This window comes from Tachypleus tridentatus, chromosome 1 (assembly GCF_004210375.1).
Source record: "Tachypleus tridentatus isolate NWPU-2018 chromosome 1, ASM421037v1, whole genome shotgun sequence".
Lineage (NCBI taxonomy): Eukaryota > Metazoa > Arthropoda > Merostomata > Xiphosura > Limulidae > Tachypleus > Tachypleus tridentatus.
In genome coordinates, this window is record NC_134825.1 from 83078474 (window position 1) to 83297211 (window position 218738).

At 33.9% G+C, this 218738-nt stretch overlaps 2 protein-coding genes, 1 long non-coding RNA gene and 1 other non-coding gene across 6 annotated transcripts; 1 reads left to right on the forward strand and 3 right to left on the reverse strand.

Moving 5' to 3' along the window:
• Positions 1–22405: 22405 nt before the first annotated feature.
• On the reverse strand, positions 22406–22567 carry LOC143233925 (U1 spliceosomal RNA). Its single transcript, XR_013018408.1, has one exon. It is a non-coding gene; the product is annotated as a U1 spliceosomal RNA (small nuclear RNA).
• A 3958-nt stretch (positions 22568–26525) lies between these two features.
• On the reverse strand, positions 26526–41963 carry LOC143253849 (uncharacterized). Its single transcript, XR_013029868.1, has 6 exons — positions 41605–41963; positions 41416–41503; positions 35315–35366; positions 29948–30075; positions 28949–29081; positions 26526–27368 (listed from the first exon to the last, which is right to left on the reverse strand). It is a non-coding gene; the product is annotated as an uncharacterized LOC143253849 (long non-coding RNA).
• Positions 41964–50175: 8212 nt separating this feature from the next.
• Positions 50176–190785, reverse strand: LOC143253854 (fibroblast growth factor receptor 4-like). Of its 3 annotated transcripts, XM_076508310.1 has the most exons (19): positions 134721–135040; positions 120931–123423; positions 115600–115737; positions 81624–81896; positions 80277–80345; positions 77697–77857; positions 76704–76827; positions 75460–75650; positions 64876–65014; positions 61813–62024; positions 60895–61031; positions 60249–60364; positions 59322–59432; positions 58624–58814; positions 56856–56978; positions 56467–56537; positions 54377–54514; positions 53966–54071; positions 50176–53327 (listed from the first exon to the last, which is right to left on the reverse strand). In XM_076508310.1, exons 3-19 carry the CDS (start codon positions 115682–115684, stop codon positions 53208–53210), a joined length of 2367 nt encoding a protein of 788 aa, XP_076364425.1. In that variant the 5' UTR covers positions 115685–115737; positions 120931–123423; positions 134721–135040; the 3' UTR covers positions 50176–53207. The 3 variants fall into 3 exon arrangements, with proteins under 3 accessions (XP_076364425.1, XP_076364436.1, XP_076364415.1); XM_076508321.1 differs by lacking the exons at positions 120931–123423; positions 134721–135040 and adding an exon at positions 190766–190785; XM_076508300.1 differs by lacking the exon at positions 120931–123423 and having other exon boundaries at positions 134721–135112.
• Positions 190786–199396: 8611 nt separating this feature from the next.
• On the forward strand, positions 199397–199753 carry LOC143232648 (protein FAM200C-like). Its single transcript, XM_076468309.1, has one exon. The coding sequence runs from the start codon at positions 199397–199399 to the stop codon at positions 199751–199753; it is 357 nt and encodes a 118-aa protein (XP_076324424.1).
• Positions 199754–218738: the final 18985 nt, after the last annotated feature.

Genomic DNA, 218738 nt, shown 5'->3' on the forward strand with positions numbered 1-218738 from the left:
CTATTACTGTTCTAATATATGTTTTATAGATTTTTAGTATGTTATCTGTAGATGCTCCACTGTTTTTACCAGTTAGACTCCTAGCATAAGTAGTTCTTCGCCAGACTTTATTTTTAATTTCGTTCACATGATTGATCCATGTTAGTTTTGAATCATAGGTCAGACCTAAAAATTTTGCCGATAGGGCAATCTGGAGTAGAGTGCCATTTATGTATAATTCTGGCTGTTTTTTTTTTTTGTGTGTGTGTTTTGTCAATTTCGTAAAGACTACGAGTTGTGTTTTTGCTGTGTTTATTTTTTATTTTGTATTTTTGACAGTATTCACTTATTCTATTTAGTTGCGGTTGCAAGTTAGTGGCTGCTATCGTGGGTGTTGCGGCACTTTTTCAGACTGCCACATCATCTGCGAACTGTGAAGAGAATCCATGATTTGGATCCCTCAGTGGCATATTGTTTACATACATGATGAAGAGTATAGGACTAACCACCCCTCCCTGAGGGACACCAGCTTGTGGAATAAAGTATTCAGAAAATGTTCCTTCAGCATTTACTCTACACTTTCTATTTTCCAAAAGGTTAGATAACCAGCGAATAATTCCTCGCGGTAGTTCCATTTCATTCATTCGGAACCTTAGACCATCGTGCCGTGCCAAACAGTGTCGAATGCTTTCTCGATATCAAGGAAGCAAGCGACAGTACATTCTTTTTTATTGAAGCTATCTATTATGGTTTCTGTTAATCTGATTAGGTGGTCTGTCGTTTGTCTAAATTTCCTGAATCCATTTTGTTCTTTTGGTAATTTTGATGTTATTTCCAAGAATGTGGAGAGTATATTACTGATTATTCTTTCAAGAATTTTGCCTACACAGCTGGTCAGGCTGATTGGTCGGTAGCTATTAGGTTTATTCGCTGGCTTTCCTTCCTTATGGAACATTAATATATTTGCAAGCTTCCAAGAAACTGGGATGTATCCTGAGGATAGAGATAAGATAAAAAGTGAATTTAGGTGGTCAAACAATTTCAGAGTGCCCTTTTTTAGAAGGATAGCTTGTATTTCGTCTTCACCTGGTGCTTTGTTTTTTGTGTTTTTTATTGCTTCGAGTAGTTCTTGAAGGGATATTTCATTTGTTAGTAACGTGCTTGCATAATCTGTGTTGGAACTTGTATTTGTATCAGTTATTCTTATTAGAAAAATTGGTTCAAATTGATGTTTATTGTTTAATATGTGATTAGTGACTTTATTGTAGAAATTTGTATCCATATCTGGATCAGTGTGAGTTTTAAAAGTATTTTGAAGTTGATCTTTGAAAGCTTCGACTATTTCTTTATTTGTGTGTGCTATAGTGTTATTATGTTCGAGTGCAGGATATTTATTTGTGACTGTATTTTCATTGGTGAGTCTTTTAAAATGTGACCAGATTTTTTTTCGGGTCAGTTTTATCATTTAGTTTTGAGCAGTAGTTGTCCCATTTATCCTGTTTTTGTTGTTTTATTTGTGTTCTGATGTGATTTCTAATGTTGTTTATTTGCGTTTTGGTTTCTCTGTCTCTTGTTATCATGTACTGTCTTCTTAATTGTCTTCGTTTTTTGATTAGATTGATTATTTCTGTGGTGGGTTTCCATGTGTTGTTTGTTGTTTTATGGTGTTGTTTTGGTATTGTTAACTTGGCTGCTTTCTGAAGGCACTCCGTAATTGTTTGACAGTAGTTATCCATTTCAATATGGGTTTTAACTTCTTTTATAACTTTATTAAGTAATAGGTTGTCTAATTCCTGTTTGTAATTTTGCCAATTTGCTTTTCTGTAATTACATTTTTCTTTCCTAAGTGTTATATTTTTATGGGGGGCGAGATCGAAGACATAATATATTGGGAAGGTGATCACTGTCAGCATCTTTTCCCACTTGAAATTTTATTATTTTTTGGCTCAGATTATATGTACACATGCACAGGTCTAGTATGTCACTGGAGTTAGTGGCATACGCTGTATGTGTAGGGGTGGTATCATTTAATAAGACTATATTGTTATCATCTATGAATTGTAATAGACTTTTACCATTGTTGTTTGAGCTCCGGCATCCAAAGGTAACATTTTTACAATTTAAGTCACTCATAACTATGGAGTTTTGGTTGTGGGAAAAGATGTTGCTGAGTAATGCTATTTCTATTTGTTTATTAGGTGAGCAGTAAATTCCTGCTGCAGTTACTTTTGTTTTATTTCTTTGCAGGATATCGACAGTAACATGTTCGTTGTTACTCCTCAGTTTAATTTCTATTACTGATAGCTACATTTTGTAGAGCAGCATAATGCCTCTGTTTTCATTATTTTTATTTATTCTGTCTTTCCTTATTGTTGAATAATTTGGTATTTTAAATCTATTGTTATTGTATATCAGAGTTTCGCCTACTCTTATAATGGGGGGTTACTTTCTTGTATTAGGTCTTCGATCTCATGTTTCTTGGAAGCTATTGCACCTTGGATGTTGATATATACTACTGTGAACATTATGCTGTGAGCATGTAACCAGTAAGTGTTGATATTATGTAGGGTATGTGGGTGTGATGTGTTTTTGGAGATATTAATCAGTAATTCAAAGCAGTTGGTTGTTTGGTTCGGTTTTGTGTATTCTGTTACAAATTCTGTATGTTTTTGATTATGGTTGTGAAAAGGCTTGTTTTATCTGGTGTGTTAGTATTCGTTTTTTGGAAGGTGGTGCTGTTTTCTTGTGGCTTTTGTGTTTGTGTTAAGGTATTCTTTTCCTAAGTACTAATGTTCTGTTCTTGCTGTTTGTGGGGTTCTTTTCCTTTAACATTTCTGCATATGTGGTTTCAGTTGTTTTATTAAATTCTGTTGATATGTCTCTTTTTGGTTGTCTGTTTGTATTTGGTTGATTCTGTTCTGATGATGGTGTTCTTATCTGATATATACGTTGTTTTATTTGTTTGTATTTATCACATCCTTTATAGTTGGCTGTGTGGGTTTGACCACAGTTACAACATTTGGGTGTTTCTTTATCTTTTTTGCACTGGGAGATATGGTGTTCCCTGCCACAGCCGCAGCACCTCGGTGTTGCTTAGCAGGCTACAGAAACATGTCCATATCTTTGGCAATTGTAACATTGTGTTACTACAATTGCCAGAGTTTTTAGTTGTTCTACTTGGTATTTTTTGATACCAAAGCGTTATTCCATTATTTAGTAGTTTTAGAATGTTGTAACTGTCGTCTGTGTCTATATGTATAAGATTAGTGGGTGCCTGTGTTTTCTTTGAGATTATTCGCTGTATATTATTATATGGAATGCCTTGTTCTTTCTTTAGTGATTTTTTCAGGTGGCCGCTGCTGTTGTAGTAGTCTTTGTGGTCAATCGCACTGGTAATGTGTTATATATTTTTTCAGCTGTATTAGTTGGGGAAGCCTATCTATTCAATCTTTCCTTTTTAGCGTCGAAAGAACACGTCTGTAACTTTCTCACTCTCGCCAAAGAATCCCGTAAACGTTTGTTTGTTTGTTTTTGAATTTCGCGTTAAGCAACTCGAGGGCTATATGCGCTAGTCGTCCCTAATTTAGCAGAGTAAGACTAGAGGGAAGGCAGCTAGTCATCACCACCCACCGCCAACTCTTGGGCTACTCTTTTATCAACGAATAGTGGGATTGAACGCCCCCACGGCTGAAAGGGCGAGCATGTTTGGCGCGACGGGGATGCGAACCCGTGACCCTCGGATTACGAGTCGATTGCCTTAACCACCTGGCTATATCATATGTGTGGGTTTTCTTTTACCAAAGCCACATCGAGCTATCTGCCGAATCCACCGAGGGCAATCAAATCCCTGATTTTAGCGTTGAAAATCGGTCATGCACGGTTGTCATAGAAACTTATTAGGTGACTTAAATAGTGTAGCTTACTGCCACTTAGAGTAGTCTACTGTTAAATAAGAGTAAAGATATATTTGACTAAAATATACAAAACATTGCGACATTATGAAAACAGAAAGTTACTGTATTTTGTAACTATAACTTACGAGTTTGGTTTATATTTAACACTCCTACGAAAAGTGGGGCCTAATAGGCCCCAGAGCAACTTGAAAGGTTATTAATATTAGGCTAATAATTTTGTATTTAAATGAAATTGCCATTTAAATCCATTAATGAATGGATTAACGAGATTCCCACTGTCCCTATCTACTATCTAGCGAAACCACAGCCAGGGCAACTGGCTTGGAGAAATCTGGACTAGAAACGTCTTTTCGTAGGAGTGTTAATAAAGATTTAAGTATTATCGTACTAGCAAATCGACAGACAGACACGAACGAACGTGATTGTGTATTATTTTAATAGGACAATCTACGAGAAGAGAAAACAACGTGATTCCCTATATAACAATGTATGTATGGGACAGTCACGCGTTTTAGTAATTATGCGTTCCAACAATAGTCTGTACGTCATGTTGCCTAGCAATTATAATTAACTTAATATTGTTGTTAAGAAAGACGCTGAGAGTATCGAATTAAAACTTGAGCTACGAAGTTCGACAAATGTTTGCTATTTCCAACTGCAGAGATTACGTTAATTAAAGAGGTTTGTTTTTCATTCGTTGTTTTCATTTTTTAAGTTTAAAATTGATGGACAAGTCAGAGTGAAGGTTACCTTTATACGTATCACATCCCATGAATGAGTAACAAAAGTGTATAGTTTTTCCTTTTATGTTAAAATCTGTTTACTAAATGCCGACATAGTTATCAACCTAATAATCCGCGCGAAACCTAATACTTTAGTTAGCAAACATACGAGGACAGCTTTGAGTAATATATTATTAATTGTTCCCTTATTTATACACAAGTTTTAACACTTCCAACACCTTGTCAGTGTTTTCTTAAATAATCGATACGTTTCATTTTCTCTCGTTATATATATCATTTTCATGTTTTACATTAGGTTTACTCTTAGTTTAAACAAGTCTTTTGGCAAACATTTAGTTTTCTCTTACACGTATGGGGTGGCACGAAGTAACGTGTTTTTGGCTTCTTTATCTCATGGTCCCAATGGATATGAATCTTTGGGGTGGCTATCCTTAAATATATAGCACTATTCGCTGATACTTTTATAACACACCACAACATAAAACGCAGATCGTGTTTGTCAGCATCATATCTCGAACTCGAGATCCTCGATTCCCTAAGGTGATACGGTAACGACAATGCCACACTTAGGCCACTTTACGTTAGTGTAATGTATTTAGTGATCTATTAAACACTGTGCTAGCGACCACCAGCTTCTGCAACGTGCTACATTATACACTCAAGTCTTAAAGGTTCGTGTTATATTATAAGAAACAAAAACTCGAATATTATTGTCGTATTACACTCATCATTGTCCTTTTATTAAATCTTTTATTACTATTATGAAAAGAAAGGTGATTATCATCACTAATATTTATCTATTTGTTCACTTTATTTTCAGAATTACAAACGCATGTTTTGGCTTCGTATTCTTAGATTTGCTTGTCTGGTTCTGATTGCCACAGTGGTGGAAGGACGGAAGATATCTCACAATCTTTATCCTGACAAGTCTTCTTCCACTGATAAAATGAACTACTGAAAATACCAAATCAAGGGTACAATAAACAGAATGACATCCCTGCAGTAACGCATAAAAATAAACTAATGTATCAATATTTAGGCAATTGGATAATGAATACTTCAAAAAACTATCTTGATTTCGTTGGATCTAATCGTAATAATCCTGAAAAGTATAACCACGATTACAGACTAGATCAGCGGCCATCCTACGGAAGTAGTTCTGAATTAAAGAAAATTGATATACCCGTGAAAGATCAAAGTATATACAAATTTCTAAACAAAACTCTTAATAAACATTACAAAAAGTTTAATTACAGAGACGCCAACAAAGAAGAGCACACTAAAAACAATTCGAGTTATAATGGAACAATCCAGAAACTTTTTCTGATAAAAACGAACTACTGAAAATGCCAAATCAAGGGTAGAATAAACAGAATGACATCCCTGCAGTAAATTAGACAACCTTAGAAAATACTTTTGTCGTCTTGAATAGACTGAGACCTTCACTGTTTTCCTTTCGCTCAAGAAAGAAATCTATGAATGAAATAATACTGAAAGAAACTCTTAATTATTTTATGAAAGGTTAAATTAATGAAATGGCTAAAGAACGAAGCGTTACTAGTATCAAACATACAAGCAGCACATCAACCGAGATTCCTACTACTGTTACACCTTTGAAGTAAGTATGATTTTCTGCCCAATGTACGTGTATGTTAAATATTTAGCTGCATGACAAGTTCAAAACTTTAGACAGGTACTTTATAGACGTATCATATATACTATGTTTAGATAGTTAGTTGTGAGCACAAAGGAAATTCTCTGGTTTAGGTTTACGATTGCACGCGTGCTTTGAAAAAGTGACGAGTGTTTGTAAAAGGATGGGGCTCAGAAGCGTGTTGAATCTCAGTATATTCTGTCTAGGAAAACGCCTTTGAAGATATTCGTGGATTCGATGTTTCCTTGCGACCACGAGATCAGTCGTAACGGAACAAAACTTGTTGGTTCAGAAGACAAATTGGAAACTTCTTGACATTTTCTTTACAAATAAATGAAAATGGTGTTCCATTTGAAAATTACGATGCTTTCGAAATCAGATGGGAAAAATTGTTCAAAGTTCGCCAAAAACCGAAAGCATTGAAAATGAACATCACATCAGGTATGTGGTTGTTTATTCTGCTATACTTTTATATATATAATGTTTCAGTAAATCTTCAGTAACATCTGAATAAGGTTATATCACTATTGAGTTTGAGACTATTCTTCTATATTCTAAATAGGGGAATGAAATTAATCAATGGTGGTATTTATTTTAAAATGATTTTATTTCACAAATTAGATTACTAAACAGATTAATGTCGTAAGGACTAACTAGCTGGGCCGATATACAGATCACATAGCTACCTACCGGAACTTAGTAAAAGACAGTTGAGCGAATAGTTCAACTTTCTTTTCCTGGGAGTAGTTTAAAAATATAAATAAAAAGGAGTTTATCTATTAAGCCTAGCGCGTAAGGCGTGCGACTCGTAATCCGAGGGTCGCGGGTTCGCGCCCGCGTCGCGCCAAACATGCTCGCCCTCCCAGCCGTGGGGGACGTTATAATGTGACGGTCAATCCCACTATTCGTTGGTAAAAGAGTAGCCCAAGAGTTGGCGGTGGGTGGTGATGACTAGCTGCCTTCCCTCTAGTCTTACACTGCAAAATTAGGGACGGTTAGCACAGATAGCCCTCGAGTAGCTTTGTGCGAAATTCCAAAACAAAATTATCTATTAAGTTTTTTTTTTTTCATTCACTTCTCTTTAATGTGTATTATATACAGATAGCTATTTCATAAACCTGCTCACGGTAAAAGCGTACATAATCTTAGCTCCAAATGTGTAAATTATATTTTATATAATTAACAATGCATGTTTGAACGTTTTTCATATCAGTGGAACAAAAATACTGAATGAAGTAAGACAACTAAACATTAAGAGAAACAAACAAGTAATATTTTGAATATTTTAAGATATAATGTTCTTTTGTTTAGTTTTTTTGCTAGCTATCTAATTAAACTTTTTAAGGCTTATTTTTCTAATTTGTTCAAAAATTGAGTAACTATGTTTATTACCCTTCATTAAAACAAGTGTATTTTATTCGTTCTGACGATAGATAAATCACCACGGAATATAGAAATCGAAAGTGGAGGCAGGAAATTACGGATAAGTCCTATAACTGACATGGATGTAGAATTAAATAGTTTCAAAGTGTCTGTACTTAAACGTGTTACCGAGAACAACAACAACACGATTCTTGTGAACGTTGGAAGTATAATATTTCGGATCCAAGTTCCTCCCATAGGTTAGTTTACATCCTACTATGACAAAATTCAAATCTCTAAACGTTTAAATACATAGACGTGAAACGTAAGTTTTTTAGCTGCTTCACGAAAACATGGAGATATGAGTGAAGCTACTTTACTAATATTTTCAGTGCAAAACGTGTTCATCAAATGCAGCCAAAACAGTCATAGAGAAATTCTTTATAATACTTGTTTACTGTCTATATCAATAAACAACTCATATTTTACAAAATCAAGTTGATCAAGGAACGCAGAAAAATTTCTCTTTATAATATGTAATTAAAAAATTACAAAAATAAATTGTTTGGAAAAGTGACTTTCTACAGTTTCCTTGGTTAGATCTATAGTTTCACGTTGTCATGTATGTCGATTTTTTCATACTTTAATCACAAAAATTTAACCCCGTCTGTTATATCACAGATATGGGCTCTGTTTATGTTGGAGAAGAACTCATTTTAAATATTGAAGATCACATCACTCTTCCACCAGAAGTTACCTTTATTGACTGGCATTTCGAAACGAAGAGACCAAAAGTGAAAAAGTTAACTAGCAATATGATAATAATGAAATCAAGAAAGTCCCTAAAGATTCGAGAACTAAGAAAACATCAGAATGGAGTCATTGTGTGTAGTATGTACTCTTCTAAATCCTTATTAATAGCCAGACGCCGGTTTCGTCACCGAAAACCTAGTAAGTACATAGCGCATACGGTAAGATACATGAATTGGAGTGTAAATGTGTTGATTTCTTATTTTCTTCGTCGAATTTTTAGAAACCAGTGTAATAAATGAAGAAAGTGAGGTTTTTCTTTATACAGGTAGACTAATTGTGTGTTTTTTTTAAACCTAACGTTTAAAAGAATAGAAAAATCAATAACCCAGACGCTTTTGGAAAGTGGATTTTCTTTCATCGGGAGTATTTATTTTATTACTGTTTATTTTACTGCCCGTAGATTTTCATCTGTTATACAACACCTCATTTTGCTTACAACGGCTTGTATGCGATTTGTTGAAGGTTTCTACAGTAGGCTAACTTTTCAACATCTAAATCATAGCTTAACATTATGATCATTAAATATACGAGGGGTCCATATGGCCCCAGGTGTACTGAAAGGTGGATATTTTAACGTGTACTAACAAATGTTAAAACTAATAAATTTAATTTATTTGATTTAACATTGATATTTGACATTTTTCATCTTTAACAAAGAAATGATTTAATTAGAGATACCTGTTCCACAAAGCTTCATTAAATGCCTATGGTAAACTCAGTCCTTTTTTTTTTCTTAAAATAGTTTGCCTTTTTAACACAATCTTAGTTCTATTCTTTGTTTTCATGTATAAGAAGTTTCCCACTAATCTAAAGTACTGTAGAGTCACATACAATCTTCCTCTTTTTATTTATCCTTGTAGGTAATGTAGTATTAACAATTTGTTTACTGTCAAGGTTTTTTATTGATCATGTCTTCATGGACTGTTCCTCCGTTAGATAATTAAAATATCAATTCTTTGTAATAATTTTCACCGATGTAGGTATTCTGTAAAAAAAAAATACATTTTTGGCATTTGTGTTTGTTTATTACTTAGGAGGAAAAGGGCGAATTTCAATGAAGACTTACTAAACCAGCCGAGGAAGCAAGGATAGCCAGCCTATCATGGTTGGTCATCACATGCAGAAAAAAAAAAAAAAAAAGTGTACAGTACCTGATCTTATCCTTGCTGTGCCCTGTGACACGATGTTGCCTTTTTTCTTTGTATTTTTATACTGACTTTCTCAAATTAATGTTTATATTTGTTGATCTTGGTTAATATCATCACAATTGACACAATATGATAATATTTTTTCTTCATCTTATTATTATTATCATTATACTTCTTTCTGCAATTTGTTTATTTGAAGTAGAAAATTTCAAAAGATGTCTTGGTTTGAGAAACATTTAGTGAAAGTAAGTTATTTCAGTCTTTTGGTTATGGGAAAAAAGAACAGGTTCTATTTGTGTTTAGTAGTATTTATGTGAAGCCTAAGCTGTGAAGTTAATTGTTTAGATGTCTAAATCTGCAGATTTAGTCCATTCTGTTTTGTAAATAATATGAACATTTAGTGGAGGATATTTTTTGTGTGCATATAAGTTAAAAATTTTCTGTCGGTGTGTTATGGTTGTGGTTATCTTTCAAACTTTATTTTATCAGTAAAAATGATTAAGTGTGTAGTTTGAAGATACTTTTGTCTTTACAAATTTAAACGCCCTTTTGGAAAAAAATGAATGGCATTATAAATTATTTCAAGGATACCATGCACTGAAATTATGTCAGACCAACCATTTTTCTTGTCATAATTACTTTGATATCAGCTGTGGTAACTTTACAAAGAAACACATTCTGATTTGTTTACATTGTTCAGGTAACCAAGAGTAATGTGCAGTGGTGTAATTAAAGAAGAATGCTAACATTCAAGGATATTTTATTTTTAAATTGTACTTTTAAATTAAATCCTTCTTGAGGTTTTATTTTACATCATTTACAGGTCAAGACTACATTAATTTTTTTGGAAAGTATATCTGGATAAGCAAAAAACAAAAAAAAAAACATAAATGAAATCGTTTAATTTTGAAGCGTCATTTAACAAGGGAATGAAATTTGAAAGCCTTCTGTACACATTTTGAATTTTTAAAAGTACAAGTATTATTGCAAAAGAATAAATATATGAAAACTGACTCATTTTTACCAAACCAAACAACGTACTGGCATATGGAACTTGCTCTACAAGGTGTCTTAATAACAACTAGATCAAAGCATAGTTCCATAATCATCATTATTGTTATTTGTATATTCTGTGGCACCTTAAATTGTAATTTTTTCATGCTACATTTTACTTGTCGATGTGTAAAACGTCAGAGACAATATTCTTCTAAAAATGTATATACATTTTACCTGTAACCTTCTGATGTACATTAATATTCTAATACGTATAAATTAAGAAAAAACGTAAACAGATGGTCAGTAGAAGACTTAGAAATAGGAGGTACTAACGTCGACACTATGGACGAAAATTGCGATAGTTTCAAAAGTAAAGAATATAAAGAAACTTAAATATAATGAATGTTAAAAAAAGAAATAATTTGAATATATGAGGCCCTGAATCTCTAAACTCAATACTTCAAAAACCTTTATTTACATATACGCCTTCAACGTATGTAAATTTTTCTTTATTCAGACCGAGCCTTTCAGTGGCTCAGCAGTAAACTGAGGGATTTTAACACTACAAGTTTGTTGCTCTTTCCCCTGTGGATGGCAGACTCAGTGCAGATTTCTGGATATGTGAGTTTCCACCTAAAATATTCGTGTTATACGAAATTTTAAAGGCTGTTAATGTTTGAGAAACAGTGTAAGGTTTAATTTCTGTGTCACATTTTCGTTAAAAACGCCCAAGTATCTGCGGTCATGTGGCTGCAAGTATACAGTGTCCTTATATGTAAAACTATAGGGCACAGTGACCTTAGTTAAAGTTGTCGCGCGAACGAGACAGCAATTTGATAATTAATCAAGACAAATTATCTTCATTCATTCTACCCCTATGTATGGCCATTACTTAAGTAATTAAATAAACACAAGAGTAACTTTACCAAACCTCACTCATTTTAACTGTAATACTGAATTGTGCATTTGTGTCTTTTAAGAGGAAAATAAGTTGGATAACTCCATCCATATGGGTAATAATAGGAGCTTATTAGGTATCAATTATAGTTAACAATGAACTCCATACTATATACATATTGCTGTGTATATAAACAAACCTATTCCATATAATTTGAAGTTGCCTCTTTTCATTACATTCTGATTTCAAAACATATGTATGCTATTTAAGACGTTAAATAGGATAAAATACAAACATAGAAAAATGTTACTGCTTATGTAGGTGAGGGTAATAGTAATGTAGTTTTGGTATATTTGAGTTTTTCGAAAGCATTTAACAATGTGATACATAGAAGGCTTGTGAAAAAAAAGTCGAAAGATGTGAGAAATAAGTTAGCAAATTGGGTAGAAGAGTGGCTGGATAAAAAAAGCAGAGGGTTGTTACAAATGGAGTTCAGTCAAACTAGACTAATGTCACAAGTGGGGTACTTCAGGGCTCACTCTTCGGACCTTTGATCTTTTGATCTACATCAATGATATAGGTAAAGGAATAGTCAATAAATATTTAAATTTGCAGATGATATTAATGTCTTGGTTGTTGCTAATTGTAAAAAGGATACTACTGCTTTACAAAAGGATTTATATCATTTATTGAGTTGGGCTAATAAATGGTAGGTGTTTTTCATTATAATAAATACATGATTATAATTCACAATTTTAATTATAAGTAATCCATACTTCTTTGTTTTCCAATGTAAATTTTAAATCATTATTCTGAGCGTGTTTATAAATGGAGTGTCCGAATAATTTGCCTCTAAAACGTTTATTACATGTCCCTTTTAAAAAGTAACAACATTTCGTAAGCACCATGCTTCGCACCTTAAACCAAAATGTACTTATGATACATCCCTTTCTACTGCTACCTATAAGGTAGCAAGAAGAGAATCGTTTTCCATTCTTTACTATTGTATTTAAAGCCTTGTCTACTTGGTCATTTGGAGACAATGTGACAAAAGGAGATTTTCGACTTAAACCATCTGTAGCATTGAAAATAATTTTGGCGAACTTATGATGTAGAAAAAAAATTTCCAGTTTTCAGAGTAGTGACACCACTTTTCTCCCGTGTATTCTTAAATACATGATCACCATCAGTATAGGGGTGTCGGGTAAATGCTGCTATATTATCTGTAGATGTTTTTTATCGACTGGATGTGACGTAATCTGTTTCGTTTCTCCTGGAGGAATGGAAGTTTCACAAGGAATATTCGTATGAAGTCTTATTACAATTTTCCAAACACACCACGGGTACTGAAACTGCTTTTCTACTTTAAGCTCTTTACTACTGAGCTACGTGGGGGAAGGTGGGGTGAAAAAACTTTAAAATATATCAAATTTTGGGAGGCAACAATGCCATACTTCTGAAGTTTGAGAGATATATAGTTATCTGCAAACTAAAAATTAAATATAAAAATGAAAAATGAAAGATATTAAATAATTAAATAGTGGTAAAAAGGTTATATGTGTGTAAACACAATGAAAATATACGTGAGCGCATGCGTCTCAATATCTACCAGCTCAGGTATATTTATATTCACACACATGCGTTATAGAAAAGCAAATCTTTCAATCCTTCCAGCCCGGTATGGCCAGGTGGTTAAGACACTCGACTCGTAATCTGAGAGTCGCGATTCGAATCTCCATCTCACCGAACATGCTCGCCCTTTCAGCCTTGGGGGCGTTTTAATGTGACTATTCTGAAATAGTTAAATTTGTGGTATATCTTGATCAGAAATTCAAATCATATGAATGTATTCACGCAAAATTATTGTGATACCATTAAACCTATTTCTCTATTTGATTGTCCATAATATATTTATCTAACAAACTGATGCAATAAATAATGTGTTTTAATGCAGAGGTAAACCAGTGCTTGTATCTAAGTGGTGCTGTTGTGTAAAAATATACAAGTAATTTCTTCTGGTGTCTTCAATCATGCATGATAAAACATATCTCACAGTTTTTCTTGTTGATATCAAGTGAATGTTTTATTCTTAAATTTCTTCAATGTTTTTGAGGTATCTCATTTTTAAATATTTTTTTTTATTTTGATGCACTTTGTTTTTACTGCCATAGAATGGTTGATTTATTTCTCTTTTTATCTATCTGTATCTCTTAGCATTTATTTGTATCTATCAGTAACCAACACATATTGTTTGTAACTTTTCAAGACATAAGCTTCGTGAAAAAATCAGTAAAATGAGAAGAAAACAATATCATAAATGGATAAATACATCATGTAGATATTAACAAAATACTAGTTTAGCGTTGTAGATAGTTAAAAAATACTACATTTTAGCGTTGGTATTCATACATGTACACTATACTTTATCATATTTTAGCAAGCTTTTGCTTTAAAAATACATTTTTAAAGTGTTTTATAATATTCTGTTTTTTGTTGTTATTCTTTTTTGAATAACATAGTATTTATGTTTGGGAGTTTGAAAACTACATGCAAAAATATAAGAGGTAAACATTTTTGAAACTGTTGCTATTGTATTGCAGACACGTTTGTGGAATACTGAAGGTTAAGTACCATACATTAAAATTATTTTGAATATGAATATCAATAAATCACGAGACAAAAACAGCAAGACAAAATTAAGTCGATTTCTTTTCTATCCATTCTAGTTACCAGCGAAAGTCAACGTTCCCATTATTTCATGAAGATCGAATAATCAATAGGTGCACTTTTGAGCTGAAGTGTAATAACCATTCAATGTGCATCACCCAATCAAAAATAGGTATCGATTTATACCCTCAAGAAATTATGCATAAGTATACTTAGATTATCAAAATTAAAGAATAACCTTACACTTGATATTTATGTGACAAAATTGTAATTTCCATTAGAAATAATTTACCTATGTGTTTGTTGTTCGTTATAAAAAACCAAAAAATTGCCTATACTTTGAAAAATGGTCTTAAATTTTACAACTTAGAAACATTTGTAAGGTTGAAATTTTACAGTAATAAAAGAAATTATAAAATATCTGATTTTAGTTTATGCGTGTTTTGATTTAACCCTCATACACACGGTGGGGGTCAAAAATGGGCCCACTTGTGTTTAAGTTGTTATAGAAATATCAAAGGTGTGACTTTCGGGCCTAAAAATGTACCAAATTTAATCTATACTAATAACATACTATACTAATACGTTTAACATGTATTTTATGCAAATGGGGTATTACACTCCTTGTCTAACGTCGAAATTCACGTTTTCCACATTGGGGGTCATTTTTGACCCCCGTTTAAAAAACTCAATTACATTTCTGGTAAACAATCAATTAATATTAGATATGAAATTTTGTGTTCTAGAACATTCTAGAACACTCTATAAATGTTCTCGAGCATTCTAGAATATTCTTATCTACGTTGCATAGAGAGCCCTCAATCGATGATGAATCAGGAAAACCTGAAATAATATCACACTATAACTCCACCAAAGGAGGAGTCGATACACTAGACCAAATAGTTAGATTCTTTTCCACAAAAAGAAAGACCAGAAGGTGGCCAATGGCACTATTTTATAACATTCTTGATGCTGCCGCATACAATGCTTTCCTTCTCTATAGCCAGCGCCATCTAGAATTCGCATCAAAGTACCAAAAAAAGAGCAAGACGTGAATTTCTGAAGTTGCTTACTGATAAATTACTGCCTGAAGAAGATACAAATGAAGTGATCCTTCCAAAAAGACAAAAAGTTGCTGAAGAGAACGTTAGGAAATGGTATCAAATATGCGCACGTGATTCAAGAAAAAAAACTTCTTCAAAGTGTATCAAATGTAGTAAAATGGCTTGCAATGACCATAAAGTTACCCAGAGTGTATGCATAAATTGTATAGAATAAATATTTTGTCCAAATATATATTTTGCTTATGTGAAAATAATTTTTTTTAAATATTTTTGGTGGGGGTCAAAAATGACCCCCAGTGTGGGCAACGTAATTTTTTTGAGTGTGTGTACTAGGGTTAAAATAACAATGGCCATTTTAATTTATTGGCACTAGATGACAAACTTTAGCACATGGTCGAAATGATATTTTAATCTGAGAAGTTGTTTATGAATCTTCAACTATCAAAAACAAGGATAACTTTTATTTAAAAATATTTAATTTGCACCACCAATCAGTTTTTCTTTCTACGCACCGCTATTTCTATAGTCAGTTAACTTTTTTATATAAAATAAACATTTCTATGACTGAAGCAGTTTAAGGCTAAAGAATTGCTTTTCGTAACTTGAAGTTTATAAAACAACACATCTAGAACTCTCACGCTTGAATTTTCTTCCGCTCATTTAGAGATTAGATAGAATATTTATCGCGAATGATATCTTAAGTAACATAAGTAATAGCTAATTACGTTGAACATGAGTTGCTTCTGCACAAAAAAAATTAATGTTTTAATATTCTGTTAGTTTTAAAATAATATGTGAATATTTGTATGGGAATAATGATTGAAATATCAATAATTTTTAGAAGGTCGAAGGTGAGAGATGAAGTTACACTTAAAAAAATAAAATAAAATTATAAATGACATTTACCGGTGCCTTCATTTAAAGCAGTTGCATTTATTTTATTATTTTATCACGAGGCAAAATAATAAATTATAAAATGAAAAAAAACAAACCTAGAGCCCTAACATCAACATCGTATCGATCATGCTAGCAGGCTAAGAATGATAAACAGATAATGTAAATTTTGAAACTGTACAACAAGCATTGTATTCAGAAATCTTAGCTGTGAAGATGATAAAACAATACGGTTACGTGGTGTTTTATATTAAGTACCTAATTCGTAGAGCATAGCAGTCCAAGAAGAGACAAAATATATCTCTTACGTCGAATTAGATATTAAACTGTTCTAGAAGCATTTTAGTCTAGTGTTGTTAATGATTTTGCAAAATCACACTCGAATTTAACATTTTATAAATGACTTGGACAACAGTGGATTTTACTAGTGATGTTGCGAGTATTGTACGGTGAAGCCGTAATACGAATTTGTCGACACATCGTCCGATACGACTCATGAATCTTCACGTACTTGGCAAGCTTTCAATAAACATTATTAGTCTTATCTACATAAAGATCACAATTTCTGATAAAGTATTTGTACTAAAATTAATGTTTTAATATATGGAGTCCAAGTAGTCACTACTCCTAGTGTAAAGTGATTTCAATCTGATATTTAAAATACTTTTCTCCATTTGAAAATTAACAAATTTATTTTTTACGTAATGCGAAATAAATTTCCAACTTTTTTTCGAGAAAGCTTCAAATATTATCTGCTACATTAACTTTCCTAATTTTATGTGAAATCGTAACCACCATACAGAATAAATCAAAATTATCCGTCTCCTTTCTTTCTATAATAACTTTAAAATGTAGCAAGAAAACCATAGTTGCTTAAATGAAATAATATAAAGTTCTTAACGTTATACACCTGTTTTTAATTACATTCAATTGTCACGTGTAAGATACCAACTTCTACAGCTTCATTTCCTTTGTCCAGTGTACAGATACTAGATTGTACAGTTTTCTTTCCTTTGTCACGTGTCACATACCAACTTGTACAGCTTAATTTCCTTTGTAACGTATCAGATACTGAAATATACAACTTTTTTGATTTGTCACATGTCAGCTACTAGCGTATATAGTTTCCTTTAATTTATCACATGCAAAAGTTTTGAAAGCCAGCACAGTCCTCGGGGTAAACATTCTTCTCTTGCTCCCTTTCTCTCTCTTTTTTAACATTTTAAGAGCTTAAAGAGAAGATCCTAAATTAGAACAGTAACGAGTTCATAAACAAGTCAAAATCATAGACGCAGCCGTTTTTAGTTCACAGTATAAGCTTGAAACATCAATAAAGTAACAACAGATATTTATTAAATATATAAAGCAAAAAGTATTTTTTAATTATTACTCAAGTTATAATATCAGTTATTTTTTAATCAAGAGTGTATATGGAAAGAAAAGCCAAAAACTATGCTTTTTAAGATTAAATGAAGATATAGCTAAAAGATGCTTTGTGAGTTTTACTGTATAACCAAATTTCTTTCCTCCAGGTCCACGGGCAGCTGCCTCTATTGCTTCCATGTCAGCGCGTCTACTGACATGCTATTATAATCGCGGAATAAAACTTCGCATCAGAAAGTCCTCGACAACTTTAAATAACCAATCTATTAACTAAAGTCATTTCAAAACAATGTGTTTCGAGTTCTACTGTTTTATAGTTCTGATAGAAGAAATTATTAGCACCACAATGGCTCAGGGGTATATCAGCGGACTTACAACGCTAAACTCCGGGTTTCGATACCGTGAGGGACAGAGTACATGTAGTCCATTGTGTAGCTTTGTATGGTCTGTTGCTTCCAGTGAATGATTAACTAACAAACTTAAAAGTTTGTAAACAGGAAAGAAACTTTGACCATTTGAAGACGTATTCTAACGAGCTTAGAAATTCACAAACAGGAAGCGAGCTGGCACTTTGAATTATGAATAGGGCGACAAATCACTTCTCCACTAGTGTAAAAGGTTCTATAACAGACGCCAGAATAGAGAAAAATATTGCAAGCACTCCGATCGTTCAAGGAGAAGGAAAAAGATGTCTCTTACCGTTAGTAGAGTGCAGATAACTATCGTGTAGTTTTGTGCCAAATTGATAAGCAAAACCGTTAGTAGAAACGCCAATTCTGGCGTGAGCTCTTTGTAAGTATTAAAATGCTATTATTTCTTAAATATCAGTCATCATGTTCAAAAGATAAATTGTGTAAATATTAAATGATTGTTGCCTTAAATAAACGTGTTATTGGAACTCTTAGTCTCGAGTCTCTTTGTTTCAACTGTAAAGCCTCGAGTTAGTACCTGCGTACTCCATTAGCCCACTGCATCCTTACTTTAAATAGATATTTCATGTAACAGCAGGCAATATTAGTCGAAACTCCAACGGCTAGGCCGAAACATCACACTCGGCCTGCCTGGAAGTCAGCTCACGACCACGTTACATTTCTTTCTGAAGCCGAACTGAATTTGTGGTATCTTTATGTGGATGTATATTTAATCACTTTTGCTTTTTTTACAGTCCCAAAATCCTGGCTTCAGTAAAAATTCCACTTAACACTAAACGTCGGGACTCTGAATCAACAGTAGAAATGTTCGGAAAGTCACTGTGCAGTTTTGTAATCATATTTTATTTAGTCTATTTCAAACCAGCAACTGATAGCGGTGTTTAGAAACAAAATAAGAAGGATCCAGGCCTGTATTGATGTCAACGGGGGTCACTTTCAACATTGTTTATGATTGTCACTCATCTTTACCTCCTGTATTCGAAATTGAAACATGTCTGTTAATAAATATATAAGTGCACAGTGACTTTCTGAACACCCTGTATAACTTTTTTTAAAAAAAAATTAAGTGACTGATATCAATCATAAAGGAATAACTTTAAAAAATTGTTGCCTGCAAAATTTATGTACATGTCGGTTCATGTATGTTTTTTTTATCTCTGTGATTCACTAGAATAAGGCGTTGAAATTTATATAATTACTAAACAACCACTGTAAATTATTATTACTGTGTGAGAAAATAAACATTAGTGTACAAATACGTCATTCATTCCTAAACGTGTTTTATGTTTCGGCCATAGGCCTACCAGATCTGACACAGCCGTTAATTTTTCACAAGGTAATAATGCCCTAAGCGTCCACTAACAATTATATGCAATGACGAATTTTATTAACACTATTATACTTTGGTTTGTGTTGGAATTACGAGAATGTATCAAACTTTATATCTGAAGCTGGGATTTTCAAAAATACGGAAAAAACTTATTGAGACTGATCGTTATTGCTGTATATATGTATAACTGAACGTCGGCTATATTTCATTACAAATATAACGTTTTTGACTACCAAAATATTGCGGGTTGTGCTCACAACTACAAGTTACTGCAATGCATTTCTATTATTTAACCTGTGTGCTATCAAAGACCACGGAGTTGGTCAGGAATAAGGTGATTGGATGTATAGATTGTTACTACTACCGTAAGTTTTCAAAATCAATCTCACCCTCACCATTGAACCTATAAACATGCGTGTAAATTATCCGTTCAATTTCCGAATGCCACGTCATTTTACACATAATTAGTGTCTTCCTGTGAATAGGAAATTTGACAAATTGCAACCTTGTAAAATGAACGACAAAGTATTCTGGTTACATGAACGTTGTATGCAAATTACTCTATAATTACACCTGCAATTAAATGTCAATCAGAAGACATTATATAAAACTTCTAAATTATAAAGCATGTTAAAGTAATTTGAAATCCCACTATGCGACGAATATAAGTTTTCGAAATGTTAAACGTGATACATAATAATTTAATTTCATCCATAAATACAATCTTTACAGAAAGAAGCATTAGTCTGCTTGCTACATACAAAACTTAAGAATACATCTTTAAAACTAGAATATTACAGAAGTGAATGCTCATGACCTAAGCCCTCAAATCTAAGTATATTTTATAAAACATGCCCAAGACCTATCAAATTCTGTGTACGCTACTGTATTACAGAATGCAATATATAGAGCAAACGCAGTAAATAACTAAGTATGTTGTAATTCAAATTATGACAACCATAAACCAAATTGCCAAAGATGTAGGCGATAAAAAATTAGCAAAACAAACGAGTACGCCAAAATAACCAAACAATTAAAAAAATAATATACTTATAAAAATCTCAGTCACAAATAATATTATCATAATCATTAAAAGTAGAATTGCTGAAAAAACAAAACAAATTGAACTATTGCAAAAGTAATACCATTTATAAAAAGGGTAACATAATATAAAATTGTTTGTTTTGTAATTAATCACAGAGCTGTACAAAAGGCTATCTGTACTCTACCCACCACTGGCATCAAAATCTGATTTTTAGGGTTGAAGAGTGAAGGTCTAACACAATTAATAACTAAATGCGTATATAGTGAAGAGGAATACTATTATTCTTTATTATCCAACACAATATTTCTTATTCAAAGTACAGTCAAATTAATTTCCTCCATCGAAAATAGAATACAACTACCTCCAAGAAAAATCAACAACAACAGTTTCAAACAAAGCTGTGAATGTAAAACAACAACAAAAATGCATCATATCTCTCAAAAACGATTAGCATAAATATATAATGTAGGAGCTAAAAGTTACGACAATAATAAAAACTCGTATTTCGGAAACCAAAATAAAACATAAACAAAAAAAGATAACAATAATGAATTAACAAATTAAATAATAAACTTAAAAGTTTAATATTATGTATTTTTGATAAAATTGCTTGCAAAATTATTGAAAAAGAATACCAATTTTTAAGATTCATGTCACCTTATGAGATTAGCTGTATCAGAATGGTTCAAATTAAACCAATTGCAGTGAGGTTACCTTTTTCTGTCACTAAAACACAATGCATAAATTAATGCTTCTGACATCCTAGTAACAGGTAAGAAACATTCTGAAGACTGTAGACATTTTTGTTTCACAATTTATTTCTCACCAGAAAATTATTGTTTTGCATGTTGCAATTATGCAATTTCGTAGGAGAGGTAGCTAGAAGAAAACACGCCAAAAATCATTTGTGATGACGAAAAACACACTTGAAGTAAAATGTATCTCAAGAAAGCTGGTATGGGTATAAAACTTTTATTAAAATAAAGTAGAGAACAACGTTTCGATGTTCTTAGGTCGTCTTCAGGTTAACAAAGAAAGAGTTTGTAAATGACCATTGCTGGGCACATGTATTAGTGGAGAGTGTAAACGTGTTCGGGATCGTACATAGCGTTGGAGTTTGATGTTAGGCTATTCATTAGTGTAGTTATGTATAAAGGTGTTCCTTCACATTGGTTTTAGTTGTTGCATAAGTAGAGCTTCTTTGATTTTGCGTTAGTTTCCCAACTTAGTATCTGGGCGTTTTCTATGGGCATATTGTGCTTATTTGATTTGCAGTGTTCAAAAACATGTGAAGGTGTTTGTGTTCCTTGAATCTGGTTTCCAAACCATTGACAAAATTATATGCACACACCTAGATCAACAACAAACAAACAATAATCAATTCGAGGATACAACAAACTACAAAACCTTACACTGCTGCACACCACAGTAAAAAAGATATCCAACATTTGTAAAACATCTTAATAAAACAACATTCCAGTAAACACCAAATTTATTGAAAACCAAGTGTAAAACTAAAGCCCATACTATTTAAGAACTACACTAACAAACACAACACGCGCAGATAGCCCTCGTGAAGCTTTGCGCGGAACTCAGAAACAAACACTACATAAGCATATTAAGTTGGGAAAGAAATGCGAAATCTAAGAAATCCTACTGATACAACAACTACAGCCAATATAAAGGAACATCTTTATACCTGTACCAATTAATAACCTAACTGCAATGCCACCTACGATCCCTTACATGTTTACACTCTCGTTCCTGAGACATGTGCCTAGTTACAAACTTTCTCTTTGTTAGCCTGAAGATGACCTAAGGTCGAAACATTGTTCGCTACTGTATTTTAATAAAGGTTTTAACACTCATACCAGTAGTAAGCTTCACTGTATAAAAGAAAATGTTAAGCAAGGCAGAATTTTATTTTACCTTAGTTGTGTATTATTTATAATCTCTCTTCAGATAATAAGGAGGTATTGAGTGTTAGGAACGATTCAACATTGTGAAGTTACACACTTTTCATTATTTACATACAACTTCATTTCTCTAATAACAAATTGAATTTTTCTTTTCGATTTTTACTACAGGGGATAGCGCGAACGCAGTCCCCACTACCAAAATTACACGCTCCATCTGTCCCAGTTTGGAATAGTGGCATAGTTCCACCCACCCAGAGTGCAATGGGTGAGCCTCGCTCTGGAGAAGCCACCTTGTTGATCATGGCATTCTCAGCGCCAGGTAAGTATGCTCTATAACAACAACAAAACTGACAGGTATTTCGTTTTGAAGTTCTCTATCCCCTCCGGGGGTGCTCAGAAAGATGGCCTTTCTCTTCGCCCCACTCGTGATTTTAGGATATTGAAGCAGCTACCCAAAGAAAAGCGAGAAAAAAGTGACGGACGAGATCATCTTTAAATATGGTACAAACTCTGAGCAAGCAAGGAAGACGAAAGACCGACAAACTGACACCAGACACCCATAGATTATATGCTAATACCATAAAATCAAGGGCCGATTTAGGGTTCATCAGGGCGGCCGGGATCTGTAAATCCAATGCCGAAAGTTAGATGTGGGGGAAACGGGAGAACCCCGGGAAAACCCACTTTCACTAGCTGGTACCAATGATCCAGCTAGTACCAGTTTAGTTCACTTCATGAGGATGGAGGGTCGCACAGGGAGAAAAGTGGGGCTATGTCACTATAATGTTTTACCCTTATCATTAACGTGTGAAAGTCATTGAGAGTCCACTGCACTGTACAACGAAACTCCAGGTTGGGGTTCTAGAACTTGTTCTGGTAGATTCTCTGGGTATTCCTCAGTCGTTTGGGAAAAGTTATGTCTTCTGTGTATTCTAATTTTAATAGCTTGACAGACGGTAGGATGCTTATCTGTTATAGTTGACTTATCCGAATAGGTAGCTTGTGTAGTTTGCATCTGGGAAGACGTTTTAGAGTGAAGTGTAATAGATGACATTTCAGTGAATTTGTTGAGAAACTGAGGCTTGTTCTGTACATGACCAGCGGCCGTATCGTCGCTTGTCTGAGAATGGTTGTCGTTCTTCATGATAAAAGTTTGTGAAGAATCGGATGGCGGTTTGACAGGAGACGATTTGACTACAGACTGTGGGGGTGGGGGGTGGAAGAACGGATTAGATGATACGTTAGGTGGCGAAACAGATTCTGGTTGCTTGGGTATCCACAGATTGAGTGAGCGACGGCGAGGACGTTCGGCACTAAAATGAAAGATGTGACAATAACAACCATTACGTAAAATCGTATCGGCAATATGTTTAGTGGTTGTTACCATTTTCATGAAGTTGGTAGCTTGTCTGGAGGCTTTCGAGTAGATTCGGTGCACGGCGTATATCTCGGAATTGGTTTGACTTTCAACAGCGCATTTGATTTCACTCGGTTGAATGGAATGGTGTATTCCTCTCAGGAAAACAGAGAAAAGGTTTGTTGGGCCCTTAGTTGGTGAACATTTGATATTAATTTGAGTATTCCACGGCTCACAAAAGTATGATAAGTCCGTAGGCGTTGACGGCTGGAGGAGAATACCTTCCCGGTGAAGGATCCGGGTTCTAGATGGGTCTAAGGAAGCGCCAGGTTTAGCCTGCGCGATAAATGTGACTATTTGAAGAGGCGAGAGGTGGGGTGGCAGACCGTCGACGATTACCGGCGGGACAGGTGGCGAGATTGGCACAGTGGTTCCAGTTAATGAGAACGTCATGCTGGTAAAGGGAGGGAAAATACACGTCTTACTTGCTGAGTGTCAAAGCTAGGAATGAATGAAAATGTTCTATACTCTTCATGTAAGGCTTATGTAAACACAAACGCAAACTAACGTGGCAGGGTTTAGTTTAGAGAGAGAGAAATCTGAAGAATTCTCTCTCCAACTGGGGTGATCAGGAACGTTGTGGTTCCTCTTCCTCCCTTCTCGTGAAAAATTATTGAAATTTGCATGGGGTTTTTGCCTTTCTTTTATTTTGACTCTTTTAGGTGAAGGAGTGAGGTTGGTCATAATACTGATGAGCGAGACAAAGGCAGCACCGGAGAGACCAGCCAGGCCAGGATCCAAAAAGCAGATGTCAAAGTAAATATGAACGCGAGACGACCCGTTTCAGGGCAGGGCAATAATGTTGCTTTGGCTGGGATCTAAAGATCCAATGCCTGAGATTTGGATGTGGGGAAACGGGAGTGCCCCGAGAAAACTCACTTTCACAGGACAGGCACCGAAAGATTTACCTGTCCTGTGCCCGAGACCTGAAAAAGAAATACATATTATATACGTAAGATTTATCCTTTATGTACTTTGTTGTGTGATTTGTAATTGCTGAAATATGTTGTATGGTGAAATATATTTGGTTGGTGTACTGGCTAATTTACATAGTGATGCAGTTAGTTTGTTTCTCTGTTCTGCTTTTAAATGATATTTGTATGACATTTCTGTTAGTCTGTTTCTAAGAGATGGTAAGTTACTGATTCGGTGTATATAGTTTACGGGAGTGTATGATGGTAATCTGTATGCTGCTCTTAGTATTTTGTTTTGTTGTACTTCGATTTTCTGAAGTGTTATTTGACATATTATATGTGACTTGACATCCATACTCTATTAACGGACGGATTTATGACTGTATGTTGTTAGCATGTTTTTTTCATGTTAATCTTGTGTCGAAAGTGATGTATCTCCTCAAGTTAATAGGCGTATTTACGAATGAGAATTTTGCTTTTCGAGAGTAATTTTTGTCTTTTTAGATTTCTGTTAAACGTGATTGCTTGCGATTTAGTTGGATTAAAAAACGCTCTCCACTTGTTACTCAGATTGTTTCATGTTTCTTGAACGCACTGGGTTTTTGGAGGTAATCCAGATGGCAAGGTCTTCCGCGTCTTGCGTAAGGCTTATGTAAAAACACTTTGTAGTTTTAAATAAGGTGTAAAAATAAAATGTTTAATTAGTCTGAAAAACGTTTTGTAAATACTCGAAACAACTTTCAAACTTTATAATGGAACGTCTTATTATCTAGAACTTTATTTATATAAAATAAAACGTTTTGTATAATTTAACATTTATGAAACGTAAAAGACATATTTCAGATTTTTAACCTCTCGATTGGAAGCGTTTGTCTTGACGGCTGCGCCACCTAGCGCTGTATTTTGTTTCTTTTTCAACAACATTGTAGGTACAAATAAGTTGTATGGTTTTTTCTTTTATTTAAAATTCTTTGTTTGTTTTTTGAATTTCGCGCACAGCTACTCGAGGGCTATCTGCGCTAGCCGTCACTAATCTAGCAGTGTAAGACTAGAGGGAAGGCAGATAGTCATCACCACCCACCGCCAACTCTTTTACCAACGAATAGTGGGATTGACCATAATTATAACACACCCACGGCTAAAACACACAATATTTGCAAAAAAAATTCATGTTGGTGATGATAAGCGACCTGAGATACATTTCGACTAAACAGAGTTCATGGATTATGTTTGTTTGTAGTTAAGAAAAAAATACTTTATGGATTTGTAATGTGTTTTGCTCACCATAATTACAGAAATTTGGTTTCTGTCGTTATAAGTCCGCAGAATTACCCCTGTGTTACTGGTGAGAAGTGTTCATAGAAGTCCAACATTTCAATGAAAGAAAAGAAAATTCACTATTAAATTGAAGGACAAGTGTTGACTTATTCATTTTCAAGAAACTGGTTTATTTTGACGAGTACAGAAATTAGCACGTCACTTTTGACAAAGAATGGCGAAGGTTCTTCAAATGTTAAATACTCGTTTTTATGCCTTCAAATCGCTTTATGTTACGTTATTAGACAAATTGTATAAATTTAAGTTAACTTTATGAAATCATTATAACAGAGCAATTTACTACTTCATTTATGCTGTTTTTTTCTTTTTTGCTTATCCAGTTATTTTTTCAAACAATGAATGTAGGTCAATTTTATCATTTACCTGCCAATGATATAAAATAATACCTCAAGAAGGATTTAATTTAAAAATAAAATATCCTTGAATATTTGAATTATTTTTAATTACATCACTGCACATTACTCTTGGTTACCTGAACAATGTAACTGAATTAGAATAAATGTTTTTCTTTGTAAAGTTACCACAGCTGATATCAAGATAATTGTGACAAGAAAAATGATTGGTCTGACATAATTTCAGTGCATGGTATCCTTGAAATAATTTATAATGCCATTCATTTTTTCCAAAAGGACGTTTTATTTAGTAACTAGTAACTGAGACCCACAGTCTCAGCCAATTACATCATGTATAAAAACACTTCATCAGGGTTCCCAAAAGATCAATAATAGCTTTAAATAATTATTTTACAGTGAACTGTAAAAATGTTTTAAAATGATAAAAAACAATGAAAAGCTTACAATTATTCTTGAACATTTATATAATGTTGACTGAAAAGTATCTTTCAAACTACACACTTAGTCATTTTTACCGATAAAATATATTTTGTAAGATAACCACTACCATAACATACTGACAGAAAATGTTTTAAATTACATGCACAAAAAAAATATCCTCCACTGAATGTTCATGTTATTTACAAAACAGAATGGACATCTGCAGATTAAGACTTCTGAACAATTACCTTCATAGCTTAGGCTTCAATTAAATACTACTAAACACAAATAGAACCTGTTCTTTTTTCCCATAACCAAAAGACTGAAATAACTTACTTTCACTAAATGTTTCTCAAACCAAGACATATTTTGAAATTTCCTACTTTAAATAAAAAATTGCAGAAAGAGGTATAATAATAAACACTATAAGATGAAGTAAAAAAAATTCTCATTGTGTCAAATGTGATGATATTAACCAAGATCAACATTCTAAACATTAATTTGATAAAGTCAGTATAAAAATACAAAGAACAAAGGCAACATCATGTCACAGGGCACAGCAAGGATAAGATCAGGTACTGTACACTTTTTTTTTTTCTGCATGTGATGACCAACCATGATAGGCTGGCTATCCTTGCTTCCTCAGCTGGTTTAGTAAGTTTTCATTGAAATTCGCCCTTTTCCTCCTAAGTAATAAACAAACAAAAATGCCAAAAATGTATTTTTTTTTTTTACAGAATACCTACATTGGTAAAAATTATTACAAAGAATTGATATTTTAAATATCTAACAGAGGAACAGTCCATGAAGACATGATCAATAAAAAACCTTGACAGTAAACAAATTGTTAATACTACATTACCTACAAGGATAAATAAAAAGAGGAAGACTGTATGTGATTCTACAGTACTTTAGATTAGTGGGAAACTTCTTACACATGAAAACAAAGAAAAGGACTAATATTGTGTTAAAAAGGCAAATTATTTTAAGAAAAAAAAAAGGACTGAGTTTACCATAGGCATTTAATGAAGCTTTGTGGAACAGGTATCTCTAATTAAATCATTTCTTTGTTAAAGATGAAAAATGTCGAATATCAATGTTAAATCAAATAAATTAAATGTATTAGTTTTAACATTTGTTAGTACACGTTAAAATATCCACCTTTCAGTACACCTGGGGCCATATGGACCCCTCGTATATTTAATGATCATAATGTTGAAGCTATGATTTAGATGTTGAAAAGTTAGCCTACTTGCTTCTCATAGCATTGTGTAGATAAACTGTAAGAAAGACTGAGTACCATAATTATATAATATGTGATTTATTATAACAAAATATGAAATTTACTTATATCCATTTTCTCACATTTATTCACAAAAATTGTCGTCATTGACCTATATTTCGATAATATAGAGCTACTTCTTCTCTAACTGACATGTCACAATTAAAATTAATAAAATATGCTAGGAAGAAACAGATTTCTTGAATACATAATGAAAAAACAACAACAAATTGTACAAAAATGTTCTTGGGGTCCCAACGAACTGAAGAGGGTCGACCAATTTCAAACTTTGCTTCACAGCTAAACTAATGCCAAATTTTGGACAACATATAAGCAAAACGTATTCTGAGTAAACATAAAGTGTTTCTTATATCTCTTACCAGTCATTTTACAAACACTCATCACACTATACACTGGGTGTAGAGTGATTAGTGCAGACATGGTTTCCACATGCTGTACAGGTTTGAGGGACATTGCTGTCCGCGAATCTTTGACAAAGACGACATCGTGTTTTTTTGGTGGAAAATCATGACCAGTTTGCGGTCTTGTGTCAAGCAATCCTAGATCTACAAAGGCAGATTTGACGCCTTTCTGCATTGCATGGGGATACTGCAGATGACTCTGAAGTAAGTTGTGCATATTACTTCACTTTGGGAGAGATCTAAATACATAATCACTCTTTATCACAATGGATAACCTCTGCAAGTCCATACACACAATGCCTGATGAAGACACAGAGCTCCAAATCTGTATATTACTTGGTGTCTTCATGGACCCCACGCAACCTTTTATTCACAAAAATCATTTGACTGCAAAACATTGAAAGTTTTGTAATTTTTGAGTCAGAGGATGATAATGTGACAATTACATAAAAATATAACTGATCAATGAAAAAATATTTATTGTCAGGGTCCATACTGACCACAGGAGTACTGATGAAGGTTGACTAACCTTCATTACATTCAAGTTATTTTGAAGTTTTACCTTTAAATGCTCTTAGTCTTCACCTTTTGTATTAATGTTAGGGTTTTCTTTTTCTAAGCCTTCCACTGATTATGCTACTGCCTTTTCTGCTTTCTTTTTCTTCTTTTTTCCTGACTTAGGTGCCACAGACTTGCTAAGTAATGCCAACAAATAGAAATTTATGTCAGATAAGAAATTTGTCATTGTTTTTACAATGGTTATTTTAATGTCACACATATACTTTAAAATGTTGGAGACTTTATACAGTATAAAGTTACTTATGTTTTAATAGCCTGAATACCAACTTTAATCTTTAAAGTAAAAGAACTGTAAATATTTATGACTGTAAAAACTCATATTACACACAAATGATCAAGTAGCTCAACAATGACATTCAATATAAAACTATTACATATCAACAGCAATGTTGCATAAACCACTAAAAGAATCCAGACTATATTATCAAGTTTAGCTATAAATTGAAATAAATTTATTAACAATAAAATCACTGCAGCAGATTAAATCTATATCACTTTCTAACAGTTTATTAGTGTTTAAATGTGGTAGATCTATACTGAAATATATTTTCAGTTTACTGGAGCAAAGCACATGAATGTGGTAGTTTGTGTAAACTACTATGGAAAAACATGTTACTAGTATAAATATTTACATACTTTCAAATAAGAAAATTAACCTGTATTTCAGTCTTAAAAAGCTACTTATATCAAAAGTTTCTTTTCCATTTAACCTAACTATTGATAGCTTACCAGTAGGATTTTGCAACATTATGTGTGACTCATTTCCAAATATCATTGCTAACAATATACAAAAAGTCTCCTCAGTGTTTTGAGATTGGCTTGTTTTTTAACAGTATACACAGTTTAACTGGCTGGTTCTTTTCATTAACACAAAACAAATCTTGCAGCAACACAAAAATTTAAAACTGTTGTCAGAGAAGGACTTGTTTTTTTATTAAATGATACTCTCCCATAATTGTATATAAGTGGCTGAAAAATTTACCTTGATGGTATCATCTTTAATGTCATGTTCTGTTTCATACATGTCACAATCCACTGCTTCACCTGTTATTTTGTGCGAGCCAGAAGGCATAAGTAATACAGTAAATTTAAACTGGGCCACCAGTTCTCCTGTGAGAAGAAAAGTAGAGCATGTTTTATACGTCATAATAACTTTAACACATACAATAACAAAAGGCAATGTTTATGTAGAAACACGCATACAGTGAATGGATCAGTAAACTGTTTGAAGCATATCTACCAAAGATACTTGTTAACTTACATCTCACATTAGCTGCATGCTGTTCATAAACGTGGACTTGTGTAACTGTTTGGATCCTTCATAAAAGTGCCAGTATTGCACATGGAATTTGACAACGAATATCAACAAAAACTTCATCGCTAATTTACACTGCTGGTGGTTAACTGTGCACCTTGTCTGGTTAAAATTCTTCTTCACTTTGCCTTTATGGACCATTTATCAAAACTGTTAGGGAGGAAGCACAAAGGTTTCATGTTTTGTCTCTCTCTGAGAGACAAAGAAGTAATGTGAACGATTTATCAAATGTTCAGAAATTTAATGTTGTATAAATATATTACCAAAAATATTAAATAAATAAAGTAGTGCAAAATACGATAAGCAAGATAGATGATACAATAAAATCCGAAACTCTTAAATAAAAATACTTTTATGAATTGATGTTACATAATGTAAGCTTTGGTGCAACATAAGTTTGTATAAATATCAACCTTGTTTGACACTAACTTGTAAGTACTTTAAAAGGTTTTTATTTGCCTGATAATTACTTTTGTTTTCCAGTAAAAAGCATAATTATCATTAATATTGTTTATTGTATCAGCATTTTTTAGTAAACACTTAGTTTTATATCCCTGCAGAAGTGTAGTTTCTTTGAACATTCCTGTACTACATTCCAGCAGATTTCAATGATTGTACTCCTGCATGTTGTGTTGACTGACGACTACATATTTTTTAACAAATAAAATACTTTCACAGAAATTTGGTGAAACATCCTTTAATATTCGTTGTTCTACTTATTCATATGCATATTAATAGCACAATAAATTATTAACCCTATCTCAACAGCTAATGGGTCATAGGCCATGTCATTGCATTTGTTGACTTGCTCATGAAGTTTTATTGAACTATTATTCTATGAACTTATCTTCCTAAGTTTGGGTTCAAACTGTACACAATAATTCACATCTTCATATTGAACATTATTAAATTTTTTGTAATGTAAAAGTAAATATCAAACACATGCATCTAAACGTTGATTTGTATGTGTCACATGGTATGTTAAACTCAGTACTGGTTCAAATTAGATGTTTGTGACGCCAAAATACAAAGTCTATAGTTCCGTTTGAATTAGGAACTCAAATTATAAATATTGACAAACTAGAACGTAAAATAGAATCTTTTGCTCTTTATTTGCTGAGCTATCACTGTATTCATGCAGTGCAACAAACACAGTGGTCCTAACTCACCTCTTTCCAGTTCTGGAAATGGTCCCTTATATACATTTACTTCTAATATGGCATGTGAGTAAGCCAATGGAAGCTCAAAATTTCCCCTTAGTGATTTTTCTCAGCCATTTTCATAAAAATAGTTTTCTTTCATTTTTTCGAAACAAACCTTTGTGCTGGTAAGTACAGTCTTCAGCCAGTTCAAGATTTTGTTATTGTTTGGAAACAAAAGCAGCTAAGTAATTAACTAGATAAATAATGGAATTCTATGGTACAAATGAAGAAATGTATGATTTTTTGGTTATTTAACTGTAAATATATCTGAAAACAAAAAACAAATAATTTTCCTTCACATTCTCTACATGTTAAATTTCTTAAGGTGTAGCAAGCTATAAGCAGCAGAAACAAAATTGAATGGTTATAACTAGAAGAGATAACTGTTTGCTTTACTTCTTTATTTACTGTTCTATGTTTTAAGAAAAATATGTTTAAGAACTTGTTAGTAAATAGTAATAATACATATATTTATAATTATTCAAACATGACTGTAATTTACCAAATACTAGTCCACTAAAACAAAGCCCAGATAGGTCACTTTGTAAAAACGAATAACAGTTTTATGTTATTGGATATGGCAGCACGAGTGCATGTGCTGTGTCATTGTAACTTCTGCATTGTCATTTAGGCATGGCTTAAAGTTTAATATGGTTTGGTTTATTTTGAAGTTTGTGCAAAGCTACACGAGGGCTATCTGCACTAGCCATCCATAATTTAGCAGTGTGAAACTAGAGAGAAGGCAGCTAGTCATCACAACACACTGCCAATTTTTATCAACAGTGGGGTTGACCATAACATTATAACACCCCCCATGGTTGAAAGGGTGAGCATGTTTTGTGTGATGGAGATTTGAACCCACGACCCTCAGATAATGGGTTGAGTGCCTTAACCACCTGGCCATGCCAGACCATAAAGGTGAATATAATAAAAATAATAAATCTAAGCTATTTGGTCTAAACACTTACATGTTTGTTTTATATTCCATAGTCATTGTAGAATGAAAAAGGCATAATTAATATTCATTTCCTAAATTTATTGATATGGTGATCAAAAGTTGGTCAAATCGAATGAACCCCTACAGAGCTTCATTTACGAAAATAACAAAAATATAAACTTTTTCTCAAGAAATACTTGATAAAAACTATCTGAACTTTATAGGGACATTGCATGTGAAATCTGGAAAATACGTTTAATCTTAAAATAAAAACTACTTTGCATGTTAGATTGGCAACATGTAAAAATAAAAAGGGATGAGAAAAACATTATTTAACAAACATCAAGAGTTGATAAAAAAAAATCTGACAATTTGCATATGGAAGCCTTAAAATGTTTACTGATAATCTGCTATATTTTGTGAACACGTGTTTACTAATTTAAAAGTAATCGAATGAAAACTGTAACAACCACAAAAGGGTTACAGAGTTGACTACAGGAACCATGCCTGTGTTGAAATGGTTATATACTGGCAAAAACTTCAAAAGTTGAAACAAACAAGATGATTAGAGAGAGAGAGGGGGGGGCAACTTCCATAATTCCAAAAATTCTTTTTCTCAAAATTTTGACACAACTACAGCATTTTTGTTCATGTAGTTATCTTGTAATAATGATATTTTATTCTTAAATCTTTTATAGAAATAACAAATATGATTATACTAAATTTCCACAATCAATAAATTAAAAAAAAGTATATAGTGATCAACAAACCTACCTTTTCATATAAAACTGTAAAAGGTTCTATTAGTATAATATTACCTGGATTTGATATACATATTCAAAGAATCAGTGAAAAATAAATTCCTTTACTTTTACCAAAACATGTTCATATACTTATAACACATTATCTATTCAAATTAACCACATAAAACAATGTAGCTTTAAAAACCTAACAATAACATTAGCTTTATATGTTAAAGATTAACATTATCACAATGAGTAATACAAGTTTTCATCTTTTACATAAAACTATTAATGTCTGCATCGAAAATGGACCAAATATTTATATTTACCTGATTACAAGAAAACAACTGAAAATGTATTCTCAAGAAAACTGGTGTGGCTAACAAAACTTTTAAACTAACGTAAAGAACAATGTTTTGACCTTCTGAGATCATCTTCAGGTTAAAATAAAAAAGTTTGAAAACTGACCTACAAATAAATGGCTTAAATCTGGGCAATCACATGCCACTAGTTCTAGCCAACATTTTCATGATACAGATCGAATCTCAAGTGATCAATTCAGCCTTACACCCACCACTATACTGGTACACATATTGTGTCAATATAACAGCTGGATGCACACTTATTTTTTTTTTTCAACCCCATTAATTCCATACAGTAACCAAATAACATTTCTCAACCTCAATATTGCAAGAACTGACACACAATTCAAAACAGAAATCCACAGAAAAATACCAATACTGGACTATAACAAAACACAACATTTCAGTATACATCAAATTTATTCATAAACCAGGTACAAAACTAAAGTCCATACTATGTAAAAACTACACTGACAAACACAACACCAACATTATTTATGAAATATAGTGTAAATGCTACAACTTTTATAATGGAGAAACAAGTAGAAAAATGGAAACTAGTTTCAATGAACACCAAAAAAAAACACCTTCACACATTTTCGAACATTGCAAATCAAATAAACACAACATAACCATGAAAAATACCAAGATACTAAGTAGAGATACAAATATATAAAAATAAAGAATCCCTACTTATAAAACAAAAAACCATAGTTAAACCAATATAAAGGAACACCTTTATGCCTATTCTAATTAGTAACCTAACATCTAATTGCAACATCCCCCACAATTCTGTGCCCCTTTTCACTCTTGTTGCCAAGATATGTACCCAGCAATGGTCAATTACAAACTTTGTTATCCTGAAGACGACCTAAGAAGGTCAAAACACAGTTATGTACATTATTTTAATTAAAGTTTCAATATTCATACCAATTGTTTTAAGAATACATTTGTATTTCTCTCTTGACGTGGGTCAAAAGCTACATTTTTGTATTTCTTGACTCCATTCAAAATGTTATTCAACTACTATTTTGTGAATTAAAGTTAATAAGATTGATATGAAACATTAAAATGTAATCCAAATTTTAGTATTGTATGTTAGTTAATTTCTCAATTTAAAAGAACTATTTAAAAAAACCACCTAGATATTGGTATGTTAAATGCAACACCACCTACAATCCCTTAGATGTTTACACTCTCGTTCCTAAGACATGTATTTGGCAACAGTCAGTTGCAAACTCTCTCTTTGGTAACCTGAAGATGACCTAAGAAGGTGGAAACGTTGTTCTCATTTTTATTTTAATAAAAGTTCTAACAACCATACCAGCCGTTTTAATATAAATGTTTACACTAAAAATCATTTCCATCTTAAACACCTGGTGTAAAACAGACCACAGAATCAAACTTTCAAAGGTAAATTATTAACATAACAGTGGTTACAAAATAAAAAACGTTTCGACATTTACCTTGCAAACTCCTGAGCATAACAAATATTCAAGCACATACACACAAAAATATCTCACATTTATAATTAATATATGAAAATAAAATATTTAATAAATCATTCTTTGCATGTGATAGTTGCATATTTTTCGTGTGTATAAAAGAAACATTTCATTAACAATGATCATCAACCATTTGAGCAATGTAACCTACAATAAAAACTTTTAAGTTTTTTCAGTACAACAGAGCAACTAAATAACTTGTATGAACTTTCAAATCTATTACCTTATGTTTTAAGAATCATATTTGACATTAGACATGCATAAATAAAAAATCTTGACAAATACCTCAAAGTGAAAGGCATGTTTCCAAACTTCTTTTCCACTTCACTGAAAAATGCTGCAAAAGAAAACCAACATAATACATTCCCATTTACCCAAAGAAACTTCTAAATCACTAAAGGTTTACATTTCTGTAGAATTTTATTTTTTCATACATGTATGTGTAAGTGATACCAAGTAGAATTATGCACAACGAAACTTGCTCAAGACAATTATCAGTACAAATATTCTTGGGTTATTATTAACGTTTAATTTATTTGTCTACATAGTCTGTTGCATTTCCAAAATACTTATTGTTTCTACAATATTTTTAAACAGAGTTCTCTTCCTAGATAATATACCAACAAAGTAAAATGCCTCTTCCAAAAATACAAGGGTAAACTAGTTGATCTCAAAAAAAAAAAAAAAAATCCATACACACCTATATATGAAGTCACTAGATACATTTCTTGAAGAAAATACAGTTACAGAAGTCATGTTTCAGATGCCTTGTTAGAAAAACCTGAAGTTTTATGATTTTTTTAAAAATCAGTATGAATTATTCTAATTGCAGCCAACTACTGTAAGCTTACAGTGATTTCTTCTTAATTTTTATTTTAATACTGTGTTCAGATTACTAATAACAAATTAATGAAAAATTAAAGCTATACTTTTGAGAGACTCTTCTCTTGTTTCTCTTCTACACTTAAGTCTCAGTAAATCTAACAAGACATAAAGGTGTCTTAATGAATAAACTATTGCTTGTACCTAATGGTAAATTAAAAACAATTTTACAATATTACCTAACACCCACACCTACATACACCCAGTGGCCACTTTATTAGGTACACCTATCTACTACTGGATAGGACCTTCTTCTGCCTCTAGAACAACCTGAATTCTTCACAATGTGGATTCAACAAGGTGCTAGAAACATTCCTTAGGGATTTTCGTCCATACTGACTCAATATCATAATTCAATTCCGGCTTCATGCTGGTTATGCCACATTCTGACCATACCATCTGCATGTTGCAGCAGAAATCAAATTTTTTCAGAACAGTTAATGTTTTTCAATCTTTAATCTTCCAGTTTTGGTGATCCCGTGCCTACTGTAGCCTCATCTTCCTGTTCTTAGATGACAGGAGTGGAAGCTGGCAAGATCTTCTGCTGATATAGCCAAACTGCTTCAACTTTCAATGTGTTGTGCATTCAGTGATGCCCCTCTGAACATCAATGTTGTAAAGAGTGGTTATTTTAATATTTGTGGCATTTCTGTTAGCTTGAACGAGACTGACCATTCTATTCTGACCTCTCTCATTAACAAGGTGTTTTCACCCACAGAACTGCTGCTCACTTGATGTTTTTTTTTATTTTTGCACCATTCTCTATAAACTCTAGAGATTGTAGTACATAAAAATCTCAGTTTCTGAGATGCTGGAACCATCACACCTGACACCAAGAATCATTCCATGGTCAAAGTTGCATCTTCCCCATTCTAATGTTTGGTCGAACAACAATTGAACTTTTTGACCGTGTCTACATGCTCTATATAGCAAGTCACAGCCACATTATTCACTGTTTGGTTATTTGCAGATGTACCTAATGAAGTAGCCACTGAATGTATATATTACAAAAGAAAACTAGAAGCTAAAAATGTAAGGTTATGTAAAACTTGTTAAAATTTTAATTTATTGTATTACATCCCATTTTTATATAAAGAAAGTCTGAGAGGTTTATTATACAGATCCTGCTTTGAATGTTTCCTGACATCAAAATGAAAACCTTATATATTACTCTGGAAAGATATTCAATTTTTTTTTCCTAAAACACTTAATAAAGTAATGTGAGTAAGCAAATATGAAATACATTAAAGTATAGGTTGCACTAGTCTCAAGGAGGTCAGAACATACAACAAAAATATTCCCAACCTAAAACAAGCTAAATTCCACCTTCTTCAATATTACTGAATCATGTTTGGACTGATTTATGTATAAATTTTTATACCTCTTGTATTAAATGTATACAGTGTGGAAACATTGACTCATATATTTATCTAATTAATATCTCTATACTGTCATGTGTAAAACTTTTCTTCATAATGGTATAACTGTGTATCTAAGCTAAAAAGTCAGCATTGTTGTTCACAGTGTGAATATGGCTAACTGAAATAGCGTCTGTCCCACATGAAGAATAAAAGTGTCGATTCATAAAGCAAAAAAGTTAAAATAGTTTGCTTTCTCAGTGTAGTGCATTTATCACATTGTGAAATACTATTCAATACCTTAGAAGGTAACGAATGCTACCTCTTTTCTACCACTGATCTTTCAGTTAAATGACCATTCTAGCTATCATAATAGACTGCTAGTGACAAAATGTAGTCCATACATTCTCCTAGACATCACTTTCAACTGTTGTTTTCTTGAGCAAACAATTACCTAAATTGTTGATAATCAAGTAAAATCATACAATGCAGAGCCTACATTGCAAAGTAAAGCTTGGAAAGTAAGGACTGCCACTTCATTTCAGACAGAGAAAATCAGTAACGGTGTAACTGCAAACCTGAGAGTTAACCATCATCTTAAAGAAAGATGTGTATATTAAAGAGAAGGTAAGAATACAAATAGTTTCACATGAAAATGTTTATGGAAATTTACTGTGCATAGAGAATGTATCATCCCCCTACTGATGGAGAGCTACTGTCACAAGTTGATTACAACATGCTCTAGCATAATTCACGTTATAACATATCTTAAACTGGAGATAGCTCAGAGCTAATTACACACACAAAATCTCAAAGGTAGACACATGAGGAATAACACATTAAGGTAAGCATATCACTTCAGAATTTAATTGTAAATGTGTCATATACTTAATTGTTTTTTTTTATTATTAAATCACTAGAAACTTCTAAGCACACGATTCTGGTTTTCAAAAGTCAAATATGGCTTTGTTTTGTTTGTTCAGAAAAAAATATCAGTAAAAACACATTTTGCTATTTAAGAGGCTCATTAATATGACTAAACTTTACATTTTCACTAAGAGCAACAATGACTTAACTTCAATTTTCAGTAAAACACATTCTTTTTTCTATAAAACTGCATGCATGCACAAAATAATTTCTCTTCTGAAAAAATATCAAGCAAATATGTAATTGCAGTACAGTTCTAGAATAATATAGAATGTTTCAACCAGTAAACACACAGTTCCAAAAAATTTGACCATTCCACTAATATTCTAACATATTAATCAACTTGAATAAATCCTACCCTATATATAATTAAGCAATGGAACTTTCTACACCTGTGTGGAAATACAATGTCTACAAGTCAAAAGACCAGTCCTTTTCCTGGAGTATTGCTCATACTATACAAAAAGCTATATTATTTCTACTCAGCTAGAATTACCTCTGTTACAAAGACTATAATAAGATAGTAATTTAAAGTAATGTAATGTCATACTTCTGAACCACTTTATTAATAATGACAGATTAATTCACATTTACTACTTAAATATTTCATAATTCGTCACTTTTATAAAGCAAAATATTCTGATTAATTGAACCTTAATAATTATTTTATTTTTTATATATAGTTTGTTTCAGAATTTTCACAAAGTCACATAAAAGGGCAATCTCTGCATACCCATTCCTAATTTTGAACTGAAAGGCTAGAAAAAAAACAAAAAAAAAAACAGCTAATAACACTCACCACTGACTATTGAACTGCTCTTACATATCATTCTTATAGCACAACCACAGCCTCAGAGATTAGAGCATGTCACTGTGAAAATGAAAATCAATGAACCCCCTCGAAGTTGCTTTATAGCAATACTAAATATAAGTTTACACCTAGCCCTATACACATCATGAAACAGTTTAACACTATGCTTACATGTAGTTAGGTGTCAACTATTAAAATTATCAATAGCCTTTTAGAGAAGCACTTTATGCAAATTTACAAATAAAAAACAATAACACCACAACAGTATGATAATGTACAAATAATCAAAGAACTAATATTCACTTCCAATTAAACCAAACTATATACTCAGAGTGAAATTTAAAAAAACCTCCATAGTAATCAGAATAGTTAATTAAGTATACTTTTCTTACATTTCTACTTACAAACATTAAAATGCTTTGTTTCATCACCTGGGTTCCTTTGCTGTTAATAAAATTTTAGCCACAAGCAGTACAGTTTTATTCTGTTTCTTGTGGAAGATAAACTTGGCCTGTTGAAAGTCGTTGGAGTTACTTTATATTAATATTTTTTGCATATTATTACTCTGATGTGCTACGACTGTTTCTACTGTCTTTTGTAATGCAATTTAGATATTGCTTAGTGCAATTTTTCTTACAGTTAATATGACAGTCACAAGTTTTGAAAAATACTTACAACACACAGAAAGTTAATTTTTTTTGAAACACCTTTATACTCAAGTCACATATTAATTATGTACAATTAAGAAAAGTCAATGTAGATAAGGTGTGCTACACAAATTTCTAATTAATCACACACTACTTGGGTAAGAAATTAGTGCACTTCTTTCCCATAATTACAGACCAACCATCATATATATGGTAAGCTAGCAATAACTTTGTTTTCAGATAATTGGATATTAACTTTTTTGTGTTTACTTTTAATATATTTTAAATATGAAAAAGAATTTAATAAACTAATCAGTTGTTTATGCACTATAAAACAGGTCCTTAAACTTTCAAGCAATATTTTATCAAACGTTACTGACTGTCTAATATCGGTTTTATCTATATTTTTACTATTTTCATATGTAGATAGCCTGTCAACAAGCAAATATAACCCTTCTCCAAAAAATAATGCCACTTTATTAAATAAACAAACATGAAACAAAGGGTACAAGTTTACCATTAGTATTTCATTAATCTGTCTCTTGCAATATTTAAGACAGTAACATAATTACATATCACATTAAAAACATCTGAAATATGGTCCTGTGGACTTGCACTCCACTCTTAGTAAAGAACTTGGATAAGGGTGTTCCTAGAAATTCACTGTTTGGAAAAACTTTCACAAGAAATGACCAATGATGGATCACACATCATTTATAGCAGGTTTCTACAAATATTTTCAGGTCTAGAAGTTAGCCCCAAAACTCCAGATCCATGTGTACCAAATCAAACTTCACTAATGTTTTTACTGAGAAATAGGGGTTAAACTATTACTTGGATTATGTGCCTCTTTTGTTCCACAAAATGTTCTAAAAAAATTATTCCATTACATTTCTAGTTAATAATTTACATACTTTGGAGAAATTGTTGCTCATAAGTTATTTTTGGTTGCAAAAGTTCAGGTGTTGAACAATATTCAGAGTTGTTGCATACAGGATCTGGCATGTGTTCAAATTGTAAGCAAGCTGGTTTAGGCCTTGCCTCATCTATTTTATATTTAGCTGTTAAGGCAGGAACACAAAATATGTGTAGCTTGGTTAATTTTATTTGATTGGTGATTGAAAACACAATGTACAAAAACCCACAAAATACATATAAAGTTACAGAGCAATTAAATAAACTATCAGACCCCTCTTGCCACACCAACTCATCACGTTCTCTCTTTCAGAACTTTGCAATACTTTTTTTCTGATATTCAAGACAATTGTTTATAACCAATAGAAAGCCAAAGTTCTTCTCTATCAAATGACATTTTATATCACATTGTTTTCTGCACAGATAATTGTCTATTTTACTTCCAGTTCAAACTTTATTCCCAAGGGAAACTCATTAATGAGTTTAGTTGAATTTTTGAAGAATTTTATCACACAGTTAGGAAGCGAGAAAAACTGTGATAGTCACAGAACATTGTTTCCTTTCCACGTTATTATTCTGTGCTTGTTGGTACATTACTTGACTAAATGAAAATTATTTAAAAATCTGTTTAAAAAATGAGATAACAACAACCTACCAATGAAAACCTGCTGCAATCACGAAACTTAATAGTTTTCATTTATTTCCAGGAGTACATCCAAGAGACATAAAAGATGACATTTTGAAGTATTAACTGAAACCTCTGGTAGTGCTTACCATTTTTCAAGGTCATCCAAGTTTTACAATCATAAAATAGATCACCTTCAAGAAAACATGCCCAGTACTTACCAAGAAGAAGAAAAAGACATCAGGTGTCGAGTATTCATATTGTTCAATTGTTCCAGTAGAAGATCAGCTTGAAGCTGCTAAGGACAATCTAAAAGAAGTATAAAACGATTTGAGAGAATACAAACAATAAATGAAAACTGATTCTATCGCAAAACTGCTATAAATCCCAAAAGAAAAGAATCTTCTCACCAAAGCGCAAGTTGATTTGATGTCACTAAACTTCAATGATAAAACGTTGGATCTTATTGAGAATGTTTATCTTGCAACCTCAAATTACTTAGAATACTACCTAGTGAGAAATAAAAGTATCATGAAGTCGTTCGTAATTATGGATACGAGCTATTTCTGAAATCTCAAATCTTAAAATGAAGTTTCTTGAATGGGAGCTTTATAGCCGCGTTTCTGACAAGATAATGTAGGAAATTTCACGCTCAAGATGAGATTCAACCATAATCCTATAAGCAATCGCAATTTTAATCTGCTTCGATTCAGCCGTATAATAAAAATACATCTTTAATAATGAAAATTTTGCCTAAGAAGTCTTCGCCCAAATGAAATATTTTGGATAACGCAATTTCACGCGAATGTGAATTTTGTAATAGAAATTAGAAAATTTTTATGATAAAAATAACTGTAGGATGAAAGAAAAATTTGAGAATTTGAGCTAGTTAGATGAAGTAATTTAAAAATTAGAAATCTTTATTTTGTTTGTAAGATGACGTTTGGAGAAACTTTCGTTTCACTAATTGGATAAATAGAATAAAAGTTAGATATTTTGATTTCTAAACATCAAAATAGAGTTGAAATTGTTGAACAATAGACTGCAACAAGTGGTTGACACATTCTCTTGGTTTATATGTATAATATAACATTTTGTTCTTTATAGGTAAATACCAATTTTAAATAAAGTGGGTTGGTAAGAAATTAATTTACGAAAGTTAATTTTAGAGTAAATAGCTTCTAAATTCTAAAAAAACTTTAGGGAAGCATTTATAAGAATGGACAGGATTTAATAATTGGTAGATGTATAAGGTAGTAAAGAACAATATCGCTTGCTGTCTTGGGTGCAACATTCTAACGAGTTTAATTTTTATGTTTTCTGATCATCTTCATGACTTCCATCTCTGATACCAAACCAGCTAACTTTTTGAAAAGTCAGTCAATTTTTTTCTCCGGAAACCACTGAAAGTTCTGTAGATAATTTTAAATCAGCCTTAGAAATGTACAGTACTGTAACTATGTATTAAAAGTTTTAAAAGTGTAATATTTGTTTGATATTCATTTGGTACCGATATTTTTGTATTTTCTAATTAGCCCACGTAAATCAACATAGGAACTTTTTATTTTAAAAAATGGTCTCCTCGTAATACGTCGATTTCTTGGGGTAATATTTTGTCTACCTTAAGTATTTTCTAACAATTATTGTTCAGACAGTAAGTATTACTTTGTAATAATTGGTTTTTACAATACATAATTTACGGCATTTTCACTGCTGTTACGGCATGCTATTCCTCATCTGACGGTCTATAGGCATCTCGTTTATTTTGTCCGAAGCACCTGCACCAAGCGCTGTATCAAGTACCATCCTGTAAAATCACGAGACGTATACGCTTAAAAAGTAAAAAATATGCTTATTGTCATATTCTTTAAATTATGAATAATTGACGTTACTAGTGTTATACAAATTAAACTTCAGTAAAAATCGTACAGTATCATTTGACAACTTTTATCTTAGTCTGAAGAAAATTTTCTGAATGTCTGAGATATATTAATGGTTCAGTACATCGCAGAATTTAATGTTCATCTTGCCTAAAGTGGGCATTTGATGAAAACCCCGCAATAAAAAAGTGAAAGAATTCATTCCATATTTATTTCCATTTGCAATAACTACAACTGTTAGAAGTGTCATTTTTCAACGAAAATATTTTACTTTTACCTTCAAAATAGTTCACACCCATGGAAAAAAGTTTTAATAACGGTACCATTCACCTTTAGTACATTTTATTAACCTGTACCGTATGATAAATATTTCTATTAACCTTTGTTTAGGAACTTCCCATTGTGTCAGGCTTAATTTCATATTCTGATATTGAGTTTGCCTTAGAAGAGGGATACGTGTAATGTGATCTTTGCCAGTGATACAAAAACTACCTTAATATGTCTGATCCTTTAGTATACATACCTGTTAAGATCAGGTGATTGAAAATAAACTTGTTTCATATTTTAATTCCAGTACATTAAAATGCAATATTTAAAATCTAAATGTTAGTCAACTTCAAATTAGGTGTAATTATTTATCTTTATTTCAATTTTGCAAACTTTACAACATATCCATGTTGTAAAAATAAGCCAAGAAAAGCCATTAGCCTCATCTTGGTAACGTTACACTCACTAAAATGGATTTGCCAGAAAGGAAATTTTTAGATGTTAAACATGTCACTTGTGGAGCTATAAATCGTATTTTAGTTGTTAGGTGCAAAGTTACATGTGAAAGACATGTTACGTATTATAATTTATCACAGAAGTCTACAAGTTATGTTGCATGTTCCGATTTCAAATTATCGGGAACTTTTTTAGAAGTCAGTTAAATGTTAATACGTATTTGATATTTGCTAATAAGATTGATACACGCAAATTTCTTTTAATCCATGTACTTTAACATACGAACAAAAACAACAATACAATTTATAATAACGGTTATTACTGATATCAACCATCATTTGTTATAAGTATACGAGAGTTTTATAAACAATACTAATTCGTATCTGTTCTGAAACTAAATCTTTTATCGACGTTCACAGAGAGCAAATTAATTATTTGTTACATCTGTACAAAAGTTAATGACTGGTAAAGTTTGAAGCACTAAGTTTTTTGCCGATGACAATATCTTAATATCTACCAAGAAAAATTAACCTTTTAAATAATTTACTGAAGTCAAACAATTTGTAATGTTCGAAAGCTACAAACGTTCTTCGTCATATTCTGTAATTTTACTAGTAATAGGCGTTAATCCCAATTATAGCATCCTAGGCTTATAGCACACTGACTGAAGCTGATCAATGATATTCTTTTACTGTCTCGCCTCCACTCCGTGTGGATTTCTGCACGTGGGGAGAGCACCTCCCAAGGGAGGTTTATGTTCTTTCAGTTTACCTCCTCTGGGACCTAAACATCCACCCACGTGTTTGCTGCGTGTGGTGGCCCATAAGGGGAAGGAGAGGATCCTGGTGACTGAAGGTTCAAACCCTAACACACCACTCTGGCCTTAAATTCTTGACGGCCTTGGGTCATTTGGCTGGTCCACTTTGGCTAGGGTCAACCATGTACCAGTGTTGGATGTTCTCAGCAGGTGTTGTGGACATTGTATCTGATGCTGGTGTTTGAGTATAGTGCTCACGAAACCTTGGCATTGCTGCAGTGTTCTTGTTTTGTATTGGCGTGCATTCCCTCATAAGGCTTTACGGTGGATCGGGTCAGTGAGCACTGAAAAATTTTATTATGGATCCACGAAATTAAAACTTTAAAATAGTGAAAAACAGTCCATATGTATATTACCACGTCTTGAAGATTCTGAGCAGCAGTCTTCAACATCTGTATCACCTGTAACTCATTTCCTTGTATCACATGCTCTTTCAGACAAACCTTTAGGGCAAATGTTTTTTAATTCAGAAGGGACTTGCTGGCTCTCCAAAGTCAGTGAAGTAGCTTCGTTCTGGTGACATAATCTCAATGGCAGTACAGCCATACATTCCAAACCCTCATATGTTTCCAGTGTCCGTGGTTCAATCACTCAGACATATCATGGTTCCTTGACGTGTGCTCGTTGTGTTGGCAAGGACTACAATGCTTATGAGTGTGAAATGGACCCAAATTCCGTCAATTTCAACGGTTTTCACCCATCCTACTTTCGTTTTTGCCCTAAAGGATTGAAAGAAAGAGATGCAGCATTTGAAGACAACTCAAAACATTATTTACCCTGAGGCACGAAAGTTGCTGTCCACCACTTCATCTCGGATGTATGCTGCTACACTTCATTCCACTACTACAGTGGGAGTGCAGACGAATTTCTCCGTTCCTCCAAAAGAATCGTTCTCAAACCATATGAAAAGTATTTTGACCTCCATAGTTAAAGTTGAATCAACTTCAACACCAATCTCTGTCCCTAACATTCACTCCAGTAAACCTCAAGATACACTTCCTTTGGTTCTGGGTACGGACATTTCCTCGGGTACGTCTTCTGTGCCAAGATGCAAAACGATCATTCATTCATGGCCTCATTTGCTGGAATAGTCTTCCAATAACAAAGATCTGCCCAATTGACCCAGGACAATCCTGTCCTGGAGGTCGATAGACTTCCCTCGAATAAAGAAAAAAGACGAGGTCGAAAACAGAAGGGCTCTCCACCCAGTTTGCCTACACACAAATAAAAATGGTCACTTTGATACAATGGAACTGTCGAGGTTTACATTCCAATCTGGATGACATTAAAATATATATTGCTTCCTACCATCCTGTATGTCTTTCCTTACAGAAACATTTCTGAAACAGTTACCTTTCGGCTCTCCAAATCAGTAAAGAAGCTTTGATTTGGTGACATATTGGTGGAAATATCCACTTCTCAACATAGTAAACTCCTCTTGCATTCAATGGCCATTGGGGATATACCTATTGAGGTTACACCTCACGCTACTTTGAATTCATCACGAAGAGTTATTGTTGAGAGGAATTTGAAGAACATACCAGAGTTGGAGATTCTCGTTGGTTTCTCCACACAAAGAGTTTCTGCAGTGAGTCGTATATCCATGCGCAAAGATAGAATTATGGTGCCGACCAATGTCCTCATTCTCACATCAAGGCAGGTTATCTTAACTGCATTGCAAACCCTCCGATATTTCAAGTGTCAGCAGTTCAGTCACTCAAAGACGTCTTGTCGTGGTTCCTTTACGTGTGCTCGTTGCAGTGGCAAGGACCATGATGCCTATGAGTGTGAAAAAGACCCTCATTGTATCAATTGAAATGGCTCTCACCCATCTGACTTATGTTCTTGCCCTAAATGGTTGAAAAAAAGAGGTGCAGCATTTAAAGAGTATTCGTAACATTACTTATCCTGAGGCTCAAAAATTGCTGTCCACCACCTTATCTCAGACGTATGCTGCTGCACTTCGTTCCACAACTACAGTGGGAGTGCAGACATCTCTCTGTGCCTCCAAAAAATTTGTTCTCCAAACAAATTAAAAGTATTTTGACCTCCATGGTTAAAAAAGTTGATAAATCAACTTCAACACCTATCTCTGTCCCTTACATACATTCCAACAAACCCCAAGATCCACATTCTTTGGTTCCAGGTACAGGCATTTCCTCGGATACATCTTCTCCCAACCCAAGATCAAAACAATCATTCGTTCACATCCTCAGTCACTGAAATCCCTTCCAACAGCAAAGACCTGCCAAATCGACCCAGGGCAGGATCCATGGAGGCCGATAGACCTCCCTTGAATAAGGACAGTAAGGAAAAAAGACGTGGTCGTAAACAGAAAGGTTATACACCAAATTCGCCTACACATAAATAAAAATGACCACCCTGATACAATGGAACTGTCGAGGTTAATGTTTTTTAATTCAGAAGAGACTTGCTGGCTCTACAAAGTCAGTGAAGTAACTTTGATCTGGTGACATAATCTCAATGGCAGTACAGCCATACATTCCAAACCCTCATATGTTTCCAGTAAAATGTGGCTTATTGTGATCTGAGTGTTACACAAACTACACACTTGTGCATCAGTTCCAGATAAAAGAAAACGATGAGTTAAAAACCAATGCATAGTCTACTTTGAACAACTTCCTCTTTCCGATCCGTACGGAAGCAAGATGGTCAAAGTCCAATATATGGTTTTAGTTGGAAAAGCTTGTTTTCGCGTTGCTCACTTCAAGTCGACTGCCATCAGGCACAAAGCCGAACCTTGAATACAGGACCGTAGTCCATGTATGGGAAGGCATAGTGGTAATAGTATCAGAGCAGATAGACTTAGCTGGAACTGAATCAGAAGATTCCTTCTGGCTTTCACGTCTTACCCACCAAGCATGTGCACGGACCTGCTGGAAAGCGATGCGGTTTGATACTGTGGGATATCTACGAAAAGTATCCCAGACCCGTTTTTGAACCTTCCGTGCCATGTGGCAGGTAGGATACCATCACGGACGAGGATATAGTGGCAAACGTGTCGAGGTTTTAGGAATACATTGAGCAGCTGCTTGTATAATACAGTCACTTACTGCTGCCACACAGTCGTCTATTAATGACTTACAGACAATGGCAGAATAAAGTTCTGCGAGAGTAGTGAAAGAGGGCTAGTTTGCCTGATCCAGCTTCCACTGGGGCAAGCGAGTTGGGTGGCATGGACCATAGCCAGTCTCTCTCAAGATTGTATAAAAATGACCACTGCCTGTGGATTATTGTTAACCATCCATGAAAAATGGGAGAATAATGAAGGGGAGCAAATTGAGGGATCAATAGCAGTAAAGGACTGACTAGGTGCATGGAAATAAGTAGAAGAACCAGTATTGAAAAGAGAAAGATTGTGATCAGAGAGCATAAGCTCTATAGAGCGACCCCTCCTATCAATATCAGCACTTCCCCAGAAGGGATGGTGTCCATTATAGTACCCCAGGATAAAAAGGCAGACAGCAACTGTTCAATGAGAGCATCAATGTCTGGTTGATCATATGTCTCTCCAGGTGACAGGCAGAGAGAACAAACAGTGATGGTATGACCCAAAGAAACACGGATTGCTGTGACCTCCAAGGGTGTGTTGAGTGGCAAAGACATTGTGGGCACATGCTGATCAACCAACAGTGCCACCCCTCCGTGCACTCGTCCATCACACAGCCTGTCATTTCTGTATAAAGAAAATCGAAAATCGACAGATTTCAGAAATATTTCCTGTAAGTAAAGACATACAGGATGGTAGGAAGCAATCTATATTTTAATGTCATCGTTATGATTCACAACGACGGCACCATTTTAAGTATATTCTGTCCCAAGTTTTGTCCATAACGTTAAACAGTATTAATGGTGATGGTGACACTGTCCACCTTGGTAATGTTTTTAGGTTTGTAAAGGCTATTAATCTTTGTAATGCCATTTAAGTTTTTTAATTTATACTTTACACCTTTTTAATGTGGCTTCCTTTTAAAAATCACAGTTCATCTAGTTCAATTGGAAATTAGAAACTGAACGTAACATTAAGTAACTTGAAACCAGGACTGGAAAGGCCAACTTCAGGTGATTGATGGTGGTTTTTGTACTTACCTGTTAGTCTTCCTGGTGTGTTATGATTATTACAGTCACACCACAGAAAGTCCTTTATAAATTGAATTACTGTAGGTTTTCTCTTGACGTTGTAGACTAGATGTAAACATTTTATGCTATTTATTTATTTTTTAACTTTGTTTTGTTTTACCTTAATTTCCTTTTAAGAATTTTCCTGAATTGACTTCTACCTTTTTACTGGACGTTTGGCGCAGATAGCCTAGCTTCTTTGTACTATAAAACACTAAATCAACCAACCAATCAACCAATGATCAGCCAATCTCATCACGATTTATCTCTGCTTGTGACATTTTTTTGAGTCATCTGAAGAGGTCGCATAATTCTGATTTGAGAGTACTGATTTTTCTGTACATATTTTAAACCAATCTTTTCTTCACATTATTCTTATAAATGATCCAAAATCTGACTCCGTGACCTCAATCAAGGTTTATGATTTCTCGTCCGATAAACCTCTACAGATTCTGTTGAGTGCCTAATTGTGTGTAATTTAATTTTCCTTGAATCACGTAGAAGCCAATAGTACACTAATTGTATTGTCTATACTGATTTGCTTACCTTTTTGACAGCCCTGAAAGTGGTTAATGTGAATTCTCATCCAGTTCTTTTAGATATTCAGAAACGGTTGGCCCAATTTTCTTTTTTATCCAGTTATAACCAGTTTTTCTGACTTCCTGGCTCGTTTCACTATCCATAGGAATAATGTTGCTGACACCATAGCTAAATCCATCTGCTTTGGTGTTGTCACATTCCTGCCTATCCCTTATGTGGACTAGTTGACAGTCAATTTGGAGTGAGCAATTTCATAAGCATTTCTAGTTAAAGCCTACCATTGTTCTTTGGCTGTCTAGTTTCCATGAAGATCTGATAAATATTTGTCTATTCTAAGTTACATATTGACCACGGTTTCATTACTCCTCGTTACCCGTTATGAGCAATCGATCTGCAAATACATGGTCTTGATGGCACTCAAGTCACGATGCAAACATTTCACTTTTATGTCATCATTATACGTGAAGCATCATTTTAGGCATTTTTTTTTTCTCGTGGTTTAATCCTAACATTTTACTATGATATTGGTGATGGTAACCATTGTACAGATTTATTGAGACTTAATTTTTTTTTTTGCCCATTGACCTAACAATTACTATTTGATTTTCAACCTTATTTCCGGGACGTATTCTGTTTTTAGTTGGTTTTACTACATTTTTCTTATACGTTTACTGTAATTTATTGGTGCTCCAAATATGCATACATGATTTTTTTAAAAAAGGTAATACCGTTTGTATGGCACAGATAGCCTCTTTGCTTCATGTTAAACTCCAAATAACGAACCAGCTTTATAAAAGCATTAACTGTATTATACCAAAGTAACCTTTACAATCATCCCGATTACTAGATCATTACATGCATACAAGAAGAATAGTACTCAATTGTCATTCTCAAACATTTTATTCACATCGAAATAAATACAAACATTTTGAACCCAACATTTAAAACTACATAACACTTTTCTTCAGTCTTTGTACTCTGTAAATGGACAAAAATTGATAATTACTTAGTACTTATGCACTAAGATCTATATACAGTCTTTAAAAATTTCTTGCACGTAGTTAAGACAGCTACTAAGAACTACGAACGTTTATCTGCCCTTAAAGTAACTTATAATAAACACTAAAGTATTTTCCAATGAATTTTAAAAATGGTTAATGTACATAATACTTCATGAAATGTGATGTCAAGTCATGAAGAGATCCTTGAAAACCACATTTTAAACCATTTTGCATTGTACACACATCTGATGTTGATGTTCTAACCTATAACAAGGAAACGCACGAACAAACTATAGATGAGCATTTATCTTTTCAGAACTGAAATAATCACTCTTGGGCTATGGGTACAAGTCATAATTAATATATATTTGAGGTTATAAACGTTTTATAAATACTAACCACGATAAATACACCTTATCCTAATAAATCATTTTGCTTTGTTATTCTTATACTATCGTAAACATTTTAAAAGGATCACAACAATTTTTTTAATGAAGTCGAATCAAATTCCAGAGTTAAACCTGGATCTTGTATAATGGTTTCATTGGCTTATTTGCTACATAACGAAATGTTATCATATTGCTTCGGTAAACACAAATTTAATATTTTTTAAACTTTCACATTTCAATGAAATGGACTTTAATTATCAAACTTTCACTTTCGGCTTTCTTTATCCCAAAAACATGATAAAATAAAATTGTTTTTGACACAAGTTAACGTTCAGAATTATAGCTTGTGAAAAGTGAGTACATGTATACTTTAAACGCTCATCTCCATGGCAAGTCTAAAACACAGTACTTGTAAAGTACTGCGAAAGCAACTTACATAAATAGATAAATGTATACAGTTTCTATGCTTTATCATGTTACATAACTTAAGAATTTGTGGAAGCAACTTATAACGAGTTTTATAACACTTGGTTGTATTTTCATCATTAATCTTTCATTGGTCCTGACTCAACTTCCATAGCTATGTTATTTAAATTGGTAGTTTCACCATTCTTTAGTGTTTCTAACTGAATATTAATGTCGATATGGCACAAAGTTTATGTATAAGTTTAGTATATTGTAGTCTATTAACTAGTTTTTAACTACAACTTCATATTAATATATTCCATGAGACAAACCTGAATCTTTGGTTCAATGTAAACATGGCTGTGCGTGTATTGAATAAGATTCAGAATTATAATTAACCCTCATTGAAGAGTAAAACAAAAAAACTAACATGTCTACTTCACTGTATTGTAGATAAAAATGATCGACATAATGTTCCGACACCGTTAACTATTTCATACAACAACGACTTTACGAACACAAATAAAGCACAACGGTAACACAACGAAATATCTCAAAACTAGCACGAGTTTGTGTGAAACTTGATGCGATCTGAAAACTAGCATGAGTGTGTATAATCTAATGTGATATCAAAACACGAGTTTTTGTATCCCTCAAGATATACAGTTATTTTACACATTTCGGAGAGATTATAAGTTTGTTTGGTGAAATAGTTTTAAACCAATAAAGATGTTGATGTCGAACGTGTATGTGTGCATCAGATGGCATTGAAATTACAACAATTAACTGCACAGTAGTTACTGATCTTATTAGCCTGGTTCGTCCAATATACAAACACGTTGGTTTGAGACGTTTGTCATGTAGGATATGTTCTTTTCACGTTGATTCATATATTTTCCAGACACAAGAGCGTTTAACGCTGCTGTTTTACTTGTGTATATAAGGTACTTAACGTATCAAAATTCATAATCTAATAACAGCTGTGACTTTTGTCTATCTGATTTTATACTAAAACAGGTAGGTTTTATTTCTTTTCCTACTTCTTTGCACATATTAAACCGGGTATTTTATTTCTATTTAACACGTACTGTGATAATAACACCAAGGCACTTTTTATTGTATTAAAACGAAGAAAACCTGTGAGTGTGTGTTTATCGGTGAACAGTTCCGTATTCAGAATACTTAACATCAACGTTAGCCAAACCAATAAATTTTTTATAATAAAACACTTAACTATCTAAAAGTAAATTCCATTCTTTGCTTTCAGTATACACGGGTTTGTGTGTATGTGTTCAAATATTTTCCTATATCGGAATCCTTAGTCTTTCAAAGTACAGATGATATCCGTAAAATAAGCTGCAGTGTAATGTTCTCTTTTACTCTATTTCTGTATTTAGATAAAATGCTCCCTCTAATAAGTTATAGATACAAACTGTTAAGGAGCGAATGAGTTGAACTTGTCCTGTTATGTGAGAATGAAAATAAAACAGATATACAGTGTATAAATACAAGAGAACTCTCAGCCAATAAATTACTTGCTACATAAAAATATTACAAAATTTAAAAATACTTAAACAGTAAAATAAAAAGACGTGTTAGTAAAAATATATTCAATCAAAAGAGAACATTTCAACGAGTACCACTTCCTTTCTGAAAATCCAACGAAAAATAGTGACATCGGTAAGTTGACGTGTTCGTTCTTTACATGCAACATTACAGCCTCCCAGGAGTTCCAGGCTTTGTCATAACAAAATATCATTTTTATAATGTTCTAATTTTGTATATTTCTTTAAGGTTTACTATAAAACATTTCTTTATTTTTTCGTTTCGATGCACCAAATACTCTAACACTTTGTTTCGCATTGTCTAGAACATTTCTACTCTTCTTTGAAGGCAGTTAAATTTGACTTGATTTTATTCAGTTTTCTCTTGCGTTCTAAATACAAATTTTTAGTTCTGCTGCTGTGATCTGCATAAAGCTTCTTTTTTTTCTCGGTTCCCAAGTCAAAGAAAGCGACACAATTAACAGCTTTCTGAAAAACCTAATTTACGTTAAAATAAGTTTCTACAGTGTTAGGCCTGCTGACTAGCATAAACAGATTGACGGAAAACCTTATTTTAAAGATTAAAACCATCACTAGTTTCTTCCTCGGAATCAAACACATCCATGTCAGAAGAAGAGCAACTTGAAGGAGGTGTTTCCAGTACAGGAAAGGGCATATTCAGATCCATGTATTCCTATAAAATCACCATAATAATTCATAATACTCTTTATGTAGATGTAATAATAACAAAAATATCTTGCCTTTTTACGTCATATTATCAGCGCATTCATAACTTTTCAATTTAAGGGTGTGAAAAATCAAAGCATATAGTCGAGTGTTTTTATTTATTTTCTGATTAGTTTGATTTCGATCTTCAGTTAAAATAAGACGTACTAAATTATAAATCGCAAATTAAATTTATCTTGTTTTGCATGACGTTAAAAAGTATTTAATAAAAATAAGATTTATAAGTAAAAGTTAATTATAATCCTTGAGAGAGAAAAAAACTTATCGCATACACATTTTCTATACACGTTATACGTTGAATTCCCGCGGAGTATCAATAGTAATCTTTCTAATTGTGACGCTAGTGGTAATTTTTTTTAAGTAACTGGAATGAAAAAAATATATTCCAAATACCTTTATATAGAAATATTCTGAAGAGAAAATGGCACCAATTTAGTAAATGCATTGTTCTTTTTAAGTGAAATCTTTCGGGTTAAATTGTAAGTCGAACATTTTTAGTGTTCAAATTTCTGAACTGGACTGCTTTTATTATAATGTATAGTCACTTGTATTTAATAAACACTTAACTCTTAGTCATAACCTCACCTGTTCAGATGAAATAGTCAAGATACGGTCCAAATCTTCCACTAGCTCAGAAAATGTCGGTCTTTGCTGAGCAGAATTTTGCCAACACTCGCGCATAATCATGTATCTGAAGAATATATACGTATGTAGTTATTACGTAAATGTTGATATGATACTAAACACCATAAACTTATAAAATATTGTACACTATACTATATACAATAAGTAACTAAAAGTTCTCTATCAAAATCCCAGGTGTGGCTTATGTTGAGTCAAACATCCTTAAATCATAACTCACGGTGACCCTCTTTTTAGTTGTCAATAAATGAGTTTCTGTTAAAAAAATAATAATTTCCTTACTCCATAATATCATATTAATTTAGTTCTAACAGGATATGTGGTTTCATATTTAGTAGAATTACTGTAACTTACATTTCAAGAGTACAATTCTGTGGCTTCTCCATTCTGTGTCCGTCTCTCAATAAGTGAAAAAGCTTTTCGATGGGAATTGATGGATAAGGTGTTCCTCCAAGGGTCATTATTTCCCACACCAATACACCATAAGACCAACTGTAGGTGATTTGTTATAAATTAGTTTTATAAAATTACACCTATGTAAAATCTAAACGCACGATTTCATAAAATGAAAATATTTAAAGTAACATGTGTTTAATCTTTAACTGTTGCATCTATAAAGTGTCATCTTTGACTAAAATCTCGAGATTTCGGTTATTTGGGGAATCGTTGACACAGTGACGTTATAAAATAGTGAATTTTAAAATTATAGCATCGCAAAGCCAAAAAATCAACTGTTTTCATTTGTCACTTTCACTTGTTTCCCACCCCTTTCCATGATGATATACATGTATATTTTTAATCTAAAATGACGACAAATAATGGGATTAGTGTATTGGATTTATTTTAGCGAGTGAAGTCGTTCTTCGCATACGAGGTGCATTTAAACTATAACCTAATTATCGGTTCTGAGATGTTTGTATTGTTTGGAAACATACAATAGTTGTAAAGTAACAATGGTTTAAAACTAATGTATTGAAAGTGTAAAAGAAACACCTGTTGCCGTGCTTTTCTTTTCATATAAGTTTCTTGTGTTTGTACCTAAACCGTATTTGTGTAACCTGTAATTTTCTTTCCTACAATGCGTTTGTTGTAGAGCATCAAAAATTAAGTTGTGACAGTGACTATTAGGGTAAGTTCCTGTAGAATACATAGTAATCAAACAGGTTTAAACTTTAGGGTTACCGCATTTACTGCTGTATAAGACGACCCTGGTTTTTTCAGTAAATTAAATATATTTTTGTTAAATTTCGTTGTATAGGACGAGCTCTATTGTCCAGCAAGACTAAGATGTTGCTTTTGTAAAAAAAAAACAAACAAACAATTTATTTATAAGCTGTGCTAACATGCGTTCTGTACACTTCTTTGCCTTTGAAACGCTACAACCAGTTCAATGAGGTACAAGTTGAGTCGCAAACATCTAATAAACAATTTTACGTAGTGTTCATGACTATTGAACTCCTTTTCTATTTAAAAAACAACACTTAAGATATTGTGACCTATTATAAAAACCTTATGTATCTTAGAGAAGCTAACCTTTTGGCATATTAGCAATATTTTACTACGATGGATGGGAACAATACATGTCAACTTAAAAATGTCTTTCTTATCTCACGTGCTAGTTACAATTAATCAAGTTTGACTTCTGAAAAACCAAGACAAACGATACGATTACAAACGTTTTTGTAACGCAACACGTTGCACGATGTCAACATACTTGCTCAAAAGAGGCACAATACAGTTGTTAAATACGCTATTAACCAGAGAGTTCATGCTGGAACTATCTTCGAACCTATGTGTAAGACGAAGGGTAGAATCGGGCATTGTTTTAAAAAGTTAAATTGTTTCATACACAGACAATCACAGTAACTGTCTATTTTTATACATCTATTGGTATTTGCATTGAGATAAAATGGTGTTACGTTATAAGCCAATGAAAAGTAAAAATTAACTTAATGTGTTTCCTTGCGTGTTTTGTTAATGTTAATGAAGTAATTGACTTTAACGTTTATATTAAACTGCAGTTTTGCACTAGCACAGAACAGTGCAGGTTGAACTTCGTCCAATTATTGATTCCTTACGAGGTAGCACGCACATACACACATGATCTGATTGGCACATGAATAGATGTGCGCATTGTAAGAATTTTTAAAACATTGTGGTGCAGTTATACATTAGATAGAATTTATAATTACTTCCTGAGTAAATTGTCCCTTGACAGGACAGGGGTACGATTACAAGCTTATGACGCTAAAATTGGGGTTTTAATTCTCTGTAGCATGCACAGCAGATAGCCCAATGTGGTTTTGATCAGAAAACTCAACATTATAGATGTATTAACATAATTCTTTCACTGACTAAAGAATAGAACAGAAACGAAAATATTCCAACATATTTCTGATAGATTTTAAGTCTTAAAAATGCCAGAAAGAAAAACACCAACTTACACATCACTCTGACTCGTGTATACTCTATCAAATAAAGCTTCTGGTGCCATCCATTTAACAGGTAGTCGGCCCTGATAGAGAAAGTGTTATGAGAATGGATGTATTCAAAGTTTAACTCAATCCGACTGAAAGAGAATAACAAACATGCCCTCTTAAGTGAACTCAACGAAGAAAAATATCCCGATTCCCTGTATTTCTTAACTGTTTTATTAAATATTTAATAAATTTTCCTCAAAAGGTATTTAATGTTACGATATTACCTTTATATTTTGCTTTGGAATTTTTGAATTTAAGAAAACGATCGCTGTATTTTATTTCAAATAGTTATTACTTCATAATTACTTGATATATCTCCTGTATATAAAACCTAAAATACAACGAACACTTACGTCAGTTGTCTTTTTGTAATAGTCGATGTTGTTAACATCTCGAGCAAGTCCAAAGTCTGCTATCTTCATCACTTTGTCTTCTGTCACGAGTACATTACGTGCTGCCAAGTCTCGATGAATACACTGAATATTTACATCAAATGGTGAAATGTATTCGCGTTCAAATAATTTTAAAAGTAAAAGAAAAAAGGAAACGTATATTTCGTTATTCCAAACAATCTAATTGAAATTAGTACAGTATATTTAACAGTAATTTTATTTTTATCAGAACACACCATTTAGTTTAACATTGTGTTTTTATGTAATGAGGCATTCACAAATAAGAATAAACTATTTGAACAACTATAAGAAACGGGTAAATTAAAAGTTCCGAGAAGCTTGAGGCTCTTAAAAAAAAAGGTTACGAAATGTTAGTAAGTTTAAATAAGCCTAAAGAAACTAATATTCAACAGAGTATTTCACTTCTAACCTATGATTTCAAAAATCACAATTAATAAAACGGGTGATATTCAGTAATAATGTTACCTCCCAAGTACACCCACCCCTGTATGTCTATGAGGAGTCTTCCCCATAAAACTGATCCCTTCTTCTGAACGTTTGGTGAAGAGCATGTTGCCCAGTACTACTTTGGATGATCTGAATCAGGCAGACTATACATTAAAACTAACTTTTTAAGCTCAAATCTGCATATATCATATTATCTGTTTTAATAAAAGATGTTGGAACTTCTGTAGACTAAAAGTTAAATATACGTAATACTTATCCTTCTCAATTTTAAAACCCAACCTTCTAGTTAGACATGAGAATAACGGTATTGAATATTTAGGGATTCATAGTAACAGTAAAACTAATTTTTAAAATCATTTTCCATGTGTAAACGACTGATGATTGAACCACTGAAACCATACAGCTCTTTGTATACCTCTGGATTAACTGAGGAAAGTAAAATAAATTTTGTCACATTTTACCACCCCCTCTTTTTTCCACCAGTTACGTTTTTCCTCTTTCTCCCCAACTTTCCCAATAAATAAATGTGTACGATGACTCTTCTCTGTGGTTACCATTATTATTGTTAGATTTACACGATTGTTTCGAGGTTTGTGTGTGTGTGTGTGTGTTAAATTTAGCTTTTACAAGCGATAGTTTAATTCATGTTTGTTTACAATAGCGTTTTCCAATTATATGCTATTCAATTCCAACGTTGCGAATTGACGATTGTTTTATTATTGCATCATGTTATTAGACCCTTCAAAGTTTTCTCATTGTTTAATTGAGTATGTTTACCATAATATTTCGTAGTCTCAGGCTATAATTAAGCATCTAAATTGTAGTTCGAGTTAATTAATTAGATAGGTAGATCCAGACTGTATGATTGTAAGTTTCGCGATAGAGTTTATAACAATGATTATTAAAGTGAAATTATCAAAGACTGTATTGTAACAACAGAGTAGAAAGAATAATTCGTCTTGCCAAATAGTATTCTAAAGCAACAGAACTAGCTTGTGTGGAAGTGACGATAAAAACAACTATTTACAGTTCTAGATACAAGTGTTTAGTAAAATGTATTCTAAAGCATATTAAATCCGCATTTCTTTATATTTGTTAAAATGAAGTGCTTACATGCACGTATAGATAGTACTGTACGTGTGCATTTAGGACAAACCCAAACTGAGTATTATTATTATTATAACAGATGTGCTAACAACTATGCATAGGTCTACATGAGTGCAATGGTAGGTTCATGACGAAGACAAATAAGTGTGATTACCTTTCTTGAAACTAGGTATTCCATGCCCCGAGCCACCTGATAAGAAAAGGAAATCAAATCTTTCTGAGTCAGTGTCTTTGGTTTCAAGTCAATCCCAATGGCTCGTTCATACCCTGAACTAGGTCGATGAGCTCTTAAAAAGTCTCGTAAGTTTCCATTTGGTGCGTATTCCACAATAACAAACAGTGGTCCTAAATAAAGCAGAGCGGTCTGTTATGAGGTTTTGTAAACAATACAACTTCAAGTTTTAAATATTCCCACGTGCAATACCTCTCTTTTGTCTTACAGATGATTTCAAAACATTAGAACATCTCTAACAGACCAGTGCAGAAAAAAAAAACCGTCCTTGAGGTAAAATAATCAACATAAGCTGGGTTATAGAATCAGACATTGTTTGATTTTCAAAATCCTAAATTGGTTTAAATTTACGTTTAGAATGAACTGAAACACGCGGTTCAACTACCTTATTGGTTTATATCTCCCACATAACAGTGTTCTTTATTTCGAAGTAATTAGCGAATTTGTGAGTTCGTTAGTAAAGATCTATTGATTTATAAAAGTCAGTTTTACAACAAATAGCTTAAATATTATATTATACAACGTTTTTCTAAGATAATTTCATCTAGTATTGAAGCATTTACATGATGAATCGGAAGTAATAAATAATAATTGATGTATAAGGTAACAATGTCACTTACCGTTTTGAGTGCAGCATCCTAACAAGTTGATAATGTTTACATGTTTCCCGATCATTTTCATGACTTCCATCTCTGATACCAAATCAGCTAGCTCCTGATCAGTGTGACCATCTATGAAAAGTCATATTTATGTAAGTTTTTTTCCTATCTGGAATCTACTAAAATTTATGTTGATAATCATATTTTAAAATATTTAAAAGTTACTTTATATTATCACATTTTAAAATACATTAAAGTATCCTTAAAGCAATGTTACGTGCCGAAAACTGAAAAAAATGTAACCTTTTATTTCGTGTGTCATTTGGTACTGGCTTATTTATGTATTTTTAATAAACGCAATTAAGTCAATACATGAGCTTCGCTTATACCCAAAATGTAGGTTTATAGAGGGAAACTGAGCGACGTTACCATTTTAGACACATGTTTTCTAACGGTTTAGCTTGGACGACATCATTATTAATAGTGACGCCGTCCATCATTATTCTATTTTCAATTTTTGTACAAGCCTTTTATCAGAATTCTTTGCACTTTGTTTATTTTTAACTCAATTCACTTTTTATTAAATTTTACTATAAGGTTTTTACCGGTTGTTTGGCGCAGATAATTGTTACTTTTGCAAAGGTTTGTTTATTTTTGAATTTAGCGCAACGCTACATGATAACTATCTGAGCTAGCCATCCATAATTTAGCAACATAAGATTAAAGGGAAGGCAGCAAGCAATCAAACTCTTGGTTTCTTCTTTTTACCAACCACTTGCCCGTAACATTACAAAGCTCCACGGCTGAACGATCGAGCATGATTGGTGTGACAGTGATTCGAACCCGTGACCCTCTGATTTTACGAGTCCAGCGTTCTAACCACCTGGTCGTACCTATACCATAATCTTTTGTGCGGCTTAAGTAAAAATTAATTATTGCAATTCATACCTTTCAGCATCTTCACTGCTACTATTGTAGGACCTTCCTTATCTGTTAGACCATAAGCATCTCCTTTCCTGACTTGTCCAAAAGCCCCTGCACCAAGAGTTGTGCCAAGCACCAGCCTATAAAATCACAAGATCAAAAGATATGCATCTCAATAAACAACATTTAAAACAAAATTACTGTCACAGTCTATTTGATAATGATCAATCAACACATTAATATTGTGTCAATCAAATTTGGGCAAATATCTCGCTATGCCATCTGACAAAATTACTACTTCTATCCAAGTCTCAACAAAAGTGTTTTGACCCTCTGAGAAATATTAATGGTTCAGTACATTACATATGTTCATGGCATCGTGCCTAAAGTGGATTTTTGACAAAAATATCAGGCAGTAATAAAATATATTTTAAAGCTGTTGAAAGAGTACGCCAATTTTTTTAAAAATTATTTGAATGAATATTATTAGTACATTATCCTTTTGAAATGAAAATATCTTAACTTAAAGTAACAATTTAAAAAACAACATTTTTCTCAGTTTTGAAAATAAGCTGTTTTAATAATACAAAATTTCGTTTTAAACTTGTTTACTGAATGCATTTTGATAGTGGCAGTTCTCACTTAAGGTATAATGGATAGGTTTACCAACCTTTCTCTTGGAAATTCCCACAATGGATCAGGTGTTATTTCATATTCGGATACCGAGTTTTTTTCTGAAGAGGGATAACTGTGTGTGATGTCAATCTTTACCAGAGGTGCTAAAGATTGCCCTGATGTGTCTGATTCCTACGGAAGACAAATATAAGATAACCAACAGAAAAATAAGAAACCGGTTTGTTTCATTTCTCTAATCACTTTCTGTAGGACCTTAATATACAATATTTAAACCTTAAATAAAAGTAAGTTTCAAATTTAAATAAATTAGGCTAATTTCATAGCTACAAGTTGCAATTTTAATTTCTTTATCTTTAAGCATTTTTCTCACAGCATATGTTTGACGATATGACTTTTTTATGTTTATATTTAAACTTTTCAAATGTTACACTGTTACCATGTTACAAAAATAAATCGTGGGTCGCCATTAATCTAATCTTGGGAACATCACACTGTCAGTAATAGGAATTTCTCATTTCCTATGAACAAACGTTTTAGGTAGTAGATATGTCACCCGTTGCACCACTACTCATATATTAGCTGCTAAGTGCAAAGCTACACAATGAACTATCTTTGATCTGCTCACAGTGTGTAACGAAACCTGAATTTTAGTGTTGCAAGTACTTGGGCTTACGTATCAGTCATTGGGGACGCCACGATGCATAAGTGGCGTGAGGCGTCGTTGAATTGGTACCTTCAAATCGTCCAATTAAAGTGGAATTAACCTTTTGTTTGAGGCACTAAGTTTATATTTAAAATTTTCAGGCTATTTTCATGTAGCTAATTTATTATATGCATTATTACGAGTTACATACTTACTAGTTATATTTAACAAATTATTACATCTCACAATTTAACGTGTTTTAGCAAGTTCAGTTTAGCAGTTTAATACCAAAAGTATAAAAACACTTACTGGTTTTTCTAATACAACTTTCTTCTTGATGATGACATGGTTCTGAGTGGCTATTAGATTGACTTTGTTTTTCTGTTGTTTTGCCAGTTGATATCGGCATAGGACAACTCCAAGTAATATCACTACTAGTATACTTGTAAACACGACCACTAAAATCATCCATGGAATTGGAGAAACCTCCTTTTGTATGCTTTCTTTCACTTTTTCAGGCCCTGAATTTACAAATGCACAGCATGATTTCCTAATACTTTATAACTTTAATCACATATTATGCTCCATTTTGTGGCAGTCTTTAACAACAAATTAACTGTGTTTTCACTTCTTTCAATAATTATACCATATTAATTACTTATTTCATCATATAACCAGAACATACAGATTTTACTGGTAATGAACTCTAATACAGTGGAGCCCCTCACTAACGACTTCAAAAATGCTTCGACAAAGGTCGTTAATGAGGGGTCGTTAGTGAGGGGTGGATACCCAATTCGTTACCAAGATTTAAATTATGTACGTTTTTATAATAGGCAAAGTGTTCAAATACTGACTGGATATACGATCGTAAACTAAAGAAATCACTAATGTTCATGCAGACTTAAAATACGATCATAAAAGACATTTTCTTAAATCACTAATGCTCATGCAAACTTAAAATGCGATGATAAAATACATTTTTATAAAGAAATCACTGTAGAAGAAATGCTACACACGCACAAAAATGATCAAATACAGACTTAAAATACGATAAGAAACTACATTTTCTTAAAGAAATCACTAATGTTTGTTTGTTTTTTCTTCGAAAATTGTACAGTTTCAATGTCTTTGCTCACTGCTACCATGCAATTTACAATGTCCATTTTGCCGTGTTTGAGACCAAATTGTAAAAGTTTTTCTGCATATGACATTGCAGTGGCACAGTCAATTGGCTCGAAAGACTCTACAATTGTGTCGTCACATTCTTCACCATCATCACTCTCGATTTCTTCAGGACACGCGATAATATTGTCAGAAACTGAATCATCACAAACTGGAGTTTCGTTGTCGAAGTTGACATATTCGCCAAGAGTTACACCATTCAAGACAGGCCTGAAGTCGGGGTCAGATTGGTTTTCTGAAACATTGTCTTCACTTTCGTTTGACACGTCGCCGAAACAGAAGTTAAAGCCGCATTTCAAGATAAAAAGCAGAACATTGCGTTTCTGAAGTTTCATTTTGTTGTTAAATTTTTTTGCCCATTCGGTAAATATGGGAATTGTCATCCAGGCTTTTCGGTTGTGATAATAATCTACACCCAATGAATTCATATCAGAATTACGAAAGCAACGCGGCTTAGCACTATGACCAATAACAAGTGGCCGAACTTTCTCTCCCGACATGCTACAGCAAAGCATTACTGTAACTCTTTCTTTCAAAACTTTTACACCGGATGTCGTTTCTCCCTTCTTGACCATTGATTTCGCTGGAAGTGATCTGTATTGTATCCCAGTCTCATCAGCGTTAAATATGTCATTAGGGGAATAGCCTTCACAGATGGATGGGAGACAATTAGTCCAATCTTCAACTGCTTCTTGAGAAACTTCAGCACTTTCGCCACAGAGAATAGCTGCTTTGATATTATGCCTTTTTACGAATCTATCTAACCATCCATTGCTGGCAGAGAAGCCTTCATTGCCAAGCTGAGACGCCAATATTAATGCTTTTTCTTGAATTAGTTTCCCGGTAATTGGTAGATTCCTGGATCTTGTATTCACAAACCACTGACACACCTTCTCATCCAACTCGTAGTATAGACATCTTCTCTTGTTCTGCTTTTTTTCTGGATTTTTGCCTGTTTCCCACTTTTTCAAAATTTTTTCTTTCTCTTTAATGATTGTCTGAATTTGGGTTTTACCAACTCCAAGATCCGTGGCGATTTTTATTGCAGTTTCCCCTTTGTCGTGTCGTTTAATGACGGAAACCCTCTCTTCTAAGTTAAGCAACTTTCTCTTCGACATTCTGGTGAAAAATGAGTCTGTGTTATGAGGAATCTTCATATTATGCACACTAATCCTGTCTGTTAAATAATCCGATTTAGTGTTCCTAATTCATTATGTACTATAGAATAAGCGCACTGAGCGCATTGAGAATAAGATTAATTTACCAATGAAAATTAATCTTCTTTTCGATTCGACGCACTGGAAATAGATTTATTGTTGAAGTAGATTACGTAATACTGTTTAACTACGGAATAATTAAACTCATTTGTAATATGCCATAAATGAGAAGGCAGACCGCTATGTAACTTCACAGAATATGCCACATAATAATGTCACTTAGTCGTTAGTAAGAGGTAAAATAATCAAAATTGTTCAATTTGGTAGGTCGTTAGTCGAGTTTGAGGGGAAGTCGTCCACGAGGGGTCAATTTAATGCAAACAGGGTACCGTCAAAAATTTTCCGGTTGTATGACAGGGGAAGTCGTTAGTAAGGGGGTCGTTAGTGAAGGGCTCCACTGTACTATAATTCAATATATGTATAACACTTAAGTTTCTGGTCCAGTAGAGGTCACTACTGTATCTTATCTAGTAATAATCGATTAACTTAAGACTGCTTCCATCAACTAAACACAAGAGTAAAAAAAACTTTAGCTCTATTATAGTCTGCAGGGGTTACGTCTGTAGTTCAGTTGAGGGTCAAAGTCTTTGAGTAAGGAGCGATCATCAAACTATGGTCTAAAAATAGCCATTATGTTTGTAGTCCGGTAGGGGTTACTGAGCCTATATTACAATAAAGTAAAGCCTGTAGATAAACCATGTTGTGAAGTTTAAAGTATTCCTGCACCACTCGCCTAAAATCATTCTATACTCTTTTGGTGTATAACGTTAAGAAGAACATGTTCACTTATGACATCAGGATGTCGACCTTTTGACAATAAAACATCTTCACTTGGGAGATCAGTATCCCTAAGAATTTTTTTTCTCTGCTGTATATTTTAAATAACTTTAGAAATGATGATTTTTATATGTATTTTGAAATGCTATTGAAAAATATTAATTATTAAAGGATAAAAAAGGTGTGAACGTACACGGAAGCACAGAGAGATAAACAGTTCTGTTGGAAAAACCAATATAATTCCAAGCAAGACAGGCGTACCACCCTTCATCTTCTTCTGTTACGTTATCTATGACCAGTAGTTGAGGATCGGTGACATTTGGATTAGTACTCTGCAAGAGACACTTTAATTAAATCAACCACATATAAAACTCTTCGTAATTGTGTTTTAATGCAGATATTTGAAATTTATATTCATAGAAATCTAGTATAGCTAGAAAACAACAACTGAACTATGAATTATTATAAACTGTTATCAACCTAAATTACCTTCGAAACAAAACCAAGTCTGTTCGTTTTTAATGTGGCTTCTAATCTACAAACAACAACACAGAACTACAGATGTTAGTAAAAAAACATTATCTATATGTTATAGTAAGACCATTTTGAGCTTCCCTTATCTGAAGCGCCCAAGGAACAGATATGTGGGACAATAAGCAGTTATTAGCAAAACACTTTAAGTTTTAAAAACATAAAAACTGAGGAAGCTACAAATACACAAACCCTTTTAACCGGGTTTCGTATCACTAGGTTGTGTTTAGGAATATAGATAATACATGGTGGTCCAAAATTATCTTTCCTGTCTTAGAATTTTAATTGAATAACTAAGACAACACAACCATACACTTTTCAACATATTGTATAGCAACTCAGTTTTTATTGACATGTCGGTAGGTTTCTTGATGTGCACCATTAAAAACACTCAGTTCGTCTAACAGATGTTAGATTTCAGTGCACATTCGCTGCAATATGTCTACAGTTACAATGGCGATAGCATCCGTTATTCTGGGCTTCGACTCCATAACTATAGGTATGTGATATACGATTATCTTTAACATATCCTCCATACTTTTTTCTGTTTTGGTTTTTTTTTTATTTCGCGCAAAGCTACTCAAGGGCTATCTGCACCTTCTTTTCTGTACTGGCGTCTGTAATTACGCTGCACTACAGTAACTCACTAACTTGGTTTCTGTAATTACGCTGCACTACAGTCACTCACTGACTTGGTTTCTGAAAGCCAAAGATACATTAAACCTTTTCTTGCACGACTAACTATTTTATGGGGTAACTCTACTCACTGGAGTGATAAGAGGCAGTGAAACTACTTCAGTTAGGGAACGAAATGTTAAACTGTGTGGTTGTATTTCCATAGTTATTTAATTACTAAAATTTTAAAAATAAAATAACATTGGACCAACCTCAATGTAAGTGTGCTTCGACATAATATTCTGAAGTGTAAGAGAGGAAGGATGTAGTTTCGCTTTTGGAAAACATGGTATTTTATGTTTTGGTATCGAGAGCAAAAGACATTTCGGGGAGTAGAGTCTGCTTTGAAATTGTATTTCTAGGTAATATTTTCTTTTATTATTAACGAGAAAAAGTACCCTGCTGATAGTGTGTGTATTCTGTCTGAGCCCGTTTTAACATAAGTATATGCTATATACTTTTGCTGCTAATCAACACGACATAAAAGCCATTGTTGAAACGCATTGTTACGAAAACGTACTGACTTTTCTATATATGGAAGTTGTTATGTAAGGAACCACTTCTTCCTAGGTGGTTTTCCACTAGCTTATCACATTAAAAAAACGCATGCGCGCACGCAAGTGGATAAGATCATAATTAATACTTGGGTATATGTCCTCAGGGTCGACAAAGTATTGGTGCAAAATTCCAGGTTTCTAGGTTCTTATTTTTTGGAGCTCTGCCGATCAAAATTATTTTCTGTTATTTCTCACTATCTTGCTTCATAGAAACATGTGTATGCACGCACACACATTGATAAGCAATAATACATAGTTGCACACCCTCAAGGTCCAATTACTAAAGGCGCAAAATGTCAGGTTCCTAGGTTCTTTCTTCTGGGAGCTATGGTGCTCGTACAAAGACATGCTCTTATTATTATACATTAAGTATAAATATTTTGATTTATTTGATAAAGGTATCATAGGAAAACAAATTTCTGCTACACTTTACAAAAAAATCGGTAAGACGTTTGCAGATATATATGATCATTCAGCATAACTGTCTTACTTTTTATTTAACTCTGTATTCGCAACGTAAACTGGAAGAATCCGTGAAACGTGATGATAAATTTTCGCAGCTTGCGAGTCAAATGCTTTAATAATCACCAAGCCATGTCAGGCCACGCAAGATAAGAGGCACAGAATCGTCTTCTGGCCTTTACATAACTTATTTCTACATTCGTTTTCTGCTCCTTAGAAAAGGAATAAGTAATCGACTTATGAGCAGAGAGTAAAGGTGAATAACACCCTAATGAAAAAACTTTACTCAAAATGTTCCGGATGTTACATAGTCTATCATCAATGTAGGCCTGGTTAAGTTGCGAATTTATGGTTTTAAATATATATTTATATATCATGACATAAGAAAATTGCATATTTACATACTGTGAAATAATTTTAGCGTCATGTAATATCTGATAAATTTTAAGATATGTCCAAAATTTACTTGAAGTATATAACAAATGTCCGAAATTTTATGAAAAAGATTTTACTGCATTACGGTACAGGATGTTTCAGAAGTCTGGAAATATATAGTTAAAGTTCAACAAACACATCTTTAGTGTCATATGTATATATTTCAGGAAAGAAAACGCCCATACAGAACATTATACCAATAACTGACATGTGTATGGGTGTTAATGATATGCAATTTGAATAATAAATAGATTAAGAATAAATTGTGTGTTTTACCCTGTGGGTTGAGACGTCTGGGACATTCTATAGAGTTTTGTCCAACATATTACTTTGTTTACTTTAACTTTGCGAAAAGCTACACAACGCTTATGTGTAGCACAGCCGTCCCACATTTTGAATTGATAGATTAGGGAGAAGTCAAGTTATTCAGCAGCACACGCTGCAAACACTTGGGATATTCTTATTTCAGTGAATAGTAGAATTTGACCATCACTTTTACAGCACACCAACCACCTAAAAGTGAGAAAGACGTTTCTGTGTAAACGGATCTCGAACCACAAATACTAGGATCACGGACTGGACACATTAAGACTCAGGGCACGCCAAATCCAAGTTACTTATAATGTGCGGATGCTTTTCTAAATTCTCCACCTATGTAAATCGTGAATCATATCGTTAATAATGGTTGATGAATGAAAATTTAAAGCAATCATTACAAGCTTTTTCTCTTTATGTGCTCCACTCCACAGTGGAGCAGTGGTGTGTCTGTGGACTCGTAGTGCTAGAAACCGGGTTTTGATACACGTAGTGGGCAGAGCACAGATAGTCCATAGTGTAACTTTGTTCTTCACTTTAACAAGTCAACCAACCTTCTCCCCCATGGTATAAATGCCTGTACGTAGTAAGGGGACCTCACAGAGAAGGTTATGTATTTTTTAACGTCCGCCATGTGTTTCCCATGCGTGGCACCCGTAAAGGGGAGAAGAGGGTCCTGGCGGTTGAGGAGTCCAACCTAACATAACACTTTTTAGTCTTGAATTTCTGTAGACGAGTGGCCTTGGGGAGCCATCCCAATACACTATTGGGCTAGTGTCAACCGAGTACCAGTGTTTGGCATTCTGAATGGGTGTTATGGACACTGTCTGCTGGTATTTGGATATAGTGCCCACGAAAACCTGACATTGCTGCAGTATCCTTGTTTGGCATTGTACTGCATCATCTCATAGAACTTCATAATGTGTGGGATCAGTGGGTACTGAATCTTTATTTCATTATGGATCCCTCAAGTTCAAATAAAATAATAAAAACATCTCATTTGTAAACAAACATGTGTTGAAAACTGAACAGCAGTCTCTACCTCCTCCTACATCTATATCTCATTTACTCGTATTATATTCTTTGGAAACAAACCTTTAGGACAAAAGTCTTTTTTTTTTTATTAAGAAAGAATTACAGAGGCTTGCTTTGATCTCCTACGTCAGTTAAGGAGCAACGTATTGAGGATATCTTGGTGGAACTATTTACCCCAAAACACAGCAAACTCCTCTTGAATTCAAAAGCCATTGGGGATATACCCATTGAGGTTACTCCCAATGCTACTCTAAACTGTTCACGAAGAGTCGTTCTTGAGAAGGACTTGAAAATCATGCCCGAGTCAAAGATATTCACTGGTTTCTCCATTCAGAGTTTCTGCCGTGAGATGTATCTCCATTTGCAAAGACAGAATCATGCTGTCAACCAGTGTTCTAATTTTGATGTTTACAACCCACGTTCACTTGTCACCGTTAAGGCAGGGTACCTGAGCTGTAAAGTATGGTCATATATTCCAAACACTCTCAGATGTTTCCAGTGTCAGTGGTGCAGTCATTCAAAGACATCATGTCGTGATCATTTGAAGTGTGCTCTTTGCAGTGATAAGGATCATGATGCCTGTGAGTGTGAACTGGATACTCATTTTGTTAATTATAATGGCTCTCACCTCTCTTACTTTCGTTCTTACCCTAGGTAGGTGGAGGAGAAAAAAGTACTACAGCATTTAAAATGGTTCACAACATTTTTTACTCAGAGGCTCAGAAGGTATTGTCCCCAATTCCATCTCGGACATATGTTGCATTATGTTCTGCTACTTTAGTGGGAGAGCAGATGAATCTTTCCATGCCTTCAACAGAGTTATTCTCAAATCATATGCAGTATTTTGTCCTCTATGAATAACTGAATTGAGAAGTCAAAATCTACCCATTCCAGTGACTGCCTGGGTGCACTTCCTTCAGCTTCTGTCATCTGCTAGGGTCCACCTTCTTCACCCCCAAGATGTAAAACAATTATTCGTTCATGCCATCAGTCACTAGAATATCCATCTACTGAAAGAGACCAAGAAAAAACGTATGGAGGTCAACAGACCTCTTTCTACTAAAGAAAAACGACGTGGTCCAAAACATAAGGGTTCTCTCCCAATTCGTTTCCAACTAAAAAAAATGGTCAAATTGATACAGTAGAACTGTCGATGTTTCCCTTCTAATATGGATGATAGACATTCAGGCCTTCATGGATTTCTATCGTCCTGTATGTCTTTCCTTACAAGAAGCAATTCTAACACCTGCTGGTACAGTCAATTTTCAGCAGTTTTTTTATACTGGAATGACAGGTTTTGTGATGGGCTAATGCATGAAGGGATTGTACTGCTGCTCGAACAACACTTGCCCACCCTATCTTTGAAGATCGATACATTCTTTTAGGAGGGTGTCGCCATCTGTATTTCCTTGGGTCATACCATCACTCTTTGCTTCCTTTACTTGTGTTCTGGAGAGATTTAAGATCAATCAGACCTTGATGCTCTCGTTTAATCATGGGTGATTTTAATGGACACAATCCTATCAGGAGTGTTGTGATATTAATGGGAGTGATCATTGTGTAAAGCATATGCTCTCAGATCACAACCTTTCTCTCTTAAATAGTGGTTCTTATACCTATTTTCATGCACCTAGTCAGTTTTTTACTGCCATTGATCTCTATCTGCTCCCCTTCACTTTTCTTTAACTTATTACATTAACCATTCTATCATCAATGCATTAGACGTTAAAGCCAAAACAAACCTTGGATTAAGTTCACAACTAGCATCTCGTCTACCATCAGTTACAAAATCATATTGGACAACATTCGAAAGGTCACTGGGAAATATACTTCTCATTCCCTTTTCATCTTGTTCTCCAGTAGCCAAAAAGTTGTTGAAATACAAAGCATAACTAGTGCACTCAGCGAGAGCTTTTCACTTGCATGTTTCATTCCCTGCCTTCCTGGCCATTAAGCCTGATGATGTTACTATGAAATTCTGTGCATTTCTCTCCTGCCTCTCTTGTTATTCTTCTGCTTGTTTTTGACTGGATCTGGAAGGAGAGTATTTTTCCTGATGCTTATCACCAGGTTATTGTCCTTTTTTTTCTCTAAGCCTCTAAAGGATCCCCAAATTCCTTCTAACTATTGTCCAATTCCTTTTAGTAACTCTGTAAGATTTTAGAGGATGGTTAATGATTATCTTGTTTGTTTCTTTAAATCAAGCGACCTCCTCTCGCCCACCTATTGAGTTCTATCAACAGCACTCAACCATGGACCACTTGATTCGACTTGAAACGTCGATCACGGAAGCTTTCCTCAAGAAGGAACATCTTGTCTTCGTGTTCTTTAAACTTGAAAAGACTCAAACACTACATGGGGTATGGAATTTTGCAAAACCTCTACTCAGTGATGTCGAGAAACCCACTTGTTGAGAAATTTATATGCAAAAACGGCTCGTTTGGGTTGAGAAAATATTTTACATAGAAGAGCGAACCTCTACTCATATGACACGCATGGCCGTTTGCCCATTTTAATTCGTAACTGTTTTTTATTTTGTATGCAGTTCTAAGCCCAAGTAGGCTCAATGCTTTTCCATTATTTTACACAGGAATTTGGAGTCCCTCAAGACTGTCTTGAGTGTTACACTTTTCAGTGTGAAAAAATAATGCTATCGCTGCACATCTTCCTCCTTCTGTGGCAAACGGGCTCATCAACAATTTCCACATCTGATATCAGTTATCGAGCATGAAGTTTAATGAGTGGCAGCTTCAGACTGCTCTTAACTGTTTATTGAAGTGAAACAGAGCAAACAGTTTTACCTTTTCTTTCTCCAAAACTGTCTGCATACACTTTTGTCGCCAATAGGATATACACCTTGATCCAGAGCTCAGTCTCAATTATGTTATTCTTCCAGTTTTCTCTGAGGCAAAGTTCTTTGGCTTATCTTTGACCATAAGCTGACCTTTATTCCACACATCAAGCAGCTACAAATCAAGTGTACAAGGGCACTAAACATCCTCCACGTCCTCTCTTTCAACTCTTAGAGAGTGAATCGATGTTTCATGCTCAGGATCTATCATTTTCTTATTTGTTCTAAACTAGACTGAGTTTCTGGTATATGGCTCTGTTAGAACCTTGAAGATGCAAGACCCCATTCACTATATAATGCTTTGGCTTTGCATAAGAACTTTCTGCACTTCTCCAGTCCAGAGTTTATACATGAACTCCCTCTTACCATCCACTATTTGTAACTTTCTTTGCAGTATGCCATTAAACCTCAGTCCTTACTACAGCAGCCCACCTGTGGTTGTGTATTCATTTCTCAGTGGGCTTTACCCTTTCGGAATATACAGTCTTTCATTCTTCCCTTTGGCCTTCATATCCAGGCGCAGCTGGCTGAGTTGGATTTCTCATTTGATGAAGCTGCTGTCTTCACTTATCAACCTATCCAACCGTGGCTTATCCTTGCCTGTGACCTTTCTTTTAGTCATCTCAGGAAAGTGGATACTCCTTATTGAAAGTACTGTCTGCTCTTTGCCGAACAACTTTCAAATCATTTTCCATTGCCATATATAGAGATGGTTCAAAATCAACTGAATCTGTGGGATCTGCCTTGGTTTGTTGTGACTCAGTGGTTTCTCACAGGATCCCCTCTACAGTTTGTGTTCTTTGCAGAGTTGTATGTAATTTATTTTGCTTTGGATCATATAGAAATTACACTGTGTACATATTGTACTATCTGCACCGAATCTTAGCTCTCTATAAAACCTGAAATTGTTTAGAATTAGTTCTCGCCCCTTTTATGACGATATTTAAAAACGACTGGCCCATTTCTCTTTTTCACCTATCTGTATCCAGTGTTTCTGAATTTCTAGCTATATTGATGGCCCGGCATGGCCAAGCGTGTTAAGGCGTGCGAATCGTAATCTGAGGGTCGTGGGTCGCATCCCCGTCGCGCCAAACATGCTCGCCCTTTCAGCCGTGGGAACATTATAATGTGCGGTCAATCCCAAGTAGTAGCCCAAGAGTTGGCGGTAGGTGGTGATGACTAGCTGCCTTCCCTCTAGTCTTACACTGCTAAATTAGGGACGGCTAGCACAGATAGCCCTCAAGTAGCTTTGTACGAAATTCAAAACAAACAAACAAAGCTATGTTGATATTTGAGGGAACGAGCTCGCTGACACTGCGGCTAAGTCCGTATGCTCTGGTGTAGTGCCTATCCCGTATATAGGCTATAGTCCTTTATTTAAGACCCAGCTTCGTACCAGTTAGCAATCGACTAGAGTGAGCAACATCTAACAAGCTTTTCTACCACTTTTTGTTGTTATTTAGCCATCTTCTTGCAAACTCTTTAACTTTAACGTTTCGACCTTGTTATTTTATTTAGTTTTAATACCCATACCAGCCGTCTTGAGAATACAGTTGGCTATCTTGTTTCTGTAAGGATCAGAAGGACAAAGTTGTCCTAACTAGGCTACACATTGGTCACATAATATTAACTCATCGTTTTTTATTATCTGAAACTGATTCACCAACGTGTGACATTTGTGACACTCTGTCGTACCGTCGCGTAAGACCGTGAACATCGGCTTCGTTCTAAATGGTTTTTTAACAAGTCTACTCAAGACTTTGGACACTGACACTGTCCAGCTTTCTTGTTTTTTATATATGTAAAAACAGCTGGTATGGGTTGAGAAAATTTTATGTAGAGGAGCGACCGAAGAAGGTCGAAACGGTGTTCGCTCTTCTACATAAGATTTTTTCAACCCATATCAGTCGTTTTTACATATATATTTTTCTCTACAAGTGGGTTTTCTCGTCATCACGGATTATTTCTTGTTTTTTTTTACTTCTTTACTAGCCATTGACGTTTTTAATTCAATATAAATCTTTCATACGAATTTTGGACATTGTTTAGTTTTAACTTGATCTATTTTTATAATAATTTTACTTTTACTTTATTTACGAGTTGTTTGGCACAGATATCCTATTTGCTTAGCGCCAAAACAAGCCAACCAAACAACAAGACTGAAAGAAGCAATATAAGAGGCTTACACAGTTATATATATCACTTGTATTTGAAGTATACTTTTCAATGTTGTTATAGCAACAGATGATAAATGCCCTAAAGCTCTAAAAAAATAAAGTATGAATGAAAGTCAAAAACAATTTCAGCTGAAGACCTACACCAGGGGAAAATTTCTCCTTGATCATCGAACTCAATAAAAACATTAGTTTTAGAAACAAATAACACAAAACTAAGAACATAACTGAAGGCTGGAAATTGATAACCTGCTGATTGGAAATATAGTATGTTTGTAAGAAGTTATTCAAAGAGTTCTTCTTTATGTACAAGTTAAATACCAGCCAATTATCAATCAACAGTTTAATAAGTTCCCGTCTGAGCTTCTATAACGAGGAAGATTTTTTTAGAACAGGTACAACGTTTCGATCCCTGGTGGTATCATTCTTAAATACTCAAGTTTTAATTGTTAGACTGCTAAACATTGACTTAATTACTAAAACCTTTTGTGTTAAAACTTCTGTGGATAAGATGATGATACAAGTGATCGAAACGTCTTACCTGTTCTGAAAAACAAATATTCCTTACTGTAAAACCTGTAACTTTTAACAGAAAAAAAAAGTTTAAACTGATTTTATTAGAAAATCCCCACTTACCGCAATGAGTCGTCTTCTGCGAAAGCATGCGGGGTTTAAAATTCGGCTTGAATATTTTTTTCGGTATTATAAAAGCAATTTCTTAAATAATTATCTTTGAAAACAGGTTATAACATATATGTATATAATGTTTTGAGATATATATTTGTCCAAGTTTAAGTACTTTATTGAAATATAATATGTACTGATACAACTAATATAACATTTGGTGTTTTAAAGCTGAATGACTTTTTATGCAACACATGCATTAAATGGATAGGTCAGAGATTCCAAGGCTCAAACAGTCATTCATAACTTTGAACCGCAAACTAATAAGATGACAATTAGAAACAATTCCTACAGCTTACACTACTATTTCTAATAGATTGTCATGGATATATATATCCTCACATATTTAAACTCTTAATCTAACACCTTAATCACTAAGCCACACCCAATCCAACATATCGCTATTGATGTGAATGTATTAGAACCTGTATTTTGGTTTACATTATTTTATTTTGCTATCAATTTTGAGTAATTTATTGATTGGAAGCTACATGTTATTAAACATTAATTAAGGAAAATGCTTACAACGTTTTCTCGTTTTTTTATATAATCAACAATTTTAGATACTGAAAATATAAATAAATCTACTATCTGAAAAGAAGATATCTGTATGATCTTTGAGCTATGAACTTAATATCATCAACATATATAGCCAACAATCTGTTGAGCACATTACAGTAAACATCCAATACGTTAAGAACTCACTTACAAATGTGTGTACGTGTGTATGTTGTTATGCTGATATACAAATCGTTTCGTGTTATAATATATGCATACCAATTAATTAGGAATTAATATATATAAAGATTACTAAACTTTAAGACAAATCCAGTATGTTATAATCATTTTGTCAATATATACAAAATTTCTACAATATATAAAACATGCACATTGGTAGAATAAAGTTTCAAGGGTTAGAATATACATATTAGTATATCACAAGGTATAACTATATAAAGAAAATTTAAATATTCTGATACATAATTTGTCATCATACTGAAAAATTAGCTAATAATTAAGTTGTTAATTTCTTAGCTAAATATTAACACTCTACCAACCTCGACTATGTGAACATTAAGTTTTCCATTAGAGTCTTGGTAGGAGCCGTTCACTGTGTAATACTTTAACCATCGTACGTGAGGGTGTAGGTCGCTGTAAAAACGACATTCAAATCTTGCCTGTTGTCCGACGTATACTGTCTGGTTAGTAGGGTAACCATCTCGGATGAGAGGACTGCCTACCAAACGTTCTGAAGAGAGAGAGAAAAAGGAATGAAATACTAAACAAAAACTTGATTTAAGCGGGAAAATGTTAAATAACCCATATTATAAACATAATTAAGAGAAATAAATAATTTAAACATGATTGTCTATTTCAGACTGTACACCTACACAGGGATCCCTCACTATACAAGGATGTATTAACGTGAAATACAAACTATAATTTACTTCATAATATGAACTGAGTCGACACAAGAGCTATCTTTCTCATAACAACTTCACATTCATGTCTTATGGTACCATATCTATTTCTTAGTCTACTATATGACCATAGCCTTAATCTTCAGCATTTCTCTTTCCTTGTGTCGTGATGTCATATTTATGCTCGTATCAAAATAGTTTTAGTTTTTACAACAAATCGCAATTTATATAACATTTAGAAACTTGTAGAATGCTTAACTGTAATGTTGAGCAATAAATGGCTGGAACATTTCATAACATGTTTCCATACCAATGTCTAGTATATTTGTGTTATTAAAGATATTAAGTAATAAATATCTAGAACATACCTAGATCTACACAAAATTAAAGTTATTTAAGTAAACCACTCTTTTAAATAGGTACCCCCCGCTGGTACAGCGGTAAGTCTACGGATTTACAACGCTAAAGTCAGGGGTTCGATTCCCCTCGGTGAACTCAGCAGTTAGCTCGATGTGGTTTTGCTATAAGGAAGCACACAAACACACACCCCTAGTTGGTGAAACGAGATGTTTATTTGTAGGGCCGCTGAAAGGTATTCCTAGGCCAGGAGTAATGCATGTTTGGGACCCCAATTATAGTTAATTATAAAATGCAACTTTCTGAGACATTTTCATGGCAAAGTTCTTGTGCAATCTGAAAAGTCAATTTGGCAATCTTGTATTCGGTCCCTCTGATGATTCTAGATCCGGGGGGATAATTCCTCCGTTAGAGGCTGTTCTGTTCATTTGAGCACACAAGATAATGGAATTTAGAGAATAAAAATACTGTCATAAAGGAGTGATAAAACAGTAAGACTGTTTACATAAACATACGAAACTTACCTTGAACTTCGACTTTAAAAGTCCACTTGATTTTTCCCTCGCTGTTTTCAACTATACACGAATAGTTTCCACTGTCATCAGGTCCAACAGTAGTCAGTGTGATGTTCCATTTCTTGTATATCGTCTAAATGACACACGCATCACATTAAAAAGTTAATTTACTTGAGCTAGTAATGCTAAAAATACGATACCATAAATTGGTTATAAAAATTCAAAACCAGCATTCATTTCTTACCAAAACTATCCTATTATAACCGTTTTTTTTAATCTTAGTAAAATGTTATATGTTTTCTAAATTGTTATATTAAACACTTCAACAATATCAGACGTGAAAGCTGAATGTAGTGTAACTATTAGAGCATCTAATTGTTTGTTTCAATGAACATTTTGAATGAGTTTATCGATATATCTGAAATGCTTGTTATTTTAAGATGAAATATTTGAACGTTCGTCTTTCACGAATAAAAGTAAGAGCTTTTCCAAGAACTTCACTTTTAATTCGATATTCCAAAATACTAAAATTTTCATTCACAACACATACTATCGCTGAGTGAAATTTCATTGAAATCTGTCTATTAACCTTGAGTTACTGTCTTCATTTTCTCACACTAATAACGGACCGTCATGGCCAGCTGGTTAAAGTACATGACTCGTAATCTGAGGGTCGCGGGTTCGAATTCCCATCGTACCAAACATGCTCGCCTTTACAGCCGTGGGGGCGTTATAATGTGGCGGTCAATCCCCCTACATCGTTGGTAAAAGAGTAGCCCAAGAGTTGGCGGTGACTTTCCCTCTAGTTTCACACTGCTAAATTACGGACGGCTAGCGCAGATAGCCCTTGTGTAGTTTTGCGCGAAATTCAAAACAAATCAAACCACACTAATAACCGTGGGCCTTTCACTTTATAAAAATGTATAGGATTAACCTAAAAATAGCATACTGACTTACACATCATTTCACATCTTTACCTTAAATTTAGTTGCAAAAACTTACCTTTTTGTTCATAAAACGAACTATTGGTCGAGAATTCTTTACCCACGTTATGTTTGGGTTTGGGGAGCCTTCTGCAGGGCATGAGAGGGTCACGTCAGTTCCAGCAGGAACAACGATCAGATCTCTGGACATCATTTCTGGCTCGGTGAAGAATGGCGATCCTGATGTTGAAAAGAGAAAATTTGATTAAGTAACTTTATAACAAATTTCTAAAAAGGCAAATAAAAGCATCACTGAAAATACTGTAAAAACAGCTAATAGAAGTAAATATTAATGTCGCATGTTACTCGTAATAATTTTAATGTTGTTTAATATATTCTATAAAATGTTTAATAAACTTATTAGTAAAAGCTCCCTTTCACGGAAAACGTGTTCTCTTAACACGTGACCCGGCATGGCAAGGTGATTAGGGCACTTGACTCGCAATCTGCGGTCGCATGTTCGAAACCCCGTCCCACCAAACACGCTCGCTCTTCCAGCTTAAGGGCGTTATAATTTTGCAGTCAATTCAACTATCTGTTAGTAAAAGAGTAGCTCAAGAGTTCGTGGTGATGATTAGCCGCCTTCTGTCTAGTCTTTCCCTGCTAAATTAAGGATGGCTAGCGCAGATAGCCCTCGTATAGCTTTACACGAAATTTAAACCAAACCAAAGTCTTAACCAATTAGGTGCTTTACTTCCCGTGTAAATGGGCCCGGTATGGCCAGGTGGATAAGAAACTCGACTCGTAATCTGAGGGTCGTGGGTTCGAATCCCCGTCACACAAAACATGTTCGCTCTTTCAACCGTGGGGGGCGTTATAATGGTACGGTCAATCCCACTTTTTATGGTAAAAGAGTAACCCAACAGTTGGCGGTTGGTGGTGATGACTAGCTGCCTTCCCTCTAATCTTACACTGTTAAATTAGGCACGGCTAGCGCAGATAGCCCTCGTGTAGCTTTGCGCGAAATTCAAAACAAACCAAACACGCGCAAATGTTAAAAATATATGAGATACTCTGCAACAAAAACATTAACTGTACAAAATCCTACAGACTAGAACTTCTAAACACAAAAAACATTGTTGAATTGCATTATAAATAAAAACTTCAAACGCATAAAATAACATAGAACAGAAGCATTATCGCTGTCTTTACTTCTCACACATACATTATTAGATATTTTGGAAGATTGTGGACGAGAACTTCTAAATACCCAAAACTTTCTAGCTTAAAAATATTAAATTCAAAGTTGGATTAAGGACCTGAAATGGCCCATAGCAAATTCTATAAAAGGAAGGGACCTCAGAACTGAACTCCTGGTTTTCGGAAACCGCTATTAGTAAGAATTAAAGAGCTAATTAAACGTTCATGGATTAATATTTCTAGCTTTCACGCCATGCCTATACGAAAATAATTTACAAAGTGTTACTGACCTTATTAAAAACCTTTAGTACATATTTGTGATGTCCAACACAATTACTCACGTCGTTTATCTCTCGTAAAAAAAACAACACTAACAGTTATATTGCACTTTTATGAAGCAACCTCCATTTAAAGCTATGAGTAGATTATGTACAGAATATTTAAACTAATGGCATTGATTTTTTATAAACAGAGCAGATATTTATGAAAGATCAATCTGTAAGAATACGTTCATAAAAATACAAAATGTTATGTTGTTATGAAACTATTAAAGTTGCTGTTGTCGTAAAAGGGCAGTTGCACACATTTGTAACTCAATGAGACATCCGGTTTTAATAATTTTTTATCCTGTCCTCCAATTACATAGTTGTAAATCTACAGACTTATAACAATAGAAACTGGGTTTCGATACCTATGATGGGCACAGCACTAAGAGCCCACTCTTTATTGTTTTTGCTTAACTACAAACTAATCGCACTTGCATTTCTAAGAGATAAGTCCTAAATCCATAAAACCTTTCAGAGTAAAAATACACATAAAAACTCCGAGTAAATTAAACTAGATTGTTAAAACTCTGAAAACTATTCTAATGCACAACTAGCTTAATATAAGAACGCTACACTTTTCAGCACAGAAACTCTAAATATGTAAACTTTAGAATTAAAACACAAAATATCTTATGACAGAAAATTAGTATCCGTAAAATATTGTGACATGAAATGTTGAAAACTAAAATCCTTCTGGAACATTAACTCTCTTAACAAACGAAACTTTCTGAGACAAACACTACGTACATAAGATCTCACAAAAACACTTATTTTAAATACATAAAACCCTGTCCTTTCCAAGTATTCTAAACTGTCATTCTCAAGTGAGACAGGAGAATTACTACTTCAATGTCTTACATATGTAGGATCAGCTTTGATATCACTCGCAGACGTGGTGTAACAAACTGATAGATGTGAAGTGAATGTGCCAGTTGGCGTGACACTTTCAGATTGTGTCACTCCATGTGAATACACATTATGACAAACTCAAACAAAAGTGAATATTAAAACTTGGTACAGATTGTTTGGATAAATTTGCAAGTTCTGAGTAACATGTGTTTATGTAGCTTGTAGCTTGTACTTGCTTATTTGAAATATTTACCAACAGATCTGATATAACAAAAAAAACTTACTTAGTTTGCCTGCAGATACTTCTGGTACAGAAACAACATCTGTCACAGCTTTTGTTGGTGAAGAAAACTCTGTAAGGAAAAATAAAAACATAGCTAATTAAATTCATAATGAAGTAAAACTATTTCGTAAGCATATACTGGACGTCTGTTGAAGCTTCGTTCATTAGCAGTTTATTACTTGATGTTTAAAACATTTTCAGTACTCAAAAGCAAATAATTAAATATTGGAGACGCTTGTTGTTCAACTTTATCATATCATACAATCTTTACAGACATATGTTGTTCATATTAATTGATTAGATATTAAAGGCATTTCTTGTTATACAGTACATTATTGGATAATTTAAATTCTATCGAGTTACAACAAGATATTTTTAAATATTTTAAGCGTCTAACCTTAAGCTTCACTCACGACATTATTCTATACTTTTGTACTTAATTAGCACAATATTAAATGTTCTAGACATTTATTACTTATTAGACATGCTATGTGTTTATACATTTAATAATACGTACGTTTTATAGACAGTTTCTACTCAGTCATACTTTACAAAGTGTTCTGCATGTTTGTCACTTTATTGCATGATTAATAACATGAAAGTTTGCGCTTATTGTTCCGAGCTTTTTTCTCAACAATATGCTATTTTTGAGGTAAAACAATTGCCACAAATAAAACATTAGCGACAATACCTTCTTACATAAGGTTTTAGAGTGTTACAGTCAGGTGACACTATATGCATGTTCAGAATTTAATATATTGTTCAATCTAGCATGTTTGAGACCCATGTTTTAGTTTAATTTTAACAGGATTCATTTTTACATTTTAATAAATTTTACTTTTTAATATTTTTTGGTTGTTTTATGGAAATAACCATGCTGTTTTGCGGCAAATATCGTCAACCAACCAACCACTCCTTTAGCTAATAAATGAATAAATGAAAATTACCACAACAAAGAATTTATGTGTTACTTTGAATAATTCTCTCGTGTAATTTTTTATATGAAATGAGCTATTCGCAGGTAATTTACTACTATTTATGCGTTATCTTGCTTTGCCAAATTCATTTTTTTCGTTTAAAGAAGTATGTGTGTTTTTTCTTATAACAAAGCCACATAGGGCTAGCTGCTCAGCCCACCGAGGGGAATTGAACCCCTGATTTTAGCGTTGTAAATCCGGAGACATACCGCTGTACTAGCGAGGGCGTAAAGAAGTAATGGTTGATGTTGAAACATTTGTTCATAAATGAGATGTTCTTTGTAAATATTTAAGTTCTCCATGTTATTACAGTTTTGCTCATAAAATTGTGCTATCATACAGATGTTATTTAGAAATAACATATGTCTTGCCTGCCAAAGAAAGAGTAAAATTTTTCCAGATTTCTCCAAATCGATTGTAAGCCTTACAAGCGTAGACTCCAGCGTCTTCGGGTTGGAAATCTAAGATAATGAGACTATGTCGCTTTAGCAGTACGTGGGGCAGCACACTGGACACTGGCTGGTTGTTGTGATACCACACTAAATAGGGCTGTGGGTTTCCACGAACTGGGCATTGTAGTCTCACTTTCTGATCCTGAAACACCTCGAACTTTGTGGGCAACCTCTTTCTCCATCTTGGAACATCTGTAAAAACAATCAAAAACACAAATGATTAGATAACAGTACAGACGCAGCAATTTTTCTAGTTTACAATATTTTATACAGTAAGTGTGCCCAGTTTGTATATCTGACGATTTCTGGTTCGCCTTTCATTGCCGCAAAAATTCTCTCCACATTATTAAGATATGGATACATTACACCATGAAATCCCACTATTTTAACTGACATAAATATTCCAAGAGTTGTCGGAGGATACTGTTGACTAGCTGCGTTTCTTTTCGTCTGTCAGTTTAAAATTAGGGGTTACTATTCATAGATAACCCTTGTGTAGCGTTGCGCAAATTTCTGGAACAAACAAGAGATTTATTGTCGGCGTCCGATGTTAAATGTTGCTTAACGGGCAATATAGAATTTTAGTAAACTAATGAAATGTTAAACTTCAGTAAGAAATATGTGTATCAAGTTTTTTTCAGATACTAATAACTAAAGTTAGTGTAAGCCAATGAACATGTGACAAGTATGAGGCAATCCGTTTTGAAAGTTTTCTTCGTATTTTCTTTAACACAGACGCATAAGTATTTTCAACAGACACACATTTAATACTGACGTTGTTCGAAATTGAAGATTGTATTCTTCCGGTTATTAATAACAAGTTGTCACAAGACTTTACTACTATTATTTAACACTTTTATTTCTTATAAAAAGCTTAAATTTTAATGAATGTTTTTAGTCATAAACATGCATTCAAATTCATTAATGTTTCTCAGCAATAAAGTTGACTTGTTGCAAGAAACTTGAAAATTGAATAATAATCATACATAAAATTGCATATTTAGTAGCAGTGAGCGAAGATATTTTTTATGCACGGCTTGAGATGCTACATTAACGTAAACAACGTGAGAGAAGTTTATTTACCTTCTCGTGTCTGGTTTGTACTGATGTAGACACCAGACGTCAGCACCAGCATCCAGTGTTTACCGATTGCCTACAGGATACAACTACCATGCCATGCAGTACACGTGCTTATAAACATATACAAACATATAGATGGCAACGCGCAGGTCGGGAGCCTACCAGACATCACACATACATACACACACACAATGTAGTTTATTAAAATTAGCAAGCTTCATGTATTACAGACCCGCGAGGCATGCTGCTAAAAATTAAAACTTGTATTCAGGCGCACGTAAAAGTTTGATTTTGTTGGTGTTACTTTATACCAATTTCTGTTATATACCCTCCCAAAAATACCACATAGTAAGTATATTGAATAATTCAATACATAATATTAAGTATACGTGCCTTAAAATTTGTATGTTTCTAGTCTACAGGTGTGATAGGCAGATTAACTTGTGTTTATCTATAACAGATGTATAAACTGAAATTATTTCAAAACTAAATAAAAATAATGAATAGTATTCCAATGTTTCGACTTCAAAATGAAGTCGTTCCTGAGGATCTGACTCGTACAATAAGGGGTTAGATGGGGTTTAAAAAACAAATGATTGCTTTGTACTTTAAAAACCAACAAAGAAACAAACCAAACTTTAATGTCTTCATTCCGCCACCTGTTGGTTTGATTTTAATAGTTAACCCATACGCCTGTGCAAGAAAGAATCAGTTGATCTGTATTCCTTGTTACCAACTACGGACTTTATCTAGCGAAGTACTACCCTTTTGAAAAACATCTTCAGAACATGTTGTGGTCAGTATCAAAATTTTATCTCTCTCCCCGTCGAAGGACTGATCTGTATATGATACTTTTCCGTGGGAGTATCCTTCTAGGTGGATTCCTCTACGTGATGAGGGGACCTTCCATAGAAGGTTCTGTATTTTTAGTTTACCTCCTTTGGAATATAAACTTCCACCCACGTGTTTGTCGTGCTTAGCGATTTGTAAAGAGGAGGAGAGAATCCTTGTGGTTGAGGAGTTCAATCCTACCACAACACTATGGCCTTGAATCCCTGTAGTAGGATGGCCTTAGTTTGCACCACCCCTAGGGTCAATCGACTGGTCTTGTTGGGCTAGGGTCAACTGAGTACCAGTGATGGACGTTCTCAATGGGTGTTGTGGACATTGTATCTGACTCTGGTGTGTGGCGGTATTGTACCTGCCCTTGTAGGGCTCCATGGTGGGTAGAGTCAGTGAACACTGAATATTCCTTCTTTTATTATGGATTCTCCAAGTTCAAATAAAATAATAAAAACAGCTCACTGGTAAATGACCACGTCTTAAATACTCTTAAACGGCCGTCTTCACCTTCCATAGCTGTACCTCATTTTGTCATACCACATTCTTTGTCAGACAGATCATTGGGCAAATGTCTTCCTTTACATTCAGAAAGGACTAGAGGGGCTTACTGGCGCTTCTAATTCAGTCAAAAACCTACGTTTAGAGGACATCTTTGTGGAAACATCCACCCCAAAACATTCGGGATATACCCACTGAGATTATTCCACAAGAGGAGTTATTGTTGAGAAGGATTTGAAGAATATCCCCGTGTTAGAAATCTTCACTGGATTCTTCACTTAAGGAGTTTCTGCAGCGAGACGTATCACCCCTCACAAGAACAGGGTTATGCTGCCTACCAGTGTTCTAATTTTGACATTTACGCCACTACAGCCACCTGCCGCTGTCAAGACGGGTTATCTAACTCTCTCAGATGTTTCCAAAGTCAGCAATTCGATCACTTGAAGACATTATCTCGAGGTTCTTTTATATATGCTTGTTGTTGTGGTAAAGACCACGATTCCTACATTTGGAAGTCGACTTTGAGTCGACAACATTATGACAAGTTTTTCCAGATCAAACTTTCTGTTGTTTTCTGGCCGTTTTGTTTCGATAAGGATCAGAATTTCTCCTGGCTAGGATACACATTTGTCACAGTTTGTTAACTCATCTTTTTCTTTTCAGATGTACAATTGTAACCTTCCTTTCAAAGATGAGACCGTGGTTAGAACTTAGATCATGAGTGTTCTAAAATGGTTACTAAGGTTATAAAGTAAGAAAAAGAAAAACGTTTTTTCCCAAGATAGCGAAATTGAATCATATGCATTTAGATTTGCATAAACTGAAGGTTTTCAAACAATGTTAATCAATCAGATAGTCAGATTGACATAGTTGTTTTTGTAAAATTTTGGTCGTACACTACTGACTTTTTCAAGTGATTTGGTACGTTGTTACTCTGCGATTAGTTTGTTTACTACTTAATAATGTGCTTATAAGGTTTTGTTTACATGTTGTTTGCATTATGTTTGAGATTTTAATTTGTACTACACATCTGATCCACTCCTACTATAAGTACTACCATACTTATGATATATGGTTATACAATAACAGGTATCTTTGGAAGAAATGGAACAGCCAAGCTAAAATACTGTCGTATTTTACAGTTATTCTTGTAGATGGTGGATGCCTTTGCTGAAAATGCCTAAAACACTGTTCATTTGAAAGTTTAATTACACCATGTAACACAAATTTTGTTCCTGGATAGTACGTGTTATTTCTTAATTGCTTATGTTGTAAAAGTACAGAAAAATGGCCATTATTCCCTTCAAACTTTGCTTTTGTGACCTGGATAATAAAATTTAGAAATTAACCTATTTTCTATGTAAAAACGGGCAAATTTGCACATTTTCATTTACATAAAGTCTAAATAAAACAACATACGAATCAAGATTTACATGTATTTATACTAAAGTTATACACAAATGTTTAGATGTGAGTAGTTTTTCGAGATTTGCGACTGTAATGTAATTAAATACCTTTCACGTATCAGCCTCCAAATATAGTCTCCCATCATGTTTTCGTTATACGCTCTCAGGTCACAAAATCAAAGTTTGATGAGAAAAATAGGTCTTTTTTACTTCTTTAGGCATAAGCAATTGGGAAATAACAATTTCTGTCCAGGAACAAGAAAAAGTAAATATTTTGTTACATAATGTTATGTCTTTGCTTTTTTGCATGAAATTATGGTGAAACTGTAAATAAGTTGTCAGATTTTTATTTGTGCTGGAATAAAATAAGAAATAATGGAATAACTCATACGTTCCTTATTCCTATTTGTCGTATTTATTTTATATTCATGTGTATGTAGAAGCAACTGTAAGTTAGGCTAAAGACAACTTTGGTTATACTCTTGACTGTTAAAGGTTAAAAAAAAGTGCAAATAGCATGTCAGATTTTCCCTTTAACACTTTTTTCATTAGTGTATTAAGAGGATTACGCAAGTATTTTTGTAATGCTTTATAGCTTTCTCAAGCCTTGAAAGTTTCTAGCTATAAAACTTTTATTGTTATACTGTGCGGAGTAAACCCTATGCTAAAACCTAAACTTCAGACCTATCACAGACAAAAATAATCAACACTGACCCTCCCCATACTTCAGAGCATTAAGTGGAGTACCAATAGGAAAGAGTTTAAGATGGAAGAGGCACTAAGTACTGAGGCTTATGTAGACATCCAAACCTTCTATGGAAACCAAACCGGCTTTCCCAGAGCTGGAAATTATGGCTAATGTATATACTGCTGCCCAAGGAGATGAAATCCACCACCCATAATATTGTGTTAAGGAAGAACTACTTGAGACTATTAATATTTTGAAAGTCAAGGAAAAGTCACCAAATGCTGCAGAATCTACTCCTGTTCAGTCCTTATAGCAGCCACAGAAGGAACAGAAAAGCCAAATATATTACAATTATTCAGTCACCTAAAACTGCTTCATTCGCGAGAGATAAGAATGAATTCTATGCACAACTCAGTTGGCGCACCACTTGAAATAGTGCAAGCAAGTTTTCGATCAGTTACCAAGTGAATACACCACTAATAAGTTCCCCTCATATGTTGACTATTGTTCAGTTGTCACTTTGGATGGGAGACAGTGTAATGACTACTTTGCCTGAGATAATTGGCTAAGTTGTGAATTTGTATTTTTGGTTATCTATGTTTTTAAAGCCTTGTTCAAACTTTTATTGAGCAAACTATAGGTTCTAGCAATAAGAATTTAACTTTGTGGAAGTTGACCAGTTTTGTTTGTTTGGTGCTAATGGTATCGTGGTTTATCTTAAAATCTGCAAAGTTTAAAAACTGTTCATGAAACTGACAGAGATTAGAGGAACAATTAAACACACATTTTTTTTTGTTGAGATTTCATTATTTATTTGCACATCAAAAGTCAAATAGATTTTCAAATAAGTCCTCTATTTAAAAATAAAATACGTGAAATAATTCACAAGAGCTGTCCTGTAATCATGTTTAGACTTGTTTTGTTTTTGCTTGTGTGTGTGTGTGTTTGTTTTAGAGCACAATCAATGTGGATTATCTGCTGTGTTTATCGCGAATAAAACAACCCCATATTTTATTGTTTTCTGTCCGTTAACTTACTGATGTTTCATCGAGAGGCTTATGCTTAGAGTCAGACATGAATTATCTCTTTGCGCATACTCTGTATATGTATTTCCTTGGCTGCTGTAAAGCATTTAAGGTTTAGACTTTCTTAACTATTATTTAACACAGGTGATGTGGTCAAACACACAAACTTCGACACGCGACATGTGTGGCAGTATAAATAAAACCAAATTTAAAATAAGACATGAAACAAAATTTCGAGTAGCAGTTAGAAAATTTAAGAGCCAGCTTGGACCTTCAACTGGATCATAAGTGGCTATTCGAGTCATTGTGACGCTCCTAGGTTTTGAATATTTCTACATCATTTAATACTACTGTCAGTTTTTGGCTTCGTAATGTATTGTAGATTTATTGAAACGATAAATGAACAATAGAGTTTGTGGATATTTATTGTTTACCTTGTAAGTACTCTTTTCCATTTTGCCACAAATACTTTTAATTTACATTTGCCAGGTAAACATTTGGATCCCTTTGTTAACTGCTAGGTCTAACTACAGTCTTGGTCAAAATTTTTGCATATTTTGAACAAATAAAATCATTATTATTGTTTGTTTCTCATTATGCACAAAGCTACACAAAGGGCCATCTGTGCTGTGTCGAAACCCGGTTTCAAGCAGTATAACCCCACAGACATACCACTGGGTCACTGGGGGGGGTGCAGATTATTGTTATTAAGATGGAGTACAAATACACTTAGTGGTGTCTAACTGAGAAATTTATGTTATAATAAATATGTAATATATATAATATATTCAGGCTTATATTTTCAATATAATAAAAGAGGTTCTATATACATCATGAATATTTTGTTAGAATAGTAAACAATTTTATTAGAAGGGTGTAGAAATGTGTAAAACAGCGTTTCACCTGTCATAACAAAAACCTAACTGAAACATATATAATGACAAAATACATCAAACTATTATAAATAGTGAGTTTAACCTTATATCAATTTATATTAAACATTCAATACTTGGTCAGTCTTCATCACATGCTATCGATGAGGTTACTGATGTAATCCACCGTGATTTCATCCCAACTTGTCACTAGAATGTTCTGGAACTCAGCTAAAGTCGCTAGTTTTGATTCGTGGTTAGTAATTTTCCAGTTGAGATCTGCTCAACAGTTTTCAATGGGATTACAGTTTGGAGACTTTGCTGGTCATGGCATTCTTATAACATCATCGTGGTCGAGGTAATTGTGTGCAATACACGAACTGTGGAGAGTGGCATTGTCATCTTGAAACAAGTTAATGCAAGTCTCGCCCTATCTTATCACAGAAATGTCGTCTCTATGTGATGTGTGTAGAAGGTGTCATAGACGTTTTCCTAAAGGATATGAAGCGCAGTTTTTCCACTATCATTAATAGCTGCCCAGACATGTACTACACCACATCCTGTGTGTCCGCCTTGGGAAAGACAGTGTCTCTCATCTGTTTTTCAGGCAAATTACGAAGGCGAATTCAACCGTTAGTTTTAACGAGCCAGAAAAGTGACTCATGTGAAAAGATGGCATGTCGCCAGTGTCCTAACAGTAAACTGACATGCTGTCTTGCCCGAGTTACCCGGTGATATCAGGTTTGCAGATAACCCTTCTTGCAAAATAACCTAGTTTGATCAGTCTCCTATTCACTATTCTTCTAGATGCCTGGAATTAATATGTTCATTTCATCCCTACTGTAAGATGTTGCAAGGTTTCTTTCGACTTTAATCTATTAATCTGATTAAAACCTGATTCACCAGTAGACTTTTCGGGAACAATGATTCTTGTAGTTTGATGACATTTCGGGATTTTGGATGCAGTACACTGGGGAGTACCCTATTTTCTAACAATGTCTCTTTATTTTATACCATCTCAAATAATTGGACGCTTTATAACTTTTGGTGCATAACTTTACACCAAGTGCAGAGAAACTGTCTGAACAAAAAGTTGATCTTTTTTAAACAATATTGTATCAAAAGTACACCCTTTTATGCAAAACAAGTGTTTATGTCTGTTTTGACTAATAAAACCTCAAAACACCTTATATAAACCAGACTAACAACTAGTACATGTGAGTTCGATCATACAGTACCTTCTCTGTTACTACTCGGTCATTAATCAATAACTACTCCATTCATATAGAACAATAAAAAATAGCATGCAAACATTTCGGCCAAGACTGTACTTCTAGATTAAGGGCTTGGCTACTAGAGTTTGAGCGGATAGGAAGCACATGTAAATTTCTAAGGTTTTTCAATATACAAAGCATAGTTTTGATTATCATTCCACCAATTTTAATGAACCCAAAATATATAATTATTTCGATTTTTATTTTTGTCTAAGCGGTGTTCAGATGCATAGCCAGGCACACGCACCTATGCCTATGTGAGTGGCTATAATAGATTTACCGTTGTACGTTTATTTTAATACCAACGATTGCTTAAGAAAAGTTTTCTTTTTTTCTTTTTGTTTCCGTATGACACATATTCTTGACTCTGTATTGTGCATGTCCTGCCTGTTCTCGAAACATGTAGAATATTCTTGAGAGTAAGAATCGACAATATTTTTTTTACGAAGATGCTGAGGCGTTTTCGAACATGTTTAAACTTCAAGAAACACGCGTGATTTGTAAAAAGCGTCTACCCGATAGACATAAAAATATTATTGGTCAACTATAGGCCTCGGAAACTATAATTGTGATTGACGCCTATTAATCGAAAAACTGCAGAATTGGAACACGAACCTTTGTAGGTTTCGAACATTACCACCGTTTAACTTCATTGAACTAACTTCGGACGTTAGTATTTCTATGAGTAGGTTAGATATTGTCGTCGGCTAAAACTTCCGGATTCTTCAAGCCAGCCAGCCGTCAAAACGGGTATTTCAACAAAGAATTAATTTGCTCTCGGTGAATTTCGATAAAAGATTTAGTTCCAGACCTGATATAAGATTCATTATTGTTTGTAAAACTCTTGTTTATAACTAATCATTTGTAATAACTGTTAGTAATAACCGTTATTATAAATTGTATTTTTGTTTGTTTGTATATTAAAATATATTTGTGTTAAAAAAGAAAGTTTTATGTATCAATCTTGTTGCCTAATATAAATGTGACACATATTAACATTTAATAAACTTATAAATATAAATTAAAATTTCCCGCAGTTTGAAACATTAATACATAACATACTTAACATAATAAATCAGAGATTCGTCCGAAATAAATAATGATACGTAACAGTGACATAAAAAAATAAGATATGAATTTTTTTATATAAAATCTTAAACTGACTGGTTTCATTCAACAAGCTCCCTTGTGCACAGTGGTATGTCTGCAGACTTACAACGCTGTAAACTGGGTTTTTACCTCCATAATGAACACAGCAGAGATAGCCCATTGTGCAGCTTTGTGCTTCATTACAAACAAACAATACGTTATCTTGCCATGGCTCATTTTTATATATTTGTAAACTAGATCATCAAAGTGCGCTACTTCAGGCTTAAATTATTTACATTTTTGCTTGAATTTTGGACATTTTCTCGCTTTCAATTTCTTTTATATTATTTTACTACTTTTTGCATTTTTACTAATTGTTTAACACAAATATCTCAGCTACTTTGCGCCATAAAGCCTTAAATAACCAACCAACAATTAACGTTAAATTTCAAAACTTTCTGGCAAAGACTCTACGGACGCTCTCCCCTCCAACAGGGGGAAAAAATTGCGACCCTCCCACACTTTCTCATCGTTCGTAATTCAGATCTATGATGAGTTATTCCTCTGATGTTCCGTATTAAAGTATTTATACATTAAAAGAGTGTGTGAGTTTTTCTCTCGTAGCAAAGCCACATCGTGCTATCTACTGTATCCGCCTAAAGAAATCGAACCCTTGATTTTAGCGAAGTAAACCCGAATATTTACAGCTGTTCCAGTGGCAGACTGAACTTAAGGTACAAGAATTGCTTTAATTTGTTTAGATATAAAGTTTTTACGTAATAATAATAATAATAACACATTTTTTATTTATTTAACGAAAAGGACAAAGAATGGTTAATTTATCTTCATCTGTAGCTAAGCAAAGGTTTGTAAGACATTTCTTTAACTCAAAGGCCAAACACTGATGCACTGATTAACTTGTTTTGGTGCGTGGCGTGCTCAAGTAATATTATATGTAAATTAATTGTTCATATAAAAGGTTCAAATACAAAAACAGTTTTTTGTTTGTTTGTTTTTAAATTCGTAACTAAGCAAGTTATAATGTAGTTGGATCTTTAATTGGATCGACCCGTAATCTTATGGTCGCGTGTTTGAATTCCCTTCACACCAAACATGCTCGTCCTTTCAGTCTTTGGGGCGTTATAATGTCATAGTCAATCCAACTGTTCGTCGGTAAAAGAGTATCCCAAGAGTTGGCGGTGGGTGATGATGACTAGCTGCCTTCCCTCTAGTCTTTCACTGCTAAATTAGGGACAGCTGGTGCAGATAGCCCTCGTGTAGCTTTGCGCAAAATTCAAAAACAAACAAACAAACTTTAATTGGACGCTACTGCAAACCATCGTTTCCGGTTCTTAAGATAGCACATTAGGATATAACAGATGATTATATATCAAAATTAAGCATTTTTATAATAGCTAGCTTTGTTTGAATGTACTATAATTCTCTAGTGAACTTTAATACAGACATGTCGGTCGACTGAGATTAAAAGTTGCAGAATTGTAGCTCACGGACTCCTGAATTTTTACTTATTGGCGTCTTAGTGTCTTACTTTGGAAGCAAACCGAGGTTCATTCAATAACTGTTAATGTAAATCATTCTTCGCCCACATGCTCACAAAATATAATGAGTGTCTCACTCTGGAGAGTGCCTACTTAAATAATCATAACTATATAATGCATATCAACAGTGCGAGATCGCATATAATCCAGCTGGTTTGATTTATTGAGAAAAAAACTTCTGGGAATTCATTACTGTTAATGAATCATTCGGGGGTGGTGTTCCAAACGGTTCCCGAGATTTGTTAACACAGCTAATCGAGACACGATTCACGGTTTCTCATTTGCAGTAATTTCTTGATGTCGGTTGATTGAAGAATGAAAGAAGTACAACTGTTTCCTGGGATTCCCACAAACATAAGTAATAACACAAAAAATAATTTACAGTCGGCCATTATTCCGAGCCACCTACATGAACTGATAGTTAAAATACACACTTATTTGTTATTCGTTGTTGTTGGTTGTTATGATTAATTTACTATTTCACTACACAAAAGAAGCAAGCCTGTCCTCAGGGTTTATTCCAAGCGGGAACAAGCCCACAACCAGCGAACACGGGTAAGCGCTAATTTGTGGCGCTGTGAATCTTATCAATATAAGAAAATGAACTGGACAATATTGGAAACGTTGGCGATGGTCATCGGCAAATTTAAAAGTGAAAAAAGGATTGAGGTTTTTATGTGGTGAGCGAAATAGTAGTCATCGCAGACCACAGGCCCTTACATTGATTATGGATTATTTATATGTACCTGATTTTGTAACTTATATTTAAACAGTGTTATTGATTAATGCATGTCTTAATGCATTATTCAAATAAAAGTTCTTACGAAATTTAGGGGGGGGGTCAATATGTTCCCTTCGCCTCGTCCTACAGACGCCCAGGAACATAGTAAACCTTTATTCGGTAATCACTTAGTAACTTTTCTTGTTTGAAAGAAAAAAACACGGGAATTACGGACATCACACTTCAATAAGTGTCACATAACAGATCTCTCATTTTTCTTTAATGCTATTGTTACATTTAGTACGTACCCCTAAGCTACTCAAAGGCTACATACCGTACCTTATTTTGAAGTGATAGACTAGAGTAAAGGTAACCAACCAACAGCATCCCATGGTGAGTCAGGGGTGAGTTTACACAGTTACAGTTAAAAAATCTTGGATTCAATTCCACGTGGTAGACACAATAGATAGCCTAACATGTCGTTGTTCTAAAATGATACACTCAACAACAGCATCTACCGCCATCTCTTGGGCTACTCCTGTCTAATCGAATAGTGGGATTTTGCTGTCACGGCGTTGAAGTGCGGAACGCAGTGAGACACGAACACTAAAAAAACACTCCGATTTACAGTCTGAGCACGCTTACCACTCCAAACCGTGACGGCCATTTTTCTAAGAAAAACGACAGTATATAAAATATTTCAAATAAGAAAGCAGTGCATATGGATAAATAAGATAATAGATGTCACATCGTGATCTTAATTTGAATCAATAAGTTCTTATATAGTAAGTTACAAATTAATAATAATACGTGTTTTACGAATAAAAAGTAAAACAACATGACTAAAAATAAAAATAGCCGCATACTATTGTACAACGTTTTATTTTAGAAAGTTATTTAAGTATATTCTAGCTTTCTACACTAAAATTGTGAAGCTTATATCTTAATTACATCCGTACAGGTTGGCTCATGCGAAAAACAGACTAGAACACTAATTACTTTGGCAATAGCTACTTTATCAGAGCGCCTCAGTGGCAAATATGAAGGCTTATAACACTAAAAATCGGGTTTCGATACCCTCGGCGGCCCAACATGGCCAGATGGTTAAGTCGCTCGACTCACAATACGAGGGTCGCAGGTTCGAATCCCCATCCCACCAAATATGCTAGCCATTTCAGTCGTAAGGTTGTTATAACGTAGCGATCAATTCCCACTAGAGTAGACCAACAGTTAACGGTCGATGATGATCACTAGCTGCCTTCCCTCTAGTCTTTTGCTGCTAAATTAGGGACGGCTAGCGCAGGTGGTCCTTGTGTATCTTTACGCAAAATTCAAAACAAACAATATAAAAGACAGCGTTTGTATAGCTTTATGTTTAACAACTAATAAGCATTTTAACTTTCTGAAAAAGCTATTCGAGAGTTACTGCACTAGTCGTCCCTAATTTTGAAGTGATAGACTAGAAGGGAAGCAGCTAGTCAACACCACCCAATGCTAGCTCTTGGGACTAACAAGTAATGAAATCAACTGTCACGTTATAACAGAAAAGTTAGCAACTTCGGTGACGGGACTCAAACCCGAAAACCGTGTGTTGGGAGTCGAATACACTAACTATCCAGGCCATGAAAAGTCTCTGATGATGGGATAAATTTCAAAACTTATGTTACTTTATACCATAAGAAATGAAAGATCAGTGTTATCTATCAACCTGTGTTCATCGTATTGTATTCTTTTTTTCTTATAGTAAAGCCACATCTGGCTATCTGCTGAGCCCACCGAGGGGAATCGAATTCCTGATTTCAGCGTTGTAAATTCGTAGACACACCGCTGTACTAGCGGGGAGCACCTGTGCTCACCATCTATCAACCTGCGTTCATCATCTATCAATATGTGTTCATCATCTATGGATCTGCGTTTATCATCTATCAACCTGTGTTCATCATCTATCAACCTGTGTTCATCATCTATCAACCTGTGTTCATCATCTATCAACCTGTGTTCGTCCTCTATCAACCTGTGTTCATCATCTATCAACCTGTGTTCATCATCTATCAATATGTGTTCATCATCTATAGACCTGCGTTCATCATCTATCAATCTGACTAGCAATCTTTTAATCCACTTCTTTCATTGCCTCTATAACTTACGTTTCCCCCATCCAGCAGTATAGCAGTAAATCTATTGAATTACAACGCTTAACTCCGGGGTTCGATTCCCCTCGGTAGACAGAGCAAATAGCCTGATGTGGCTTTGCTGTGAATAAAACACACACTCGTCTAAGTAAATAACGTGACGCCACTCTTAAGAAGATAGAAGTAGCATTAACTTGACACCATTCTTATAAAATCAAAAAGACATACTTATTAACGTTAATTTAACTTTACTATTATAAGAATAGAGTTTCTTTCATTTATATATTACAGACCTTCCACTGTTGTAAACGAAAGTACTATAGCAGTAAAAGATCACCCAATCACGTCAGAATTATCCATCTATGTATTATTTTCTCTTTCACTCCAGCTACATAGCACTAAAAATTTCATACGACTCACATTTTTACAAAACATGAGGGTTTTTCAAACCTGAACAATAATTTACAAACAACAGTAAACTTTCCTGAGATTGACTCAATATGTTCTACTGAATCACCTGACATAGTTTTATGCAGTACAGTAACATATTATGCATTTAAAAACATCAAAGGACAATAGATTTAATAGAATTTCACATGATAACAAATGTGCATGAGTTTGAGTGGCTTGACCTTTAAGATTTGGTTTAATCATGTGACAAAAACTTTTAATATTATTTAATCACGTGATACTATAGTATCATGGATCAAATAAGATGATATTAAAATAACATCCTATTGTATAACTTGACAGGAGTTTTATCTTATTGAGTCACATGACAATAAATATTTACGCCATAGTTAAAACTTGTGTTGATTATCCTACCAGACGATATCACGTGATCTCGACATACAGTTATTCATGGAAAACGCAGAATCACGCTAATAAACTGAGGAAGTGAACTGTTGTAAACTGATATCCCTCGAGCATAGCGGTTGCTGTCTTCTATTAAACACAAACGTTGTTTTTAAGACAGAATCATGGACTTCAACCTCAAACAAAAAGAGCTATAACACGAGCCATCTGGATTCGAAAAAGCATACTGCAGTCCAGACAAGTCGCTAGGTGACACTGCGTGAATGTTTCCAACCAACTGTGAATTGATCTAAGGATTTTTTTAAAATCTTTTGCTGTACTGTATAGAAACTACCCGTGTCTCTTTTTATTCATTTTTAGAAACTTGATGAGCTTCTTACAAAGAAAGCGTGGTTGTATTAGTTTCAGTTTTGTTCTTTTATAGATCAATAATCTATTCAATTCAAAATTATCACAGTTTCAGATCATTTCAAAATTTTAATAGCAAAACGATTTCTGAAGAAATGTTCTTTAGTCATGGTTTTTAATTCACTCTAACATCTCAAACAAAAGAAACTAAAATATTTAAACAAAATTGTGATTCATACTAACACTGTAAATTATTTCGCACACAATTTACTTTTAGTTGAACAGTCAGTATTTACTTACGTAAAGAACAAAACAGCACTTTCAGTTTTAACCAGAGAAAACTGCCTATCTATGTGAGGATTACTTTTATATTTAGACATAAAAGTGCACTTAGCCATTTTATATTTTCTGCATTCTTCTCTCTTCAGTAGTAAATGAATATTTCGATTGCTTTTTTTAATACATCTTCAGAACGTTGTTTATTCTTAGAAATGATATTTGATATACAAAAAAAAATCATCAGAAAGGGAAAAAAACGTTAAAGAAAATGGCTAGATGATGAGAACATGTTAATTACAAGATATCCCTAACCCGAACGTGAGAGAAGGTGAGAGCCTTCTGAAAGTGATATATCATAGTAAGACCTTGAAACTGACACTAATAAACTGATGACATTTAGAGTATTAAACGTGCTGAAAGATATTCATAGCTATATGTATCAAGTTTTATTTTAAAATATATAATTTAATTTTTTATTGTTGCACACAAGGCACTAATGACCTTAAGCGTAGGAAGAGAAGATTGGAAGACCATGGTCAGACAAACGCAAAACATATTTTAGTATGAAAGGCGCTTTGGTAACAAATACTCACAAGTATTACCATCAGTAATAACAGAAGTAGAACGTATACATTTTGTGCAACATTTTTAACTGGATGAAAAAACTAAATGTCTGGCTCTAGAGGTGTATATGACAGATTGAATTTGCTACGAACTTCAAGGTGAAGGGGCCCGGCATGGCCAGGTGGGTTAAGGCGTTCGACTCGTAATCTGAAGGTCGCGGGTTCGAATCCCCGTCGCACCAAACATGCTCGCCCTTTCAACAGTGGGGGCGTTATAATGTTACAATCAATCCCACTATTCGTTGGTAAAAGAGTAGATAGCCCAAGAGTTGGCGGTGGGTGGTGATGACTACCTGCCTTCCCCCTAGTCTTACACTACTAAATTAGTAGTATTCGTGTAGCTTTGCGCGAAATTAAAAAACAAAACAAACAAGATGTAGGTTTAGAGCAAATGAATAAAAACGAAATTTGGTATCAAAATAAACATTATCCACAATTGTCAGCAATCTCAAGGGAATTGTAATTATACTATCGTCAACCTTAAAGATATAGTCTTACTATAACATACCTTAAAGTTTTTTATAGTAATGGTCTCAGTAACACTAGAGCAGTATCGTAGTCGAAACACCACAAGTGATGAATATCTATTATAGCAAGTATTACCAACGCTAACGATATTATAGCAAATGTATCAACAACCCTAAAGTTCGTATTTTCATTGATCTCTATCTTACAAGTTCGCTGGTACTTTGTGTTAAATCACTAAGATTATTAGTTAAGATAAAACTAGTATCATCGGATATGTCTTTAAGTGAAATGTTCGCTTAGAATTCACAACTAATTATTTAATATACTGTAACATGTCCTAACAATACAGAAAACTGTCGTTAATTAAACATTCTATTAACTTTATTTATTTTTCTATCTTCTAACATTTTTGTATTATTTCTTCCTTGCTTGTCAGTTTCCTTTTTTCATTTCCTAACATGTCTGGTCGCTATTTTATTTCTATAGCATTTTACCTCTCTCTAGCTTTTACTCAAAAACTCAAAACGTTTTACAAAATATCTAAAGAACTAAAAAAATCCAACAAAACAGTTTTAAAAAATCGTTTTTACATTACTGTATGTTTTGTTTTTTTCTGAACTAAGAAGACATTTAAAGTGACCAAATATAAAATTAGCACATAAAAGGCTAATATAACAAATAGTAAAAGCCTTAATATTTTGTTGTTTTCCAGCTGCCCAAAACCGTTACTCCAAGGCAGCGGACAGCTGCAACATTCATACACTTCTTAAACAGATAGCTGTCTTTCAAAAGCACGTCGCCTGTTAGCAACGGTGGGTTATTGTATGGTTCGAATATGTGTTGTATATTCCAAGAAAACCTAAAGAATAGTACCACCCCGCTTACTCTCTCTCCTGTATGCTCCCTTCTTTCGCCACACTCTGCACGTGTTTGTTTCACGCGATGGTGAGCACGTGGCTAAACAGCATACAGAGCCAGAACGAACTCATAACAGACGATATATATATAATCACGTGCTTCTGGCGTTTGTTTGTTTCATTTATGAAATACACGAGTATTAGCACGTAAGAGCGTAGAAATAAATCTGCACTAAAAACAATCTTTTTCTTAAAACAATCATTCAAAATCTAAAAATTTTCAGCGCTTTAGTTCACAGTAAAACAGCATGGAGTGCTCTGGGATATAATAACTTAAGTGGTATTTTAAAATCACTGTAAAGATTTAACAAGTACGTGTAAAGACATTCAAACGCTCAACGATAATGAAACAGATGAGCCCCTTGAAATATGGAAATGTTTTAAGCATTGTCGACGTCTAAGTGTTATAAATACTAAAACATTACTTTGCTAAGACGCACACTAAATGATATTCTGAGATATGAAACTTTCTAAAATTGTGTTATTGAGAATGAAAGATTGTGCAATCCCCCGAGACATGGACGTTTTTTCACATAGTCGACATATAACATTGTTAATAAGGCTTCGGTAAAAGTTAACAACTAAAGAAACGCACTCGATGTTATAAGATACTTAAACCATTAGATGAAAAAAGATTGAAATTAAGAAAACCATTCGGGATATACGGGCACTACAATGCTATATTCATGAAAGACTTTTGTTATGAAAAAAAAAAAATGGTTAGAAGAAATCATTCAGAGGTGAGCATGCGGTGAGGAATCCTTTAAATGGGAATTAAAGATAAAAGATCCTCGTGACTGAAAGATACTAAGTTGTAAGACAGTGAGAAACAATGAGTGAAGAAACCTTCACTAAAATATTAAGCATCCTTTCTCTAAGAATTAACGATTGATTGATTTAGTGTTTTATGGCACAAAGCAGCGAGGCTATCTGCGCCAAGAATTAACCGTTGGAGATTTATTTGATTTATAAAGCACCGAAACGTTGCTTCAGTGAGAAATTGCAAGTACAAATACAATCGCGTTTATACAGTTAAAAATTCACAGAGATACCTGTGCTATGTTAGAAACATTAAAACGTTGTTTCAATAATAAAACTTTCATTGTCCACTTTTACCTGTCATTGGACGGAAAACAGATCTACTGTACTGAACTATTGAATAGTAGTTTCCAGTTCATCAAAGTATTTCACTTTCCACGGATTTCTCGAGGAGGGTTCTTGCACATCGTAAGGGAACCTTCCTAGGAAGGTTCTTTCTCTATAGTTTACCTCCTATGGGATCCAAACTACCATCCAAGTGTTTCCAATGCGTGGCGTTACGTAAAGGGAAGGAGAGGATCCTGATGATTAAGGTATATCACTTGATAGGTCAGTTTACATCACTTTGGCCTTTTAAACGAGTGGGTTCGGGGTAGTTCCCCCAGCATATATTGGCTGGTCCTGTTGGGTTAGGGTCAATTAGTATTGAAAGTTCTCACTGGGTGTTGTTGACATTGTGTTTGATACTGGGGTTTAGGTAGAATGCCCAGGAAAATCTGGCGTATCAGCACTGTCCTTGTTTGGCATTGTAGTGTATCCTCTTGTGGGACTCCATGGTTGGTGGAGTCAGTGGACACTGTATTACTTATATTTTGTTATGAATACCCCAAATCCATAGAAAATAAAATAATAATAAAAAATTAATAGGTAAACGACCACCTATGGAAGACTTCCACAGTCACCACCCCAGTCAGTTCCTGTATCTTGTTTTCTCATTCTTCATTTTTTGACTGGAGATTATTATGGCAAATGTCACCCTTTTTTCACCCAAAATGAATTAGAGTGACGTGCTGGCTCTCCAAAGTCAGTCAAGAAGTTAGGTTCTGATGACATATTGGTAGAAACATCTACAGCATAGCAAATTCCTCTCGAAATCAAAGGTCATTGGAAATATAACTACTAGGTTACTTTTAATTCTTCACAAGAAGTTATCATTGAAAGGGACTTAAAAGACATCCGCGAGTCGTTTGATCTCGCTGGTTTCTCTAGCTAATGATTTTCAGCTGTGCAATTCATCTCCATTTGAAAAGGTGGAGTATTGCAGACTTGCAATGTTCTGAATTTGCAACTTACAATACCATTTTTTCCTACCACTGTTAAGGCAGATTACCTAAACTGTAAGGTGCGATCTTATGTTCCTAATTTTCTCTGATGTTTCCAGTGTCAACTATTCAGACATTGTAAGGCATCTTGTTGTGATTCTTTTACATGTGCTTATTGTGGCGATACTTGTGTTAATGTGACCCTCAGTGCGTCAGTTGCTGTTATTCTCACTCCTCATAATTGTGTGCTCGCCCTAAGCGGGTGGACGAAAAAGATGTACAACATTCAAGCGCTGTTAGTAACATTTCATACATTGCGGCTCGGAATATGTTGCCCCTTGTTCCATCTTGAACATATAATGTTGCAGTAGAAGACAGCTACAGCGGAAGTCCTCGCATTCAAGAGTTAACAAGTCTGCGTCTACAAGTGTCCATTTCCTTCGGTCCTGAGATGCAAAACCATAATGTGGTCACACCATCAATCATTGGAGTCTTCTTCCTCTGACAGAGATCTGCCAAGCTGTCCCAATGAGGTTTTCATGGAGGTCAATAAGACATATTTCCACCAAAGAAAAACGTTGTTGTCGCTAACAAAAGTATTCTCTACCCAGTTTGCCTCCTTCTAAGTGGAAATGACCACTCTAATACAGTGGGATTGTCAAGGTTTCCATTCTAATTTAGGTAATATTTAGGCCTTTGCCAATTCTTGTCATTCTGTATGTCTCTTCTTACAAGAAACGTTCCTCTAACATACTGATTCTGCCACTTTTCATTAGTTTTATTTGTACATAAATGCCATGTTGTGTGAGTTTATGGAGGTGTGGAACTGCAATTTGACAAGAATATAACCACCATACTTGTGTCACTCACTACGTCCTTGGAGTGTGTGACTGTCCATATCTCTGTGGATTGTACCATATGTTCTCTTTACCTGTCACCAGACGAGATTTATGATTAATCACACTTTAATGTTCTTATTGTTCAACTACCATCTTCCTTTTTCATCTCGAGACATTTTAATTGACACATTTCCCTCTAGAATGATGCTTCTATTGATAAAGGGATTGTTCTGTGAAGTGTATTGCTCTCAGAATAAAACTTTTATCTCCTTCATAGTGATTAATTTACATATTTTCATACATCAAGGTAGTTCTTTGCTGTTATTGATCTATCTACATATTTACATTCACGTTTTCTCATTTTTCCTTGAGGTTAGATAGTGGCCCATGGGAGGTGATAATTTTCCAGTCTTTCTGTGGGAAGTTGGCCACGATCGTTGCCATCTGATATGTGTGCCATGGGGAAAATTGGAGCAGATTAACTGACTCTTCTACACTGCTCTCTCAAAACGTTATTCTGCTGTTGTTAGTGCTCCATCTATTAATGACTATGTGTAGACAGTGACTGACTGTACTGTTCTAGCATTTACTTCATCTTATCCCCAAAACCTAGACATGTTTCCCATGATATTTTTGTCCACAATGCTTTCTTGCTTGTCAGCAGGCATGGAAGGCTTAGAAATGGGTATGGAATGTCTTTTGCAGGTATTCTACATCTTCATTGTTTTCCAGCAGGCTCGTGCCTATGCTCGGCTAGTCGTGTCAAAGTCAGAAAAAATCCTGGATTAAGTTTACAATTAGCATCTTTTCCATTACCAGGTACAAAGTCATGTGGAACAAGATTCGGAAGGACAATCGGAAGTATGCTTTCCATCCCCTTTCTATCTTGCTTTCCAATGACCAGGAAGTTGCTGATGTACAAAGCATCGCCAATACTCTCGGAAAGAGCTTTATTTATCTTTTCAGTACTTCTTTCTTTCCTCCTACATTCTTGGCTATCGAGTCTCGAGCTTAGCAAAACCATTTTGCTTTTGGGCTGATAGTCTAGAGTTTTATACACTCTAGTTTATTCTGGTCGAACTTAAGCTTGCTTTTCATTGTTCTGGCAGCACATAATTTGGGCCTAATGACCTTCACTATGGGATACTGTGCCATATCTTTTCTGCTTCTCTTGCCCTTTCTGTGGTTGGTTTTAAACAGATCTGGTAGGAAAAGGTCTATCCGTGAATGATAGTGAAAGTTCTTCTAATTATCATCAAATTACTCTGACTAACTGTCTCTGTAAAGTTTTAGAGAGGATAGTTAAAGCGCATCTTGTTTTATTTCTTGGATCAAACAACCTTCTCTTACCTACCCAAAGTGGATTTCGTATACATCATTCCTCTGGGACCACCTGAGTCTTCTTGAAACCTTAATCAGAAAAGCCTTCTTCAAGAATGAACGTCTTGAGAAGACTTATTACATAACTTAGGAATTTGGCATTTTTGTTGGATCTCTATTCATGTACGTTGTATGACCACTTACCCATTTTGATTCGCAACTTTTTAAAACTGAAGATTCTGGCCTCATGTGGGTTCGACCATTTCTCGTTCTCACACATAGGAACTTGGAGTCCATCAGTACTTTCTTAAGCATCAGTAGACAACTTCCTCCAACTGTTGCAAATGGCTTCTGTGTCGACGACTTCCACATTTCTCATCAGTCATAAAACAAAAGGTTTATTGAGTGGCAGTTTCAAACTACCCTCAACTGTTTGTTTTTTCTTTTCTTTCTTCAAATGTTTTTTCATATAATTTTACCGTCATTGAGTTATAAACCTTGATCTAGAGTTCTGTCTTAGTAATATTATTTTTCCCGTGGTCTCTGAGGCAAAGTTCTAGGGGCTTATTTTTTACCATAAGCCGACATTTACTTCACACATTAAGCAGCTATGAATTAAGTGTACAAGAGCACTAAACATTCCCCGTGTCCTCTCTTTCACCTCTTGGAGAGTGGATCGATATTTTATGCTAAAGATCTGTCGTGTCGTCGTTTCCTCCAAACTTGACTGAGTTTCTGATCTATGGCTCTGTCAGGACCTGGGCCTTGAAGATGCTGGATCCCATTCACCACCTGGGGCTTTGGGTCTACACGGGGGGCTTTCTATATTTTTCCAGTCCAGAGCTTCTATACTGGGTCCCACAAACCTCCTCTTGGCATCCTTTTGCATTATGCTTTCCTTCATCATTGGGCTATGCTTTTTTGGAATAGAGAGTCTGTCATTCTTTCCTTTGGCCTTCATATCCAAGACCAACTGACTGAGTTGGGTCTATCATTGAATGATTTTGCTACCTCCGCTGACCATCCCATCCCACCATGGCCTATTACAATTCCCAACTTTCTTTAACCTTTCTTTGAGTCATCTGAAGAGATTAAATACTCCAGATTGGATGTATCATCTTATATTTGCAGAATACCTTTTGAACTTTTTTTTATCTTCCCATTTTTCATATGGCTTGAAATCAGATGTCTCTGTGGTATGCGCCGTGGTTTGTTGTGGCTTGGTGTTTGAACACAGGACACATTTTTGTGTTCATTGCCACGTTGTATACCATTTTGCTTGTCTTGGATCACAAAGAAGATATGCAGTACACATATTTTACTACGTATGCCGACTCCGATAGTTCTCTACTGGTTCTTGAATCGCTTAGCTTTAGTTCTCCCTCTGTTCTCATGGATATTTGGATACCTTACACGTCTGTATACATAATCATTGAAGCTCAATTTTATCTTGAGGATCATAGCTGATCATGCTTAATGAAGGGTAAGGAAGCTGCGCGAAACTTAACTACTGGGGACTCTCAAGTCACTGGACAAACAAACTTCTGTACATCTAAAGGATGTTTGTTTTGAATTTCGCGCAAAGCTACGCAAGTGCTATCTGCGCTACCCATCCCTAATTTAGTAGTGTAAGACTAGAGGGAAGGCAGCTAGTCATCACCACCCACTGCCAACACTTGGGCTACTCTTTTACTAACGAATAGTGGAATTGACCGTAACATTATAACGCCCCCACGGCTGAAAGGGTGAGCATGTTTGGTGCAACGGGGATTCGAACCCACGACCCTGAGATTACGAGTCGAACGCCTTAACCCATCTGACCATACCGGGCCACCTAAAGGAATAGAGGGTTTTGGTATTAATTCATGTGTAACCCAATCCTGATTATTTAAAGGATACAAGTGGAGTATTTGGCATTAATAGATTAATGTACATGCAGATTATACCCGGAATGAGAAGAGGATTTAGTCAAAGGTGAAAAAACAACAAAAAACGCTGTGATGTCGAACCTAATGGATCACGATGGAAGATTATAGTTAATGAATAAACGAGTACACAGCAGGCCAAATTCCAACGTTAAAAGGTTTACTTGCTTTGTTCTGAAAGACTTGTTTGTCAGATCGTTCAAGGTTGTTGTGCTAAAGATAAAAGTTATACTTCTGCAAGTAGTAACTGAAGAAGGCTAGTGCACTCTGTAGCAGGTCTGGCAAACTCGACCAATTTATTTTGCATAATTAACTTTAACGACACAAAACAGAGGGCGTTAATAAAATCATTATTTTTAGCTGTACCAACCAATAACCAGATGAAGATCAATGACTTCCCTTTTTTCTTATATGAGTGTTAGGTCACTAACCTCGAAAAGTTTACCTTGATGGTCACTAAAGCTGAACAAATCAGTCAAAAAAGAGAGAGTCTAACCTGACGACAGTTAGAGAGGTGTGACATTTCGTAATTACAAGTTAGAGGAAAAACCAAACATTAGAAATATTTATAAATTTCAATGCATTTTGTGTAAAAGGTATAGAAAGACACACTGATTGCAAAGACATCATTCGAGTTCGATTTCAAGCTCTGTACAAACTAACTGCTTCCAAGAAAAACTGATAATTTAATAAGAAATGTTTTTCAGAGGTACAATTACACACTTTCTCGAAAGTATTACTCTTGTGAAAATGAACCGAGTGCCAAAAACTCGTTTCTGTGTATCCTTATAAATATGTTTTTTCGGAACGTTTCTAGCTTCAGGTTTTTTGAACACGAGCACTTCTAAAAATAACTCCTCGTGCGTTATGATCATGTGATTAAGGCAGGTCACGTGCCTAAATTTAGAGCCAAAGTGGTATCTCGAATTCAGTATGTATCAACCTTAGTGGGTTTTCTCGAATAATAAAGCGCAGATTTTCAACTTAGGATTATATTAAAACATTTAAACATGCAACTTAAATTCTACTGTTAATTACGAAATACAAAGAATAACACACCTACCTTACTACATGAAATTTGATGTAATTATTATGTCTTTTTACATAACATCAGTACTAATTATATCTAAACGGTAAAAACAAAATATCCTATTAGTTCAAATCTTCCTTCACACACGACAGCATAAAAAATATATTAAGAATATTAATATGTTTGAAACAGTAATGCACTCAGTGAATGAGAAGAATATATACACGGTTTTCTCGCATATTTGGTATTATTGTAATAGAAGAACAATTATCGATTAGGAATCTTTTCAAACAAAACATACAAATACAAAAAGTGCAACATTTTGCTGTAAAAGATTATCCGTGAAGAAATTTAAGTTTTATACTGTGTCCGCCTGATAGACAATTGACCAAAGATGATTTAAACCCTACAATATGACACGTTGGAGGATAAGTTGACTTAAAATAATATTCAAATTGAATAGCGTAATGTTTCCAAAATTGTGCCTTAGCTAAGATTTAAATCTTATAGTGTGTTAATTAAAGAGACAAAATGAAATATGATTTTAAAGCGTATTGTGTAACATTAACGTTTTTGCGAATGGCTAAAGCGTTCAAAAGCTATAATGTTGTAACCCAATGATGAGTAAGCTAAGATGGAGCTCAAACCTAAAATGTATTAGTTTACAAGTGAAATTTCTTTTGATAAAGTTTAAACTAGTAATAATTTCATGGCTATCTTACCCATAATTGGACTGAACGCTAATAGTTTAGTTTTAATCAAAAGCTAAGAGAGCTCTCGTATTTTGTGGATTTCAGATAACTAAGTCCAAAAAAGGGGAAAGTGTCAAGCATTGTAACGGAATTGTGTGATGATAAATAAAATAACGTGAGAGAATATTCAAATAAGAAGTATAAATAGATGATGATGATGATGAAGTCTGTGCAGCTTGGACTTTAATATTCACGTCACTGACAGTTAGTAGGCAAAATATTCGATCGTATTGTGCGCATGTGTGAGGAAAAGGAAGTATTAATAATCACAAGAAGTTTTGGATACGTAAGTCCAATAACTATTTTTTTTTCATCAACAGGCCTTTTTCTTAGCTGTTCTTAAACGAGCTGTCCTACTTTTCACAAGTAAACAGTGAAAGATGCCAAAAATACACTTGTCTTCCAAGTAACTGACACTTGCCAAAGTGACACAGTTTATTATTGGTTTTTGCCAATAATTCTTAAAAATATGAATGTTTCATAGTTATTTTCAAAATATAAACTGTATCTAATGAATTAACAGCCACCATATAGTTTTGAACTGTATCCAGTATTTCAGGGTTTCGTGAAAATTGTGAAACATGGCTAGTGGTTTCAATTATCTGAACAAAATCTAACAGTTTCAGAGTTCCATAAACGTTGTAAAATGTTATCGGTTGTTCCACAACTTTCTGGAAATTATGAGTGATTTGCGGTCGGTAGTTTCAATTTTCTAATGCTTATCGGAGCGTCAAGTCTGAGGTCTGCAGTAAAACGTTTGAGAGCTTTCTGAATAAATTAAACTGTATCCGGTAGATTCAATGTTTTTTCAATAACGTACGCTGTGAATCTATGGAGTCAAAATTTCTTGAAAATATGTTTGCAAAGCCAGCAGATTCAGAGATTTCTAGTGAATGCACTCTTTGTCTAGTTTTCTAAATAATGTATGTTATATTTAATGAATTCAAAACTTAAAAAATAATGTAAGCAGTGCTCATTGGATTAAATTTCTTGTATAATAAACGTTGTATTAAGTGGATGCAGAATTTCATAAATAATGTAAGCCATAAAATAAAATTTCAAAGTTTCTTTAAGAATGTCAGAAGTAAGCTATTAATTAAAATTCCGTGAATATTTTATTTTAAGCTCAAACCTAGGTTTTATAATTAGTTTCATGTTGGTTACAGCACTTGTTCATTGTTTAATATCTAATTAAATCATTTTATTAGCTCTGTATCAAAAGTGGCATGCATATATTAATACAAACACATTTCCCTCTCTTATTAATTATGGGTCCGGCATGGCCAGGTGGGTTCAGGCGTTCGACTTCTAATCTGAAGGCCGCAGATTCGAATTCCCGTCGCACCAAACATGTTCGCCCTTTCAGCCGTGGGAGTGTTATAATGTTACGGTCAATCCAATTATTCGTTGGTAAAAGAGTAGCCCAAGAGTTGGCGGTGGGTGGTGATGACTAGCTGCCTTCCCTCTAGTCTTACACTGCTAAATTAGGAATGGCTCACGCAGATAGCCCTTGTGTAGCTTTGCACGAAATTCAAAACAAACAAACATATTAATTATGGGGACAAGCCTGTGTAGACGACCAAAATGTAACGTTAAATGAAGACCATTGTTGTTAGTGGCATTACACACTGATAAAGATATGAGAAGGTGATGTTTATATCCCTAAAGAAAGGGATTCAAAAGTAAATTCCATAAATGAATGTCCTTTTCCCATAGTTACATATATTTCTTACCATGAGCGTGTATGTGAAATATAAGCGAAACTACGGAGACTGTACAAGAAAATACATTCTGAAACTGATTTTCACACAGGCGTACACACACACATATATACGTATTTCAAAGAGAATAAAATAACATTTCAGTATCTCCTGAATTCCTTTGTGTCAACATTATCTATAAAAATATTTCTTTGTTTTGTCTTATGTTCAGGGCAAAACTGCATAATGAGCTATCTGTGCTGTGCTCACCATGGGTTTTAAAACCCAGTTTTTAACGTTGCATGTCTTCAGACCTACCAATATAGGAAAGCCTACCTATATAAGTTTCTATGTCTAATGTTCAAAGCTTAGTCAGCTAGTTTCTTTATCGTATTTTTAGTGATAAACACAGTGAGATAAAAAAGCTATTTAAACTGATTCTTGGTTTATTTTTATACAAATTGTGATGAAAATTAATCTGAATGTTTTATCAAACATGTGTCTTGCTTAGAATTACAGACCTGATGAAAGGTGACTATTCACTGTCCGCGGAAAGAAAATGTAAATAAACATTGTTGTTTAGAAAAACATAAATGAGTAGCATGTGTTTTTTGCATTGTCTTGTTTTTTGTAAAAAGAGAAGGAGATATTTCACCGAAGATGTTTATTTTTGTAAGTCTTTATTTTACAGAATCCATCAAAAGGTCTGAGGCAGTGAGACATTGGATTCAGAATGTCTCCTATACATTTTCTTTATTTTACAAGTGAAAAATCTGTGCCGTGTCAAATGGAAAAATTTGATACGTTTAAGCTATTTTCGTTTCCTATTTAACAATCGTATATTCGATTCCTTTAATTTCGTTCCATAAATCATGAACAACTGATCAGACTCACTCTGAACAAGTCTAGTGTAGTGGTTAAATAGGGCAGGGTAATTAAATATGACGCGAAGTCGTACTGAATTTCTGGGTCTAAATGTTTAGTCAATTTAAGAAATGTTTCTCAGTATTACAACCCTAAAGATGACACAAATCCTTAAAATATTCTTTTTTTTAATTTTACATAAAAAAGTATATGCTAGTTGTTTAACCCTAAGAACCCTATCATGTTATGACTAAGACTTATATCCTAATTAGCCTTCTGACATTTTGGCAGTTAGGTTGAAGTGTGAGAGATTTAACCGTTTTTAATGTTAGCAAGTGATGTTTAATCGAGGCTTAGCTTAATGAGGTTTTTATCGTTCTCGGTGTTACATGGTTTTTCTTTCAGAGGTTATCTACACTCCATATCAGGTCATCCTGGTTCTTTAGCAGTGTCATGACCCTCAAATACCGTGAGTAACTATCTTACTTTATCCTGAAGACTAGGTTACTGTGTGAAGCAAGTACAGAATTATTATTATAAAGTTAGTTGACCTGTTCTGATGACCAGAACTCGAAAAGTTAACAATCAGATGCCTGTATCATTTTATAGGTGAAATAACGAGCTAAAGAGATGATGGGAAAGGTAATTATATTAAAAAATAATTTTATATATCTGAATGTTAAAACGGCTCGGCATGTTCAGGTGTTTAGAGCGCTCGACTTGTAATCTGAGGATCGCGGGGTCGAACCCCCGTCACACCAAATATGCTCGCCCTTTCAGCGTGGTGGCGTTTTAATATCACGGCCAATCCCGCTATTCGTTGGCAAAAGAGTTGGTGGCGGCTGGTGATGACTAGCCATTCCTCTAGTTTTATACTGCTAAATTAGGAACGGCTAGTGCAGATAGTTCTCGTGTAGCTTTGCGTGAAATTCAAAAACAAACAAACAAGCCATTAACGTCGATGTTACGAACTAAAGAAAACATCCAGTGACGGGATTATTGGAAGTTGGTTAAAAAAAATTGAACAAATTTGAACGGTTCTGATACAACTAGAAGCGTGTTCTAATCCTTACATTTCAGGGAAGTGAAATTATAAATCAAATAAGCTTCTTGGAAGACCGGGGCTCAACCGTACATTTCAGGAACCATAAAGACATTGTTGGAGCATAATTTGATGGACCGAGTAATTTTTTTTCTTTTTACACACATGGCCACCACCTTTGCTGATTTTAACAGTGGTGAATTTCAAGTCACTTTTTAGTGTTTTTTTTTCCTCCTACAAAAATAAGTACTGGTATATCGTAACGCACTTGCTACCTTGGCATGACAGTAAACGAATTTGAAAATCAGGCAGGCATGGTTCAGGATTTTCTTTCATAAATATAAGTAACAGTAGACATGAATGAAGATCACGTCGATTATTGTTCGCATGTACCTTGTGAAAATAATATTTAGATATGATTGAAAGTTCATGTTGAACATTATTATCTTGTTCGTTGTGAAAAATAGATAAAGTTAAGCGAGAGTTTACCATATGTGACAGCTTTCAGGTTTTGCTTGCACTTGAGACAGACCACTTGTAGCTCAGATGAGCTTACACTATTAAGCAGATTGTAGTCTGTTAACTTGAAACTGACGAAACTACTTGATTGTGTGCAACCCCGATTTAGGGCTCAGAACATATTTTATACTCAGATTCAGATTGGTTTGCATGATATTTTATTGTTTTAGAAGTTTTCTTACTAACCGTTAAGTCATTCAAATGCACCTATGTGACACATATATTTAAAATGGTTTCTTAGTACTAGGAAAAGTCGGTAAACGAAACAGCTATTTAACTACAATTATTTCCGCAAAATATCTCCACATTAAAATAAAGAACATAACGGTTACGCTATGTATTTCGTATATACGATGTGAGAGTGCGCACACGTTACATAGTTGGTATTGCGGTTCACGCCACACACACGTGCTGTAAAGACAATATTCCAACCACTACATTGGATATTACCATTATTAAAGCAATGTTCCAGAACTGTCGTATTATCGATACTAGCTACATTACATACTCCGTGTTCAGGAACTAATTATCTATTAACCTTGCAACATATATTGACACCGCATGCATTTTCTGTAATAGATTTGCATATATACGTTATAGAAACAGTTTTAGCAGTTATTGTAAATATTGTTATTAACATATTATGGAGGCATTGTTTTCAAAGTGTTCTAACAGGCATATTGTAAAATTAATTATTTCAGGCGTTTATCAGGTTTACTAATTATTGTTGGTGTTGCCAAAAGTGAGTTTTAAAAGTAATTTGTATTACTTTAACCAATGGTTGAAAAGTATATCTTGTTTCACACCCGTCACGTCCGGGTCGCTAGGGCGCTCGACTTCTAATCTAAGGGTTGTAGGTTCGAATCCTCCAAACATGCTCGCCCTTTTAGGCATGGGGACATTTTAACTGTGACGGTCACTCCCACTATTATTTGGTAAATTAGTAGCCTAAGAGATAGTAGTAGGTGGTGATGACTAGCTCTCTTACATTGCTAAATTAGGAGCAGATAGCCCTCTTGTATCTTCTCGCGAAATTAAAAAAACAAACATGCCTCTTTTTATTTTTTATCACGTTCTATGAAATGCATTTATGCTTCAAAATGTAGTAAACTATAAAAACATTCATCAAGAAATAAGAATTTGTATGATTGGTAAACACTGGATGACTGAAGGTACCTTATGTGGAACTAAAGTCCAATATAAATTATTGTACGCTATGCCGTAATAAGGAGCGTCCTCAATATGGTTTGCAAACGTGTGTCCAAAAAACAAGTAAATTAATGTATGTATATATATATATATATGCCCCTAAATATCTAGCCTGAATTACCGCTGAAGCTAGAACACGAACCAGTTTCTTGATGAAATCATTACTAAATTCAAAAAGAGGTCACCCTTTAAACCCATGAAATAAATCAAGATACCTAAATCAAATGGTTACGGTTAGATAATATATAGAAGTTGTACATAGGAATTATAATTACTGAGATCTTATAATGCGATGCACGTGGGCGGCTCACGTGCTGTTTGCAAAATGTTGCATGAAGATGTTACAGTGGTCAAATTAATACAGCTAAAGCTGGTTCTGAAAAATACTAGGTTTATCTGATTGTTTTTTCATTTCCAATAATAGTCCTATATATGTGACAGTAGTTAAGCCATTGCTGGTAAGGTTCGATATAACAATGTCACGTTATTTTAGCTGTTTATATGATGGATTCTCCTGAACAAGAAAGGTATATATTTCGAAAGCTTTCGGTTTATAGGTATTCCGTTGTTGTAGTTGTTTTTCATTTCTATCAAAACTTCTTAAACCTACATGTTTTTCTAACATCATGAATGGATGCAAGAACGTTATCACTGTGGTAGCCAGCGAAACCATATCATTTTACTTGAGACTCTACAACATGAGTATCGTGGAAGGGCGGAAACTACTACTAGCGCTTAGAACAACGCCAGTTTAGTTGTTAAAATGGTGTACGTCTGTAATGAAGTCAACAATGCTTTGGTTCGGGCCAAGAAGTCCATGTTATTTCAGTTGTTGATGACAAAAGTGAGAAGGCACGGTCAATGAGAAATCCCCACACGTAGTCAACACTACTGTGAGTGACAGGTTTCCAAACAACACGTGGTTGTAGTGCGATTAAAAGCGGGTATGGTACTTCCATCTATCCTAAGCAAAGCATGTCGGGAAACGGCTGAAGCACAGATGCTAGGAGGGCCACTGCTGTTATTTATCAGCGCTCCTTCCCCTTCATCCCACTGAATTTTAAGGGTCACTTCAGTGCTGTCGTCGTCCATGGGGGCTACCAGTAGAGATCCCTTATCAATTGATAAACGTGTCTTCTAGTTACGCGTTACTCCCAGAAACTTGGAAACTTAATTATGGAGATGCGAGAAGAGTAAAAGATGAGTTGCTACGATTCTTGACATAGCACAGTTTCACAGTAGTAAATATATGTATATATATATATATTATGAAGCAGCTCAAGAGGCACGTTACCCGACTTCGCTTCATAGGCCTAATACAAACAATCACTGCTTCCGAAATTCGCTAATCGCGTGAGATTGGGAACGTAACAAAAAAAAACCAAAAAACACGCTTCCTAATTCGACTTGTGGCTTCGTGATTTTGTGCATTTGAGTTCATGTAAATAAAAATATTGTTTTCACAATCCAAATCTGTTACTTTTTAAAGAATATTTCATGCTTTCTGAGGAGTAAGGTACTTACTTCTTTTCAAATAATAGACGTATAAAAAATTAATATACTCACTTGCAAATCGTAATTTTAAACGCTAAAGACATTATCTCAGTGTTAGAGGCACCCTGACGAACAGGAAATTAGCCGTAGAATCTTTGAAATTGTTCTTATCCTCTCTTCATACTGAAGTTATAACTATGAAACAATATCGTAGGAAAATTATCGCCATCTTTAAAACCACGTGACCGTGTAAATATTAATCCGGTATGTTTGTTTTCTTCGTATATCATCAGGTATTCATAATTTTTAAAACACTGACTGCTACCTAGCTATTTACACCAAAAAATGAAATATCCGTTTATTTATGTGGATTTTCTTGTAAAAGCCGTGTACGGAAGCTATCGTAAGTTGACTCTACATAGCTTACATTTTTTTTTTTTTTTTTTGTCTGGCAAGAGCAATGTACGTAGTATGAACTAGTTATGGGATGACTTATTTCTATTTATATAAACCATAGGCAAAAAATAGTAAATATTTTTTAAGCTTAACGAAACAAAACTAAAACCACAAGTCAAACACTGACATCGATATCACAAGTTTTTTGTGATTTTTTTTTGTATAATTGTGAGCTATAATGTTTCATGCTCATTATATAGTCATTTCATATAAGGCAAAAAGATACATATCTGTTAACTCGTTAATGAAGCTGATGCTATATAAGAATGACGGGTGAAAAATTATAAAATAGCACCGAAATTACTGTATTATGCGATAACATAAATTAAATTATGGTGTTTCAAAAAGGAGAAAAAAGTAAAAATCCGATACACTAGATGTTGTTTTCCCAACGTTCTTGCATACGACATATCTTGTACGTTTCGTATTTTGGTCACCAAATATTATCGAAAACGCCATTAGAATTGGTGCAAAAACATTCAGTAAAAAAAAAAATCGTTTTCAAATAGATAAATGTTCACCAGATGAGTGTATTGCTGGGTTTCTATGAAGTAAATGTCGATACGTTGCAACATCACCAAGTGTCAAGATATATACATTAAAAATAATACAGTATAAAAAATAGTAGGAAGTAAACAGGACAGTACATTGACAGTCGCAGGTCAAGAAACTGAAACAAAAGACTTTTCTTGTCTATTCAAGGAAATTCTTGAGCCAGCCTAGCAGTAGAGTCTTAAAAGTTTGGTAATCACAAATGGTATGTGCATAGTTACAGTGTAATGGACAACCAATGCCCTAGATCAAAAAATAATACAGAAAACAAACATGCAACGTGTGGAGTAGACATAGAGGATATATCATCACAGAAACCCATAAACAGGTTGCATTTAGACTATACTTAAGGGACATACCATCACAGAAAACCATGGACTGCATCTGAACTAGACTTAAGAGACATACCATCACAGAAAGCCATAATCAAACTGCATCTGAACTAGACTCAGGAAACATACCATCACAGAAAATCATGAACACATTGCACCTGGACTAGACTTAAGAGACATACTATCACAAAAAATCATGAACACATTGCATCTGAACTAGACTTAAGAGACATACCATCACAGAAAATCATAAACACATTGCATCTGGACTAGACTTAAGAGATATACCATCACAAAAAGCCATAAACAGACTGCATCTGAACTAGACTTAGCTTGCCTTAACATATATTGTCGTAGAGTACCACTATGTTTTAGGACTAGAATTAAAAGATATAACCCACAGAGCTGTATAATATTTATTAAGACTAGAACTAATGGTCGTAACATTAGTACAGAGTATCACATTCCTTATGAAGACTAGAGATAAGGGACATAATGTTACAAAGCACCAGTCTTTATCAAGAAATAAAATCACATAACCCAGTTGTGTCTTAAAAGATAACCTAAAGTACATACTATCACAGAACACAGTAATCTGTACCAAAAGAACAACTCGTATATATATTGTCTCAAGGCACTATAGTCTGTACAAGAACTGTACTTCAGATACGTATTGTCACAGAACACGATATTTTATACCGGAAATACACCTGATGATCATGTTCTCACTTAACATGACAACAAAATGCATGAAGGACATGTCATCTGAAAAGACCATAAACAGATTTGGTCATAATTGCACAAGAGGAAAAGTCCGTCGAAAAAAAATCAATACAATGTCACATGTAATTTTTGTTACTGATTAATTTATTGCAATTTTAAATTCAAAAGCTATTTTTGTAGTTGTATGAATGTTGAAATATAAATGTAAGCTTAAATTGAATAAAAACATGATAGCGTTACTCATTAATAACAGTTATGTGTATTTAAATGACTGCTTTATTGCAACTTATCCTTATTACATAACTTACTGGACTCATATCCTTATTGCATAATTCATTAGACTTGCTCTTATTAAGCAAATTTATTAGGACTCATCATTGCTAAACAGCTTATCAGAGTTAATTCGAACATACACTTACCTTCCTTTTTCCTAGCCTGCACAGTGGAGATTGCAATTGTCACCAACATAAAAAAGGCGTACGTCTTTTGCAACATCTTGACCATTGCCCACTGTAATGTCAGCTCAAGGCTAAGAAGAGATCATTCTTGTCCGCCACCTAAGAAATAATATTTATGTATCAAAACAGAGCTAAAAACTGTCTTCTTGTTCTAATAGAACGCGAAAAGGCCAGTTCTTCGGCTCTTTTCTTTCTGTTTATATAACAACTGTGTAATAAAAGGTTAAATAAAGAAACCGAAACATGGCTCTTTCTTTAGAAGTCTCATATCAGTTTAAAGTTCATAGGTCAAACGTTGTATAGAGCATGCGCATTTTGAGAAAATAATTTATTTCTGTTACGAAATAATGAATCGCGCTTATGGTAAGATGAAAGCAACAATTGTCTTATACATGAGATATTTGTTACAACATTTTTATCAATTACTTGCGTAGTAGCTGTTGCTAACATTTTGTGCTAGTGAACGCTATTTAATGCCACAAAGAAAACAACATATTCTGCAGGTTCATGTAATAAGATTTTCTTTCGATTTTTTTAGTTTATTTTTTTAAACAAATGCACGCAACCTTGGTTTTGAAAGATCAGGAACGGCTGTCGGAAGGCAATTAGTGTGAAAATACTATTTTGAATGTTGAAAGAGTGCCAGCTTGAGAATTTGCACCTTTGTTAAACTCTTTTGTTCTTTCTTTCTCGTCTTGACAAATGAAATGATAACATTTCTAGATGCTAAACGGTTAAGGTTTGTGGAGTGCACAATGGACATAAAAATTAATTCAGAAGAACGCTACATTTTTTGCTTGTAAGTTGTTTTTTAACGGAATTTGTGTTTGTAGTTAAAACTTTTCATATAAAGATTCAATACACAACAAAGTAACAGTATGTGATAAAAAAAGAACGAGCAAACAGCCCACAACTTTGTAAAGCTCGTCATAACCACTAGCTGCGAAATCTTCATATTAGCAAAACAATGTGTCATGTGTTACCACATTCACTATAGTGTCAGCTGTTGCCACACTCACTATAGTGTCAGGTGTTACCACATTCGCTATAGTGTCAGCTGTTACTACATTCACTATAGTGTCAGGTGTTACCACATTCACAAAAGGGTCAGCTGTTACTACATTCACTATAGTGTCAGGTATTACCACATTCACTATAGTGTCAGCTGTTACTACATTCACTATAGTGTCAGGTGTTACCACATTCACAATAGGGTCAGCTGTTACTACATTCACTATAGTGTCAGGTATTACCACATTCACTATAGTGTCAGGTGTTACCACATTCACTATAGTGTCATGTGTTACCATAGTGTCACGTGTTACCACATTCACTATAGTGTCAGGTGTTACCACATTCACTATAGTGTCAGGTGTTACCACATTCACTTTCTTCTTCGTTTTTTTGTCTTTAAAAACTTTTTGTCTGATTTTTTTTGTCTACGACAAATAAAAAAATAGTACTTCACACACAACGAACTTAAACGAGTTAGAAGGAAACTCCATGTGAAAATTAGCGTTCTAAGAACCGGATAACCACTTCTGAGATGCACATAAATATGCAAGTTAAACTTAATCTACTTCTAATGTTGCGGGAAACATAAAGAGCGGGGCTCTGGCCACAATATTCTCCCACGGTATCACTGTGTCTTAACATAACAGCATCAATCTTAGTGCGTCAACCTCGCATTGCTTGGCTCAAAAAGAGGTCACAAGGTCACCTAGAGACGTTTCTCTCTATTGTGTAGCGGCTATCGAGCCTTTCACCAAACGTTCAAGTTGGTTCAAAGACAAAAACTGAAGAAAAAATAATAATCATAGAGAGACACATGTTATTGTGTCTGAATATGACTAGGATGCTGAAGACATAATAACCACCTTAACTAAGAATACCCGGAAGAAAACCCTCGAGCGATTTTCTTTTTTTATTTTATTTTTATATTGACAAACAAAACCTTTGGTGCTAAATAGTGTGCCAGCATCATTGCGTTTTAGCATACTTAACTTATAATTCCGAACATTTAAGATTTTCGAAGATAAAAAGTGGAATTAAGTTTTAAATTAAGCTTTACTTGAAGTATTAGTATAATAATTGAATTGAATGAGTGTGTATGCGTTAGAACAATAGTTTTAAGTAAGCACAATGCTGAATTTGTTATTTTGTGCTGCACATGAATGGTGCATGTTATTAGTGTGCATAAAACTAGTGTATACTACCCTTCTAAAGCCTATTTCTGTACAGCAGTCCCAAACTATGACAGTGGTAAGTTTTAGGATTTACAACGCTAAAATACGTGGTTCGATTCCCCTTGGTGGACACAGCAGATAGCCCAATCTGGTTTTGCTATAAGACAACACATACACTGTACAACAGTAGTGTATAATACTTGATAGGTTTCCTCCTGCCTGGCATGGCCAAGCGCGTAAGGCGTGCGACTCGTAATCCGAGGGTCGCGGGTTCGCGCCCGCGTCGCGCTAAACATGCTCGCCCTCCCAGCCGTGGGGGTGTATAATGTGACGGTCAATCCCACTATTCGTTGGTAAAAGAGTAGCCCAAAAGTTGGCGGTGGATGGTGATGACTAGCTGCCTTCCCTCTAGTATTACACTGCTAAATTAGGGACGGCTACTACAGATAGCCCTCGAGTAGCTTTGCGCGAAATTCCAAAACAAACAAACAAAGGTTTCCTCCTTTTATGTTATGATGTAATCCCTTGATACCTCGATTATCGAGATGTTATATATAGAGTAAAATATATTACACAGATGTTCATTTACAATATAGTTTAATTTCTAACTATTATCCTAAAACAAACGATAATTAAATATGTTTCAGCTGAATTTGTAATACTATTCACCATCAACTCAGTGTAAATAAATGATGAGAAAAACTGGGTGAAATCATTCATTTTATATGTAAAATGTATTGCAACTTCCTACGACGTATACAGGGATTAATTGTAATTTTGATATTATTTTTCTTTACGTGTTGTTATAGATCGTGTAAACAACAACAAAGTCATGAATCCATTAGCAATTTGGTGTACAAATAGTTTTAAAAATATGTTTAAAACTTATGTAAAAAGATAACATGAAAATAGATAACCAACCCGTAAAAGAAAAATATTGCGCTTTAACCACAATGATTTTGGAATTGTACCTTTAGTATCAAACCAAATACTTTAAATCTGTTCTTAGGGTTGTCATAGTTGATGAAAAATATTACAAACAGATAGATTTAGTACTTCCCCGAGGAAACCAAATATCGCTATCAGCAAATTGGTGCAATAATCAGTGAAACCCCGGATAGACTAGAATACTGTTAACAACAAAGAAGTGTCAGTACGCTCCGAGGAATCACCGTATTAACTGTAAACCAGTACTCACGAATACAATAGAAAACGTGCCAAAATAATACAATTTAAAACTCTACTCAGTCACAGTACGTATGGTCTTTTAAAGAGATTTAAAGTAGTGTCTTGAAGAATCTGCCTGTGGTTGTAAAATTTTACTTCCTAATACAGATATCATCATCTGAGATGTTCGTAACAATCACACGTTTTACACACTTCACATGATGTACAAGAGCACAATAATATTACAGTTCACAACGAAATGTTTTTACTAAATAGTCAGATTTTCAGAAATGTTTGTACGTGACTAGTTATTCCTTATTGAGCACAAAGTGACGTGTTCCTATAGACATAATAACGTGCGAAGAAATCTACTTTTAAAGAAAAAATTGTCTAAAGACCAAACTTTGTGAGGAATTTTAAGCATTTGAAAAGATCTTGCTCGTAAATGGGTATTTTATACAGCAATAGCAGGAGGAACGTAGAGTGGCTCTCCAAATCACGTGGATGACAGCACGAAATGCACAGAACCAGCTTGAACACTCTTAACAAATTGAAAGTTCAACAAAATAATAAACAACGACGATAGAACTTAATCCTTTCAATGTGAATAAAAACGTGCGTTATCATTCGGCGCACTTCCGCGTTAGACCTCCAGTGGTTAGTCCCTGAAATCACGACGAATTCTATATTACTTTCTCAAGCTATCAAGTATGCTTCCTTTTTAAGGTTCTAAGGCGCTCTCCAACTCCCAGCAAGAGGCCCACTTCCTACTAACGGTCCAATTGCAACTAATTCAGTGGACTAGTGATCATTTGATGTGAATAGAGCTGTAAAAATGAAGGTGGGTGATCCAGGTTTGAAGTGCTCTTAATAATTGTTATCAAATCTACTCTGATCTGTTGTCAAGTAGATGGATACAAAAAGCAGCCAAGAACTGGTTTATGTATCTGCTAATTCACATTTTCAAGTTGTCTTTGTTGATTTTGTTTTCCTGTTTAACTCCAGTATTATAATCTACTTGTTACAGCAAGACAGAATGTAATCACAATGCTAGTTATTGCTGGCTGTTTGTTTGTTTTTTCTTTACTCCGACAAAGCTACTCTTATAACTTCATCGAAGTACTTGTGAAACCATTATTCACGTATCCAGAAATATAAATCTATACGAAATATCGGTCTCAAAACTGTCATGGTGAATCACATTGTTTGGCGCCGGCCTCCACGACCCAGCCTCTTTGAGTAGCTCATAAAAGATTCTAAAGTTACATGGTCGTATTTCAAACATATCTTTATATAGAACCAACACGGCACTAAAATTACATGTGTGTGCGCTACAAACATATCTTTACGCATTATCAAAACGGTATTAAAGTTAGACATTTCTATTATAAACATGTGTTTACAATCACCAAAACAGCCCTAAAATTATATGTGTGTACTACAAACATACCTGTACAGATTACAAAATCGGCACTAAAGTTGCATGTGTGTATCATAAACTTATCTTTAAGTAATATCAAAACTACATTAATGTTGTTTACGCTAGAAACATTTCCTAACAAATTACCCATATGACACTGAAATTAAATATGTTTTATTATAAACATGTATTTACAAATTACCAAAACTCCATTAAAGTGTGTACTGCAAATATATCCTTACAATTTATCCAAACGGCACTAAAGTTGCCTGTGTGTACTGTAAACATATTTTTATATATTACCGAAAAGGCACTAAAGTTACACATGTGTACTATAAACATATCGTTACGTATTACCAAAAAGGCACTAAAGTTACATATGTGTACTATAAACATATCTTTACGTATTACCAAAAAGGCACTAAAGTTACATGTGTGGGCTATAAACATATCTTTACGTATTACCAAAAAGGCACTAAAGTTACATGTGTGTGCTATAAACACATCTTTAAAGATTACCAAAACGGCAGCATCAGCTATGATGACGCAGAGCCCCAGTCCAGGATTCCTGGAAGCTCAGAAGAGGCGACGTCATGGGAGTCACATAGAGGTCACGTGGTCTGAGTACTTTGTCAGTAGATAAGAGTTTATTAGTTGGGAATCTCTTCAGAAACTCTTGTGGCAACTCTCAGGTCTGCAATATAACTAACCATGCGTACTGCTGGGGAACATCGGGTGTGAATTTGATGATCCCCTGCTGTACGTCTGGTGACACTAGTGGTTTAAGAGAGGTCACATGCTCTACTTCACAAAATAGAAAGTGTTACCATATCGAAAAAGGTTGTCTAAAGTTGTCTAGACAATAACGATAAATTCCAAGTTCGTCATACTGGAACACTAAGTAAAACGTAACAAAATTTTATGCTGTTAAACTAAACTAAATGTACCACCACGTAACGAAATTTTATCGCCGAAAAATTTCTTAAGAAAACATTCTTTAACGTCAAATAACACAAACTTCGATTTCCCAGGATGTCATATTAGAACAGTAACTCTGATATTTTAGCATTTTGTAAAGGAATATTATGTCTGCTAGTTGAGAAATAAATTACAATCGGGTATAAAGATTATAATGCAACGTTTGCAAATGGTAATGTTTTAAACTACAATTTTGTATAGATTTTTAGCTGCTGCCTACTTTCTTGTTGAAACTGTTATTTTAGCGAGCTATGATTGGTACTTTTTATTAAACATTTCATCTGAAATAAACTCCTAGGAAACACATGCAGTAATTAGCTAATGACCCAATAGCTGGTTTATAACAGACGTGTTCATTACAGCAAAATCAGTAATAGATAACATTCAGTTTAACGAGCAGTAGAATCAATCTGTCTTGTAAGGTATTATTTTAATTCTCTCAAACAACGACAACGTTTCCCAATGAGTTATTATCCACAGTGCGCAATCAAGTGACACTTTAGCGGTTTAGACCAAATGCTTTTGAACTCTGCGAGATTTATGCTTGCTAGGATTTGTATCTGTGTTTAGTTGTCGATGATGAAGAACCTTCTTTTTCTCCGATGTTGCCTTATAGTCCTATTCAAAAACACGTGTAAAAACATACCTTCACCTCAAGATGAACTCTGTAATATCTGAACTGTTCGTGGGGTCGTTATACCGAGTGTGTAAGACAGGAAGTTATGGGTATAAATAGCCTGAAGAATTGGTAGCCACTTTTGGTTTTCCAAAGTGGGGTTGGCGTTCTTTTCCAGGCAACCATATGCATGGACAAGTACATGTCTATAAGGAACCAACCTCTTGCAGTCGCAAGACTTTTTTTTTTGTTAAAACAAGTTCTGAGTAGATTAATGAAAGTTATCGGATTGTTTTTTTCAATTACTACAGATAGAATAATGATCCACGTTGAATTAATAATGTAAGTAATATTTAATTAACAACATTTTAAGGACTGATATAGTGGAAGAAGTTTCTGGTATTGTTAAACACATGCCTAAATCAACAAAGGTTTTAAAGATTACAAAGTACCGACATATTCACGCACATTGTTCCTATAACTTGCGCTGTGTTCAAAGAGATCTAAAGATGGACGATTTTTTGCTGCTTTTTTATTTACTTATTCATACTGAAGAAACCTCCAGACCCGAAATGGCAACTTTTATTTGCTATCATTTATATTCTTTTTTCTTCCTAATCATAAAAAATCCCAAAGTTACATTTTTCAGTTTTTAAAAATTTTAAGATATTAACCCTTAACGTCAAAATGTATAATAACTGTTTCCCCATTAAAAAACTCTCTAAACTTCTTTTCCCCGTCCTCTGCCTCACGAAAATCTTTATTTTTTGTTTCTTGCAGTCTTCAGTTTTACCTTTTTCTTTCGTTTCAGCAAACTAACATTTCTTTCTTAAAATTAAAAAAAAACGCTTCTTTTCGTTTCAGTAAATAGAATTTCTGTCTTCTTGAATTAAAATTTAAACACATGTTTTTCGTTTCAGCAAATGGCATTTCTGTCTCCCTGAACTAAAATCTAAACACGTGGTTTTCGTTTCAGTAAATAGCATTTCTGTCTCCCTGAACTAAAATCGAAACACGTGGTTTTCAGTAATTAGCATTTCTGTTTCCCTGAACACAGAACACAGTTTACTCATTTTAGTTTTTTTTAATATAAAAGTTTTTTTCTTTTATTTCAGTAGATATCTTTTCTTCCTACCTGACCTTTGAATTGAAGATTTTCTTTACATTCTGAGGCACGGTATGGCCAGGTGAGTTAAGGCGTGCGACTCGTAATCAGAAGGTCACGAGTTCGCATCTCCGTCACACCAAACATGCTCGCCTTTTCAGCCGTGGTGGCGTTAAAATGTAAGGGTCAATCCCACTATTCCTTGGTAAAAGAGTAGCTCAAGTGTTGGCGGTGGGTGGTGATAACTAGCTACCTTCCCTCTAGTCTTACACTGCTAAAGTAGGAACGCCGAGCGCAGATAGCCCTCTTGTATCTTTGCGCGAAATTAAAAAGAAACAAATACTAACCGACATCATATACATTTCCATTTTTTTATATTATTGTTTACTTTGATGTCAATAAATATTTTACCTTATGTATATATATGTTGAATACATGCTTCAAATAACACACCTTTTGAAAATTCAATGAACAGATATTAAACACGTTATATTAGCACTGTAATTTTCTGAACACAAACACCGGGCTCTTCGACAGGAGTCATTAATTAGATTATTAGTTTGTGTTTTAAAATAAGATACATCTATTTACAAGAGCTCTTGAAAACGATCATAAATGTTCAGAAATAATGTGAGGTTCATCCATCCACTTGAATTGATTTAAACTTCATAATAACACAAGATGGTCTTTTAAACTTCATAATAAGACAATATGTGCACAGGTGGTCTGTTAAACTTCGTAATTATAATGCAATATGTTCCAACCCAGTTATTCTTTGGATTGACAATAATTACAGTGAGTACAAAGGCTATTTGATCATTTTTCTACATTAGTTTATTTTAGTTCCAGTACACTTGGGAGTTTTGTTTGTTTGTTTTTTGAATTTCGCACAAAGCTACTCGAGGGATATCTGTGCTAGCCGTTCCTAATTTAGTAGTGTAAGACTAGAAGGAAAGCAGCTAGTCATCACCACCCTCCGCTAACTCTTGGGCTACTCTTTTACCAACGAATAGTGGGATTGACAGTCACATTATAACGCCCCCACGGCTGGGAAGGCGAGCATGTTTGGCGCGATGGGGATGCGAACCCGCGACCCTCAGATTACGAGTCGCACGCCTTAACACGCTTGGCCATACCGGGCCTTGACACTTGGGAGTTCTCTTCACTTGGAATCAGCGGAACTCGTACACTAAATATTGTGTATTTATTTGAATTTATTCTAAAGTTTCAGTAGGCTGTCAAAGAAATTTCAGAAGTTAAGTTAAAAATATGGATGTCAGTGTTCGAAGAAAAGAACAACAACAGTTGCATAAATTTGCTACCATAAAGGAAGTTAATTCTAGGTTTAAATCGAACCACTGAATTATACACATATCCACAAGTCAAGTTTATTCTCACAGTATGGACGATCAAGCGTCACAAAAAACAAAACATAATTTATATGGTTCTTGAGGAACACCCAAACCTAACCTTGTAAACATTGAATGAATATGTCTATTAACTACGACTGGACTTCTTCCCATGCCTATTTGTTCTAAATTGATATCAGATATATGAATTCCTTTCCAACTGACCATGCGAGTTACAGATAGTTTGTTCTCTGAGATACCGGTGACAGAATATAAAAAAGCCAAGACAAAAAATCAGTCGTCCCTAAATTTGAGCTAATAGTCAATATAACAAAAGGCAACTAGTTCACAGCAATAGCTAACCTTGGGGATACTCCAGTGGAATAGAAGGATTTGAAACGGTAAGCCACACCAGACCTCACCCAGAAAATACACTTATTCACGAACGTTTAACTTGAAATACGCAATAAACAAACAAAAAAGTGAAATAAGACATTTACAGAAAAACGAAATTTTTGTTACGAATATTAGATCTGCCAAGTGGGATCCACTTTTACAGAATATTCATTAACAAATCAAGTAATGTCTCAAAATTAAACTTGTTCTTCTTACTATACCTGTTATGTGTGGGTTTTTAAATCCTGTACATATAACGCAGTAAGGACAAAGAGTTTGCATGTTTTTCTTTTAAACAGTGTTGACTGGTTAACACTCTAAGATATGACTATATTTAGACCACAATTATTGAATAGATACCGCTTTCACTAACAAGGTTCTCCAGTTAGTCCACGTGTCATTATGTACTTCTGAATAGATATCAATTTAAGTAAGATACTATTAGACTAGGTGTTTACCGCTTGGTCTAACTATTACAAAACATTGGTAGTAAAGTTTTATGTCGTAAGGCCAAAACGCTATGTCACAACAAACCCAGAGTGTCCTGCTCAGTTTTACTGTTACACAACATTCCTGAACAGATAAATGTTAAGGTGCAACATCCAGAACTTCCTACTATGTCAATTTATTGTATAATGTTAGTGAACTGATAACGCTTGAGAACTTAACACAAGACTCGGAACGCCATCTTAATCGACTAACAGACAGCATTCCTAGACAGATAGCTCTTTAAGACAAAGATTCAGAGCACTCTATCTAGTCAATATATTACACATTCTTGAACTTATATCATTTGAAGTAAAAACAAGACCCAAATGCCCTACGTAGTCGATGTACCATAAAATATTACGAAAGATATGACGCTTTAAAATACAACACGTAGTGTCCTGCTGAATCAATACATCATAAAACATATCTGAATAGATAAAAGCTTTAATACACATGAAGACTCAGAATATCCTGTGTTGTTTATATCCATTAAAATCCTTCTTAAGCAGATAACGCTCTAAGATATTACAAGAACAAAAGTAGTTTCTTGGTCCTTGTTGTGAAAAAATTCTGGCAAGAAAGTAAGACATAAGATCCGGAGATTCCTGTTAAACATTTTTAAACATATAACAATTTATGATACTACAAGATCATAAAAGTCCTGCTTAGTGACTTTTTTAAAATATATTGCTGAAAAAAAAATTAAAGTGTAATGGTTAGCATGCTTGCAACATTGCTTAAAACACAAGCCCCAGAGTACTCAGCTAATACTTCCTGTTTAATACACAAAACATGGAATACTCAGCTTAAACCATAAAATACAAGACCAAGAGTACCCAACTTAACCTATCTGATTAAAACACAAAAACCAGAATACCTAACTTAATCTACCTTTTTAAAACATAAAACCCAGAGTATCCAAATTAAACTACCTGTTTAGAAGAAAAGAAACTAGATTGCTTAAGTTAAACTACCTGTTTAAAACCTGAGACACTGAGTACCCAGCTTAAATCATAAAACACAAGATCAAAAGTACTCTGCTTAAATCATCTGTTTGAAACAAAAGATCCAAAGTATTCAGCTTAAACAACCTGTTGCAAACACGAGACTATGGTGCCCAGCAAACATTACCTGTTTAAAACACAAAACCCATAGTACCAAGTTTAAGCTATCTATTTCAAATGCTAGATACTGAATATCCAGCTTAAACTGTCTGTTTAAAACATAAGATCCAGAATAGTCTGCTTAAACTACGTGTTTAAACATAAAGACCCAAAGTATTCAGCTTAAACTTCCTCTTTAAAGCACAAAAGTCAGGTTACCCAACTTAAACCACCTGCTTAAAACGTACTTAAATAGTTGAGGCTATAATACACGATAAAACTCAAAGTGTTCTGTTTGGTCTGTTTCAAAACATTTTTCAATAGGCACATCGTAGTATCCGTAGTAACTTGCTTTAATCAACTATAGAATTATAAAATGTTCTTTAATATGTATATCACAATATTCATAGCGTATTTAGCGTTAGAAAGCAGGCTTTATCAGATAAAATTGTAGCTTACCACAGAATACAAAAGCATTCCTAAATTTATCATACCTTGGAGTAATTTCTCTTTAATCTAACAAGGTCAGTACTAATTGTTCAAGGTGCTTATATATTTAACAGCTTTAATTGTATTTGTATTTTTGTGTTAATTATTACAGTAATAACTGAAATGTTCTTAAAACTATTTATCATTGTAAGTAAAATTTGATTTTTAGCTCATGGGATTTCTCTAGTGCTTATCCTAAAAGAGCAGTGAGCTGATATTAAATTTTACCAACAACAACAAAAGAAGACTATGTTCATCAGGGATTTTTCTGACCTTTGATTATATGAGGATCGTCCTCTGGTCATCCTATCATAGATATTACCGCCTTATGAACGTATAATGGTACAGAATACATACAAACATGTTTGTTCTCCACTTGTATTTCGTGTTTTTTTCTTCTTTTAATGCCATTCGCAGATGAAATTGATATAACCTTAATTCTATTAAAAATCACAACTGATTCTTAAAAATTAAACCATCAAAATTAAGTGTCCTTCAACTGAAATAATACATAGCTAAGAGCACTAAAAACAAACTTTATTGAGTGAATAGAATAATCAAGCCTGATATTGAAATCAAAACTCCTTACTGTTACGTTTGTTTCGAAAGTTTTACCTTAGCAGAATAAGAGCTTCAATAGTAGAGCCATATTACACAAGAGGCTACAAAATAGAATAATTTATTGTACGATATGCATACTAAAGTTAATTTTATAGGTAACACGTGGTCTTATTTTGATACTAATGAGTGACAAGGAAAATTTATTCGCAGTCTTTTTGGCATCTCTTCTTTCAGTTAAATTCTTGACTATCAAAGGTTATTGGCTTCCTTACATATCACTCTCATCGGTAACTATCGTCGTTAGCCTTGACCAGGTAGAAAGCAATACTAATATAAAAAGCCAAAATTGTAGTCTAATCTTCAATGTACAATTCTTGTTAAAAAATAGTTTTTCTTACATTCACGATGTAATGGTGCGTGTGAAAGAATATCATTTCATCTTCTAGAATAAAACAGAACAGTATAAGCAGGTGTTTCTGAAACTTATGGATATTAACTTCGTGCGTTGCACAACAGTCACATAATGTAGATTTATATTCTATGGAGAATCAGCAGCAAGCTTACGGACTCAAAACCCTAAAATTCGGGATTTAATTTTCTACAATGAGCAGAGAGCATATAGCCTATTTTCTAGCATTACATTAAAGAAAGTACTACAATAATAGCAAGTAATTTTCTAAACTTCAGTTACTTCTCTTAAAACTATTTCTGGGGTCGAGCATAGTCTAATGGTTAATTTTCTCGGACTGTGCATGTGAGGATTCAGAGTTCGAGTCCTATTGCTGCAAGAATGCGCCTCACAACTTTAAACCGCAATTGCGCTACACTAATTATAAAATTCCATTATCAAATCAAATAAAAGAAGTCTGACAGTGGGCAGTTAATGCTGTTGACCAATTACTTTCCACATATTCTTGAAAATTAGCGATGGCCATTCGCCGGTGGAGCTCGTGTACTTTTTCGCGAAATTTTGAACAAATAATTAAAGTTATTCTCACCTACTTGAGTCATATTTTGGTGACCTTAACTTCTGCGTATATGTTAAGCACTTACTTTCTTATTATTGAGCTTTGAAGCAACATGCACTTTGGCCTAAGTTCACGCAGTTAAATAACGAATGAGTTCCTTTTTATTGTTTGAACGGAACGTGCTTACCATGAAGTCGAAGCTAAGAAGGATTATCTCTAAACACGTGTTACACTTGGAATTACTTCCAGGTTATTGTAGCAAAGCGTGACTCAGATTCATTTTATAAAAAAGTAAACACCTAATCCCAGTTCAAATGTTAGTAAAAAAATCCTGATTAAATTTTCAACAAAATTTTACCGTGAACTTGTATTCAACGATCAAAAATAGACCCTGTGCTTTAATCATTTGAGTCAGAGAATTGGCGACACCAACTGGCAGAGATACAATTAAAAATGGAGCTTATGAGTGTGTGAAAGAACAGTAAAATAACAGATTGTTTTATATTCTATATTAAAACAGACGTTAGTTATGAGTCATAGCTTCCTAGTTGGCTTGTTAATTCTAAATGCAGCCTGAAGAAACGGAGCATTGGGTGCCCGTTAAAGAGTGTGGTGGCATTGAAAATCTAAGAATTGGTATGATCTGAAATCAGTGGAAAATTTTACAAATTTAAATATTTCTTAAATGTAAAACACCAATTGCATTGCAATGAACTTAAAAAACTATAATAGTTTGACTATGTTAAATGTTCTAGTGCATAACAATAAAGAAAAATGTTTGTATATGTTTAACACTCCTACGAAAAGTGGGGCCTAATAGGCCCCAGAGCAACTTGAAAGGTTATTAATATTAGGCTAAGGATTTTGTATTTAAATGAAATTGCCATTTCATTTAATGAAATGAAATCAGGCCCCACTTTTCGTAGGAGTGTTAAGAACACTAAAGAGATTTGTTTGAAAACAACAAAACACAAAGTTGCAAGCCCTCAGAATATTAACTTTATTTTCAAAGTTTCAGGTCGTTCGATATTCTAGATTTCGTGTGAAGTTCTTGAGCTCCAGATGGCATCTCAAAACCAAATAAAATGCGTGAATCCGTGAATAATACAGCCGTGATCTCCATTATTCTGCCTAAACTCCCTCTGGTAGAAAGTCTTAAAATTTTATATGCAAATTTCGACCTTTAGAAGCCTATGTAAGTCGGTTTTTTCGCACTTTTAAAATGAGCGTATTCTTCTAAATTTAAATTTTTTAAATTAAGACGTAAACGCAGTAGCTTCGTAATCGAACAGTGCAAATATAACTTATTGTTCGTCACTTACTAGCTATTCTAGACTTGCAAATTCGTATAAAACAAAACATTTTAACAACAACATAAATTTAGTAGAATAAATTATCATAATGTTATCTCAACAAACGAATTAACATAAGAATACTAAAAAGGTTAATGTAACTGACGAAAACAGTTACTGACGAATGAAAGTAAGAAATGTTACGAGAAATCACTTCTGCTTCTATTTCAGTTATTAATTAGGGCAGTGACAAGTATTTCTACAGGCCTTATTTGCATTGTTTACTACATGTGAGAGTAAAGGGGTTAACTTTTCATTACAATTTGACATACCTAATGTTTTCTTATGATATTTATTACAATTTGACATACCTAGTGTTTTCTTATGATATTCATTACAATTTGACATACCTAGTGTTTTCTTATTATATTCATTACAATTTGACATACCTAATGTTTTCTTATGATATTCATTACAATTTGACATACCTAGTGTTTTCTTCAGAATACAACTAGGTCAGTATATTATTTTGTAAAGTTTATCATTCATTCTGGCAACGTTATCAAATGTTGGCAACTTCAAAATAACGAAGCAAAGAATAAGTGTGATAAATTATACATACTTCTCAATAAGGAAAGAAAATATGTATACATAACCTTTATAAAAACCAGTGTGTGTCACGTCACGTCACTCTTGATCTCTCGAGAAACAAGGAGTCATAAAAGACAAAATGCATTTATCCAGATATGTTGTTAAAATGCTGTATGCCCATTACAATTTTAGTAAAGGGTGTTCAAGGGAGCCGTTAGAGGATATGCCATGAAATCTTATAAGTGTAATGAAGGCTGGTGTAATAAGCCTAAAGACGTAGTGTGGGACCACCTAGCCTAGAGCCAAGTGCATAAAATATATCATGAAAGTGCAAATACCTATTTAAATTTCAATCGTTATTGAATTAATACTTTGGCTCCCACACGACCCACCAGTGAGTCATGCTCTATTTCTTTTTAAAAAGGGGCACAACGGCTACAAATGAGAGTGGGACATCAGGACCACATTTCTTTTCCCAACCCTGGAAGGTATCGGCAAAATAGGCTTGGGAGCCAATGTGTTAAGATACTTTCTGCTATATCACTAACACGTTTGACAAAAAACAAACCTATTTATTCAATAGAAACTCTAATTTAATAAATCAAGAAATATTTTTCCAGTTTTGGGGTCTATACATTTCATTTTATACTTTCAGTACATAGACTAATAACAATATTAGGTTATACTTTTTGTTGCTAAGCAACATGATATAACATCCTACGTTGGAACGTAATGTTAACAAAACGATCTGGCGTTTTTATGTATTAGAAGTTGTTAATTTAAACGATTTTTACTAATAATCATTCTATGAATACGCCACGAATTCATTTCACGAGTGATCTTAATTTTGATTGGATCTCAAAGGAATTTGTCGATATTTGACTGCGTCGACTGCTCTTTTCTACCTCTTTATTGGTCAAGCCTGATCTTGTAAAATTTATTTCAGTTAACTATGAAATGTATTTGGTTATGGCATACCATGGGATGAGGTGGTGATAATAGTCCCGTCATTTTTGACTGGCTATATTCTAGTTCTTTCGTATATCTTATATTTGTGGAAAGTTTAGGTTACTAATTACAATAATAGTTTAACCCGATGATAATATGCTATAGCCAGTGTTTTACGTTAATTTATATTTGAAAATCATCTTGTATTTCCGCTTTTATAAAAATATTAATAATTAACTGCTCTTTTCAACATAGTTTTACGTAGAGTTAAGCACTTTATATTGAAACAGCTTTTACTAGTCGAACCAGCAAGTCTGGTGACAACCACAGCGGATGTAAAGTAACGACAGAACTGAATATACAAGATATGTATTTTGACTTTGTTTGGTGTTTTGTATGTAGTGTTATTTCACTATCGTTTGGAATGATTTGCAGCAATTTTTTCCGAAGAGAAATATTCATACCCTCAAACCACGAAGATATGTTCATAGCGTGGGTTTAAGGTTTTCAAGACGAGAATACCTTTTGTACTTAATGGTATTGGAAAACAAAGTAATATGAATCAACTTCACGACTCCAAGACATCCAGAAATAACCCCTGTGATAAATATTCCCTAGTTATGGTAAGCAAGTGTGGTATTTTGTAACGGGTTAGAATACATGAAGACAAAGGTCAGTGGCAAAAGCCATCTATGTGTCCCAAACAACAATACGCAACATAATCAAGAAAGGTCTCTGTCTGGAAAGTAACATAAGTCACGTATACACAAGATGTTCTTACGACATATCTGTTTAACCAGTCGCATACCTAAAGCAGCTGGAGAATGAAACAAATTATTCATGCTATTCCATGGGAAGACACACAGGCGGGCAGATTTATGTGTGATCAAACCATTGAAGGGAGCTCTTGGAACCTGTCATCCCAATATACTAACTAGATGAATTATGAACAGCATTCAGAAAGTATTGTTGTGCTTTGGACATGACAATATTACGACGGAACTTTATGCAGTAGAAATTACGCATCAGGTCTATTGTGAAGAGTACAGCCGAACGTGACGATATAAATTGTAATGAAGTGACGAGGTCCAACATCGTTTTAACAGAATTGACTCAGCCTCTATAATTATTTACTAACATTTGCACATAAGAACTAGAAGGTTTACAATTTACATTCACAATTGTGCACTATGTTTTTATTGTATTTTTTGCAAGTGACAATCACAGTACAATCGCCTGCATGGATATTAAAGCCAACCAAATGTAGTGTGGTGTATAATGCTACTAAATAACCTGAGTTTTACTTTAGTCCTGAGTAAAGAATGTCATATCTGGAATATAAATGTTGAAAATAATATTAATGATCAATTTTTAAATGTGATTTGTCATTATTTTGTAGGTTTAATTTCCAATATGTTTCTTTTCATCTCTTAGACGTATCCAAAGAAACTTGGATACATACTTATTATACCTTTAATCTGTTACGCTCTACGTTTTAAACTCTCACTATCCCTCAGATAGATAACTCACACCTTGTGTGTTTTTTCCAAAATACATTAAATATTACTGATGGAGATCAGTCTTCAATAACTGCCTCACTGCATCTTTCGGCCCGGCATGGCAGGTGGGTTAAGGCGTTTGACTCGTAATCCGAGGGTCGCGGATTCGAATCCCCCTCACACCAAACATGCTCACCCTTTCAGCCGTGGGGGAGTTATAATGTGACGGTCAATCCCACTATTCGTTGATAAAAGAGTAGCCCAAGAGTTTGCGGTGGGTGGTGATGACTAGCTGCCTTCCCTCTCGTCTTATACTGCTAAATTAGGGACGGCTAGCGCAGATAGCCCTCGTGTAGTTTTGCGCGAAATTCCAGAACAAACTGCATTTTTCAAAAAATTTAGTACGATATCACATCAATAAAGTCAGAGGTTGGGGAATAGTAAAAGTAATAACTTGCTTGTATCTAACTTGTCAACTTTTCATGAAATGAAACGTCTTATAATATATCTACACATAACTTATAAATCTAAGCTCATGATTCTCTTCCCTCCACTTCTCGCTTGTGTAATTTTGACGGCCATTTAACAAAGTAAAAAACTAGAGCATTTCCTCAGTGGAAAAAAAATTGTCAAGGCCAAGTTCAAGACAAGCCTATCTTCCTATAAGGTTCAGTAACAAAGAAGAAAGGACGAACAGACAAGAGGAAAGGAGACATGGGGAGAATCTTCAAAATTTAAACATGTTTGTTGCGCTACGACATCTGGTGGGCAGATGTCCCGTGAAGGTGAGCGGCACCTCACTTCCGTCCCCTGTAGAGATGACTTACACTCAATCTCCTCAAAAATTTTGGCCATTTATTAAACAAAACAAAAGTCAGTAAATTTTTAGGAGTCTTGAAAATTTGAATAACTATCAACTTCTGACGTGTAATACATATATCAATATTGAGCACTAATAGCGATCACTCTGATAGAAACGTTTTGTTTTTCACTGACCAATAGCTACTGGCCCGAGTATTTATGCATGTATATATATATATAGAACGTTTTGCTGTCCTAGCTTAGAAAGCTGCATCCTGCTGATGACCATATACTGACCCGCGTTATATCTATCTATCTATATTGTTACACTATAAGAGAGCTTGTAATAGCCTGGTACTTACGATGCTACATTTGCAACCTACAGGCTGTAAGTTCGAATCCTTCACTAAATATGCTCGCCTTTTCAGTAATGGAAGCGTTATGATATGGTGGTCAATCCCATTTTTTGTCGGTGAAATAGTAGTTCAACAGTTGACAGCGGATGGTATTAACTAGACGTTTCCCCTCCATTTTTTGCTAAATTATAGGGAAATAGCACAGATAGTCCTCGAGTAACTTTGTGTGAATTTCAAAAACAAACAAAACTCGTGTGTGAAGTAATTTGAGCTGACCATGACCCACTGACCTGATCAAGTATTATTACCAACTAATGTGATAGAAGTGTTTACAACTGACAACTGATAGCTGATTGGCTTTTAGCTTGCTACTATGTCAGACTGATTTACATATATCAAGCGATCGTGAAATAATTCGCGTTTAATTGACAAAAATCTTGAGTGGATTAAAATTTCTTTGCGAAACTATATCACTTTATGTGTTGTATTAAAAAGATAAATAAAAGCAATAGATAAAAATGCCGATAGATTAAATATTGTGAACATGTAAACAGATGCAAAACATTTTACTAAATTTAAATTCTGTTTTGAAATATATATGGTCAAATAAACTTAAAACGCATAAATTGTCTAAAATTAAATTGCATAATGTTTAAGTAATTTCTTTTTTTTTCATCAAAAATTCTGGAAACTAATATGGACACTGACAATCCACTTACCACTTGTAACACTGAAATTTTATGTAATGACTATTACTTTAAAACTCACCTGAACTAAAAAATACAGTTCCAGCACAAAATGTTAGTCCACGTATGTTGTTGATTTTCTAAATACACACGAAAAAAAAACAGACAAGCACGTGCTGTTGCACTTGCTTCCTTTTCTCTGTTCTCCTGTGTTTTCGTGCTTGCCAAAAGAATAAAAAAAATGTTTTTCACTGCTCTATTCTTTGAACACTAGCAAGTCTACACCTCCATTCCCTTCTTTTTATTGGGTTTACGACAGCGGAGAGGTGTTCAAGTTTCCCGGCGATTCTCAAACACTCCTTCTAACTACTCAGCACTCCTTGGTCTACAGAACTAACGTGTGCAAGTTAGAGAACGAACTTACAAGAAACTCGTGCAAATAGTCCTGTCAAGCACGCGCACTACGCACAGTTCGGTCCTCTGTTAATGACAAACTGTTTCATCGACTGAGTGCGAGGAAGAGCAGGAATAGTGGGTGGAGCCAGTATGGGGGCGGTTTGGGAAAATGTCGGAGCGGGAAAAGCTTCATCTCAGATTTCTTCATTTAACGGACTGGTCGATTGATAGTAAAGGTAGGAAAATGGGAAGACCTTCAAAATTCATTACAAGGGGCTATCAAGTGATCGATTAAGAGGTGCCATCAAGGATTGGTCAGAGAATGCTGCAATGAGGTTTAAAAATACAAGGACAAATAGTTGCGCCAAAGCTCTTTCACACTCCAATTTATCATAAGGCAAGATAGTGTAACGATATAAACTTGATGTCAACATCTGTATGTCCAATCTCACAGAAGGGCTCAACCTTTATTAAAACTCCCAACATCATGTTAGAAGAATGGAGACGTCCACCTCCGTAGTTTCCAGCCTCTTTGTCTGAGAATAACTACAACTAATACGAAGACTTCTAGTCTGGGAAATCAGAAGGGGAACGAATATGAAGATAGCTATCTCCTGGTGAGGAAAATTAGCAAAAATGCTTTAAGCAAACGTCGCAGTCCAGTATCGGCTTTAATTATCAAAATTTTTATCAAGCAAAACTCTCAATTTGTGATCAGTGATGACGAGAAACCCACTCTCGTTTGGGCTGAGAAAACACTTTACATAGAAGAGCGAACAACGTTTCGACCTAATTTGTTTGTCTATCAAAGGGTTATCTGTATTTACAAATATCGAGAATCCTAAACAGGAAGATGTATTGATGCTTCTTCACAAATTTCGAGTTTGGCGCCCTAACCACCAGGCCATGTCAGGCCTTTAATAATGGTTATTGATGTTATTATTTTGAATCTGAGGAAATAAATATCATAGAAACGATCAAACTTGAAAATAATTGTCTTTATAATAATGCAAAATTTCCAGTAAAACGATGAATAAGATAGCAACATACAATATCCATGAAAACATTATAACGCAAAACTTTATCTCAAATTATAATTCATGCGTTTTCATTATTGCTGCCTAATGACACTTATAAATTTAAAAAAGGTAATAGTTTTTTAATATTTTGGTTGTGTATGAACACTATTATTTATTCATGCTCAAAATTGGAAACAAATGAGTTAAGGTTAAGGTAATTATATTGTTTGAGCACACATATATAAACTTGAAAACATTCCTTATAACACTTAACAGTATTTACCGTTAGTGTGGTTTTTAAAGATGTGAATTTTGGAGAATAAACCATAATCTGAGGTCTTTAGTCTCTTCGATATGTTATTCTTTACAAGTAGAGTATATTAACAGCTAAATACATTAGTTGGTGTTATTTATCACGAATCTATACAGTAAGCTAACGGCGCTCTGCCCACCGCGGGTAACTGAACCCAGCATTTCAGCATTGTAAGTCTATAAACGTACCGCGAACCAACTGAATAACATTGAAATATTAATGAAGTTTGTACAATCGAAGGAGAAAAATAACCGTTTAATAATCAAAATCAGAGTTGATTGAGTGTTTACTAGTTGGGACGTTGATTGTCCATGAGGTAAAACATTAGATTTTGAAGCTGTTAAACCGGGTTCAAATCCATATGGTATCAAAAAAATAGTTCCCGCGCTTTTAGCTGAAAATCTGTTACAATAGTAACAGTCAATCATTTAGGATGGGTAGTAGAATACTGCTGAATAGCAGCTTCCTTGTTAGTTTGTAGTTCAAAATTAGGAAAGAAGGCAGATAGATCTTCCAAAAGTATACTTTTATTGGACTTTATTTTAGAGAACCTTATAATTCATCTTTATGCGTTTTTATCATTGTTATCCCAATAAAACTTTTAAGTTGAACAAAGTAACTGTTTTTAATATTTCGGATGTGTATAAACGCTAATAATATTGAAATTACCGCGTTTCCTTGTTTTTTATTATTATTCTTGGATTGACGCGGCTTTATTTCAAATTTATTTTAATCGATTAACATGTGACAATATTTACAAAAACAAATGATGCTCTTGGCAGACCCGGCATGGCCAAGCAGTTAGGGTCGCGGGTTCAAATCCCCGTTTCACTAAACATTCTCGCTCTATCAGCCATCGGAGCATTATAACGGCTGTCAATCCCGCTATTCGTTGGTAAAAGAGTATCGAAAGAGTTGGCGGTGGATGGTGATCACCTTTTCTCTAGTCTTACTCTGATAAATTTGGGACCGCTAGCGCGGATAGCTCTCGTGTAACTTTTACCTCAGTAAGTTTTGAATTAAACTGTCCCGAACATAGAAAAAAATATTTCCATTAGGTAAAAATATCTTTAATGTTTAGACAACATTCCCTTTATAAGCTTAATATTGAGACAACACTCCATTATAAACTTAATGTTAATACAACACTCCCTTTATAAGCTTTATATTGAGACAACAATTCCTTTATAAACTTAATGCTGAGACAACACTTCCTTTATAAACTTAATGCTGAGACAACACTTCCTTTATAAACTTAATGCTGAGACAACACTTCCTTTATAAACTTAATGCTGAGACAACACTCCCTTTATAAGCTTAATATTCAGACAACACTCCCTTTATAAAGTTACTGCTGAGACAACACTTCCTTTATAATCTTAATGCTGAGACAACACTTCCTTTATAATCTTAATGCTGAGACAACACTTCCTTTATAAACTTAATGCTGAGACAACACTCCCTTTATAATCTTAATGTTGAGACAACACTCCCTTTATAAGCTTAATGTTGAGACAACACTTCCTTTATAAACTTAATGCTGAGACAACACTCCCTTTATAAACTTAATTTTGAGACAACACTCCCGCTATAAAGTTAATGCTGAAACGACAATTTCTTTAAAAAATTTACGTCGTGACAACACTCCCGCTATAAACGTAATGCTGAAATGACACTCCCTCTACAAACTTAATGATGAGCACTTGATTTTCTTTTATTAACTTACGTTCTCACAGAATCAATGCAAAATAAGCTTCTATATTATATGCTCATTTATATCGTATAGGATTTTCAGAAAACAGGAATGGTTTTTATGTATAACACCTTCTTTTTAACGTTTAATGGACTGTTTATTTTGTACATTTTTCATGACAGCGAACTTTCCGAGTACTAGTAGTATATATTGTAGAATAAAATTCGTATTGCTAATACTCGGGTCTCTTTTTTACAGTATATTTTAATACACTAAAAGACTGAAGGTTTAACTATTAGGTTCAGACAAATATAATGTTATCATGAACACTAGGACTTTATTTATAGGGCTCGATTTTTTATTTTTCTTCACGGTAATTTAGCATGAAGAACGTCGGGAATGAGAGGTTAACTACTTCATAATAGTCATGAACAGTCTTCAAGACTATATGTTTGCATGAAATATTTTTCGCAATCACGAAAAAAAGTTTTAAAATTATCTGAATTGTAATAGGGTCGGCTCCTTGTTTCCAAGATCGGGTCGTGTATATTTTCTTATCGTCGTCTAACAGAGCCATCTGGCAGTGCTTGATACTTCTAAGTGGGCCTGTATTTCACTTTGCTCCATGTTCAAGCCCTTTGATGAAGGAGGGTCATGCTTGAAAATAAAAGTTAACTTAAACCTAGAAAAGTAATTAATTTTATGCGAAAAAAACAGTGCAGTTCAATAGCTGATGTTGCAAAACTTTCCTACATTTGTATATTGTTTTTGTTAAGCGTTTATAAAAGTAATTAACATCCAGTTATTTTGCAATAAAAACAAAACTAGGCATTTGGATATAGTAATTAACGTCCTTTTCTTTAACAATAAAAGCAAAGCTGAGCGTTTTATAGGCGCAATTAATATCACATTATATTATAACTAAGATGTCCCAGCATGGCCAGTTGGTAAGAGCGCTCGACTTGCGGTCGCGGGTTTGAATCCCTAGCCTATCAAACAAGCTCGTCCTTTTAGCCGTGGAGCGTTATAATGTGACGTTCAATTGGTTGGTAAAAAAGTGAACTAAGAGTGTGATGTATTTCTGCCTTCCCTTCAGTCTTTCACTGCTGAAGTAGGGACGGCTAGTGCAGATATTTCTCATGTAGCTTTGCGCGAAATTCAAACAAGCAGATAATCAAAGAGAGGAGCAAAGCTCTTTTTAAGAGTAATTAAAATCACATTTTTTACAGTCAAGAACAAATTCTTTCACAGAATTATTTCTTAAGATTTTAACGGTGAGAAGGAGGGAGATTGTTTGTTTGTTTTGTTTTGGAATTTCGCACAAAGCTACTCGAGGGCTATTTGTGCTAGCCGTCCCTAATTTAGCAGTGTAAGACTAGAGGGAAAGCAGCTAGTCATCACCATCCACCGCCAACTCTTGGGCTACTCTTTTACCAACGAATAGTGGGATTGACCGTCACATTATACGCCCCCACGGCTGGGAGGGCGAGCATATTTAGCGCGACGCGGGCGCGAACCCGCGACCCTCGGATTACGAGCCGCACGCTTTACGCGCTTGGCCATGCCAGGCCCAGGAGGGAGATAAAAGGACTAAGTTAAGAGGTTTTGATGTCAAAATGGGAATTTTGGATAATCCTATTTTTAAGGCTTTTAATTTCGAAAGTTATATCAATACCACAAAATTAACGTAGAGTTAATGTTCACAATTTTCACTTATAAAATCAAATTTTGTAATATGTTTAACACAAATTAATTCACAAATCCACCAAGTTTGGTTAAAGAACTACTAGTTACTTTCAAGTAATTGCCTAATATAGCATCAAAAGAATAATTTTAATATGCTTAAAATCTGCAATTTTTGTTTGGTTATGTTATAAACATTTATAGTTATATTGTGTTCGATACGGAGATAACATATTTTTGCATTTATTGAATTCAAGGGCCTGGCATGGCCAGATTTTAAGGCACTCGACCCTTAATTCGCGGGTTCAAATCCTCGTCACACCAAACATGCTCGCACTTTCAGCCGTGGGAGCGTTTCATAATGTGACGGTCAATCCCACTATTCGTTGGTAAAAAGAGTAGTTCAAGAGTTGGCGGTGAGTTGTGATGACTAGCTGTCTTTCCTCTAGTCTGACACTGCTAAATTAGGGACGGTTTGCGCAGATAGCCCTTGAGTAGCTTTGCGCGAAATTCAAAAACAAACATCTGGGTAACATTTGATGAAACCTTAAATATAGTTTAGACTTACAACTCAAAATTAATCGTCATTAAAGTTTATTTAGAACATGTGTTTAAGACGATTTTTCTTTCAAAAAGTGAATTGTAAATTAAAGTAGGTTACTACTAATACTTAGATTTTTTTTTCTGTAACTTTAAACAACAGAATCATGCCTAAATATAAAAGACTATTTTATTTTTTCAGACAAAAGCCTATTTTCAAACGTACAAAGTCATATTTAGTTATACTACACATCTACCATTAAATCTATAACTCAGGAGTTCAATTAGATCTTGTGAAAGCAGTTCAGTGTATCTACTTTTTCATGTTGGATTTCACCCATAATTCACTCATGACAAACAAAAAAGATAGATGTCAGTTCTCATTTTCCTATAATTTTTGAAACTAGGAAAAAGCGATGAGTTCCGCTAATTATTTTATTTTGTATCCAATATATGTATATATAGGAATCTATGTTTGAGGAGAACCAGAAAGTTACTTTAGGTATGATTGTGTGTCGCTCCTGTGAAGATTTATTGGTGTAATATCACGGTGTTGACCTATCATATCTTGTTTAGATTCATTGGTAATATATAAAGTAGCATTGTCGTAATGTGGCTTTGTGTTTTGTATATGTGAGTGTGAGCGTATTTCTAAAACAAAAATCCATACAATGGGTCATCTGTACTGTATTCTCTGCTGGTATCGAACCACGTTTTAGGCGTTATAAGCTCTGAAATTTATCGCTGAGCCACAGGAGAGCTGTGTTACTTTGTGGGTAGTAACGTACTATGTCCATAGACACCACAAAAAACTCGTTATGTATTGCATGTAGTACTAAACAGCAGTTGGAAGCGAGTAATTCCCAGAATCTGCTTAGGGCAGTCCTAAAATATTACTTTAATCCAACTGAACTGATATGGGACACTTTGGAAGACTGTTTTAGTGACAGAAGGAACAAAATTCAAAATTTCATTAGCTTTAAAGTTTCTATTCCGTAAGATGTACACTAATAATGACAAAATTTGGATTCTAACGGATGCTCAACGTAGACCTAAAAATGTTGCTTCAATGGTGAAATACACATTTTTTCAAAGTGTGCTATCCCAGTTATTTTGATAATATAAATTAGATATATATAAGATGGCATAATAATTAATATTTAAGCAATACTTGTTACATATCATATAGAACATAGTACAAAAGCATTTAAAGGTACGGGATCACACATATTTAAACGTACAGAGACATGTAAAAGCTAAGAAGGAAATATTTACACATGAAAGACCAGTCTTAGACAAACAGGAAAACAGTTAAATTACAAACGTGCATACATAAACGTAACAAATAATGCACGACCATATTTCAAATACTAAAATACATTTTAATATTCAAACCAAATGTGTCATTAAGTATTAAAAGTAAGTTTGGGGCGATGGCATATTATTTGTCATCATGGTCAATAACCTTTACGGTTGCTTCATTTTAATTATTATTTAGTTGATTTTAAATTAATATTAACCCTCTGTGGTCCTAAAGGCTCTAACCATAACGATATTGAAAGGGAATATGTTACTCTGCAGGAATACAGTTGAACAAACAGCTTTATTAAATCAGATGTAATATTATACAATTACAAAACTAAATATGCAATGACTTCTTTAAAAATATAACAGTATATTTCACTATATTGTGTCTTATATCAAAGCATGGTATTAATGTTTTAATTAGAATCAAATGTCTATTTATTTAATATTGCTATAAAGCTTAGTAACAAACTAAACATTAATGCACAGCATTACCATAGCTAAGTATAAGTGTTTTTTGTTGTTTGTGTTTTTTAACTATACAGTGTTTACGTTCTAGAGCAAAGCTATATAAAATGCTGTTTGCGCTCTGTCCATCACGGAGGATCGATCCATAAATTTCAGCGTTGTAAGTCCGTAAACTTACCACTGACCTAACTAATATTATACATTGTCATGTGAACCACTGGTTTAAAACTAGATATTATACAATATCTTGTGCAGAGTAGCAAAACCTACCGACCTATAAGTTATACATTCACGAACAAATCCATGATTATTTTTAGACTCTGGTTGTCATTAGAGATGCACTGTTTACTGTTCTGTTTCGAACTTTTAAAAACCTGTAGCCTCTGGCTAGTTCTCGTCACGTCAGACCACTTCTCTGTTCGCACGAGCTTCCTTAACCCGATTTCTTGGAAGTCTGCCTTCTATGGTTATCGGATTTTGGCGAATACAGAGCTGTCTTAAGAACCCAGTATTTACAAGGAAACTATCATTTCAACACTATTCAACCAGCACGTAATCCTTCCCTCATCAATCTCTGAAAATGAAGGATAACCTTTTATTATTAATAAGCAGGTTATATATATACATATAAACATACCCACATAATCAACAGTTATTCCAAACGTGAACAACTATTTATTCTTCACTCTTCTTTTTAAGGTTACGATTGTGAATGATTTCCTTTCCGCTAACAAGACATGATCTTCGAGGGTACATATTGATAAAGTAGTTTGTTTTAGGTGCCGTACAAACCATGTCACCTTCTATAAAAGTTGCCACCTTACATAATCACTTGCTCAAAAGTTTCTCCGAACTGGTCAAAGGTAAAATATTTTCTGAAACGCATCTCAAAGTAGAACCCAAAATTACTATGGAATACACGTTTCTTTATTTCTAGAAATAGAGAAATGCCCAACATTCGCCAGAGAACATGTTTCTTTGTATATAATATGATTAAATGTGCATGTGTGTATGTTTTGTTATAGCAAAGCCACATCGGGCTATTTGCTGAGTCTACCGAAGTAAATCGAACCCCTGATTTTAGCGTTGTAAATCCGTAGACTTACCGCTATACCAGTGGGAGACTTAATATGATTAAATAAAGCCTTTCCTTAGAGTTTACAATATGGTAGTCTTGTATCCTGATTGTTGTTGTTGTATAGGGTTATTTTATGTTGGTAGTTGCGAAAATGTATGATCTTCCTGTAGTAAAAGCAATTTTTTTGCTTATACAGGCAAACCACGACTCCTCGTTTGTTTTCATGGCGTAATTTAACAGCTATAAACCATCATTATTTCTTCAAAATTTCTTCCCTTCAACTCGTTGGCGTTGGCCAGGTACTCGGTCACGTAATTACTTTATACTTCGAATATAAAGAATATTATAACTTATTGTGGCGTATCGAAATATGAAAGGTAAATATTCGATTATACAGATTACGTCAAATCGTATAGTGTAATGTTTAAATTATGTAGCCATTTAAGTTACTTGCGGTTATACGTAAAAATTAAATGTCACATCCGTAGGGCGTTATAATGTGACTGTCAATCCCACTATTCGTTGGAAACAGAATAGCCCCAAAGTTAGCGGTAGGTAGCGATGAATTCCCTCTAAATTAGCGACGGCTAGCACAGATAGCCCTCTTGTAGCTTTGCGCGAAATTAAAAATAAAATGTCACATTTAAGCTTATACAATTACATCTTTTTATTTACATTTCAGAATAATTTAACAGAGTGAAACACAGAGAGTCTAGTAATGACAATCATTTGGACACCAGTGTCCTCCCAGGTCGCAAACAGTCACTTAAAACAATAACACACAGTCATATTTAAACATAAAACTATTATATTTACATCAATTATCAATAAAAACTTTGAAATGACAGTAAATAACAGTGCATAATAATATGTCTACCACATCTCCTATATCCAGTGCTCACGACACCTTGTATACAATAAGAGGGTGATGTATCATGAACCAACACAGTGATTCTTAATAAGGACAGGAAGAACTTGCACAAAACTCTAGTAGAAAGTTTGGTCAAAAAGCACCATAAACAGTAAATATTCAGCTCAAACAACGCTTTAAAACCTTGGTTACTAATGCTGCAGACACATAAAAATGCAATACAAATCACAAATGTTAGGCTTACAAGGAACAGAAACCCGAAACGGTCCATTTGTATTTCTTCTCGTTGTTGTCGTTATTTTATTTCCAGCCTACAACAAAAGCCTTTTGTAGGATACTAAACAAGATATTGCGAAGGTCCTAGGGGTATTGAAAAGTTGATATGTTTCTTCTGTATTTTACATAAAAAAAATTATTATAATTCTAATGTAAACAATGTCATTATTACTTCTTGAAGTAAACAGCTTTCTTACAAATACCTGGTGTTCTTTAAAAAGTTTAAGTAAAGGTTGAAACAGGAATTACCAGCGAATAATAGAAGAACGTTAGATGATTGTAACAGGTAAGATATTCAATCCCTTGTACACTGTACAATATTTATCTGTAGGGAGCCAACCCCTATTTATGTATGAAGAGAAAAAGTAAAAAAGATTAATGCACATAATATTAACGTTTATTACATACATTCGTAAAAAATTACTTTATGAACACGAATATTTCTTTAAAGCCATGTTTTAGACGTATTTGTTTTACTTGAAAAGGCTGTTTTTCTTATGGAAATTATCTATGGCTAGTTGCGGTTGTATCTTAGCTTAGGTATGTATTTGCCCAATGATATGCGTTATATATAAATAATTTAGTTACACAGAAACTGTAAATGCTCACTTCGTTCTCAAACAAATCTCCATTACAATATCGAAATGTAACGTAACATTTTACATCACGAACTGGTGTGATCAAATAGTTAATAACTACAGTAAGTAATCATGAACCGTAACAGGTACCAAGTTCGTTGTCATTTGAACGTAAAACGTTAGTTACCATACCAAGTAATCCTTTGTTACCATATCAAATAATCCATATCAAGTAATTAATCATAAAAAACAAGCAAACTAGAGCAATATAAAATTGAAAATTTAAAAACCTGCTACTAGGGATCATAAGAAAACTTAGGAAACAAGGCTGGAGGTACTGTAGACATTATTCACTCAAACTACAAATACATATTTTGGCTACATGCTGTTACCTAGAATTGCATGTGGTGGAATCAAAATAAGGATTTTTAGTCTAAGTAAGTAACGTTTGTCTACGGTATCTCCAACCTTGTTTTCTTACTTTTTACAATCCTTATTTACAGGATTTTAAATTCCCGATTTTGTATTTATCTTGTAAACCTAAAGGTTATACCTAAACATAAAGAACAAATTATTAAATTTTAAAAGTCATGCTAAAACATAAACTTACTGCAGTTAATTGCAGTGAATAATATAGAAAAATTAAAATTAGTGTCTAATTATTTAGTCCTAAACCTAAAATATTACATTTAAACCTGAAATTACCGCATTTAAGCAAATTTGGTAATAGTGAGAGTTAATCGCACACTATAAAACGTAAAATAAGTACGTTTAAGCAAACTGTGTCATAATGAAGACTTAAGTTAATACGTAAAAAAGAGCAGGTTGGTTAGTTGGATTTGTGAGATCAATGGTTTATACTTAAATAAATTAGGTGCTGGCTTGTTTCAACTGGTCTCTTAACTGTAAGGACAACTTAAAACTGGAATTAGACAGTGGAAAAGTTCAGAAAAGGTCAGACTAAATAAGATGTAGTGAGTAGTATATTGTGGATACAGTATACAAAGAGAGTAATGCTAAAAATATAAGAAATAAAATGAATGATTATGGAGTGCTGGTCGAGATATAATGGAAAACCTGAATCATTGATAAATGTCCACGTTTATGAAGAAAAGAATTTCACTCCTCCTATTTTTAAATATAAAACGTGAATTACAACCTGTTTAAGTTGAAGTTATTAAATCACTGAGAATGAAGTTGAATCTATTTGGGTGCAAGTGATCATTGTTCAAATATATTTTATAATGTTATAATTATATAATTATATTTTTGTTGTATGTGTAGATAAGAAATAATAACAAATTTTGAAGAGGTAAGACAAAAATTAGGTGTTGATAATTTGGCGATTGAGTTAGTTGGCGATACTGATTAAATATGGAAAAAATTAAAAATAAATTGTTAAATGTTCTTTAATGACCAAAAGGTGGATGCGAATAAAAAACAGGTTATATCACAAAGTGTTCACTGTAAATATAAGAAGTTTAAATTCACTGCAAGTATCAGTTATTTGGGGATATAGAAAGCCCAAAGAGTTTGTCAAACAGGAAATTAGCAAATCAAAAACTTATATGAAGAAAGGTTGTCTGAAAATGCAAAAATAAATAGTAAGGATTACTTCAAATAAATTAAATATGAGGGAAATGTTAGTATGAGAGTAGGGTGTTTGAGGGATGATACCAAAAGTCTAACACCTAATGGATGGCTGAGTTAGTATGAGAGTAGGGTGTTAGAGGGATGATACCAAAAGTCTAACACCTAATGGATGGTTGAGTTATTAAATTTTACTTTTTCTTCAATTTTAAATAATAAAGGTTTAAGCAATAAATTTCAACTTGAACAGTTGATAAATGGAAACAGCGTTGACCAAGATGACCACATTAATTCTAAGCTTCTTAAGAAAAAATTGAGAAGTTTAAAGATAAATCATATACCCAAGTCTTTTTTTATTTTCAAGGTAGGTGCCACTAATTATAGAACTATCAGTCTTATATCAATCGCTGAAGAAAAAATTGAAATTTGATAAAGACGTTTTGCAAAGTAAGTTTATAAAGTTCTATATTTGGTTGGATAGTCAACATGGTTTTACTAGGGGAAAATCTTTTGACATTTTTAAAGAAGTCACTGCTTATGTAAGTGGGGGTATGCGTGTGTATGTGATGTATCTGGATTTTCAGAATGCATTTTACGAAGTACCACATAAAAGACTTGATGAAAAGTTATCTCTTTAGATATGGAGGATAGGTTGGCTCATTGCATAAAAAAAAAACTGACTGGATGAAACAAAGCAGAGAGTTGTTATAAATGGAATTTAGTCAAATTGGATTGATGTTAAGAGGGACTAGTGCTACTACCTTTGCTACTTTTGATTTACATCAATGACATAGGTGAAATAATGGTCAACAGATTATTTAACTTTGCCAATGATATACTTTTTTGTGTCGCTAGATTTGAGAAGGATGTAAATGTTTTATTAAAAGGTTTAGATTATTTAGTGTGTTGTACAAATAAATGGCAGTTGGAGTTTAATAATAATGAATGCAAAGTAATGAGCATGATTTTGATGGGAATAACGTTAGCAGTCTTACAGAAAGGAAAAATCTTTGTGTTTTGGTTGAATAACCTTGTAAACCATCCAAGCAATGTGTAGTTGCTAGTGACAGGATTTTAGGTTGTATCTAAAGATATATATTGAATAAAACTCTAATGCCATTTTATAGGTCACTGGTTAGGTTGCATTTTAAGTAGTGTCCAGTCTTGAGCTCCTTATCTTAGAAAGTTCGTTGAATTCTTTTAAATGGTTTACAGGAAAGCTAGTAGGATGGTAACTGGAATAGAATAATTTTCGCATGAAGATAGATCGAAATCTCTGAAATTTTCTTTTGAAAAAAAGAAGAGTTTCAGGAAATCTAAATGAAGTGTTTAAAACTCGTAAGGGAATTGATAGTGTTGATGCAATATCTTTTTTATCATATGTAACGGTCAAAATGATAACACCAGGGAAAATAAATGCAAATGTTAACAGGAAGAAATAATCTTCAACTAAAACAGCTTTGTTTTTCTAACAGGGTAATTTGCCTCTTGAATGAGTTGCCTTCGGATGTGATAGATGGAATTCACTTAAAAGAGATTAAAGGAAACCTTGATAAATATTTAAATAATAAGAGTTGATCTTGAATTGTTTTTAAGGTTTAGTTTGGTTTAGTAGATAAGACAGCTAAAATAAACCAAAAGGTCCCTGGAGTCGTTGTCTTAGCTGCTCTGTTATGCAGGTCTTTCTGTTTCCATAGAGAATATGGAAAACTTCCTCAAAAAGGGTTTTGATGACTTTGATGTGTTTTAAGGCTTAGTATGGTTTAGTGTATAGGGAAGCTCAGATAAACCAAAAAGTCCCTTGCTGCTCTTTAATATTATGTTATGTTAATCGCACAGTGTAAAAATGATCTTTTATGTCTCTTGGTGCCTTTGAAATTGCTACTTTCAATATTGATCTTAGGCTGATGGTCATGTTCATACATTGTTGCCCAACAATACTATTCCCATTTTAACCGGCTTATGTTTGGCTTTTAAGTTTTTGTAATTTTCGACAAAATAACAAAAGACTGTTTGTGTATATTTGTTCTAAATTTTATTGGATAAGATGGATGGAAAGCAACCAGAGAACAGTACCCATGTTTTAGCAGTAAACAGATCACGAACCATGAACTTCTAGATTTACAGATCTAGCATCCAAATGACTAGTCATGGTCAGCACACTTCAAGCTTCTTAGAAGAATGACTGATCAGTCACTCTTAAATCTGCGTTCAGCAGTACTTGACTAAACATCGATCATTTGATCTACATTGAAAGAGATTGCAGATACAGTCATGCGAAAAAGTTAGGATACCCTATGAAAGCCTTTGTATTTTTGTAACATTTTTTGATATATAGATATTTAATCTCAATTTCAACAATACTGAGAGATTATAGGAATATAGCAAAGCTTCATTGTAATGTCATCTTAGGTTAGAGAGAGTTCCCTTTCGTCATCAAAGCTTTCGTTGGGCATTGATCCAAATTGGTATGGGATGTAGTTACGGGGTCGTTGTCTTAACTGTTCTGTTATGTAAGGAAAACTTTCTCAAAAAGAGTTGTGATATACATACTCGCCATAAATGTACCTGTGGCAACATTGCCCTAATATGATGGTAGAGAATTTGCTGTAAAATCAAAACTAGCACTGCAGCAACTAACACACCACTGCTTTAGTAAATGTATATCGTTCATATAAGTGTAATTAACCTCCTTGTATATAAAAATGTAAATGTTAATACTTTGATTTAAAATCATAAAACGTCATATACATCGTTTGTAATGTTATTAAGCGTAAAACTACAAAGGCTTATTGTTGAATCACGTCATGTTTAAAAGTACAATATCATATACAAATAGAGAATGCCCTTTTAATCAAGAATACCATATTAAAATAAGTTATAAATAAATAATATTTAAACTTTTAACATATAGTCCCTTATTTCAACGCAAAAAGATATAACACTACTGGGTCATATTTAACGGGTCATATATAAATAAAATGTCACATTCGTAGGTACAATATTAAGTTTTAAATTGTAGTAGCATATTTCAGTATAGGATAAATTCAAATACATACAGATTTATATTTGAACTTGCATCATTTATATTTAGACGTGCAAGATTATATTTAATTATACGTACTTTTAAACAAACAGATCACTATTAAATGTATTTAAAGTTACATCAAATAGACTAATTTCTAAACATACAGTCTCACACTTAAGCCTACATATGCATTTGATTGTTTGTTTTGAATATTACACAAAGTTTCTTCAGATCTATCTGCGCTAACTGTCCTTAATGGATAGTGAAATTCATTGTTACATTATAACGTCTCCACAGCTAAAAGGTAAGCATATCCGGGAATGGGATTCGAAAGCTCTAACCACCAGGTCCATACTTATAAAAAAAAAAAAAAACTTATACTTAATATTAACTTCCCATCAGAGCAAGCTATGTAGCGAAACTAAGCCTGCAAAGTCTTGCTGAAATATTTATTTTTATCATTTAAGCCCTCATTTACTTATAAAGGATCGTGTTTAATCCCGTAGGGTCGTAATTACAAATACAGAATCATCCCTAAATATCTTAATGCATCGTTGTTATTTGTTGCGTTTTTCATTCATATAAATTTATTTATAAATGTGAGGAAAAATAGTAAGTGAATATTTAAAGAAACTGCTATATGTATTTTTAAGAAATAAAAAAATCAAACACTTAATATTTACTGATATCAAAATTTGTTTGTTTCAATGTCATTCTTCCTTGTAACATTCCCAATCAACCATTGAATAACACAAACAGTTGGAAAATGAAAAGGTTACTCATGCTATTTCATATTAAACCATACCTATGGATTTATATCTGATCAGATTCTTCAAATGGGCGCTAGAAAACTTGTGTCCTCATATCCTAGATGGATTGTACAATGTATGCAGGAAGAAATAATATGGTTTGAACATGACAGCCTAAAGAAGAATAGTTTTGAAATGGATACTACGCTACAGGGCTATGATCAGAATGCACAGCCGTCAGATAGATCATGGCAATATGGACTGTTATGAAATGTTGAGGGTCCAAATTCGTTTTAATAAAGGTACTCAGCCACTTTAGTTAAGAAGTTCGAGTTCGATACGACCGTGAGCGATGGCACTATTTTAGACATATTTCACTATGGGTTGGACATTGTTATTAGTGATGGTGACACTGTCCACCTCAGTTATATTTTACAATTTTTAAGAGTCATTGACCTTTTTAATACTATTCATATTTTTAGCCGACTTTGGGCCATTGTTTTGTTTTATATAAACCAGTTTTTACATTTTACAGGGATTTTAGTTTTACCTGTTGTTGTTTTTCTTGACTGGTTGTTTGGCGCAGATATCTAAAGTTTTCTGCGCCATTAAACGCCAAACAACTAAACCAACTGCTTGGACTACTGATATTTTTTTGTATTATCAAGTTATCGATGCACATTTCCTGGACACTAACACCAAAAACATAAGACAAATAATAGTAGCAGTTATTTAGGAAAGCATACAATTAAATTAAATGGAAATGCAAGTAATCAAGAAAAACAGCAAAACCGAGGATATTAAACAATTAATGTTAAAACTAGCCTGAGAAGTAGTTTAGTGTTACTATTGAAGTAAAAGAAATTATAGAAATGGTCCAGTGTGCAGATGACACATCTAATTATAAATGCATCTGGAAAATAATTACAAATGTGACATGATTAAAGATAAAGGGGCGTGGCGGAATTATAGTTATTGATAAAACTATATTGATTGAGCTTATAACTTTATGTGCATGTCCAGTTAACTTCTCCCTACAGCACAACACAGATATTTCTTATTTTATAAGGGTCATCATAATTTGGTACCTGTACTTGTCAAGTATGAGTGCAGGTAACATGTCTTTACCAATACCTGAAGAACGAGATAGGACGAATCATGGCAAATTAGTTATGTTGTAGGAAGGTGTTAACACTGTTGGATGTAGAGGCCTTACTGAGTTCCTAAAGGCGAATTTACTGTTCAAAAATATCTCAACACTGTATTTAATTAAGCTGTATGACTGCTGTCACAGGTGTAATCAGACTATACTTCTCCCAGAGGCACAATATTTCCTGGTGTAATAGAAGCAGGATTATCTTAAGCAATAACTCACAGAAATCATTCATGGGCTAGCAAAGACCATCTCGTCTTTGATGTTGAGTATTTCTAAGGCTTGCCTACCATGCGATGTCAAAGATTTTGTCTTCGCACTGAAACTGTATTGATATAATGAACACAACACAGATTCAGGTGTTATAAATACAAATATGCAAGTAGAGCGTTTTTCCTCTTAATAACAAGAGGTTCTCGATTTTACTTGAGAAAGCAAAATCAAAAGGTTTGTGGCTTTAAAATTAATTAAAGATATCACAGTACACAACAATTAAAATTAATACTTTTGCACAAAACAACAAAAATGAATTAGAGGATTTAATAAAGAAAGTAAAAACATAAACCGTTTGACTCAAGATTAAGATTGTAGAAACACGTATTGCATTCATGAAACGAAGCTAGAAGAGTGAGCACAAACTTAAAAAAACGTTAGATGGTCGGAAAACAGAAGGCCAAGACACGACAGCTTTATAAACAATACTTTCCTGGCACAACTCCCAACATTAAGTGAAAAATAACAACAACAACAACAACAACAAAGCCCTCACTTAAGAAGCAATAATCCTCCATAGCTTAGCCAACTACCATCCAGGAAAATCCTGGAAACAAATTTTCTCATGACAATTGCAAATAAAACAGTGATTGCCAAATACAACTGTCCCAAGTACCAGTCATGTCAGCATGGATTTGCCCTGTTTTAAATATTCCCCACCTAGGTCAATATTTCAGAAATGTATAACGAATTTATGTTCCCACATTAATCACAGGGTTAAAACCTTTTATTTATATTTCTAAACGTGATATTTATAGGAGGGTCATATATAGTCTAATATTTATTGCTTCAGTCTGTGTTTATGAAAGCCTCAAGTTTATGTCATGATGCCACTAAGCACACACAACACTTTCAGTTGTAGGTTTTGTGTGCGAGCGGATGCTGTTGACTGACTACCTACCTATTCTCCGGTCAATAGCTCAAAATTAGGAATTCTTAAACCTGAATCTTATAGGTTTTTTACCTGATTATTTAATCTATGTATGTACTGGTGCCGTTCAAATCGAAAATACTAATACATATTGATAGAAGTGTAAAATTGTGACAGATATTAACTACAACGTTAGTGGGCATCCATTTCTTTCAAATGAGACACCTGTAGACCAGTTGACTCACTCAAATTTGAATGCCTCCCCAGTGACACAGCAGTATATCTGCGAACTTACAACAACGCCAAAAATCGGGTTTCGATACCCTAGATGGACAGAGCACAGATTGTGTAGCTTTGTGCTTAATTCAAAACAACTACAACAGGTTTTTAAATATAGCATTTTCAATTTAAAGGTTTTCATATCCTTTCGTATTTGATGAAGAGTAGAAATGTTATTCCTTTAAGATATATTCTAATTTTGGTTTTGTTGTGCATTTTACTTTTGTGTACTAGTTTATTCTGATAAGCTATATATTATGTTTTTTAGTTGGTTTCTGTATATAATTCTTACCAACTTTCTAAATTCCTAAACGTTTTGATTTTCCACGACTTAGTTCTTTCTATTTCTGAGTCAAATACTTGAAAGGTTACGGTTCCTTCTCCCAAACATTCCAAAGTTATAAATCATATAATCTTTTTTAAGAACATTCCACATTACAGATATGTGTAGTATTACAGTATTGAAGGCCTTTGTTTATGTGAGCACAAAATAATTTATATATGTTAATTATTTGTAATTTTTGGTCTGTCACTTTCCTGTAAAAGTAAATTTAACACTTAACCACTACTGAACATTTTGTCACACTTAGTAATGCCTGTGTTCATATATAATTTGATTGGAGCAACTTTCAATGTGTTTATGTAGTTATGTATTTATTAAGTTATGTATTTACATAGTTATGTGCTTATGCAGTTATGTGTTTATTTAGTTATGTATTTACATAGTTATGTGTTTATGCAGTTATGTGTTTATTTAGTTATGTATTTACATAGTTATGTGTTTATTGCACCACTTCAATATTTTAATTTATCTTAACGTTCTTCTTTGTTGTTTCACAAAAAACTCCCCTTTATTTTCATCACTAGCAATATCATAGTTTAGATTTTCAGGTGGCGCAAGTGTAGTAATTCGTTAACAAATGGAGAGGGAGCGAGTATAAAAAAAACTGCCGGTTTTACCCTACATTTTGCGAACAGACGACAATGTATTCATTAGAATTCGCCAGTTATTCATTTTAAATATATTGCATTATATATGTAAATCGAAAGTTTATATCCAGCTAACTGGCTAATTGCTGTTACTTTTGGGTCGTTTTGCATTGGTCGAGATCATTGATTTATTCAAAAAGTGTTTGCTTGATGTTCTTGCCATATTGATGCTAGAATGAGTCCCTCTAATTAAAAATAAGTCACTATCAAAGGTCAAGGTTATTTCCAAAGTGAAAGCGTATGTTCAAAGATGTATTGAGAAAAACAGGAGGCTTTCTAATGTATTTGAGTGATCCCATGGCTTCTCTCCAGGGCATAGTTTTCCCCGACAGGTTCTGTTTTCTTCGACCCCTAGTTGTCGGTTATATCTAAAACCATTGATGGGATCTGCCTGCAAATTTTCGGATCTGTCTATTTTGAGCCTTCTTCCCGGGGACGATGATATTTTGAAACTTATATTTCTGGCGAAGATCCAGTGGATGTTCTTCATTTCTGAATATGTGTATGACAGCTGTCTAGCTCACACATGCTGTTACTATATCACATGGGAGCAGAAAAAAGCTTACTAACGACAGAAGAAACGTTGTGGCCACATGATTCAGTTTAAAAAACGGTCGCAGCTAATTTTAGAGGAAAAAACTACTTCATTACGCACACCACAATGTGAACGTTCGTAGACTAATGTATGTCGTATGAAAAATCTTTAGACGTGCAATTTGAACCAAATTTGAGTTATCCAAGTACTAAAAACTTAGCTTTGTACACAGTTTTAGGTCATTGATGAAACATTACTATGAATAATACATGAGCACAAGAACTTGAAAGATTAATATTTATGTCGAGTATCTTTGTGCAATAGCTTGTTTAAACCACGTAGTTAAACAAACTACTTGATTTGGACAGATAAAGATTTTGTACCACCTCTATAACATGAACTTGTTTTCTGTGATATTCTGTGTGGCAGTATAATTCTCTGAGATATTGTAAATGATGTATTACAGGTCGTTTATGCTTGTAAGGCTACGTGTAACTCCTACCAGCTATAAACGCCAGATTTTAATAATAAAATAGGTTTATAACACTATTTCTACATTTTCTATGCGTTGACAAACACAGCAGTTAGAAAAAAAATTAAAATTCCTACTTAGTCACTTCTGAGAGTGTTAAATTATCTTATGAAACAATTGGCCGTTGAAATGATTCATACATGGGTATAAATATCATCTTTTACCCACATATAGATTTAAAAAGTCTCCTGTGCCTTTTCTAGAATCATAGACATCAAACACTGATTATTGTAATATCACTTTAAATATCTGTCTTCTAGTTCAATTTAAAAAAAGCTTTGTGTTTTGTTAAATAATTTTTGCTGCAATCGCATTGAATATTTTTATTGTCAAATCTACAACTAAAAATTAAACTTAAACAATTTACCACTATCTTGAATTGGCTTCGTGATGAGATGTTGGATTCGCTATTTGTGTGTCACTGGTTCAAATCCCACCATCGAACATGGCCACTCTTTCAGCCGTGGGGAGCGTTATAAGAGTGACGTTCAAGCCTGCCTAATCAGTTTGACAAGAGCATCCTAAGAGTTAGTAGTGGCTATTGTTGAATAGTTACTTCCTCTCGACTCTATTAGTCCTAAGTTAGGGACGACTGGTGCAGATATCCCTTGATCAGCTTTGCGTGAAATTCAACAACCAAACAAACCTTTAGAGTTACGACAGTAAAAGGAGATTGAATTATTTATTTCAGACCTTTATTGATATGAAATGGAAGCCGCTATAAACTTTGCTAAATTTACCCTTATCTGTTACTACATGTACATGAAACGTTTTGGCTTGTTTTGTTTTGAGTATTAGCTCAAAGCCACACAAGAGCTATAATTGTGCTAGATATCTCAATTTTGAACTAACAGGCTCAAGAGGAGGCAGCTAGTCAACAGCACTCACCGCCAAATCTTGAACTACTCTAATCGAACAGCGAAATTTAATATTCTCCCTCATAACACACCCACAACCGCAGTTTGTTGTGGCTGCGAAAAGCGAACCATGAACCCGTAATCTAGCACGCTACTAATAGGGCATATTCTGACCTACAGGAATCGAACAGCCTATAAATTCTCGATAAAATAAGTTACATAGTACTATTCTTATATATATTTTTTCCATTATCGCTTAGACCAGTGCTTCTCAACTGGGTGAATGAGATCAGAATCAGGGTGAATGAGTGTTATCAATTATAGAACAAATTCAAGAGCAAAAAGTAGTTAGTTATTATTATTTATTCTAGTTGTAGTTTAATAAATATTTATTTTATGTTGTACTCATGCCAGCTATGGTTTGATGTGAAGTTAAATCATAATAAAGAATTTTCTATTTTAATTTAGTACTTTTTTTTTCGAACTTAGATGAGAGAGGTCTTGTGAAAAACTTATGTGGGTAAATTATATTGGAAAGGGTTGAGAAACTCTGGTGTATACGACAAAATATGACAGTATCAGGTACATCAATAAAGCATCTTACTACATTATATAACATATATGTAAAACTATTTTAACAGGGACAATGTACATAACACTTAGAACCACTTTTCTCAAAGTTCAAATTTAAAACTTAACACCAAAATTAGCTTAGCATATCTAAACTTATCACATGAATGGTGGAATGTATAATGTTTTCTAGGATGATTTTCTAATTTTAAAATAATACAGCCGTAACAACAAATAACTGGACACTAATACGCTAATAAACTACACTAAATCATGTTGTTCTTTTTAATTATGTTACTTTATTCATAAAACAGTTTGTTAACATGCTCAATTGTTCCTATGAAACATTAGGTTTCTCTTTGGACCTTAATTCTCTTCAGTGAGTGCCCGGTTAACCATATAATAAGCTTCACAAAGGAACACTCACACCCATATACAATCTAAGCATATAGAGTTGTAATGGTAATGATAAGGTTAAAAATGTAATTCAAAGAGAAATTAATTACTCTCTCGTTAAACTATGAATATAAATAACCTGAAACATTTCTACCATTAAAACCAATAAACAGACAGTGCTGTCTACAACAGAAATCATATAGCTAGAAAAAGTTGAGAATAACCTGAGTAATCGAACGTTCATCGCCTTTACACAAAACCCCTTTGTGTTTACGGAGTGTTTTAAGAAGAAATTGCTCTTGAAGTGCATCCATTAAAAGTAAATTGCAAAAAAATTATCTTTGGGAATGATATTTCAAAGAATTAGAAAAGCTTCTCTTGAAAGAAAGAACGTGTGATTACTTATAAACAGGGTTGGAAAGCACATTAACTTACTTGTTTCTTTAAGAATTTTATAAAGCTTTCTCAACCTATACATGTTTTATCTTTTTTAAGACAACATATATATTATTAAGTGATACCAGTGCCTATTTGTATGTGTTCAACAAAAACTAGTAAAACGAAATGAAATTGAATTGGTCGATGTAATTACGTAAACTTAATATTTACATTAGATTAAATTATTGCTATAGTGCATTTATTATCAAATAAATTGGAACGCTGTGATCCTTAGGTCTAAAACCTGAAAAGAGCAGAACATGCTGAAACACACACTTTCAAAAATATTCTATCCAATCTAATTTTTTAAGCCTAAAACTTCAAGAAGAAAAAAACAATAAAATAAATATTTTTAACTGGTTAGTCTATAGTAATGTTAGGTGTACAAGCTGAATAAAAACAAATTATATGATCAAATCTAATAGTCTGTAGCAATTTGAGACATAAAATCTAAATAATACAAAATTATAGAAATAAGCTTTCAAGTGCATTGTCTATTATATTCCTTTAGGCCTAAAATTGGAACTTAAAGAAACATACACTTTCAAATGAATGAATCCTTTATGATCCATTAAGCCTAAAACCTACACGAAAAGTAAACACTCGCAGGTGAATTTTTCCGATTTAATCCATTAAGTATAAATTAAATAAGAGTGAATTATCTAGCAACGTCATTTTAAGTAATCGTTTGAGCTAATATCAGAACAGAAATAAATAATACTTGAAGACATATATTTGTTGATTAAAAGAAAAACCTATATCAAGTTATAATCTGCTGTTTTTCATTCTATATGATATGTCAAACCAGTTTCAAACAAGCGAATATTGTTGTAATCAATCACACTTAATGAGTAACAAATTAGCTATGTATGGTGTAATATCTACAACATCGTTTGTTGAAAACACAACATGGCTAAAAATATAGAAACAAGTATGTGAATTCCTATATTTGAAATCGCCGACTGTTATCACTAACATGGAGTAACAATTAATTTAAGGTTAACGCTCATTCCCATCTTAAGCGAGTTCCCCATTCTCCCTTTCTTTCGCTTCCAGCCCCTTCAACATCTACCCCTATCACATCATTTGAGCTTCCGCGGAAGTGGCACTCCTTAAACTTCCCAAATCATTAAATACATATAGAAAAAAATGACGCCATCTAACGGTCGTCTTGACCTTCTATTCTGTTAGAGGGCGTTCGCTGTGTTTTTTTTTTTTTTCTCATTTGAAGGAAGAAGAACAATTTTAAACAGCTAATACATAATATTTCACCTAATACACTCAGTAGATATAATGAAATTCAGAATACCAGTCAGATAATATTATCTACAAATTACCACAGTGACACACATTTTTATTTCAAAAATGAACTCTGACAGTCAGTTGTACATAGCGCCAAAATTTTTTTTTGCCTTGAAAACCCACAATTTTTTTCTTCCGCTTGGGAAGTTCCTATTAAATAATAATTCTTGGTTACTAGAATTGCTTTACTGTCGAATATGAAAAATAGTTTCAGAGTTTTTTTGTTTTACTTTACTAAAATTTGTTTTTTTCGTGATGCGTTACATTTACCTCATTCATAGCGACGTTTCTCTCTTGATGTATATAACTTCTTCATAATGTGTTAGGGTATCTTTCGTTTGCACAGAGCAAGAAAAAGTAGTTGTTGTTTATTTCTAGTGATTGTTATTTTATTTTCCGTCGTTTTGAGTTTGTTTCTCATATATATACGAATTCACCTATAAATAGTATTCCAAAGATAGCAATTATAATAACGAGAAACAATTAAATTAGAGCAAACAGTTAAATCCCATTACATATTGTATACATTTTTTGTTCTTATGATTTTTCTGTTTGTTTGTTTTTGAATTAAGCACAAGACTACACAATGGGCTATCTGTGCTCTGCCCACCACGGGTATCGAAAGCCGGTTTTTAGTGTGTAAGTCCGCAGACATACCACCGTGCCACTGGGAGGCAACGATTTTTCTCCGAAATTTATTCTTAGCGTCTAATTTTTTTATTATCACGTTTTCATATACTTGTTTTGACCACTTTTCTGAAAACCAATACAAGGTATCAGCAACGGCTCGAGAAAAAAAAAAAAAAGAGTTAAAAAAGCAAATAAATAAACAAAGAGAAAAGAAAACGAAAACTTCAACTCTCAGTTAATAAATTATCCTAATTTTTATTCGATAACGTTAATGTTTTCAAATGTTTATTAACAGACGTTGAGCTATATGATTCATTATTGGTACTAAATCACCTTATACGATCTCTTTTACAATACAACGTGACATTAAACACGAAAGAAAATGAACGTAAACTAACAAAGTTGCGTACAAAGTTATGAATATTAATCTATAGTTTAAATAACAAAAGTAACAGTGTCTAAGTTAGGTAAGTGTATTAAATGCCTGAGCTTGTATGCTCCATTTACTTCAGCGAAAATTATCCATTCTATCGATCATGGAAGAACTTCCTGCATTGTGTTAATCTGTTATTCTTTATTATTTGGTTCAACATATAAATCATTCAATTGTTATTTGATTGTATACAGAATTTTTAAAACATCTCCCAGAACAATTACTTTCAGTTTTTCTTGTTAAACATGTACAACAGAAGGTAACACGAAAGGGCTTAATTTTAGCTTTTGTACATGTGGCAAAATATCTCTTCTCTTTCAAGTTTCTACCATTGTGTCATGTTTTCATCTGTTTTATCTTGCGAAATAGTAAACACTTGAAATCTAGAAATACCAGCACTTTAAGAATAATAAAAAAAGTTGTTAGAACGACAACCAAAGAAGCTATGTTCCTGATTACTTGACATTTTCTACAATCAAGTCTTCGCCTTTATGTTTTGTTATTTGTATATAATGACTAAATTTAAATTAGCATATTCTTTTAGCATATCTAAAGTTTGTGTTTTAGCTCTGGGCTATTTTGATGCTGTTCTAGTCCTAAAATACTTTCAGGTTTATTTTGCATATAATTTTAAAACGAAATATAAATAAAACCATTAAAGCTCACTTGGTTTTAAATATATACTGAAATATTTGCGCATTACAAAACTTGTTATCGTGTCTCAAGTATTTGTTTATTATAAATTCAAAATATCTTACCGAATATAACTTTTACCTTAAAGATTTGTGAAACGTACACCTTAAAGACATTTAAATGATCAATAATTGTCTGTTTGATCCGACATTTCTCCGTAAGCTGACGATGAGAAAAATTAAGTATTATATAATGAGACACAGCTGTTAATGCTATGTTTCAGAGAGAGGGTCACGTTTCCATGGTGACCAGCAACCAGGGACTCATTCAACGAGGCTTCTACAATAACTTACGTTCCATAGCAGGTCAGTAGACCATAAAATATGTGCCACTGGCATTAAACATCCTAATCTTCTATCTCAGTAAAGGGAACCAACTATATTTTTTTTATATGTGGAAAAGATCATTAGAAAGCAACAACCGTAAAAACTTTCCGCCCTCTCAACTCAATCGAATCTGAAGTGTTTCCGTTTCTATGAGAAAATGTTTTTTCCTCTAACTCTGTTTTTATCCCGAACATACTGATTATGTGAAAACGCTTAGATATGTTGGTGCTTCCACAGTTTGGTTTAGCTACTTTACTTTGTGCTGTTATTTTTTAAAAAATACTTAAGACGTTTGAAAAATGAGTATCTTGTCCAAGAGTACGAAATGAAGGAAAATGAAAGGAAATTGATAACCTTTTCTCTTCAACTAACCTAAAAACGGGATTGTTCTAAATGTTGGTATCCGTTTGATAACCGATAACTAAAGAATATTGAATAGCACATCACCTTCCTATTGTCAAATCGCACATACCACATTACGATTATGAAAAAATAAAAGTTTTAAATCATTATATTTTACAACCACTTGCCCAAAGAAAAGCAAATTTTATTTGTATTCAGGAAAGTTGCTACATGATACAAGGTGTTTCAAACCTGGGTGAGGAATATTTTCCATGCACTCTTTTCCGTCGCTGTCAATCAGGTTATCATGTTTACCCCTAAATGAAACTGCTGTAAACATCGCCTGTTTTGAAATGTACTTCTATGTTCCTTAAAACAGTGACACACATTTTATTCGAATCAACAGTCTCTCACTGTTGAAAGAGATGAAAATAAAAGCAGTGTTATGTTAGAAGAAAATCAGTTTAGGTATACAGTATTGTATGGTTTTGAAGATCTATAACTTCTCTTCAAACGAAGGTGAATAAAATGTAATTCTCAATGTCCCACCGGTAGAACTTTGCTTTCCTAGAACAAATAGTTGTTGTTGTTGTTTTAAATATATGATTTATAATCATTCTGTACCAATCAAGTGGCAAAAATTTTACAATTATTCAAAATAAGACATGTGGGAACAATTAAAAAACCGTAAAGTTCAAATTTCAGTTATAAAATCAAAAATAATTATATTCAAATATAAAAGAAAAATCGTAACTTTATTACAAATTATTTAGTTATACATTATTTTTCCAAACTTTATGAGGCCTGAGGCCTCCTTATTTTTCAGGTGAGTTAACACCAAGTACTGCGGATGGAAGGTGCATTAGTTTGTTTGTTTAGAATTAAGCACAAATCTACACACTGTGCTATTTGTGCTCTGCCTACCACAGATATCGAAACCCGGTTTTTAGCGGTGTGAGTCCTCAGACACATCGCTGTGCCACTGGGGGGACAGATGCATTAGTACTGTCTAGCAAAAGATACCAAAAACACTAACACGGTGATAACACGATACAATTCAGAAAAATTCATAACTATTTTCGTTTGGTTTGTTTTGAATTTGGCTCAAAGTTATACAACGGCTATCTGCGCTAACCGTTCCTAATTTAGCAGTGCAATACTAGATCGAAGGAAACTAGTCATCACCACTCACCCCCAATTCTTGGGCTACTCTTTTTACCAAAGAATAGTGGGACTTACCAACACATTATAACATCCCTATAGCTGAAAGAGTAAGCATGTTTGGTCTGACGGGGATTCGAACCCACGACCCTCAGATTACGAGCTGAGTGCCTTAACCACGTGGACATGCTTGGCCGGGGACTATTAGAAAACACTAGCACATAACAACCCCGATTACTCTCAATGCAACAGATCTTAGAATAGTAAGTACAAGAAAACGTCAGATACAACTTTCAATATTACAGCAAAGAACAGCTCACGAAAATCCCAGGAAACATAATTTAATAAAATAACAATCAACTAGAAAAGATCACTCCTGGGATCAAATCCTAGCATGGTAACAAAATATAAAATATGAAAATACAAAATAATACCAAAGAGCAGATCTCAGTGTAGTGAGACAAGAATATTCTGTATTTACAAATCCCCAAATAATTAATCTAGAATGACAGGTCTGGAAAAAATGAGAAAAAAAATCATACCTCTGTATTCAGTACACTAAGAGGCAAAAGGAAGAGGACTTAGAAACATTCCAATGATAACAAGGCACAAAATATTGGAACGGTACAAAATAACATAATATTGGAAAAATATATAACACAAAATATCAAAACGGTACAAAATAACATAATCTTGGGAGTAAGATAACACAAAATATCGCAACAAAACAAAACAGCATAACATTGAAAAAAGATAACAAAATATCAGAACGGTACAAAATAAGATAACCCAGGGACAAAAAACTCTAAAAACAACACTGCAGTACAAGTCTAAATAAAAGTGGAAAATAGATTGAAACATAGAACCAAATACATTAAACATAAAATATTAAGCAAATGAATGTTTGTGAAAACAAATCCTTACATAGCAGCAAAAAATAAAACTTTTGCAGAAATGAACATCAACGTCACTAGATAAAACATAAGGATTCTGAAGACAGTATGAATATTACGTATCAGCGTAGAGCAAAAGAAAGGAAATCTTAGAAAAATGATCCTGACACAGAATTCAATGACACGAAAAGATTTGGGGAAACGAATTCTTAACATAGCAGCATTTTGCTAGTCAAAGAAATACTGGAAAGGCAAATCGTAACATAGAAACACAATACACAACAAAGAATCCTGGAAAACGAATGTTAACTGAAAACCCAGTGCGGAAGAAGATAATACGGATTTCTTTTTTATTTCACCAAAGTTCAAAATAATCCTAGGAAAAAACAGTCTCGTTTAAAAATTGGAAAAAAATATCATATGATAGTATCATAATTCAAGAAAATTGTTGGAAAAAACGTTTTAACATGTACAAGCAAACTCTGAAAAAAATAATCTCTAGAATAGTAGTACAGTACTAAACAAGCGAATTCCAGGAATTAATATATTAGCTTAACGTCGAAATATCAATCAAAATAAACTGAAATTGTGTATATAAAGTATTATGATATGTTTATGTTACAAGTTATACCTTTTTATAGTTCTAGATTAGATAAGTTACAAAATTTGGAATATTTTCTTTAGCTTTTGCTTGAATTAAAATGCCCATCATAAACCAAAAACGTTGAGGGTTTTTGCTACCCCGATCTATACTACAGCATGTATTTCAATCTTTTTATCTATTAGTGCTCGTAACCACCACGTTCACCGTGTAAAGTTATCAACCTGAAAATCATGAGGGGGTTAGATTTACATCATTGTGATTTAAACATCAGAGAAGATGCTCCTCCAAGTAGGAAGTTATGTTATCAGTAAGGTAAGGAATCACATGAACAAACTGGTTTGAGACAAGGTGTAAAGTTCGAACCTTTGTTTTTACTTTTCACTCCAACTCGCCAGAGTTTAAGTTCCAATTAGTATCATTGGTAGAATTCTTCATTCAGTGGTTTTTCGTTATTTTAATTTACTTTATTTACTCTTATTATGTAATGTGCCATTGAACATGTCATACAATTTAAAACAAGAAGAACGAAGTTTGATCTCGTCTACTATTAAATTATCTGTATCATTTTCATCATTCATTGCGTTAGTTATCACTGTAAAACCATAGTTAAATCATTTCGAATATCTTGTTACAGCAAGAACAAATTTACCTATGCGTAGTTATTCATTAATACAGAGCATTACATCATCATGCTAGCACAGTTGGAAATAAAATAATCCTGGAAAATCAGATCATAGCATAGAATCACAGAAAAGAAACTTTACTACAGAAGCAGTTTGAAAAACAGATCTCAAAATAGCAACATGGTACTAAGCAATAAAATCCAAGGAAAAACACGAGAGAAGAAAATCTTAAGAAACAAAAAATCTTGAGAAAAATAAACCCAACATAAGGCAAGATAATTTTAAAAGCAGACAATACAAGGATAACAATTTCTAGCAGCAAAAACAAATCAAGTTATAAAATAATCACAAGAATATAAACCTCAATAAATAAAACAATACATGATAAACTAGTACATAAACTAATATTCTATCATAACTATTCAATTTAATACTATATAATCCTGTAAAAAACATGTCCTAGAGTATCATCGTAGTTAAAAAAACGAAAGATATTTGTGAAAACAAATTCTAATACTATAGTCCAATACAAAGAAACGGAAATGTTTCATACAGATCCTAACAAAAAAGGTTAGCACAAGGAAGAACAATTTGCGGAAACAGGTCAAATCCTAACATTTCACTTTAGTATAAGACAAGAGGTCCACTTCTCATTATAGCACTGTAGTATAAAACAAGATAACCATGTGTAAATATCTCCTAACTTAGCAACATAGTACGAGTAAAGATAACTGCATAAGCAAATCCTAACAAAGGCAACTCAGTACCAGGCAATAGAATTTTGGGACAAAGAATCCTAATATAGCAACACATTACACAACAAAAAAGAAGTCCTATAAAAATAGATCTTAGATTCACAGTTCAAGGCGTGAGAAGTGGCATAAAACATTCCTTAAGAAAACAAATCTTAGCCTTGAAGCTCACTTAGTATACAAGCAAAACAGCACATAATAAATAGAAATATTCCTGACAAAGAAATCTGGAAACAATTGCTACCAAAGGATCAGAAAAAGTGAATACTATTTGTTGCAAGTTCATCTAGGAATTTTATCTTTAATGACAGTTATTTAATAAACGGTTTATATACCCATATAAACTGACTATGAATACACTAAGGGCCTGGCATGGCTAGGTGGGTTAAGGCGTGCGACTCGTAATCCGCGGGTCGCGGGTTCGTATCCCCGTCACGCCAAACATGGTCGCCCTTTCAGCCGGGGGGGCGTTATAATGTGACGGTCAACCCCACTATTCGTTGGTAAAAGAGTAGCCCAAGAGTTAGCGGTGGGTGGTGGTGACTAGCTGCCTTCCTCTAGTCTAACACTGCTAAATTAGGGACGGCTAGTGCAGATAGTCCTTGAGCAGCTATGCGCAAAACTAAAAACAAAACAAACAAAATACACTAAGAGCGCATTACTCTACAAATACAGCAGGTTAAGAGTGAACCATAATTGTAGCGTTTTTTAGTTCATTAGAAGGGAGCTGGGAAAACTAAAACAACTATTCAATTAGAATATCAACTAAACTTTGCATTTAAAATATAATATTTTAACATTGAACCTTAGTTATTTTGAAGGTCTGTTCTTATATTTTTTATGTATGACTATGCCAAATTTAGATCATAGCTTAGGTTTTGGATGTATAACTTATCTTAAACTCACACCAAACATGGTCGTCCTCTCAGCCGTGGGGACGTTATAATGTGAGTCAATCCCACTATTCGTTGGTAAAAGAATAGCCCAAGAATTGGCGGTGGGTGGTGATGACTAGCCGCCTTCCCTCTAGTCTTGCACTGTTAAATTAGGAACGGCTAGCGCAGATAGCCCTCGTGTAACATTACGCAAATTTCGAAAACAAGGAAACAAATTTATCTTAAACACTTGTCTTCCTAACCATAAGGAATTTGTTTTCGTGGATCGGTTGGATATCACTGTGTACAATAAAAGTTTCTTCTCCTAGGATATTCAAGAACATGAAATGAACTTTAAAACAATAATACCAGCATTGTAGAACTAATTTAAAGTGTCTGATGGGATATTTTTATCCCAGCTTACAAAGAGAATGGAATGTAAATTTTCCGTCCAATGTAAATCATGTTTTTCTTTTCTTTTGGCCCCCACCCCTTGTGGTATAGTTCTGTATCTACGGACTTACAAAGCTTGAAACAGGGTTTCAAGACCGATCGTGGGCAGAGCACACATACACATTGTGCAGCTTTATACTTAACTTCAAACAAACAAACTTTTCCTTTTACTGTTTTGATATTTGTGAATAGCATTGTTACGATGAGAAAAAAGCAACAAATATGTATTTTGTAGAATATACAGGTTTCAACAAATAGAGCTTCTATGTAGAGTTGCTTAGTTGACGCTACCTTCATGCTGAATGAAGCCAAAAAGTATTAGACAAGTCAAACAAACACTACTTTTTATATTTAACAAAAAACAGGTCTGAAATTTATTGCATTTTAATTTCCTTACGATTTTGTTAAGGGTAGATTTTAAGAGCTCTTACCTAAAAGATAATATATTGAATAATCAAAATTCATTCATCAGATTTACTTGGGTAACAATCATTTTCTTCCATTCGGCCCCAGTTGATACAGTTAATGTCCCTGAGTTACATACTCTTCACTTGGTGAGTATATGTAACAGGCATGTTAATATTACAAGACCATTTTAAAAGTCAAACATTTTTATTATTCTTATCCATACATCATTATTACGTAATTTTTGAACAAATGATCACTATGCAATCAAGTTTTTTCGAGAAAAAAAACGTATTTAAATTTTTAAAGTATATTCATATTTTAGATTTTATGTTTATGTTAACAAGCATTAAAGGAGTATCTTTCATTTTTTATGTAATTAAAAACTCCCCACACATAAAGCATCAGTTTGAATTAAGTTTTTACTTATAACAATATGAAATGTTTTTAAATCATTTGCTTTCAAAATTCTTTTGAAATTCACTAGAACAATAATTTGGAGAATATAAGACCTTATGTCTGGTTAAAATTACAGGCATTGGTGAAATACGATGCACTTAATTATCCATGTGTTACTTTGAACCTCCTATGTAGTTAAAGTTTATTTATTAAAAGTTTATTTTTGGGTTAGTGTTGTACCAACGTCGTTTCTGTACCTTGTTTTGTGTATAGATATACCTCTCATGATTTTTTTTTCCCCTGTTTGCGACTTTCCTAGGTCGGTCTTAAGTAAAGAAGAAGAACCCAAATTCGGTCCTAGCGGGCCACCCGGGTCATCAACATTGAGGGTCGGGAGTCTGTGTAACCCGACACTCGGGAAGAAAATGGCTGCGTCCTCCACAGTGACTGAAGAAAATGTTCTGTTCTGCTATCCGTCGTATTAGAGGTTACTGATTGAAAGTGGCCAGAGCACTCAATGGAGCAGAAAATGTCCAAGAAGATGGACCACCGAAATGAGGTTGTTGTTTTTTTTTGAGCACATTTTTTGCATTACTTAAATATACCTGTTATACGTACCATAGTAACATACAGAAATTTAAACAGCAACTTTAACTGCTTTAATGGGCGCTAAGATCTGTATGTAAACAGCAGTGACAACAAAACAAAAATAAAACAGTTAGTAACAATCTATTTTTCCGGAAATTAAAAAAAATATTGTTTTTAATATTTCTTCACCAATATCGTTACATCTCACTAAACTAATAAATAACATGTATTAAAAATATACTTACTAAATACTTAGAACGACGAAGGTGACTTCGATGTGTGACATATGTAACTACAAAGAATAGATGTCTGTTATCTCACTAGGGTTCGTAATAGGCATGATACACTTACGTAGTACTTCACATAATAAGTAAAGTACTGTGATTTAAAAACATTATGCTCAGTATGCCTGGGTAGTCGACAAAGCATATAACATGCATAATGTACTTAATAAAGACCTATAAATGTAAGTTATCTTAAATGAAGTTCATAATAATACACAAAATATGCACTTCATGGTTGAGGTGGTTGACTAGAGCTTGAAACATATGATGCACGTGCTGAGTATGAAAGAAGTAACTATAAAACAGAGCTCACCAGGATAAATATGTTAATTATGTACCATGTTTGAAATTAAACACAAAGCTACACAATGGGCTATCTGTGCTCTGCCCGCCATGGGTATCAAAACCCACTTTCTAGCGATGTGAGTCCACAGACATACCCCTGTATCATTGGCAGGCACTTAGAGAATGTCAGAATTGCTCACTACGTTGTAAGCCGTGTATGAATCATCTAAACATAAACCAGTGTTTGTTCTATTGAATGATAATTCAAATGTCACTATGTTTTAGGTGCTTTCACGTGAAAAAATGAAAACTGTCAAAAAATTGACAACTCTCAGAAATAGACAAAGGTATAAATAGTCTGGACCTTGATATTTAAATATTATAATTATGCTTTCGAATAAATTCTTAACACGGTGTATTAAAAAAAACATATGCTTTGTATATTATATACACACACGTACACACATTTATTCGATAATCAAAAACATGTAATAAGTAAATGAAAAGCTATCAATTACTCTACTAAACACTGGAAATCACCACAGGTACTTGCTTATTTACTCTGTCACCAGAAGAAAACATACCAAAATAGATGAACATTTTCGTGAACGTGTTACCCAGTACTTCCAGTAAGTAAACTTACTTAATACTTTGGTATAGTACCGTTCTCACCCGAAACATACAAAACCCATTCAGTTTTCGTAATTTATTATTTTACATTTGTAGACTATAAGCACAAGTTCTAACTGAGATCTCGTGTTATTGTTTGAAACAAACACAGTGTTTATTTATTTATTTCAAATGCTCTGAGCATCAGACACCAGCAGAGGAATAGTATTTATTGTAGCAATATATGTTGAATGTTAAATTTACGAAATGTGGATAAGTACTTTCAACGTGATAGCGATCGGTTGTTTCGGATAGGAGTAAACTCTATCTTAGAAAATTCTTACGTCCGTTTTTTTTTTAAGGGGGGGAATACATGCTATAACATGGAACTTGAGAAGGTAAACTTAACTTATAGTAACCATATGAAAAACAAGCTTTTAACTTTAGTCGGGTGATTCGTAACGTACTCATCTCCCACTGTATAGTTTTTCTTGGCTGACATAGGCCATCTGGCGGCGAAGGAAAACAGCTTTACAATACGATTCCAAGTGTTCCTGACACATCTTATTAAAGCTGATCCTGCACACGAAACATTAATACTAAAACTGATTACATCTATAAAACACCTCGTTGTGTGAATCCTCATTAATAAGAATGCAGAAAAAGCTAACACGTTTTAAAAGTCTAAAAATTTATAATCAAGAAATTGAAATCTATAACGTTAATTTTTTTTGGAATGACTTAGAACGATTAGACTTAGAGGTCTCTACTATGGCGCTAGTAATACTAAAAGTAAAACATGCCGACGTAGTCATTAAAATAATTAATTCACGAGGACAATGTTTCGAGATATTTCTTCTTTTCTTCCTTTTAAAAAATAATAATAATAAGATTAGCGGAAGATCAAGTATCCGCTTGTATAATTTCCGCTAATCTAAAGAAGAGCATAGTATTGGAGACTGTATTCTTAGATGAACTTTTCGAACGTTTCATATACTGATTTATTTTATTTTCATTTTCTAAAGGAGCCCCCAGTGTCACATGGGTATGTCTGCGTACTCACACAGCAAGAAAGTGGGTTTCCTTACCGTGCATAACTTTGTGTTTAATTACAAAACAAACAAAGAAACTCTTCTAAAGGAAATCATATATTTCTAAGAACCGAAGAGTGAAACCAAAAGTAATTATGGTATAATATCTTAACTATGATAAATGTGCCATATTAAATGCCAACGAGGCTTGTCGGGCAATACCAATCGTATCAGACCGGCTGGGATATGAAAGACACAGTAAGAGTCTAGGCGCTATATATATATATATATATCACAAGTTTTCATGAACAACGGTTGTTATGATGTGAAACAGATTAAACAAGTGGATTGTAATTGCTATCAAACTATTTGAAGTTGCTGTTATGAGTTTCATTAGAGTGTTTTGGCAAAGTTTTCAGTTTATTAAACTGAGCTAGGTTTTAAATGTTAAATATTACCGCCAAATATTACCATATGCTCGTTTATATCATTAAAAAAATAAACACGTCGAGAAAAGAAACAAATAAACTATTATTTCATCTATCCATTAAGTGTCTATGTACTTACATATCCATATGTGTATGAAGACAAAATGTGTTTTTATTTGCATCCTATCTCCTTCAGGCCAAGATATATTTAACCAAAATATGTATGCAAACACTATGAACTATGGGAAATGTCTCAGGGGGTCAAAATTAATTTAACCATATTTGTAGTTTGTAAATCTTGTTGGCTAATTACTCACAGCCTACTGAATCAATCTTAAACAACCTTGGCAAGTTGGTGCATTAGATAACGTTAAATATTCTAAAGGGATCCAAGGTCAAAGTGTGTAAATTGTTGGATTATTTCTCAACCAATCATGCTTTTCTCATGGTCAGTGAGATGTAGGGTGTTCAAATTTATGTTAAAGTAATTATTTTGAAATATATGATTGCCATTAACCTTAGATTGTTTAAACATCCTAAATCAGTTGACATGTATTTCAGCTTCCATAATATAATTGTCAAGTCATTAACAAGAAAACCACTCAAACAAAAGAGGAAAAAATAATTAAACACATCTTTAAAAGCTTAAATGTTGAATGATAATACCATGTTTTGTAAAAATAAAGTTATCAAAAAACGTATTCTCTCGAGTTGGTGGTTTACATGTCCAGGTATTAGAACTTGGCTTCGAAACACTCACACTTAAAACAAATGAGGATCTTCATATCTAGGTATTAGAACTTGGCTTCAAACACTCACACTTAAAACAAATGAGGATCTTCATTAGAACTTGGCTTCGAAACACTCACACTTAAAACAAATGAGGATCTTCATATCTAGTCTAAACACTCACACTTAAAACAAATGGTATTAGAACTTGGCTTCAAACACTCACACTTAAAACAAATGAGGATCTTCATGTCTAGGTATTACAACTTGGCTTCAAACACTCACACTTAAAACAAATGAGGATCTTCATGTCTAGGTATTACAACTTGGCTTCAAACACTCACACTTAAAACAAATGAGGATCTTCATGTCTAGATATTACAACTTGGCTTCAAACACTCACACTTAAAACAAATGAGGATCTTCATGTCTAGGTATTACAACTTGGCTTCAAACACTCACACTTAAAACAAATGAAGATTTTCATGTCTAGGTATTACAACTTGGCTTTAAACACGCACACTTAAAACAAATGAGGATCTTTATGTCTAGGTATTACAACTTGGCTTCAAACACTCACACTTAAAACAAATGAGGATCTTCACCCCCACATGAATACATTTCTGAAATAAATTAATATCAGAAATTTACACTTTTTTCTGTTTTCAGTTAAAATCGTTTCGTGTTTCCGGTGAAACATATGGAACCAAAAACAATCTATGTTTGTACACAGAATCCTGTTTCTATAGCAACCTCTCCTGCTGGATACTTGACTACGTCAGCAGGCTTGACATATGGGACAATCCTGCAACAATTCATATTAAGAATAAGAACTTTTCCTTCCATACATGGATTTTATAAATAGATATATAGATAGGCGTATTGTAAAACAAATATTTTTATTATATAGGACGCCACCTATCGGCTTTCGTTACCGATAATATGTTTATATAAAAAAATAGCAGCAAGGAAAATAAACCACAGCTATAGGTACACTGTTTAGACGGTCGACAGTTTAATAGATTGCGTAAACGTTCTTTGAAAATGCTGACTCGAGTTTCTCAGTAGGAACTACGTAAGAAAACAACACTTACTTCGGAGAATATGGTGAAATAATAGAGTAACAATTTCCATTTTACAAAAACCAGAACATCAAATTGCGAAAATATATATATACATATAACTATATACATATCTAAGGTCGAGAGAGCTTTTAACCAAGTACGGCTCCATTTCAACGTTAATTATTTCGAAATGAAATTAATGTTAACAAGGAGTATATTGATATTATATCAACGCAGTGTAACGACTTTATTCAGGAAAAAATAATTATTTTCTGATGCTTATCTCGTTTGATTTTCAGGCCTGGCATGGGCAGGTAGTTAAGGCGCTCGATTTGTAACCTGAGGGTCGCTGGTTCGAATTCCCGTCACACCAAATATGCTCGTCCTTTCAGCCGTGGAGTTGTTATAATTTTACGGTCAATCCCACTATTCGTTGATAAAAGAGTAGCCCAAGAGTTGGCGACGGGTGGTGATGATTAGGTGTCTTGCCTCTTGTCTTATACTGATAAATTAGGGACGGCTAGCGCAGATAGCCCTCGAGTAGCTTTGCGCGAAATTCAGAAACAAACAAATGTTTGATTTTCATGTAATCTTAAAACTTTTTTAATTTTTCGGAGAGCCTAACAACAAGTATATTTACTACCCATAAATCTCAAGTTTGTTCATATATGATAATCGTTAGATCAATTTCGATGTTAGAATTTACATTTATTTAACTTATTTAAGCGTGATAAAGTGATAATGTAGTTAGGAGTAAATAAAATTGACCGATAAGAAGTATATGTGAAAATAGAATAAAGTTTTGTTTGCAATTAAGTACTTTGCTTCACAGCCTGCTAAATGTTCTCTGCCCGCCACGAGTATCCAAATACAGTTTCTATAGTTGCAAGTCCGCAGACGTACAACTGTCCCACTGCGGAGAAAAATAAAGTTAATTTGTTTATAATATCACAGATAAGTCGGAGATTGTACGCAGTAAAATAAAACATACTTGATATATATTTCCAAATAAATATAAAAAATGTGTATCAAGTTATCTTGAAAGTATCACGAAGACAGATATGATTCTACGATCTGGCGAACGAAAGTATGCCAAAAGGAGACTTTGTCAACAAGACAAACACGAACATAGGTGTAGTAATTATAGTGATATTTATTTTTCAGAGGATACAAACAGTTGAATTAAACACCAGCTGAAAGAACTTGTAAAATTACATAAAATTATGTAATGAAGTCGAATTCTTCACGAGAACACTTTCACTGTCACTTTCGTTTATTAACTAACTAGCTCAATGCTAATAACAACGAAGTTGCTATTTTTCTGTCCTTCGGGTATCCTTCAATAAATTATTAATTACCTTGAATAAGTAAGCCTATCTTCCTACTGTTTAATTAATAATCTTTTGTTGTCTATAGCAATAAACACAACTGGCAATTTGTGGTTTGATCTACTTACCTCTGTGTAACATCCAGTTGTGGTGCGCCAGCCACGTGCACGTGCATGTAGTCTATGATTATTAGTTTCTTGGTCTATCCGTTCTTCACAAGTATTAGTTCTAACTAGATACGGATGTCGCGTGACATGCAGGAAGTACTTATTAACTAGTTTGTAATGGTACATAAGGCTGGAGCGAAGGTTAAGTGCCCACTTAAGATTTCCACTAATCTAACAGTGAGTATTATAGGCTGTGTTTTCCATTCCTCTCAAAATATTTCTGTATTTACCTGCTGTAAACCTAAAGAGAAAACATTTTTCTCACTCAAAATAGCTACCCACTTAACAAGATGGAAAAACGGTTTTGTTATTACCTTATCTTCTTTCTAACCTCCCTTTCATAGATGGAAAACTTTTTTCCGTCACCTTCTCATGCAAACTAAAGAGCTTTCTGGTTAACACATATTCTCAAATAGGTAATAAGCCATCTTTGTAGAAGTAGCTTTTAACATATAGATGGTAGAGTTTATTGTGTTAACATATTTTTCCTTGAAGTAGTAACTCCTTCTTGTGTCCATGTATATCCTCCCGTGTGGATGGAAAAACCTGCTATGTCAACAAACTTCTAGTTTTCTGTTTTAGCTGAAAATCGTTTTACATAATCGAGTCTTTCTATCTAAATGATATCTTCCTGTGTTAAGAGCCGTTTTTCAATATAATTGACCTTAAAGCAAGACAAGAAAAGTACCTGAGATGGAGGATGTGTTTATGATACTTAGAGATGACGCTGTAAAACACAAAACCAGTAGGGTTAAACCCATTGAAGAAAGTACTACATCGTCCTGTTATATTCTTTCCACCATGATTTTATTGTCAAATACTTTGAGAGGCTCCGTACTTTGTATCTTGTCTTGGGCCCGGCACTGCTTTCCAACATGGCTTCTCTTGTACAGAACCCGTTGTGTCAACATATCTTCGCCTCTATATGAAATAATTTCTTGCACCAACAGAGTTTGCCAAACAGATGGCATATTTTCTTCTCCCAGCATAGTTTTTACGTTGTTGGAAGATATTCGCGAGAAGTTGTCAATACAACAAATACCTTCTTTCATTAACATACTTTCGACCAAGTGGGCCTCGACTTCTGTATTACAAACACACAAGATATTTCAGTGGTTACACACATTCGAATTTGAAAATGCCGTAACTGCTTACTTAACGTCAACAAACATAATGCCGAATGAAACGAGTAACTTCTTATTAAAAAACAGATGGCGTTATATCATTAAAAAGTCATTTTCATTTCACTTGTTCTCACCAGTTTGGCCTCAGTGAAATCCTTGAGTCATAAATGACAAATGTACTAATGATAAATTCCTGGAAATTGCTAATGTTAATTATTTTATAGAAAATATCATAATAGTTTTCGCTGCTAAATTTTAAACATCAAACGCGTTGCTCTTGACAGAAATATAAATAACTAGATATTTAACACTTCCTGACAATTTGTGAGTCAGTAATATCGTGGGCTTGTACAGAATTAGACTATTGAATTTCAAAACATTAACAGTTTTAATTTTTACAGTAAGCTTGCCTTAAATACACATTATATATCTTTATATCAGTAATACTTTGATAGATTTAATTTCATGAAGTGAGAACACTTGATTGTAGATGTATGTTTTGGTTTCGGATTTTTTTTCTTAGCGGTAATATTTTTAGTCATTCATACCCTATAACGACCCTGTCATGGCTATGACCATGTCCACTTGCGATTAGAAAAACCAATACGTTAATGTTTTAAAGTAAACATCTGTAGGCGGAAAATTTCATAATCTACTCAGGAGAGAGCAGGACGTTGGGGCTGTCGTGTCACGTATAAAGTAATGTTAAAATTCGTAATTTAAAGCCTGTTTTCAATATACATCTACGGCCTTGTGCAAACGATTTCGTGCCACTTACGAAATAAAATCTTATTGTTATGGACGTAGTGGTGTGTATGTCAGCATCTATGTATGTAACCAAAACTTCTGCGCCATCTGCTGGAAGGCACCACAAAAAAATATCCATAAACAATTTCACTCTTTAGGTATTTAATATTCAGACAATTACAAACATAACTGTGGAATGTATAACCACCATTTCTTTGTGATATAACACAATTTTAAATAAAAGTATTCTCCTGACAACATGAACACGACTTTCACTAGGATTATACATGAGGGTTTGATCATACCTTTATTGGTGTAATTTTTACATGTAGTTCTGAGAAGTGGAGTTCTTAAAAATATATTATTTTTTTCAGTAAAGGTTACGACTTATATAAAACACTACAGTATATATCAGTAAAATTTATAAAAAATTGAGCTCTATACGTTGAATTATTTTGGTGTAATAAGTTGCCTATGACTATAGAGCACAATCTGAAAATCTTCCTATACAGTATTTCTCATAAAAAATGTTCAATATATATATATTTTCCAAAAACCAGAACAGAGAATAAAATAAGTCTTGAATAGTTTAGAGTATTAATATACGTATCATGGTTGAAGTTTTTTTGAATAACTGTAAATGTAAAATTAACGGGAACTTTAGATTACTCATATCTTAATTACATACAAGCCAGTCTAATTAATGTTTTTCATTCTATATAACAATGGAAATTTTTCTATAACTTCATAGATGTTTGTCAATTACATTAATTATCGCCACGTTCCCAAAGAAATAAATCAAAAATAGTGATTTCATTGATGGCTTTGAAGAATTACTTTCCATCGTTTACTGGTATATTATAATAATTTATCTTTAAGTATACGTTTCAAGGACATAAGATTTCATTTACAAGAAGTACATGACACAAGTACTAAATAATTACTCGACCGACCATTCTTGTAACCAGATAAGAACTTATTTTCACCTATGGTAATAAAAGTAGTACTTTTAAAGACGTTATTTAATTGACCACAATTCAGTGTAGGTTAATTCTTTTTTTACATAAAACACAAAGATTACAAAATTCAGTCGTCTATGATTATTCTTCAGTTCTATGTAAATACCTTGGAAACAGAGAAAACGTGGTAAAAAAACTTCTGATCAGGTGGAAAAAAATTGTAAGTAGCTGTTGTTAGTATTCGGCTATCTGCTGTGTCCACTACTAAGAATCAAACTCCGAAATTTAAGCGTTGTAAGACTAAGCTTATCGTTGTCCCGTTAGAAGACTGATCGTAAGTTAATTCTTGATAACGAGAAACTCACTTGAAACAAAAATGTATCTCAGGACGTATGGTATGGATATTAACATTCTTATTGATAAAGAGAGAACAACGTTTCGACCTTCCTTAAATCATAAAATAATCAATAGAAGAAATGATATTTATTTCATCCATCAGTACAGAAAGGAAAAACTAATCTCTCTAGGAAGGTCGAAACGTTGTTCTCTCCTTATCAATAAAAGTGTTAATACCCATATCAGCCGTTCTGATCGCAAGTAAACTTTGCGCTCCAGTTAATAAGTAGAATTTCATCATATTAACAATGTATTCAAACAGTAGTTGAAGATCTTCGTTGTTTGTAGTCAGTCACGTTTAAATTCACCTTACGTATTCTCGTTCGAACCTGGTGATTTAAATATCTTATTGGGGAAAAAAATCAGTCATTAGAACTCCATTCTGTTTAACATTCTATTTGTGTGATTGTAACTTATCCAACAAACAATCAATAATCTCCCCCTCTCTGATAGTTTTATATAGTGGTTGTCAAAGGAAACTGACAAAGGGAAACTGATGTGAAAAACGAGGTAAGATATACCAGGTTAAGTGTGGGGGTATAAATTAGACACGATGACTCGTCTGTATGGTCAAGATCCCTTAATATTAAAATTACCCAGTAAAGCTACTTGTACAACATGAACTTTCTTACGAAGCATTTCATGATCCGTTTAAATACTCTAATGAGTTTACATTTTCGTGATGAGCATAAACCTCGTTCAGTGCTTGGAAATACGTCTTATTGTAGATTCTCCCTTTCTTCCTTAAAATAAGCTCAATAGAAATGAAAATAACAGTATCGAGGTTTATGTAACTATTACCCATTTCCAGCCTTCACCAAAGTTGAATGGAGTGTACGAAATTCTGTCATCTTATAACAATACCATAGTGACATATAGCAGCAGAAACTCGTCTAAAAATAGACTTGATTACTCAAAATTTTTTCGGACATTCATGCAAAAGCTACACGACGATTATATACAGTAATGTGAAAAGGTTAGGACACCCTATGAAAACCTGTGTATTTTTGTAACATTTTTGGATATATAGATATTTAATCTCAATTTTAACAATACTGAGATATTATAGGAATATAACTAAACAATTAAAACTGAAGAAAAGACTTTTCAAGATCTTTTGTATATGTAATTCTACAAAAATGCATATTATGACTGAGGAAAAGTTAGGACACCTCCACATTTATTCCCACTTAAAATGGTTCAACTCACAAACAGGTGTATCACACCAGGTGCACATGATCAGAAGATCGTTACTCAGCATTTTGAATGAGGCTTGTTCTATTTAAACCTCAGACATTTAGTTTGGTGTGCTCCTGATTGTTGAAGTGAGAGTAAGCACCATGGTGAGAGCAAAAGAGCTGTCTGAGGCCTTCAGAAAGAAAATTGTAGCAGCTTATGAGTCTGGTTAGGGATTTAAAAAGATCCCAAAAGATTTTGAAATCAGCCATTCCATTGTCCGGAAAATAGTCAACAAGTGAAGGGCTTTCAAAACAACTGCCAACATGGCCAGGTCTGGTCGTCCAAGCAAGTTCACCCCGAAAGCAGACCGCAAGATGCTAAAAGAGGTCTCCAAACACCCTAACATGTCATCACGGGACCTACAGCAGGTTCTGGCTACTGTTGATGTGAAAGTGCATGACTCTACAATCAGAAAGATACTGCACAAGTTTAACTTGCATGGGAGGTGTGCAAGAAGGAAACCTTTGCTCTCTAAGAGAAACATCAAGGCCAGACTGAAGTTTGCCAGAGTGAATGTAGACAAAGACCAGGACTTCTAGAATAATGTTCTTTGGACAGATGAGTCCAAGTTTGAATTATTTGGACACCAGAATAGAGGACATGTTTGGCGTAAACCAAATAGAGCATTACAGGAAAAGAACATCATACCAACTGTGAAACATGGAGGTGGAAGTGTCATGGTTTGGAACTGCTTTTCTGCAGCAGGACCTGGACAGCTCACAATCATAGAATCCACCACGAATTCTACTGTGTATCAGAGGGTGCTTGAGGATCATGTGAGACCATCTGTACGAAAATTAAAGCTGAAGTGGAACTGGGCCCTGCAACACGACAATGACCCAAAACATACCAATAAATCCACCAAGAACTGGCTGAAAACTAAGAAATGGAGAGTCCTGGCATGGTCAAGTCAAAGCCCAGAACTTAATCCCATTGAGATGCTGTTGGGTGGCTTTAAAAGGGCTGTACATGCAAGAAACCCCTCAAACATCTCACAGCTGAAAGAATTCTGCATTGAGGAGTGGGGCAAACTTTTTTCAGACCGATGTCAGAGACTGGTAGATGGTTACAAGAAGCATCTCACTGCAGTTATTTCAGCCAAAGGGGGTAACACTAGCTATTATGGGGTAGGGTGTCCTAACTTTTTCCTCAGTTAGAATATGCATTTTTGTAGAATTACATTTACAGAAGATCTTGAAAAGTCTTTTCTTCAGTTTTAATTGTTTAGTTATATTCCTATAATCTCTCAGTATTGTTAAAATTGAGATTAAATATCTATATATCCAAAAATGTTACACAAATACACAGGCTTTCATAAGGTGTCCTTACTTTTTCACATGACTGTATACTAATGGAACCTACGTTTAGAGTGATTTTAATACCATCCACCGCCAACTTTCGTGGTATTCTCGTCAGACTGAATAGTAAGCTTTAAGCAGCTATCACTCTCATAACGCGCTCACGATCTCAAAGTACAGGGCGCAATTTTATAGTAGCGGAACGAAGAACCATGGACCCTCGGACTCATAGTCCGGCTACTTATCACAGGGCCACATTCAGTTATTAGTTTAAGATTATATATAAATATATTTGTACAGAAGTATTTATAACTTGGCTTGGTGCCAACTGAGGATTAGAATATTACCTAAACATATGTCGTAATGTATGTAATTTCGGTACAATTAATTTCTACTTGCATTTCTTTAAGTCTAGGTCATAGAAATTCTTTTTTCACTAACCGATGTGGAATATTACTATTCAGTGTAAAGTAATAAAAATCTCTGTTCAGCAGTAAAAACATGACGCTGGTCTTGTTGTTGTGTTGTGGAACAATTAAAAGCCGAATAACTACGAGGCCTAACATTCCATTGTACTTTGTTTGTGGTGCTGTATGCTCAATAAAACAATATTGTATGTTAACGCTGTAAAAAATAAATAAATTATTAAGTAAACTTAAATAAACTCATCGTGAATAGGAAAACAAATTAATTGAAACTGAAATTTCGTTCGTTTACTGTGCCAGAAATAATAATAAACTTTTTTCGTCTTCCCGTAACTTCCTTCCAGCAACTGCGCCTTTCTAACGGACATTTTCGTAAAGCATACCTTAATTAGGATGGATTTTAAAACACCTGATGAGAGACAAGAAGCATTAGACTAGTAACCTACACGTCAATATACAGGATGTGTTTGTGATGATGCTTCCCTTGCTTTTTACAAAATTCTCAGCATCATTGTTGTGGCAGATGAAAAATGTATATCGTGTGGGGATATGGGAAATTACAAAGTGTTTGTAACTAAGAAATAACAGACTGGATGTGAGTAAATAAGAACACTTCGATGGATGAGTAAAAGAAGAAGTGTTTGAATGGAAAGAGATTATATACACTGTGCAACTAAATACATAATATATACACACTGTGTGACTGAATAAATAATATATATACACTGTGCAACTTAATACATAATATATACACACTGTGTGACTGAATAAATAATATATACACACTGTGTAACTTAATACATAATATATACACACTGTGTGACTGAATAAATAATATATACACACTGTGTAACTTAATACATAATATATACACACTGTGTGACTGAATAAATAATATATATACACTGTGTAACTTAATACATAATATATACACACTGTGTGACTGAATAAATAATATATACACACTGTGTAACTTAATACATAATATATACGCACTGTGTGACTGAATAAATAATATATATACACTGTGTAACTTAATACATAATATATACACACTGTGTGACTGAATAAATAATATATATACACTGTGTAACTTAATACATAATATATACACACTGTGTGACTGAATAAATAATATATATACACTGTGTAACTTAATACATAATATATACACACTGTGTGACTGAATAAATAATATATATACACTGAGTAACTTAATACATAATATATACACTGTATGACTGGAATAAATAATATATATACACTGTGCAACTTAATACATAATATATACACACTGTGTGACTGAATAAATAATATATATACACTGTGCAACTTAATACATAATATATACACACTGTGTGACTGAATAAATAATATATATACACTGTGCAACTTAATACATAATATATACACACTGTGTGACTGAATAAATAATATATATACACTGTGCAACTTAATACATAATATATACACACTGTGTGACTGAATAAATAATATATATACACTGTGTAACTTAATACATAATATATACACACTGTGTGACTGAATAAATAATATATATACACTGTGTAACTTAATACATAATATATATTTACTGTGTGGAATAATACAAAAGATACCGTGTGGGAATGGCCAAAAAAGAGTGTGTCAACAAATCAAGGAGATATAGTGCGTGAACTAATAAAAAGGTGTATGGAAGAAGACAATCTATAAACGACTAGAGAACATATCTACTTTGTACATGGATAACAAGAATACGATGTGTGAATGGACGAAGAAGAATGTGTGAAGTGATAGAGATATAATGCATAGCTGGACCAATAAGAGACGATATGCAAACGTATACGCAAGCTGCACCATATGACAGGATGAAGAAAACACTCTGCGTAAACACAAAACAATATAAGATGTGTAAACAAACAACTAAGATATAATGTATTATAGGGTCAATGAAATACGACGTGTAAACGGAAAAAAGAAACTATAGTGTTTGAAAGAATCAATATGACACCATACATATATATATAAGTGGATCAAAATGAATAGCAGAGGACGGGAAAACTAAGGTACGATGTGTAAACGCGTAAAGAAGACACAACTTATGAATGAATAAAGAAGATGAGGTGTGAACAGTGGAAGAGAAAATTCAGTAAAAATAGTGTAAACATGAAATGAAGAGATCTGCTAAGGACCTGGAGTCTGCAAGCGAAGCCATTGAGTATACAAATAAATATTCTGACCCTAACAAAAGCAATTCCGGTTGCAATAAGATTTGAAGTATAACCCTCGAATAAGTTGCACGAATTTGCAACTTCCACTGCAGTAGCTCCGCTAAACTTAGCATGTCTGAGAATCGGCCAATAATTTTTGACACCATAGTGGGCATAGTGGTTAAGTCTTACCCCTTCTTATAATCTGTTCTTCTTACTGTTAAATCATAGATAAGACTAAAGAAGAGGCATGTCTTCCACACATGCAATTGCACATGAAATGGATCTTAACTTACAGGAAACTAACTATATGTTTTGATGCAAAAAAGGTGAGAGTGAAAGCTAGGTTCTTCATATTGAAATAAAGTTACTCTTCAACGTACACAGCAGCAAGACAGGGAAGTTATTTCTATTCTGCACGGTCAATTCTGACACATTACATATGCTATGCCCTATGTAGGATGCTACACACGACTTCATGTTTCCTCAATAAAAACATTTAAGTGCCAGTGGCAGTAAGATAAATAAATTTAATGATAAAATACAATATACTAAATACATCTGGTGTTGTTATAAGTAAAGGTAGTCACGTGATTAACTTTTACTGCAGAAAGATGAATAGTACCATACTTTTCTACTGTGTGGGTGTATAGCTGTCCGTTTATCTTTGTCTTTTTTGTTTTGTTTTATATTGTATATTGTAATAAGAAGTAAATAAATAAAATATAGATAGTTAAGGTATTCTGACAACGTTAAGAACTATTGTAGTATGAACGATATGAGATGTCCGAGTGAATCTGTACATTGAACTCTGATTCATAAGGACTGGAAGTTAACTAATATTTAGAGTTTCTGTTAATGGATCCGAAAGTTTATGATTTATCGCCCGTTGCTGCAAAACCGCGCTCCACAGTTTCGGGTGTCGGCATGTCATATGAGTTACGACCGGTTGGCGGTAGTCATTTCTGACTAGCTGGCTGCTCTCCATTCTACCAATTCAAAATTAGGAACAGATAGGTTTCGCATGCCGTTGCACGAATATCAGAAATAAACAAACTATTTTTCTTGTCATATTGGAATACTGCAAGCAAGTAGATGATAGCAGCAAAAGTTCTAAGACATTGCTTCTACAACGTGGAATAAAAGTGAGATAAACAAAAGTTGTGAAGTAGCTGAGATTCGATGGCCTAAGTATTGGAATACTGGTTTGCTGAAAAGCTTGTCTTATGAGTTGCAAAAATCCCTGGTTAAAAAAACGCGTATTGAGCTTCCCATAAGAAACCTGGTTTAATATGTAAATAGACGAACATGTAGTGTTTTTGTTTAACAAGTGTCTGAATATTAGGAAAATATTGTGATAGTAGTTAGCATTTTATCAACAAAGTTCAGCTAAGAAATACCTTTATCTTATACAAAACCTGAAATCTTGAACCACTGTAGGTGCGGCTAGTAGTTACCAGTGCTGACCTTTCTTTCAGCGACACTGTATAAGATATGTACATATAAACGTTAAATAATAACTTCTCATTTGCTACTATTACTATCCTCTGATTTCAGCCAATTATTAAAAAGAGAAAATGTTTTAAAGCATTTCTTCAAGTAACTGGCAAGTGGATACATCCAAAAATGCTGCTTTGAAGAACCCATAGAGGCTATCGAAGCAACAAAATTTCCAAGAAGATTCCGAGAGAAAGAGAAACCCACCTTTGACCTGTTCTTTCTACTACCATTAACACTGCTGATAATGTTAACGACAACATGGACTAATGTCATAATTAATACATCTATGATGACATCGCTCAAATGGATCGGATTGTTGGTCGACGAAAGACATGGCCTGCCAGCATTACCAACGTCCCGTGTGTGCATTGGCTTTTATGTTCTGGCTATCGTGTAATAAACATGCATTACCAGATCACCATACATATACACTATCACGTCACCAACACATACACACACACACACATACTGCCAGATACAGGATCTTCACTGGACCAAAGTCAGGACATTTCTACCTCGGACTAGATGTTGGCCAATTGCATTGCGAGATCAGTTCCAAAGCCACAGAAGATTTTCAACAAACCACAAATAGTTTGTCTTCCAGAAGCATTTGTATAAAACCTAGGATTTCGTTAATAGGATCTCCACAGGGTATACGCTACCTAGCGTCAAAGTGGAGGGGTACGTAGGTTCTGTAGGATGAAAACAATGTTGACTCAAAATCCATAGACAACGATTATAATATTGTTTTATATATTTATCTTCGTTTATTTGATATGTAATACCCGAATTATCCTATAAATGTATATCTATAGAAAACGTATTATCGAAAAGAACAAACTAACACGTTGAGTACAAAGATGTAGCAATAATCAGGTTGAAAAGGTAATGTTACTTCCCAGAACATAAACAGTTTGTGAGGGATTGATTATCAGTTTATCGTAACTGTGATAACAAAGGAGAACTTATTAAGTTTTATAAGATTTTAATTATCTTTTATAATATGTGGGTAAGCATAAAACTACGGGATTTTCTTTAGTTGCCTTATTAAAAGGTGACATTTTAGCCACTATAATAGTCATATATCTGTATAAACAGCATAATAAAACAAAAATTGTCTACATTAAGTATTAATACAATTAGACAAATAAAAAATGGAAACTTTGTCCTTTTCATTCTAAAATGGTAATCCTAAAATAATCATCTTATCATAATGCTAAGATTAAAGCTGACTGATGGGTTTTCGCTACTGATGAATATATAGGTTTGTAAGCAGGTTGACAACTCATTTACGAAACTTCAGATGTGGAATTATGTATGAGCCACTGGTAGTTGGCTCTCTTATCAACATTTGTGGAAAAGCGTGCATGATATGTTGTGAAGCTATTGTGTCTTATCATACTTATGATATTCCTTCTCATTGAATACTGCCTTTATTAACTCCTTCTTATCATTTTCATTTCATAAAATTCAGTTTGTTATAATCTTCTCTTATCTTATTTATTCGTTAGTTTATTCATATACTTCGCTCATCTCTTACGTGTGCTAATAGATTACACTACATTTTAATGATATAATTACTATGTAATGCTGTAATGTGTAAACACACATACATATACATATAAACCGAATCAGGGATGTCTGTTATGAGATTTTAACCTTAAAAAAGAAAACGTTTCCGTTATGTTATTGAGTAATGATAAGGCAGTGGACAAAAATCCCTTTTTTAGCTTAAATGTTCCTTTTTTCAGGTTAGAGTATCATAATAGACTTCCTCGTTTCGTTTTTATACTAACTTCTGTCTGTTATACAATACTGGTTTGATTGTTATACAATACTGGTTTGATTGTTATACAATACTGGTTTGATTGCTATACAATGCTGGTTTGATTATGGAATTGATGTAGTTTGGTTATTTACACACATGCGCATATATATATTCTCACACTGTAAGGCTTTGAATGTTTAAATTGTGTTTTATTGTATTTTAACATTCTTTTTTTTGCGTTTTCAAGGTTTTGTTATGTTTGTTTTTGAATTTTGAACAAAGCTACTCAAAGGCTATCTGCGCTAGCCGTCCCTAATTTAGTAGTGTAAGACTAGAGGGAAGGCTGCTAGTCATCATCACCCACCGCCAACTCTTAGGCTACTATTTTACCAACGAATAGTGGGAGTAACAGTCACATTATAACTCTCCCACCACTGAAAGGGCGAGCATGTTTGGTACGACGAGGATCCGAACCTGCTACCCTCAGATTACGAGTCAAATACCTTAACCACCTGTCCATGCCAAGCCAGGTTTTTTCATGAAATTTTATTTGAAACTAATTTATACGTCAGCTGTAATTGTAACTTGTTGGATCATAAAAGTTGTTTGATTATCTTTACTTTTTCTACTGTTTCTCTAAGGTAAATTTATTTATTTTTTTTTCATTTTGCTATGTTCTATTTATTTGTTACTTGTTAATCATAAAGTCATATAATGAGCCATCTCTGGTGGTATCAAAACCCACATTTTAGTCCTGGTTTATAAGCCTTCAGAGTAACTTCTAAGTCACTGGCGAGGACTAATATGTTCTGTAAAATAAATAACCATCATACACTATCATGTTGTCTGTTTAAAACTACAGGGTATTTTTAATTTTATTATTGTCACGCTACATTATTTTAAACTGAAGTCACAACATACATTATGGACCAGATGTGGTCAAGTGGTTAATATACCAGGCTGCAAATCCAGGATTCGAGCCGTAATACCACTGAACATGTTACGCTTTTTTAGCTGAAAGTATACTTTAAAAAACAGTAGTTAATCCCGTTATTCAACTCAAAAGGCTAGACAGAGCCTTCTTTATAGGAGGTGTAGCTGTTTAGTCTAGTTACCTTCCGTCTGGTCAGTGATTCAAAATAACAGCAGTACCTGAACTACATAGATCTCTGACCTGACAATTAGTTGTTAAACTCATTCCAGTTCCATTCCAATAACACTGAATTATAATGTGATTTGGATAACCAGAGTTTTCTTGTCTTACAGCAGTCTTTGACCTACAATATTACATGTTTAAGTTTTTGGTACAGTGACAATACTTAATGGGGTATTATTATTTTTTCAGTTTTTATCTCATTGATTTTGAGCTCTCATGAAAATGTTTTAAATTTATTGAACAATGTTGCAGCATAACACAGTAGAAGCTACTGATCTGCCTCTTATTATATAGCCTTCTATTAATTTGTTCTAGAAGTAATATATATAGTCGAGTTTTATGCGCCACTAGATTACTGTATGCTTATCAGTATCGTATTTTCATTCTTTCACTAGTAAGTAGAAACTTGAGAAATGATTGCTACTTTCGTATTTACCCCTGCTAAGTTATAGTGTTTTACTGTAATATTTTTGGTGTGTTGCTGTAAAGTGGTTTTGATGCCAAGTTTCGTTGTTGTTGTTTTTGTATCACATATTTGCTTTTGCTATTGGATGTGTGATATGTATTGGTGTGTGGGTGTATAAAATGTGCTCTAGATGCTCCGGTATTGTGTGATGGCATCATACGAATGACTTGTGAACCATATGTTTATGTCTTGTGCCAATTCTAGGTTACAGACTTCAGGTACTGAAGACAGATATATTTTAAAGTTTTAAATAACGTTTTTGTAAATGTAGGCAAATCTTATAAGGGGCCGATCTGACGCAAAAAAGATGGAACCGTGGTAGCATCACACCCTTACGAAGCATATAAATTTACATGTATATATTTTATAACCCTTTCATTCTGAAAAGGGCCGTTTACCCAGTCAAGGGTATCTAATCAATTACAGTAAATTTTAAAAACCAATTCGCCAGTCGCCAGGGTTCTCCATCCTCGAGCCAAGGTCTGGCTCACTTCACTTTCGCTGCTTTCGTCCAGTTCTCCCGTCCTTCCTCTCACTCACAAATATTTTTGAAATGTTAAAAATAAAGTAAAAATTCCATGGATATTTTAAAACATTTCTCACGTAAGGGGACGAAGAGGAACTACAAAGTTCCTGAACACCCCAGTTGAAGAGAGAACTCTTCTGATTTCTCTCTCTCTAAACTGAACCCCTGCCACGTTAGTTTAGTTTAGTTATAACCCTTAATGAAAATGTTATAATTGGTCTTTTACACACTAGGTGGCCAAACAGTAGACTAAGCTTGTATTCTAATCATGATTTATGACGTCAACAGCTTGAATTTAAGTTACATAACGGTAACAAGCAGAACGTGTATAAAAGTGACCAATAAAGGGAATCTTCATATATTGTTGCTGTATACATAAAATCATCGTACCATCAAAATAAATCAAGCTCAGGTTTCATAGACTGTAGCAATAAATGAACTTAACGTATGACGTTTTTAACGATATATCTTCCCCTGGCAATGGAATTTGCTGACAGAAAAATTTAGTTGCAAACACAAATCGTAATTTTTTGTCAGTAACCGTAAGGACCAGTAAAGTGAAAATACTTCAGTTACCATGGAAACATCGTCCTAAAATTGTCAGGGAGCTATTTATGAGGATGGATTGGACGATACTTTTAAGTGCTCAATGAAAACCGTAACAACTGTTTAGCTAATAATGTGTTGATTTATTGATAACTATAAGCATTGTATCTGTCGTATCAAATGTTTAGAACACTTAAATAAAATAGTTTTTTTTATTTCACCTCAACTGCTCACTTCTCTCCACACAATGAAGAAAGAAACCAAAATGACACGATAAACTATATGGGTGGCTAAACGGTAAGTCAACAGGCTTATAACGCTAAAAATTGAGTTTCGATAACTACAGTGGACAGAGCACAGACAGACCATTTTGTATCTTTATGCTTTACGACACACATATACTTGGTTTCTTTCAAACAGAACATTTATAGCACTGACCAACAATAAGGAAATAAATCGAAGTATCACAAAACCTTGTTTCGTTACTTTTTTTAAGAGATCTGTCTAGTAAACTGAATTTAAAATTGTTCGATAATTCTTTTCTCATTCTGAACATTTATTTTAATAAGAGTATAACATTTTTACAGACCTATACTTTAAATATAACGTTAGGAATATTTCACCGTGAAAGATATTTATAATCCTCAACCTGAACGGCACCTTATGGGACATATGGACTAAACATTCAGGTCAGAGACCTCATAGTTTAGACATATCTGTCTCTAATTTAGAAATGTTTACAACGGGAATCACCGCTTACACAGCTACTCTTCAACGAATAGCGGAATTGACTGTTAGTTTTATAACGCACCCACCGCTGAAAGTTCGGAGGTTATACAACGCCATACTATGCGTTCTTACTTGAAACCTTTGGATCCACATTCTGGCATGCTAACCACAAGGCCACTCCTAACTATCTTCTAATATTAAACCATAAATATTATACTTTAATTATACCTTACTTACTAATTACTTTGAAGGTTTCTTCGATAATAATACTTGCAAAAATGGTTCGTTTTCTGTTGGCTTTACAGAGTAATTAGCAATAAGTGACAAACCTTGTTTTAATATATCAGTAAAATATGCTGCAATTATACTTCAGTTCTTCTGTTAAAAATACTTTTCTTTCAGATTGTGACTTTCAACCCAGTTTATCGCATGTTCGTTAATATTTAGTAAAAACAAAATGTACGTTTCCGGTTAGTAACTATATTTAAAACTTTCCAAAAAAATTTGTTTTTCATTTGCAATGAAATCACATATGATCTGTATTTAGCATTAATCATTCCGGATGTTGTGCTAATAAAGTTACGATAGAATCCAGAACGAGTACTTGACTTCAGCATAGTTATTGATATATAATGATATGAATAACTCTGAGTTGGTGAAAAGTCAATAACTAACTATTACAGGACACTTACGTCACTCATTTTGATTTTTAGTATTACTTATTAAGGATTTTGACATTTCATTATGACATCGTCAAACCTTGCAACTATATTAAAAACGTAAGAGCTTTTTTTTTAAATTTTGCATACAATGATATTTATACCATCTCAGTAATGTTTTCCATGCAAAGGCAATAATTAGTTAATACTTATAATTGATAAAGTTAAGTAGTTTTTGACCACATTTCACACACATACTACAGAAGGTTTTGCAAAGTCGCACAGTAGTTTGTAAGATTCTAGTAAGTTGGTTTTCTTAATACATGTAATATCGTGGTGTATATCTAAACGTATAAGAGTTATATATATATATACATATTTTAATATAGTTTAATGTAGCTTAATAAGGTTACGTGATTTTGACATTTCATTGTAACATATATATATATATATATAATTTGTTTGTCTGCGTACTTTAAATGGTTTTTGGACCAATCTCAATCAAACTTGGCAGAATGATAAAGTTGACCAAGGAGCATGTCATGGGTGATTATTACCCTGGACTATGTTCACACCAAAAGCATATTTATTTAGCAAATGACTCCACACTCTTGAAACAATTTATTCCATTTTTTTGGTATTTTATACAAATGTAAATAAGTTTTGTTTTGAAAATTTTCGAGAACTTTAATTAAAATTTTCAAACATTCATATTTTGCCAGGGAAAATGACAACCAAAGCACAATGCCAGACCATTAACGTTGGAGGTCTGCGTCTGAAAACCCCTTACTTTTTACATGGTCAGTTGGGTGTTCAAGAATAGAATCGCCAAGACATCTCTGTGTGTGTTTTCTTATAGCAAAGCCACGTCGGACTACCTGTTTAATCCACCGAGGAAAATCAAACCCCTAAGTTTAGCGTTTTAGCCATGAAAGGAAGGAGAACGCCCAACTTGATCTATTGAAAAACCCTCATTGGGGTTATAAAGATGGATTAGTAAATATAACAAATTAACGTAAAGTAAAATAATTGTAACACTACTTCTGTAATATGGGATAAAATAGGCGCGAAATAAATTAGTGGTAAAGTAAATTATGTACGAACTAAGTTATGCACATAAAATACAAATTCTTGATTTAATTTATTAATTTACGTTTTATGTTCACACGTGATAAACGTAACACTTTCTGATACATTTCTTGTGCATTCCTCACAGTTTAAACACTGCACAGAATGTATACGCATTTACTAATGATGATAGCTATCTATTCGAGCAAGACGCCTTTCTCAGTTTGTACGTTTATAGTTGATACGTGCGTAGATACGGTAAAGTTTGTAGAACCAGGAGAATTCACACGACTTAAGACCTTTTAATCTTGTAGAATCACTTCAAGTTGACTGAAGTGCAACAATTAGACGAACTATTAAAACAGATAAGACCAACATTTCATTCGTCACAGTCATGCATAAATAAGCCCTATAATTATTACTTACCTTTATTTTTCCTTTCTTTCGGTGCCCTCGAAAGAGTTAGTTTACAAAACGAGTGAAGTTTCTGTTTTTTGTACATGTTCAATGCCTTTAAAAATATTCTTACTTAATATCCTCTCCGAACAGTATAACGTGAAATAAAATATCTTTACGAAATGAACTATAGAGATATTTCTTTGTTATTCTTGAGTTATTGTCCTATTCTGCCTGTCTAGCTTTCTTTCAGAGCGTTTAACTTGTCGAAAGGAAGCTCTACTCACATTATCCCTACAGGAGGCGTGACAAGCAGTCGTGAAATTGGGTCTATTTTCACAGCTTGTTCACCCTTCGTATATATTGTTAGTAAAAACTGTCTTACCGAACTTCCTCTTTGATTAAGTTTTATTTAACGATATTCTATCATGTATTTCAAATCAATCATTCGACCTCGCAGACCCCCTTTGTTTGACATGACGACCGTCGGTAAGGGTTGTTTTTTTTTCCCACATTCCGTCGCAGGAGGCGAGACAATAGATCCCATAAAGGTGTCTAATTCAAACTGATCATCAATTCACAGCGAACTAGGCCTGTGCTTAACAAGGAGATGCTGGTACTTACAAAAACGAAGAGAGAGGATGGCACCGTTAGAGACAATGTTTTTACCACGATGTAGAAATGTCAGACATCTTTTGTAGACAACTGACAACAATAAGCGAGATTTGAGGCTTCGATGTAGATAAGTTCGTCTGTTGCAAAATGTTTACTAAAACAAAAACTATTCATTGTTTCTTCTTAGTTAAATTAAAACTCACACTTGAATTTGCTCCGTAATTCAAACGTCAACTTAAATTCATGAAGTTTAAAAAATATATTATTGCAGACTTTGCTCTGAAGTTTATTGACGCTGTACTCTGAAAACTACAAATCTTATATATGCTTAAAAGTTCGCTTTTCTTAAAGAGCGGTAACATAGTTGTGGCCATTACATTTTGTACGTTTAGACAGGTTTTGGGTTTTCTATTTTAAATATCACATTTAGTGTATTTTGTGTGGGTAATCTGTGTCCACGAGTTTAGTAAAAAATGCTTGACATGACTTGTAATACATTTGTAAATAATGTTAAGCAAACAATATAAGTGTTGTGTGAAATAAGTAATTTGATGATTTAGATCTAAATTAAAACCTTATTAATTCTAAGGATAAATTCATAATATTTTATGAAGAAAATGAATTGGCATTTGAGCAGTATCACCAAAACTATTATAACAATTTATCTTTGATATCAGAGTAGAATAACCGTGTTTTCTTAACGTATATCTTTCAATACCCCACAATTCCATATCTTGTGTGTGTTTTATGTTCACACGTGAAAAAATTAACACTTTTTGGTACATTTCTTGTTAATTCTTTATATTTTAAACACCACACAGAACGTATTTACTAATGAGATCTATTCGAGCAAGACGCCTTTCTCAGTTTGATCGTTAAAGGCTATCGGCGCTAGACGACCCTGAATTTAAAGTGATGAACTACAGTGAAAAACCAGTTAGTGAATGCCATCCACCGCCAACTCTCGGGCTAGTTTTATCAGACAGAATAGTGGGATTCCACCGTCACATTATAATGCGCCCTCGGCCAAGAAGTGGGGAACGCAATTTGTATAGTTTCTTAGCGTGAATAAGACACGAACCAAAAAACTTTGGAATTACAGTACAGTATGCTAACCACTGGGTCATGCTTCTTCCGTTTCTTTCATATCTAAAGGCATTAATAAGATTTGTCTAACGGTAGACGTATTAGTCTGAATATGAGACGGTCTCGGATTCGAACCAATAAAACACACTTCACATGTGGATACATGTGGATGTATTATAAGAGTGCAGTTATCCTCGTTAGTTGGTTTAGAGTAGCTGATTCAGGTATCTCACCTAATCATTTGCATTTTGTCCTTGAGATGTTCTTCAAGTAAACATACAGTTTCCCTAAATTTCTTACTATTATGAATTTCACATGGTAAAATGCAAACGTAATGTTACCAAAACGTTGAACTTCTCATATGTTATGAAGGTTTAAATTGGTCAAAATATAATGCATGTTGAACGTGTTATGAGGATTTTGGTGACCAGAATGTCGTACAAAGAACGTGTAAATGACACTAAAAACTTAGAACAGCAAAATTTATTACAGATTGTAAAATATTACCTGTATTTATTTCCAAAAGTTGACACCTGATTAGTTATAAATACATTTTACGTGTCTCTTTCTGAGAGAGCACGACTTTTACTGTATATTTTGCACGAGCTCTTTAATCCTGAAGGAACAATACCCCCACTTGAGATTTTATCATTTGGTTTTGATCGTTTTAGTTTCTGTTATTATTATTATCATATAAATTATAGGAATATTACATGCTAGCAGCTGGCAGATGTTGTGACGGACCTACCTACTGAAAGATATTCAAATATTTAAAAGTAGACAAGAACAGAAACACGTGATAGCTAATGTGGGTTACCCTGGTCTTCAAGAGAGAACTGTAGACACAATGTGCATTAAACAGTCTAGACAAGGTCGTAGAAACACAGCCATACCAGAAGTGATCACTGTCTCCACATCATGGATAGTGTATTCTAAGTGGGCTTCAGAACAGTATTTGAAATGGTTATCAGTTCCTGAATGATAAAGTGTCTATTCTTTGATATATTATTTAGGCAGAGTATTCATGATGAAACTTTGTAGAATGGACGACAACTGCCTGTTGTGGAGACACAAGAGTAGAGGACGACGTTTCGAAAGTCTTCCGCCTTTCGTCTTCAAGTCAGTGTGTGTGTGTGTGTGTAGATGTCATTGGTCTTTCATAGGGTGTTGGCAGACTGTGGAGAGCGTGTTATGATTGGTCGGATATCACTGTTTCTGATTGGTGGACAGATTTCCTGTAGATTCAACCAATGATAGCCACAGGTTACTCACCTCTAATATGGAATCTCTGTTCAGTGAAGGTTTAATAGTGTTAATATAAAATGATTCTTTGATTTTTCTTGTCTTCCAGAATTTGTCTGTGTCTATGATTCTAGTTTTCTCCCAGTTTATTCTGTGTCCAATTAACGTAGCATGCTCTGCAATGGCTGAATTGAATACTCATGAATGCACAAAATTCAGCCATTGTAGAGCATGTCACGTCAACTGGACACAGAATAAACTGGGAGAAAACTGGAATCATCGACAAAGACAAATTCTGGAAGACAAGAAAAATCAAAGAATCATTATATATTAACACTATTAAACCTTCACTAAACAGAGATTCCGGATTAGAGATGAGTAGCCCGGGCTGCCATTGGTTGAATCTATAGGAAATCTATCCTCCAATCAGAAACAGTGATAATCCAACCAACCATAACACGCTCTCCACAATCCACCAGGACACTATAAAAGGCCGACAACACCTATACACACACTGACTTGAAGACGAAAGGCGGAAGACTTTCGATAAAGCATCTCGTTTAAGGTGGAAAAGACTGGATTGAATCCTGCAGTTGAGCACACAGCCTGATTTGAATTTTGTTGAAACATTTAGAACTGAAAACAATGCCACTGAGCGCCCGCCAGTAATAGTTTCTGATGGCTTAGAGTTTCGTGTTTCTCTACATTGAGCGAAAGGATCGTGTCGCGAGAGGAAGAGAGGAACGATATGTTTAGTGCAACAGCTTTGAATATCATCGTTTCGGTGTTGCTGTTTTATGGTATTTGGAGAAGGATATCTTAATCTGCTTCCAGTAGCAGACTTACTGCTCTACATCATTTTCACATGATATTGAACCCCGGTGTCCCGATCTTTTGGACCAGACTTTTTATGATGCATAGTCACACACTGTGTCGTACTATCGTAACCCGGTTTCTAGCAGAATAAGTCCGCAGACATACCACATGTGTCACTGAGGGGCATTTACGATTTCATCGCTTGCTAACATAAAACTACACAATGGATTACGTGTGTTCTGCCCACCAAGAATATCAAAACCGGTTTCTAGCATTGCATGTCTGCAGACATCCCGCTGTGCCACAGAGGACTGTATTGTTTGTAAATGGAACAGCTAATAGAATGACTTTAACATTTAAAAAGAAGTCATTTTTCTACAAGAATCCTTATCTTGTGCCAGCTCAAAAGAATTTTAATTTTGTGAAACTCTGCGATATGATATTCCTGCACGTCGTTGCACTAACAGAGCACAACTAACTTATATGACTCGGAACATCACAGAACACAGTAAAATCCTGTGATGCAAAGCTAAAGAGCACATGGAAGCATCACATACGAAGATAAAGAGCATGTGGGAGCATCCTCTAAGAAAGAGAGAATGTCTAAATATACTTTTAATTATTTACCAAAGTGTGAAATTTTCCGCAATCAACCATACTCAGACAACAGCTCGATGCAAAAACGCTGTCTATATGACGGATTGATATGAAAGAGGATGACATTTGTTCTTTATCAGATGTTTTATACTCCAAGAATTCATGCTAGTCTCCTTTAACCTTAAAGCAGAAAGGCATACCTCAGGATGTACTATCTCCGGATATCACCTGGACTTGTTATCTTTTCTCAGAAGTTGATGGTTTACCGGTTCTTCATGATTTACCTGTGGTTTGGTTTGTTTGTTACGAATTTCGCACAAAAATAAACAAGGGTTATCTGCGTTAGTTGTTCCTAATGTGGCAGTGAAAGCCTAGGTAGCTTGTCATCATCACCCACAATCAATTGTTGGGCTACTCTTTTACCAACGAATAATGGGATTGAACGTCACATTATATCGTCCCCCCGACTGAATGGATGAGCATGTTTGGTGGGACGGAAATTAGAACTCGTGTCCGCAAATTCTTCCTGACTTAATGTTTTGGAAAAGTATACTATAAATATTTACAACGTTTCATATGTATTACAAGAGTTTCAAGCATTGTATAAGTTGTACATATTATGAGTGTTATAAATCACTAGAAGCTGTACACATCGTACGTTTGTTAGAGCTTTAAATGGTTGAACGTTATTCGGATATTAATGATCCAAACATCTCAGATAAAAACACAAAACTCTAACTTGCTCACTCCTTTTAGCTCTTTAGCGAGAGTGAAAATGAAATAAACCTTTAGTTTGTCTGTACTTGTTATTTCAAACCACATGTGCGTTTATAAAACATTAACTTTAAGACTATTGCGATGTGAAACATTATAAAAGTCTTATCTGTTAATATCTTGATTTTTACAAATTCAGTTTTTTGAGATTTAAGCGACCCTTTTATTTATTAGTAAGTGGCGACAAATAACAGAAAAACTGAGACGATTTTAGTTTGTACATAAATGCTCTTGTTGAAAGTATATGTGTTTATACACTAGTCTGGTCAAGCACGAAGACGTACGTACACTTAGTAATCAATAACGTCCCTGACATGTTATATTTTTCAACCTCGTTTTCTGCACTATGACTTTCACGCACAAAATTTCTCAGTTTTCTTTCTTTTTTTTGCCGGCCTTCTGTTTGTTTTTTTGATGGATCACTTTTCAAACGAACCGGAAATCAGAGTCAGGGCTGTTGGTAAAGGCTTCGACTTGTCACTACTATAGAGCTGTGAGTCTCTCCAACGAACTTTCATGATTCGTTAAATGTTGATTAATCGAATTTGTTTGAAAACATTTAGGAATGTAGATATTTTCGGACTTACACCTGAGAATTCCTTTGAAAGCGCCAAGAAAGAGACAAGGATAACTTATAATGTTTCGTTTAATACTGTGTTATTGTGAAATATTTTACATATATTTTCGATGTATTACCTCTGACTTCGTGCATGAGAAGGCAGATCTATCTTTAGCTGTTAATTACAGAATCCTAAGACAACGACACACTGGTGCCTTAAATTGACTGGTTGAAGCCTGCTCGTGAAAAAAGCCACCAAACTAATTGGGGCGCCACTGTCTCACCTTTGATCTTGTCTTAAAGCCGCCGCTGGTTAACTTTCCAATAGGGTTGTCCTAAGTTTTCACATTTATTGGATTCAAGAATGCTATGTAGTTAGTGTTTTAATGATACGTTGTTTATTTTCCTGTTATTGTTTATTGTTTTTGTTTTGTTTTTTACTGTTAAAAGCGATATACTTAATGTTGTAAAATTTGGTTAAAATGCGTCTTTACATATATTGTTTATAAAGCTCACGGCTATCACGACGGACAGAACTAATAAGAGTCAAACTGATTCGGAGCCCTGTGTACGTGAGATTTGTTTACAGACATGTCAGCTGAAATAAATTGTAGAGATCATAGATTTAACTTCTGTTCACGTGCATTCTAATGAAAGTGCACGTGCCTTTAGAGAGTCAGTCGAGCGACTATAGCAGCTGGTTTCACCCTTGCTTCACTTCAAAGTTCTAGTAATGTCACTTGATTGACGCCACCTGGGGTTTCTGATTAAAACCTAACAGTGAACCGAAGCGGAAGGCTTACGAAAAAATTTAGAATTATACAAACCCAGCTCAAGAAAATTTAGTCCTCGATAGGAAACTCGTTAACACTTGGTCAATACTCGATCCGTCCATAATTTCACATAGACCAAAGTCTGAAGTTGTTACTTGAATAATTATAAAGTATACCATTTTTGAAACTCAATACTTACATGAGCAGAAAAAAATATCTTAGTTCTAAGTAGACATATGCAATAAATAAAATTGTGCAGTAAGGATTTCATTATTACTTTGCGAAAATAATTTTAAAAAGTTCAGCAAATTTTGGGTTCTAATAGTTAAAATATATTTAAACATGGAATGGGCTCAATGCTCACAAACAGTTACTAAACAAACACATTCGTTAACTGTGAAAACCAGGACAAAAAGAAACGCGGCAAACATCACAAACAATAATAATATTATCATACATAATTGTGTACATCTAAAGGTAGCGTGACTTTCCTTTTAAGTTACTTATGATGAATTGCTGGTCATAAAATCCTAAGAACATTAACCAAAGTCTATCGTCATCTGATTTGTAGGTTTACAGTTACATGCAAACGAAATGTATATTTTCTTTAGAACAACCTAAACAACAGAAAAGGTCAGCCAAACTCTATATATTTTCTATCGTATCTTTCAGTTTAATATTTTTGATAAAGAAACTACCATGATTGCAAGAACTCTACCAAAAAATATCAAAACCCCATTTTCTTTCAAAGAACATTTGAAAAAAATGTTTAAAAACACTTCATCTTTTTCTAGATCTTTTGTTTATTAGTAAATGACGACAAATATCGGAGACTTTCTCGAACCTGCAAATAAAAGTAGTGACTTCACAAGTCCCATAAATAGTAGTAGTGATCCGTTACGTATTATAATTTATCTTGGACGAGCTTTCAATTTATTATCTCACATATTACGATTTCAAACAGTCTGAACTTAGTTAATTTTAATTTTAATTTAGAAATTAATTACATGCTCATGTATATCATATTGGCTTGGCATGGCCACATGGTTAAGACGCTCGACAATCTTATGGTCGCGAGTTCGAATCCCCGTCACACTTTCAGCCGTGGGGGCGTTATAATGTGCGGTCTGTCCCACTATTCGTTGGTAAAAGACTACCCAAAGAGTCTCTAGCGTTACACTGTTAAATTTGGAACGGTTAGCGCAGATAGTCCTCGCGTAGCTTCGCGCGAAATTCAAAAACAAACAATTAAACAATGTATCAAATGTATGATATTTGCCAACAAGATTTATTTACACAGTTTTCTTTCTTAACACAAATATAATTCAATACACCAACAATAATATACTTTATAATAACGATTATTACAAATAATGATATACATACAAAGGTTTACAATCTTACAAACAATATCGACTCTTCTTTCTGGTCTGGAACTGAATACTTCATCGACGGTTCACGAAGAGCGAATTAGTTTCGAGTTGATATCAGTACAGTTCACTTAACGTAGTGGTTCCCAAATGGTGTTGGGCGAGAGGATGGCAGGTGTGCCGGGAAGATTCAAAGACAATAAAAACGATTTAGAGACATTTCCAAAACATTCATGTGACAAAAATGAATATTAATTTTTATTTGCAAATTATGGATAGATATTTTTTCAAAGTGAGAGCAAGAGCATTAAGCGAAGATGAGGACGATCTGAGTCCACGTTGTGATCCAGAATCGTCTTATTCAAAACCGTGAACAGAGTTGAACAGAGTGCTGAAGAAGGCTTGTCGAACAAACCTCCAAAAAAGAAAGTTTGTCAACAATATATGAGCAATAATGAGTCTTGGTTTCACATGTACTGGATATAAAAACACACCTCAGCCACTATGTGTTTGAACTGTGGTGAAAAGTTTTCCAATGCCAATATGGTTCCAAATAAGATGAAAAGACATCTACTGCCAAAACATGAAAATTTGGCAAACAAAGATATTCAATATTGAATTTGAAAGACTTTTGGAACAGCAAAAATTCTAACAAGAATATTTTAAAAAACGAATGTCAATCTCAGATAAAATGCAGATTGTATCTTACCAAGTGGCTGAATTGATTGCTCAATAAACAAAACCATATACAATAGCTGAAAAATTTATTCTGCCTGCCAGCAGCTTGATTGTGAGAACTTTGTTTGATGATGATGCTTAGCGAGAAGTTATGAAAATTCCTTTGTCTGATAATTCAATTCGCAGAAGAATAGTTGATATGTCAGCTAATATTGATAAGCGTGTTTCCGAAAGTATGGAGAATTCTAAATTTGCCATTCAAGTTGATGAATCAAGCGACATTAGTGGAAGAGCACAGTTGCTTGCTTATGTCAGATTCATTTCCAATAACGAAATAATCACACAGTTTTTATGTTGCAGGGAAGTTGAAAAACATACCAGGGGACAAGATATTTTTCAAACCTTGTCTGAGTATATGGAAAAACTTAAGATTTCATGGAATTCTTGTGTTAAAATTTGTACGGATGGAGCTCCATCTGTGATAAGAAATGTGATGGGCTTGGTGTAACTCATCAAATAGAAAAATCCAGATGTAATATTAACTCACTGTTTTTTACGCAGGGAGGCATTAGTCAGCAAGACCCTTGTAGCTGATTTGAAGATAGTTCTTGATCAGGCTATGCGCATCGTGAACTTCATCAAAGCAAAACCACTAAATGCGCAGTTATTTTCTCAACTCTGCAAAGACATGGAATCAGAACACCTATGCCTAATTCTGAACATAAAGTTTTAAATCGGATGTTGGAATTGAAGAACGAGTTAAGAGCATTGTTGGAACCAGAAAGAAACCCATTGTACCTCCATCTGGGTGAGAATGTCTAATGTGCAAAGCTGGCATATTTGGTTGATATTTTTTCCCGGTTAAATGTGCTCATCGCCAGTATGCAAGGCTGCGACGACAATATGCTCACGACTACAGACAAACTAACTGCATTCGAAAAAAGCTTCAGCTCTGGCTCTGAAGAACGATGCAACATAACCTCAATGTTCCCACTGGTAAAAAGTTTTAAAACGAGCAATGAATTGTACGGCCTCATAAAGGATTAAATATTCCTTTGTGAATTCCAACTGTTCAGATCTGACATTAGATGAGGAGGAGGAAATGGCATGCATTTCGAGTGATCGCACCTTGAAAATGAATCATGGGAGTATGTCACTGGACTCTTTATGGATATACGACCAGAAACAATATCACATATCTCTTCAAGAGCATTATCCATTTTTCTACAGTTCTCCAAGACATGTTGTCGTGAACAGGGATTTGCAGCTCTAACAAATATCAAAGACCAGAAAATAGAAAGTCTTATTTGTTTTGATGAGGAGATGAGAGTTTGTTTGTGTCAAATTAGACCAAATACAAATGAGATTACCGCACAAAAACAAGCTCACACTTCTCATTGAATTTCTATATTTTGTGAATGAATCATGTTTTTATGTAGTTGCATTGTCTTATACTTTCTGGATGTCTCGTGATCATATTATAATGTACTTGTGTTCTATGATACGAATAAAGCACTGCTATGATTTGATTTTTCGTTTTTGTTGCCCGAGCAAATTTCCATTCCGAAGGTGCGGCCAAGAGAAGAAAGTTTGGAAGCCATTGACTTAAGAGGTAACTAGCTTTCTCTCTATTCTTGGCTGGTCTCACGCTGTTTACAAATTGACCTTTCACCGACGAAGATACCTAACGTCCAATGTTAATTCTCTGAAGCTAAGCGATTTATAATGTTCGAAAACTATAAACGTTCTTGGTCAAATTTCTGTAGTTTCCCAACTGATAAGCGTTTATCACAGTAATAGCTTCCCAGGTTTATAGTATATTAACTATAGCAAACCAGCAATGTAAAACTGTCTCTCTGCATTGCATTGATTATCTTTTATATGACTCAGAGAAGATTTTCTAGGAAGTTCAGTTAGAGTAAAAATACTGATATTTATATACATACATACATTGTTGATTTCTATGCTCTAGAATCTTCTACAAATTTAGTGAATAGGAGGGAATTTCGCAATACACATTTAACAGTATAAATTACATACATTTCTAAATATATATTTAAATGAAACAAATATAAATGTTAAAATAGATGTACATTAATTAATAAATCCGTAACGGACCTCATAAGTCCTGCAAGTAATAATAGTGATTTCATAAGCCCTACAAGCAGGGGCGTAGATCCCGGGGGATGGGGGTATACATCCCCCTTCATTTTAGGTGGGGGGTATGATGCATAAAATCATCTCCCCTACAGTTTGGTTTGTTGAATTGTTTTATTGCATCACAGGCCTACAAATTGTTTTTGTTCTTGTGATTCTCGTGTTCTTACCAATTGAATTACATAATTAGGCTTAGATGTAGGCTTTTTCAGTAGCCAAAATGTATATCTTTAATATAGGCGTGCTTCTAAGCTTTTCAATTGTTTTTGTTCTTGTGATTCTCGTGTTCTTACCTATTGAATTACATAATTAGGCCTAGATGTAGGCTTTTTCAGTAGCCAAAATGTATATCTTTACTATAGGCGTGCTTCTAAGCTTTTCAATTGTTTTTGTTCTTGTGATTCTCGTGTTCTTACCAATTGAATTACATAATTAGGCCTAGATGTAGGCTTTTTCAGTAGCCAAAATGTATATCTTTAATATAGGCGTGCTTCTAAGCTTTTCGATCTAAGCGATAGTTCGTAAGTATCAGTCAGTGGGCCTAAGTATACATGCAAGTATCGTGGCAACAAGATTACTCTGTGACTACATGTTTACCGCTTTCAGGTTCACGTAATCAGAGATTACAAATTTGCAAATTGAACAATCCACATAAGTGGTTGCAAAAATCATCCCCCCCATCAGGTGTAAAAAATCTATGCCCCTGCCTACAAGTAACAATCAACTCTTTGTTCATGTTTCAAATATAGCTCTTTCAGAAGTAGAAATCAGTATCATTAGTGAAGGTCTCAGCTTGTGTGAGAATAATAACTATGATAACAAATTTGGTCGTCTTTCTCACCTACAAAAATTCTCTCGAAACCTCAGCTTTGCAATTTTTTATTTTTTTATGCAACACGTCTCATCAATCTGACCACCAATGCATCAAAAAAAAGTCCTCTCGGGCACCACCTCCAAACAGAACACCATATTCAAGGAGTTATATGAAAGTTGTAGAAAATAATATAATTCAAACATTAATTTTTCCAAGCAATATGACAATAACCTGAACCGAAAAATCAAACACAAATGTTTTAAAACATCTTAAATCTAACAACAATGTTACATACAGCCAACAGACAAGGATAGAGCCATTGTTATCCTTAACACTTGATACTTAAACTTTCGTAGTTGTCAAAAATATACACTTTGTAGACTCTATCGTCTTTCTAAAATCAAATCAAAAGTGTGATCTTTCCTATGATGGTAAATAAAATATTTGTTCTTGTGCAACAAAAAAGCATTGATTTCCAAAATTATTTTTCCAATTTTCGAAACAAACCCTTATCTTGTGATGGTGGTGAGGAAGGGTTTTTATTGTTTTTTACAGTAATCTGTAGTTTCACAATTTCATGTTTCTGATGACTTTATTTTTGGTAAAGTAGTTTTACCAAACTTGCTTTCACACTACCTAGAGGGCTTGATATTAGCTTTCACTTAATATCCTCGATCATATGTTATAAAGTGTGGGGTTTTCCAAATTAAACCACATTGGTAAGGAGATACTGCTATACAAAATTTAGTGTTTAAAGTAAATAGTTGCTGGTACTACTTTAAACGTTTATTTATTTGAAATCTCATCATGTTTGATATCATAATAAAAGTTATGACATGTTATTTAGAAATGACAAAATACAATCAACGTTTTCCTATACACATCTTGGCACCCTCCCGTACGTCAAAACTTGGAAGCCTACGAACAACATTAGCTCTCATAATGATGACAGTTACAGCACGTGCTACACAGGTGAGGGTTAAAAGGAAAAGGGACCACCATATGTACATCTGCACACAAAAAATAAAAATAAAAGAGAGCTCTTTGGCTTGTTCCCATCAAGTCATTATTCATTGCTGACTGAGTTCCCTTGAAAGCCTGTAAATGCTAACACCAGTTCAAAAACTATAGTTTCAACAGAAACACTGTAAGAGCTCATGTTTCTAGTTGACAGTCAACCGTACTTTATGAAATGTTATATATAATTTGAAGCCTTAATTCGGACAAGAAACGTTGAACTTTTTACCTATCAATTTTTACTAAACCTTACAATTTAATAAACTATGAAAACTTTCGAGATCTTCCTCATAACTATCTAAACAAGAATAAACCAAACAAGTTTATACTTTACATATATCTATATAAATCTAAATATCATTTATTATTTAAAGCCTTACATCAAGCAATTAACATTGGAAAAACAAAATATTCATCCACCAGTTCTATAAGTCTTTTCAAAGAGTATTAAAATGATAAAAAACCTGTAAACCGACCGTTTTCGAAAGGTGGACCTTTTTTCTTCAGGGGCAAACTTCAAAGTGTATTAGAAACTTTTTAGATAAAAGTAAAGGTAACATAAAATCGCAGGTTTTAAGAGCTGAAACAGAATTAACACATTACTGAATTTAAATATATCCATATAACAACATACTCTCTGTTGGTTTTGGCTTGGTTGAAAACCAGGCAACAGAACGGTATTCAGAAGGAGTTTTACAATCAAAGTTGGCGAAAGTCAAGATCTTTTTAAATAGTGACGTTGATGTGAATATTTTAAAGATCTTGATTTTCGCCAACTTTAATTGTAAAATACCATCTTTCTGTTTTAAGCCTTTTATTTGCTACAAAAGAGCAGATAATTAGACATCTCGTATTTTCATCTAGCTTGTAAATGTTTAAATGTTTCCGCAGTCAAGAATATATAAACACTGTTTGGTTGAAATGAGACCAGTCTATCAGTTTGACTTTCAAAAACAACATTTCTTTTTACAACGCTTCTTCCATAATATCAAAACATTATTTATAAATGGTCTTATTTTTCCAGTGAGCACGTGTACAGGATTTAATAGTCCGCAAAACTGGTACCAATAAAAATATAACAAATTAAAGAAAGGTTTCTAGCAAAAAAAAACAGTCACTGTTATAAAACAGCGTATTTTCTTAAGTTTTCTATTCAATTGAGAAAATCCGACCATAAAAGAACTCTTCAACATTTGCATCCAATTCAGTGTAAGAAAGTTAGAGATTTGCCAAGTTTAGTTAGAGATAGTATGGTTAAATGATAATGACCATTACAATCTTGCAATTAAACTAAATTACTTTTTATAAAAATATATTTTCAAATGCAGGTAATGCGCAGAGCTTTAGATGTCTTCTTAGGAAAATATTTATAACACTACATACAAAAGAAAGAGTAAAATTTTCTACTGTAAAAATACGTGGCCCTTGTAAAACTATCGAAATTAGCACTCTGTTACACGTGTTATAAAAACACGGTGGGCAAAATTACTCTATTGCACAAAAAGTATATTTTTGTAAGTTATAAGTGGATACGTTATCTAAAAGTAACACTGTTGAGTTGAGGGACCAACAATAATTTATATCAACTGTCATCTGGAAGTAAGAACTTTCAACTACAGAACCGAAACACTTTTACGTGTATTAAGCAACACAGATTTGTTGCTTGTATGTAACAATGTAACAACACCACTCGATCTGCATAATTTAATCTTTACTGTATAACGATCAAAAGCACTTTTTACAGCGTATTTCTGGTAAACTATTTTTGAGGGATTATTGAAAGGGAGAATAATGTTCAAAATGAAATTGTATGTTTATTTTATTGTTTATCTAAATTCTAAACACCACCTTATTCACACAATAGACAGTCAGATAAGAGGTTCAGGTATAACTATATCCCATTTCCAAATGTGGACGAAAATTCAGTCAATCGACCGCACCTGAATCACAGCCAGGGTGCTGTTTCTTTTATAAAGCATCCACAACTGAAGATTCGAAGCGTTATTTGGTAGTAAGTCTCGAATTTGAGACTCTTGTGTCTCAAAGTCCAATACTCTAAGAAATAAGCCTCGCGCGGACCCTCGGTATGAAATAAAGCCATCAGAAATAATAACAAAATATCAAAGCACATTGGAATAAGTTTTTTTTCTTATTTTAAGAAAAGAAAAACAAGATACAGCACAAAACAAATTAACAAAATTCGACTTCAAAAGACAGAAATGGTATTACAGTACAATATTATGTATGCAGTCAAAGTTGCTGTTCTTTTGTTATTCTAAAACTTGAGATAAAATCTCTTCACCTGAGACAAGCTCTACACTTCCTAAAGGTACTTTATTGAACGGGAGTCTCTGTAATCAAATTTCGTAACTTCTAGTAAAATATGGTTACTTTAGTACTCTTGAGCAGTTTATTCGTACACGATAAACTAGGAAACATCGATGATGAAACACCGATAAGTAAGATATTAAAAACAGATCGTTTTTCGATCCATAAACTTTTAAAGAAAGACATAATGAAAAAGTAGTTCTCACTAAGGTGCGCTTAAAATGTCTTTCCGTTTGCATTTTGAGAAGAATATTTACATCTGTTTAACTTTATACTACTCGTTTATTAAGACGCGCGTATAACCGGCGTATCACGATGAATTGCCAAGAGGCTGAAAGTTAACGAATAATGTAGTAATTTCGGTGCTCAGAAATAATCAGTAAATCAGCTGTATATATAGTTCTCATCTCCTGTGCCGATATTTGTCTCCGGAGGGAGTGCTCTAATATCCGGAGAACCTCATCCACATGTGAGCTCACGTTACTCTCCTTATAAAGTTGTTGAAGACAGACACTCAAAAAACCATTTCAAAAACACATCTGATGTAGCCAACGGAAATAACTGGATTTCATGAACTACTGTCCTTGTTTTTCAAGGTCACTGACGATCTAAAAACTTTGTAAAGCACTAAAGTGTTGTTAGCAATTAAAATAGCGTATCTTAATTTATTTATTTGTCTTGGGATCAGTTTGTCTTCCAATCACTTTAATGCCAACCAGTGGTACCGTTTCTATTTTACAAATATCCCAGTTTTATAGTAAATTATCAACTCGTTTTCGTGTTTTTTTTTAATTAAAAAATCATATTTACACAATTTTTTGTAGTTGCGATATGTTTCTTTTACACTGATTTTTTTTAAATAAGAGGCACAACCTTTCTCTTGATGGTTTTACAGCATAAAACTTGAAATACAACCACAGTTAATAAGTTAAATCACAAATTTATATTCATTTTTCATTATGTTTCATTTGATATCTCAAAATTAACAAATTCTATTTAATCTTTTTTCTTTATCTTATCAACTTCATCCCTTCAAAATCCGAGAGTCGCGGGTTCGAATCCCCGTGACACCAAACATGCTCGCCCTTTCAGCCGCGGGGGCGTTATAATGTAACGGTCAATCCCACTATTCGTTAGTAAAAGAGTAGCCCAAGAGTTGACGATGAGTGGTGATGACACAATGGAAAATCGTCCTACCAAGATAACTGGAAAATGTATCATAGATAACAGAAAACGTTGTTACATACATTTATGTGCTACATTTTTTTTTTCTCATAAGTTACTCGTTATGGTTATCTCCTCCCATTACACACACAATACACATACGATCTCTGAGACTGTACGTTGTATTACGTTGACCGCGAGTGGCTTATTGGTTTACATGCCAGAATGTATGGCAAAGAAACAGACAGAGGGCTTTGTAGCTGGTGTCCCGTCGCTATAAAACTTAAATATAAATAAATAATAATAAAGAAAGATCTCAGCACTTTGGTGTGTGTTATAAGTGAAACAATGAAATCCCACTTACCGTTATTCCAAGGGTTAACAGTGTGTGCCGTTGGCTAGCTGCCTTTAGTTCAGTCTACGATTTCAAAATCAGGGAAGACTATTACAGATGGGCCTGGCATGGCCAAGCGCGTAAGGCGTGCGACTCGTAATCCGAGGGTCGCGGGTTCGTGCCCGCGTCGCGCTAAACATGCTCGCCCTCCCAGCCGTGGGGGTGTATAATGTGACGGTCAATCCCACTATTCGTTGGTAAAAGAGTAGCCCAAGAGTTGGCGGTGGGTGGTGATGACTAGCTGCCTTCTCTCTTGTCTTATACTACTGCATTAATGACGGCTAGGACACATAGCCCCCGTGTAGCTTTGTGCGAAATTCAAAACAAACCAAACCAGTAACAGATGTCTTGTAGCAGTTACTGTAAACTTTTTAATACAATACCTTGTAAAACAAATCATACTTAATAGCTTAAACATCCAGGTTCGATTTCTTTGTTTCCAAAATATTCTTCATATATATAACCAATATCTCTTCAGATAGACTGGCATCAGTTTAATTGGTTCGTAAGGGCGAGTGTGACAGTTTTAATTACGAAAGTTTTAAGTTGTAAAATGTGAAACTCAATAATTTATTATATGCAAAAACGGCTCGTTTGGGTTGAGAAAATATTTTACATAGAAGAGCGAACAACGTTTCGACCTTCTTCGGTCATCGTCAGGTCGAAGAAGGTCGAAACGTTGTTCGCTCTTCTATGTAAAATATTTTCTCAACCCAAACGAGCCGTTTTTGCATATATATTTCTCTACAAGTGGGTTTTCTCGACATCACTGATCAATAATTTATTATATTGCTTGTCTAATCGTGAGGCGTCAGAGTTACACATTAAACGGTTTCCTGATGCTTTAGCTCTACCATGAACTATCTTCCTATTGGTTTAACTATACCAAAAACACACATTAAACGGTTTTTAATTATTTAAATCTACCATTAAATAATATTCTACTATTTGATAAAGGTATGTTAAAAATAGTAAATATAATAACAAAATTTCCTTCGTAAAAATAGCTTATTTTAGTAATTCTACAATTTCAAACAAGGAGGTATTTATTTGTTTGTTTGTTTTAGAATTTCGCACAAAACTACTCGAGGGCTATCTGTGCTAGCCGTCCCTAATTTAGCAGTGTAAGACTAGAGGGAAGGCAGCTAGTCATCACCACCCACCGCCAACTCTTGGGCTACTCTTTTACCAACGAATAGTGGGATTGACCGTCACATTATAACGCCCCCACGGCTGTAAGGGCGAGCATGTTTGGCGCGACTCGGGCGCGAACCCGCGCCCCTCACATTACGAAGCGCACGCCTTAACGCGCTAGGCCATGCCAGGGCGGAGGTATTTATTTAATTTACAATTCCTTGTAGTACTATTAATAGACACTATCCTCAATAAAATTATTGGACAAGAAATGTTTAAATCACACTTTAAAAATGTGGTGATGATATAACCAATTTAGTATTAATTACTACAGGCTGATCTTTGGACTTTCTTAAATAGCAAAGTTGAAAGCAACACGCAAGTCAAATTACTCATTGTTTGCATATTAACAAAATCTAGCTTTAATTGTGACGTAAGTTTTCAGCAAATTAAATTTACTAAATATACTTTTGGTTTTTCCATTTTTTGTACTTTCAGGGAACCAACCTCCTTCCAATAATAAGAATCATTATACTCTGCATAAACCAGTGTATTTTTTTATTTCTTAACCTTTGTTTACTTAATATTTCTTTAGAAGGGAAGATGTGCATCTTGAGATACTTTGTAAAGAAATTTATTGTTTCTTCAACCCGCGCTCGAAATGTGTATATGTAAATAAAGTAACCATTTATTCAGTTTTTAATACTAATGACATTCAATGGCTCAAGATATAATGAACAAACTTCGTTTAACAATTCAAGGGTGAAGATGTTATTTATTACTTCATTAAAATCACAAAAAACAATAAAATGTAACGATAATGTGGATCCATCAATCTTTAAAACTTTATAAAATTACTCTTACATTACGAAAGGTTTAAATATCTTGTAGAATTCGTCTGTATTGCTGATCTCAAAATCTACTAACAAATTGTTTTTGTCGATGATTTTCTTTCGAACACCGATTTCAGCATTAAACTAGTTACTTTGTGTTATTAATGTGTTAGTCTTCAAAACTACAAATGAAAATAATTATAACACAAATCATTCTGTCAACATGAGCAACATGTTGCTTCTAATCCTCCTGTATTAAAATATATATTTTATGTTAATAACAAAAAAATTATTATAACTTCCTACTTAAAATATTTTGAACTTGTTTCTCTTCAATGTTTCAATAGTGCCATCCGTCAATCTCTGAACATTACCTTCCACCCATCGAAATCCAAGCATAATCTTGAAACCATCCACAGTATAATAGCGCTTACTTGTTGATGCTGATTTGCCATTAAAACATATACTCTAACGTGACTTCAGAGTACGTTTTAATTATTTTAATTTCATCATATTCCTTTCCGTTCAACACATATCATCCAAAAGACTTAACTGACCACAAGCCTAACAAACAACAGCAAAAAAAAAAAGATTTATAAAAATTCCTTAAAAGAGGATTACCTTGGACTCCAACTTGAGAGAGGAAATTGCTGAAGTCTTTCTTGTTTGTTTTTATTAGAGAAATATACAATAAGGCTCACTCTCTAAACACCTGCCCCCCGCTAGTACAGCGGTATGTCTACGGATTTACAACGCTAAAATCAGGTGTTTGATTCCATTCGGTGGGCTCGACAGATAACCCCATGTGGCTTTGCTATAAGAAAACACACACTCTCTAAACACTTTGTTTTATTTGAAATAAAAACTAATCGCTTATGTTCAATGTCAAACAGTCGTAAATATAGATCTGTCCTACCTTTGATAAAAAAAAGTTGCAAGTACATAACTATGCTGTAACATTGCAAAATAACCTCACGTTTGTGTGCATGTTCCACCACAGCCCATACGTAGATTGAAACTAAAATGGAATTGCAGATTTTAATTTTAACAGCATCTTATACACAATCGTGTTAAATATCGAAATCAGAGTTTCTGGGGGTTCATGTATACGTCCTAAAGTTCTAATTGTGCTGAATATAAGGAATGCAAGAAGCCAGAATGCCCCTCCGACAGAACTGAATTAATTGTCACTTGTATAAAGTGCCCACAACTGAAAACACAAAGCAGTTCAGTATCAACATGCCTCCAATATTAAAAGGCATTTTTTCCTAGACACCTATACTAATGTTTCCTTAAAGGGTCGTATTGCTCCGCTTTAAGTAATTAAGATTATTAAATATTTACAATTTCTACATTATTTTCATCAAATAAATCTTTAAAGGCAGTAACACTGTGCTGAAACATATATGTCGCCAGAAGGTATTCTGGGACGTTGGGGGGGGGGGGTAAACGAACTCCCTTTAGGACCACGAGTAAACAGTAAACATTCGTTCCTGGATCCGCCATATCGTTTTGCTGGTTAACAGTGAAATGACTTAGCACAAACATAGAGTGTTCAAATTTACTGAACAATTTCTGTTCAGTTTCTGTTATCATTATAGTGTGAAGTACAAACGTCAGGCGTACAGTAAAATCACATTCTGGCCAGTTTTGTCGAGTACAACTTGTAGATCATAATTCATGATGTTTATTATTATTTTTTGTTTAATTTTTCTGATAAAGTTTCGGAATGAATAAAAAAATTACGCTGAAGCAACTAAATACATTTCAGTTCTTCTAAATAACTTGCTTGAACTGAGGGAGTCAACTAATAGTATGTCTATCTTTTATATATTAAGGTGCAAAAAGTTAGTAAAAACGGATTTACATGAACCTCAATGAATATATAGCATCCAGATTATTTTTAGAACTTCCACGTATACTTACTTTAACATAACCTGTTTATCACAGTGTTCTGTCAAAACACGTGCACTTTTACGTGCGTATGTGAGAGCGCACGTAACATGACATGCACCATGAGCAGAAACGACTCCTTCCCGAAGAAAGTGTTGACATCCATGTGAAATAGTTGTCGGGTGTACCTAAAAACCAACAGATGTCGCTCTTGTCATAAGGTTTCATTATGAACCAGAAGAATCCTTTGGAATCTAATGACAACTTAAGGGAACTACATGTAAAATATATTATGTTCTTCATTTACAACGAATATGCTAGTCCATTTAGCCGAGGGAATGTTATAATGGGATAGTTTGTTTGTTTGTTTATTTTGATTTTCGAGCAAAGCTGCAAAGAGCTATCTGTGCTAGCTGTCCCTAATTTAGCAGTGTAAAACTAGAGAGAAGGTAGCTAGTCATCACCACCTACCGCTAACTCTTGGTATACTCTATAACCAATAAAATAGTGAGATTGGCAGTCACATTAAAGCGGCTGAAAGGGCGAGCATGTTTGATGTGACGGGGATTTGAATCCGAGACCATCAGATTACAAATCAAACACCCTAACTATCTGACTATGTCGGACCCGTATAATGTGACGGTCAATTTCACTATTCTTTGATAAAAGAATAACCCAAGCTTTGGCGATGGGTGATATTGACTAGCTACCTTTCCTTTAGTCTATCACTGTTAAATTAGGGACGGTAGTGTAGATAGCCCTCGTGTATCTTTGGGTGAAATTCATATCACACCATATTAATCATCTTAACCGAATGTCAGTGATGAAATGGAGGAAAGTAAATCTGTCGTTGCCAACAGATTCAGAATGGTTGTGGCTCCACAAACGTTTGTAATTACAAATAGAATAGTCTTGAACTTCAACAATCTGAGACATGATAAAATGCGATGAGGAAACTATGAGGAAATTCTCCACGTTTTATTTTTTATTATTTCAGGATCCAATTTAAAAATCACATTTCTTGTATAATCTTTCTTTTCCTTCAAACAAAATCGTTTGGAGAACGTTTTTAAGACTTGTATCTCACTTAAAAAAAATCCATCTACGTAAAGTGTTTAGAAGCTCTTAAAGAAGTCGTTTGGACAGAAAGTTTGTAAAAATCTCTATTTCTTTACAGAAAGTTATGTGAGTAAAGTGTACGTAAAGCCTTTATTTTGTGCACACAGGGCCATGTGAAAAGATTTTACCTTTACATTTGAATAAAGCATCTAATAAGTTATCTAGTCTGGCTTATACAATCAGCTCTTGAATAAAAGGAATATTCAACCTTTATTTTAAAATAATACCATTGAACAAAAAGCTTTATAAAAAATAAAACACTTGTATTATTTCAAATAAAGATCTTTAGCATCAAAATGTATGCTGTTCTATCATGATGTAGAAAATACAGTTTAAATAAAATGTTTGTGAACGTTTAATCATCTTCAAAATAAAAGGTATTCGGCAAAAAAACTTTTTTTTCCATAACGATGGGCCCAGCATGTCCAGGTGGTTAGGGTGCTCGACTGACAATCAGGGGTCGTGGGCTCGAATCCCTGTCACAGTAAACATGCTCGCTCTTACAATCTTGAGATTGTTATTATGTGACGGTCAGCTCCACCATTCGTTGGTAAAAGAGTAACCAAAGAGTTGGCGGTGGATGGTGATGACTAGCTGCCTTCCTTCTACTCTTATCACTACTAACTTAGGAAAGAATAGCTACATACAAAACAAACCGTAACGATAATTTATAAACCGTCTCTTTTCTCTGCCAAACAATGTGACGAAATATTCTTCTTCTTTCCTTTCTTATTCGCTCGTTTTATTCGTTTCTGAGCTAGATTTTAAAAAATTGGAGAGTGAAAACAAAATTTAACCTGTAGATGTATTCTGAACAAAATTTAACCTGTAGATGTATTGTAAACAAATTTAACCTGTAGATGTATTGTAAACAAACTTTAACCTGCAGATGTATTGTAAACAAACTTTAACCTACAGATGTATTGTAAACAAAATTTAACCTGTAGATGTATTGTAAACAAAATTTAATCTGCAGATGTATTGTAAACAAAATTTAATCTGCAGATGTATTGTAAACAAAATTTAACCTGTAGATGTATTGTAAACAAAATTTAACCTGTAGATATATTGTAAACAAAATTTAACCCGTAGATGTATTACGTAAGTATCTTGAAACTAATTTTGTTGGTTTCCTATTTCCTACTTGTCTAATGTTTAATTCATCACAATGAAACTTGTTTCTCAAATGTAAAACGTGTGGAGCTGTTGATATTAGCGCCCAATGGCATAGCGGCATGTCTGCGGATTTACACAGCTAGAAACCGGGTTTCGATACCCGTGGTGGGCAGAGCCCAGATAGCCTATTATGCGGCTTTGTGTTTAATTCCAAACAAACTGTTGATATTATCAACATATTTGAAGAACGAGAATTGAAATAGCTCGAAACCATTGCCGTCGGTTAATCAGAATATTAAAACAGATCTGTTTCATTTCTGAGACAAAAAAAAGGTTTTAATTAATTGCATGGCGGCGAATCAAACCATTCGTTAGATCAATGTAATGCATGAGTGAATAAATATTTATGAATTATCCCCCACTTGTATAATACAATTTCAATGTCTAATTAAATGGCATGTTATTAAGTATTCCCAGCTGTGACGAGCATGTTGCTAACTTTGTGGCATATAAAATAAAAAAGCACTCGTATTCTTATAAGAAAATACCTTTATCGTTTTTATTACTGCTGTCTCTGTTCCATTGTAAGTTTTCTGTTAATTCAGAATCGTTTTACTTTCGCTGGAAATTAAAGTTCTTTAGATAAACATATTTTTAGTTATAAAATAGGTTATAAAACTTGAAAGTCAGTATTTATTGCTTAGAAAAGTAACGACATGGAGCAGTATTACAAATATCGTGTATTTATGTCCAGTACAATGTAACTAGCGACATCTTATTTTTATGTAACGACATGGAGCAGTATTACAAATATCGTGTATTTATGTCCACTACAATGTAACTAGCGACATCTTATTTTTGTGTGTACTGAGGTAAGATACCTTAAACAATAACATACGTTTCTCAAGAAACTTAGAATGTGTTGGAAGACGAATATAACCCTGATGTATTGATTTCAGCGTGACATGGGAGGCAGAGACGATACGATACGACATTCTCAAATAATGACGGGAAGTTTTCAACCTCATGTGGATTTCAAATAAAACATTTGTATGAAAAGTATATGTGGAACTCTTCATTATATGTATTCTGGCATATAGGCTTATGGCTCAATCTCTATTTATTATTTAATGATTATTTTTTTTATTTAGACTTAATTATTAAACTGGTATATTGCTTAGCCGCACATATTCGACACAACGTTTTGACATAAAAATTCGAAGTTCACATCTGTATATACATATCTGCTGTCACACATGTAGAAAGAACATACGGAGGGGTAAAGCTGAGGGTGGATGGTTAGAGAAATTACAAGCCTTCTCTCACATAGCACGTTCTCAGCAGCTGTTATGGACAGACAATGACATTGTAATTAAGGGAAGAAACAAACATTTCAGAACTTACGAATATATATATAATTATCATAATTTAATTTCATAAAGTTCAGTACATCTACTGCATAAATTGTCACTTATTTTGTGTTCTTTATATTATACGGAAAAAAGAAAAGATCCGTATTTTTACTTTTAAAATTTCATAAGTGACATTTACCTAGTTAGCATGATAAGAATGAAAAGTTCCTTTAAACTTTCTCACAGATACATGTTTGCATTTTTTAGTCAGGGTTTATAAGTACGTTTTTACTAATTATAGAATTTGTAGGTTTGTACTTACTAATTACGATTTGAAAACGGATGTTTTCTAGCAAGATTTTAAGATCAGTTTTACTTATCAAGGTTAGATAGTTATGTTAATTACTACTATGATTTTAAGTTCTATTTATGCTAGAAACTTTTAAGTTTTATATTTGCTAGTTAAAATTTATGTTATTGTTTTCATCGCTATCGGAAATAACAGTTGATAACCATTATTATTAAGGGTTCAGTCGAAAATATTTGTATATATTCACAAATATATATTTCAATTGTTAGAATATAAGAGTATATACAGTAGCTAGTGTTTAATATAAAAAATTTGAGGGTTAATGTTTGGTATTCAAGTTTTAGAATAAGGTTAACAAGTTTTAGAATAAGGTTAACTTCTAATTTCATTTTAAACTTCGTGTTTAGAGCTACTGCTGAGACTTAATTATTTATACATTTACTTCAGGGTTGAAATTTGTTACGTTAATTTAGTACTAGATGTTAAAAGTGTGTGTTTGTTAGTAATACACTTGTAATTCCTGATTCACTATTTAGTGGTAAGGGTATGATATTTTGTTTTAACAAGTTATTGTTAAATAGTACTGGAAACTGAGAAACTGTATATTAGTTAAAATGGAATCTTGTCGTCGATACAAATAAGGGTTAGATTATGCTATATCAACACTCGTTAAGATTTGTAGGTATATTATCTAGTACTAGGATATAAGGGTACTTGTTAATCAGTGGTAAAATTTCAGGCTTTGTCTTTACCAGTTAACATTTTGAAAGTCTGTATATACATGTAAAACAGAGAACCTGAAAATCATACATGTTCAGAAGATTTGGATATCTATCGTAATTAGTTACAGTTAAAGTATTATCGAATAACACATATTTACATTTAGCCCTTTTCAATATATATAACACTATTTAAACACTTGCTGAGAATATTTTGGTGAAGTACCATCCTTATTTAAAACTTTCAGATGTGATCAGGTTAGATAACCAGCTTCCTAAACATTCAGAAGTCAGGTTGGGGGGGGGGGGGGTCATATTTATGTAAAATTAGAAAAGATACAGCAGCGGAAGACTGTCATGTGCTCCTTCCCCTATTAAAGTTTCGTTGATTCAGCAGCTAATTATATTAACATCAACCCATCATTGTCAGTATTTCTTTTTATACACTGCTGTTATTCTTCAGATCTAGGTTGTATATATAACTGGGTAGTCTTGGCACGTGGTTCCGAAATTTGACGCAATCTGAAAGTGTACGGAGCTGGTTATGTAACCTTACCACATGTGAAGGTTAGAAACCAGTACAAAGTTCCACACGAAGTTTGTATACTAGGGATGGCAACATTGTTTATAAATACGTACTGACAACATCTAGGTAACTTTGACTCATGCTTCAACGTTTATAAAACAGTTGTAACTTCTGGAAAAATAAATATACATTATAATTACAAAAATATAATATCCTACACTGCTTTGCAACACGATTTCCAGAAGTGTTAGCATATTCTACCAAACACTAACAATAATAGGGTTCAAGATGAAACGTTAAACGTTAAAAACAAACTGTTTTAAAAATAATATAACTTTTCTGCAAACTTTGATCTAGAATTTCCTCTTCCTGCACTTGTAATTGATTCTAGTTGATAATATGTGGAGTCGTAACGTTAAATATTTATTTTAAAAGTGGAAACTGGTTATAAATACATTTTACTGATAATGTTGATATACGAACGAAGTATTTAAAATTCGTATGTCAGATGACATCAGGAATTTGAAATATCAAAGCATAAAAATACGTTTTAATACCTTGATGTCTCATAAAAACCCTTTGTAAAACGAAATGTTCTAATATTTCATAAACTTTACGATCACGTGTTTCTCGTTGTAGCTGATATTCTGATTCAAGACAAGCTTATAACACGAAAAGTTGTAATATATTAGAAACTTTACGACAACTTGTTTCAAATTGCATATTCTTATTGAAGACAAAGCACTTGTAAAAGAAGTGCTTTTGTGTATTAATAAGAAGATCTGGAAATACAGAACTGTACATAAATATACCATTATCAGAACTGTACATAAATATACCATTATCGATTATAATTATTATATAACGATAGATTATAATATCAACGCCAGAAATATACTTTTTATTTAGTATAACGTGTTCTTTGCTTTTTTTTTTTACTTATAGTCTGAAAGTAATTGCAAACTATACTACAATTTGAATGTCATTTTTCAAAGGTTTTGATTACATTTCATAGTAAAAAATAACATCAACAAAGAGTTATCAAAGTTAGTTTCATCTAATCTATCAGATATGTACACATAAGATGCACATGTGTGTCGTAAAACAACAAAATTATAAACATGTTAACTAGAAACCCACTTGAAGTAGAAATGCATACTAAAGGTGACTGGTGTGGGTATTAAAACTTTAATTTGTTCTGAACTTTATTTTAATTACAGTTTTAATAGCCATACCAGCTGTCTCTAGAATACAAAGCTATAAACAATAAGATATGATTAGAAGAGGTTAATTTATAGTCTTTAATTTACGTGAAATATAACCTCGAGTTTTTGAGAATTTAAAGTGTCAATTTCAATTTCCGTACCAAATCAACAAGTATATTCGGTCACGTTTAATTAGAGATAGTCCCATTGGGAGCTTTCTATCTCGTTAGACCCAGCTGCAACCGGAAGTATAGACTCCTTGAACCGGAAGATAAGAATATGGACGTTCTGTTGATGGGTCAAGGATAAAATAAACAAACTGTGTCGACAGTCGTTGAGAAGGTCGATGGAAAGAAGACCACGCGCTGCCCGTCATCCTCTTACGAAAGCCACGATCTGTGACACTACGGTCTCGTGAATTGTTCGTTGGCCTTAAATATTTTGATGTGTGTGTGTGTGTGTGTGTTTTAATCAAAACCTACGTCTTTTATTATTGCAGATTTTATCCTCCAAGATGCGTTGATTTTTATAATGATAAACTAAAGTTCAGTTTCACTTTCTTCAGTAATTTGACATCTATAAAGAAACCTGATTGGCGTTGTTTCCTTGAGACCAGACAAAAGCTTTTTTTCATTTTCTCTAGTTTTTCTTAATTTTAAGAAATATTATGAGCCCCAATAAGTTGCTTGACTGTCGGTACAAAATTCGATCCTTTAAAAGAAAAAAAAAGCAAGCATGTTTTTCATCGCTGTGAGGAACTGCTCTCCTCTCTCTTAAGGATCGAATTTTTACCCTGTGCACTCACTTCTCGTGTGTGTGTAGATCCGTTGCTTATATTTTGACCGAATGCAACTGTTCATAATTTTGTTCTAAAAGTGCACACGTGTCTAATCAATTTTAGTATAGCCTGTTTGATTACGTGTTTTATTTTACTTTCTTGTGAATAGCAAAAAGTTGAGACAACATGTATAAATGTCTTCTATGCATATACATATATAAATATATATATGTTGCCATTACTTTAATAAAAGAACGGGATATGTAATGTATGCATGGCTCAATTGTTATATTACAATTTCACATTAACACTAAGACCTTCGTTTCATAGTAAAATCGTTTTGTACACCATATTCAAGAAAGATCATTAGTGTTAACTGATATTAATCAACCTGTGTGCCATCTGAAAAGTTGACACGCAAAACATATTCCAATCAAAACCAGGCACCCGTTTGTAAGGGAGGGTGTTTCTTGACGCTATTCTAGTAATTAATTATGTTGCAATGTCCTTCCTAAGAAACTTACAACGTTCTTAAGACCCATTTCAAGGCTATACTAGTGGCTGGGATGTGATCTTCTCAATACGAATTTTCTTGAGATCAGTAATCGTAAGGTTCTCGATTTTTTTATTTAAC

Coding starts and splice junctions, on each gene's coding strand:
- LOC143253854 (XM_076508321.1), bottom strand. CDS start 115,684: ATGGTCAAGATGTTGCAAAAGACGTACGCCTTTTTTATGTTGGTGACA. Junction 77,858..80,276: donor AGTATCTGCAGGCAAACTAA/GTAAGTTTTTTT, acceptor TTTCAACATCAG/GATCGCCATTCTTCACCGAG. Junction 56,538..56,855: donor ATTACAAAAAGACAACTGAC/GTAAGTGTTCGT, acceptor TTTCTCTATCAG/GGCCGACTACCTGTTAAATG.
- LOC143232648 (XM_076468309.1), top strand. CDS start 199,397: ATGAAAATTCCTTTGTCTGATAATTCAATTCGCAGAAGAATAGTTGAT.